Source organism: Staurois parvus, unplaced genomic scaffold (assembly GCF_062004578.1).
Source record: "Staurois parvus isolate SC_StPar_1 unplaced genomic scaffold, SC_StPar_1.0 ptg000538l, whole genome shotgun sequence".
Lineage (NCBI taxonomy): Eukaryota > Metazoa > Chordata > Amphibia > Anura > Ranidae > Staurois > Staurois parvus.
This window is the reverse complement of record NW_028318334.1, coordinates 8,647,439-8,890,892: the sequence shown is the minus strand read 5'-3', so window position 1 is coordinate 8,890,892 and position 243,454 is coordinate 8,647,439. Positions and strand designations below refer to the sequence as shown.

Genomic DNA, 243,454 nt, shown 5'->3' with positions numbered 1-243,454 from the left:
GAGATCAGTTCTAGCCAATCAAAGATTACTATGATATTGAACTGTCATGAACCTAATTCATTCATAACAGTTCAAAGCAAGCCTTGCATTGCAGGAGCAGTATTTATTGCAAAGCAAAGTGTAAAGAAAAAAAATCCCTGATCACCCCCCTCCCCCACAGAGTAGTACAATGTTACAGTATTAAAACAAAAATTATAATACAAGAATGTAAAAATAAAGTACTGTATTGAGAATGTTTTTTTAACTACTTGCCAACCTGCTGCACCCTCTGATCGGTCCAGGGAGAGAAGAGAGAACACTGCACTGAGTAAAAGCACTACATTTTACACACACACACACACATTTAGATTAACAGATTTAACCCTTTGATCGCCCTGTCACCCAGCCAGTGCCATTAGTACGGTGTCAGTATATAGAATTTTTCACTGATCACTGTATTCCTGCCACTAGCGACATAAGATAATGTCAGGGACTGTAAGCTCCCCTCCTAGCCAGGGTCAGCTAGCGATCAATCGTCCGCACACTATCGCACTCGTGCTATAAGTTGCTGATCACCCCCATTATTAGTATAGTGTTTGGATCAATATAATGATCATGAACAGAACTAGAGTAGTTCTGCCTTTGTATAGTGTCCCCAAAAACGCAGAGTTAGCAGGATCAGCCCTGTTCGCTGCCAGCACTAGTGTTTAGCCCCTCCGCTGTTTTTCACGGATGATTTGTACCAATTGATTGTGGGCCAAAGCAATTTATACGCACAACAATACATGGTCAACCAAATTCAGCTCTTGCTAGACAATCTGCATGGAAATCTATCAAGGTTTCTGAATTTAAAACTTTTATGTGCCTAACCCTCAACATGGGCACTACAAAAAATAATGAATTGCGGTCATATTGGTCCCCAGAGCCGATTCATCATATGCCCGTGTTCTCTGCTGTACATACTGAAGCTACAGGCATCATCCTGGTATCGTTTTTTTTTTTCAGCTGGCGCTCGGCTTTCATTTAATAGCAATCCTAGTGGCTTACTGGCTGCTGAATTGTTTTTACAAGCAGCGGGAAGGGACATTCTACCCCACCCCGCCCGTCTTCCACAGTTTTCTTGGGCTCTCCCATCCCACAGGGGAATCCGGGAATGCAGCCGGGAGTTCCATCGGCTGACCATAGAGCTGATCGGAGACCAGAATGGCTCCAATCATCTCTATAATCTATGAAACCGGAAGCTATGAGCATTTCATCATTTCCATTTCACCTAATATTGATCAGATGCTTTAAGGGTAAAGGAGAGATCTAGAGTCTAATAGACCCCAGATTTCCCAAAAAAGAGTACTTGCCATTGCCTATTGCTATCACGGCATATTTACATTCCCTGTGATAACAATATAAGTGATTAAAAAAGAAATAGGGACCCCCGCCCCTTCCTGTGGTCAAAAGCGAATGCAAGTGTCGGTCCTGTGTCAGTATGTAAACTTGGAGATTACACCATGCATGTGAGGTATCGCTGCGAACGTCAGATTGAGGGTAGTAATTCTAGCACTAGACCTCCTGTGTAAATATAAAGTGGTGACTTGTAAAAATTTTTTAAAATGTTGCCTATCAATATTAAAAATTTACGTAGTTTGTCACCATTGCACAGGAATGAGCAATTTTAAAAGCATGTCATGTTTGGTATCTAATCGGCATAATATCTTTTATATGTTATCAAACAATTGGGCTATATATTGTGTTTTGGGGTATTGCATAGCAAAACGTGTATTTTTGCCAAAAATTTCGCATTTGAGAAATCACTGCGCAAATAATATTCTCTAGGGCCATTGCTTTAAAAATATATAATGTTTGAGGGTTCAAAGTAATTTCCTAGAAGAAAAAAATATTTTTTCACGTAAACAAAAGGTGTCAGAAAAGGTTTGTTCTTCAAGTGGTTAGAAGAGTGGGTGATATGTGGCAGAAGCTTCTAATGTTGGCCCTGAAATGCCAGGATGGGGGGGGGGGGTGTTTATACTATTCTGGCAGTTTAGAGCCTCCGAAACTTTGGTAGATAGTGAGAAAGTGATATGAGGAAATACGCCCTTCGAAAGACTAAAGGTGGTCATTGGATTTTGGGACCTGTATGTGGATAGGCTGCCAAAAAGTCCCACGTGGTATCCCCAAACTTGGGAGTAGAAAAATGTGTTTTGGGGTGTTCTTCCACATATACCCATGGCATGTGTGAGCAATATATCATTTAAGTGAGAACTTTGTGTAAAAATAAAAAACAATTGGCAAAAAAATAAACATTTTCATGGATTCAAAATGTCTCACCAAATTCCTTGGGGTGTCTACTTTCCAAAAAGGGGTCACTTGGGGTGTTTGTACTGTGCTGCCATTTCAGCGCCTCAAAAAATGTAATAGGTAGTCAGAAAGTAAAAGCTGTGTAAATTCCAGTATACAGTATCTCCCAGAAGTGAGTACACCCCTCACATTTTTGTAAATATTTTATCATATCTTTTCATGTAACAACACTGAAGAAATTACACTTTGCTACAATATGACGTAGTGAGTGTACAGCTTGTATAACTGTAAATTTGCTGTCCCCTCAAAATAATTCAACACACAGCCATTAATCTCTAATCCGCTGGCAACAAAAGTGAGTACACCCCTAAGTGACAATATCCAAATTGGGTCCAAAGTGTCAATATTTTGTGTAGCCACCATTATTTTCCAGCACTGCCTTAATCCTCTTGGACATGGAGCTCACCAGAGCTTCACAGGTTGCCACTGGAGTCCTCTTCCACTCCTCTATGACGACATCACAGAGCTGGTGGATGTTAGAGACCTTGAGCTTCTCCACCTTCCTTTTGACGATGCCCCACAGATGCTCAATAGGGTTTAGGTCTGGAGACATGCTTGGCCAGTCCATTACCTTTACCCTCAGCTTCTTTAGCAAGGCATTGGTTCTCTTGGAGGGGAGTTTGGGCTCGTTATCATGTTGGAATACTTCCCTGCGGCCCAGTCTCTGAAGGGAGGGGATCATGCTCTGCTTCAGTATATCACAGTACATGTTGGCATTCATGGTTCCCTCAATGAACTGTAGCTCCCCAGTGCTGGCAGCACTCATGCAGCCCCAGACCATGACACTCCCACCACCAATTCTTGACTGTAGGCAAGATACGCTTGTCTTTGTACTCCTCACCTGGTTGCCACCACACACGCTTGACACCATCTGAACCAAATAAGTTCATCTTGGTGTCATCAGACCACAGGACATGGTTCCAGTAATCCATGTCCTTAGTCTGCTTGTCTTCAGCAAACTGTTTGCAGGCTTTCTTGTGCATCATCTTTAGAAGAGGCTTCCTTCTGGGACGACAGCCATGCAGACCAATTTGATGCAGTGTGCTGCATATGGTTTGAGCACTGACAGGCTGACCCCCCCCCCACCCCTTCAACCTCTGCAGCAATGCTGGCAGAACTCATACGTCTATTTCCCAAAGACAACCTCTGAATATGATGCTGAGCACGTGTACTCAACTTCATTGGTCGACCATGGCGAGGCCTGTTCTGAGTGGAACCTGCCCTGTTAAACTGCTGTATGGTCTTGGCCACCGTGCTGCAGCTCAGTTTCAGGGCAATCTTCTTATAGCCTAGCCCATCTTTATGTAGAGCAACAATTCTTTTTTTTTTCACATCCTCAGAGAGTTTTTTGCCATGAGGTGCCATGCTGAACTTCCAGTGACCAGTATGAGAGAGGGAGCGATAACACCAAATTTAACACACCTGTTCCCCATTCACACCTCAGACCTTGTAACACTAACAAGTCACATGACATGGGGGAGGGAAAATGGCTAATTGGGCCCAAATTTGGACATTTTCACTTAGCGGTGTACTCACTTTTGTTGCCAGCAGTTTAGATATTAACCCCCCTGGTGGTATTCCTGAGTGTAGCTCGGGGTTAATTATCAGTGCCAAAAACGGTAACCCCGAGCTACACTTGGGATTACCCTGCAGCGTTGCTCCGGGATCCCTGTTTCACTTACCTTGTCCTGCGCTCCCGCGATGTCCCCCCTGCAGCATCCCCTGCCATATCCTCTGGCGGATGCCAGCATCCGGGTTCTGGTCCCTGCGAGCGTCGGGACGTACGGGGGCTGGAACCGGCAGAAAATTGTAAAAAATACACTAAAATCACATAGTAAAACATCACTGTTTCAAAGCATTTCACATACATTTTGTCCTGTGCCCTGCATGCATATTTATTCTTTCTGCCTGTAAACTGAGAAACGTCCATGGCGTCCAAAAAGCGTCCCTTTAGGTCAAAAGTTGTAGACCAGCTAGAGAACAGTGATAGTAAATCAGAACCGCTTGCAGAATTGAGTGATAATGATTCGTGGGGAAATTCGTCATCAGACTCTGAAAACAATTTTGCAACTAAGCTCAGTGATGTGTGAACTTGGCGCTATATTTCAAATTTCAGTGTTCTGGTTTGATTATATTATTGAATTAAATTTATTATATTATTTTTTATGATTATTATATTATTTATGATTTCGTGTTTCAAATTTTATCCTACCCGGGATGTTTACTAGACTGTTGTTCGGACAGATTTCCGTGAGTTATTCCTAAAAATTACAGGCCTACAATAAAAAACTACATATTTTCATGCAAAAAAAGTACCGCTTTGAGCACAGAAATATTGACATAATCATACTGCTAGGGAGGTTAATGGCTGTGTGTTGCGTTATTTTGAGGGGACAGTACATTTACACTGTTATACAAGCTGTGCACTCACTACGTCACATTGTAGCAAAGTGTCATTTCTTCAGTGTTGTCACATGAAAAGTTGGAATAAAATATTTACAAAAATGTTAGGGGTGTACTTCTGGGAGATACTGTATGCACCATAGTTTGTAGACGCTATAGCTTTCACACAAACCAATTAATATACATGTATTGGGATTTTACCAAAGACGTAGCAAAAAATTTTTCTAAATTTGACTAATTTTGAGTTTAATGGATATTTTTTATAACTGAAAGTAGAAAATATTTTTTTGCTTTTTTTTTTTTTTGGGGGGGGGGGCTCTTTTTGTTTATATCACAAAAAATAAAAAAAAACCCAGTGGTGATCAAATACCACCAAAAGAAAGCTCTATTTGTGTGAAAAAAGGGACACACATTTCATTTGGGTGCAGTGTTGCATGACCACGCAATTACCAATTGAAATAGTGCAGTGTTGAATAGCAAAAAAAAAAGGCCTGGTCAGGAAGGGGGTAAATATTCCAGAGGGCAAGTGGTTAAACAAGCTACCAGCAGGCTTCAGCACTACTTGAAACATGTTGGAAGCCTGCTAGTGGCTTGTTTAAAGAGACAATTAGCACTCCCATTAGGGCTCGTTCACACTTGGCTGTTTTACCAACGCTTGCCAAACGTCCCTATAGCGTTTGGCAATCGTTGGTCTGGCGTTTGCGGAGTGTTTTTTAACGCTCCGCAAACGCTCCACGAACGCCGCCGTGGTTTAGCGGAGGTTGCTAGGCGTTTGCCAAGCGTTAAAAACTCCCTACAAACGCCTATAATGCAGTTTGAATGGTGTTACCGCTCCGCAAACTGCTCCCGGCTGGGCGTTTGCGGAGCGGCACCATAGACTAGAATAGGAGGCTTCAACACCTCCTGACTCTATCAGAGGCGTCTGTTTTGCTGCGACGCAAACGCTCCCGTTAGAACAGCACCATGTGCTGTAATGTGTAAAAATGCTTCCAAACGCCTCTCTGCCGCCTGCACACAACGCTAGTGTGAATGTATCCTTAAGATCTGTGTTCAACATTTACAAACAACAGCTCTTTAAAGACTCAGAGAAAGCTGCTAAAAGCTTGCTGTTTACACTGCTCTTCAGCCAGGCCACACCTTTGAATGCATGCTGTTACTATTCAAAGATCAGTCCTAGAAATCAGGTGATAACCATGAACACATGATGGGGAGATGAAATGTGAAAGGTCCCTTTAAACTGGAACTTCCGAAAAAGTCAGGGTCCTTTCACACAGGCATTCCGTTTTTCTGTTTTTCATCTTTTGACGGATGAAAAATAGACAGCCATTCATTTCTATGGACAAATAGATATAAATGCATGAGCATCCGTTTACATCCACTTCCATTCGGTTTCATTTTTTAAACTGGGCAGCCTGCGTCATGTAAATGGACCATCTGTTTACATCCATTCCGTTAAGATCTGTTTTTTTACAGATATTTCAATTTGAATAATTTTGATTGATTTTAGAGCACAAAACTCAACCTATGACCCAGGCAGTGATCAATTAAGGAAGTGACATGCACTTTTGTCAAGATGTCCCTCATGAGACTCTCATCAACCTTGTGCACGCCAGGCCTGGCCTGTGAGACAACACCTGTAGAGAATACAGAGACAAGGTGACAAAGCATCAGTTGTGGAATGAGATTTTTGAGGTTGTGACATCAGATTAGGCAACTATGATGCAGAAGCATCGGGATAAATGGGGTAAGTTTACGGTTCTGAAGCATGACCCTAATTTGTGCATTTCTGTTATGTATTGTGACCTTGTGTATATAGGGATAAGGATAGAGTTAGGGTTACAACTAGATTTAGGGTTAGGACTAGAGTTAGGGATAGAGTTAGGTTAGGAATAGGGTTAGGGATTGAGTTAGGATTAGGAATAGGGTTAGGGATAAAGTTAGTTAGGAATATGGTTAGGGTTATGGATAGAGTTAGGGTTAGGTTTTGGAATAGGGTTAGGGTTTAGGTTTGGAATAGAGTTAGGGTTAGAGATAGTTATGTTTAAGAATAGGGTTAGGAGTGGGGTTAAGGATAGAGTTAGGGTTAGAAAGAGGGTTAGGGTTTGGAATAAGGTTAAGGTTAGGAATAAGAGTTAGGGTTACGAATAGCGCTAGGAATAGTGTTAGGGATAGAGTTAGGAATAGGGTTAGGGATAGAGTTATGGTTAGGAATAGGGTTAGCATTCTGGATAGATTTAGGGTTAGGAATAGAGCTAGGTTTAGGGATTGAGTTAGGATTAGGAATAGGGTTAGGGTTAAGAATAGTGTTAGAGTTACGGTTATGGATAGAGTTAGGGTTAGGTTTAGGAATAGGGTTAGGGTTTGGAATAGAGTTAGAGTTAATCATCTCACCCATTACCCAGCTCACCAGACTGGGAGTCCGCTTCCACTGGACTCCAGAAGCACAGGCCGCCTTCGAAGCCCTGAAGGAACTATTCACAGCTGCCCCTATTCCGAGCCATCCAGACTCCACCCTACCTTTCTGCCTGATCTTGCGCCGGAAACTTCTGTCCCTGCTTCTCAAGACATACTAAGTTTTTTTTGTACTAATAACAAATTGTTACAGGAGACTGTCACAAAAGCTCAGGAGGACAAGAGGGCCTTCGATAGAAGGAGAAGGGGAAAACTGATCCTGCACCCAGGAGACCAGGTCTGGCTCGCCACAACCAACCTGAAGATGGCGTGTCATTCAAGGAAGCTGGCACCTAAGCTTGTGGGACCATTTCCGGTAAGACGTAAAATTAATGATGTCTCTTACGAATTAGCGTTACCGGAATCCCTTAAGGTTCACCCAGTTTTCCATGTGTCATTACTAAAACCTGCAGTACCAGACCCCTTTTCTGATCGAAGGTCAAGGCCTCCTGAGCCCATAATTGTGGATGGAGAGGAGGAATTTGAAGTCGAGGCTGTTGTGGACTGTAGGAAAAGGAGAGGCCAGATGCAATACCTAATTAAATGGAAGGGGTATGGACCAGTGGAAAATTCATGGGACCTGCTTCAAACTATGCCCTATCAACAAAGATATCCACAGCAGCACCACCAACAATGCTATCCACAGCAGCACCACCAACAAAGCTATCCACAGCAGCACCACCAACAAAGCTATCCACAGCAGCACTGTCACGATCTAGCAGTAGCTCTATGGATCCACAGTCTGGGATTCCCCAGGGAGCAGAGTCTAAGCCCCAGTCTGCTTGTTCACCAGAGCCCCTGATGGTGGGGATGGACTTGGAGCAGGCTGAGACCAGGTCGCGGCCCCCAGGTACACCCAAACTGTAGTAGAGAGGACAGCTAGTGGAACGTAGCTGGGTAAGAGCCTGACGTGAAGAGGCAGGGAAGACCTGAGAGGTAAACGGATAGATCCATGCAGGAGGGGGGGGGGGCTATCAAACTGATAAATCTTGATATATATTTTAAAAAAATTAACAAAATGAAACATACAATTACAATCATAAGTTCAATATAGACATATCACATTCTGACTGATGCACAATAAATGCATCAATTTATACACATGTGTCATTTTTAATTTGTTATAAAAACAGAAAATAAAACAGATCTAAATGGATGAAAGTGGAAGTAAGCAGATAAAAATGGATGCAAAACAGAACAGAACAGAACTGAAATGCAAAGGGATGTAGACTGATGTGAACTGATCTGAGCTGAACGGAAAACAGATGCATAAACGGATGTAAACTGATCTCAAATTAATCAATTTTCCTCCAAAACAAAGTGACTGAATGGATGACGTCCATGTGAAAGAGGCCTTAAAGGAGGGTAAGGGAGGACCCCTGATTCAGACTAGTGCAGGCCGTGCAGCCCGTGTTTGTGCAGACAGAGAAACCCAGTGATTTGAATGGGCTGCTGTGCTTGCGTTTCATGCAAGGCAAAGGTGCATGCACTTTTACCAAAATGCATCCACACGGACACTGCGTGGTCTTTTGAGCATTTGATTTCCATGCGGGTCCTGCACCCGCGTTCATGCCATGGGATGAGAAATGCAATATGGTTGCAGGAATCACATTGATACCAGCAACTAGTCCACAGTGTGTGTGCTAGTGTGAACCTAGCCTTAAGCAGGCCATAGACAGGTCCACATTTAGCTGGTTCAGCAGGAGCTCGTCAAATTTCAGTCAGTGCGTGGCGGTCGCTTTTCGAAGTCAACCGTTAGAAAGGTGTATCACTGACTGCGGCAGGTTCTGCTGTCAGAATACAAATTCCCAGTGGAAGAGATTCTTCTATCTGCCGTGTTTGTGTGAAGGAGGAATTTTTTTTGTTTGTTCAGCCTTGGGTCTTCAATGCAAATCTGCACTGATATAGATAGCAGAACTGCTGCTATGGAACATATTTTGCAAATACTAGTTGCCTGTCTTCAGTAATGGAAGATACTGACCTGGAAAATGCATGCAGATTGGGAAAGTCAGAACAAGGCCTCTGCATACTAAGGGCTCATGTACACTGCAGCTGATAAACGCACGTTTAGGAGCTGTTCAGCGTTTTATTTCAGCAGCCCCTGAACTCTCCCTAATGTTTTCCTATGTGTCTATGTACACTATGTCGTTTACAGGCAGTTGAGTTTACAGTCTTTTTTTTGGAATGCAACTATCGATTTGATCAGCGTTTCAAACGCTAAATGCTTGTAAACGTGGCTAAACAGGGCTAACCACATTTATAAGCGTTTGCATTTCAAAGTTTTTTTTCAATTCTTCCATTTCCAGATGCTGTCCAGAGCCTTTTTTCATCATGAAAAATGCACGTAAAGTGTTTTCCCGGTACTCAAATGGACCTGGTACACCAAACTTTGAGGTTTCACATGAAAGAAAATATGTTAGACACTACTGCAATGATTTCTGCACAGAAATTAGCTGGGACACATCCAAAAACCACAAAACAAAAAACAAGACCTCTAATCTCAACACATACTGCTCTCTCTGCTTCTGCTCTCTCTATTTCTCTCAAAATGTCTGAAATAGTTTATTTTTTACTGTTTTTCAGGAAGGTCTTCTGAGGTTATCATTAAAAAACGCTTCTAAATGTAAACGCTCATAAACACGGTATGCAAACGTGGCTAAACAGACGTTTTTTAACCTACGTTTTCCAGCAGTCAGTTTCCATTGTTCAGAAGTGTCCCGTGTACATGGGGCTTTGTTCTGGGCCTGTCACTTAGTACTAAAGCCATTGGTGAGCATGACAGGCAACTTGTACTGTCAGAAAGTCAGTAAATGTCAGTAATGGCAGCCACTTTGTTCAGACTGCTGTACTTGGCACATTTTTTTTTCTTTAGTCAATGTCTTAGAAAGTTCTATAGCTAGAGATAGCCAGGCAACCTCTTTATTCCTCTTGGTGCAGGATTCCTACCAAGGAACTGAAACAAGCAGCTAGAGTTCCAATTCATCTGTTTTCATAGGGGGCCTGATTACGGATTCTGGAGTTGGTATAGTTTGAAGTGGTATTAAACCTTAAAGTGGTTTGGTTGTAAAGGCTTAAGGTGTTTTACCTTCATGCATTCTATGCATGAAGGTCAAAAACCTGTGTGCATCATCTTCCCCAGCCCCCCTCAGGGCCGTGGATAAGGGGGTACCACCAGTCCTCCTGTACAGGGCCTAGGCCAGCAGGAGGGCCCAGGCAGCTGGGTGAATTCGATGTGGGCGGCGAGGGTGATTGGCATGGTAGGGAGTGGTAATTACTGGAACTGATCCCCTATATGACTCTCTCTGCAGCAGCTGAAAGTTGACTTCTCCTTTCCCTCCCACTGGCTTTTAGCTGCTGCAGGGAGAGCCATACAGGGGATTGGTTCAAGTAATTGTCCCCTGCCGCACCCATCACCCTCTCTGTGAAATTATATGTTTCCCCCTGCTGCCCAGGCCCCCCTGTGTGCCCCCACAGTGCTGCCGGCTTCCCTCCTCTCCTTTCAGCAGCTGCAAGCACACAATAAGATCTTTCAGGATGGAGAGTGGGTGAAGGGTCCAGTAAATACGTCACATTTAACAGCCCCTTCCTTTCCCAAATGAACACAATGAGTGATCGGTACCAATCATTCATAACTAAATCATAGTAAACTATGTGGTTTTTTTTAAAGGGGGCCCTGCCAGGCTGGCTGTATGGGACCCCATGGTTTCTAACAGCAGCACTGGCCCCCCTAATACTCACCTAAGCCCCCTCTCAGAGGTACAGCCAGGGGCACCGCTGATGCACTGGAACGGAGTCTGCAGATAGGTGGCGCCTGTGGGCGGTATATGCACTGGAATGGAGTCTGCAGATAGGTGGCGCCTGTGAGCCGTATGCAAGCCTTCAGAGAAATAGAGGACCGGAGAGTAGTCAGTTAAAAGCCAAGGTCAAGTGCCAGGTGGAAGTTAGAGCAGGCGTGGTCAATAGGATAGCCGGGGTCATACACAGAAAAGTGGGGGAGAATATCCGATAGCCAAGCCAGGGTCAAGTCAGGAGTCAGGCAGAGAAGACAGGTCCAAGAGTAAGCCAGGTTGGTAACAGGAAATCACGTAAGCAAGGAACACAGACAATGGTACTGGGGAGCCAGAGATCATCCAGCAACTTGAGGAAGTGATGAGCCTCCTTATAAAGGTCGCCAGTGCGCATGCGTGGTCCAGCTCGCTAACGCGCATAGATCTTTGTGCGTTTCTGCGGCCATGCAAGGTACTGGCAGGAATGCCACATCTTCTAGAACTTCTGTCGTGGACAGGATCCTGACACATAGTAACTGGTTTTTTTTGGGGAGGGGAGGGGGGGCCCTGTCAGGTTGGCTGGATAAGGCCCTGTGGTTTCTAACAGCAGCCCTGGCTACTGATGAGGGGTGGCTATCAACCCCAATGAGTGATCGGTACAAATCAATCACTGTGTTCATTCACAAACGAAGCATAGTAAACTGTGTTTTTGGGGGGGAAAGGGGGAAAGGGGGATGGCCCTGTCAGGTTGGCTGTATAGGGCCCAGTGGTTTCTAACAGCAGCCCTTACTACTGATGAGGGGTGTGGCTATCAAACCCATCAACCCCAATGAGTGATCGGTACAAATCACTCACTGTTTGCATTCATAAATGAAGCATAGTAAACTGTTTTTTGGGGGGGAAGGGGGGCCCTGTCAGGTTGGCTATATAGGGCCCCATGGTTTCTAACAGCAGCCCTGGCTACTGATGAGGGGTGTGGCTAATACTCAGCTCTGCCAACATAGAGTACTGGAGCAGGAGGGCAAGAAGCAGCATTTAACCAAGAAAAAATATATTGTAAAGTATTTCCAAACTAAAATTCAATCACAAACTATAAGAGAGATGTAAACATGAGACACTTTAGCAGGGCTTTAAATACCTACGCTAGATTGCACAGACAAGTTCACTTGGAAAGGTTATTTAATTAAAGCTGCCATTAGCTGATGATAGGTCATTTTATTTGCACTTCTGCTTAGGATGAGTCAGTCCTTCTGCTGCCAGGTGTAGTTACATACTATGGTAATAATGACATCCGAAATAGCACAATTTACCCAAATGCCGCACCCTGTGGGTAGCATCTGAAACTGTACTTTCTGGTTACACCTTATTAAAGAAGGCATTTGGACTTAATTTGCAGCTAACGTTTGGCAAACACCTGATGACTAATAGGTCCCAAGATGACTAACCCAAGGCAGTACACAGCAGACTGTCATGAGAGTTCTGCATATATTTATAGTCAGGGGCAGACTGAGAACTCAATAGGGGATCATGGGGCCCCTGTGTCCTTGCCCAAACTCAAAAAAGCCTATGAAAAAGGTACCAGGGGCATCTCATGGGGCCCCCTACTGACCCCGGGCCCTCGGGCAGTGCCCAAGTTTCCAAATGGTCAGTCCACCCCTGTTTATAGTGCATCTTTGCTGCTCATTAGATGAAGGGCTCTTTCACACGGGGCGGACCCGTTTAGCAGATCCGCTTGCTCAGCGGGGGATCTCTCCACTGATCCCCGCTGAGCAAGCGGATGATAGCTCCATGTCCGCTCTGCTGCTGCAGAGCAGACGCAGAGCTGCTCGCTCTCTGCAATGGGTGGTTGGATGAACACGTACCACCTGTCTGTTTTCATCTGATCCGACAGATAGAAGGAGAATTGGATCCCTATCCATCCCTTTTCGGCGAGTCAGATGTGGGTGTAAATGGACACATGGATGGCTGTGCTGTGTTGGAGATCGTTGGAAATCACTGGACACCAGCGAGTAATCACCAGCCTGGACCTGGTGATTGACAGCCACGGCCACAAATGGTGGTGCGTGTTAGGCACACGCACAGAAATGCAAAATCACATGTACAGGTGAAACTCGAAAAATTAGAATATCGTGCAAAAGTTCATTTATTTCAGTAATGCAACTTAAAAGGTGAAACTAATATATGAGACTCATTACTTGCAAAGCAAGATAGTTCAAGCCGTGATTTGTCATAATTGTGATGATTATGACTTACAGCTCATGAAAACCCCAAATCCACAATCTCAGAAAATTAGAATATTGTGAAAAGGTGCAATATTCTCAGCTCAAAGTGTCCCACTCTAATCAGCTAATTAAGCCATAACACCTGCAAAGGGTTCCTGAGCCTTTAAATGGTCTCTCAGTCTGGTTCAGTAGGAATCACAATCATGGGAAAGACTGCTGACCTGAGAGTTGTGCAGTAAACCATCATTGACACCCTCCATAAGGAGGGAAAGCCTCAAAAGGTAATTGCAAAAGAAGTTGGATGTTCCCAAAGTGCTGTATCAAAGTACATTAATAGAAAGTTATGTGAAAGGGAAAAGTGTGGAAGAAAAAGGTGCACAAGCAGTAGGGATGACCACAGCCTAGAGAGGATTGCCAGGAAAAGGCCATTCAAAAGTGTTGGGGACTTTCACAAGGAGTGGACTGAGGCTGGAGTCAGTGCATCAAGAGCCACAACACACAGACGGATCCTGGACATGGGCTTCAAATGTCGTATTCCTCTTGTCAAGCCGCTCCTGAACAACAAACAACGTCCGAAGCGTCTTACCTGGGCTAAAGAAAAACAGACCTGGTCTGTTGCTCAGTGGTCCAAACTCCTCTTCTCTGATGAGAGCAACGTTTGCATCTCATTTGGAAACCAAGGACCCAGAGTATGGCGGAAGAATGGAGAGGCACACACTGCAAGATGCTTGAAGTCCAGTGTGAAGTTTCCACAGTCTGTGTTGATTTGGGGAGCCATGTCATCTGCTGGTGTTGGTCCGCTGTGCTTCATTAAGTCCAGGGTCAACGCAGCCGTCTACCAGGAGATTTTGGAGCACTTCATGCTTCCTTCCGCAGATGAGCTTTATGGGGATGCTGACTTCATTTTCCAGCAGGACTTGGCACTTGCCCACACTGCCAAAAGCACCAAAACCTGGTTCAATGACCGTGGGATTACTGTGCTTGATTGGCCAGCAAACTCGCCTGACCTGAACCCCATAGAGAATCTATGGGGCATTGCCAAGAGAAAGATGAGAGACATGAGACCGAACAATGCAGAAGAGCTGAAGGCCGCTATTGAAGCATCCTGGTCTTCCATAACACCTCAGCAGTGTCACATGCTTAAACTTTTCAGAGGTCCGATATTGTTCTATGTACAATCCTTGTTTTATTGATTGCATGTAATATTCTAATTTTCGAAGAATGTGGATTTGGGGTTTTCATGAGCTGTAAGCCATAATCATCACAATTATGACAAATCACAGCTTGAACTATCTTGCTTTGCATGTAATGAGTCTATCTCATATATTAGTTTTACCTTTTAAGTTGCATTACTGAAATAAATTAACTTTTGCACGATATTCAAATTTTTCGAGTTTCACCTGTATATATGTGATTTTGCGCACCCGTGGCACCCTGTAGCAGTATTTCTGCTACAGGGCAGTCAGGAAGCAGTTAAGGTCACGTCCCCGTGTTCTTGATTTTGGTTTCGTGTTGAAAATTTACGGCGATCTCCAACACAGCCATCCATACAGTAGAGGAGAATGAAGGTTCCGATTGGATTCACCTGACCCGATCGGAACGTTCGTGTGAAAGAGCTCTAACCCTCCGTTCACATCAAGCCCGACTTACTGCGAAGTCGCACGATTTCAAAGTCGGTTGACTGGCCGATTTCAGGTACGATTTGCAAGACATCTGATACAGATGTCTATGCAAATCGCACCAAAGTAGTGCATTTACTACTTTTGGAATCGGTGGAACTTCGACCAAGTCGGAACCGCACTGATTTGACCGCTCCAATTGCAGACAATAGGGTGCAACTTGGCGTGCGATTTGCAAGTCACAGTGCAAGCAAATCGCATCCAGTGTGAACCAGGGCTTAGGCTGGCCATACACTATACAATTTTCTGTCCAATTTCCTTAAGATTCACCTTCAACTATGTAGTGTAAGAACCTGCCTAATTGGATACAATTGAAAGTGTTGTTAGTTTTGACCTCCTATTATATGGTTTTTGGTAAATCTAAACCAAAAATCTCAAGGAAATTGTATAATGTATGGCCAGCCTTAGAGGGATAATCGTGTGCTAAATGGTTGGCCCCCTCAAGCAGTGATCATTGGTGAGTGAAATCACCAGTGATGATCCACCCTTCCCATATCAGTGCTCCAGAGGCAAATGTATAAAACGTTCTGTGTAGGAATGTGACAAACATCCCAACAGTCCGGATGAAAGCTTTCCATATTTCCTCTAATATGATTAGTACTTATATTGCCAGGCACTATTTAGTGGCCATATTTTAGTTTTCCCATTTTTATCTCAATTAGGACAAATACTGAATTATGGCAACTAGATGCCATTGGCAATATAGGAACAAATCAAAAATAAAAATGGCGGAAGAATAAAACATATGAAAAGCGACTTCAGGAACTTAACATGTACAGTCTGGAGGAAAGAAGGGACAGGGCAGACATGACTGAAACCTTTAAATACATGAAGGGCGTGTTAAAGGTTTAGGAGGGCAGTATGTTCAACATGAAACCAAAATCAAGAACACGGGGACATGACCTTAGCCGCTTCCCGACCGCCCTATAGCAGAAATACTGCTACAGGGCGGCACGGGTGCGCAAAGTCAAGTATATATGTGATTTTGCATTTCTGCACGCACGCTCTACCCGCACCGCCATTTGCAGCCGCGGCTGTCAATCACCGGGTTCCGGCTGGTGATTAATCACCAATGCCCAGTGATTTCCGACGATCTCCGACACAGCACAGCCATCCAAAGCAGTGTGCTTACAGTGAAGCACACTGACACCGCCCCCTATGTAAAACACTCCCAGCACACAGTTAACCCCATGATCGCCCCTCATGTTAACCCCTTCCTGCCCAGTGCCATTAGTACAGTGTCAGTGCTTTTTATCAGCACTGATCACTGTATTGGTGTCACTGGGGATGTCAGTGACACCAAGTCAGTTTCCCCCCTAGTGTCAGAATGCCTGCCACAGTCCCGCAGTCCCACAGTCTCGCTATAAGTTGCTGATCGTTGCCATTACTAGTAAAAAAAAAAATTCCAGTATCAATACCTCCATTTGTAAACGCTATAACATTTGCGTAAACCAATCAATTTACACGTATTTGGATTTTTTTTAGCAAAGACATGTCGCAGAATACATTTTGGCCTAAATTTATGACAACATTTTATTTTTGAAATTTTTTTTTACTGGACTTGTTTAATAGCAAAAAGTAAAAAATATTGTTTTTTTCTCAAAATTGTAGGTGTTTGTTTTTATAGCGCAAAAAGTAAAAAACGCACAGGCAATCAAATACCACTGAAAGAAAGCTCTATTTGTGGGGAAAAAAAGGACGTAAATTTAATTTGTGTGCAGCATTGCATGACCGCACAATTGTCAGTTAAAGTAACGCAGCGCCGTAATGCAAAAAATGGCCTGGTAAGAAGGGGGGTAAATCCTCAGGAGGGCAAGTTGTTAAACAAAATGAAATCAATTCCGTAAACTAATTTAACCACTTGGCTACCAGGCACTTTCACCCCCTTCCTGCCCAGTCCAATTCTCAGCTTTCAGTGTTGTCGCACTTTGAATGACAATTGCGCGGTCATGCAACACTGTACCCAAACAAAATTTTTAGCATTTTTTTTGAGAAAGAGCATTCTTTTGGTGGTATTTAACCAGTTGCCGACCAGCCACAGTACATTCTACTACTGTGCAAAATCACGTATATATATATATATATATATATATATATATATCACCTTACCCATGCCACCGATCGTGGCCATCAATCACCGGGTCCCAGCCGGTGATTACCCGCCGGAGCCCGGCGATTACCGGCAAACACTGACAGGGAGGACGACTACAGTGTTTACACTTCATTTGGGTGTAGCGTTGCATCAGTTACAGTAACGCAGTGCCGAAACGCAAAAATTGGCCTGGTCATTAAAGGGAGTAAATCCTCTGGAGGGCAAGTGGTTAAACTAACTGAAGGAAAGATCAAAACTAATCTCAGAAAGTACTATTTTACTGAAAGAGTAGTTGATACTTGGAATAAACTTCCAGCAGAGGTAGTGAGCCAGTCAACAGTAAATAGCTTCAAACATGCTTGGGACGAGCATAGATTAAAAAAAAAAACCCCAACCCCACCCTCCCAAAAAAGCAAAAACAAAAAAACAACAACAAAAACCACACACACACAAAAAAAGGGCAGACTCGACGGACCACTCGGTCTTTTTCTGCTGTTACTTTTCTGTTTCTATATTATCAATAATATGGCACATTTTTGTTCTGGCTGCACAGATGTCTCTCACATTCGTACAGTGAGCATTTTTTATATAGACCCCTTAAGGTCTGAAGTTTTTAACCAGAGTGAAAGGAATCCTTATAATGGTTTGGCAAGTGAACGTAATGGAAAACGTTAACGTATAGACCATTCGAGTCTCTGAAATATTTAAGGAGTTAATGGATTATTCAACTCTCTGTAATTTATCTGGAAATTAATTAACAGTTTGATATGAACTCCCCCTAGTATGGCATGCATGTTTTATAGCATGGAAGGGTTTTCTTATAATGTGATATGATATGGTTTTAAATAAAAAGGTATATAGTAGCTTGAAGTACATTATATTGTAGTGTTCCAACCTGGAATTAAAATGGATCCAACTGGAATACAGTCATGGCCAAAAATATTGGCACCCCTGCATTTCTGTCAGATAATGAACCACTTCGCCCGGAAAATTGTTGCAATTACAAGTGTTTCCGCATTCTCGTGTTTATTTCTTTTGTTTGTAGTGGTATGACACAAAAAAGTGGAGAAACAAAAAGCCAAATCTGACACATTCCACCCAAAACTCCAAAAATGGACTAGACAAAATTATCAATTTAATCACTTCTTGACCGCTCTAAAGCTAAATGATGGCTACAACGTGGTCGTCCAGTTCTGGGAGGGCGTCATATGACATCCTCCGAGAATGCGCCCCCAGTGCCACGCACCCGGCGTTCTGTGATCGCTGTGTCCTTTGGACACAACTGACCACATGACATGGTAAAGGGACAATCACAGTGGCCTTTTATCACGTGATCAGTTGTGTCCAATTACAGCTGATCACCATGTAAATACACTTGCCGGTTATTGGCAGTACTTTCCTCATGCTGTCATGTACTGCCGATAACGGGCAATTGTGAAAGGAGACATCTACACTAATAATCAGGGCACTGATTATCAGTCCCCTGATTATCAGTGCAGCCCCCAAAGTGCCCATCAGTGCCCAGCAGTGCTCCCAATCTGTGTCCAACAGGGCTGCCAATCTGTGCCCATCAGTGCTGCCAATCTGTGTCTGTCAGTGCCCCCAGCCAGTGCCATCTATCAATGCCCTTTAGTGCTGCCTATTAGTGCCTATCAGTGCCCATCAGTGCCCATCAATGCTGCCTATCAGTGCCCATCAGTGTAGCCTCATTAACGCACATGATGTGAAGTAAAGGAGAATAATTACCTGTTTGCAAAATTTTGTAATAGAAACACAGAAAAACTTTTTTCTTCAAAATCTTTGGTCTTTTTTCATTTGTTTAGCAAAAAATAAAACACCCAGTGGTGATTAAATACCACCAAAAGAAAGCTCTATATGTATGAAAAAATTATACATATTTCATATGGGTACAGTATTGCAGGATGGTGCAATTAAATTCAAAATGCGCACAAAGCTGAAAATTGGCCTGGGCACGAAGGGGGTATAAGTATTGGAAGGGTTAATTTCCCCAACTGCTGTTTTGAGATCTCTTCATAGGTGTTCTGTGGGATTGAGATCTGGACTCATTTCTGACCAGTTCTGTACTCTCCAGTGCTTTGTTTGAAACCATTTCTGGGTGCTTTTTGACATGTGCTTTGGGTCGTTGTCCTGCTGTAAAACCCATGACCTCTGATGGAGACCCAACTTTCTGACACTGGGCCCTACATTGCACCCCAGAAGTCTTTGATAGTCTTCAGATTTCATAATGCCATGCACACGATCAAAACATCCAGTGCCTGAAGCAGCAAAGCAACCCCAAAACATCAGTGAACATCTACCTTGTTTGTCAGTAGGGACTGGATTCTTTTCTTTAAAGAAAAGCTGTAATTTGATTTTGTCTGTCCACAGCACATTCTCCCAAAAGGATTTTGGCTTCCTCAGATAAGTTTTGGCAAACTGCAATCTGGATTTTTTATGTTTCAGCAATGGGGTCCTCCTGGGTCTTCTACCATAGCGTTCCTTTTCTTTCAGAAGGCAACATTAGTGCAAGCTGACACAGTTGTACCCTGTGCCTGACGGTCAGCTTGAATTTGTCTGGAAGTTGATCGAGGTTCTTTAGCAACCATTGGAACAATCCTTCATTTCAATCTTTGATCAAATTTTCTCTTTCATCCATGTCCAGGGAGATTAGCTACAGTGCCCATGAGTTGCAAACTTATTGACAATATTGCGCACAGTGCACACAGGAACATTAAGATCTCTGGAGATGGACATGTAATCTTAAGCTTGTCCATGCTTTCCACAATTTTTGTTCTCAAATCCTCAGACAATTCTTTGCTGCTCTTTTTCTCTTCTCCATGCTCCATGTGGCACACAGAGACACACAACAGAAAGACTGATTAATTTTTCACCATGTTAACTGGTTTCTGGTGTGATTTCTAGCACCTGTCAATTGATACAGGTGAGTTTAATGACAAATAACAGGACCATCACAAACTTGGAATGCAATTATTTCTTACAATTTTGAGAAGGTGCCATAATTTTGTCCAGTCCAGTTTGGGGGTTTTGCGTGGAATGTGTCAGATTTGGCTTTTTGTTTCTCCACTTTTTTGTGTCATACCAATACAAACAAAATAAACATGAGAATGCTGAAACATTTGTAATTGGAACAATTATCTGGGTGAAGTGGTGCATTATATGACAGAAATGCAGGGCGGGGGGCAGGATTTTTGCCCATTACTGTACAAAAAGCCCAACTCCATCCAAAACTTTTTTTTGTTGTGGACATAGGAGGGAAGGCATTGAACCCCTGTAAGATTTTCTATGCTACCATCAAGATGTGTAGGGGTCCAGAAGCAATGGAAGATCTTTACGGTGGGGACATAGGTTGTAGCAAAACCATTTTTCCCTGTAAACTGGGGAGGTCTTAGAACCTCTGTTGGGTTAATATTACTGTGTCTTCCTGTCCTGGTAACAACCACTCCCCTCATCTCATGTGATGCTGTCCTAGGGACAGGAAATGAGGGAAGATGGCAGTTAGAAATAAATGGCTCCATAGTTTTGGATGTGCAGTTGGCTATCAGGGTAGAAAGGAATGATTTGCCCACTATCCTAAAATGAACCTAAAATGAATAAAACCCTTATTTTGTGGATTAGGGATGGTAGTGAGACCTGCAAATACCATCTAGAAAAGTTTACTAAGCTTCTCGCCAAGTAAGTGGGTGGGCTTTTAGGTCCGTGTTAGCCCACCTCGCCATAACACATCTGATGGTTCTGTTAGTACAGGCAGCAATAATATCCTAACAGAAATATTTTCTATTCCCAGGTCTATCTAAAACTGGCAATTTGACATTTTATTTTCCTTTGTTTGATTGTTGATTACGTTCAACAAGTATTGAAGTGTCCAAGTATTTGCCCTCCTTGGCCAGTACATGATAGAACCACCTTTAGATGTAATTACACCTGTATGTCTTTGGGTAAGTCTCTTCCAGCTTTGCACATTTTCTTGGCAAAATTCCATTAGCTCCATCTGGTTGAATAGGGAAAGTTGAATTTCCAAGTTTTCACACACTTTCGACTAGATTGAGGTTTGAGCTTTGGCTGCACAATTCTAAAACATCCCAGTTCTTGAGTTTAATCCATTCTTGGGAAGCTTTGATTGTGTGCTTAATGCTATTTTCCTGCTAGAAGATGAACCTCCACCCCTGTCTTCGGTCTCTTGCAGAATGAAACAACTTTTCTGGTAGAATTGTTCTGCATTTGACTGTGCATACCTTGCTGTAAATCATGACTTGTTTCCCAGTCCCTGCCAAAAAAAGAAATCCCCAGAACATAATGCTACCACCACCAATAGTATTCCCAGGGTGAGGAGCAGTATTGGCTTCTTCAGGGTGCTGGACTTCAGCCATCTTGTTAGGCTGGCGCAGGATGATGTCACTCCTGCGCATGCACAGGAGTTTAAAATCGTTCTAAAGCCAAAACATTTTTCACCTTAATGCATTCCCTGCATTAAGGTAAAAAAACATTTTATCGCTCTCTGTCCTGTGTGAGGGGGGAGAGAGGAGAGAAGAGATCCAGTGCTGTACACGGCAGCATCTCTTCTCCCTTCTCTGCCTCATCACATGGGACTCGTGCAGCAGCAGAAGCCATTGGCACCTGCTGCTGTCAATCAAATGCAGTGAGGAGGAAGCGGGGGCGGGGCTAAGCCCCACGGTGTGTATCTATAGATACACACAGCTCAGGAGTGAGCATACACTGTGTGCCTCCATAGCAAGCGGCTTGCTACTGGGGTACACAAAGAAGAGGAGGAGCCAAGATCGCCTGTCGAGTACCCTGAGAAAAGGAGGATTGGGGCCACTCTGTACAGTGCCAGTGCACAGAGCAGGTGAGTATAACATGTTTATTATTTTAATAAAAAAAAAAAAACACCTGATCACTTTAATCATCCAGGCACACAGGAACTGTGCTGGAATGTAATATATCAACCGACTTAAAATACACCCAAAGTCCAAATAAATGTCCCAAATCGTGAAAAATTGTCCAAATTACATCCAGATCTTGATGAATAGGTACCCACTCGTACACAATGAAGATGAATCCCATTTGCTTTTCATATACCTCAAAAAAAGAAAAATCTAGACATAGTGTATTATCTTAGGTCTCAAAGACAGTGCCAAACGTGCAGCATGCAAACACTAAAGTGCCACAGCAATCGTGTAAAAATATACTCAATATACACCACTGCAAACCATATAGTAAAAGTGCATAATTACCCTAAATTCAATATAATCAACATGTAATCCAAAATTTTAGGCATGGAATATCCTGTGCTGGAATGTAAACTGAGCTGTACATGCACAGCTCAGTGTACATATTAAAGAACACTGCAAGCTGGCAGGTTGATTAATTTTATGGCAGGGACATGTCTTTTCTGTAATACAAAGCCCACTTGCTTGCATTTTTTTTAATTGTACACTTTAGTGCTGCTTTAAGGAGCCTTTATGTAATGCATGCACATGCCTTATATTTTTTCAGCGGGCCCCAAAGCATTGCATATTTTTAAAAATGGCACGGAATGGTCAATCTTGGTAAATTTTAATGCTTTAATTTCTAGCAGTAACTCATATACTGTATATCGGTGACTAATCCCATGAGTAGTATAAATCAGTGGATTGGGTATTAGTATATAACATGACCACTGACAGGTAAAAGGGAATCGCATTGATTATCTTGCTACATGGCATCTGAAAGTGCATGGGATATATTAGGCAGCAAGTGAACATGTTGTCCCTGAAGTTAATGTGTTGAAAGCAGAAAGCTTAAGAGTAAGAATCTGAGTGACTTTGACAAGGGCCAAATTGTAAGTCCTCATACACACTGGACATTTTTACAGCGGCTGTTTTTGGCTGTTGGCGTTTTTTTCTACAGCCAGTAAACTCCCCAGCATGTTATCCTATGTGTCCATACACACATAGACTGTAATCAACATTTTTTGGCTGGGAAAAAAACCCAGAACTAGTGGGTTTATAGAGTTTTTTAGCTGTAAAAACGCTCTAATGCTAAAAAAAAAGTGGCAAAACACAGTAAAAGACAGCAAACTGATGTTTTTTTAGCAAAGATTTCTTATTTTTTTTGTGTAAAAAATGCTAAAAACGCAAACCCGTTTTTATCGCAACTTTGCACAGGTAACACTACTGGCATTAAAATACCCAGTGTGCATGGAGCCTTATGGCTAGATAACAGAGCAACTGCAAAACTGCAGCTCTAGTGATATGTGTCCCAGTCTGTAGTGGTTAGCACCTTCCAAAAGTGGTCTCCCCAGCATGATATCCTATGTGTCCATGCACACATAGGCTGTAATCAGCGTTTTTTGGCAGGGGCTTTTTTTGGCTGGAAAAAAAACCCAGAATTAGTGGGTTTCCAGAGGAGTATTTTAGCTGTAAAAACACTCTGACGCTAAAAAATGTGGCAAAATGCAGTAAAATGTGGCAAACTGGAAATTTTGAGCTAAAAACACAAATGCGGCTAAATGCTAAAATATGCTGAAAAACTTGCATTTGTAACATGACTTTACACAGCTAACGCTACCAGCGTTATTAAAATACCCCGTGTGCATGGAGCCTTATGGCTAGATGACAGAGCAACTGCAAAACTGCCGCTCTAGTGAGACTCTAGTGAGTCTGCAGTGGTCAGGACCTACCAAAAGTGGTCTATGGAATGAAAACTAGCAAACAGCGACAAGGTCATGGGTGGCCAAGGTTAATTGACACATGAGGGAATCGAAGGATGGCCTGTGTAGTCTGATCCAATAGAGATCAACTGTAGCTCAAATTGATGAAAATGTTAATTTTTACATAGTTAGTCTGGCTGAAAAAAGACAAAAGTCCATCCAGTTCAACCTATAAATGTTATATCCAGTTATATTCTGTGTATCTAAGAAACAATCCAGGACTTTTTTAAAGCAATCCACTGAGCTGGCCAGAACCAACTCTTGAGGGAGTCTATTCCACATTTTCATAGCTCTCACTGTGAAGAAACCTTTCCGTGTTTGGAGATTACATTAAATTAATTCTGGTTCTATTAGAAAAGTCTCAGGACACACAGTGCATTGCAGTTTATTGTGTATGGGGCTGTGTAGCTGCAGACTGGTCAGGGTGCCCATGCTGACCTGTATCCAAAACCGAAAGCTCCTACAGTGGGCATAAGAGCATCAGAACTGGACCACGGAGCAATGGAAGAAGGTGGCATGGTCAGATGAATCTTCTTTTAAATCATGTGGGTTACTGGGTGCATGTGCATCACTGACCTGGGGAAGAGATGGCACCAGAATACACTATGGGAAGTAGGCAGTTGGCGGGGGGAAGGGACCTGCTACTGATGGTTTGGTGCTAGATACACTAGCATACCTCCAGAAGTCCAGGGGAGCCCATTCCCCAATGGGTCAAGGCTGCGTGAGCAACAAATGTGTACCTATTGAATATTGGGTGGGTGGTCATATCATGGGAAGTAATCATAATGTTATGGCTGATGGATGTAAATGTTTGTCCCCTCCCTCTTAGATTGTAAGCTCCAAGGAGCAGGGCCCTCCTAACCCTCTTGTATTGAACTGTATTGTTACTGTATTGTCTCCCTTTATATTGTAAAGTGCTGAGCAAACTGTTGGCGCTATATAAATCCTGTATAATAATAATGTTTGGAATCCATGGATTATATTGCTTCATACCACATACAACTCCATTTACTGAAAGTATGCAATGTCCCACAAACTACACCTTATTACCCTGGATTGCTTTAACCTCCTTGGTGGTATGATTCTTTCCGATTTTTTGTGCTGAAAGCGGTACCATTTTTTTGCATGGAAATATGTAATTTTTTATTGTAGGCTGTAATTTTTAGGAATAACTCACTGAAATCTGTACGAACAAGAGTCTAGTAAACATTCCGGATATGATAAAACTTGAAACACGAAATCATAAATTATAATTTAATAAATAATCATAAAAATAATAATATAATAATAATAAATTTAATTCAATAATATAATCAAACCAAAAACACTGAAATTTGAAATACAGAGGCAAATTCGCACATGGCTGAGCAAAGTCGCAAAATCGTTTTCAGTGTCTGATGAATTTCCCCACGAATCATTATCACTCAATTCTGCAAGTGGTTCTAATTTACTATCGCTGTTCTAAAACCGCTAAGGGACGCTTTTTGGACGCCATGGACTTTTCTAAGTTTCCAGGCAGAAAGAACAGTCAAAATGCAGGCAGGGCACAGGACAAAGCAGTAGGGACAAAATATATGTGAAATGCATTGAAACAGCAATGACAGCAAAAATGAAATTTTTAAAAGATTTCACATTTCCCGCCGGTTCCGGCGCCTGTACATCCATACGTCACAGGGACCGGAACACGGAAGCCGGATGCCAGCATCGGCCGGAGGAGACAGCCGGGGACGCTGCAGGGGACACATCGCGGGAGCGAAGGACAAGGTAAGTGCTGCAGGGACCCCCTGAGCCGCATGGTAAGCCCGAGTGTAGCTCGGGGTTACCGCTCTTGCTACTCAAATTTTACCCCGAGCTACACTCAGGAATACCGCTAGGGAGGTTAAAAAAGGCCTGGATTCTTTCTTGGATACACAGAATATAACTGGTTACTAACATTTATAGGTAAAGTTGATCCAGGGAATATCCGATTGCCTCTGGGGGGATCAGGAAGGAATTTTTTCCCCTGCAGGAGCAAATTGGATCATGCTTTGCTGGGTTTTTTTTCCCTTCCTCTGGATCAACTGTGGGTATAGGATTATAACTTTTTTTTAAGGTTGAACTGGATGGGCTTTTGTCTTTTTTCAGCCAGACTAACTATGTAACTATTACAACAACTCACCACTGTGTTTTCTTCTTCGCGGTCTAACAATAAAATCGTTGAATAGATCTGTGTAAGCACCTAATGTAAACTTTTTATCAATCACCATAATGGAGCATGGCGGCACCAAGCATAGCTATTAACATTTCAATGGAACAAAGAAATGTTTTCCCGCTGGTTGTTTTAGGAGGTGTACTTTGCAGTGTGTGGTTATTTGTATAATGTTTGGAATTTCTACAATTAAGCAGCTTTTACTACCACTATAGAACATCCTGATTTGCAAGCTGACAATATTGTGTAATTGTGGAATGCCGTCATACAGAGTTCTGAGCTATGACTGCAGGAGCGCAGAAGGAATTCAGATATGCAGCGTACAATGGAACTCTTCAGACTGAAGAATCCTGTGCCTGCCTAAGTAAACACAACCCATTCCAAAAACTCAAGTGTTTCCACAATTATCTTTATTATCTTTTGTGACAACGCCTTTTTCACATTGCCTCATTTTATTCCCAGTCGATGAACGGAGGTGACAGTGCTGTCGGGTGACATGATAGTGTTCTGTGTGAAATGATCAGTATGTTGACCCTTTTGTAAAGCGGAAAGCCAAAAATAACAAGGAAAATATTAATAGCCCATTAAAAGATTAAATATAACATCTTTTGTTGCAGTATTCACTTTTAGTCCAGACCTCTCCCTGCAATACTTCCTTCCCACCACAAGATGCCCTCAGTCTGATGGCCAGCATCATTCAACTCACTTCTTCAGAACCCAGGTCTACCTGGACCCGCCCCGGCCTTCTTCCCACCCACCAGTATAATAGCCTGCCTGCAGTCTGTTATAGTGACAGACGTGCAGGCGCATGTGTATGTCCATGTCCCCGTGTACGAGCAACACCCACAATAGTTCATAGTTTATGCCCAGATTATTATAGGTAATTCTGTCATATTAACCACTTCAGTATCGGGCACTCTCACCCCCTTGCTGCCCAAGCTGTCACATTTTGAATGACAGGTATTCAGGCATGCAACACTCTAATATTTTATCGTGTTTTTTTAGACAGATAGCGCTTTCTTTTGGTGGTATTTAATCACCATTCACCATCAGGGTTTTTATTTTTTGCTAAATAAAAGAAAAAAGACCAAACATTTCTAAGAAACGCAGCGTTTTTCTTAGTTCCTGCGATATAATTTTTCACAAAAGTATCTGATGTTGTGTGGCAAAGGACAAGTCAATAAAACAGCTGCAGGCTTCAGAATCAGTAATTGGAGACATTGGGATGACTCTTCCTGGGAACTGAAATGAGATGGGAAGAGTTTCTTGAGTGGAACCATCAAGGACAAAAGGCTGGTTGACAGGTAAAATGGAAAGACACCTATGCAGTTTTGCAGGACCGTTCTGCATGTTATGACCTGCTTCTCCACAGTATAGGCACAGCAGGGGCGGGCTGACCATTTGGAAACTCAGGCACTGCCCGAGGGCCCGTGGTCAGTAGGGGGCCCCATGAGATGCCCCTGGTACCTTTTTCATAGGCTTTTTTGAGTTTGGGCAAGGACACAGGGGCCCCATGATCCCCTATTGCCTGGGGGCCCCATGAGTTGTCAGTCCGCCCAGGCACAGGTTATTCTGCTGGCGGCATTGATGTTCCTCATGTGTTAGAGAGGTGCGTTGCAGGCCCAGCTTCAAAGGTTCAGGTTCTTCAAGTGCAGGTAGAGCAGAACTGACTGGCGGCAAAGCTTTAGGCAGCATTCATACATGACGGGTTTTGCCACTGGATCTTTCAAGCCTACAATCTCTGAGACAAAGGTCAATCTGGATTGATAGGGTGATAAGTCTCTCCAGCAAACTTGGTACCCCTACCCTGGCCAGTTCATCTTTCAGGGGTTCTGAAAGGTCCAGGCAGAATTGGCAACACATGCTTGCATTATTCCAGCTGGTATTAGAGCTCCAGCATCTGAAATGAGTCACATAGTCCTCAACCGCTCTGCGGCTTTGCTGGAGGGAGTGGAGAGCTGCCTCTGCTGAAGCAGAACATGAGGGTCATCATACAGCTGTACCATGGTGTCAAAAAAGATGCTGGGGGAATTGACAGCTTTGCATCCCCAAGATGATGAGCCCATGCTTGTGGTTCACCATGTAGCAAGGAAATTATGAATCCCTCCTTGGTCGCTTCTAGAGAGAAGATACAGGCTGCAGAACAAAGTATAGTTGACATGCATTCTGGAAGGCTCTAAACTTGCTCCGGTAACTGGAAAATCTCTCAGAAGTAGGAACTCTGAAGCTGCTGGAGCAGAGGATCAAACACAGGAATGAGTAGCGGGTAACACAGAAAACGATATAGACCAAACGGCAAGGACCCAGTGCAAAAGTCCAGTTTTACAAGCAAGACCCACAGTAATTCTGTGTTTGTGCCTTTCCTGACAATGACAAAACTGCATTCAGTTGTGTCAGTTATATCTGCCCAGATTATTAGAGGTAATTTTGTCATATTTGTTTAAAATGTTGTTTTTAAAGAAACATGGATTAGTTAGTGAATTCCGGGAAAGGCAACAGGTTCATTTTAATGCTCACCACTTCTGCAGATTACATGTAGGTTTCGAAAAATGAAAAAAACTAAATAAAAAATACATTTATACATTCTTATATTTTATTAACTTTTTAATAATTTAAGTTTTTTTGTTTTGTTTGTTAATATTTTTTACACATTTAACATACTGTATATTTACATTTAAAAAGTGAAAAATTAAAAAAAACAAACAATTTATTTCATTTGTAAATAACTTTGCAATGCTTTGTACCAGAATCAGTATTTTAGTGTCATATTAAATAGGACAAATTACAGAATAAAAGTACACATTTTATGTGCAGTAAAATTCTTTACTTTTAAACTAACACTTCCCAAAAAAAAAAGAAAAAGTGTGTTTTGTTTAGTTTTGGTGTGTTTCAATGTCTAAAGCATGGTTTCTCAGCCAGGGTTCCTCCAGAGGTTGCTAGGGGTTCCTTGAGCAACGAGCAATGTCTGCCTCTTAGATAAGTTCTCACTGACACCAATGATCTTTTTAGCTATCTGTAAGGGGGTAAATCTTTCCAATATCCATAATGTCCACAACCATCACACTAATGTACCATGAGTTAGATATAGTAATGTTTAGCAGGGGTTCCCTGAGATCAGAAGGTAATTTCAATGGTTCCTATGTGTTGAAAGGGTTGAGAAAGGCTGAAAAGGAGGACTGCGGAAAATAATTAACCACTTACCGTCCGCCTTCTGTTTATAAACGGCAGGGCGGTGGCAGTGCAGGGGCGGGTTGCCGTTCATAAACGGTACCCGCCTTTTCTAGCTGTGCACGCTCCCTGGGAGCGCGCAGCACCACAATCCAGTGCCCGCTGTGTCCTCCGGACACAGTGAAACACTGATCGTCGGAAGGGACCTCTGTACGAGGTCCCGATCATGTGATCACTGATTGGCCAATCAGTGATCACATGCAAAGTAGTAAGCAAGATGTCACTTGTGACATCATTGCTTACTACGTGTGAAATCTGTGAATGATCACAGAGGTCACATGGTACAAGGCTATTCACAACAGGCTTGTACCATGTGACAAGCTGTGACCAATCACAGCTCACTCAGTACTTCTCAATGAGCGCAAGAATGCAGACAGAGAGAAAGAGAAATGATTGCTTTTCCATCCTATATGGGTGTAAAAGCAATCAGTGTAAAAAAAAGAAAAAAAAAATCTTCATCCCCCCCCACAAGTAGTACAGTGTCACTATGGTGACACTGTACTGCTAGGGTGACAGTATGTAAAAATAAAAATAAAAAATAATAATATAAAAAAATAAAATAAAAATGTAAAATTAAATGTTTAAAAAATATAATTTTTGGTTATAAACTAATTTGGATTTCTTTTTTTTTACTAAAAAAATAACGGAATACATTTTGGCCAAGACTTATGATGAAATATTATTTATTTGCAAAATTTTATTAAAAAAACACTTTTTTTCAAAATTTTTTTGGACGCTTTTCATTTACATAGCAAAAAAAATTAAAATCCGAGCGGAGAATAAATACCACCAAAATAAAGCTTTATCTGTCTCAAAAAAATGGTAAAAAATTCATATGGGTACAGTATTGCATGACCGCGCAATTGTCATTCAAAGTGTGATAGCGCTGAAAGCTGAAAATTGCCCTGGACAGGAAGGGGGTAAAAGTGTCCGGACAGGAAGTGGTTAATTGTCACAACACACTATCATGGAAAGAAAGCCTTGTTTGTCCTAAAAAAAACACCAAAAAACAATACATATATTAGCTTGCTGTTTTTAGTAATGACAAAGTTATTGCTGAATAAACAAGTCCATAGCAGAAAGGTAAAAATTGAGGGTCTATAGGGGGTGAACAGGTGTAAGAGGCAAAGTGGATAAAACTAAGGTTAGGGTTAGGATTAGAGTTAGGTTTGGGATTATAATGTAGGTTAAGCAGGAACTGGTGGAATTTCAGTGCATGTGCTACTCTAATGACCAGATTCTATTGAAAGCTCCTGCTGGAAAGTCAGAATTCAGTAATTCAACCAATGTCTGCAAGCACTGATCTGAGTATTCGGACTGTGGGGGATGTCCCCCTATCACAATAAGAGAAATCTTTGAATCAACATTGCTTGTGTTGATGCGGGGATCTGTCATTTTTTTTTGTTCATCCCATTCGTTCAATGAAAAAAAAACTGTACATGCATTCTCAGCTTTAGGATTATAGTTAGGGTTAGAAATTTTAGGGCTTGAAGCTGATAAAGGTGACATTTACCTTAAGTCATATTCTAAGGACCAGAGAAAGACTTGATCCTCTCTCACTTTTGATGATTTCTGATTTCTGTTTTTCTTTGGAGAGGTGGATTGTAGAGGGGATGACCGGCAAGAGGGTATTTCTTCAGTGTCCTCTTTCACTTATGTTCCAAGAAGTTTTACGGCAAATGCAGCACAAAAAAGGTTTTGATAATGAAAGCCAAGGACAGGACAGAAAGGTGAGATGTTTATCATAATACAAATACTAAAAATACATGGCAAAATGCACACAGTCTCTGTGTCATTGTGGCTCTTAAAGTGGTTCTTCAGCCTTTAGAGAAAAATTAAATGTCAGCAGCTACAAATACTATGAGAAAAAGGACACTCACCTGTCCAGGGGTCCAGCACAGTTCTCACCCTAACCACTTTTTTGCTGGTCTTCGATTCCCTGGTGCTGGCATGTTTACTGTGGGCAGCTGGATATGATTCCTTGCAGCTTTACAGCTGGCTGTCTACTGCACATGCGGGTGCCACACTGCGTTTTGTGAATGGTCCTGCAGCATTCTGGGACCTGTGAAGTGTCGCAGAAGGTTGTGGGTGGGGGGAGAACTTCTGGTGGATTGCTGTGGTGATAATGATTGAGCATGATTAGGGTGGTGAGCATCACATTTAATTAATACACCACAAACCCTGCTGTACCAGTGTTTTATGGGATTCTTGCTGTACCACTAATAAATTAATCACACCATCCTGATTTTTCCAATGTAGACCTAGGATTGGGTTTTCCAAGGAATAGGGAGCTATCTCTCATACCCTGTGAGGAGATATGGGTATTCTCTACATGCAAACTTGGAAGGTTGTGTTTACCATATATTTGTTCATTTGGAACCTCACCAAATGGAAGTTATACTTATTCTATCCAGAACACTAGACAAAATATCCAGCAATAAGCACTGCCAACTTGCTACAACATAAGGGCTGTCCCATTGCTAATCCTATTTTCTTTTTTTTGGTGGATTCTTCGGAGGCTCCTTTGTCCCTCGACATACATTATAGGCCACAATCCTACAGATACAGTGAAGGAAATAGGTATTTGATCCCCTGCTGATTTTGAATGTTTGCCCACTCAGAAAGAAATGATCAGTCCAAAAATTGAATGGTAGGTGTATTGTAACACTGAGAGACAGAATAGCAACAAAAAATTCAAAAGAAATGCATGGCTAACAAATTATGCACTGATTTGAATGTTCATGAGGGAAATAAGTATTTGATCCCCTTCACAAAACATAACTTAATACTTGATGGCAAATCCCTAGTTGGCAATCACAGAGGTCAGACATTTCCTGTAGTTGGCCACCAGGTTTGCACACATCTCAGTAGGGATTTTGTCCCACTCCTCTTGGCAGATCCTCTCCAAGTCATTAAGGTTTGGAGGCTGACGTTTGGCAACTCGAACTTTCAGCTCCCTCCACAGATTTTCAATTGGATTAAGGTCTGGAGACTGGCTAGGCCACTCCAGGACCTTAATATGCTTCTTCTTGAGCCACTCCTTTGTTGCCTTGGCCATGTGTTTTGGGTCATTGTCATGCCGGAACACCCATCCACGACCCATTTTCAATGCCCTGGCTGACGGAAGAAGGTTCTCACCCAAGATTCGACGGACCATTGCCCCATCCTTTGTCACTTTGATGCGGTGCAGTTGTCCTGTCCCCTTAGCAGAAAAATGCACCCAAAGCAGAATGTTTCCACCACCATGTTTGACAGTTGAGATGGTGTTCTTGGGGTCATAGGCAGCATTCCTCCTCCTCCAAAGTTGAGTTGATGCCAAAGAGCTCGATTTTGGTCTCATCTGACCACAACACTTTAAACCAGTCCTGCTCTGCATCATTCAGATGTTTAGTGGCAAACTTCATACAGGCCTGGACATGTGCTTTCTTGAGCAAAGCAATCTTGCAGGCACTGCAGGATTTCAATCCTTGTCGGCGTAGTGTGTTACCAATTGTTTTCTTGGTGACTGTGGTCACAGCTGCCTGGAGATCATTTACAAGATCCTCACGTGTAGTTCTGGGATAGGGGCGGACTGACAATTTAGGCACTCGGCAACTGACCAAGGGCCTGGGGTCAGTAGAGGGACCCCTGAGATGCCCCTGGTACCTTTCATAGCCATTTTTGGGTGTGGTTTGAGCGTGGGCGAGGACACAGGGGCCCCATGATTTCCTATTGCCCGAGGGCCCCATGAGTTGTCAATCCGCCCCTGTTCTGGGATGATTCCTCACTGTTCTCATGATCGTTGACACTCCACGAGGTGAGATCTTGCATGGTGCACTAGACCTAGGGAGACTGACAGTTGTTTTGTGTTTCTTCCATTTGCAAATGATTGCACCAACTGTTGTCACCTTCTCACCAAGCTGCTTGATGATAGTTTGGTAGCCCAGTCCAGCCTTGTGTAGGTCTACAATCTTGTCCCTGACATCCTTGGACAGCTCTTTGGTCTTTGCCATGGTGGAGAGTTTGGAATCTAATTGTTTGATTGCTCCTGTGGACAGGTGCCTTTTATACAGATAACAAAATGAGATTAGCAGCACTCCCTTTAAGAGACTGCTTCTATTCTCAGCTTGTTACCTGTATGAAAGACACCTCGTAGCCAGAAATGCTGCTGAATGATAGGGGATTAAATACTTATTTCCCTCATGAACATGCAAATCAGTGCATAATTTGTTAGACATGCATTTCTTTTGAGTTTTTGGTGCTATTCTGTCTCTCAGTGTTACAATACACCTACCAATCGATTTTTAGACTGATCATTTCTTTGTGAGTGGGCAAATATTCAAAATCAGCAGGGGATCAAATACTTATTTCCTTCACTGTAATTATTATCTTGCACAGGCCCTCAGCATTCAGAGAGCACCCCTTAGAACCCTCACAGTGTCCATACCCCTTGTCTTAACCAAATATGCAAATCTATCAGCACAAATCAAGCTTCATGTTGAGTCCACTTCATGCCTTCTCTTATGTTTTCCTCTGTTCTTATTTATACTGAAAGCCGCAGCAATAGTTGCACCTTAATCAACTGCCTTTTTTGTCCATGCCAGTCTTTCTCAACCAGGGTGCCCGGGCTCCCTGGGGTGCCATGAGGTTTTTTTGGGGTGCCTTGGCAAGATGTCTAAAAACTGCTCAAAACTTGTATAAAAGCCAGTGGCTGCTTTTTAGTTACACAATGCCACAGATTTTCATTGTGCACCATTATGACCTTCTAGCTGCCAGTGTCCTGACAACCAATGACATCATCAGTTGATAAGGAGGATATCGGTTGTCTGCACAGCATCCTAGTTTGCGCCTCTCTATCAGTGCTGGGGTCACATTAGCTCAGTGATGGAGAACAACTGAGGGAGAAGATAAACACTGGAATACAAGTCAGTACTGGTGTGCAAAAGTGTATTTGCTTTGGAAGAATAAATCACCTCTAATATTGGGTGTCCTACATATGTGGATGTTGCTGCGTTATATAAAGCTTTTAGAATAGTTTTCACATTTTATATTGAGGTGCCTCAAGATTGTCCATAATTTTAAAGGGAGTCCATGATTTTAAAGTGTGCCTCAGCACCCTTTTAAAGGGTGCCTCAGGACTGTCCATGATTTTAAAGGTTGCCTCGGGACTGTCCATAATTTTAAAGGTTTCCTCGGGAATGTCCATAATTTTAAAGGGTGCTTCAAGAATGTCCATAATTTTAAAGGGTGCATGGGAATGTCCATAATTTTAAAAGGTGCCTTGACTGAAAAAAGGTTGAGAAACACTGGTCTATGCCTTGGACAGCCTCTGGTATACTCTTTACAGCTGGAGATCTATTAATCTGTACATCTGTATCCCAAGATTTCACTGATTTGCACCAACGCTGACATCAAGGTGCCATGATGTTTTGTGTGAGTTAAAGGTGAACTGAGTGCACACATCTAAAAGCTAGATCTGGCAGTCCAATTTAATTAAAACCTGGCATTGTCACAGGGAGGCTCCTCCACAGGGTTGGTGAAAACAAAACCTTTTTAGCCTTGGAGCAAGTTGGTTTTGGCACTAGAAATTTGGCAATGTAGTTTTTGACTCAGGATTTTATGCAGATGTTGTTGACATTATCAGGTCTGGCAAGGCTGGGGGTTAGGTTAAGGTTAATTTTAACAGAACAGTTTTAGGTTATGTTTTATAGTTAAAGTTAATGGCTAAGCTTCAGGGTTAAAGTGTTACAAAAGGCAAATTTTTTTTTTTTAAATTAAAAAAACAAAAATATTATACTGACCTGTTCTGTGCAGTGGTATTGCATAGAGTGGTCCCAACCCTCCACTTCTTAGGTCCCCTGCCAGTGATCCTGGCTCCTCTTCTTCTTCGCGTGTCCCCATAGCAAGCCATTTTCTATGGGGACAAACGCTGTGTGCTTGCTCCCAACCTGTGTGTCTACGGAGCCACGCTCTTCATCGCACTTGATTGACAGCAGCAAGAGCCAGCAGTTTTTACTGTTTTTTTTTTTAAAGAGGAACTTTGGTAATTTCTGAAAAAAAAAAACAGCTACAAATACTGTAGCTTCTGGCTCTTAATAAAGAGACAACCGGCAAAGGGATCCAGCATTGTCCTCACTTGGGCTGGCTTTTTGCCAGTCTTTGGGTCCCAAGTGCCACCATCTTTGATGTGGGAAGCCGCCTGTAACTTCCTGATGTTTCACATGCGTGAGACGTGCTAAGCTTTAAGAATGATCCCACCATCTGTTGTGTCCCTGGAGATGCGGGTAGGGTGGGGGGCGAATTTCCACTCTGATCATCTGTGCAGAGTAGAAGTGGGAGTAGGTACTTGTTAGAAATAGGTACATGATCCCTGAAATAAAAAGTTCATTATAATGAGAGGGGAGGGTAGGAGAATGAGCAGAACCTCACATTTTAGGTGAAACTTCGCTTTAAGTTATGCTATGTGAATGGAGACATGTAACAAATATAAAGCAGGTGCTATCCCAGTTTGGCTGCAAACATGGAAATGCACTCTAAGGTTGGTGTAATGTTAAAGTCTAAGGTTTAAAGGTTACATTTTAGGGTTAACCACTAAAGAGAACCTGTACTGTGGAAGCTGTGCCCAGAAAGGCAAGCAGGGCGTAATTGATATTTTCACAATTACTGGCTAACTATGCCTTGTTGTACCCTCTGTCTGTGTCAGAGTTGCTGCTCATGACTGGTGGTCTGATAACTAGTGGGCTAATGATCAATAAGTGATCAATAAACAGCAGGAGAGGTGGAAAAAGCACAGATCCACAAACGATTGAAGCAGAAGCAAGGCGATCCTTGTGCTGCAGGTCCTCAGGTACAGATTCCTCTCCAGCAAAGAGAACAGTGATATCACCAAATCTCATATGGCTGACAGTCAGAGGCAGTAGTGCCCTTAGATAATTTTATACTGCAATAATGCAACTATAAAGCCCACGCAGGGTTGCTAACTTTCCGCAACTTTTATTACTGACAACACATGGAAAATTTACTGCTGTAGCACACTTTTTACTTACATCCTGAAATATGACAGAAACTCCTATTATAAACTCAAACAATATTTATTCATGGAGTATAAACAATGTAATCACCCGCCCGAGCACCATTTGGTGCATGCGCAATTCTGAAGCCGACCTGCAGCCATTTTTTTACAGACAGCCATTGCCATGCCCAGACATTTATGGACACGTGAAAATCGGACGATTTTTAAAAACTGGCTGTAATTTTACAGGAGGTTGGCAACCCTGCCACCCACCAAACATGCAATGTACGTGGTTGCAGAGCATTAGCCCAGCATATTGGGTGCTAAAACAGGCGGTAAGGAGGCAATACTGTGCATCTTAACTGCCTGTCAAGTGCTCTCTGAATGCAACTGCAAACAAAGCCTAAAAGTGTATGTGGTTTTCATTTGGTAAAGACTATTTGTTCCAAAATGAAAACTTAAAGCAAACAAAACTTTGAAGTACTTTCAAACATTCATCAAGTCACCCAGTGTACTGAGAATTTTTATATGAATGTTCGTTCTACGAGTGTATGGTCAGCTTTCACTATATCTGGTCTCCCACAGTACACACAACATGGAAACTGCTAAATACCTTTTCTCATCAGCAGTTAGAGCAGTCTTGTGACTTCATCAGAACACTGGTTAAAGCTTGTAGGAGGAGTTTTCTTTCTGTTCTTGGAGGATGCAAAACCCCTGAGCTCTGTCTGGACAGTGCTGATTGGCCCTGTGCTGATCACATGCACTCCCAAGAAAAGAAAAAACCTCTCTAGGATTACACACTAAACTGAGCATCTGCATGTGGCTACGGGTTCTGTCTGTCTTATCAGGTGGACATTTGAACAAGAGGAGGAGCAGAAGATACAGGATCAAACTGCCTTTTTACACAATGCAGAGGATTAACCCCTCAGGTTCCACAGTGAGTATAACAAGCATGCTTTACTGCATATACAGATGCATTTTACTGTTGTAGGTTTAGTAACACTTTAAGATACAACTATATCTAGGGCAATACTAAAATTTGCCTACCTCCCTAAATCCAGTGGGTATCTGTAAGCCAGAAACGTATATCGGGTTTCTAAAACACATATTCAGATCACCTGCTAAAATGGTACAAAGTACTCTCTTCAAGGGTTTATTGTATTTTTTAGGAAGTAACTTGTTTTTCTAGGACAGTCAAACTGGCAGCCCTCCAGCTGTTGCGAAACTACAAGTCCCATCATGCCTCTACCTTTAGAAGTCATGCTTGTAACTGTCAATCTTGCAATGCCTCATGGGACTTGTAGTTTGGCAACAACTGGAGGGCCGCCAATTTGACATCTGTGGTCTAGGATAACAGTCAAGAACTGTGTTAGAATAGAGGTAATGTTGGTTCCCCTAACAAATCTGATAGAGGGTTTCCTAAGTTCTTATAATCAAGGTGAAAGGCATTTCTTCATCTTTTATTCTATAAATCATAATGTAGAGGTATGTGATGGGCGGTGGGTAGGTGCGAGGACTGAACACACATTCCAGGCTGTACATAGAAGAGATTCCTCAACTGTTTGTCACCGAGCATTCCTCTGTGTAAGAACACACATCATAAAGACAAGTATTTTAACATGACCACTGGGCTGCACCCCAGCATTCACCACCGGTGATCAGCTTCTGAACATTAACAGAGTAGATCGCAAGTACTTTTTCTAAAGAAAAATACAATTAACTGACGTGGCACTTCATTTCCTATATTATAAACTCACATGTTGCTGGAGACACAAGAGTTTCTTCGAGTCCAGAGATCTCAAAATTCCCCTACCCAAAAAAACTGGTATTGTAGCTTGTCCAGTTGGGTATAATTGAACTCCATTTTTTTTTTGCACAAACAAAATTAGCCCACTAAAGACATCATTTATTTATTACAGGTACTTATGTAGCGCCGTCAATTTACGCAGCACTTTACATATATATTGTGCATTCACATCAGTCCCTATCCCTCAAGGGGTGTACAATCTAAGGTCCCTAACTCACATTCATTTAGGCAGAAGCTGATTAGATTAAGTTAAACTTTATTGTCATTGTGCAAAGTACATGTACAGAGCCAATGAAATGCAGTTAGCATCCAACCAGAAGTGCATAAACAGTCCATTTACAATAAATAACAATATAACAAAAATCGGGGTATGGAATATACAGTAATACCATAATTGGTGCAATGAGTAGTGCATTAATGGATGAAATATTCAGTAATACAATGGTGAATAAAATATACAGTAATGCAATATTGTCTAATGATTAGCTGTTCAATGCTTTAACAGCCACAGGGAAAAAACTATTTTTCAGTCTATTTGTACGGCTCTGAGACACCTGTATCGTTTGCCCGATGGAAGGAGTATGAACAGTCCATGGTTACGGTGAGAGGCATCATTAATGATGCCCCTCGCCCTTTGTACACAGCGTTTTTTGTAACCTACCAGCATGTCTTTTTCCTTCCAGCATGTCTTTGGAGTGTGGGAGGAAACCGGAGTACCCGGAGGAAACCCATGCAGGCACAGGGAAAATATGCAAACTCCAGGCAGGTGGTGCTGTGGTTGCGATTCAAACCAATGACCCTAGTACTGCCAGGCAGGAGTGCTAACCACTTAGCCACTGTGCAGCCCTAGACATGACCAGGGTAACAGGAAATCAGGGAATATAAAGCACACCAGCCCACATTTGTTTTGTTGGTGACACTAAGCAAGAATAAGGGGAAGAATAGTCCTTTTATTTTGGTTTTACTGTGACTTGGTATCATAATGGGTCCAAGTGACTAATTTGTGTAGGTTGCAGTTAAATTTCCAAGGCAGGGTAGCCCCTCAGGCCAGTGCCAGAATAACCAGTCCAGGCATTAACCTTTGTTGCTTAGGAATAGAGCCTAGGGGTGTCTAGGTGTGGTACCTTCTCTGTTCCTGTCTCTCAGCGTGAAGTGGTCCTTGAGTGACTCCAATTTCTGACCTTTCCTATCCCTGTCTGACTGTGGAGTGGTCCCTGTCTGGGTTAGAGTTCTGACCTTTCCTATCCCTGTCTGAGTGTGGAGTGGTTCTTGACTGGGTCAGAGTTCTGACCTTCCCTATCCCTGTCTGAGTGTGGAGTGGTCCCTGTCTGGGTTAGAGTTCTGACCTTCCCTATCCCTGTCTGAGTGTGGAGTGGTCCCTGTCTGGGTTAGAGTTCTGACTTTCCCTATCCCTGTCTGAGTGTGGAGTGGTTCTTGACTGGGTCAGAGTTCTGACCTTCCCTATCCCTGTCTGAGTGTGGAGTGGTCCCTGTCTGGGTTAGAGTTCTGACCTTCCCTATCCCCGTCTGAGTGTGGAGTGGTTCTTGACTGGGTCAGAGTTCTGACCTTCCCTATCCCTGTCTGAGTGTGGAGTGGTCCCTGTCTGGGTTAGAGTTCTGACCTTCCCTATCCCCGTCTGAGTGTGGAGTGGTTCTTGACTGGCTCAGAGGTCTACCTTCCCTATCCCTGGCTAAGTGTGGAGTGGTCCCTGTTCAGCTCATAGTTCTGATCTTCTCTATCACTGTCTGAGTGTAGAGTGGTCCCTGATTCGTTCAGCAAAATAAAGTTCATAAGAGGCAGGACTTTTAAGGCACCTCAATGACCATACTCCAATCTTCATAAAAAACAAATATCTTTATTTATACAGAGTCTAAAATTATTTGTATAACATATTTGTATACACATTTGGATCACTTTATATCTGGTTCTATGAGTTATGCTGATGGTATATGTTTTTTCCATCTTTTTATTTAGTTGCGGAACTATTATAGTTTGGGAAATTGGATTTTTATGCTATAAGGCTTTTGGCACAACAGGTTCCCTTTATTGTGCCCTCTGCAGCTACAGTCTCTTTGTTCTCCTGTTATTCCATCCATCTGCTTGAAAAAAAGAAAATACCTGATACTTCTGGGTAAGGGTGTGGGGATGGACAGTGACTCTCTCCCTACCCCACATGCCCCCATGAGTAATCACCAGGTCTGCTTTCTATCACATTGGGGCAGGTAGATAGTCCTTAGCCATGTGTAAGCTCTGACTTGATACACTTGGAGCATACAGAGGCCTTCTTCTATTTGGGTGGCAAGTAAAGGGAAGGTGAGTGTTAGCTGTGGAGGAGGGGTGAAGTAGACTTGGACAAAGCACAGGTCCACCTTAACCACTTCAGTTCCGGGCACTTTTACCCCCTTCATGCCCGGGCCAATTTTCAGCTTTCAGTGCTCTCGTACTTTGAATGACAATTGCGCTGTACCCAAACTAAATTTTTATAATTTTGTTCACACAACTATAGCCTTCTTTTAGTGGTATTTATTCACCATTGTGTTTTTTTATTTTTTGCTAACTTAACAAAAAATCACCAAAAATTTGGAAACCCCCCCACATTTTTCTTTGTTTCTGTTATAAAATTTTGAAAATAAATAAAGGTTCTTCATAAAATTAGGCCAATATGTATTCTGCTACAGTTCTTTGGTGAAAATAACCCAAATCTCAATTTATTGTTTAGTCTGTAGGAAAGTTAAAGAGTCTACAAACTATGGTATATATCTGAAAATCAGTCAGTCCTGAAGTACTGACAGCCAATCTAATTTCTTGGGGCCCAAAAAAGTCAGAACAGTACAGATATCCCCCAAATGACCCCTTTTTGCAAAGTAGACATTCTGAGGTATTTAGTAAGAGGCATGGTGAGTTTTTTGAAGTTACAATTTTTTGTCAGAATGTTTTGGAAAATTCTGAAGTTAAAAAAATGTTTGCACCATTTTTTGTTAAATTCTGTCACCAGTGCAGTACAGCATCATCATATAACTGGTGTGGTGGTGAACAGGGACACTGACTGGTGAAAATACAAATAAAAAGAATAATTTTTCAATTTTTTTTATTTTTTTAATTTTATTTTATAAATTTTTTTTTTCTTTTTTTACAATTTTTTTTCATAACACACTGTGACCAGAATAGTATAATGTTACCATAGGAACAATGTACTACTCTGGGGAAGTGATCATTCTTTTTTTTATTCTTACACATTATGATTACTTATAGCAAAGAATTTCATTGCTATAAGCAAGCATTAAACTAAATGAAATCGATTCATTCAGGTTTTTTTGTGATTAGCTGTGATTGGCCACCTCTAACCACATGGCACAGATGGTTTGTGATTGGCCCAGTCTGTACCATGTGATTATTGTGACCAATCACAGCTAGCAACACAATTGTATACAATGGAGGGCATGAATGAAGCCAACCATTGTTTACAATTTACATGTGACTTGCTGTGATTGCTCACAGTGGTCACATGGTACTGGCAACAGGCCAGTACACAGATTGGACACGGCTGGTGACAGATCTTGCCACAGTGCAGCCCCACGGGCATGAGCAAGGCGCGATCCGGGGGGACTCATATGACGCCCACCCGGATTGACAAGAGTCTCACTCGGCTGTCATTTTGCTATTCACCGGGCAGAAAATGTTTAATCTGACCACACATTTTACAACTGAATGTACAATTTTATAACATCTATTCAGTCAGACTTTACACACAATAAGAAAATTGTATGAAAATTTCCATACAAGGAACGATCAGCCGATTATCTGATCGTTAATAGGGCAAACTAAGTCTCCAAACTTTTCAAGAAGAGGGCCAGTTTACTGTCTTTCAGGATTTAGGTGGGGGCCAGACCGTGGCCAGTGGGAGAAGAAAATGGCCCTGCATCATTGGTTGTAATGGTAGGAAGAAGGCCCCATTGTTGGTATCAATGGGAAGAATACTGCTATCATTGGTGTCAGTGGAAGGAATGGTGTCCCATCATTGATATCAGTTGGTGGAATAATGCCCCAAGGGCTAGACAAAAGCAAGCAAAGGGCCACATTCAGCTCCTGGCCCTCGGGTTGAAGACCACTGGTATAGTGCTTTTGACAGCCAATGCTGACTTTTTGGACGTGCAGGCTAGAACATTTTTATCACACGTGAACACAACTTTCCTTATTTTGTTTAATGTGTACAGTAATCGTACAGAAATAACTCAATAGAAAAAAGCACGCATGATGAGACGCAAAGAACGACCCCCACACTATACTACATCACTTCCTCTTCTACTTCGTTAGTAGGTATTTATGTTTGCCTTTCTCGGTTGAGAATTTTCGTACAAGTTAATACTATTGTCGGTTAAATCATGATACGATCCTTTGTGGAAAATTGGACGATTGTACTTCCAATTTTCTTATACTGTGTACTAGACTTAACACTGTATACCTACCTGAACATATGCTTTCAGCCAATAGTGTGAATTTGTTGATAAATGGAGTTTGAACTATCTATTAGGCTGCATTCATGCTTGAGCGTTTTTTGTTTTTTTTTTATTATCTGTACAATTGTTTATTTAGCATTTTGCAGGCTTTTTCTTATTATTATTATTTTTAGGCAATGGCTAGTTACTAGGCAGAAAAAAGTATGTCTTTTAAGGCTTTTTTTATGCATTTTTTTAGGCTTTTTTTTATTGAAGTCTATTGGAACCAAACAAGATTGACATTTTTAGCTCAAACAAGCTCATCTACTTTTTCTAGCTTCAACCACCACTACAGTTGTCAACAGGCACAACTGATTATTTATGTTGATCGTTTTCAAGCTTCGAGCTACAAAATGCTCAGGTGTGAATGGGGTCTTATGCAGGCCACACATGGGTCGAATTCCGAATGAATTTTCTTTATAAAATCGGAAGTTTTGTGCATTTTGTATTCTGATGGTGCCACCATTGATTTTCAAAATTCAACCAACCAAGCCTTCAATTTCACCTCATGTTGCTACAGAAAAGAATTTTCATGGCCAAGAATGTTCTTTTCTTTCCAGGTCACAGCTCATGTTCATTTCTTTTTTGCTTATATTTCTCGCACGATTCATTGATTCGAAATTTGTTTGTTTTTCAGAAAATTTCCAACATGCCTGATCATTCAAATTCAATGGTCACACGAAAGTCGGCTGTTTCTGTGACCCACTAATGGTGCGAAATTCCAATGAGAATTCTTAGAAAAGATTTTCGAAAGAAAATTCTTTCAGAATTTTGACTCGCGAGGTTTGCAACAGGTGCAATTGTAACCAGGTGTATTAAAAATAAATCACCTAAACCCTGACTAGGGCAGCTGAACATTTCTGTAAGAGACACAAGGCACGTGAACTAGGGATCTCCAGCTCAGTGGCCAATTATATCAGTCCATACTATGGTATATCAGCAGACGAGGTTTCAGGCAGCACTTCCTCCCTGCCAATACACAATCACATCCAGCTACTGTCTTCCTGTCTACTAGAAGCCTGCCTACTTGTGTTCTGAACTTCTCCCTGACCTGAGCCTCCACACCTATGCCTACCCCTCCCATTCTCGGTGCGCTGAAGGCATACCTAAGATTCTTTCTAAATTGTGAGTTACCTGCGTGTTTTTTTTCAGGGCCTGGAGGAAGAAGGCGGAGAGTGTGAAAGCATACAGGACAGTATCTGAGCTACACACCCAGGATCAGGTAACATGGGGAAAGCTTTGCTGTCTCTCTCAAAGGCTCTGAAATCCTTTCATGTCAGTGGTAGGTGCTGCTGTGTGTGTTCCTACTGCTTTCAGATTACACATTTGTTAACCTCATAGATGACAACTGCCACTAATATGAAGAAGTATGTTGTCAGTTAAGGAATTGGTTACACAATTTGAAATAATAATCAAACTGCCAGGCTGGAGTTTCCTAGAGATCAGACCAGCACTATACACCACAGAATATAAACCTATAGGCTCTGCTAGTATGAGCATGCAAGGGGAAGGCAGGAGAGGCAACCACTTTGGGTGCTTCAGAAGGAATTGGCTCCAAAAAGGCAGAACCTTCCAACTATGCCGATTAGTTGTTCACAGCTAATGTTGGGGGGAAGAGGGGTGGTTCACAGTTTGGCTATTTCATCTTGGGTACTAAAGAACCTTGTGCCAGTGTGTTTGTGCACCAATCTTTCTGAAATCAGATCTTCTCACCACCATCTCATTGTCTAAATGTGGCCTTACACCTGTAAAATTTGTTCGAAAGATGTCTTTTTCAAAACATCGGTTATGTTATCTAAGCATTAAAGTGGATGACTCAACAGTTAGTTTCGACCTGAGCAAGAGAACAAATCAAAGAACAGGGATGGAAAGTTATGTTGAGTTCAATGGGAACTAATTTCTAAAGTTAATCCAGAAGTATATAGCTCATTCTATGAAAATCAAGACAATGACATGATACTTGAATGAAGTCGTGTGAAATTAGCTGAGTCCATGAAGACACTATAGAATGGTCTAACGAGTGATTTTCATACTTTCTGGCCAATTTTTTTAACAAAATTCTACAGATGCAAGGCTAGTTTAAGGCTAGTTCTATCTCTTTCTAAAGGCCTAAAGCTATGACAATTTGTAGTAGTACAACCATGAATGTAAAATAGCCTGAGTTAGATTGCTGAACAGTGATCATTGACTGCTTAGCAATTTATGCATACACTTGCAAATTTGTGAGTTGGTGAGCAATTTATAAATACCATATCCTATTACGTATCCAAAGCTTAGGGAGCAATTGGTTCTCTACTCTTCCATAATTAATTCCAGATAATTAAATTAGCACATATGAGCTCCAAAAAATATTTTCCCCCTGAAATGCCACAATTTTTCTATATTATTCAGTTGTGCAGAGTTATTGTTTCAAGCTTCCAGACTCATTTCTATGGCCACCTGGTCAATGTACTACATATCACTTCTATAGCCACTTGGTCAATGTTCTACATCTACGTCCATATCATTCTATGGCCACTTGGTCAATGTACTATGTCTACACCCATATCACTTCTTTGTCTTCGTGATCAATGTACTACAGTACATCTACATCCACATCACTTCTGTGGCCACTTGATCAATATACACTGCTCAAAAAAATTAAAGGAACACTTTTTAATCAGAGAATAGAATCTAGTCAGTTAAACTCCTAGGGTATTGATCTGGTCAGTTAAGTAGCAGAGGGGGTTGTTAATCAGTTTCAGCTGCTTTGGTGTTAATGAAATTAAAAACAGGTGCATTAGATGGGCAACAATGAGACAACCCCCAAAACAGGAATGGTTTTACAGGTGGATGTTTTCCCTTACTCCTTTTTTTTTTTACTGTTTTTCACTAGTTTTGCATTTGGCTAGGGTCAGTGTAACTACTGGTAGCATGAGGCGATACCTGGACCCTATAGAGGTTGCACAGGCAGTCCAACTCCTCCAGGATGGCACATCAATATAGCCATTGCCAGAAGGTTTGCTGTATATCAAGAACATGGAGGATATTCCATGAGACAGGCAGTTACTCTAGGAGAGCTGGGCAGGGCCATAGAAGGTCCTTAACCCATCAGAAGGACCGGTATCTGTTCCTTTCTGCAAGGAGGAACAGGATGAGCACTGCCAGAGTCCTACAAAATTACCTCCAGCAGGCAACTGGTGTGAATGTCTCTGACCAAACAATCAGAAACAGACTTCATGATGCTGGCCTGAGGGCCTGACATCCTCTAGTGGGCTATGCTCACTGCCCAGCACCATGGAGCTCGATTGGCACTTGCCATTGAACACTAGAATTGGCAGGTCCGGTACTGGTGCCCTGTGCTTTTCACAGATGAGAGCAGGTTCGCCCTGAGCACATGTGACAGACATGAAAGGGTCTGGAGAAGCCTTGGAGAATGTTATGCTGCCTGTAACATCGTTCAGCATGACTGTTTTGGTGGTGGGTCAGTGATGGTCTGTGGAGGCATATCCATAGAGGGATGCACAGACCTCTACAGGCTAGACAATGGCACCTTGACTGCCATTAGATATTGGGATGAAATCCCTGGACCCATTGTCAGACCCTACACTGGTGCAGTGGGTCCTGAGTTCCTCCTGGTGCATAACAATGCCTGGCCTCATGTGGCAAGAGTGTACAGCCAGTTCTTGGAGGATGAAGGAATTGATACTATTGAATGGCCCCCACGCTCGCCTGACCTAAAACCAATAGAACACCTCTGGGATATCATGTTTCGAGCCATCCGATGCCGCCAGGTTGCACCTCAGACTGTCCAGGAGCTTATTGATGCCCTGGTCCAGATCTGGTAGGAAATATCCCAGGACACCATTCGTCGTCTCATTTGCAGCATGCCCCAATGTTGTCAGGAATGCATACAAGCACGTGGAGGCCATACAAATTACTGAGTATCATTCTGAGTTGCTGCAATGAAATTTTAAAAAAAATGGACTAGCCTGCTGCATCATTTTTTCACTTTGATTTTCGGGGTGTCTTTGAATTTAGTCCTCTGTAGGTTGACAATTTTCATTTCCATCTAACGATGGGGAATCCTTACGCTCCTAACACATTACCCAGTCCATATCAGTATTGATATCCAGCATGATATTTTTCACCATTGAGATCTGATGTGTTTTCAAAGTATTTCTTAAATTTTTTTGAGCAGTGTGCTATGTCTATACCTATATCACTTATATGGCCACTTGGTTAATGTACTACAGCTATGCCCATATCACTTCTATGGCCACTTGGTCAATGGTTTAATGGCTGAACTGGATGGACTTTTGTCTTTATTCAGCCAGACTAACTATGTAACTATATCACTTCTATGGCCCCCTGGTCAATGTACTACGTCTATGCCCATATAAACTTCTACTGTATGGCCATGTGCTTAATAGGCTGTGTATATGTTTGCAAAGGTATTTTATGTAAATAGAAATGGAAATCACATCTTCCAAATGCAGACCACAGGAAAACTTAAAATATATCTAAAAGAACGAAATTAAAATATATTCTAACTTACAAGTTCTCAGATGTGGTGGCTGCATTTGTTTTTCAGCCTTAGCAAACACAGAATATACCCTTTGCCACCTCTCTACCACCAGCAGGGATGTGGGCATCTATGTCTGAAGTGCTTCACAAAAAGCCCCTGGAGGGGGCATCGTCTGATAGCTTGGTTCACAGAGACAGTGTACAGAGCTGATCTGAGCAGCTCTGTACTATGTAACTGCTTTGAAGACCATTGACAGCGATCACAAAATCTGTGTATGTTATGCCCAATATTTTTTCTTTCTTGTAATTGCAATTCAGTTTTAATAAAACAGATACCGGTACTGTTAAATACTACACCACAAAAGGCCCCCATATTTTTTGAGCTCCTAGAGCACCACGGGGGTAAAGGGGCTACACACCATTTCTTCAGCAAGTCCCATATATCATTGCTAACAAGATCCAGTGGCTTTTAACATCCGGAGAGGCATTGGAACTGGAGCCTGGATTGTACCCCAGTAGGGGAAGGCATACTTTGACATGAGTACATACAGGTCCAAAGGTGGAGGTGAGCGCATAGTTGGGGTGGTGGGAACCACTGAGCACTGATTAATTAATGGAGCACTGAGAGTTACACAGTTTCAATTATTGGAGCAACTTAGAGACTATTATAAGAAAACACAAGGGACTTTTGTTTGTTATGAACACTATATTGCCAAAAGTATTGGTCGGCCTGCCTTTAAACGCACATGAACTTTAATGGCATCCCAATCTTAGTCTGTAGGGTTCAATATTGAGTTGGTCCACAATTTGCAGCTATAACAGCTTCAACTCTTCTGGGAAGGCTGTCCACAAAGATTAGGAGTGTGTCTATGGGAATGTTTGACCATTCTTCCAGAAGCGCACTTGTGAGGTCAGACACTGATGTCAGACGAGAAGGCCTGGCTTGCAATCTCTGCTCTAATTCATCCCAAAGGTGTTCTATTGAGTTGAGTTCAGTACTCTGTGCAGGCCAGTCAAGTTCCTCCACCCCAAACTCACTCATCCATGGACCTTGCTTTGTGCACTGGTGCACAGCCATGTTGGAACAGGAAGGGGTCATCCCCAAACTGTTCCCACAAAGGTGGGAGCATGAAATTGTCCAAAATGTCTTAGTATGCTGACGCCTTAAGAGTTCCCTTCACTGGAACTAAGGGGACAAGCCCAACCCCTGAAAAACAACCCCACACCATAATCCCCCCTCCACCAAACTTTACACTTGGCACAATGCAGTCAGGCAAGTACTGTTCTCCAGGAAATCGCCAAACCCAGACATGTCTATTGGATTGCCAGACAGAGAAGCCTGATTCGTCACTCCAGAGAACATGTCATGACTGCTCTAGATTTCAGTGGTGGAGTGCTTTACACCACTGCATCAGACACTTTACATTGCACTTGTTAATGTAAGGCTTGGATGCAGCTGCTCGGCCATGGAAAACCATTCCATGAAGCTGTTGTTATGCTAATCTGAAGGTCACATGAAGATTGGGGGTCTTTAGCTATTGACTCTGCAGACAGTTGGTGACTTCTGTGCAATGTGTGCTTCAGCATGCGCTGACCCCACTCTGTCATTTTACGTGGCCTACCACTTTGTGGCTGAGTTGCTGTTGTACCCAGTTGCTTCCACTTTGTTATAATACCACTAACAGTTGACCGTGGAATATTTAGTAGCAAGGAAATGTCACGGATGGACTTATTGCACAGGTGGCAATCTATCACGGTTCCACGCTTGAATTCACAGAGCTCATTCTTTCAGAAAATGTTGGTAGAAGCAGTCTGCATGCCTAGGTGCTTGAATTTATACACCTGTGGCCATGGAGGTGATTGCAACACCCGAAACCAATGATTTGGTGGGGTGTCCCAATACTTTTAGCAATATAGTGTATATATTTATTGCATGATATTGAAATTTGAACCTTGCATTCTGATTATTGAGTAGGCATAGCATTTATCACTTATAACCTGATTCTAGGATATATTAGTGAGGAACACTTCCTTCATACATGTGGGACATTAAAAAAACTGTGTTCAGGTTTTCAGGCAGAGCTGACTGGAGGGCCTTCACAACAGTTAAGACAGGTGTCCTGATAACACGTTTAATAACTATATGGTTTCACCAGTCAGGACGGGAAAGAGGGTGGAAAAAAAAACAAGGAAGATAATCTATGAGTCAGTTTATTGTTTTACTGAATATTGCATAACCTATATAAAAGGAAAACAATACATTGCAATGATAAGTGTTTGTATCTTTTCTTGTATACTAAAACAACAGTGCTTCATCACCAGTAACAATTATTTAACTGATCTTAGCAATGAGTTATACATGCTGAATAGATACAATTCAATACTAAAGGGCTAGGAAGGACCTGTCCTTGAGAGCTTACAATCTAAAATGGAGGAGGAAAAGGTAATAAAAGTGAAGGATGCAATGATGGAGAAGTTAGAAGCTAGAAGTTTTTAGGTGGAGGTGGGATAGGTGTATTTGAAGAGATGAGTTTTCAGGGGAGGTGAGCATTGGAGGAGATTACAAAGGAGCTGGAGAGCAGGAAGTCCGTGGAAAGGATGGTTTGGGTGATATTTCAAAATGAGGTTGGTGATGTACTGGGGGGCAGAGTTGAGGATGGTTTTGTATGTTATTGTTAGTACTTTCAATTTTATACATTGGGCTAGCAGAATCCAGTGGACTATATGGCATCCCAGTTCTCACTTTGTCTTGCGGTTCTCAGGAAAACCTTGCAATGCAATTCTTAAAATTACATATTATGGACTGTGTTATTTCAATACTAACGTGGACAGAATACTCACTATGACCTCATTATGCTGACTGTGAAATCCTAAGAACTGTGCCATCACATTTCTGAAACATAGTGATACCTGTTAAATTTGCCCCATCGGCTGATTATTGAAAGATTTCTCTACAGTAGTTTGTGTCTCTGCCCCTTTCCACAAAGCGAAAATAAAGGTGCACATTCTTTTAGCTAGATTTCTTGATTATAAGTGTACCTCCACCCCCAAAGGAGCAGTTTAGTAACCTGGGTTCTCTGTTCTGTGCCTTGACTCAGATAACGCTCCTAGCCTCTCTGACATGCCTAGCTGAATGGAAAGCACCACAACACTAAAGGAGTCACAAGCAAACATACCCTTGATTTGGTAGTGTGCTAGTACCAGGGAATAGACACAAGACCATTTAGTGGTAAAGGAACTCAGTGTATTAGGGTGAATTGGAGTAAATAGAGTCTTGAACATCAATAAACATACAGGAGGTAGGTTTTCAACACACTCCGCTAGACAGTAAAATCACTTTGCCAGAGTTACTCAGATTAGAGCCCTGTACCACTAGACTGGCGTTAACACAAGAACCAGAAAGATCAGCAATAGACAGCAAACATGAACATTAACTGTGTTGACAATAGGGATGTTGTACTTCTGAACTAAGCAACTAGCAAAGGTCTTTTTGTGGCAACTGTAAACAGTCAGTCCTGAATCTTCAGCCGGCTAGCGTTGGAGCCCAATCATACCACTGGCGCATACAAAGACAGTCACAGCAAGGCCTGCAGGTAGTAACGGGTTATGGGACAGCTAGGTGGTAAGTTTCTAAAGGCTCAGTCTCTCTAGTGGCAGTAAGTCATGGCTGAAAGGCCCTCTCACCAGACTTAGCAACCCAGCTTGGAAATTTCCATTGCTTGAGAAGAAATCCTCTGCTGCGGTTCAGCATGGCTCTGTGCCCTGACTCACCCGGTGGTATGGTTTTGATGTGAGTGCAGAGCAAAGTTCACTGTGGTGATAACATAGCTCCAGCTCTGCACTTTATAATGCTTTCTCTCTGGTCTCATGGTGGTGTCATTGAGGTCTCAGTTCTACCCGCAGCAGGTCTGACTCTGGAGATGCTCCCCCCAGCAAAAGACAGTACAATTCTAAAAGCAGTCAGATACTGTCTCTTTCTCCTTCCTGTTTTCATCATCGTCTTCCCCACCCTTGCTTTGTCTCCTTCCTCTCCACTTGCATGTACACTACTCAAGAAGCTATGCTCTAGGGCAGGCTTTCTCAGCCAGGGTTCCTCCAGAAGTTACTAGGGCTTCCTTGAGCAATGACAAGTTCCTCTTCTCCAAAGGGTAACCACTGACAACAATGATTTTTTTTAGCTATCTGTAAAGGGGTATTCTTACCAATGACCACCAATGTAGGAAGCATTCTTTCCAGTGACTATCACATTAATACAATGAGTTGTAGATATAGGGTTCCTAGGACTTTAAAATAATTTCAAGGGTTCCTTCATGTTAAAAAGGTTGAGAAAGGCTGTCCTAGAATCTCTTAGCACCCCTTTAAAGTCTCACAAATACCTGCTGATCCTGCCAGTGAAGTCCAACTAATAGAGCTTCCTGTGATAACGTGGCAATAATGTTGCACTGCTCCTAGAATCAGAGCAGAGTTGCCACTTATGTAGGATGTGCCTGCATACACTTCCGAAGGGGTGGGGCTATCAGCATTGTCACTGTTGGTTCACAAGCCTATAGTCTGCCAATCAGCACAGGACACACCTTTTCCTGTCCACTGCTTTCTGGATTGGCAGCTTTGCCTCTATTGCTGAAACCCTCCCAGTCTGTCCTTCAGTACAGAGACAGACACAGAGCTCTGGATGCAGACAATCTACATCCTGAGCTGTGAGTCCTTCCTTGTATGATTGTAAAGACTGTGCGTTAAGATCCATACAGCTGTTGTGCCTCTCTGCATGTTGTTGGTTTTGAAAGGCTGGCTGCATTGGGCTGCATGAAACACCTTTCATTCCTTGGGTGTAAAAACTGCAACTTCTGCACAGAGTCTATGCATCTGTGTGAATGAAGCCCTACTCAGCTGGGGTTGTTTTGGACCTCTGAAGAAATATAGCACCCCCTTAACACCCCCTTGGTTGGTAGGCCAGGTTTCATGCAAGGGTGTGGGGGGCTACTGTAGAATATGAGGTGTCTGTGCTGCCTCCTCCTTGTAGGCGGGGTACTTATCACCATTATGTGACCTCTTGGGCCTCCCAAGTTGTGGGTGGCTGTATGGCCCAGGAACACAACCAACCTCACACTCCATGGGTGGTTTACCTAGTTCACCCATATATATTCCGAGACCTAAGGTTCCAAAAGCATCCACAGTAGAGTCTCTCTCTTCTTATAACCCAGAACAGCAGCTGAATACTCAAAGCTCTACTTGACGTGGAAAAGTTTCCATTACAGCTGCTCTTGCTGTATATAGGACGTTGCAAGGGTAGATAAACCCTTCATGCTATACACTGCTCCTCACTCACCCCAGTTCACTCAGTAAAGGAAAGTGTAGTCAGAAAGATTGTTTTTCTGTCTTTTTACTGAATTCATTGAGCAGTACTGCAGACTCCAAAAAATGGCATGGTGTAACAAATGCTCAGGTTAGAGCACTGTCCCTCATCAGAACAACAAACAGTCCTTTTCAGAGGTATAGGGCCCATTTCATAAGCTATGCTCTGAGATATCCTCCAATTTACTGAATGAATTAGGCCCAAAGCAGGGGGCACACTAAGAGGAACACGTGGCCTGCGTACCACTACCCACTGGAGCTCTCCATTGTACTCACTGTCCCCATGCAAGAACTGCCCTCTACCAGCTCCACCCCTTGCTTCTATACCCTAGCAAAGGGAAGAGCACCTTAGAAAGGCTGACGATAGGGCTCGAAACCCACTAAAAAGAAACTAACCCCCCTTTCCAGGCCAGATCACTACGTCAACCCAGAGACCTAAAGTCCCTACAGCATATTGGAAGGTTTTTCTACTAAGGCTGTGGCTTCTTTGAAAAGAAAACAAACTAACTGTGCAAACCTTTTGTTTCAATGCACATTCAATGAATTGGGTTGATTTAAACTGAAAATTCTGTTAAGGCAGAAGTCAAAGTAAAAATGTAAAAATTGCAAGCAGGCTATATTTCTTCTGCAATAAAACAAACTTACCTGTCTCTTTGCAATCTTTGGAATGTACACTGAACTGTGCATGCACATCTCATTGTAAATTGTCAGCACACATTGGTGTCAGAATGAATGAACTCCAATGGGAATGTGCAGGAGTTTTGTCATTCCAGGTCAGTCAATCCAGGCTGAAGATCCTACAACCAGAAAAAGACTTGGAAAAGATGTTGTTGCTGTGACTTTACTTCTGCTTTAACCACTAGCTAGCTGCCCAAAGTACTTTGCAAGCAGACAACACAGTCAGGCTAGGAGATGTACCCGTACATTGCTGAGCACATGCACACTAGTGTGCCCCATGAGATGCACAGTGGCATGATCACATTGCTCTCGGTACCCGGCGCATGTGGTCTTCGGCAAAATAGCGCCGGTGTAACGTGCACGTGCCTTTTTGCCTATAAATACATTTGGTTAACGTCATGGCATCATTGGTATCCACCTCTGAAGAAGTGCGTGCGTACGAAATGCGTTAGCAGGAGCCAAAACGCCGTGACGTCACGCCGCCGGAGCCACGTGGAGGCCCGGCGGCCATTTGCCTTCTGGACGCTATTCATTTGTAGAGCCAATCTGATCCAGCTATCAGCAGTATCCAGAGAAGGGAGTTCCTGAAAGCAGGCATCCACACCCATCCATCCCTTAACGGGACCTCTGGCCAGCTGGATCCTTTACTTCCTGTGAGCTCCTGACAGCACCACCTTGCCTAGAGGGAGGAATACCCTTGACCAGGATCATATCCAATTCCTAAAGGGGACCTCTACTGATTCATTTAATGTGTATATACATTACGCATCTGGTGAGTGCGTAATTTTACCACACTACTTAGAGCACCAGTACTGGATTCTACTGTCATTCCGCACCTAGATCTGCACAGACTATCACTTTTGATTTGTTTTAAGTTTGGCATATAATTATAAATATTTCATATATTTCTGGACAATTATTTATATATTCTTTACTTTTAGCACTGCATGTATTTATCTATTTTGAGTATATAATGAAACAAGTTTCTTTTGTCTTAAGAAAATAACACAAGATTATTTAACCCATTTACGCCATAGTAACATATATATATGGCGTCCAAGAGCTGGGCTTAAAATTTGGGCACCGCATATACACTATATTGCCAAAAGTATTGGGCCAGCCCTCCAAATCATTGGATTCAGGTGTTCCAATCAGCTCCATGGCCACAGGTGTAAAAAGTCAAGCCCCTAGGCATGCAGACTGCTTCTACAAACATTTGTGAAAGAATGGGTCGCTCTCAGGAGCTCAGTGAATACAAGCGTGGTACAGTGATAGGTTGCTACCTGTGCAACAAGTTCATCTGTGAAATTTCCTTGCTGCTAAATATTCTGTGGTCAACTGTTAGTGGTATTATAACAAAGTGGAAGCAACTGGGAACAACAGCAACTTAGCCATGAAGTGGTAGGCCACATAAAATGACAGAGCGGGGTCAGAGTATGCTGAAGCGCACAGTGCGCAGAAGTCGCCCACTGTCTGCAGAGTCAATAGCTAAAGACCTCCAAACTTTGTGTGGTCTTCAGATTAGCACAATAACAGTGCGTAGAGAGCTTCATGGAATGGGTTTCCATGGCCGAACAACTGCATCCAAGCCTTACATCACCAGGTGCAATGCAAACTGTCGGATGCAGTTGTGTAAAGCACGCCGCCACTGAACTCTAGAACAGTGGAGACGTGTTCTCTGGAGTGACTGATCACGCTTCTCTGTCTGGCAATCTAAAGGACGTGTCTGGGTTTGGTGGTTGCCAGGAGAATCGCACTTGCCTGAATGCATTGCACCAACTCTAAAGTTTGATGGAGGGGGGATTATGGTGTGGGGTTACTTTTCAGGGGTTGGCCTTGACCCCTTAGTTCTAGTGAAGGGAACCCTTAAGGCATCAGCATACCAAGTTTTTTTGGACAATTTCATGCTCCCAACTTTGTGGGAACAGTTTGGGGATGGCCCCTTCCTGTTCCAACATGACTGTGCACCAGTGCACAAAGCAAGGTCCATAAAGACATGGAGGAGCCAGTTTGGGGTGGAGGAACTTGAATGGCCTGCACAGAGTCCTGACCTCAACCCGATAGAACACCTTTGGGATGAATTAGAGCAGAGACTGCGAGCTAGGCCTTCTCATTCGACATCAGTGCCTGACCTCACAAATGTGCTTCTGGAAGAATGGTCAAACCTTCCCATAGACACCCTCCTAAACCTTGTGGACAGCCTTCCCAGAAGAGTTGAAGCTGTTATAGCTGTAAAGGGTGGGCCAACTCATATTGAACCCTAAGATATTGACTGAGAATGGGATGCCATTAAAGTTCATGTGTGTATAAAGGCAGGCGTCCCAATACTTTTGGCAATATAGTGTATGTGTTCCTGTGTTTGTGCTGGGAGCATGCTCGATCATGCACTCCCAGAAGAGACCAAGTGCCCCAGGTCTCTTACTATCGGGAACTGGAAGTCCCACTTCCTCATCACCTGATAGCTGTGATAGCCTCTGATTGGCTATCACAGTGATCAGGCATTGTGCAGCCCACCCCAGGGGGTTTTTTTCTCCACTGAATGGAGAGAAAGATGCATTGTATCTTTCTCTGCTTGCTTGTGGAGAAAATGTAAATAAACAAAAAGAGTGTGTAAAAGAAATAATTAAAAAGATATATAAAGAAAAATACAGCTAGATCAATGTTTTATCTAGGTCAGTGTCCGGGTTAGTGTTAGGATAAGGGAAAGTCAAGGTGAAAGATCAGAGACAGTATATTTTAAGTAGAATTAAAAAAAACAGCATTTTTTAAAATTAGTTTCAGCGTCCGTTAGCGTCAGCATCCGTGTGTTTTAGGTTTTTGTATGGGTACATACAACAAATAATATACATATATGTAATTACTGTGATTCTCAGGAGAAGGAGAATTTATTTTGGGTTGTTCTTTTGAGTAGGTTATGGTATTTGCAAGAATTTTACAGCTAAATTTAAAACATTATTTTCTATTTTGGGCCAGTTTTCCTTTGCTAATAATTTAAAAAAAAGTATAATTCACCTGGATACGCAAAGTAGTTGCAATTATGTGTACAGGTTTACTAACACCTGTCAAAGTTGCCAAATTGGATCTGGGCGTTAAGGTTTGTTTTGACCCCGGTGATGAAGGGTTAAATCAAGGCAAACGTATATACTTGCCAGCACACCACGGATCTCAATATGGGCCAAAAAGGTTGCAAAAAGATCACATCACAAAATGCAACATTCCAGAGCCACTCAGGAACCCTTCGTCAGGCATGTGATAGGGGTTAAATCAAGCTGATCTATTTTACTGTATATGTTTATCTAAAAAATCATGTACTTGATGAAACATTCCCTTTGAAAGGAAAGCAGCCAACATATGACCCTGTAGTGACAGGCTATTCTGCGGCATCTGCCATTTATAGATTTCACTGTGTGGTTTGGATGAGTATCGGCTGTTATGCAGGCCATACATGGGTCGAATTCCGAACAAATTTTCTTTAGAAAATTGGATATTTTGCACATTTTGTAACCCGATGGTGCCACCATTGATTTCGAAATTCAACCAACCAAGCCTTCAGTTTCACTTCATGTTGGTACAAAAAATAATTTTCGTAGCCAAGAATGTTCTTTTTTTTCCAGGTCACAGCTCATGCTCATTTCTTTTTTGAATTACATTTCTTGCCCAATTCTTCCATCATTGATTCGAAATTCGTTTGTTTTTCAAAAATGTTCCAACATGCCTGATCACACAGATTCGATGGTCACACGGAAATCGGCCTTTTCTGTGACCCAGTAATGGTGCGCAATTTGAACGAAAATTCTTAGAAAAGATTTTCAAAAGAAAATTATTTTGGAATTCGACCCATGCGTGGCTGGCTTTATTCTATGATTTCTGAATTACTGCTTTCATTTGGAATAATATATCATTATTTTTGTCTAATGCAGGCCATACATGGGTCAAATTCCAAACTAATTTTCTTTAGAAAATCGGAAATTGTGTGCATTTTGTAATCCGATGGTGCCACCATTGATTTCGAAATTCAAACAACCAAGCATTCAATTTTACCTCGTGTTGCTACAGAAAAGAATTTTTGTGGCCAAGAATTTTCTTTTGAATGAATGAATGCTATCCCCTATTTTGGATATCTTCATGTGTATTCTATTCAATATTTATTCTTTGTGATTTGATTTTATATGTTTATGTAAGATCTATTGTAAGGGATATTTCTTCTTGATAATTTTTATTGTTAGCGCAGCAACAATTACTCTTCATTTAGCATTGTTCCAATTGGTATATGGTAAGGTGTTAGCAGCTGTATATACAGATTAGGTACCTAGAGCGTGGGAGGACTACATAGATATAGAAGAATTTTCTTTTCTTTCCAGGTCAGCTTATGTTCATTTCTTTTTTGTTTATATTTCTTGCCCAATTCTCCCATCCTTGATTCCAAATTTGTTAATTTTTCAAAAAATTTCCAACATGCCCGATCACTCAAATTTGATGGTCACACGAATATCAGCCATTTCTGTGACCCACTAATGGTGCGAAATTCAAACGAAAATTCTTAGAAACGATTTTCAAAAGAAAATTCTTTTGCAATTCGACCTGTGTATGGCCGGCTTTATTCTATGATTTCTGAATGACTGCTTTCATTTGGAATAATATATCATTTATTTTGCCATTATGTTTGTCTAACGCAGTATATCAGCAATGGGACAATAAAGCGAAGGCACTTTTGGATTCAGATTATGTATCTGATTCTTTGCAGCAGGTCACAATTCATACTAGTTTTAACCTTTTCATATCTGAATGAAACAGAATCTAGTTGGCTTCATCTGGAAACATTTCTGGAAGAGTATTGACAAGTATGCACCTAAAAGGGACATTATGCCAGGGTGGGGACAGGTAGTCAGTGTCTCTCTTCTCTGTCCTACTTAACTGGTTTAGCAGGTTATATACACCTCTTTTTTTTTTTTTACATTCAGGTCCCATCGCCCAGACTAGAAGTTTTGGGAGGAGTCTGCTGCCTTCTGCATTGTCCTGTCATACAAACCTCTCGTTCTCCGGTTTACGCTGTCAGACTTTCAGGTGCAACACACGGTAGGAGAGAGGTTCAAGGACTGTAGGGAAGAAGAGCAAGGGGACAAAGTGGCACCATGTTTAAGGGGCAGAGCAAGTCTACAAAGTCGCCTACCAAATCGCCTACCAAATCACCTTCAAAATTTGGCAAGTGAGTATGGCAAAGTTTCTGTTTGACTCTGCTAAATATTTGCAGCTTTATTTTTTGAACCTATACAGAAAGCACATCTGCTAAATGGTAATAAACCATTATTTTAATATAAGAAACTGAAGCAAGCCATAACAACCAATTAGATTGCATCCATTTCACTGAACTCACTACAGAAAGTCTTAAACCTTCGTCTTTAGCTCTACCAAAGGCAATGTAGTACAAGAATTCACCTGACTAGAGGCAAATTGAGAGGATTGCTTATACTAAAGTCTTTCTCAAGCCTTTGAACAAGGAGGAACCCTCAAAAAAACTTTCAGATCTTAGGGAACACCTTCTAATAACTGTTATATTTACAGGTCGCAAGACATGAATGCGAATAGTAAGTAGTAGATATAAGAATATATATTATGTAGCATATTTGACACTATGTAGCATATTTGACACCCAGGGATGCTCTATACAACTATTTATTTTCAATTATAATAATAATGAAATGAAACAAATAATAATAATGACCAAAAAAGCAAAAGCCAAAAATATGCACAAGTGAAAATTGTAGTGTTCTCTCCCACTAGTGGTCAGAGAAAAAATGCCCCCCTTACGCTGGTGGTCAGTACACCCAGTACACCCGGTACACTTGTAGTCAGAAGAAGGCCCCTTACATTGGTGGTCATTGAAAAGAACGCCTCTTACTTTGGTTGTCATTTGGAAGAATGTTCCCTGCATTGAAGATCAGTTAGAAGGATGCTCTTTACATTGGTATTCACAGGGGTGAATGCCCCTTTTATTTGGTGGTTTGTTGGAAGAATGCTACTTACATTGGTAGTCAATGGGATGAATGCCCCTTATATTTGGTGGTCTGTTGGAAGAATGCTACTTACATTGGTGGTCAGTGTTATGAATTCTCCTTATATTGGTGGCTAGAAGAAAGTATCCCCTTACATTGGGGGTCAGTGAGAAAAATGTCCCCTTAAATTGCTGATCAGTGGGAATAATGCTCCTTATATCTGTGGTAAGTGGGAAGACTGCCCCTTACATTGGCGGTGAGTAGGAAGAAGGCTCCTTACATTGGTGTTTAGTGGGATAAATGCTCCCTTCATTGCCGGTAATTATAATTATACAGGATTTATATAGCGCCAACAGTTTGCTCAGCGCTTTACAATATAACGGGAGACAATACAGCAACAATACAGTTCAATACAAGAGGGATAGGAGGGCCCTGTTCCTTGGAGCTTACAATTAATTGAAACAATGCTCCTTACATTGCTGGTCAGTGCATAGAATGGTCCTTGCTTTGGTGGTAAGTGCGAAGAATGCATCTTACATTGGTGGTCAGTGCAAAGAATGCTCTTTACATTGGTTGTCAGTGGGAAGAATGCTGCTTACATTGGGGGTCAGTGGGAAGAATGTTCCCTAAATTGGCTGTCTAGTGGGAAGTATATTCCTTACATTGGTGGTCAGTAGGAAGAATTTCCCCATTACAGTGATCTGAATAGATCTTTGGCAGCTGTGTTAGATTATCTGATTATCAGTGCTCAAACAACCCATAGAAACCTCTAGAGCAGGGGTGTCAAACTGGTGGCCCTCCAGCTGTTGCTTAACTTCAAGTCTCATGAGGCATTGCAAGGCTTACAGTTACAAGCATGACTCCCAAAGGCAGAGGCATGATGGGACTTGTAGTTCCGCAACAGCTGAAGGGCCACCAGTTTGAAATCCGCTCTAGAGGAACCATAGGGTTCCAGGGATTCCTAATTGAGAAAGGCTGTTCTATTACATAGCTTTGGTAGATCTAAAAGAGATTGAATATGGATTGTAAATTCTGATTGCAAGCTGTGTGTCTGGCTTCAATCTGAATGTTGGTTATTGATCTTCTACACAGTTTCATTGTCACTAAGTTAAAGATGCTTAATAGAGTCACAAGATCTGCTGACAATTTTTATCACTGCTTTTAACTTTATAGTTCAATTTCCTAGAATTGCACCTTAACCATTCTCTTTTGGAATATTTCATCTTTATAGTAAAATATAAATTAATGTTTTTGCAAAAGGTGAAAACCTTATGCCCTATAGAAGTATATTTTTTACAGTCAACAATTATTTTTTTTTTTGGACAAATCAATAAATAAAAATTACATAACTACCTGAAACCAAGACACTTTAACATTTTCCCCATGACGCCTCTCTGTAGAAATTAAGGTGTTAAAATCTTCAAGGTTCCCATGATTCAAGGCAGTATTGGGGTGTTGTCTATTTGGAGCTCAAGAAGTGACACTTTTTTTTAGGCGGTGACACTAAGCCATGAAGAACCTGATGAGCAGGTAGAAAATGAATCAAAGGTTGTGAGACCCACCCAGACATCCCTTTTTAGTTCACAAGTCTCCATCTGGTTCCATTTTTTTTTCTTTTCTCTTGGAGCTTTCAGGCAGATATTCTCTGAAATAGTTTTCTTTTAAATCCAAACAACTTTTATTGTCAAGACAATGAAAACTAAAAATGGAACAGGGTTTACAGAGTCTTCAGCAATATTACTGCACCAGTACAATTACACATAGACAGAACAATGTGGATACGCAGATCCCGTAACAGGCATAATAACAGACGCAATGACCAATCAAAACTGGGAACACAAGGATCCAAGACCATCTTGGAAATACATAGCTTTTTCCTTCTACCTTTTATTCCTCCCCGTCCAGATGTATAATAAAATGGGCGAAAGGAACAAAGCCAAAATATAAACTTCTGAAATTGTTTATGGTACTGCAATCAGTGGTGCAAGATAAATTTCCATATCAGTGCTCCTAGTTAACCTTGCCCATGAATGGCCCTTTGCCAGTCAATGTTACCGAGTCTTCATCCACCTACTATCTTCAGAGTGCATACATAAAGAATAGATAAAGTGTTAACAAGAGATATACTGTGTAATAATGTGCTTCTATAGACCGGATGGGACCTTCTCATTTTCAACTTTATTATTGCAATATATTATTCTCCTTCTGTTTTAGGGGTCTTGACATTGACATGTTCTATATTTAACTGTTCTTCAAATTAAACCCGATTAGAAATATTTATGAGTCTTGGGTGAATGTTTTGTAAATCTTGGATGAAAACGTGTATAACTAGACACCTTACTGTATTGTGTAGACTTATGCTGGCCATATATGGGTCGAAATTCGACCGATTTTTGGCCTGAAAATCGGACTTAAGAATAATCGGCCGATTGTCACTCTGTTAGTGGGTAATGGCACCAGCCAATTTGGGTGGTTCCTCCCCTTTTCAGGTGACCAGGCATGTTGGAAAATTCATGAAAAATTACCGATTTTCGACTCAATGATGGTCAAATCGTATGATCGATTTTCCGAAAAGAATATGCTCATGAGCCGTGACCTGGAAAGAACAGAAGTTTTGCCTGTCTTATCGGGTGAACTTTATAACTTGGTTGGCCGATTTTCAAAATCATTGATTACCAATTACCGAGCGAATGACGCTTTCGATTTTCAGAAGAAAAATCGTTCGGAATTCGACCCATGTATGGCCTGCATAAGGCTTGGTTCACATTAGCTGACTCCAAAGTTGCGTGTTTTTCAGTGCAACTTTGGAGAACCTTCTCTGAAGTCCCAGTGACTTCAGTAGTCACAATTGGAATGGCTCTCATAGAGATACTTGGCATTTCACACATCCTGTGAATTTGGGTCTCACAAGTCAGATCCTAAGTCCCAGAAGCGTGAACTGAGCCTTATTCCTGAATGGGACTTGCTGATTAAGGTTTCGTTATAGCTTGTATTAGCATTCAACTGGACTTTTTCTATATTTTAGCTTTAGAGAACAAATCCAATTTAATGACTATTCTATCTCTCACTCTCTCTCTCTCTATCTATCTATCTATCTATCTATCTATCTATCCCGTGTTTACATATCTTTTTTAATTATTGAAACATTGTAAATTAGCAATACATTGAAAACAAATTTTGTTTTCAATGCTTTATATGGATTCCTAATACAATTGCCTGCATCTGTTTGTAGATAGCAAGCCCCCCCTGCTTTAACAATGTATTGCACAGTTTGTCTATGTCAGGTTCTTCCAGTAGGTATAGTTATGTGTATTGTTTGTTTGGGGAGTTGGAATTTGATGTATGTCACAGATAAAAAAAAAAAAACAAAGTTTGAACAGCCATCATGAAGCTCTGCAGTGTTGTGGAGTTCAGGTTGGTCTGAGATAGCTGCCCCCACCCCACCCCGGGGCAGGGTCCAGCACGTAGTGCTGCATGCCTTGGGACTAAAGCGCAGATGGAAGCTGTCTGCCTCTGTCCTGGAGGGCATTGCATGTCATTGGGAACCCTGTGCTAAATCATTCAACATGATTGTGGGCTTGAGTTTAATGTGTGATAGACCAGCTACCTCACTGCAATCCATTGAAAGTCGTTCTTCAGCCAAGCTTTTGTAAAAGGAAAATGAGAGGGATAATAAATAAATACACTGACAAATAGATAAATAAGCCTTTATGAAAAAAAAGTTTATAAAGTTAATAATGAAAAATGACACAAATTCACAAAATACTCACAAATTCCATGCATAATTAAAAATAAAAAGGTGGAAATGTGCACTTAAAAATGCTGAAAAACATCATAGTCCAGTATAAAAAATTAGAACACAATAATACAAATAAATACATAATTCATATACAGATGATCATTTTATATTGCCTAATTATTAGAATACATGTTTAAGACTATGAATGAACAATAAACTATTCAGCCTGTGCCCAAAGTAAGATTTTGTAATCCCTACTACATTATTTTGCACACTGACAAGCTTAACGAATGCAATTACGTTATGTAATATAAGAGAACTGCTGCATGTTAAGGATTTTATTTTGTTGTTGACTTAATTTGAAAATGTGGGAACACCCCTTTCATAGTGTCATAAATTTTATTCAGCAATGATAGAATAATTAGAAACTTAGTCCTCTAGCAGTTTACTGAATTGATTCCAGTTACTTGGTTTATGGGGTTTTTATATTTTATTTTCTGTTTTAATTGTTATTTTTTTACGTTTTATTGAAAAGTGTACATATGATGTTACCTTATCAGGTAGGTCACTAGGGATCTGTCAGAATGCATAAATTATCAACAGCCCATATGCTCTTCAGCATCAGGTGTGTGATTTAAGAAGGGACCCAGGTATTGATGGGCAGGCCCGGCCTGGCCATAGGGCTCACTGGGCAAGGTCCAGTGGGTCGGGGCAGCCTGGATAGGAGGGGGCGGCACATGAGGAACCGGACCGTGCATTTCTCGCCACCCGTCCACCCCTCCTGTACACCTGCATGTCCTGGGCTCCTGTATGCTCCCCATTGCTTCCTTTCTTTTTTACTCTCTCCTTATTTCTCTCTCTCCTTCTTTCTTTCTTTCTTTCTTTCTCTCTCTCTTTCTTTCTCTTTGTCTCTTTTTTCTTTCTCTTTTGCTCTTTATTTTTCTCTCTACTTCCTTTCTCTTTCTCTCTTTCTTTTTCTCTCTCTTTCTTTCTCTCTCTTCCCTTCTTTCTTTTCTTTCTCTTTATTTTACTCTCTTAATTTTTTTCTCTTTCTTTATTTCATTTACTCTATTTTTTCTCTTTCTTTCTTTCTTTCTTTTTTTTTTTTTCTTTCTTTCTTTCTTTCTTTCTTTCTTTCTTTCTTTCTTTCTTTCTTTCTTTCTTTCTTTCTTTCTTTCTTTCTTTCTTTCCTTCTTTCTTTCCTTCCTTTCTTTCTTTCTTTCTTTCTTTCTTTCTTTCTTTCTCTCTCTTTATTTTTCTCTGTCCTTCTTTCTTTCTTTCTTTCTTTCCTTCCTACAAAAAAAATGTAAAAAAATAATAAAATTGTAAATTGGTGTTCTACCACCGGGCTCCGAGGAAAGGGTTCCGGGGCTTGGGGCTGCTCAGTCCAAAATACCCGGGCCTATTTTTTGTCCCAGTCCGGGCCTGTTGTCGGGCACATGACCAATGTAGAGGCAAAAGAGGCACTACATGGGGCGCTGCACAGCATGACAGCCCTGTCTTGCACTTCATTCATTCTATTCATCAATTTATATTTTTGTATATGCAGAGCCACATTAAAAAAATGCTTTGTACAAAAAAACATAGTTTTAGTGTCTTTATATATGGAAAAGTTTGCAAAACAAACTTCTGATTAACTGCTTTAGTTCCTAGATGGAAAAGCCCATTTTGGTTAGGATAATAATATCGTTTCCCCATGCTGATTGTGACTAAGCCCTGGTTCACACCGCTGCGACTTCAGGTGCAATTAATAAGTGCAATTTCAAGTAGCCCAATTTGAAAAATAGTACCTGCATTACTTTTACTATAAGATTAATGGCACTGAAATCGCACTTTGAAGTCACGCTATAATGGGACCAAATTATTATTTTCATGTTGCAACACCACCCGAATCCCGATCAGTTTTTCTTGGTCCAAGAGGTGGTAACCCTAGGGTCAGTAGATAGGGCCCACCATTTGTAAACCCTGCACCAGCTCAGCCATTAAACATGCTATGGTTAAAAAAACATGGAAAAAGAATACCTACTAGCCAAAAGTTAAAACCAAAGTCTATCTAAAGTTTACAATTAACACCAGAACAGAAGATGAGGGAAAACACTTCTTGGAGACAACTATTCGAAATGAGGAGAGCAAGTGTTATGGATTGGAGCATTGTAGGTCTAACTCAGTGAAGAGTGTGCTGGGCCGCCGCAGAGAGGCCACTGTTGTCACACAAAATGCTGTACTTTTATTTTTATTTGGGAATTTATTTTATTTTTAGAATTTCCCCTTAAATTTAAATTTGGCTTTACCTTCTCCCTGGTATAGTTTTGTAAAATGTAGTTAAAAAAATGTCCTCTTCTGGAAACAAGATGAAAACAGACTTTCAGCTTGGGTTCACGCTGATGCGGTGAGGAATTCGCAGCGTTTTCTGTGCAAATTCCACACCGCAGCAGAATCGCACCATGTTCATGCGAACCGCTGCAGGTGTGTATGTTAAGTTACACCGCGAAATTGGTCCGCAAAACATGGTGCGATGTGCAGAATCGGATTGCTTAGGTGTGAATACTCATGCTATTCGATTCTATTGCGGACCAAAAAAAGTGTCCTGCACCTTTTTGGTGCGGATGTGGAGCTATTTGAGCTGTACAAAATGTATGCCTCCAATCGCACCGCACACAAATCGCATGTGATTTGCACAGGAATGTGGTGAGGTTCCTGTGTGAATCGCATGTGATATGCTGCACCGCACAAGTGTGAATCTGGGCTCAAGATCATATTGTCCTTATCTGCTAATAAAACTGTAAACTTCTAGTTGTTTTTTGGTAAATCTTTTTATGAGGGTGTGTCCGTGTGACACGGATTCCTCAGATGGGTTGGTTCAATACTGAAGATCTGAGGATAATATGAAAGACCTTTTTTTTCTTTCAACCGCATTTTAATTCAAAAGAAGTTTAGTTTTTTTTTTTTGCTGCAACACAATTTGAGTGTAGTTGATATTATTTTTAATAAAAGTGACTAGTAACCTCCCTACTGCCCTGTGAGTAAGCTTGCTTAAGACTAGGTTCACACCTATGCAGGTTGCGTTTCAGCCATTTCTGCATTGTGTTTTGAGATGCATTTTGCTTTTTGCCACTTTTATAATGCATTTTTGATGCGTTTTTTTTCCACTAGGGAGATTTAAAACGCAAAACACATCAAAAATGCATCAAAATACGCCAAAAACGCAGCAAAAATGCAATACATGCTTTTCTGCAGCGCTTCCAAAGTCTATAGAACCAAAAAACGCAACTTTTTGCATTCAACAAAGTCCCTGACCCTTTCCAAAAAACGCACTGGGTGAAAACGCGGAGATGTGAACCTGTCCCATAGGAAATCATGTTTAATTGACTGTACTGCATTTCTGCAAAATGCAAAACGGTACAGAAAACGCTTCCATGTAAAGCTTTAGGGGGATAAAATGTGTGATCAGGCAGGATTTGTAATGCAGAAGAGGCATACTATGGGGTTGATTTACCAAAACTGTGCAAAATATGGTACATCTGTACATGGCAGCCAATCAGCTTCTAACTTCAGCTTGTTCAATTAAGCTTTGAAAATAAAACCTGGAAGCTGATTGGTTTCTGCACCAGATTTTGCACTCTCCAGTTTTAGTAAATCACCCCCATAGGGGTTCCTCATACTAAGCTGAGGACGTGGAGTACAGGAGAAAGTAAGTAAATGTTATGCCACCGCATCCTCCCGGAATGTCACTGACCTTGTAATTTACACCCCCTTAGCACATTTTTCCCTCTAGCCAACACATGCATCACAAATATGTCAACTATACTTTCTCACCTTTTTGCCTTGTGCTGCTATCTACATCCCCTGATTGCAAAGCCTGACTGCAAATTGCTTGAATGCGGTTCCTGTGCTATCAAAAGCATTAAAGGGGCTGAATGACACCATGAATTGTATGGTGTCACTGTTAATAGCCAGCAGTTTCCAATGCTGGACGCATGCAGAATGAAACCATGGCGCTATGCATTTGCCAAGACACATGTGTATGACTGTTTCAAGTTCATTGAAGATTTCTAGTATGACCTTTCACTTAAACCACCTCAATACAGCCATATATCCCAAAACCATGAACAGATGAACATGTATTTCTGTAGAAAACACACATGGGCAGCCAGTGCGGTGATCCAAATTGTCATCGGATGGCTCAGATCACAGACACAATTGTTTAGTTGGGTTTTGAAAATAAAAGATAGAAGCTGATTGGTTGCTCGAGATTCTGTCTGCTCTAGGTTTGATAAATTCCCCCAATGTATCCAACGGATCAGAGTGGCTCTGTACCTTGTGATTGCTGTGATTACTAATAGCAGAGATCACAAATGAAAACACTCTAGTGTTTACATTTGAGCATTCTCCCCTTCCTCTTACAATAGAGCAAGTAGTATTTGGCAATGAATACGGAATGAATGAAACGATCAGCCTCAGCAGATTCATGGTGGTGGATTAACTGATTGTTGGATTTTTCACTCCCTTCCTCTCCTGTACATCTCATCTCCATCCTCTTTGTAACCTGTATATTAACTCTTTCACCTTTCTTTTCCTGCACATTAACCCTCACCTCCATCCTTCCACAGTATGTGACCTGAACATTAGCTTCTGCACCTTCTCCCTCTACCCTTTAATGATGTGCTGTACTAGTAGGCAGATGCAGTCTACTTTTTCCACTGCAGGTGGCGCTCAACCACAGCAGCATTGCAGAAGGAAAGGAAATCAGCAGTAACATGGTTCCTCTATGGTGTCCTGGGTCACTGGGAAAGCTATCCGGTTGGATGCTGCTGCTCCATGTGACTCTGGTGGCCATCTTGGGTCAGGCAGAGTCTATTTTAGACCCTGGCTCATGGGCTTGGCACGCGTCCTTGTGCATGGGTAGCGTAGGGACAGGTCATCCATCTGCCATGGATAGTGAATAGCAGTAGGAAAAGGTTCCAGATGAGTAGGGAAAGATTGAGGACTCGCCTTCCTACTTGGAAACCTCCTGTTTGGGTAAAGACCAGCCAGGCTGCATTCTACCGTCCAAGACAGATGCTGTTGGCACAGTTGAGACTTGCTCCATTACACATTTCTGTGAGGTTCCCTGTTGGGTGTCTTCCCGTTGGACTGTTTGTGAAGTTTGGATCACCAAAGGAAATCCTTTGTCATGGTCAAAAAATGATTTAAAATGTATTTGCGTACACCAAAAGCTGAAAAAATAGCCTGGTAACAATGGGGTATACAGGGGGAACACAAGTGATTAGAGTGTATCTCTAGGCAAACCCTTTTATTTGGTTTTGGAAAGAGTGGGACGGTGTTAGACCCTCTGTTGAGTTTTTATTGTTGCCTGTGTCCCCGTTGGGAAGGTTCAACCTCTATGACCAATGTCACCAAGAAAGAAAATAAAGGGACACGTAAAATTGGTAAATAGCACCCAGAAAAGGCAGTAAGGGGAAATTTTCCGATGGGTCACCTGTCCCGGGGAAAACAGTCTAAGAGCTGAATATCTTTCACTCTGGCAAATGTTTTTTTTTCCCCACCTCCTGTTGAGGTAACAGGACAGGAACAGAAGGGACATTTCTTCAATGGTACACAGACAGCAAAAAATAAAAAGGGAAAGGTTTTAATCCTTCCCTACTCTATACAAAACTGGAACGGCTCACACTTGATGGCAGTACTGCCTGCCAAATGTGACTGGTGGTAGTATTATTATTATTATGCAGTATTTAGAAAGCGCCAATGGTTCGCTCAGCGCTGTACATTACAAAGGGGGACAGAACATGTGACAGAACAATACCAATACAATGCAAAACATGAGGGGATCGAGGGCCCTGCTCTTTCGAGCTTACAATCTAGGAGGGAGGGGATGGTGGCACAGGAGGAGAAAGCTGTGGGGGATGGAGTGGTAGGAAGAGTGGAGGAGGTCAGCAAGTTAGCAGGGGGTGGGGTAGGCTTCCCTGAAGAGATGGGTTTTCAGGGTGCACCTAAAGGAGAGTAGGGTAGGTGATAATCTGATGGGTTGGGGCAGGGAGTTCCAGAGGATGGGTGACACCCTGGAGAAGTCCTGGAGGCGGGCATGGGAGGAGGAGACCAGGGAACTAGAGAGAAAGAGGTCTTGTGAGGAGCGGAGTGTGCGTGTTGGGTGGTACTTGGATATTAGGTCAGTGATGTCGTTCGGGGCAGTATGGTGGACAGCTTTGTATGTCAGTGTTAGGATTTTGAATTTGATCCGTTGCGCAATCGGAAGCCAGTGGAGGGATTGGCAGAGGGGGGTGGTGGAAACGGAGCGGTTGGAAAGGTGAATGAGTCTGGCTGCCGTATTCAGGATTGACTGAAGTGGGGATAGCCAGCGGCGAGGCAGGCCAGTGAGGAGGGAGTTGCAGTAGTCGAGTCGTGATATGATGAGGGAGTGGATGAGCTGTTTAGTTGTTTCTGGGGTTAGGAACGTGCGTATTTTGGTGATGTTGCGGAGGTGGAGTCTTCACGAGCTTGTTAAAGATTGGACTTGGGGCTGGAAGGATAGATTGGAGTCCAGAATGACACCAAGTACTCTGGCCTGCGGGGCGGGTTTGATGGTGGCGTTGTTGGACATGATGGAGAAGTCAATGGGGGGTATTGTATCATTTTTAGTGTTATGGGGGGGTGGTAAAACCACAGCTCACCAACTTATTTTTAGCCCTGCCGCCTGACCTTACATAGCTCCTTCTCATCCTCTTGAGTAGTAAACCTGAAATTAAATAATACAATTTGGTTGAAATGTTGCCAGTCGGCCCCATATGCACTGTCTAAATATTGATCTTTACATTGAAGGAGAAGGAATTGTGGGTAGGGTGTTGTACTGTAAATACCGGAGAGAGTTTTTCTAGTTTTGTCTAGGAGTGACACATACTGCAAGACATTGTAGGGTGTGTCTTTGATACCGAGACTTGGTCTTTAAGGGCTTGTCCCAGAGATCACTGAATGTGTCATCCAAATTGACATTCTCTCAGTCTGTGATCACACCTTCCTAGGTCCACAGGAGCAGCCTGACACTTCATTCACACCTAACATCCTTCATATATTGCTCTGTATTTATGTCAGGCTTCCATTGATGTGCACTCTGTATGCTTCTGAGCAAGGACACCATGCATGGCCCCGTACATGCAATCAAAAGCTTGCTGGAACCAACAGACAATAATAACTACACTGTGAGCTTCTCACAGTGTGCGGAAAAAGCTGAAGCAAGTCAGAAATAGGCCACTTCTTTTCCTGGCTGGAAGACATCCAGCATCATCTAGCTCTTTCCTCCTCAATCTGACTTTAACTGACCCGACCCTTTAATTCATTGGATTTCAGTTCAATCAGCTACAGAGGCTCAGCATCACACATGGGAGTTACAGCATGCAAACACAGCCTGTCCTGGATTGTCGGCACCTCTAGACTGACATCCACCCATCAAGGCATTTTGATATTTGCATGACTAATCGCAAAAGCTACTCCACTGCCTGCATGCGCTGTTCAGGTATTTTGACAGCCAGTGACACCAGCTGTCAGAATGCAATACCCTTCCCCACCCAAAAAAAGTATTCTGAAAAATTGTAAAAAAAGAAAAAAAAAATCTAACAAATTAAAAGAAAAAACTTTAAAAAATAATTAAAAAGTGTAAGACCTCATTTAGACTTGCGGTTGGGGGGCGGCAAAAATGCGCAGATGAGCTGCGTTTTTGGCACCCACCAACCCCTGATTTGCAATAGACAGCGGATGGGAGTGTTCACATGCCGCGGCAGCGATGCTTCTCTCCCATGACAAAGCTGACCTGACTTGTAGTTATCAGCAGGCAGCAAGATCACCGAACACTACATGTTCAAGTCAATGGGAAAGCATTGAAAACGCCCCGCAAGCCATGCAGTTGTGACATGTTTGTTAGCACAAATGGGGTTAAAACAGGGGGGTGAGGAGGTGTTTCATTGCTTCTTCACCGCCTGTTAGTAGCCTCTGGAGCGCGATCCGAGAGTGGATTAGCCTTCATAGGAAAGGGAGATTTAGACGCATGTCTGAGGGCTCATTCACACCATCTGCAAAAAAAGTGGGGGGGGGGGGAGAGCGGTGCTCTGTGGCTATACTGCCTGTCTATTTCCTTCACGCTGGAACTCAGCTGGGATAATGCTGCTGCTCCAGTATGTCTGGTACAACGGGAAATTTTGCTGGGCACTGATGGTAGGGGACAGAATGGTGGGCACACATGAAGAGGACGGAATGGTGGGGGACACTGATATTAGGGAACAGAATGGCCGGCACACATGAAGAGGACAGAATGATGAGGGACACTGATGGTAGGGGACAGAATGGAGGACACAGATGAGGAGGAAAGAATGGTGGGGGACACTTATGGTGGGGGACAAAATGGTGGGCACACATGAACAGGACAGAATGGTGAGGAACAGAATTGCAGGCACACATGAAGAGGACAGAATGGTGGGGGACACTGATGGTGGGCGACAGAATGGCAAGCACAGATTAGGAGGACAGAATTGTGGGGGACACTGATATTGGGGGACAGAATTGCAGGCACACATGAAGAGGACAGAATGGTGGGGGACACTGATGGTGGGGTACAGAATGGCAAGAATGGATGGAATCTTGTTGTCATTACATACAATACGGGGACATTATCCCTGTATTGTACGCGGAGGAGGCTGGTGTGTGACTGTATAGAGAGCAGGATGCGGAGGAAATGGTTGCAGCGCTGGTGGAGCCCTGCTAGAGTGAGGAATAAGGCAAGTATTTACATTTATATCCCTAGACATAATGAGCATTTACCACTTGCAGTGTGTTTGTAGGGAAAGCGTAGCGGGGGGGGGTTCTGCAAGGGTCGTTTTTTTTTAAATTGCTGGAGCTGGGCTCCAAACATTTTAGAGTTTCTATTATCATCTTTGTGAATGCATTATTTCACAGTACATGCAGCTAGAGAGATTATTGATGGTTTCTTTTGAAGCTATTTTACTGTTTGGTAAGTATTTGTAAGTAGTCCATAGTCTTGGCACAGCTACACTTTAACACACTCCATTGGGCCGTAGTAAGATGGATATCATATCATGCTTATAGGAATACATAATGTTATACATAGTATTACAGTATTATTTTCAGTGATCGTGTCAGCTCTTGCACATGTCTATAGTGACACCATTGCCTTAAACTTTATTATTTATAAGCTGTGGTTCCCAATATCTGTACAGAGTGTTAAGTATGTACTGAGTTCATGTGAAGTGGTTGTACTGTATTGGGTACGTGTAGTCACGTCTATAAAGACCATTATTCTGATCCTCTGCTCCGGCCGCCATATTGGACAGGTGCAGTGCCATCTGTCCATGTAGAGCATAAAGTCATTTTCCACAATGATGTCAATTGGCGGGGTCATATGTTGGAATTAGGTCCTGTGCTTTACTTTTAGAGTGCTGCAATGGTATGAATGTCATGTTTATGAGTCATCTAATGTTGGGTCTTTAATTCTACCTATTGTGTAACAGAATGATATGATGTATCATATTCAGTATTTATTTCACACTGGTAATGGCAGAGTTCTACGTTTCAGGTAATAGGGGACTTTATAATCATCAATTCCTGTGTCATGTCATAATGGTGTCACATACCTTGTAGATGCCAGTATGAAGGACAATAGTAAGCTCCACACCTCCAGCTACAGAGATGGAAGACACACTGTTTGTGTTGTGAATAACACAACAGGTTTTTTTGTTTTTTGGTGTAGGGTCTGTTCACACGGGGGTTCCGTTTTTTTCATCAGTTCAGTCACGTTTTTTCAATGAAAAAACAAATCAGTTTTTCATCAGTTTCTCCTCATTTTCTCATCAGTTGCTTGTCATTTTTACATCCTTTAATAATGCAAAAACAGATGAAAAAATGGGCTGTATGTCCATTTACATTTGCTTACATCCATCAGAAAAAACGGTTAACATCAGTTTTTCACCAGTTTACATTAGTTTTCATCCATTTTTCATCAGTTTACAACAGTTTACATCAGTTTTTTCATCAGTTTACATTAGTTTTTCATCAGTTTACGTCAGTTTTTTCATCAGTTTACATTAGTTTTTCATCAGTTTTGCATCAGTTTTTCATCAGTTTACATCAGTTTTTTCATCAGTTTACATTAGTTTTTCATCAGTTTACATCAGTTTTTCATCAGTTTACATCAGTTTTATCATCAGTTTACATTAGTTTTTCATCAGTTTACATCAGTTTTTCATCAGTTTACATCAGTTTTTTCATCAGTTTACATTAGTTTTTCATCAGTTTACATCAGTTTTTCATTAGTTTACATAAATTTTTCATTAGTTTACATCAATTTTTCATCAGTTTACATCAGTTTTATCATCAGTTTACATTAGTTTTTCATCAGTTTACATCAGTTTTTTCATCAGTTTACATTAGTTTTTCATCAGTTTACATCAGTTTTTCATCAGTTTACATCAGTTTTATCATCAGTTTACATTAGTTTTTCATTAGTTTACATCAATTTTTCATCAGTTTACATCAGTTTTATCATCAGTTTACATTAGTTTTTCATCAGTTTACATCAGTTTTTCATCAGTTTACATCAGTTTTATCATCAGTTTACATTAGTTTTTCATCAGTTTACATCAGTTTTTTCATTAGTTTACATCAGTTTTTTCATCAGTTTACTATCAGTTTCTCATAATGTTCTTGTCAGTTTTGTACATCAATTTTTTACATCCTTTACCAATGCAAAAACAGATGCAAAAACGGACTGTATGTCCATTTACATCCGCTTACATCCATCAGAAAAAACTGATTAGTTTACATCAGTTTTTATCCGTTTTTTCATCAGTTTACATCAGGTTTTCATCAGTTTACATCAGTTTTATATCAGTTTGTTATAATTTTCTCATCAGTTTTTACATCAGTTTTTTACATCCTTTACCAATGCAAAAACAGATGCAAAAACGGACTGTATGTCCATTTACATCCACTTACATCCATCAGAAAAAACTGATTAGTTTACATCAGTTTTTTATCAGTTTTTTATTAGTTTAGATCAGTTTTTTCATCAGTTCCTCTTCATTTTCTTGTCAGTTTTTACATAAGTTTTTTTCATCAGTTTACATCAGTTTTCTATCAGTTTACATCAGTTTTTTATCAGTTTGTCATCATTTTCTCGTCAGTTTTTACATCAGTTTTTTACATCCTTTACCAATGCAAAAACAGATGCAAAAACGGACTGTATGTCCATTTACATCCGCTTACATCCATCAGAAAAAAACTGATTAGTTTACTTCAGTTTTCCAGCAGTTTACATCAGTTTTTTCATCAGTTCCTCTTCATTTTCTTGTCAGTTTCTCATCCGTTTTTTACATCAGTTTCTCATAATTTTCTTGTGATTTTTTACATCAGTTTTTTTATGTCCTTTACCAATGCAAAAACAGATGCGTAAACGGACCATATGTCTGTTTACATCTGCGTACATCAGTGTACATCCGTTTTTCATTTGTTTACATCCATTTTTTTTATCAGTTTACATTCGTTTTTCATCCGTTTACATCCATTTTTTTTATCAGTTTACATCCATTTTTCATCAGTTTACATTAGTTTTTCATCTGTTTTTCATCAGTTTTTTTTTTACATCTTTTACCAATGCAAAAATGGACCATATGTCTGTTTATGCCGTTTTTCATCTGTTTACATGTTTTTCGTCTGTATAGTTTTTTTTTTTTTTACAGAAGAAAAGTAGGGTTATCTTCAGTTAAAAAAGCCCGGTTGTTAACGGATGCGGACATTAACATATGTAAACACCTCTGTTTACATCCGCAAGTATAGAAATACATGGGTGTCTGTTCCAGCCAAAACAGGAAGTGAGAGGAAATCCCTGCAAAGTGAGGGAATCTCAGGTTGCCACCAGATCTGGAGTTTCCAATGGAATATTTCCCCTCTATTCCTGTTCTGGTGACAACCCAACATTTGGGATTTTCTTTCACTTTCACCCTCAGTGATAACAGAACAAACCGAGAGGGTGAATCTTCCTAAGAGCACAGACAGCAACTGAAATCTGGCAGACGTTCTAATCCCTCTCCACTCCATCTTAAGTATCACTTTAACCACTTGCCCTCATGAGGATTTACTTCCCTTCTTCTGACCAGGTCATTTTACGGCGCTGCATTACTTTAACTGACAATTGCGCGGTCATGCAACGCTGCACCCAGATGAAATTTATGTCCTTTTTTTCCCACAAATTGAGCTTTCTTTCAGTGGTATTTGATTTTAGTTATAGCATCTACAAATGGCAGTATAAATACTGGAATTTTCTTTTCAATACTGGTAATGGCGGCGATCAGCGACTTATAGCGGGACTGCGGTGGGTGTTCTGACACTGGGGAGAAACTGACATGGTGTTTACTGTGTGTGCTGTTTTACTTTGTGTGCTGTGTGTGTCTTTCACCATAAGCACACTGCTTTGTATGGCTGTGCTATGCAGAGCCATACAAAGCAGCGTGCTGGTGCTGACAGGGGAGAGATCTGTATTGTTTACACACACCTCTCCCCAGTCAGTGTTCCTTGGCGATCTCTGGCTGGGACCCGGTGATCAACAGCTGAAGCCGCCAATGGCGGCGCAGGTAGGGCAGCAGTATTGCCGTGATTTGAAAAAGCGCTTTGAAAATTTGAAAACTCACATTCGCATGTTTGAATGCCATTCATTTAAACGGGGCATTTTTGCCACAATCACTGTGCATTTTTCTATGCAACAAACATGCCGCGATCACTCAAACAAAATCGCAGGATGCGCAAAGCCTAGAAAAGTTTCCTGAACCTAAACACGCAAATATGCATTTTTGCATTTTCTCTGCGCTTTTTCGATTCTGCCTGCAAAGTATAAATGGAGCCTGAAGCGGAACTAAACCCTCCTATCGTTTTCGGCCAAGGAAGCTGCCATCTTAGCGTCTTTTTTATCTTCAACTACAGTGGTGCTGTACATGTGATCAGCTATGACACCAGCCGTTTGATGGTTTGAAAGTTTGGTTGAGAACAGGGGTGGACTGACCATTTGGAAACTCGGGAACTGCCCGAGGGCCCGGGGTCAGTAGGGGGCCCCATGAGATGCCCCTGGTACCTTTTTCAAAGGCTTTTTTGAGTTTGGGCAAGGACACGGGCCCCATGATCCCCTATTGCCCAGGGGCCCCATGATCCCCTATTGCCCAGGGGCCCCATGAGTTGTCAGTCCACCCCTGGTTGAGAGCACAAGCAACTGTGAGCATGTGCCAGGAATGTAACTGTTTTTCGAAACTGATAAATCAATGGGTTTAGTTTGGCGTTAAGACGTAATAATACGAATGGTCCCTAAATGCACGTAAAAAGCACGCCTTTCAACAAGTTCACCTGGTTTGCCACCTATAATGAAGTGAAGGGTCAAATCTGATGTTGAGCTCTCAGGAGACGACCGGCTGCATTCTAATCTGTCAATGTGTTCCAGGAGCGTTCACAATGGAGCTCAGAGAGACACGATGACAGATCTGGGCTGTACTGGACTTGCAGATCACTCTACATCGTACCTCTACAACCACCCTTTAGACACATTCCCATTGTAATTATTGAAGAAGAGAAAAGCCTATGATTACAAAGGTGGAGGCTCTGGGAAACGTGTGATCTGTAATATCCAAGGAGATTTTCAACCATTGGGAGGGGTGTAGGTCTCATAAAAAAGGAAATTATGCCATAAAGGCGGACTAGATTAAAACTGTATGACACCCAAAAACAAACATTTCCTATATTGGAGATTACCAATCCCTAAATATTGTGGCTGCACTATTAGTAAGACACTTCCTGTCTTAGGGTGTCTCCTCTCTGGACGGAGGCGCAACAGAGACACCCTAACCCTAGGTTCACACCTATGCGTTTTCCATTGCATTTTGCAGAAGCACATAGCAGTCCAATATAACATGATTTCCTATGGGACAGGTTCACATCTCCGACCTTTCACCCGGTGCATTTTTTGGAAAGGGTCAGGGACTTTTTTGAATGCAAAAAGTTGCATTTTGGGTTCTATAGACTTCAATGGAGACGTTGCAGAAAAGCATGTCATGTGTTTTTAATGCATTTGTTATGTGTTTTAATCGGCCCAGCAACAAGTTAAAAAAAGAAAAAACGCAAAATGCATCAATAATGCGGTAAAAATGCATCAAAAACGCAAAAACACAAAACAGTGCAGAAAACGATTAAACGCAAACTGCATAGGTGTGAACTTAGGCCATTTTTGATGCGTTTTAATATGTCCAGCAACAAGTTAAAAAAAGAAAAAGAAAAAATGCAACATACATAAAAAACACGTGCAAAAACACAAAACAGACAGCAGAAATGGATCAAACGCAAACTGCATAGGTGTGAACCTATGCTTAGACCATTTTTGATGCGTTTTTGATGCATTTTAATCTGCCCAGCAACAAGTTAAAAAAAGAAAAGCATAAAAAACGCATGTGCAAAAACACAAAACACACTGCAGAAATGGATCAAACGCAAACTGCATAGGTGTGAGCCTAGCCTTAGGCCATTTTTGATGCGTTTTTGTTGCATTTTGGGTTTTAATCTGCCCAGCAACAAATTAACCCCTTCCCGCCGGCGCCTCCCAGCCCTTTAAGAGTTTCAGACGCCGGGAGGCAGGGCAGGTGGAGCGTGGTTTAGGGATCATGTGACCGCCGTGACACGTCGAAGGTCCCGAACAAAAGAGCAGACCGGGACCTTTCCGTGAGTACCGGACATGTGTGCTGGGAGTGCGCAGGTCGCGGTCTCAGCACATATGTTTTTTCTTACATGACCGCAAATGTGCGGCCGCTCTGCGTCTAGGCCCAAATGCCGCGAGGCCGCACATTTGTGTGCGGCCGGCGTGAAGGGGTTAAAAAGAAAAACGCATCAAAAAATGGCAAAAATGCATGTGCAAAAACACAAAGCACACTGCTGAAACTGATCAAATGCAAACTGCATAGGTGTGAACCTATTCTTAGACCGTTTTTGATGCATTTTAATCTGCCCAGCAACAAGTTAAAAAAAAGAAAAATGCATCAAAAACGTGGCAAAAATGCATGTACAAACACACAAAACACTGCAGAAACCGATCAAACACAAACTGCAGTGCGTTTCTGTGGTGCATTTTTGCGCATGCATTTTTGACGCATGTGAACGGAGCTTTAGGCTAGGTTCACACCTATGCAGTTTGCTTTTGATCCGTTTCTGCTGTGTGTTTTGCGTTTTTGCGCATGTGTTTTTGATGCATGTAAACCTAGCCTAGCCTTAGGCTAGGTTCACACCTATGCAGTCTGTGTTTGATCCATTTCTGCAGTGTGTTTTTGCCGCGTTTTGCGGTTTTAACTTGTTGCTGGGCAGATTAAACCGCATCAAAAACGTGGCAAAAAAACATCAAAAACGCACTACATGCTTTTCTACAGCATCTCCATTGAAGTCTATAGAACCAAAAATGCAACTTGCATTAAAAAAAAGTCCCTGACCCTTTCCAAAAACGCACCAGGTGAAAACTCAGAGATGTGGACCTGTCCCATAGGAAATCATGTTAAATGGACTGCTGTGCGTATCTGCAAAACGCAGTGGAAAACGCTTAGGTGTGAACCTGGGGTTAGACAGCAGCATTGCCAGTCTGGGGAGATGGACCAGCAGATTTAGATGGACTTGACTTACAAATAAAAGCGAAACCCAGCTAACATCTTATAGCAGTTGCAGCAACAGTTTTCTTCCTTTTCCTGTCCTGGCCTGCTGGGCTGCATGTTTGGAAAAGGGTCTGGTATGGATTTCAAGGGGAACCCCACGCCATTTTTTTTATTTTGCATGGGTTACCCCTTGAAATCCATATCAGACCAAAGTGCTTTGTATACTGTATATTTGGGGGGGCGGTAGGGGACTAGTGTATTTTTATATATTTTTTTTTTGGTGTGGAGTCCCCCTTAAAATCCACACCAGACCTGAAGGGCCTGCTACTGTATGGATTGGGGGGAACCCTAATACTGTTTCTTTTTTAACCCCTTGCCCTCCTGAGGATTTACCCCGCTTCCTGACCAGGCCATTTTTTGCGTTACGGCGCTGTGTTACTTTACCTGACAATTGCGCGGTCATGCAACGCTGCACCCAAAATTTACGTCCTTTTTTTCCCACAAATAGAGCTTTCTTTCAGTGGTATTTGATCACCTCTGCGTCTATTATTTTTTGCGGTATAAACAAAAAAAGACTGACAATTTTGAGAAAAAAAAACAATATTTTTGACTTTTTGCTATTAAACATGTCCAGTAAAAAAATGTTAAAAAAATCTTTTTTTTAACTAGTAATGGAGGCGATCAGTGACTTATAGAGGGACTGCAGCGGACATTCTGACACTGGGGGGGACTGACATGGTGTCACTGACTTCCCCAGTGACACCAATACAGTGATCAGTGCTAATAAAAAGCACTAACACTGTACTAATGGCACTGGGCAGGAAGGGGTTAACATCTAGGAGGAATCAAGGGTTAACTATGGGCTGTGTGTGTTTTCCACTGTAAGCACACCGCTTTATATGGCTGTGCTATGCAGAGCCATACAAAGCAGTGTGCAGGAGCTCACGGGAGAAATCGGTATTGTTTACATATTGTTTTCTCCCCCCGTCGGTGTTACTCGGAGATCACTGGTTGCTGGCGAGTAATCACCGGCCGAGACCCGGTGATTGACAACCGAAGCTGCGAATGGTGGCGCAGGTAGGGCGCGCATCCTCTACCTGGAACTGCAAAATCACATATATACGTGATTTTGCGCACCCATGCCGCCCTGTAACAGTATTTCTGCTATAGGGCGGATGGTAAGCGGTTAATGCCGGATCTTTTGTTTGCATTCTGCTGTCTGCTTGTTAGGACATCAGCAGGTGCAAGCTTCCTAGCAACCAATTAATCATCTCTGTTGGCTGGGAGCAGGGATGGGTCACAGTATTACACACATTGAGCCCTGGTTCACACTAATGCGGTGCAGGAAACGCAGTGAATCCTGTGTGTTTCCCGTACTGCACTGCAATCGCACGGCCTCCATGTGATCTGGTACAGGTGTCAATGTTAAATTAACAACACCCCGAAACTAGAGTGGCCACCTCATCCCTTTAAACCCAAACGCATAATAATTACACAGGTTCTGTAGCTGATTAGGGTGGTAACTAAACTCACCGAGTGCCTTATCTGCATTAAATCAGCCTCAGTGTCATTAAAATGTGTTCGGTTTTAAAGGGATGAGGTGGCAACTCTACCCGAAACAGATCGCACAATACAGTGCAATTACAAGAATTTGAATCAGGTGCAGGGAAAAAAAGGGTCCTGCACCTTTTTGGTGCGGATTCCATGCAATTTGAGCCATACAATATGTATGGCTCGAACCGCACCGCACACAAATCGCCTGTGGTTTGCACAGGAATGCGAATCACATGCGATATACCACAACGCATCACCCTAGGTTCACACCTAAGCGTTTTCCATAGCGTTTTGCAGAAACCCACAGCAGTTCATTTAACATGATTTCCTATGGGACAAGTTCACATCTCCGCGTTTTCACCCGGTGCATTTTCGGGAAAGGTCAGGGACTTTTTTTAATGCAAAAAGTGGCATTTTTGGTTCTATAGACTTCAATGGAAACGCTGCAGAAAAGCATGTCGTGCATTTTTTCTGCGTTTTAAATCTGCCTAGCAACAAGAAAAAAAAAAACACAAAAGCATCAAAAACACAGCAAAAACAGATCAAATGCAAACTGCATAGGTGTGAACCAGGGCCTAAAAACTTATCAAAAACTCACCAAGTCTCACTGCAGCTACAAAATCACTGAAAATCAGATCAGAAATGCACTGCACTATTGTGAACCTAGCCTACCGGTTTACTGGGAAATCTTTATTTTTTATTGTGCTCAGCTAAACATGCTCAGGGTTTTATTCTACTTTAAGGTGATCTATGTAGTCAAAACGATTCCCCCAAAATATTATTTTTATATGGTGTGCTTAAGATCCAAAGTATGGGAGTCAAACAGCCATAAATGGTTAAGTATAGAATGTGTATATGCGGCACGCGCAGCTAGAACACCTGGCGGATGATGTCTTGACATGCTGGATGTGAACATGTGGCCAAATTTCCAAAAAATTCTTCTTCCTTTTTCTGCTTCTGTTTTCCAAGCCGAGACATAGGGATGAATGGAAACAAATTCAACAAATATTTGAAAGGAAAGATTGCACTGTGAGACGCACACACGATAGATAGATAGATAGATAGATATTTTATATATATATATATATATATATATATATATATATATAAAATCTATATATATATATATATATATATATATATATATATATATAAAATCTATATATATATATCTGATATGTGCCTGCTGTACCATGTACTGTTCTACTTGTATTGTTTCCTTTGTGTGAAATCCCTGGTGTTCCTAACAGTGCCTCTGCTTTCCTACCCAAAACTGACCACACTAGACATGGGAGCACGGCGTGGTCAGTTCTCTAGCGGTGCTGGGAACTCAGTGTCAATGATCTGCACAGCCATTGACTGGGAAGATCGGTGTTCTGCTGTTTCTCCTCCCCCAGCTCTCAGAGCTCTCATGTAGCTGAGAACAGATGGATTGTGATCACTTATTAAAAAAAAAAAAGGGAGATTTTTTAAATGTTTTTTCTATCTATATACAAATGTTCTGCCTTTATAAAATGAGGGTTTGCAATCACAAGGCCAACAGATATTTCTGTTTTCGGGGGTTGTTAAATCAACCAGAACAGGAATAGAGGAGAATACTTCCAATGGGGTCAGTAGTTCTGGTGACTAATGAGGATTCTCACACTCATGTTTTGATTATCGGACAGGAAGTGAAGATAAATCTCACCAATGGAACACAGATGAAAGAAAAAAAAAACACAGGGGTTGTAACCACTTTTTATTATTATTCATTATTCAGAATGAAAAAAATGTTTTGCATTTAGCTCCACTGTTTTTATAAAATAATAGTTATTTTTTTTAAACACCTTTTTTTTTCTTTTACTAGGGGTACATTTACAATACAAGTAATCCCCTGAAGAGAACGATTTTATATTTCAAAAAGAGACAAACAAAAAAATAGCCCTTCCTGGGATGAAGGGGGGGGGGTCCACTTGGTGTCCTGGACAGGGGTCCCTCTTGCCTTTGCCGTGTCCTATGCAGCCTTGTCTGCATCTTTCTTTGCTGGTATGCTGTCCCTGGGCCCCTGGGGGGATCCTCTTAGCTCAGCTAAATTCTGCCCTAGGCTGGCCCACATGGAAGAATAATATATTTGAAATATACTTTAAAAATATTCTTCCCAAATACATTGACATATATTTGAAATGCTACAATTGTGACCGTATTCACTATATATTTCAATAGATAAATATATATATATAAATTGCAAATGTTTAATCTTTCCTGTACTCTTCTTCCCATCTCTAGGGCAACTGCTAATGAACTGGCCTTGCTAATCTCCCGCATGCAAAAAAATGCTGACCAAGTAGAAAAGAATATCTTGGAGACTCACCAGAAACTGAAGCAGGTGAGGATATGGAAATCATTGTCTCCAATCACTGTCATGGTTTAAATGTGTTACTTAAAGCAGTTAAAATATATTACACATATTATACAAACAGCCCTGAACCTCCTCTTGTGGGGTCCCCAACTGGTGCTCTTTACTCCTACTCTTCTCCATGTGCCACCATAGGAAGTTGTTTACTAAAGGGTTGCATGTGCGGGCTCACTCCTGAGCCGTGCTGTGTGAGTCTATAGAGACACACAGTGTGGCTTGGCCCCACCCCATCTTCACTGGATTTAACTGACAGCAACAGGAGCCAATGGATCTCGCTGCTATCAGTCTGTCCTGTGAGACCCGGGAGAAAAAGCAGTGCAGACAGGTGTAGCGCTGGATTGATACAGGTAAGTATTTGGGGGTGAACCCCTTAAGACATAGAATGCATTAAAGTGGTTCTAAAGTTTCACGGTTTTTTACCTTCGCGCATTCTATGCATGAAGGTAAAAAAATCTGTCTGCAGCAGTGCCTCCTACCAGTTACCTGAGCTCCCTCTTGATCCAGTGATCTCCACGAGAGCTTCGGTTCTCCAGGGATTCTCACTCCTGATTGGCTGAGGTAGCAATGTGTCAATCAGAGCCAGTCAGGAGAGGGAGGGGGTGTGGCCGATCCGCGGCTCTGTGTGTGTGAATGCACACGAAGAGCTGTGGCTTGGGGGCACGCCTACTCGGGTGCCCCATAGCAAGCTGTTTACTATGGGGGCACCTGACAGGAGGGAGGGGCCGGGAGTGCTGGCAGGGGACCCATGAAGAGGAGGATCTGAGCTGCTCTGTGCAAACATTTACACAGAGCAGGTGAGTAAAGGCATGTTTGTAATTTTTAAGATAAAAAAAACAAGACTTTAGTATCACTTTAAGCTAAAAAACCTTTCTGACCCAGAACCACTTTAAAGGAAATCTATGGTCACAGCATAAACTTTTATTCTATGATATCAGCATTGTAATATCAATACAAACATTAGTTATATTGGACAATCCAGTATACGCTTACTTGAAAAATCTCCTTTTATGTTGCAAGTTTTGCCCATCTGCTGACCATCTCTTTCCACAACTGCATGAATTCCCTGCATGCTTTGCTGCTTCTCCTCTGCTATTTACTTTCCATTTCTAAGGACTACATAGCCCATGGTACATTGCTGCCAGTAAGCAGTGATTCCTGTACTGACTCCGCCTCCTGAAGCTCCTCCTCTCAGCACCTCTGTAGTTCAGAAGGCAGGCTCTGTGAAATGTGTTAACAAGAGAAAGCACAAGGGGGAGCCTCTAAGTGCAGCATTTGGAACACTTTATTAAAAAATCATCTGCAAGGCACTCACATATATGGATGAATAGTGCGCTTGTAAAATGAAGCAGGCCTCAATGTCGGATCCGCGAGTCCACCAATGGTGGTGTGGGAGATAAAAGCCAGGTCCAGGTAGTAGCAGACCGCGGTAACCGCCGCTGTAGGAAGTCCTGCCAGACGCGGGACCGGAAGTGACGCCGGAACCACCGTGGAACGCACGACCGGATATGATGTCAGGAGGAGGAGGATCCAAGACATGGGTTACCAAGGTGATGCATTTCAGAGCACCAATCAGCTCCTTTCTCAAATGAAGGGCTTGGATCCTCCTCCTTCTGACATCACATCCGGTCGTGTGTCCCACAGTGGTTCTGGTCCCACTTCTGTCAGGACTTCCTATAGCGGTGGTTACCACGGTCTGCTACTACCTCACGGGTGTCAAACACAAGGCCCGCAGGCCGAATCTGGCTCTTCAAGTCTTTTCATGCGGGCCTTGCACCTCTCCTGCAGGTACCCCCTTGTCTCAACCACCACCTTGTCTCAGCAGTCGGCAGCAGAGAGGAGAATAGAACTCCTCTGCCAAATCCTGCACCTCTCAATGCAGCTGCAGCACCCCCTCATCTCTGCCTCCCCTGGTCTCAGTATTCAGCAGACTCTGGTAACTGACTCTACTCCTCCTCTGATCCTCCTCCAGAACCTGCACTTTCTGCTTTCCAGCTTTGCCCCCAAAGGGGGTGCACGCTGATGTTAGGGAGGGTGTGGGAATTCTTGACATCTGATGTAATAGGGGGTGGGATGCTCTGGACATCTAGTCTTACAGATACAACCAGCCCTTTAAGGGCAACCATAATGCTGACACGGCCCGCGATGAAATGGAGTTCAACACCCCTGTACTACTTGGACTCGCTTCCATCTCCCACACCGCCACCAGTGGACTCACGGATCCGACATTGAGGCCTGTTTCATTTTACAAGCGCACTATTCATCCATATGTGTGAGTGCCTTGCGGATGATTTTTTAATAAAGTGTTCCAAATGCTGCACTTAGAGGCGCCCCCTTGTGCTTTCTATTGTTAATACAGAAGGGATCCATTCCAGTCTCTTTGGTGGAGCTGCCTACATGGTGCACAATTAATTTATGGACTATTTTAGTAATTTATGGACTTACGTAAGTGTTATCAATTTGGCTCCTATGTCCCACGTGGACCAGGGTTTGCACCACAGAAATGTATTGTTTGTCTGTGAAATGTGTGACACAGCAGTGCCTACCCACAGGGATTAGTGACTACATGTCACAAAATTCAAGTAAATGTGTGAGATCTTCACAAAGAAGTTTCTAAACTTCAAGATAGTTCAGATGAATAGGAGTAGGCTAGAAATAACTGAAATATATTGTAGAAATTATATGATTTTCTATTTTTGCCATAGATACACTTTAAAGAATTGAAAATATATGAGTCCTAATGTGTAGAAGTCTGTTGTACTCAATTCAATACATTTATGCCTGATTTTAATAGTTGCATATTTCACAAATGTCAGCATTATCCATTTTCTATGGGCAGCACAGTGCCTAAGTGGTTAGCACTTCTGCTTGGCAGCACTAGGGTTGTTGGTTTGAATCCCAACCACAGCACCACCTGCCCGGGGTTTGCATGTTCTCCCTGTGCCTGTGTGGATTTCCCTCGGGTACTCTGGTTTCCTCTTACTCTCCAAAGACATGTTGGTAGGTAAATTGTCCCTAGTATGTGTATGTATGGATGTGAGTTATGGACCTTAGATTGTACACTCCTTGAGGGTTAGGGACTGATGTGAATGTACAATATATATGTAAAGCACTGCGTAAATTGACAGTGCTGTATAAGTACCTGTAATAAAAAAAATTTCAGATACCAGCTGCGGAACACAAGTCATGAATCTAAGTATTTTTCCTCTACGTTATAAAAAATTATCCCCTTTGTTGTGCGACATAATCATCAGAAAAGTTACAGTTTATACAGGCACAAGCTTGTACTTTAAACATCACAGCTAACAAAAAATTACAAAGCAATGAAGAAAGCTTTCATCCATTGTATCTATAGAACTTGCTAAATACTTCTTGACATCTGCTAACAGCTTTTTAAAACTACATACAGTGTGTATATTAAAGTGTATGTCTGGCAAAAAGAATAAAAAGTAGTAAATAAACATTTTAATAAACATTAATTAATAAACATTTTTCTATAGAGAAATGCAAGGCTTGGTATTTATTTTTAATAGCTTGCCTATATTGAATTCCCGGCTTCTATAATGCAGGTCACATAATCGCTAACGCTTCTTGAGCGATTCCACTGCTAGTGGGTGTGTACAGAGTGGGGGCATTATGTCACATCACTGCGCTGCCAAGGCAATGAAACACAATCAGACCCCACAATCATCACTCCCCGCCTTTCCATACCCAAGTGCAGAGGTGCAATATTTATTTGAAAGAGTTTTTTTCTAATTTCCAAGTGGAACAATGCATATCTAAACTGTTGTTAGCTGCTGTCTCTGCAGATCACATGTCTGGGAGACATGGCAGCTTCACAAAGAGGAGGGGAGGAACGGCTAGAGGGGAGTCCGCCATCACTCAAGGCAGGAGAGATGGGTGGGGAACATGGTTTTGTACTGACTATGGAAGATACAGGCAAACAAATGGCAACCACCCCAACCTATAACTGGCTTTTGCAGCAAAGAGCGCATGGAAGGGCGACACATGTCAAAAACAACAAACAAAAATTCCCAGCTCACTTACTAGCCTGCCTGCAGCAAACTGAATTACCCTGTCTAACAATTCATGTTAAAACAAGGGTTTAGTTTGCACACATTTGCAAACATGCCCTGTGCCTGCGTGGGTTTCCTCCAGGTACTCCGGTTTCCTCTCACACTTCAAAGACATGCTGGTAGGTTAATTGGATCCTATCTAAATTGGCCCTAGTATGTGTATGTATCAATGTAGGATAGGGACCTTAGATTGTATTCCCCTTGAGGGTTAGGGACTGATGTGAATGTACAATACATATGTAAAGCACTGTATAAATTGAAGGCGTTATATAAGTACCTGAAATAAATAAAATAAGCTGCAGAGGCCATGTCATGGCACCCCAGTGTACTGCAGTCCTAACTCTAGAGTTGGAGCACATATATAATAATGGATAGATTGAGGGCAGCTATGCCTGGAGGGAGCCCACCCTTCTTTAAAGGTATAGGAATGCACTGGCCACCCAGCAAAAAGATACAGGAATGCTCTACAAGAGCACAACAACGGGATGACACAAGATGTAAACTTACCACACTACCGTGGATCAGCTGCCTAGCTTAGTGCGGTCAGTTTACTCTCAGGAGGAGGTGCACAGGCAGGATCAACACAGTATTAGAGAACAAAGGCAGGCACAAAGGTAAAAAACACATTAAAATACAAAAGAGGCAGCAACATTTTTTTTAGGTTTAAAAACAATTGCTGTGCACCTACATCTCCCCATGTTTTGTCTTTTTTAGGCCTCCTTCACACGGGCGAACCGATCGAGTCCGCCTGTCAGGTTTTTTTAGGTGGACACGATCGGACCCGCTATTGCCTGCTATGGAGCGGCAGATGTGGTGGTTGACACCCGCTGACATCTATTCCGATCATGTCTCTTTTTTATATAGGATGGCAGTCGGATGGAAATGGACAGGTGGTCAATTTCCATCTGACTGTTCCATAAAGAACAGTCCTGTCATCTGCCTGCTCAGCGGGGATAAGCAGACAAATTCCATGCTGAGCATAGTTACATACTTAGTCTGGCTGAAAAAAGACAAAAGTCTATCCAGCTCAATAAAAAAAACAAGTTATAATCCTACACTCACAGTTGATCCAGAGGAAGGCAAAAAAACCCAGCAAAGCATGACCCAATTTGCTCCTGCAGGGGAAACAATTCCTTCCTGATCCCCCGAGAGGCAATCAGATTTTCCCTGAATCAACTTCACCTATAAATGTTATATCCAGTTATATTCTGTGTATCTAAGAAACAATCCAGGACTTTTTTTAAAGCAATCCACTGAGCTGGCCAGAACCAACTCTTAAGCAGGTGGATCCACTGCCAGGGTCCGCCCCTTGTGAAAGGGGCCTTAAAAGCATTACATGTACAGAAAAATACCTGTCATAATTCCAATGAGCTTCTAACTTCCTGTTAGAGGTGACAACACGGCACTGAAATTTCAACTAATGTTCTCAGCCTTGTTTAGTTTTCTTCTCGTGGACTACATTCCCCTCATCTCCACACAAGGGGGAAGTGTTCTGTAGTCCAGCAGGCAAATCTGACAACACTGGTTTGTATTTCAGATCAACAGAGGCTCTGTGTTGTCAGCTTGAACAGGAGGTTGGAAGCGAACTAGCTTTCTGGCTTGTACCAAGTATTTTTGTCTGTGCTATCAATAGACAGTCCCCGTCAATCCAACACAGCAGCTGGACAGTTTTGTACAGGCAAATAATATACCCCAGATCACGTTTGGCAGGCAATACTCCTAAACATAAATAGAACAAATCCCTCTGCACATAGGCGAGACAAACCAAGGTCAAAGGACGGAAGTCCCCATACACCCACTTCAGGGAAATGCAAGGCCTTGCTGCCCTCTACGATCGGGGGAGTCCAGCAAAACTGCAAAAGATTAAAAGAAAGAGGGCGCACCAGCCTAGTGCATTATCCTCGGGGGTTTATTAATGGTATGAAAAACTAAAAACATACAAACATGTATGATATCTGGCATGTAAAGCCACCACCTCTTGGCACAGTGAAGGTAAAGACCCAACAGAGACCAACGCCAGGAAAGCGCCACCCAGGATCTAAAAGCGGTTTACACGTTTCGAGGGAACACCCTCTTCATCAGAGTCACTGGGTCTTTACATTTACTGTGTCACGAGGTGGTGAGTTTTTAGCTTTTCATACCCCCGAGGATAATGCAATAGGCTGGTGCGCCATCTTTCTTTTAATCTTTTACTCCTAAACATGTCCCATTCAAGGGAATGGGGCCATTCCACAACTTGTGCAGTGCAGCTTGTACAGTCTCCCAGCTGCCTGTCAATTGCCCTTTGTAAAGCCATCCACTGAAGATCACTTTTAAGAGGGGTGGTAAGGGCTGCTGCAAGTGGGAAAGAGCCTTCAAAGCAAACATGTGGATAACCCAACATGTGTAATCTCATTTTTTTTGCTTGTTCAGCATAACATTGGCATCCACTATGTTCTCCTCTGATGATGCCAACAAGTATGCAAGCTAGGTCACTAGCCCTATCATAATACATATATGGCAACTAGCCAGTAGTAATGTGCATTAGATATGGGGTCTGCAAAGGCCAGGGACCACAAAAGCTGCACTAATGCAACAAGTACAGCTATAAAAGATTCAATTTCTTCATTAGGTCCAAGCAGTATTGATTTAGCAGCTTAATAAGAGACAGTCAAATTCTGCCATGGAGATAACAATCTGTGAAGAGTGAAAAAATGGGTCATAAAGATGAACGAAGAAAGGGATAAAGAGTGGGTTCTGGAAAGGGTGGATATGTTTAGGTTTGGGCTTCTCCTAGTATCACCTCCAGTAAGTGATCCCTAAAGTTTGTCTTTAGGGGCAGGACCCCATTTAATTACAGTGGGTGGAGCCTGGTTAGGTGTGGTTGGAGTGTAGAACAAGCAGCACCATGTACTGTGAATAATGTCCTTGGCCTCCTCCACAAGGGCTTCCCCTGGAAAGGATTTCCTCTGGAATTGGACTTATGGTGGCCAAACACTATACGAAAAATCGGTCAAAATTCTAAATTGAACGTTTGATTGATTCACTGAAGCTCACGTCTGGCTAGGACAAGAGATTCGTATCAGACCACTGAAGATGGGTTTGTATGCTTGTATGCATTGTGTGATTGTATGGGTGTCCCAACGTACCAAAACATTGACATGTCCTATTTTTCAAAACGTGCTGCGAACAGGCACTATTTATCGCTTATAGCGTTTTATATCTTTGTAAGCGGTACATTAAAACTTGGCCGTGGAAATGGGCCCTAAAACAACCAAAACCTAACAGCTATTTTCTTCTTTTCCTTGGCCACCATTTACGTACTGTAGAACTTTTATTTCATTTTCTATTTGTCTGAGAAATTCCATCCTTGCAATATTTAAATCCCTATCAGCTGTTTGCAAACGTCTTTATAGGTGTATATGTGGAATTGTTCTTTAGTCTTTGAGTAATGCTTCCAGTGTGTTATGTGTAGACACACCAAGATTATTTTATCCGGAGGCCATACGGGATAAGGTTTCCATTCATACAGCTTGACAGTAAATGTGTCATTGTTAGTCTGTGTTTCTTATGAGTTCAGGGTGGTTAGCTGCTTCTTCATGCAGCTATATACTGTAAAGTACCTTCCTTCACAGCTAAGATGAGTGTAGGCGTATTAGTGCATTGCTGCAAAAACACTGAACACCTATACATGATACTCTCCATATCGCCATTACAAGCACTTTTCCAAGACAAATTTGCAAAAGATACACTCTCTTCATTGACTAATCTATGGAGGTTTAAAGGGAATTTTCTTGAGTTTGATGTTTTAGTTTAGATTAACCTTTAAAATAGATCAGCTTACTGTAAATGATTTGTATCTAGGAGGCCAGATTCATAGAGTGCCAATGGAGTAAGGCACAGCGACGCACATTATGTGCACTGGTGATTGCAGTGCCATCCATTCATTCTAAATGATACTCCAACACACCTGCATTGCAGCACTCAACTCATGATAAGGAACTATGCACTTTCATCGGAGCGCACCACTACACAAGTTAAGGAACTACTCACTTTCATCAGAGCGCACCACAACACATGATAAGGAACTACGCACTTTCATCGGATCGCACCAAAACAAGCGATAAGGAACTATGCACTTTCATCGGAGCGCTCCACAACACACGATAAGGAACTATGCACTTTCATCGGAGCGCTCCACAACACACGATAAGGAACTACGCACTGTCATCGGAGCGCTCCACAACACACGATAAGGAACTACGCACTTTCATCGGATCACACCAAAACAAGCGATAAGGAACTACGCACTTTCATCAGAGCGCTCCAAAACATACAATAAGGAACTATGCAATATCAGAGCGCACCACAACACACGATAAGGAACTACGCACTTTCATAGGAGCGCACCACAACACACGATAAGGAGCTATGCACTTTCATCGGAGCACACCACTACACACGATAAGGAACTACGCACTTTCATAGGAGTGCACCACAACACACGATAAGGAACTACGCACTTTCATCAGAGCGCACCACAACACACGATAAGGAACTACGCACTTTCATCGGAGCGCACCACAACACACGATAAGGAACTACGCACTGTCATCGGAGCGCTCTACAACACACGATAAGGAACTGCGCTCTGTCATCGGAGCGCTCCACAACGCACGATAAGGAACTATGCAACATCAGAGCGCACCACAACACACGATAAGGAACTACGCACTTTCATCGGAGTGCTCCACAACGCACAATAAGGAACTACACACTTTCATAGGAGCGCTCCACAACGCATGATAAGGAACTACACACTTTCATTGGAGCGCTCCACAACACATGATAAGGAACTATGCAATATCAGAGCGCACCACAACACACGATAAGGAACTACGCACTTTCATTGGAGCGCACCACAACACACGATAAGGAACTACGCACTTTCATTGGAGCGCACCACAACACACGAAAAGGAACTATGCACTCTCATTGGAGCGCACCACAACACACGATAAGGAACTATGCACTCTCATTGGAGCGCACCACTACACACAATAAGGAACTACACACTTTCCTTGCAGCACACCACTACACATGTAAATGCATACACATGTGGGCAGTGCGCTCTCCGTCAGGCAGGTGACTGTGAGTCCACCATGTTCTTGGGTTATACCAGGCAGCTTGGGCGCACTCCCCCATGCCCTAGACTGGGTGGGGTCCGAGTTCCGGTGAAATCAACCTTAAGGCGGCCCCTGAATTAGAGGTGAGCCTTACACCATGTGTTGGAATTAACTGTACAGAGTTCCTCTGTGAAGTGTTGCGTCCCATGTCACTACACCCCTTGCAGTAACTGTTGCATTTAGGAGGGACACCGCTCAGCCTAAGCCCACCCCACCCATCCAGTGTACCTCTGCCACCTCACTTCCAGTGACAGAATGGGGTCCTGCTGTGGACCCCATGCGTGCACTCAATTAAATCCTTTTGCTCCATACTAGCCAGTGGAGCTGAGGGTCTCCGTAACATTGGTCAGTTCCAGTTGCTATGGGAAACCAACCTCTGGGAAGGGAGGCAGAACACCGATTCCTGTTACCAGAGGACACTTCACCAGACACAGGTACCGCACTTCACGACAGGCTGCTCTTCACTTTACACCAGTCCCTTGGCAACTGCTTACTCCCGTCACTCCAATGCTGAGTTAGAGAGAAGTTTAGGGTTTTTTCCCCCAAATTATACTTACTTAGGTGGATGCAGCATCGGTCTTATGTTGTATCTGTCCCCTGCAAGCATTAAAGGTGAGAACTTGACTTGATCACATGACTGCTGATCACTGAGTTCTCAGGGCTCTTTGATCTGCCCCCCACCCAACACCCCCTTTCCTCCTGCACTCACTGGAGCGCTGGGCTATGGTGGGGGAGGGAGCGGCTAGCTCAGGCTCTCAGCTGATTGCTGACATGCTGAGCCAGGTGCCGCTCCAGGCTCTGGGGTCGATGTATCCCCACCCTGGACCAGCTGAGGGCCATCAGCTGACAGCGGGCTGAAAACGGGTCACAGGAGTGCAGAACAAACTGCACTCTTGTGATCCACAGGCGACATACAGCCAAAAGAGCTTTGGTCGTACAATTCCTTTAACCTCTTGCAACTGCCTTGTTTCATACCCTGTATGTGCCCTACCTGACCCAAGTGAGGTTAACTGTCCATTTGACCTCCATGCACCCCTTTAATAACTTCAGACGTCTTCAGGCTTAGAAAAAGTTTAACAACTTTATTGAAAGTTTAATGGCAAGACACGATAAAATGCAACACAGTTTCAACATGTCCTAAACTGAACTAGCTGTCTTGATTGGTGGCGTCCATACTTGGCAGTTCTCCGACATGGTTGGAATCTTTGGGCAGACTGCAGGGCCCAGCACTCCCCCTCCATAAGGCCGTGTCACAGCATCTCCAACCTGGGACCCTACAGTGGCCCAAGATAGGCACAATTCTGGCTGGATCCCAAGGCAAAATGGAAGCGAATGTCTGAGAGAGGACCCCAGCACCCGGCCTTCCCCCCTTTTATTAGTAGCACTGGGCAGGTAGGCTGGGTCCCAAAATCCCGGGAAAAAGGGCAGACAGTTTAATCCCTGCCCCTGGCCTAGGTAAAAGAAAGCTCTATTTGTGTGGAAAAAATGATAAAAATGTCATATGGGTGCAGTGTTGCATGACCGCGCAATTGTCAAAGTGCAACAGCTCTGAAAGCTTAAAATTGGCCGGGGCAGGAAGCGGGTATAAGTGCCCGGTATTGAAGCGGTTAATATTTATGGTTTGTATTGTTATTATAATGCTGATGTGTTCAAATGAAAGTGTATTCTGTGACCATAGATTTCCTTTAATCCACTGTAAATGAATACTACTTTAGACTCCGTTAAGGAAAGTATCTTTCAAAAGTGTGGCCAGAAAATTGATGGCATTATGAGAAAGGTATCATATACAGATTGTTGCTACAAGTGCTACAGCTTAAATAACCCTCCTAATACATGTAAGTACAAGATTTGACTCGGCTATGTCGGGAAGTATGCAGCATAGCTCCCGGCTGCCCCCCCCCCCCCCCCCCCCCATCGCTCTGTGTCCCTCTCTGTATCTTTCTTTCTCACTGTATCCCGTCTGTTTTCCATCCTTCCTTCCCTATTAATACATTCTTCCAGGTACCAACGTTTTCTTCTTCTTCACTGGCAGGATGCTGGTAACTATGCACTGAAGAACTCATTTCAGCACCAACAAGAGAATGCCAAGAACCTAAAGGAGTCGGAACTACTGCTGAAAGATCTTTTTCTGGATGTGGACAAAGCCAAGAAATACGGACACCCTCAGGCAGAGGAGATAGATAAGGAGTAAGTGAAAGAGATAAAACAAAATGAACAGAAAAAGAGGAATGTATAGGTGAACACCATATTGGTGGAGATAGAAATGGTATGCAGGTAAAACAAGATACTTTTCAAATGTTGCCTAGCCACCATCATCATCAAAAATGTGCCATGCAGATGTCTAAGGGCTTGTTTACACGTGCTTCAAAATGTAGCATTTTTTAAAGCACTCTGAATGCCAATCAAAGCACCTGTCACTAAATAAAATGGTAAGATTACAGTCCTGTTCACACGTTGCGTTTGCTTTGCTTCACTTTAAAAATTATACCGTGTCGCTTTTTTTGGTGCTTCAACACATCTCCAAAGCCTCCATAGAAGTCTATGACAAAGCTTGCTAACAGCACCTGCAGCTTTTGAGGGGAGTTTATTCAGATAGCTTCGCTTTGTTTTGGAGGTTTTGCAGGTATGAGATATCCCAGGATGCACTGGGAAACCAACAAGTGAATCAGAAAGACGTCATCAGCAGTCACTTTTGGTTCATGTGTATATATTCTGGAAGTGTCTGGTGCAGATGTCACACATATAGTATGCAACATAGGAATGTTTTAGGTCAGCAGGGACTGGAGAGATAGGACTGAGTGGCAGAGGATCAGCAGAGCTGGGGGACCTAAGCAGGAGAAGCAAGCAATGTCACATGTGGTGCGCAGGATGGGAGCAATATAGCTGGAGGTGAGCGGGGACCAGAGAGATAGTAGGATCAGCAGTGCTGGGAGTTACCACTGAGCGGGGGATTAGCAGCGTTGGGAGTTACCACTGAGTGGGGGATCAGCAGAGGTAGGGGTTACCACTGAGTGGGGGATCAGCAGAGCTGGGGATTACCATTGAGTGGGGGATCAGCAGAGCTGGGGGTTACCACTGAGTGGGGGATCAGCAGAGCTGGGGGTTACCACTGAGTGCGGGATCAGCAAAGCTGGGAGTTACCACTGAGTGGGGGATCAGCAAAGCTGGAAGTTACCACTGAGTGGGGGATCAGCAAAGCTGGGGGTTACCACTGAGTGGGGGATCAGCAGAGCTGGGGGTTACCACTGAGACGGGGATCAACAAAGCTGGAAGTTACCACTGAGTGGGGGATCAACAAAGCTGGGGGTTACCACTGAGTGGGGGATCAGCAGAGCTGGGAGTTATCACTGAGACGGGGATCAGCAAAGCTGGGAGTTACCACTGAGTGGGAGATCAGCAAAGCTGGAGTTTACTACTGAGCAAGGGGTCAGTAGAGCTGGGGGTTACTACTGAGTGGGGAAACAGCAAAGCTGGAGTTTACTACTGAGCAAGGGGTCAGTAGAGCTGGGGGTTACTACTGAGTGGGGAATCAGCAGAGATAGGGGTTTCTAATGAGCGGGGGATCACCAGAGCTGGTGGTTACTATTGAGTGGGGGATCAGCAAGCCTGGGGGTACTACTGAGTGGGTCATCCGCAGACCTGGGGGTACTATTAAGCAGGAGATCTGCTGAACGAGGGTACTAATAAGTTTTGGATCTGCTGAACAAGGGTACTAATGAGCTGGGGATCTGCTGAGTGGGAGTACTATTGAGCTGGGGTTCCACTAGCCCCCTTTAAAACAAATAGAAAATCAACACTCACACAGGGCATATGCCAAGCTTTATTAAAGCTTCACAAAAGCATCAGAGAAGGATCAAAAACATGTAAAAAAAAGTATTTTGAAGTGGTATGCGGTTTAATGTGTGTTAAAGACGAGGCAAGTGTAACTGAGCTCTTAAACATTTGCACAGACATTACAAATCATCACCATATTGTTTGTAATATGATTACTTCCTGTCATCATTCGCTCCATCTATGGCCATAATGTGGTATTTTTATTTTGTTTGGGGTATTTTAGGAAATTTTAGGAAAGATGGTGCTCATCTGATCTTAAAAGGTGCTGCAGGCTAAAGTATATTTAAAACCCAAACTTTTCTTCTTGGTTTTGGATAAAGTGTGCAAAGGTCAGAACCTCTTGTCATTAAATACATCAGAATATGAGAGGAAGTCTCCTAACCCTTTCTTGCTTCATCCAAAACTAAATAAGACACAGGCTTGTCCAAGAGTGTAATAAATGCTTTCTTATCAGATACATTGTACACGTAATAATATCTCCAGCTGAAATCTTCGATTGCCATTGTTTTTGCTTCCTGTTCTCTGTTGGGGAGATTTACTGTCACTTCCTGTTCCAGAGACACTACAGGAAGCAGGCTATATCTCCAAAGGGAGGGTCAATCTCTTTCTAGACAGCTGTCAATGAAATAGGTATCCCCTTAAAAGATTTCTCTTCATCTCCTGTTCTGGTGACAACTGTAAATTTTTCAATTTGTCACAAAACCTAAATGGGAAAACTGATGAACAAGTCAGCAATCCCTCTCCTCTCTGTACCCCCAGAGCTGACACTCTATATGTCTGTATATAGTATAATGTAGTGATGCCGGCTCCATCCCTCTCCTCCCTGTACCCCCAGAGCTGGTACTCTATATGTCTGTATATAGTATAATCTAGTGATGCCGGCTCCATCCCTCTGGTCTCTGTACCCCAGAGCTGACACTCTATATGTCTGTATATAGTATAATGTAGTGATGCCGGCTCCATCCCTCTCCTCTCTGTACCCCCAGAGCTGGTACTCTATATGTCTGTATATAGTATAATCTAGTGATGCCGGCTCCATCCCTCTGGTCTCTGTACCCCAGAGCTGACACTCTATATGTCTGTATATAGTATAATGTAGTGATGCCGGCTCCATCCCTCTCCTCTCTGTACCCCCAGAGCTGGTACTCTATATGTCTGTATATAGTATAATCTAGTGATGCCGGCTCCATCCCTCTGCTCTCTGTACCCCAGAGCTGACACTCTATATGTCTGTATATAGTATAATGTAGTGATGCCGGCTCCATCCCTCTCCTCTCTGTATTCCCAGAGCTGACACTCTACATGTCTGTATAAAAAACCTAAATGGGAAAACTGATGAACAAGTCAGCAATCCCTCTCCTCTCTGTACCCCCAGAGCTGACACTCTATATGCCTGTATACAGTATAATGTAGTGATGCCGGCTCCATCCCTCTCCTCTCTGTACCCCCAGAGCTGGTACTCTATATGTCTGTATATAGTATAATCTAGTGATGCCGGCTCCATCCCTCTGCTCTCTGTACCCCAGAGCTGACACTCTATATGTCTGTATATAGTATAATGTAGTGATGCCGGCTCCATCCCTCTCCTCTCTGTATTCCCAGAGCTGACACTCTACATGTCTGTATAAAATATAATGTAGTGATGCCGGCTCCATCCCTCTCCTCTCTGTACCCCAGAGCTGACACTCTATATGTCTATATACAGTATAATGTAGTGATGCTGGCTCCTTCTCTTTCCTTCTCCCTGGTATATAACCTGCCAGTGGTGCTGATACTGCGCCACTCCTCCTCCTCCCTCTCATTGGGCAGCGCTGTCAGTCAACGGTGCAGAGCAGTCAGTGTTGGGCTGGCTGCGTCTCGGGAACTGACCAGGATCGTGCAGAACCAGCAGAGACTCATCCACACCCAGCAGCAGCGGATCGATCCTCAGTCTCCTGACGCCTGCCACTTGTGTCCCTTCTTCCTGGGGGCGGTGCCGTCCCCCTGAAAAATGCCGCCCAAGGCAAATGCCTTGTTTGCCTTGCAGTAAATACGCCCCTGGTCACATGTCACTGCTTTGCAATGCTGATATTTCATATGCTCGCTACACATTAAATCCTTTGACACAGAAGATTTTGCTTGAGTCTCCAAACAGCTGGAAGACATTATCTGGTTAATTCAATAAAGCCCAACACTTATCTGTCTGTATGAACCTTTTAAATGGTCTGCTCCAGATTCAAAAATCCCTGCCCCCAATTTTCACAATTTTAATGACAAATGCAGCAGCTTCAGATAGTCCTCAGTAGAACTACTAAAGCATCAGATTTAAATATAATTACTTTCAGTTTGCAGATAACAAAAGTGTAGGTAATTAGGAGTAGTTATAAGTTGGCGTACAGAGATAGGTAGAGTGCCTGTCTATGTAGCAGCTTGCATGTTTTCTGTCGCTACCTGCTCCCCTTCCTACCTCTCACTGGTTGTTAAGGAAGATGTCTTCTTTAGAAATACACTTAAACTAGTTCTGTATTCTCTGATTTTCTTTTTTTGGTGGTATCTGATGTATGGTTTTTAATAAACAATTTCTGTTTGCATCCAGCATTCGCCAGCTGCATGAGCGTCTGAGTGGTGAGTGTGCAGAGTACAGAGAAGTGTATGAGAAATACAATATTGCAACCCCTGAACCCAAAGTGAACTGGCCACAGATCCTGGACAGCAAGAAGGTACAGTCTAACCAGTAGATATCTATGAAACTTTTTGAGCAAACTTTTAGTACAAACCCTAAAGGTTCAGAATACTCATATATCCATGATATATCTGTGATTGTTGGAACCCAATTACCATTTATATGTAATAGGAAATATCACCATACTAGGGTTCCCAGATTACGAAATGATAAGTCAACTGTCTTTAGAAACAATGCAAACAAACATGATGAATCCTTGCTGAAAGCTTGTGTAAGCACATTCAAACAGAAACTTTGATGCGTTTTGCATTACCATGATTAAGCGCAGGTAGTGTGAAACGCATCAAGGTTTCGGTATTATGTTGTCTCTACTTTTTTATCATTATTAAACACCTGAAAACACACAATTTCAACAAGGATTCATTTTGTTTGCATTGGTATGATGGGACCTGGCAAAGTTCAAGGCCCTGCTGTTAGTATCAAGCATGCATGTAGCAGGACCGGTAGCCACTCCCTTGTGACACCATTAGTTCATTTACAACTGTCATTATAACTTAAACTGACACTAAACTCTGATTTTAAAAAATATATTCAAGTATGTTTTTTTTAACCCCAAAAAGTTCTATTGCTCTCAGCCTCTTCCAAATCTACAAATTCCCCTTTTTTTGCTGCTGTGATTTGACGTTCTGTTAGAGGGTGGCTACATTCATTCTCCATTATCCCACTGTATGTAGGAACATAGCCACCCTCTCTTGCTCCTTCCTGAGACAAACAATGAACTATGGGGTTTGTAATGTGTATAGAGCAGTCCACATGACTGCAACTAACATACACAGCTCATTCTAAACAAATGGAAGTGAGGGGAAAAAGGAGAGGCTTGAGGGCTCATGGAGGACTTTACAAGGAGCCAAGAACACCCAGTAAGACATTTCAACATCAAACATGTTTCATGAAAAACATTAAGTAGTGGATGTGTATGGATTGTTTTTGGAGAATAAGGATTGTTTAGTGTCACTTTAAAGCGGAGTTCCACCCAAAAGGGGAAGTTCCGCTTTAAAAATTGTTCCCCTGTTCCCCATTAAGGATTGGCACCTTTGGGAAGCGGATACCCGAATCTGACAGGTACCCGCTCCCACTTCCGCTGCGATCGCCTACGCGATCGGAAGCAGAGGTTGTCCTCCTACCCTCCCTCCCCGTAGTCTTCTGGGATAGCTGACAGGTTCTAGAAGACAATGGGGCCATTCAGGAAGCGTAGCGCTACTCGCACATGCGCAGTGGGCACCCAGATGTGAAGCCGCAAGCTGTCACAGCCGGGTGCCCATACTGAAGATGCAAGTGCCTGAAATACAGGATGACCGTTGAAATGGGCTGCGGCAGGGGCAACGCGGGATCGTGGGACAGGTGAGTGGCTGTTTTTTAAAAGTCAGCAGCTACAGTTTTTGTAGCTGCTGACTTTTATTTTTTTACAAAGTGAGTGGAACTCCGCTTTAAGTAAGCAATCAGTGAAACTGCCTATATCTGGTCATTTTTATGTTACCGTTGAAGTTAAACTCATCGGTTCTCGGCCTTTTGGCTAAGATCAAGTGTAGAAGTTAAAGGTAAACTTCATGTAAGAGGTATTATAACACCAAAGTGATCAAGATATGTATTTATTAGAAAAATTGGTCCATGTATATTTATATAGAGCTAGCATAAATACTTGATCCTGCCCTGTTATTACCTTCCTTTAATTCCCTGCAAGCAGTCAATTAGGGCCATTTGTCCAAATGCTGATTTGCTGCCAATTCTGGACTATCCTGTTTTGTATTTCACCTTTGATTTTTATCACATTATGTTGCTCTCCCTCTGTAGAATCAATTAGACTCAAAGCAGTACGGCCCCAGCCTGGCAGATGTAGAGCGACAGATTGCAGAGCACAATATACTGCAAAGAGAGATTGATGAATATGGAACAGAAATCCGGAATCTACCACAGGTATTGTTTTATTCCATATATTACTTTGTATTGTAGTTATGGTTTACTAACCCTAAGGGGGAGATTTACTAAAACTGGGCACTTAGAATCTGGTGCAGCTGTGCATGGTAGCCAATCAGCTTCTAGCTTGTTCAGTTAAAGGATAAGGTCACTTTTTTGTTTCAAAATTCCAGCTCCCCTATGTATCAATTCTTTATTTATTTATTACAGGTACTTATATAGCGCCATCAATTTACGCAGCGCTTTACATATATATTGTACATTCACATCAGTCCCTAACCCTGAAGGGGCGTACAATCTAAGGTCCCTAACTCACATTCATACATACACATACTAGGGACAATTTTGACAGGATTCAATTAACCTACCAGCATGTCTTTGGAGCATGGAAGGAAACCGGAGTACCTGGAAGAAACCCATGCAGGCACAGGGGAGAACATGCAAACTCCAGGCAGGTGGTGCCATGGTTGGGATTTGAACCAACAACCCTAGTACTGCCAGGTGGAAGTGCTAACCTAACTAATAATAGTATTGGTGTTTGACACATCATTGAGTACCTTTGATAGCAGGTCAAGGCAGGTATTGTAAAAAAAAAACAAAAAAAAAAAACAAATCATCATCCTACCCTATCAATTGTTTAGTTGGTAATACCTACAAGAATATCATTATTTTATGTAATTTTTGCCCTTATAGGTATCCTCTGTAGGATTTTTCTTTACTTTTGTGGAATGACCAGAACTTTTTTTATTTAACTTACAGGAGAATGCTGCCATTAAGAATCAGTACCGTGGTTTGCAGGTGAGTTACTGATATGTTAAGATGATAATGTAGACCATTGAAAGCTAAGTACACACAGGCCGAATACTAGGTGATGCCGGCTGGTTCAACAGAAACATTCGGCCCATGTGTACGGTAGCCAGTCTGGCATCTGTCAAAGAGGCATACTGGAAAAAGTTCTACTGATCGGCTTCCAATGGCTGAGAGCTCTGGCCGGTGTGTTCTGGTGGGGGGTGCACTCAGAACACAATAGCACAGCGGGGGAGATCACTGTACTAACATCGCTTGTGTTAGTACAGCGATCTGTCAGTGTGTACAGTGTGTACGGGGACATGGACACAAGATAGCCCATGAACACACAATCTGCCTGAATTGGGGACAATTGCCTTACAAAACCTGTCCCACCCATTATTAGTCCCCCTCTGATAAGCTGGATCCATGGACTTTCTTTCCAATCTGCAACTTTCTCTTCTAAGGTACTAAAGCTTGGCCACAACAAGATAACATGATTTCTATTTGTGTGCTCCATTGGACCAAAAACACCAATGAAATTTTCCAGAGCAGTGTTATAGTGAATGCTCTGTGGCGTTGTCTTTGGTACACAAGGTGCTTCTTACACATAATAAGGGAGACTCTGGATTCTGGATCACCAGGTGAATCAGGTCACTAGATACACAGAATATAACTGGATACTAACATTTATAGGTAAAGTTGATCCAGGGAATATCCGATTGCCCGCAGGAGCAAATTGGATCATGCTTTGCTGGGGGTTTTTTTTTGCCTTCCTCTGAATCAACCGTGGGTGTAGGATTTTATTTTTTTTTTTTGTAGAACTGGATGTACTTTTGTCTTTATTCAGGCAGACTAATCATGTAACTAGAATTCTCAGGAGGAGGTCAGCAATAGCAGACACCATTGTTCACTTACCAAGAGCAATAAATATAGACCTATTTCAAATAAAATGACAGAAGTCTATATTTCTCAGATATAATTACCAAGTTATAAAAAAACATGAAATTCACTGCTGTGGCCAATATATATCCAAAATAACTGGTTGGTCTGACTTCTTGCACTTTTACAGGAGGATGTAACATGGCGGGGACGCCACCTGGGCAGTTTGTATAATCACCTTCATGGATGTTCAAAGGAACTGATGTACCTGACCGATGAACAGAACAAGATAATTAAACAGGACTGGAGTGATCAAAATCCTGATCTGTCAGGTATCCGGAGGCAGTATGAGGTAAGTAGCCACCAAATGTAGGCCACGATATAGAAATTAGGATAAATACAGTATGTGCTGATTACCTTAATATGTTGTATGCTAACATCTGTGCATAGGTAATGTTGATAAGCTTCCTTTCCTAAAGTGACTATCTTAGGCTCCCTACAGTTTATGTAAACAAAGCTTTAAATCATTAATATCATTTCAAATGACATTTTCAAAATTTGGAAATCTGCAGTTTTCATTAAAATATTACCTTGTCACCCCGCTATGAAGTTTATGCGTGTACTTTCTGTTATTGGGTGACAACACCCTGTTCTTGTCTCTCAGTTCTGCACCTGTGTTGTCACTCTCTCAGTGAACTACAAATAGTTTAACTCACTGATAAGAACACAGCTGATACTGGGATGCAGGCATGTAGAGCGGTAGAAGCTACAAAGAGACGGCCGGAGATCAGCAGCACTGATATCCAACAAAGGATGAAAAATAGGTTAAAACAAGTGTATTATTTAAAAGAATGTACATTTTTATAATATACAGTACTTTAGCAAACTAAATGTAATGTATTTAGCGTTACCTTAAATCCACATTGTTCTGCATGGGAGGTTGATGGTGCAATAAGGTCAATGGTATAAACCATTTAGAAAACGCTAAAAAAAGTTAAGGGTTGCAGTAGCAAGTTAGATTTATGCTTTTTAACCCCTCGACGCCGACAGTACGCAAATATGTGGCCTTGCGGCGTCTGGGCCTTGATGCCGAGCAGCCGCATATTTGCGTACCATTTGAAAACACATATGTGCTGAGACCGCGCACCCTGCGTGCTCCCAGCACATGTCAGTGTCTCACGAAAAAGGTCCCGATCTCCCCTTGCGAGCAGGACCTTTTATGATCATGTGACCGCTGTGACAGCGAATCACGGCGGCCACATGACCCTAAAACCCCGCCCTCCCTCCTGGTGTCTGAAACCCTTTAAAGGGCCTGGAGGCGCCGGCGTGAAGAGATTAAAGTGCAGGTTAAGAAATGAAAACACAAAACAGTTTCATTTCTTACCATAATTTTCCTTGTCTACCCATGGCAGCATACATATGATACTATGGTTTGCTCCTTCCCAACCCATACCATTGATATCTATAACTTAACCTGTAATCTCAAAGAACCCTTATTTCCGTAATTGGCTAAAACATGAAGGAATTTATAATGCCATCGATAGGCACCAGTATTGATACCTGTGATAAGTAATGAAACAATTTTCTGGTTTCTTGCAGTCTTCATGGTAGCATTTTCTATAGTAAATAACTTGCTACATGGAAGGGATAGAAATGCAAATAATTTATTGTGAACCTGTGCCCAGATCTTGCACACCAGCATTTTTACATATTCTAAACTAGCAGTAAAAGCACTTTAAACCAAGTGCTTTCACTCATCTTGGTATCTATAAGCATTGTAGAGACATTCATTATCAAAATTCACAACATAGCCACTGAAATGTTACATTTTTTCTGTGTGCAATAAGAATGCTACTATGGTAGATTTTGTTTTAAAAAAGTTATAATTTCAAGTTAGTTTGTGTTATTTACAACATCTTTATTTACTATGTTGTAGGATGTATAAAATATAGATACATAAAAGATTTGTCACTGCACCTTTCTGTTTGTTTACTTAAAGAAGGTAGATTTCAAGGGGGGTGCTGAGTAATTTATTTTTCTAAAAAGGGGAAAGTAGGCCAAATAAGTCTGCAAATCTCTGATTTAACTGTTTCCAAATATAGTTATATTCAAGTCTTGCTGTGAATGATAACTGTCACAGTTGCTTGTGTGCTGTACTGAACTGTCATCCCATCAAGTGGCTGGTGTCATAGCTGATCACATGTGCACCTTTAAAACTGCAGATCAAACAGAAGCTAAGAAGGCAGCTTCCTTGACTGAAAGGATAGAAGAGTTTAGTTCCACTTTAAGAAAGAATTTTATGCTCAATGCAACCAATCAGATCATGTTTTGACACTGCGAGAGTAGACTATCAAATTACAAATCTGGTGGTAGATTTACTCATCTCAAAATAAATCCATGTCAGTGAAATGAACGCTCACATCAAGCACTATATGCTTTGTATTAAAACCTTCTTTTTTCCTGCAGCGTTTTAAGTCAGAGGAATTGCTGCCCCAGGAGGAGGCAGTGAATAGCCTGCTGGATGATGGGGAAAGGATGATTGAACTCAAACACCCAGCTGCTAGCTGTATTCAGGTAAATCACTACAAAGATTTATATATATATACATACGCACTATATTGCCAAAAGTATTGGGACACCCCTCCAAATCATTGGATTCAGGTCTTCCAATCACCTCCATGGCCACAGGTATATAAAACCAAGCACCTAGGCATGCAGACTGCTTCTACAAATATTTGTGAAAGAATGGGTCGCTCCCAGGAGCTCAGTGAATTCAAGCGTGGTACCGCGATAGGTTGCCACCTGTGCAATAAGTCAATCCGTGAAATGTCCTTGTTACTAAATATTCCACGGTCAACTGTTAGTGGTATTATAACACAGTGGAAGCAACTGAGAACAACAGCAACTCAGCCGAGTACCAGTGAAGGGAACTCTTAATTCGTCAGCATACCAAGACATTTTGGACAAGTTCATGCTCCCAACTTTGTGAGAACAGTTTGGGAATGGCCCCTTCCTGTTCCAACATGACTGTGCACCAGTTCACAAAGCAAGGTCCATAAAGAGTCCTGACCTCAACCCATTAGAACACCTTTGGCATGAATTAGAGAGGAGACTGTGAGCCAGGCCTTCTTGTCTGACATCAGTGCCTAATCTCTCAAATGTGCTTCTGGAAGAATGGTCAAACCTTCCCATAGACACTCCTAAACCTTGTGGACAGCCTTCCCAGAAGAGTTGAAGCTATTATAGCTGCAAAGGGCGGACCAACTCAATATTGAACCCTACGGACTAAGACTGAGATGCCATTAAAAATCATGTGCCTGTAAAGGCAGGCATCCCAATATAGTGTGTGTGTATGTGTATACATATATATATATATATATATATATATATATATATATAAAACAGTGCCAATTTTTGTCACAATACATTTGCTACGGTTGGTCTTTTATGGTTACAAAGTTAATCATGTTGAAATAAAAAGACAAATGTCCATCTAGAGGAAGAAGCAAATAGAAAACTCCCATATACACTATCCTATACCCACATTTGATCCAGAGGAAGGCAGAAAACCCCAATAAAACATAGTCCAATATGCTCCAGCAAGAGAAAAAATATATTTCTTCCTGGTCCGCCAGGAGGCAATCAGGCATTACTTGGATCGCCAATCACTGGTGTTATTACCTGAAAAAATATTAATATCCAATTATACTTTGTGAATTTAGGAATGCACTCAGCTGTTTTTTTTAAAACAATCTACTGAGCTGGCCTGAACCAGTTCTTGAGGGTGTCTGTTCAACATCTTCACAGCTCTTACTGTGAAGAAGCCTTTCTGTATCTCTTTCTCCAGATGTACAGAGTCCCCCCTTGTCCTCTGTAATGACCTGAATGTGAATAACTCTACACCAAGCTCAGTATATGGACCTTCTATAAATCTATTCATGTTGATCATATCCCTCTTAATAACCTCTTCTCAAGAGAGAATAAATTCAGCTCCTTTAATCTTTCCTCATAGCTGATCTCCTTCATGCCTCGTATCAGTTTGGTTGCCCCTCTCTGTACTTTCTCCAGTTCCCCAATGTTCTTTTTGTGAATTGGTGCCCAAAACTGAACTGCATATTCCAGATGAGGTCTTACTAATGATTTGTACAGGGGTAATATGATATCTCTCTCTCTCTGGAGTCTATACCTCTTAATACAAGAAAGGATTTTGCTCACTTTAAAAACTGCAGCTTGGCATTGCATGCCATTATTAAGTCTACAATCTGCCAGAACTCCCAGATCCTTCTCTGCCATTGACTCCCCCAGCTGTTCTCCTCATAGAATGTATGGTGCATGTTTTTAGCCTCCAAGTGCATAACTTTACATTTATGAACATTCAGGGCTCCTTCTCACTAGGTGTGGTGTAGGAACTAGTGCACAATCATGTACACAAAAATGCTTTATCCTTTCGCAGACACCTGGATGCCATTAATTTTAACAATCACACACGCATCTTTTTTGTGCATTTCTTGCACATAGGGCAGCCCATTGAAATGATTGGGCTGCCCTAAAACACAAAGCATAGAAACAGGAAAAAAAGTGAGAAGTGTGTGTGCTAGGACTCCTCCTGGTGTCAAGGAGTCCTAAATCTTTTTTAGTTCTTCTTGGTAGTTTCTATAGTTTTACGGTTAGGCGACCTACGGAAGCAAAGTAAAAATGCTTTGTGTAAGCTACAAGTGGCACTGGTTGGAGCTTACACAGAGGTAAGACCTCTTTCTCCACCACTATCTACACAGTTGGGTTTATTTACTAAAGCTAGAGAGTGCAAAATCTGGTGCAGCTCTGCGTAGAAACCAATCAGCTTCCAGGTTTTATTGCCAATGCTTAACTGAACAAGCTCAAGTTAGAAGCTGATTGGTTTCTATGCAGAAGTGAACCTCATGTTGTACTCTCCAGCTTTAGTAAATAAACTCCACTATGTGCATTGCAGGATGAAGGAAAGTGAGCTACGTGCTTTCCCAAACTTGTAAGTACTGGATAATTCTCTATACTTCAGGCAGCTACAGCTTCAATGCAATGATTTTACATAGGGGAGTGGACCAGTATTAAGTCGGCTTTTAGCTTCAGGTTTACCTTATTTGTATAGAACACATCAGCTTTATGCATGCATTGTGATATTACTTTCCACCACCCCAATTCCCCAGGTGAGCTCCTCTAGAGGTATAGGATAGACACTCCCAGACAGCCTGCACCCTTCTATGAGGTCATACTGTCTTGTTACTCCTCACTTGCACTGACCCTATAAGTGTAGTGCTACTCCTCTTGAGGGCCCCTGTGTTTCTAGATCCTTCTAAGCTCTGCACAGCCAGGCAACATACATTTTCCACACTTGCATCCACAGTGAGTGAACAGTCCATGAGCGAGGTTTTTGTTATTTTATTAGAGGAAATAACTTGGATAGGGTAATAGGGATTATGGGATGCCCAACTTGACCAATCAATGCACGGGGACAACTTTCTTCCTATTTACAGAAACAGATCCTGAATTGTTCTTTTCCTTGAAAACAGTCAGGCATTACAGATCAGTAGCAAATGCCCCTTACAGGCTAGGGGCTTGCTGCCCCTCTGAAAGCTAGCTTAGCTTGTTGAAAACTACATGCAGAGATGTTTCCTCCACCCTGTAGAACTGCTCCCAGCTCCACAGCCTGCAGACACTACCAGCCCTCCTGGCTGCTCTGAAGATCTCCCAGGACAAGGATAAAGGATTAATCACAGCGCTGTCCTTTGAAATCTTGCTACACATGGCAGTCTCTCCCACCTTGTGAATCCCTGGGTGTGCTGATGTACTCACTCTGTCCTCCTTGCTCCCACTGCTCCCACTGCTCCCAGGCCTTGATCCTGTTCATACCATGATGCTGAATGGACCCTCCTGAACCAGCCCAATCCTAGCCTGGAGGCCAGCTCCTGCTAGACCCAGGGGACCCCTCCCAGGCCACTGACAGTCTCCTCAGCACTCCATATTCCACCCGACTCCCCAACCAGCCTGAATATCCTATATTTATGGATTGGTCTCACCACTCTTCCAGGGCCTCCAAACCTGGCATTGGTTAAACTCCCATAAACATGCAGATTAGGTCTCCACCCCTTCTGCCCATTGGCTTCTGGAAGGTTCCATGGTCCTCCAGAACCAGGTGGAGGCGATAGAGTCCCAACCTATTAAGCCATCCAGCCTGTCCTGCAGTAACACGACCTAATGTACAAACTCAGACAGTTACCATGAGTCATACACAATAAATTTACCTACACTACTCTAGTAGAACACCAGTGAGTGCTACATAAGATATTGAGAGGAGAGCTGGAGGAACAAAGGAGCAGTAGATGAAAATGCAATTGCTGTGCATTAGTGTTTATGTAAATTGTACAGTATATACCATGTACAAAATTGCAGGATGGGTGATCAGTTATATAGCAGTAGACTGCATTTACACAATTGTCTTTGCTATCAAAGTCCCCTGTGTTTTCATGTATTATTATATATCCTGGTTGTACATTGTATAGCAGAGGCATTGTTGGCTTTTCCAGTGTCACATGCATATATTCTTTACAATGGTATAATCAATTTCTTTTACAAACAAATGCATAAGTGTAAGCCTATAAAATAATACATGTATTATTTGTGTCACAGGCTCATGATGAAGCCCTGAAAGGGGATTGGCAGAATTTTCTAAATCTGTGCATCTGTCAAGAGAACCATCTAAAGAATGCAGAGGATTACAAGAAGGTAAGAAGCACAATGATATGTGTAGCTTTATTTTCTGGACTGTTGATTATGATATAGAATTTTATTATGTTAAATGCTTTTTGTATTATGAATATTCTGTTCTCGTGCTATCTCAGACCCTTTCAACTCTGCTGTTATGGGAGCAGTTTTTAGTTTCCTTAGCTACCTCTGGTACAATGAAACTCCGGCATAGTGTTTCCCAGAAAACTAGGGATGGATGAGTGAGGTGGGGGTCCTGCTACATGATACTGTTGCCTAAAGTCCCAAACAGATCCCCCATAAAGCAGAGCTCCAGACAGATACAGGAATACATGAGTAAAGCAGTTATGGATTCAATAAAAAATCATTACACGTATTTTCTGTTGCACTCATGTTTATTGGTTATAAAAAAAAGAAATAACCACAGTGACACCCATGCATGGGCTACAACAGCTGATAAGAATAACAATCAAATCAAGGTAATAGTGAACAGGCACATGAATCTATACACATTCCGGCCCTATATAAAGATAATGTTAGTGTGTCGTTTTTGGGGCAAGGATTTGCAGATAAGTGAACTGATCCACCAAAAACAGGTCCAGAAAAGCAGTAGGGGAAAGGTAGGAGAAGGGGAAAGAGAAGAGAAATTTGGCGGGAGGTTGGGGGAAGGGTTGAGGGTAATGGAAGCCAGGGAAGAATGGGAAAAACAAAGGCAAACCACCAGGAGTCAGGAACAGAGGTTGGGAAGCAAAGACAAAACATAGCGATAGATAGAAGAGAATAGTCATACAAAATGTATCAGGTCCAAGGGCCGAAAATAGAAACTCAAACTAGTAGACTTCAAGGATGGAATGGCATAGGTAAGCCACGGTTGCCATATGTTAAGAAATTTGGCTTGGGAATCATTGAAAATACTGGATAGCTTCTCATTAACCAACGTTATATTCATATGTTCCTTAACTTCCTAAAGATGAACTGTAGGTTTCTTCTAGGTTTTAGCTATTGTCTGTTTAGCAGTCAAAAAACAAATAAGCAGCTGATTTCTGTTAAGAGGAAAAGAAATCTAGAATCGTATTATGAAGGAATGACGCCCATTGGTATTTTGGGACTACTGTGTGAAGCAAGGTTTAAAGGAGGCCAAATTGCTTACCCAAATGGGTTTGGTGGCATTCCCTCTTTTATAACTCTCAGCTTCTCGGAGGTGCTGAACAAGCAAAATCCTAGAGGGCCATTGAAATGAATGGGATTTTTCTTGTCCAGCATCTTTAAGCTTCAAGCTGCAAAACCCTCAGGTGACAATGCAGCCTAAACCTGCATCAGGCCTACAGCTGAGGGCTGTGAACTACAAAACAACTACTGTTAGAAGCCTTGATTTGTTATTGTTAGACTATTAAAAAAAAATTCATGTACTTGTGGATACCCAAAGTATTTAATGTGTAGTTGTCATAAATTCCTATTATATTTCTGTCAATGATGCTTAGCCTGTCCTTTATAAAAGTCATCATTGCAAACTCAAAAAAGGTTATCCACTGTAATAGAAAATAATTAAAAATAATTGCCAAAAAACAGGGTATCCAATAAAGTGCTTTGAAAAGTAGAGCTGAATCATGTTTCTAAATCTTCACTTTTGCAGTTTCATGAAGATGCAGATTCCGCAGCCCAAATCCTAAAAGATGTCAACAAAAACCTTGACACCAAATACAACCAGCCAAACACACAGACCCCAGGAGTGGTATCTGAACTACTACTACAGCTGGACAAGGAGGACAAGCAGCTGGCCCAGGCTGAGAAGACTTTATCTGATCTCAAGCAAAGAGCACCAGATATTGTTCCCATTAAACAGAGGCGGTCAAGATCAAAACAGCCCGTTAATGTGGATACACTCTGTGACTGGGATTCTGGAGATGTAAGCCTTTGTAATGCATTCTTTGAGAGAGCAAACACATAATGGGGTCAAAGACAAGAATAGAGAGATCAAATATGTTTGGTGCATGCTGAAAAATGAGTTAATGCTGAATCAACATTTTGATTTAAATGAGTATAGGTTTGATCATGTAAAGTATAACTAAAGATCAGTCATTTTTATGATAGTTTTGAAAACAATAGAGAAGGCAAAATACCATAACAGGAAGTGACAAAAAAAAAATCATCTTCAAAGTGAGGAAAATGCTCTCTTAGACAGTTGTCACTGCACCAAGTGTCCCTTTTTGACGAATTTCCCTCTATGCCTGTTGTGGTGACAGCTCAAAATTTTGTATTTTCCGTTAATTTAAAACATGGAGACAATGGTCATCAGGACCAATAGAAAGGGTAAATTTTTCCAGCAATGGACCAAACAGCATTGTTAACCTTTCCTTGGCTTAAAGTGTATTTCCACTTTTGCAGTCAATTTTATTATGTGTTTTCTTTTACACAACATGCCTAAAATTAAAATATATTTATTTCTTAACATTTAGATGTTTCTCAGGAGGAGATGGCTTACTGCAAGGTTTTTTGAACAGCCTTGGAGTGAGTCTGTCCCAAGTCTGTCCTCATTAACATACAATGCAATAAGCCCAGCCTCTAAACCTTTAACCATTTGTTAGGACAGACTGATGAAATCTAGTCACAATTCATAATGAAAATGTGCCTGCACAGCACAGGAAGAGTTAATTATGGCAAACACTGCTGCCCAGCCCATTCATAAACAAGGAGAACTAAGCAAGATACAGTGGAGAAAATAATTATTTGATCCTCTGCAGATTTTGTACGTTTACCCACTTACAAGGAAATGAATGGTCTATAATTTTTATCATAGGTGTATTTTAAATGATAGAGACAGAAAAAACATGATACAAATGTTATAGATTGAGTTCAGTGAGTAAAATAAGTATTTGATCCCCAAGCAAACCATGACTTAGTACTTGGTGGAGAAACCCTTGTTGGCAAGCACAGAGGTAAAACGTTTCTTGTAGTTGGTTACCAGGTTGCACACATCTCAGGAGGGATTTTGGTTCACTTTTCTTTACAGATCTTCCTTAAATCCTTAAGGTTTCTTGGCTGTTGCTTGGCAACTCGAATTTCAGCTCGCTCCGTACATTTTCTACAGGATTAAGGTCTGGAGACTGGCTTGGTCACTCCATGATCTTAATGTGCTTCTTCTTGACCCACCCCTTTGTTGCCTTGACAATGTGTTTTGGGTAATTGTCATGCTGGAAGACCCATCCATGGCCCAATTTCAGTGTTCTGGTTGAGGGAAGAAGGTTCTCATCCAAGATTTTAAAATACATGGCCCGTCCATTGGCCCCTCAAAGCAGCAAAATCGGCCTGTACCTTTAGCAGAGAAACAGCCCCAAAGCATAATGTTTCCATCTCCGTGCTTGACTGTAGGGATGGTGTTCTAAGCGTTATAGTCAACATTTTTCTTCCTCCAAACACGGCGAATTGAGTTAATGACAAAAAGCTAAATTTTGGTCTCATCTGACCACAGTACTTTCTCCCAATCCTTCTCTGAATCATTTAGATGTTCATTAGCTAACTTCAGACGGGCCTATACATGTGCCTTCTTCAGGAGGGGGGACATTGCGGGCGCTGCAGGATTTCAATTTATGGCAGTGTATTGTGTTACCAGTGGTTTGTTTGCAGACTGTGGTCCCAACTGCCTTGGGATCATTTACAAGCTCCTCCCGTGTAGTTCTGGGTTAATCCCTCACTTTTCTCAGGATCATCCTTAACCCAAGAGGCGAAACCTTGCATGGAGCTTCAGACCGAGGGTGATTGCTGGATATTTAGTATTTCTTCTAGTTGCGAATAATCACTCCAACAGTTGTCTCCTTCTCACCAATCTTCTTGCTGGTGATTTTGTAGCCCATTCCTGCCTTGTGCAGGTCTACAATCTTGTCCCTGATGTCCTTTGACAGCTATTTGCTCTTGCCCATGGTGGTGAGGTTTGAATGGAAAAAAGAGATTCTGCGGACAGGTGTCTTTTATACACATAACAAGGTGTCATTAGGAGCACCTTCTTATATTGACAGGACTAATCTGTGTACCACATGAGCACATAGGCAGTCTGTGGGAGCCAGAAATATTGTTTGTTGCTTGGGGATCAAATACTTATTTTACTCACTGAACTGCAACTCAATTTAAAACATTTGTATCATGTGTTTTTTCTGGACTTTTGGTTGATATTCTGTCTCTATCATTTAAAATACATCTATGATAAAAATTATAGACCCCTCATTTCTTTGTAAGTGGGAAAACTTACAAAATCTGCAGAGGATCAAATAATTATTTTCCCCACTGTATTTCCTTGCTGAAAGATCCTAAATAGAGCATCTTAAAAAGTTAAGCTGCATTTTTTTAAGTTATGCTATGTGAATGGGGTCATGTAATATAAAGCAGGTGATATTACAATTTGACTGCAGATAGCACTTTCTTCAGATAGCTGCAAAGTAACCTTACTTCCAGCTAATCTTCTGAAATATGTGCAAGTCATTTAACAGAATTTCTCCCCTTTGTATAACTTTTTTGTATTTGTCTGTTTTAGCTTATAGGTAAATTATAGGAAGGTGTAATAGCAGATTATTAAATCAACTATCTTATGTTAAAGCGCAATTACATTTTCATTGGAAATCAGCTGAATACACGCCTGGTGCTTAAAACAAAAGTTGTGCAAAGGTTACAGTTTTTTCTTAAAGAAGAAAAATTCACTACCCCCCCCCCCTTTTTTTCCCTCCACATCTCCCCTTACCTGTTATGCTGGGTTCTCTTCAAAATTTATACTGCCCAGTGGATGCAGCACACCCTGCAGTGATCAGATGTTAAGCTGTCTATTTCCAGCACCACCATCTTATCTTCAGCCAGCTGCCATTCTGGTAACAGGCAGCCTGATTCCTCATAGACGGGTAATGTGTAAGGTAAAGTCTACAGGCTTGGAAAAGGATGTAAATGGATAGAAGACTGGCTAAAAGATCATATTCAGAGAGTAGTGGTTAATGATTCATACGCTGAATGGATAGGGTCATCAATAGTGTACCCCAAGGTTCAGTGTTCGAACCCTTACTTTGTAATATATTTATAAACAATATAGGGACGGGCATGAAGAATACCATTTCAGTCTTTGCAGATGAGACCAAGCTGTGCAGTGGAATAACGTCCTTACAGAATGTCTCCAACTTACAAGCCGACCTCAATGCACTGTTTAATTGGGCAACTATGTGGCAAATGAGGTTTAATGTTGATAAATGTAAGGCTCTGCACTTGGGGGCTAAGAATATGCATGCATCACACATACTAGTGGGTACAACTGGGGGAATCAATGGTGGAGAAGAATCTGGGGGTTCTGGTAGATGACAAGCTTAATAATGGCATGCAATGCCAAGCTGCAGTTTCTAAAGCGAGCAAAATCCTCTCTTGTATTAAAAGAGGTATAGACTTCAGAGAGAGAGATATCATATTACCCCGGTACAAATCATTAGTAAGACCTCATCTGGAATATGCAGTTCAGTTTTGGGCACCAATTCACGAAAAGAACATTGGGGAACTGGTGAAAGTGCAGAGAAGGGTAACCAAACTGATAAGAGGCATGGAGGAGCTCAGCTATGAGGAAAGATTAGAGGAACTGAATTTATTCTCTCTTGAGAAGAGGAGATTAAGGGGGGATATGATCAACATGTATAAATACATCAGTGGTTCATATAGTGAACTCGGTGTAGAGCTATTCACACTGAGGTCATCACAGAGGACAAGGGGGCACTCTTTACGTCTGGAGGGAAAGAAATTTAATCTCCAAATACAGAAAGGTTTCTTCACAGTGAGAGCTGTGAAGATGTGGAATAGACTCCCTCAAGAGTTGGTTTTGGCAAGCTCAGTGGATTGCTTTAAAAAAGGCCTGGATTATTTCTTAGATACACAGAATATAACTGGATACTAACATTTATAGGTAAAGTTGATCCAGGGAATATCCGATTGCCTCTCGGGGGATCAGGAAGGAATTTTTTCCCCTGTGGGAGCAAACTGGATCATGCTTTGCTGAGGTTTTTGCCTTCCTATGGATGAACTGTGGGTATAGGATTAAACTTTTTTTTTTTAAATGGTTGAACTGGATGGACTTTTGTCTTTTTTCAGCCAGACTAACTATGTAACTATGATGTGGCAACTCTGCCCTCCTGTCATTCTGTGAATCAGCTCTTGCAGCCTCCATAGATATCCCTGTCACTTTCTCCCCAACTATTAAAGCACTGAGCAAACTTTTGCCGCTATATAAATCCTGTATAAAAAAATTAATAATAATAATATTATTATTGTTGAGGTGGGGGTGGAGGATGAGACTATAAGTCTATTTGTGCAGTAAAGTTCAGCTTTAAGAAAGTAGCCACAACCACAGTAGAAAAATCTGTCCCCTACTTGCTGCAGAGTAGGATCCTTGTATTCTGAGGAAGCAGTGGTCTCTCTTCAGGGGTCTGACACATCCCCTGCTAAGCAGACCAATAGCACTGCTCAAAGCTCATGCTTCTGCTGATAGGAGAACTATAGTTTCTGACTCAGCTCTACAGTGAGACCACTGCTTCCACATTGAGAACCAAGGTCCCACTCTACAGAAAGCTGGCAGAGACTAGGTTTATCTATTTTGTTTGTAGATGCTAGCTAAGAAAACCTATTGTAGGAGTTTGCACACCTTTTTCTTTTGAAGCAGTTTTGAAGTATTTAGCTGATGTTAACTCAAAGATTAGATGGACTTTAAGCAAGAACATCAACCTTTTTTTCAAACTTTGTTGCACCTAACAGAAATCAGTAGGTGTGTGTGGAAATTGTTTAAATCTTATATATTTGAACATTTAACGCATGCATTGAAGCTAATAATATATTTTCTCATCAAGGTTCAGTTAAACAAAGGACAGGTGTGCACACTGAAAGATAACAGCCAGAAGGAGAACTGGACAGTGCAGGCGCCTGGAGGTGGGGGAAACAAGAATGCTCCTGCTGCCTGTTTTGTGATCCCTCCCCCAGATCCGGAATCTCTGGAAAGGGCAAAGAAGTAAGTTTCATTTAAGTCCACTTTGAAAACACATCCGATCTCAATGGGGAAAAATCTCAGGCTGGATATTTATACTGATATGGGCTGGGTAATGTGTTAGGAACATAAGGATGCCCCAACGTTTGATGGAAATGAAAATTCTCCACCTACTGAGGACTGAAAAAATTGTGCAGCAGGCTAGTCCATTTTGCTGAAATTTCACTGCAGCAACTAAAAATGGTACTCAGTAGTTTGTATGGCCCCCACGTGCTTATATACACGCCTGACAATGTTGGGCATGCTCCTAATGAGACAACGGAGGGTGTCCTGGGGTATTTCCTCCCAGATCTGGACCAGGACATCACTGAGCTCCTGAACAGTCTGAGGTGCAACCTGGTGGCGTCAGATGGACCGAAACATGATATCCCAGAGGGGTTCTATTGGATTTCGGTCAGGTGAGCGTGGGGGCCATTCAATAGTATCAGTTCCTTCATCCTTCAGGAACTGTCTGCATATTCTCTCTACATGAGTCCGGGCATTGTTGTGCACCAGGAGGAACCCAGAACCGACTGCACCAGCGTAGGGTCTGACAATGTGTCCAAGGATTTCATCCCGATACCTAATGACAGTCAGGGTGCCATTGTTTAGCCTGTAGAGGTCTGTGTGTCCCACCATGGATATGGCTCCCCAGACCATCACTGACCCACCACCAAAACGGTCATACTGAACGATGTTACAGGCAGCATAATGTTTTCCACGGCTTCTCCAGACCCTTTCACATCTGTCACATGTGCTCAGGGGGAACCTGCTCTCATCTGTGAAAAGCACAGGGCACCAGTGGCGGACCTGACAATTCTGGTGTTTCATGGCAAATCTCAATTGAGCTCTATGATGCCGGGCAGTGAGCACAGGGCCCACCAGAGGACTTCAGGCCCTCAGGCCACCCTCATGAAGTCTGTTTCTGATTGGTTAGAGACATTCACACCAGTGGCCTGCTGTAGGTCATTTTGTAGGGCTCTGGCAGTGCTCATCCTGTTCCTCCTTGCACAAAGGAGCAGATACCGGTCCTGTTAATGGGTTAAGGACCTTCTACGGCCCCGTCCAGCTCTCCTAGAGTAACTGCCTGTCTCATGGAATCTCTTCCATGCTCTTGAGACTGTGCTGGTAGACACAGCAAACCTTCTGGCAATGGCACATATTGATGTGCCATGCTGGAGGAGTTGGGCTGCCTGTGCAACCTCTGTAGGGTTCAGGTATTGCCTATTGCTACCAGTAGTGACACTGACCCTAGCCAAATGCTAAACTAGTGAAAAATAGTCAGAAAAGATTAGTAGGAAAAAAAATTAGAGTGACCTGTAAAACAAGCAGTGACTCAGAAGGAGGGAGTTCCTGCACCTATTCTCTGAGAAAAAAGCCCTGGGTGGGTTTCAATCACAGAGGGGATGGATTGAACTGGCAGGTCAAACAGTTTACTTATACAATATGTATTTCAGCTGTGCATTTAGGTGTCTGTCTGGAGTTCTACTTTAATTCTGTTTAATTAATACCTGAGAGCAGTTGTACTTTACTCTTCTAAATATGTGATTAGCTTGCTCACAATTACTTCTTTTATCAGATTAGAAGCAGAGCTGAGCGATGTCAAGAAGAAAAAGGCAGCAGTGCAAAATGCTTTGAAGTCAAGCAGCCTGGAGCCTGCTAGAGCCAGCAAACTGGGTAAGAATTTGTCGCACCCCATAGACATACAGTAACTGGTCCAGTAACGTCACTTTAAAAATAGTAAACCACTGGCCAAGGATGAGACAGTTTTCTGGCCAATATGATTCTTATCATAACCTTTACAATCATAAGTCACAATCTACTAGAATCTAGAGAATTAGATAGAAAGCTTTATATATGTTGGACAATTTTACAGGATGTGAAAACCATTCGTAAAAAAGACAGATCGCAGGGCTGCCTAAAGGTGAACTCTGAGATAGTTATAAAATATACAGTATATACAGTACAGTAATCATAAATCCCACATTATTCATAAAATTTTTTTAAAAAAGCAGTGCCAGACCCATTTCTGACCTGAAACCATACCTATGTCCCTCTTCCTGCAGTAGTGACCAGTTAACGCATTTCTTTTCCTTTGTGCAAGTGATAGTGTGCCTACCAGCCTATCTGTAGCTAGTAAGAGAGGAGTGTGGCAGTGAATGCCAGGCAGACTATTTGGAGTAGCCAAATCAACCAAAAACTGTACTTTCTAGTAGGGATGCAATGAAATTTCGGCTGCCGGAACATATTGGCCAAAAGTAGATCTATCGGTGCTAATAATTGCGGCCGAGGAACAGACTGACTATTTGGCCGGAGGTTTGGGGGGCTGTGTGTACTGCAGACAGGACCGGATCTAGCCTACCTGATCTGGGGGTGTAGTAAAAAAAAGTCAGGGGGCATAATGTCAACACTGTGTGTGTCACTGAGAATCTGTCACACAGTGTTACGACCTGGGAAACACTAGTGTGTATTAGGCTGGCGCAGATCCTGTCCCACCCTTACATCAGAGTCCCTATCAGAGTGCCTCTTTACATCAGGCTCCCTATCAGAGTTCCCCCTTACACCAGGGTTCCAATCAGAGTTCTCCCTTACATCAAAGTCTCCATCAAAGTGTCCCATCAGAGTCTCCCTTACATCAATAGTCTCCAACAGAGTGCCCCCTTACATCAACTGTCTGCATCAGGCTGACTCATGGATCAGTGGATGCCTGGGGGGCACAGCACCCCCTAGATCCGGCCTTGACTTCAGGTGAGTGAAGGGGGGGGGGCAGCGGAGAAAGTCAGGAGAGGAGGTAAGCAGTGTATACAGTGAGGCCGCTAAATGTCGTTGCCAGTAATTAAATTTCTTCACTTTATAGCTCTGAGAAGGTGTTGTCATTTGCCCCGCCGCTAAAGTAAACAAAGGGGCGGAGTCACTGAGTGACATTACCCAGTGGCATTGACATTTAGCGGCGGCAAGTGAGGGAGCCTGTCTGTATGCACTGCTACCTCATTGTATACACTGCTCCTCTCCTATCCCTTCCTTGCACACACTGCCCCCCCTCCCCCCTACAAGGAGGACTTATCACTTAAATGCTATCACATAGGGGACAATTGGTCCCCTATGTGATAGCAATAAAATCATAATTTAAAAAAATAAAAAAAATAAAAACACACATTAAAAGTAAAAAAAAATGACAAAATACATTTTTTTGGAGTCTCCCCACCCCCACATACGCAGACGTTTCGGTTTTCAGCCAAAGTACATCCTGAATTTTCGGTTTCGGTACCAGAATTTTCATTTTGGTGCACCACTACTTACTAGCACACCTATATAAAATGGCACAATAGTAAAAGAACAATGGGAAATATAGTCTGGTGGCTAAACTTGTAAACCAACCTCCCAAACCTCCCGATTAGTTCCTGAATTTGTTGAATAATTCACCGACCAATAGGAAGCCTTAGAGTGTGGTAGGGAGCAGGGCCACACTCGCACAAGAAAAGTCTAGCTTTGCATGTAACAGCTGCCTTTATCTCTCCACCTGCTGAACAATTTGATGTATGGTTTTCACTGAAGGTACTCTCTGCTCATGCATGGTTTGATATGTCCAGGTTTATGGCAGGTTTTACTGTAAAATATATAATAGTAATATAATAAATTATATTCAAAGATAACCCAACAACCACCATATTTACAACATCTATTTATCAATGTCTTCCTGGTAATGTTACCTTATGCAGGCCATACATGGGCCGAATTCCGAACAAATTTTCTTTAGAAAAATCAGACATTTTGTAATCTGTTGGTGCCACCATTGATTTCGACATCCACCAACCAAGCCATTAATTTCACCTCATTTTCCTACAGAAAAGAATTTTTGTTGCCAAGAATCTTCTTTTCTTTCCAGATCACAGCTCATGCTCTTTTTTTTTCAATTACTTTTCTCGCAGGATTCTCCTATCAATGATTAGAAATTCGTTCGTTTTTCAAAAAATGCCTAATCACTCAAATTCGATGGGCACTAGAAAATCGGCCATTGCTGTGGCCCACTAACGGTGCAAAATTCGAACGAAAATCCTTAGAAAAGATTTTTGAAAGAAAATTTGTTCAGAATTTGACTCATGTATAGCCGGCTTTAGTCTCTTTGCAAATTGCTTGCAAAGTTTAACTCCTTGTTAGAAATGTCTGGTAATAATATTATACATCCTATGAAGGCATTTGTAGCAATAACACTTTTTTTTAATCGAAAAATAATTACGATTAAATTACATTTAAGGCCTCAAACACATTGAGTGCTTTGGTCTCGGTGCATGAGGCTCTGACATTTGGGTGCAACTGCAAGATACAGGTGCAAACAAACACTATGAGAGGCTTACAGTTGCTGTGGCTGGACAGTGCACCTAGCAGTATTTATATGTAGTGCAGTGTGCACCCTGGGATTTGTCCCTGATCACATACTGCACTAAACATAAACAGGGCTGCTGTTAGAAACCACATGACCACATACAGCCAACCTGATAGCCCCCCCCCCAAACCATGGGGCCCCATATAGCTAACCTGGCAGCCCCCCACATCCCCACAAAAAAGCACAGTTTACTATTTTGTAGGTATGAATGAACACAGTGAGTGATCGGTACTGATCACTCATTGTGTTCATTCATGAAAGTAAGGGGCTGGTAAATGTGAAATATTCCCCCACTCTGCATCCTGCAGGATCCTATTGTGTGCTTGCAGCTGCTGGTGGGAAGGAGAAGAGGGAAGCTGGCAACATTGCAAAGTTGGGGGCACACAGGTGGGTCTGGGCAGCAAGGGGAAATGTATGATGGGGGGGCAATTACTGGAACTGTTTCCCTGTATGGCTCCCTCTGCAGCAGCTGTAAGCCAGTGGGAGAGAGAGGAGAAGAAGCCAGTTTTCAGCTGCTGCAGAGAGCCATACATGGGATCGGTATCAGGAATTGCCCCATCAACTGTGCCAATTGCCCTCCCTGCCCACATCTGATTCACCCAGCTGTCTGGGCCCCCCCTGCTGGCCTGGGCCCCATACAGAAGGACTGGCAGTACCCTCTTATCCACGGCCCTGAACACCGCCTGGTGCACTGTCGAGTCGCAGCAGCTGCCAGCCTGTGCCGCACCTAAACGCTGGAGTCTCATGCACCAGGGTTAAATGCCCCTATGATTGCAACTGTTCTGAGCAATGAGGCTGCATTGACATGCACTTTAATTAGTAAGAGGGCTTTTGAAATGTGTCTGTTAAATCTGTACATTATTTGGACAGCTAATGCTGGTGGAACTCCTGTTCCACCAGTCCGAACTTCTAGTGTTCCAAACGAAGATCCTCAGGGAACCCAGATCCTCAACAAACTAAACAAAATCTATGGAGACCTGCAAGGCACAGAGCAGGAGATCCTGACAAGGGTGCGTGCACCTATGAACCGAACTTCACCAAGCCAAGATCTAACAGGAAGGCTGAAGGACCAGGAGGTGAGTGAATCAATGGATGTTAACATTTGAGTACATGTCCTCTTTAATTAAGGATTTTTTTTTTCTAGTTTTAAATAGAATAGGGGAGGATTAGTACCTTTGTCAGATTATTGGTATTTGTGCCCCACCTGGGGAAATTTTCCCTCACTTCTATTCAAAAGACATTATCATGCATTTCTAGGCAGGTTGGCAGACTGGTAAACTCTTAAAAAGTGGGCAATTTAAAAACCCCAAAACAACTTTGCACATTTATAGTAAATTTTTGAGCAAATAGAAGGGCATTATTCTAAACATCCTATCTTTGGACCATTTTGGTCATTGCTTCTAGGCATTGGTGTATTTAGTTCTTGTGCGGCGGGTGTATGACATATAATCTCCAGCTGTAAGCCATCTAGCCATGTAGCACAGTTGGGAGGCTGATGTTTTTTGGGGACATGCCCCCTTCCTCAGAGCTCTTCAGAGCTGCACCAGATGGAGCATTATGTTTGCACACCATTAGGAGTACCTCCTCTCGAGTGTCGCCTGAGTATTTTATGAGACTTTGGTGGAGTGATATGAGTCCAAGTACATACCTGGATCTGCATTACTTTAACTGACAATTGTGTGGTCATGCAACGCTGCACCCAAATGAAATTTATGTCCTTTTTTTCCCACAAATGGAGCTTTCTTTTGGTGGTATTTGATCACCTCTGCGTTTTTTATTTTTTTAAAAAACAATATTTTGGACTTTTTGCTATTAAACATGTTCAGTAAAAAAATTTTAAATATCAAACTTCATCATAAATTTAGGCCAAAATGTATCCTGCGACATGTCTTTGCTAAACAAAAATCCCAATAAATGTATATTAATTGGTTTACGTGAAAGTTATGGCGTTTACAAATGGTGGTATAAATACTGGAATTTAGAAAAATTTGTTTTACTAGTAATGGCGGTGATCAGCGGCTTATAGCGGGACTGCAGCGGGCATTCTGACACTGGGAGGGAACTGACTTGGTGTTACTCACATCCCCATTGACACCAATACAGTGATCAGTGCTAAAAAAAGCACTGACACTGTACCATGGCACTGGGCAGGAAGGATTAACATGTGGGGCGATCAAAGGGTTAACTGTGTGCTTTCCACTGTAAGCACACTGCTTTGTATTGCTGTGCTATGCAGAGGCATACAAAGCAGTGTGCAGGAGCTGACAAGGGAGAGATCTGTATTGTTTACATACAGGTCTCTTCCCTGTCAGTAATACTTGAAGATCGCTGGGTGCCGGCGGGCAATCGCCGGCCAGTACCCGGTGATTGACAGCCGAGGCCGCAAGTGCCCCCTACCCGGAACTGCAAAATCACATAAATATATGTATACGTGATTTTTCGCACCTGTGCCGTCCTGTAGAAGTATTTCTGCTATAGGGCGGCTCGGAAGCAGTTAAAGGATCACTTTTTTGGGCAAAATTTCACTTTTTAAAATATAAAGAAGCATTTTACAATGCCATGTCTGGCCCAATCATCCCGATGTGCTTTTCTCTCACTTGCCTTATCCACAGGACGTTTAATTTTTTTGTCAGTTTATGTGAGATTTTGAATGGATTTTCAGCTTGCATCATTTCCTATTGATGATCTCTCAGCATTCACTTCCTGTAGGCCACTTCTCAGGAACCTTTACGTCCTTGTTGCATCATAGAAGAGGGTGTGATAGGATGCGTTCACCACGCTGGACCACACCTCCCTCATTACAATACTACCTTTCTCCCATGGGCTATGTAGTACAAGAAACTGTCTGATTTGATACAAATTGAATAGATTGTTTAGGTGTGTCCTACTCCTCCTATTCTATAGTTCTGGTAAATCTAAAGGAAATTGTGCAGGGATTGTACAATCAGATTGCATAGTGTATGGCCATCTTTATACAAGTACACAGGAGGGAGTGGATAGAGACACTCAGTTGTCAGACCACAATCACATCTCCATGTAGTGAAGACTCACATTCCAACATGTGTATTCACTCATCACGCATAGGGCAGTCCATTCACTTGAATGGGCTGCTATACATGCAACAATTGCCCCAGAAAAGCTCCAGAACTTTTTTTTGGCAGAGCATAGTGCGTTACTGAAGTTTTTTGTGCATTTGCCGCACTTGAGGTGCCTTTAACATGTAATGTCAACACAAACACGATACACATTTATTTATTTATTTCAGGTACTTATATAGTGCTGTCAATTTACGCAGCGCTTTTACATATATATTGTACATTCACATCAGTCCCTAACTCTCAAAGGGCGTACAATCTAAGGTCCCTAACTTACATTCATATACACATACATATTCATATACACATACAGTACTAGGGTCAATTTAGACAGGTTCCAATTAACCTACCCGCATGTTTTTGGAGTGTGGGAGGAAACTGGAGTACCCGGAGGAAACCCACACAGGCCAGGGAGAACATGCAAACTCCAGGCAGGAGGTGCCGTGGCTGGGATTCGAACCAACGACCCTAGTACTGCCAGACGGAAGTGCTAACCATTTATCCACTGTGCTGCCCATACATACAGACATGGGGTCAACACTTGCATTCGCCTTTGCGCGTGATCTTTGGATCACTTTTATTGTTATCACAGGGAATGAAAATATACCCTGTGATAGCAATAGGCAGTGACAGGTACTCTTTTCTGAGAAATTTGGGGTCTATTAGACTCTAGAGCTCTCCTCTGCCCTTAAAGCATCTGATCACATCAAGATCGGTTTTATCAGATGCTTTCCCAATGTAAAAGTTGCTCTATTTATATCCGGTAAAACAGAAATGATGAAATGCTCATACCTTCCGGTTTCTTAGACCATGGAGATAATTGGAGCCATTTTGGTCTCTGATCAGCTCTATGGTCAGCCGTTGGAGCTGCTGGCTGCATTCTTGGATTCCCCTGTAGGACGGGAGCGCCCGAGGAAGCTGTGGAAAGTGGAGGAGGGGGTACCTTCCCACTGCATGTAAAAATGATCCAGAAGCTAATTGGCCACTAGAATTGCTTTTACATTGCAGCATGTTTCTGAAATGCATGGCAAAGTGTGCATTTTCTGTGGAGATTGCCATGAGTTTGGAAACACAGAGATGTGAATGGATCCTTTTTGTTCTGTGTAAACACACAAATTTCACTTTCAGGCCCCATCCACACTGAGAGTATCGGGATCGCATGATTTTTTGGTTTGTTTTTCCAGTGACACACATAGGGCAGCCTGTTGAATGCAATGGGCTGCGCTACACGTGGCAAAGTAGCTCATGGGACATTTTGCGTGATGTGAGTTGCACATTTTTACTGCGTGTTTCGCTGCATTCATCATCTGTTTTGTCATGTGGCAAAATGTGCGTTTGTTTCTGTGTTTGGTGAGCCGTTAACTATTAATGAAACAAAGCACAACTAGTTAATTTTAAGTGTATAAATGTGGCCATACACTATACAATCTGATTGTACAATCTCTGTACAATCTCCTTTAGATTTTCCAAAACTATATAATATGAGGACACACCATCTATCCAATTCCTCTATATCCAATCCAGCAGGTCCTTGCATTACATCAAGGGTGTCCTGTGGGCTGCAAGCGACCTGAGCCTGTCTGAAGGAACGCTGGGGTAGCCAGGCAAATGCACATGGGGAGAGATCCTGAAAAATAGTTGATGGGGAAAGGGTGTGTACTAATGAGGTCAGTGCAGGATGTGTGTGCTGAGATCAGCTGGTAATCTGCTTCAGGGATCCTACTAGCTTCTCTGTCCTCTGTCTACATTCCAGGAATTGAAAAGGCTTTCTAAAAAATTAACCAAGGGCTAAGGTAAGGCCATGTTCTCCAGATCAAAGAGAGCTTGTATATTTTTGCATCTAAGCTACATTAAAGGTATATTAATGCATAGGGGAGCTGGATTTTATTAAAAAAAAGAAAAGAAAAAAAGTGAACTTAGCCTTTAACTGCAACAGAAAAAAAAGCAAAACACGCAAACATTACAACAGGATGAACAGAGATACAAAGTCTTTGGAAGGTTACACAGCTCACTTATATGAGCTACATATTTAGCAGTTTGCTTGGAGTTCAGCTTTAAGGTACTTAGTTTGCATACTATTAATGATTGGGACATCTTTCAAAAATGAAATATAACAAAGTATTTAGCGAATAGATCACACATTTTGCAACTTAATTTTGCAGGGAACAGCTCAGCGCATCCAGAGTCTTGCAACAGACAAAGAAGCTGCCAAAAGAGAATGTGAAAACTTCCTGGCAAAGAAACCAACAGGATCAGCAGCAGCTCAACTCCCAACCACCTTATCCAATGTGAATAACAAGTACAATGATGTCAAGGTCCTCTCAACACTCTACGGAGAGGAGTATGTAACAGTAACAATATTTTGGACTTTTTGCTATAAAACATGTCTAGTAAAAAAAAATGTAAAAATCAAATTTAGTCATAAATTTCTGCCAAAATGCGTTCTGCGACATGTCTTTGCTAAAAAAAAACCCAATACGTGTAAATTAATTGGTTTACGTGAAAGTTATAGCGTTTACAAATGGCGGGAAAGATACTGGGATTTTAAAAAAATTTTTACACTAATAATGGCGGGACTGCGGCGGACATTCTGACACGGGGGGGGAACTGACTTGGGGTCACTGACATCCCCAGTGACACCAATACAGTGATCAGTGCAAAAAAAAAAACACTGACACTGTACTAATGGCACTGGGGAGGAAGGGGTTAACTTTATTATTCAGTGAAAGGGTTAACTGTGTGAGGGGAGTGTTTTACTAGGGGGCCGGGTGTGTACTGCACAGGGAAATGCTGATGATCGGGAGAGATAAACTCTTCTCTCCCGATCAGCATGTCAGGAGCTGTCAGGGAACTGACAGAGAGCAGAGCTACTGCAGCCCTGCTCTCTGTCAGTGATTGCCGCTAATCGCCTGGACACAGCCGGTAATGACCGGCTGTGACCCGGCGACTGACATCCACGGTCATGATCAGCGGGACATGTAGGGCGGTGGCGCGCCTCGCGCGCCCCTCCTACCTGTTTTGAAAACACACGTTTTAAAACGTGGTTTTTGCCCAGCCGTGCCGCCCTGCCAACATGTTTCTACAGTGGCTGGGCGGCATGTGGTTAAAGGTTATCTAAAACCCAAACCCCTTCTCCCCCGTTTTGCTTAAATTGTTAAAACCCATTGCAGAGATTTTCCTTCCTGTCCCTGAGACTCATTAGGAAATTAGAAGAAATCTCTTCAATGTGAGGGAAATTCCCCTCTTACACAGACATTACCAGAGCACGCCCCTGTTGGGATATTTCCCCACTATTTGTCTCCATCACTTTCTCTCCCAGTAGTGACCATCAATCTGTGAGAACAATAGCAAACCAACAGGGTTTCAACACATTCTACCCCCAAAAAAAGTTTTGGCTTTTGATATGCTTAAAAATTTGCCTAAATTATTCCTAGTATATCTACATGGATCTGGTATGTTTGAAAGTCATAGGATCAGCACAATGGAGGTGGACTCTTGTTTTCTTTCAAGGCAATACTCTGCCCAATTTTGGCTTTCCATTTGTTTTTGTATCCCATAACTACTATAATTCTATATATTCCCTTTACATGTATTATTTCTGTATTTTTGTCACCCCTATAATTATCCAAAGTCTGCACTTTGGACTTGATCAAGAGGTCAAGCAGCAGAAGTACAGACAAAGAGTCAGAACTATAATTTCGATTCGGGTTTGTTAAGGGTCCACAAAAACAATTCCAGCAATTTAATGCATTCATCGGTAGTTCAGTGATACAGTATTATTGCTATACATAAAGGCTTCGTTTTTCAGTCTTGGCATAGTGCTGAATTATTGTTTTACAGAGCCAAAGCATCTCTGAACTTGGAGAATCAGATCAACAAGACAGAGGACATGATCAAAGGGTTTGAAAGTTTTCTGGCACAAGACAGGGCTTTACCTGCTGGGTCCAATAGCATTCAGGAGCGTACAAGTCAGATTCAAGTAAGAAACCACATCTTGATTTAAAATAAAAAGTGGGAATTTGTAATCTTTAACTTGCTATAACCTGTACAGAGTTATCCGCTGGTAAAGAGCAAAGAATGATGTGTTATTGAATTTATTTCTACAAGAAGACAACAATACTCACTTTAGTGCACCCATTTTATAGTTAGTTTCATCCTAAATACAAAGCTAGCTTTCACTTACTGTACATACACTGTACTTTTATAATGTTTTAAAATCAATGTTGTAGTACATACAAGTAATTTATTGTAAAATGCATTGTTCACCAGCCAGAAGCATATCTTCATTCCTGTAGGCATGGTGCCACAATCATCATTCATGGCATTAAAATGTAATTACTTAAAAACATCCTCTCCATGAATAGGAAAGCTGCTGATGACAATCATAGAGGTCATTGGAAGCTTCCACCAACCAGTGCTATGAGAATGGAGATGCCTGCAAATTTAGCAAAGGCTGCATCTGAGATAACATTTTAGACCCTGCACAGCAGAGGTGGGCAACTGCAATTCTCCAGCAGTTGTGCAGATACACCTCCCATGAGGCATTGGAAGACTGACAGTTACAAGCATGACTCCCAGAGCCAGGCATGATGGGAAGACAGTTACTCACGAAGGCACAATGAGACTTGTAGTTCTGCAACAGCTGGAGGGCTACTGCTGCCCACCCCTGCTGTACAGATTTGGTCTACATAGGCTAAGCCAAGAAGACTTCGTTCTAATATTACTGTAATCAACAATATTGTTATAATACTTTTTTATATCATAGCCAAATCACAGTGTATATTTGAGTGTACACATACACTTTGCAGTATGGTGTAAGTAATTCAACTTTACACCGCGAACGGTAGTGAAATGCTGTTGACTTGATTTAAACATTGAGAACTGAACTCTGGGCAAAACAAGATTTTGTTCAACCATTAATATGATTCAGAAACCCTTGACACACTGCATAGCCAGCAGGGTGACAACGCTTTTTCCATTATAATGACAAAAAATACAGTGGTGTCACCTCTCTGGTTGGCCTATTGGTTGGACAAGGAAGCTGAAAGCATTCCAATACAGTCTTCTCAGTATGCTCCCCCTTGTAAGCATGTTCATTGTATTATAATGACAGAACTGTGGAATGCAGTACATCCTGACACTGCTGACCATAAACTAACTGTTGTGTAAACCATAAGATTGACAATGCAGAATTACACATTCTTTGGTAAGCATATTAGTTTATATATGCATTTCAGCAATGCATTTAGCCAATTGACTTTATGCATGCTTCAATGCTTTCATAAGAGCATTAACCTCTTCATGCTGGCATCTGGGCTTAGACGCCGAGCAGCGGCACATTTGCGTTCAATTATAAAAAAACATATGTGCTGATAGCGTGCACCCTGCGGGCTCCCAGCACACATGTCCGGTACTCGTGAAAGGTCCTGGTCTTCTCTTTCGATTGGGACCTTTCCCAATCATGTGACCGCCGTGACAACGCATCACGGCGGTCACATGATCCCTAAACCCCGCCCCGCCTCCCGACTTCTGAAACTCTTAAAGGGCCAGGAGGCACCGGCGTGACGGGGTTAAATTGTGTTTTTATGACTACCCAAAGTTCAGCTTTTAAGGGCCAAATCTCAAGCAATAAACAGCATAAGGCACTTGCCGTACAGCTCCCATCCCCTTCTACAGGCAGTCCCCAGGTTACGAACAAGATAGGTTCTGTAGGTTTGTTCTTAAGTTGAATTTGTATGTAAGTTTGAAAAGGTACACTTTTTAAGTGTAACTCCAGCGGAAATATTATGCCACGCAGTGATGTGGGATTGCTGACAGGTCTGTAGGACAGTAGGTGGCAGCATGCGGTGAGCATTGTGATGGCTGCCCAGCAGTTTCTGGGACCAGCGTGACGTCAGGCTGCCTCAGTTCTTAAATACGAGTCGTTTGTAACTCGGGGACTGCCTGTATATAGTGGATATAAAAAGTCAACACCCCCCATGTTAAAATGTCAAGTTTCCGTGATGTAAAAAAATTAGACAAAGTTAAATAATTTCAGAACTTTTACTTTTCATCTTTAATGTGACCTATAAACTGTACAACTCAAATGAAAAACAAACTGAAATATTTTAGGGGGGGAAGTAAACATAAAAAAACTAAAATAATGTGGTTGAATAAGTGTGCACACCCTCTTATAACTGGGGATGCAGCTGTGTTCAGAATTAAGCAATCACATTAAAAATCATATTAAATAGGAGTCAGTACACACCTGCCATCATTTAAAGTGCCTCTGATTAACCCCAAATAAAGTTCAGCTGTTCTAGTAGGTTTTTCCTGACATTTTCTTAGTCGCATCCTACAGCAAAAGCCATGGTCCGCAGAGGGCTTCCAAAGCATCAGAGGAATCTTATTGTTAAAAGGTATCAGTCAGGAGAAGGGTACAAAAGAATTCCCAAGGCATTAGATATACCATGGAACACAGTGAAGACAGTCATCATCAAGTGGAGAAAATATGGCGCAACAGTGACAATACCAAGAACTGGATGTCCCTCCAAAATTGATGAAAAGACGAGAATAAAACTGGTCTGGGAGGCTGCCAAGAGTCCTACAGCAACATTAAAGGAGCTGCAGGAATATCTGGCAAGTACTGGCTGTGTGGTACATGTGACAACAATCTCCCGTATTCTTCATATGTCTGGGCTATGGGGTAGAGTGGCAAGATGGAAGCCTTTTCATATGAAGAAAAACATCCAAGCCCGGCTAAATATTGCAAAAACACATCTGAAGTCTCCCAAAAGCATGTGGGAAAATGTGTTGTGGTCTAATGAAACCAAGATTGAACTTTATGGTCATAATTCCAAAAGATATGTTTAGTGCAAAAACAACACTGCACATCACCAAAAGAACACCATACCCACAGTGAAGCATGGTGGTGGCAGCATCATGCTTTGTGGCTGTTTTTCTTCAGCTGGAACTGGGGCCTAGGTCAAGGTAAAGGGAATTATGAACAGTTCCAAATACCAGTCAATATTGGCACAAAACCTTCAGACTTCTGCTAGAAAGCTGAACATGACGACGAACATCATCTTTCAGCATGACAACGACCCAAAGCATACATCCAAATCAACAAAGGAATGCTTCACCAGAAGAAGATTAAAGTTTTGGAATGACCCAACCAGAGCCCAGACCTTCCCTCCACCTAAAAAATTTCAGTTTGTTGTTCAACTGAGTTGTACAGTTTATAGGTTACATTAAAGGTGGAAAAAGTTCGGAAATGATTTATCTTTGTCTAATTTTTTTTACATCACAAAAAAAAAACATTTTAACAGGGGTGTGTAATCTTTTTATATTCACTGTATGTCTACAACTTGATTTGTTTATCATGGCAGCTATGGGCTTCTTTGTTTAGTCATGTTTTGGCAAAACATCCACTTTCGTTGTGAATTTCAGTGTTGAACAAACTCTCCTTTTGGCAGCTCTCCTGAGAATGTAATATTATCTTTACATACAAGTTATTTTTCTCAAACAGAAAATGAAGAGAGACCTTGTGGACAAGCAAGACAATCTTCTGAAGCTGAACCGAAGCTTGAAGGATACAGAAATGGCATGCAGCTCCCTTCAGAGCAACACTCAGGAGCATAGCCCTGATCTGCCACAGCAACGCGTCCAAGTCCAGAAACTCAATGACAGATACCATGCTGTAGCTGACCAGCTGGATCAAAGGTAAGCTTTAAAGCCAAAACTTTTGAAAATGGGTAAAACTCCTGCAAGGGGTTTGCTGTTTGTGGTCCAAAGAACAAACAGAAGTTAAGGGAAATAAAATAGAATAAAAATGTTAAAGGAAGTCTCTCAAAGTGAGTAGAATTCCCCTCTTAAATCCCTGAAACAAGATTCTGCACTAGAAGACATATCCTTGCATTTTGTTCTGGGCACAACACTAAAGTTGGATTTTCCCTCACTTTCTTTTTCATTAGGACAGACTTCGGAATCTACCCAATGGGAACATAGAAAGCAATTAAAACTTGACGGAGGGGCTATATTATCCCCATGCCACCCAAAATTAAAAAAAATGTTTTGCCTACAGATACACTTTAATCTGACTAATAGTAAGGCTTGATAGCTATCAACCAGTCTAAAGTAATAACTGTATACAGTGTATCTCCCAACTGTCCCACATTTGGAGGGACTGTTCATTTCTTAGAACCCTTCAGTCCATCTCAGCTGTCCCTCTATATGTATAGACTTCTATTAAAAAGAATAATAACTACAGATTGTTTACTCTAAGGACAGAAAGAGTCAAGACATGTGACCTGCCTGTATGCAGAGCATTACAATCTATAGCTTATCTGGCACTGAGTGCTGTTGTTCTGTTAACCTGTATTTTTACTTCATTATTCATTTACTAGTTAATTTTAGGCATTAATTTAGTTCCTAATTTAAAAAATTATAGTGCTTGTGCCTAAAACTTAGCATAAAATGCAGCACTTTGAGGGATCCAAATAACATGGCCACAGATTAATGGTGGTGGTACAATATTGGTTATCGTTTGACACAGGTCTCAATAGTGAAATTGCTTTAAGACGGGACATTGTCAAATACTGCTTAGCCCGGAGACAATGGGAATCATTATAGGAAATGAGAGTGTAAATTGCAGTCTTCAGATGTGCTTACTGACATAACATTTCTAAGCGTTCTTTTTTTGCAGAGAAAAGATACTCCGAGACACCAACCTACCATATCAGCAATTTAAATCTGCTAGTGAAAACTTGGACTCTTGGCTAAACGGACTTCCACGCAACCAGATCACAGCATCAGATAGTCCAAGTCAGGTCAACTACAAGCTACAAAGCCAGAAGGTAAGTTTGCTTTGGCCTTCCTTACACAGCAAAATAGTTAACAGCTAAGTCCACTCAAAAGAGTACATCAGTGTTATAGATGTGGTACTGTATTAACAGTTGAACTTCTGGCAAAAAAAAAGTTTTGGTGTCTTTTCCCTCCAATGTTTTATCAGTCAACTCTTTGTACTTTTTAAAATTACTTCTAAACCCGTTTTCTGACAATAAACAGCAGTATTATTTACCATCAGCATTGTTTCAGTGGGATGGTGTTGCCAAAGTGCCATCACTGCATTTTGGTGATGTGGGCATTGGCCACCAGGTCAATATTTCCCATAACTCCTCATAACCGTTCCATTTTCTAAGTGAATCTATGGCATGATATTGAATAGAATTTGGGCAGACTCAAAGGAGCAATGTCATCCACCCCATCCATTCACTTAAGTATCCTGATGGGGGGTAGGCAAGGGTTAGATGTGTATTTTTCATACTGCTGTTGAAGACTACAAAGAAGCGAATAGGAAGTACTTGTGCAAAGGAGAGCAGGTGTTTTTAGTAATCATGTAACTGCATATTTGGGTGTGCTGTTAGAGATAATTGAGAAAAAAATTATAGATTAAAAGCCACATCGGAGGATTCCATATATGATTTTTGTAAAGTTGCTTGGAGTTAATCACCATTGTGTGGAAGTATGTGTATTCATGCCCATGTTGGCCACTTAATATACTGTCCCTAGGGCATTACAGGTCATAATCTTTAATTGATCTCCTAGTAAGGGTGACCTTTACTATCCTGTGTGTCAAAAAAGAAAGTCAAGCTTCCCTTATAATTCACTATGAGAGGTAATTGAATGCTCAATGGTTGAAGTCTGTTTTCTATGTTCAACCAACAGCCAACTAGCATAAGAACAGCTATGGTGGAGGGTGTATCTTAGGAACTTCAGATGACTAATCTTGCTACTCTAGTCCCAACATACACAAGAAGCTTCTTTTAGAGTATGTTTCCTTGGTGTTAAGATAATTCGTTCACAGACAACAGCTTTTACAATGTCAATATTTATTATTTATATACGGGCAAAAAAAAAAAAATTAGGACATCTTTGCAATACATGCATGTTTCCCCTAGTTCTTTCTCTTTAAAATGACCCTGCCACTAACAGGAGGAAATAAAACTAAGCCTAACCTGTTAAAGAAGATGATGTACAGCATTGTATACTCACCTTTCCAAAAGGCCAACACACTTTTCTGTGTTGCAGATCTCTGACTGCCACTGGTATCCAACACTTCACGCATGTGTCAATTCCCAGATGCCCTGCCACATTGTGGTTCCTTGCTCTGGTCCCTATGTTCTATAGTGATGTAGTTGCTGGTGCAATTTCCTTTCACTTCTAGTTGTAGGGTTGATTTACTTAAGGCAAATAGACTGTTCACTTTGCAAAGGGAAGTTGCATGTTACAAGGGAATCCTCACAAAAAGTTAGTAAATGTGGTACAATTTCACTTTGCAAAGAATACACAATCACATGCAGGAAAAAAAAATTGCATGAACATGATTGAATGATGGAAGTCAACACAGCTTCACCTCATTCATTAAGCGCTTGGGAGAATTCCCTTGAAAAAGTTTAAATTCCCTTGCAAAGTGAGCAGTCTATTTGCCTTTAGCAAATCAACCTTAGTATTTCCAGGACAGAAAGTGAGGAAACGTTCCTGAAGGGGCACAGGTAGCAAAAAGGAAGATTAACAGGGGTTTTCACTATTCCCTAAAAAAACTTTTGGTTTGAAACCCATTTTAAAGTAAACCTGTCATGTGATAAACATGGAGACTCCCACTGCAGACCTTTCCTTTTCTCTCATGACAAACATGTATGCAAACTATAAACTCTGACATGGGTAGTAAATCAGAAAGTTTTAAACCTCAAGTATCAGCATGACAGCCAGGCAACCAAAATTTCCAGAAATAGATCATGAATGGCAGCCCGCATATTCATCTTAATCAAGACTTCTTTTAATCATTGTTGCTCTCAAACACCATTAAAACTCTTTACATTGTATAGGAAATTTTGATTTGAATGCATCATGTAATTTCAGAGATTTGTAGACGAGATCCAGAGAAAGGAACCAGAGAAGAACAATATTATGAAGCTTTCCAAGGACCTGTCCAATTCTCTAAATGTAAGTACAGCCCTCTGTCCTGGGTTGCTGTTAGATGTGCCCTAGATGGGGTTGATTTACAAAAACTGGAAAGTGCAAAATCTGGTGCAGCTGTACATGGTAGCCAATCGGCTTCTAACTTCAGCTTGTTCAATTAAGCTTTAACTGAAACACAAATGGAAGCTGATTGGTTTCTTTGCAGAGCTGCACCAGATTTTGCACTCTCCAGTTTTAGTAAATCAAGCCCAACAGATGTTTGAACAAATGTTCATACGGAGATTTGTGCAAAAATTCTCAGTACATTTGATGATTCAAAGCACTTTAAAATGTTTGTTTTTTAACATTTGATTTGGTAATGAATGTAATGTACTAAAAAAAAAACCACAATGTTAAAGTTGTTTGTTTGAGAAAATTTTTCCATCCTGCTCCTTCAAATTTTCTTGTCACTGCAGTCCAAAAAGAACATTGATTTGGCCCCACCAACAATTAAAAAAATTGAGCAAACATTCTTAAAACAAAAAAATGTTGAATTACTAGTAGTGTATAGTCAGCTTACTGTAATACCTTACTTGTAGGTTTACAAATCTTTGTTCAACAAAATAGCCAATTGTATTGGGGAAGTTTATTTTAAATTTGCCATTTACTTAGGAACAGTACAGCTATTGACCTTTAAATGTTGACTTTTTCGACCTTGTTTTTCTGAAAGGATTATGAGGCTCAGGCTGACAGGTACTGCTCCACCCTGGACAGCTCCATTGTCTCTGCTGCCAAGAAGCCAAAACTCAATACTCTTCAGGAAAGCATTGAAAACCAGGTGGGTCACAATGCACCAATGAACATACATTTCATTAAATAACATGATATCATTTATATAACTGTTTGTAATATAGCATTAAATCCAGCTCAATGCTTTAAATTGGGGATTGGTTAAAAATGTCATGAGGTCTTTTTCGCTTGGAGGACTTCTCTAATATTTTATCTCCTTGACATTGGAAATTAATTGAAGAGAAAATGTGTTACCAGGACGGAATGGTAAAAACAACAATAAAAACCTCACTTCTAAAAAACTGTTTTTGAGATTTCTTTTAACTTCCAGTTCTCCTGTCCCTATGAGAAGAAGTAATGAGAAAGATTTTAAATGAACACAGATAGCAACATAGTCTTACAGAAATTCTGACCCTTCCAACACTATCCAAAAAAGGAAGTTTGGCTGAAGTAGGGTTTTAAAAACCCAGAAAGATATCAATCAGTAACCATATATGATTTTTAAACTTACCCAAAAATTTAAACATTTCTCACCAGTACCTAGTAACAGTAAACAGTACACCAATCAGCCACATTATAACCACTCACCATAACATGCCCATCCACCTAATATTGAGTATTTTCCCTTTTTGTCACCAAAACACCTGTCGAGGCATGGACTCCAGTAGACCTCTGAAGGTATGCTGTGGTATCTGGCACCAAGCTGCCAGTAGCAGATACTTTAAGTCCTGTAAGTTGCAAGGTGAGCCCTTCATGGATTGGACTTGTTTTTCCGGCACATCCCACAGATGTCCAATTGGATGGAAATCTGGAGAATTTAGAGACCAAGTCACCATCTCAAGGACACCTTCTTCCATTGCTTCATGATCTAGTTCTGATTCTTATGTACCCATTGTAGGCACTTTTGGCTATGGATGTCCACATGGGCACCCTGACCAGTCTGTGGCTACAAAACCCCATACGCAACAAACATCAATACACTGGGGTTTATTTACTAAAGCTGGTTCGCACAGAATCTCATGCACCTGTGCATGGTAGCCAATCCGCTTCTATCCTCAGCTTGTTCAATTAAGCTTTAGCAATAAAACCTGTAAGCGGATTGGATTCTATGCAGAAGTGCACAAGATTCTGAGTGAACCAGCTTTAGTAAATAAACCGCACTGCGTGTTCCAACACCTTTTTATCAGAACCATAATTAGTTTTTTTCAGCAATTTGAGATTCAGTAGCTTTCCTTTTGGATTGGACTACACATGTAAGCTTTTGCTGTCCATGTGCATCAATGAGACTTGGCTGTCCATGACCCTGTTGTTGGTTTTCCCTCCTTGGACCACTTTTGGTTGGTGCAAGCTGGAAACATCTCACAAGAGCTGCAGTTTTGGAGTTGCTCTGACCAAGTCATAAGAGAAAAATATGATGGCATACAGTGTCTTGAAAAAGTATTCATACCCTTTGAAATTTTCCACATTTTGTCCTGTTACAGCCAAAAACGTAAATGTATTTTATTGGGATTTTATGTGATAGACCAACACAAAGTGGCACATAATTGTGAAGTGCAAGGAAAATGATAAATGGTTTTCAAATTTGTTTACAAAAAAAATCTGAAAAGTGTGGCGCGCATTTGTATTCAGCCCCCTTTACTCTGATACCCCTAACTAAAATCTAGTGGAACCAATTGCCTTCAGAAGTCACCTAATTCGTAAATAGAGTCCAGCTGTGTGTAATTTAATCTCAGTATAAATACAGCTGTTCTGTGAAGCCCTCAGAGGTTTGTTAGAGAACATTAGTGAACAAACAGCATAATGAAGGCCAAGGAACACACCAGACAGGTCAGGGATAAAATTATGGAGAAGTTTAAAGCAGGGTTATGTTATTAAAATATATAAGAGCTTTGAACATCTCATGGAGCACTGTTCAATCCATCATCCGAAAATGGAAAGAGTATGGCACAACTACAAAACTTCCAAGACATGGCTGTCCACCTAAACTGACAGGCCAGGCAAGGAGAGCATTAACAAAGAAGCAGCCAAGAGGCCCATGGTAACTCTGGAGGAGCTGCAGAGATCCACAGCTCAGGTGAGAGAATCTGTCCACAGGACAACTATTAGTCATGCACTCAAAAAATCTGGACTTTATGGAAGAGTGGCAAGAATAAAGCCATTGTTGAAAGAAAGCCATAAGAAGTCCCCTTTGCAGTTTGCAAGAAGCCATGTGGGGGACACAGCAAACATGTGGATGAAGGTGCTCTGGTCAGATGAGACCAAAATTGAGCTTTCTGGCCTAAAAGCAAAATGTTATGTGTGGTGGAAAACTAACACTGCACATCACACTGAACACACTATCCCCACCGTGAAACATGGTGATGGCAGCACCATGTTGCAGGGATGCTTCTCTTCAGCAGGGACAGGAAAGCTGGTCAGAGTTGATGGGAAAATGGATGGAGCTAAATACAGGGCTATCTTAGAAGAAAACCTGTTGGAATTTGCAAAAGACTTGAGACTGGGGCGAGGTTCACCTTCCAGCAGGACAACAACCCTAAGCATACAGCCAGAGCTACAATGGAATGGTTTAGATCAAAGCATATTCATGTGTTAGAATGGCCCAGTCAAAGTCCAGACCTAAATCCAATTGAGAATCTGTGGCAAAATTTGAAAATTGCTGTTCACAGATGCTCTCCATCCAATCTGACAGAGCCTGAGCTATTTTGAAAAAAACAATGGGCAAAAATGTCCCTCTCTAGATGTGCAAAGCTGGTAGAGACATCCCCAAAATAACTTGCAGCTGTAGTTGCAGCGAAAGGTGGTTCTACAAAGTATAGACTCAGGGGGGCTGAATACAAATGCACACCACTTTTTCACATATTTCTTGGAAAACAAATTTGAAAACCATTTATCATTTTCCTTCCACTTCACAATTATGTGCCACTTTGTGTTGATCTATCACATAAAATCCCAATTAAATACATTTATGTTTTTGGTTGTAACATAACAAAATATGGAAAACGTCAAGGGGTATGAATACTTTTTTAAGGCACTGTAATTACAAGAGGCATGACAGTGGGATTCTTGGAGCCATTAGTTAAAAAAAGCACAACTAAAGATGATAATTACACAGTCTTATAAAGTCCACCAAAGTTTAATTCCAATGTACATAGCTGCAGCACCTCACAGACTGAAGAGTTTCTGCATGGGAATAAAAGAAACACAAAAGGGCACCAATCCAAGTGTAGCAATGGGAACCATTTAATTAATAAAAAAATACAAATTGCCAATTGTCTTTTTTATTTAATAAGGTTTTCCCATTGCTACACTTAGATTGGTGCCCTCTTACAGTTGCAAGAAAAAGTATGTGAACCCCTTGGGATTACGTGGAGCTTTGCATGAATTGGGCATAAAATGTGCTCTGAACGTCATCTAAGTCACAACAATAGAAGAACACAGTCTGCTGAACATAATACTACACAAACATTAGATGTTGCCATGGTTTAATTGCACATAACATGTAAACATTCACAGTGCAGGGAGGAAAAAGTATGTGAACCTTTGGACTTAATAACTGTTTGACCCTCCTTTGGCAGCAATAACCTCAACCAAACGTTTCCTGTAGTTGCAGATCAGACCTGCACAACAATCTGGAGTCATTTTGGACCACTCCTCTTCACAAAACTGTTTCAGTGTAGCAATATTCTTGGGATGTCTGGTGTGAATCGCTCTCTTAATGTCATGCCACAGCATTTCAGTCGGGTTGAGGTCAGGACTCTGACTGGGCCACTCCAGAAGGCGTATTCTGTGCTGTTGCAGCCATTGTTTTGTTGAATTACTTGTATGCTTTGGGTCATTGTCCTGTTGCATCACCCATCCTCTGCAGAGCTTCAGTTGGCGGACAGATGGTCGTACGTTTCCTGCAAAATGTCTTGATAAACTCTGGAATTCATTTTCCCATCAATGACAACAATCCGTCCAGGCCCTGAGGCAGCAAAGCAGCCCCAAACCATGATGCTCTCTCCGCCATGTTTTACAGTGGGGATGAGGTTTTGATGTTGGTGTGCTGTGCCTTTTTTTCTCCACACATAGTGTTGTGTGTTCTTCCCAAACAAGTCAATCTTGGTTTCATCTGTCCACAGTATATTTTGCCAGTAGTGCTGTGGAACATCCAGGTGCTCTTTTGCAAACTTCAAACGTGCTGCAATATTCTTTTTGGACAGCAATGGCTTCCTCCGTGGTGTCCTCCCATGTACTCCATTCTTGTTTAATGTTTTCCTTATTGTAGATGTGTCAAGAAAAATGTTAGCATGTGCCAGAGATTTCTGTAGGTCTTTAGCTGACACTCTGGGATTCTTCTTTACCTCATGCAGAATTCTGCACTGTGCTCTTGCAGTCATTTTTACAGGACGACCACGCCTAGGGAGAGTAGCAACAGTGCTAAACTTTCTCCATTTGTAGACAGTCTGTCTTACCATGGACACATGAACATCAAGGCTTTTGGAGATACTTTTGTAACCCTTTCCAGCTTCATGCAAGTCAACAATTCTTCATCGTAGGTCTTCTGAGAGCTCTTTTCTGCGAGGCATGGTTCACATCAGACAGTGCTTCTTGAAACCAGTAAACCCAAAACAGGTGTGTGTTTTTTAAGGGCAGGACAGCTGTCAGCAACACATCCAATATCATCACACTGATTGGAGTCAAGGTTGGCTCACTCCTGGCTCCAATTAGCTCTGGGAGAAGTCATTAAGCTAGGGCCTCACATACTTTTTCCTCCCTGCACTGTGAATGTTTACATGTTATGTGCAATTAAACCATGGCAACATCTAATGTTTGTGTAGTATTATGTTCAGCAGACTGTGTTCTTCTATTGTTGTGACTTAGATGACGTTCAGAGCACATTTTATGCCCAATTCATGCAAAACTCCACGTAATCCCAAGGGGTTCACATACTTTTTCTTTCAACTGTATATTCCTTTTATTTAGAACCAGTCATCTAGCCATTACAATTTGGAGCTTTTCAAAGTCGCTAAAATCCTTATGCTTGCCAGTTTTTTCTGTTTCCAACACATCAACTTCAGGTACAACATGTTCACTTGCTGCCTAATATATCCCACCCACTTTCAGGTGCTATTGTCATATAATAATCAATGTTATTCACTTCATCTGTCAGTGGTCATAATGTTATCGCTGATTGATGTTTATAGACAGTGCTTTTCACATCAATCCCCTTTCCGATGTAATTGGCTCATTACTTTTCCAAGAAGTTCAAGCAGAACTTGAGTTACAGTAGACAGGCCATCCAGTGAAGAACTCACTTTTAGCATTTGCAGGCCTTACTTCATTGTCTGCAGAGCATAAAATAAAGTATTAGGCAAAAAAAAACCTCCACTATATATACTGTATATATATATATATATCTAATCTGGACACAAATGTACTTTTCTTCTGAATGCTGTTGGAATTTGTTCGCTTGATATAACCCAAGATCAGATTTCTTATCTCTGCTCTCTTACAGCAAAAGGATTTAGTGAAGCGCTGCACGGAGGCAACAGTTGAAAGCAAGCAGCAACTGAACCAAATGGAGTTTGCCAAAAAGGTTTTAGACAAGGTAATATAACATCACACTTTTAATGTTTTATCATATTCAGTCATATTTTGGTTTAACCTCACAGTATAGATAACTGGAATGTGTTATTTAACAAAGGATAGCAATAATAATTCAATATATAATAAGAGAAAAAAAAAGATTTGATGTCTGCAAACACTGAACGTCAAAAAATAGGGCCAATGGCTGTAACATTGAAAATACAGCAAATACTACGTACAGGGATGTTGAATTTATATTGCCGACATCCAGGACATGTAGTTCCGGGCGCTGGGCAGGTAGTTTTTTTTTTTAACCTTTAGTCCTGCTGTGGGCAAGCAAGAGAGGTGACACCGCCTGCATGGTTATTGCACATGGTTTGGACATTCATTTAATATTTAGTGTTTACTACACTTTATACACCTTCATATATGCCTTTTATTTATTTATTTGCAGCGCAGCATTGTTTTATTTATGTTTATTGTTTAGTTGTGGGAACACAATTTAATGCCAGCAGCAGCTCCATTTCACTACTATCAGTTTTCACCCTTTCTTTTTTAATTCACTAGGTAGCGCAGATTTTTTTTATCTTGTTCGGGAAAAAATGTAATATGGTGCAGTGTGCACTGCATTACATTCAGTGGAGCACAAGGGAGACATGCAGGGTCTCAATAAAGATAACCTGTCACCCCATGTTTTTTTATTGTAAAAAAATGAAAGTTACACCCAAGCACATAACACCACCCCCCAAAAAAAATTTAGGCCCCCCCACCCCCACATATATGCACATACACACATAAAACCACAAGCTGGGGCACGCCAGAATGGCAGTAATAATTCAAGCACTAGACCTCCTCCGTAACACTAAACGGATGACCTATGAGGAGCTTTAAAAGTGTTGCCTATAGAAAATATAGGGTACTGAAGTTCGTCACCATTTCACGACCGAGCACAAATTTAAGGTTTGATATCTATTTACTTGGTGCAACCTCATCTTTTATATTTTACCAAAAAATAGGGTAATTTATTGCTTTTTTTTTGTGCTCTAAAATTAACAAGCGCATTTTTTACTGAAATTTTGTGGAAATATCATGCAACATAAAAAATTGGAACTACCACTATTTTTTTCTCTAGGGCGTCTGTTTTCAGAAAATATATCATGTTTGGGGGTTTTATGTAATCTTCAGGCCTAAAATGATTTTTTAAACGTGTGCAAAAAACGCAAAACGGTTCTGGCAGCGAAAGGGATAAAGGATAAGCTGGACACTCCCCTTTACTAAGGAGCAGGCAATCGGTGCTCATTACACTGCACGGTCTCTCCCCTCCCTGCTAGTCCCCGAGTGCGGTGCTGGAGAAGGCAGGGAAGGGAGGAGGAGATAAAGAGTGCAATGTTAAAAATATTATACGTTTAAGTATCTTTTTTTTTTAAATGCCCCAGACATTCCTAAAATCACCTCCGATTTAAATATGGTTTTGGTTAAAAAAAAATTTTTTTATCTGGACAAGTATATTGTCATGAGGGACAAGTCGATTGGTACACCGATTTAGTCGCTGGACGAGTAGTTTTTTCAAAAGTTTCCACACCCCTGTACGTAGTGTTGTAATATGGATAACAGCATATGGTATATAGGATAAATAACTTTTTTCAAGCACACAGACCTTTCGAAGTGATAAAGAATACTTATCAAAAAGACATGAACACTAAACAGCTTTTTGGGACAAAAAACACAGTTGTTAAGGGAATTTGGCATTCATAGGAGTATGTTGCCCCACTCTATATATGTGCATCTCTAATACAGATCTACACATAATTACAACTGTTGTAATTTGGATGAAAAAAAAAACACCTGAAGGTTAACGAAAATTGAGCGCATATAATTGTTCCTTTTCTGTTACAAGGAATTAGATTTATGCTATTTTAACATTTGTTTTTCAGTCAGATTCTCCTGATGGAGTTCAGCTATCAATGCAGCAAAACCTACGCTCACAGAATGCCTTGAGATCAGTCAAGGAATCAGAGGATTTGTCAAAGGAACTGGGTGAGGAGAAAGCAAAGGTGGCCCAGGTGCAGCAAACGTTGGAAGAGAACAGGAGGAGAATTCTTCTGCTAAAGACACAAAGACCTGTGGAAAGACTGGAGGAAAAGGAAATGGTACAGTACTACAGAGATCCTAAGCTGGAAAATGAACTTGTATCAATGAAATCTCAAGCTGACAATAGCTTAAAAGAAAGACAAAATACTCAGTCTGAGATAGACATAGTGAGTAAAAAATTGGTGACTTTGGAAAACCAGAAAAAAAGCATCAAACCACAACTGCTGACCAAAGAAGTTACAGAAATAGAGAAAGACTCAAATCTAGAATCTCAAGCCCAGACCTTGAAAAAAGAGATTAAAAACCTCAAGGAAGAAAACAATTCCCTTTCACATGAGTTGGAACGCTTGAAAATGGAAGTGCTAGTACTGGAGCAGAAGCAACCTAATGTGAAGGAAAAAGTGGTGCTAAAAGAAGTAGTCAAGGTAGAAAGAGACCCTGAGATGTTAAAGGCAACACGGGCATTGCAGCTACAGATTGACGATGAGACCTTCCGCAGGAAGTCTCTGCGGGACAACATTGTGAAACTGAGAAACAGAACAGAAGAGTTAGAAAAACTGATTGAATCAGTTGAGCCTAAGGTCATAGTAAAGGAAGTAAAGAAGGTAGAACAGGACCCTGAAATCCTGAAAGAGGCAGCCAGGTTGAAAACTTTGATGGAAGAAGAAAGAAACAAAAGCATAAGCCTGACCCGAGAGTTATCAGAGTTGCAGTCCAAGTATGCAGTAGTAGAAAAACAGAAGCCCAAAGTGGAGATTAAAGAAAGGGTCAATGAGGTGTTCGTAGTGCAGCCAGAGACCGAAAATGAAATTGCTCGATTGAAAGCTGCTCTGCAGGATGCCTCATCCAAAAAATCTCTTTACGAACAGCAATTGAATACTACCCAAAATGAAGCGTTTACTTTGAAGTCACAAAAACCAGTGGTAGAATATAAGGAAATTGTCCAAGAAGTAGTTAAGTTGGAGAAGAGTCCAGAAGTGATGAAAGAAATAGACAGAGTGAGGGGGCAACTGAAAGACCTAGAGTCCACCAATACTAGGTACATAGACCAGAAATCTAAGTTGTCCAAAGAGAGGGATGACTGGAGGAAAGAAAGGTCAAAGATAGAGACAAAGGTAGTGAACAAAGAGGTCGTTAAATATGAAAATGACCCTGTGTTGATCAGAGAAGCAGAACGCCTGCGTCAAGAAGTAAGAGATGAATCTCAGAGAAGGAGGGGAGTAGAGAGCTTAGTATATGACTTACAAAGTAAGTTCATATTGTTAGAGAGAAGGAAACCAGAAGAGAGAGTTGTGGTGCAAGAGATTGTCCACGTACAGAAAGACCCCAAGTTAACAGAAGATCACCACCGCCTAAGCAGTACACTGGATGAGGAAGTTAGCAACAGGCGTCGTTTGGAGCGCGAGGTTCAACAATTGCGTAGTCTTGTAGAAGAAAAAGAGAGGCTGCTGAATTTCCAGGAGGAGAGAGATAAGAAACTTGCAGCAGAAAAAGAACTGCGACAGATAACTATGAGAATTAAAGAGATTGAGGAAAGTCCTCCACCTGTGCAGGAAAAGATTGTTATGGAGGAGGTGGTGAAGGTGGAAAAGGATCCAATTTTGGAAAAATCAGCAGCTTCCCTACGCAGTGATCTGGATAACGAAAGAACACAGATGCTTAACATTGAAAGAGAATGTAAAAATCTGCAAATGAAGATAGACATCTTACAGAGAGAAAAATCTTTGGAAAAAACAATCTACAAAGAAGTCATCAGAGTGGAGAAGGATAAAGTACTGGAAAGTGAAAGGGCCAGATTGCGAGAGCTGTGTATCAAAGAGAGGAATGCCAGACAGGACATGGAAGATGAATCAAGAAGACTTAAAGAAAAGATTGATAGGACGGATGCAACGAAAAAGACATGGTCAAAAGAAGAAGTGGATCTTCAGAAGGCTAGAGCTCAGGCACAGCAAGAGAAGTCGACAATAGAAAAGGACTTATTGGAACTGAGGAGACAACAACAGCAAAAGAGTGTGTTTTTGAACAAAGAATCTGAACTTCTTACACAAAAGGCAGAGAATGAGCGCCAGAAGAGGATGCAATTGGGTCAGGAACTGTCCCTTCTGGAATCTAAAATTCTTAAGGAAAAGGACAACATATATGAAAAGGAAAGAAACATTAGGGATTTGCAGTCCCGGGTCAATCGTGAAGAACGTAATCAAGAGACACAAATGAGAGAGACAAATGTATCCACAAAAATTTCTATCCTGGATCCAGATACTGGGAAAGAAATGTCACCATATGAAGCATACAAAAGAGGCATTATAGACCGCAATCAGTATATTCAATTGCAAGAATTAGAGTGTGATTGGGAGGAAATTTCTACTATGGGATCTAGTGGTGAAATTTCTGTCTTGTTAGACAAGAAGAGTGGGAAGCAGTATTCTATTGAAGATGCTCTAAGGAGCAAGAAAATCACCAAAGAGGAATTACAAATGTATAGAGATGGCAGAATTCCAATTTCAGAATTTGCCCTTCTTGTGGCTGGAGAAAACAAACCCCAGAGTATTTCCATTGGTTCCATAATTGGATCCAAGTCACCAGTGACTTCCCCTAGTAGCCAAACCCAATCACGCAGTTTCTTCAACCAAAGTGCACCTAAAGTATTCCATGATGATAGCTTTCCTATTGCCGGGGTCTATGACACTACTATTGACAGCAAGTGCACAGTCAGGAGTGGTGTCACAAGAAAATTAATAGATCCAGCAACAGCTCAAAAGCTTTTGGAAGCTCAAGCAGCTACTGGTGGCATAATTGACATAGTTAGCAAAGATAGGTATTCTGTTAATAAAGCCATAGATAGAGGGCTTATTGACAGCAGTAATCCACAAAACTTACTCAATGCCCAAAAGGCTTTCACAGGTGTGGAGGACCCAGTGACTAAGAAACGACTGTCCGTAGGAGAAGCTGTGCAGAAGGGACTTATGACTAAAGAAACAGCTTTGCCATATCTGACGGTCCAATACCTTACTGGTGGCTTGATTGATACCAAAAAGACAGGGAGAATTCCCCTGTCAAGTGCGATAGATCAGGGTATGATCACCAAAGATCTGGCTACTCTGATACAGGATGAGTCAATTTATGAAAAGAATATCATTGATCCTCTTACCAAAGAGAAAATGAATTACAAAGAAGCTATGGCACGATGCCGAAGAGACCCAGGAAGTGGCCTTCAGCTACTGCAAGCAGCTTCAGAGGGCTATCAGCCTGCGGTTTACCGTCCCGTCAATGTCATACCATCTTTAACTTCTTACAAATACTAGTGGGAAATGCTTAATTGTAATGTTTTCATTCTGCTTTTTCTGTGTCTCTGTATCCAATTTATATTACTTTGATATTGTTCTTATGGGCAATGGTAATGTTATATCTGTGGTGTATATTCATTGTCTTCTGTCAATAAACTGGAAAATTGACCATCTTATATTTTCACTTCAAAGACGTTTTGTATTCAGCAATTGGCTATGTGACCTATTATGATATTATAGCATGTAGACCATGAGTGTCAAACGCAGTTTAATCGAGGGCTGCATCTGCACTATGGTTGCCCTCAAAGGGCCAGTTGCATCAGTAAGACTAGATCTCCAGAGCATCCAACCCCCCTTACATCAGACGTCAAGAGACCTGCATGCTCTTTACATCTGTGCACCCATCTTACCATGTGCTGCTGGGAAGAAGCTGGGGGTGGAGCTGGGAAGCAAAATATGCAGGGTCTGGAGGAGGACCAATGGAGGGCTGAAGACTACTGAATGCTGAGCCCAGGGAGGCAGAGACGAGGGGGTGTTGCGGCTGCACAGAGAGGCTCAGGATCTGTAAGTGGAGTTCTGTCCTTCTGCTGCCGATGCCTCAGACAGGGAGAGGGGAGAGAGATGAGCCCCTCTGCAGCTGCACAGAAGCGCAGGATTTAGTGGGGGAATTTTATCCTTCTCTCTGCTGCTGACTGCTGAGACAAGGTGGGGGTAGAGATGAGGTGGGGGTGCCGCAGGTGCAGGAGAAGTGCAAGGGCCACATGAAATGGCCTGGTGGGCCAGATTCAGTCCGTGGACCTTGTGTTTGACACATATAATATAAACGGTCACTGTATTTCTTTATTTATGGCGTACTGACTAAAGTCCCTGGTCTGTGTAATGTCCACAGGCATCAATGACTGAACAGCATCTTTCCACATCTCACACTGCAGCCATACATCTGAAAACATCTCCTGTCTCCATGGTGAAGATAACTAGCCTAGAGTGCAATGCAATTAATCAGGAGGGCAGAACCAGTAAGAAAAGATGAACTTACTGGTCAAAATTAAAGCACACAAGGTGGTGCTTTATACAAAAGGTGATATTACTAGGGTTCTATACCTATGGACGAACACTCAAATAAGTGAAAAGAAAAGGCAAAAAGTGTGTGTCCCCTAAGAAGGCATGAGTAAAGTAACTAAGCATGTTTACTCCATATAGTGTATACATCTGTCAAAGTCATACCTGCAAGATATGTGGAGCAGCAAATTTAGATCATGGCATTAGCATAGGATTAAAATATAGTGCTGTTGCACTTAAGAATAGATATTTATGCAATTTTTGATAAGTATACGTATGCTGCACTCCTAATTTGTGAACCAATAACACAAGAACAAATAAAATATCATGTGGACCGCGCATAAATTAAGTGCATTAAATTTGACAATACATGAGTAATATTGCTTCACATATACAGTGTGAATAATTGTAACATTCAGTCCTAATTCGGAAAAATAAAGTGCCTAAGTGTCGAATACTAATTGGTGAACTTCGTGCAAAAATGACAGGTGTTCATTTGTGCTCAATCGGTGCCCCACATGGATGTGCACTCACCGTTAGACGTGGACCACCTATCTCTAGGTTGGTCTTAAGCGCCTGGTTTGGGACTAGCCCAATGCGTGATAGCAAGAATGGCACCAATATTCATTCCTGGGAATCATGCGATCTGGCTGATAGTAACCAATAGGATGATGACCAGCGTGGATATAAATGACAGTGTAGTTTCAAAAGAGCCATTACAAACTTTCTCCTCTCTTCCCAGGCAGTAAACCAAGTTTCAGCATGTGAACAAAAACAAAAGCACATCCCAAAGTGTAAAACCATAAAAAAAAAAAAACTTTAATGATGGGGAGAAATTTTAAGAATAAAACTCACAAGCAAAGTGCCCATAAACTGGCACTCAGTGTATTCAGCCTTGCTGCCTGTGAATAGGAACCAAGATGGCCACAACATTCCAGCGTGCGTTCCAAAGGGCAGAAATGACGTCAGCAGAAGTTGCATCATCAAACCTCGTCCGGTTTTGATCAATGGATCGTCATCAGGAACTGCACTTCCTGTTGACGATCCATTGATCGAAACTGGTCGAGTTTTAATGACAGAAAACAAATAAATAAATAACTCTCCTGCAAGGTAATATAATGTGCTAATATTCACATCTATACTAGCACATTATGAAGGACTTACCGTATTTTTTGCTCCATAAGACACATTTTTGTCCCCCAAACAATGGGGGAAAATGTCTATGTGTCTTATGGAGTGAATATGGAGTGGTTGGCTCGGTATGCCCGCCGCCTTGTTAATACCGGGCCAGCCGCTCAGCTCTACTGTGCAGAAGAACCTGCTCCTCGATCCTACCTGTTCCTCAGTCCATCAGTGTCCTGCTTCCATTAGCCGTCTTCTCTTCCTGGCGCCGGCATCTTCAGTGTGGGAACCCAGCTGTGACAGCTTGCGGCTTGCATGCGCGAGAAGCGCTTTGTGAATGGCCCCCTAGTCTTGTGGAACCTGTCACGTGTCCCACAAGATTACGAGGAGGGAGGACAACTCTGCATAAGTGGGAGCAGCTACCTGTCAAATTCAGGTACTTGCCCCCCTCCCCAAAGGTCTGCACTCTCTGGTCATCTCCCGTACTGTGTCCGCAGTCTCTGGTCATCTCCCGTACTATGTCCGCAGTCTCTGGTCATCTCCCGTAGTATGTCCGCAGTCTCTGGTCATCTCCCGTACTATGTCTGCAGTCTCTGGTCATCTCCTGTACTAGGTCTATGGTCAGGTGCGTCTTCTGGAGCGAAAAATACGGTACCTTAAAATAAAGCCCTGCAGCCATGTGGCATCACTGCTGCAGAAGTTTCCATCTTCACCATGTCTTCCTTCCAGGCTCGTGAACTCTAGCCATCTGACTAGCCGAACCACAATGACATCGCTCCAGTGCATGCGTGCAGGATGCCCGGGCCATGGCATAGTTCACTGAAGGAAAGGCACAGGTATGCCGTTCCTTCAGAGTGCATGCACCGGCTGTCAAAAAGTGAGAATATCTCCTACACAATGCATGTTTAGGAGATATTCATTTTCCCTACAGGTAAGCTTTATTATAAGCTTACCTGTAGGTAAAAGTATACAAGAAGAGTTTAATACCATTTTAAACGGCTCCTTTAGCTAGAACCTTAGTGGTTAATGGTGGTTATATTAGCTCTAGAATAATTTAACTCCTTTACTTTAAAAGCAAGTTTTAGCTTTGGTTTTGATATAATCCCGTCACCATTCCTCTCCTTGCAATCCTAAGAGTCCAACCAATCCAGCAATTTAAAATCTCTTTGGACTGAAATATACTTGGACTCACTACCTTTGTTGTGGCACTCCAGGTGAAACAACGGGAAGTAAGGTCATTTCACTGAGCACATAGCAACAAAAGAGGAACAAAAGTTCTACCCTTTCCTACTCTTATTTCTGTCTGTGTCCCCTTTGGAGAGATTCTCTCTCACTTTTTGCCCTGAGGACACAAGGGGAAGGAAAAAAAAAAATCAACCCAAGGGAAAACTGAGAGAGCTAATCCTTGCCTTTCCATTTAAGACTACAAAAATAAGTCGGAGTTCCACTTAAAAATATAGGATCTTCTCCCTGCATCTGCTGTCACAATTTGAAAAGAACATGGCCTTGCAGGGCTCCATCCACACAGCCATATCATTCATTCACACAGTTCTATGAATGTATGAACTACAAGTACCAACAGCCTTTGCGGCTGACAGCTTGTAGTTCTCAATGAACTACCAGGGAGCTAGTGGGGACTCTAGGTCGTTCATGGAGTCTTCCTTTCATTGAGTAACTACCTGCCTGTACGAGGTACAAGCACACAGACACACTGACAGGTCTGCAGGAGCCATGCATTGCATCAGTGCTTTAGACTCCTAAAAAATATACTAATAATAATAAATAATTAATGCACATTTTTTTACCTGAAAAAAAAAATGCTAATGTTTTTTTCTTTAGAAAGGTGAACTTATCTTTTAGTTCTGACTGGTCTATTTAAAAGGGACACTATACACTTATTCTCTTAAAATAATCCATGCACATCCACTTCCTAATCAATCATTTCTTACGGTGTTTTTCTGGCTTATTCTAAATGTCCCCTGTGAACTCCCAATTCTCTCAGATCAAGTGGTTCCCTACAAATCCAACTGTCCATAGTCCATCTCAAAGAGTAAGCAAAAGAAGGTGGCTACATTCCTACACAGTCAGACCATGAAGAACAAACATAGCCATTCTCTAACAGGAAGTCACATCACAACAACAAAATATACAGTACTTGAATAGAATCTTTCTTTTTTTAAATCAGAGTCCAATGTCACTTTACCATACATTGCCTTTGTTGTTTTCCCCATGTAGTAATAACATATTTCCATTTGGTATACTTTACTTGCATTCATATTTCAAGCGACAAAGAACACAACTATGATGAACAATAAGGCCCATTAGGAAAGACAGAAAAACAGAACAAAAAAAAAAAAACTGACAGGAGTGCTGGAAGAAATGCCCCCACTTTATTATTTATTCAAGTAGTTTACACACTATACATGAAATTCAAGCTGAAAAAGATATTGAAAATAATAATGTGAACATTGTATCTGTTTTAAAGAGCAATTTCAAGTAACAAGTAAAGGAATTAATCATATCCCTCAAACACTGTAGATGTTCCAAAGTACAGTCCAATTTCTTTAAAGGGAAAATATAGCACATTTTTAATGAGCACATATTTGAGTTATCACTGCAGTGTTTACCTTAAAGTGTTACTAAACCCACAACAGAAAATCAGTCTGTATATGCAGTAAAGCATGCTTGTTATGCTCCATGTGGAACCTAATGGGTTAATCCTCTGCATTGTGTACAAAGGCTATTTGATCCTGACTTCTCTGCTCCTCCTCATGTTCAAATGTCCACAAACTGAACCCATATCCCTTCTGCACATGCTCAGTTTGGTGTGTATTGTTAGAGTTTTTTTTTCTTTTCTTGGGAGAGTGCATGTGACCAGTACAGAGCCAATCAGCACTGTCCAGACAGAGGTCAGAGGTTGTACATCCACCTAGAGCAGAAAGAATACTCCTCCTACAAGCTTTAACCAGTGCACTGCTGAAGTCACATGACTGCTCTAACTGCTAATGAGAAAAGGTATTTAGCAGTTTATATTTACTGAAATAATTGCACTTCCATGTTGTGTATACTGTGGGAGACCAGATATAGTGAATGCAGGGTCCTGGGTTTAGTAACACTTTAAAGTTCACCTTTAGAACATGTTACATTTTCCACCTGTATTAGGGTGGGACATGTAACATGTTCCAGCTCCTGATTCCTCTCCTGCCCGATCCCCCCTCCCTGTGACAGTGGGGATCTTCTCCCCTCACACACTTTTCATGTGGATGGTCAGGTGCGTGGGTGTCACTTACTCAGGGAAGAAATGACACCAGGATGCACTATGGGAAGCCGATGGCAGCAGTGTGATGCTATGGGCAATGTTCTGCTCAGAAACCTTAGATTCTGCCATTTATGTGGATGTTAATTTGACACATACCACCCACCTAAACATTGTTTCTGACCAAGTACACCCCTTCATGGAAACAGTATACCCTGATGGCAGTGTCCTCTTTCAGCAGGATAATGAGCCCTGCCACACTACAAAAATGGTTCTAGAATGGCTTAAAGATGGTTCTCCATTCCCTAGCTACTGGAGGGGTTTCACTCTTCCAGGTGTGTAGTCTGGCTCCATCTCCAGTCATTGCAGTTTCCCCCTGTAGCTTGTATGTCACCACAGGAACCACAACGGCCAGTGGTGAAGCAAAAATCGACTCATCTGATGGTCGAAGCTGGAGAGCAGAGATACAACAGCTTTTAAACACACAGGCCACAGAAAGGCAAGTAAATAAATACTTCTTATATAGGTGACCTACTTTGTAAATGTGACCAACTTAAAAAAAAAAAACCAAAAACACATTGTTTAAACGTCACTTTCCTTACACCTGTACACTCTCTATGTTGCCTACAAACAGCTGTCATGCAGCTCACTGGTGGTGGACTGGAGGTGTACTTCCTGAAGCATGTGCTGTGCATCCACCCCTCCCTCTTTCTCTGCTCGCTATATCACCAATCACACTTCTAAGGTATGTTTGCAGATGGCAGAGACAAGGAGCCTGTAGGGAGTACTTTGGAATCCTGATGTATTACAGAAGGGATGGAGTGGATAGACTGATGCACCACAGCAATATCCAAATAAAAGCCTGTGCTTCTATGCTGTGCTTCTGAAGACTCTCTCTTTAATCTGCACTGAAATCCATCTTTAAACACAGTTTTCAGCTGTCTCAGCACCGGTTATACAGTAATTAAATGAAAAAGATAAATCAATTTTAAATAAATATATGCTCTGGCTCAGTGACAACCACAGCTCAGGAGAAATAATTTCCTGTAATTACTGGACAAAAAAAAAAAATCTTTCCCTGAAGGCCAAATAGCACATATTCAGCACACCCTGTACAAGTATATACAAATGTCTTTAAGAACAGCCAACACATAACTAAATCTGCTTCTTTCCAACCTGTTCCACATCTGCTTCCTCTGACTGTGTTATGTGTAGGACAATCTATGACATTCTAGTTGCATGATGTCTGAACAAATGAAATAATATCCCACGATATCATATACCAAGAGAATGAAATGAAAACTGAAAAAGAACAAAAATATAAGAAAAAGAAAAAATTCAATAGGGATACCATAGATTATAAGAACAATATAGTTTTCAGATGGCAAAATGATGATGGGATTAATAAGACTGACCCTCAGGATGTATCTATGGAGGGGATCGCTGGGAATAAATCGACTGGGGATAAACTTACATATACCCCCAAAAAAGTCCCCAACCCCTTGGGACCCCAACTCTCTAGACCTAAATCAGCCAAACCCAAACACAAACAACCTAGAAAGAACTTCAACATTACTACTTATAATAGATTTGAAGGTCTCAGTGAATATGATGATAATGATATTGGTAACAGGGACTATAGAGCCCATCCCCTAGACCAGTGGTTCTCAACCTTTGTAATGCCGTGACCCCTTAATACAGTTCCTCATGTTGTGGTGACCCCCAACCATAAAATTATTTTCATTGCTACTTCATAACTGTAATGTGTCAGTGGAAGGAGTAGTGCCCCATCACTGATGTCAGTGGGATGAATAGTGCCCCATCGTTGGTGTCAGTGGGAGGAATAGTGCCCCATCGTTGATGTCAGTGTGGTGGAGGGGAGAATAGTGCCCCATCGTTGGTGTCAGTGGGAGGGGGAAATAGTGCCCCATCGTTGGTGTCAGTGTGGTGGGGGGGGAAATAGTGCCCCATCGTTGGTGTCAGTGGGAGGGGGAAATAGTGCCCCATCGTTGGTGTCAGTGGGAGGGGGAAATAGTGCCCCATTGTTGGTGTCAGTGTGGTGGGGGGGGGGAAATAGTGCCCCATAGTTGGTGTCAGTGGGAGGGGGAAATAGTGCCCCATCGTTGGTGTCAGTGGGAGGGGGAAATAGTGCCCCATCGTTGGTGTCAGTGTGGTGGGGGGGGGAATAGTGCCCCATCGTTGGTGTCAGTGGGGGGAGGAAGACTGCCCCATCGTTGGTGTCAGTGGGGGGAGGAAGACTGCCCCATCGTTGGTGTCAGTGGGGGGAGGAAGACTGCCCCATCGTTGGTGTCAGTGGGGGGAGGAAGACTGCCCCATCGTTGGTGTCAGTGGGGGGAGGAAGACTGCCCCATCGTTGGTGTCAGTGGGGGGAGGAAGACTGCCCCATCGTTGGTGTCAGTGGGGGGAGGAAGACTGCCCCATCGTTGGTGTCAGTGGGGGGAGGAAGACTGCCCCATCGTTGGTGTCAGTGGGGGGAGGAATACTGCCCCATCGTTGGTGTCAGTGGGGGGAGGAATACTGCCCCATCGTTGGTGTCAGTGGGGGGAGGAATACTGCCCCATCGTTGGTGTCAGTGGGGGGAGGAATACTGCCCCATCGTTGGTGTCAGTGGGGGGAGGAATAGTGCCCCATCGTTGGTGTCAGTGGGGGGAGGAATAGTGCCCCATCGTTGGTGTCAGTGGGGGGAGGAATAGTGCCCCATCGTTGGTATTAGTGACACAAAATGATGGGGCACTATTCCTCCCACTGACACCAATGATACTTACTTTGCGGACCCCTGCTCCAGCCTGGGCTCGCTCTCTCACTTACCTGTCAGCTGTCTTCCTTCTCTGGCCGCTCTCCTCTTCACTCGCTCCGGCAGCTCCCTCGGTCTTCTTTGATGTACGCGCGCTGCTGCTTGGCTCCTCCTCTCCAAGCTCCACCTCCTCGCCGGTGATTGGCCGCCTGTGTGCCTCTCCTGAGCTACAGTTCCGGTGGCCAATCAGCGGCGAGGAGGCGGAGCTGCTGAGCGATCCCGGAGGTGTGGCCAGGTGACAGGAGCAGCGTATCATCCCGCCCACACATCGCCGGAGACAGCAGCGGTGTCTCGGTTCCTAAGACCATCGGAAATATGTGTTTTCCGATGGTCTTAGGCGACCCCTGGGAAATGGTCGTTCGACCCCCAAAGGGGTCGCGACCCCCAGGTTGAGAACCGCTGCCCTAGACCAACATTCAAATAGACCCTACTATCCTGATTATTATTACAATAATCCTGGGGAAAGACAGACGAGACAGAGAAGGGTCTCATGGAGGGATCAACAGAGAAATGATTATAACAATTATTATCCTGACCACACTAGGGAGATTAATTATGGCTATAATCAACCTAATTGGAGATCTCCAGACCGTAGGAGTTTTCGTGGCCCTCAGGATTATAATAACCGCCCCTTTAACAATAAGCCACACAACCAAGGAAATTGGAGCTCAAACCATGGGGGGAATGGGTATAGACCCCATACCCCTGGTTCCCATCCCAATACAATGGTAGCTTCTCCCCCCCCCCAAGCAATCAGCATAATTTTTTAGGAGGAGGCCCAACGCAGAAGAGAAGCACACGCACAGAGGTAGACGAGGAGGAAAAAGAATTAACAGATCACAAAAAAAGAAAAATGTAACAAGAAATGGTATTTTTAATTTAAGTAAAAGAGTTCTTGCTGATGATGAGCTAGAACTATTGAATAAAGGATTACAATTTGCTCCCAAGAAAAAACTTAATAAATTTAATACATATATCAATGTACATAAGTTTGCTCGTAGGTTGTCGCTAAAGAGATACTTTTTAACAGCACCACCCGAAAAGGAGGTTATAAACAGCACACGAGACGAGGTTAAATACTCAAGTTTAAAAAATGCATCCCTCTTTAACCCACCTGCACATTCGCACATTAACACCTTTAAAAGTATGGTGCTAAGGGATCTAGATAAGATGAAGGTTAGGAGGATACAGAATCAACAAACTATAGAGAATGGTGTGAAGTCCCTTCTGGATAACAAGGATTTGGTTATTAGACCAGCAGATAAAGGGGGAGGTGTGGTCATCATGGACAAAGAGGATTATATGACTCAAGTATATAAATTGCTAGATGACAGAGAAACATACCAACCTCTCCACAATAATCCACTACCTAATTATAAGAAGGAACTCAAGAAAATCATTAAGCAGGAATTTAGTAAAGGGGCCATAAACAAGAAAGAAAAGGCGTATTTATGCCCTGTTGCACCAAGACTCCCAATATTGTATTGCCTTCCAAAGATCCATAAGGACCCTGTTTGCCCCCCAGGGAGACCAATCATCAGTGGTATCGAGTCGCTTAATTCACGTATTGGTGAATACATCGATGCATTTTTACAACCTTTGGTTAAAACCACACCTGCATACCTAAAAGATACTAAACAAATATTGATTGATCTGAGAAACTTTGTAGTAAATGAGTGCACTTATCTGGTTACAGCTGACGTGTCAGCTTTATATAGCAATATTAAGCATAGTGATGGTATGGAGGCTGTTCAGTACTATTTTAGTACAACGGAGGAAATTCCTAAGCAGCAAAAAGATTTCATCTCTGACCTACTATTGTTCGCCATGCACCGAAACTACTTTTGGTTTGATCATTCTTTCTATCGGCAGGTCACTGGGGTCGCAATGGGGGCAAAATTTGCCCCCAGCCTGGCCAATTTATTTATGGCCAGGTGGGAGGAAGACCTGATATACGCTCGTGACTGGCCCTCCCTCATTTTTTATAGGCGTTATATAGATGACGTTTTCCTCTTATGGCAAGGAGATGAATTCTCCCTAAAAAACTTTTTCATTACTCTTAATGACAATAACATGAATATCAAGCTATCCTTTGAATATGATCTTAAAGAGATACATTTTTTAGACCTGGTTTTAACGAACAATGGGAATAATATCACTACAAAAACATTTTTTAAACAGACTGATAGAAATGGTTTTATTCCAGTAGATAGCTGCCACCATCCAATATGGTTGGGTAATATCCCAAAGGGACAGTTCCTGAGAATAAGGAGAAATTGCACAAGTTTATCAGACTATTTAGACCAGCATACTGAAAAACAGATTTGTGGAAAAAGGGTACAACACCGAAACCCTGAATCAGACCATTAATGAGGTTGGTCGTCTGGACAGGGAGGATCTCCTGACATCAATTAAGAAAGTTAGACCGGGAAGATTCTGTCCCTTCATTACGGATTTTTCCATACAGTATAGGGATATAGCAAAAGTGATCAGAAAGAATTGGGCCATCCTTAAAAATGACCCAGTCTTGGGGGAAGTTATTCCGGCATTCCCTGAGATTACTTTTAGAAAATCCACACCATTACGGCTTACAGTGGCTCCTAATGTAGTAGACCCACCCAAGAACATGTCCTCCGCTTTTGGTCTAGCAGGGTTTTTCCCATGCAATAGGTGCATTGCCTGTCGGTATAATGGGATATGCAAAATAAGGATTAAAGAATTTAAATCCAATGTGACTGGGAGGAGCTATACCATAAGACCACTGATTACGTGTGACAGTACACATGCGGTGTATCTTTTGGAATGCTCCTGCGGGCTTCAGTATATTGGGCGGACCATAAGACGTTTGAGGGACCGCCTAAGGGAGCATTTTAATAACATAAAAAAGGGTTTTAAGTACCATTCACTGTCTAAGCACTTTAGGGACCATCATGATAGAGACCCCACACAATTGAAGTTTACGGCCATTGATTCTATCATCCCACACTGGAGAGGGGGGCATAAGAGGAGAGCCATATCACAACTGGAAACTAAATGGATAGTGGACATGAAGTCCCTATCCCCCCATGGCCTGAATGTGGACCTGGATATAAACTGCTTCATAGACAATAGTTGATTTTAGCGTTTTGCAGTTTTATTCATCTGATTGGTTTTAATTAGCATTTTTAACGGCTTGATGTGATTATTATGTGGGATTTTTATAGCATGTAGCGATTTAATTTTTGAGGTGTTCATACTCTTATAGGAGGAAGCACTACCAGCACATTATTTTATGTGATTATATTTTATGTGATTTTATTAATTGAAGTCTTGTGATTCTATTGTTTTAACTTCATTTTTAATGTTATTTGCATTCACAATGTAGTATTACCATGTATTTATGAACTGTTTGCGTTACAATCTTATGATGATGGGAATATATACACAGGAATGGTCATCATTCACTGTGTATATATTAAATGATGGTATTGGGTATTTATAATGGATGGCCTCAACAAAATGGAGTCCCTTCGTCCATATCTGGGGACATGCACCTTGCCATTCCCTTATTTTCTTTTTTGTATCCTCCAGTTTTCCCACGGGCATTTTGAGCGGATCTCAAGCCGGATGACCTTCATTTTGTGGGCTGGAGCGCAGCTTGTCTCCTATGACATGTCCCTCTGTGTCACTTGGCTACCCATTTACAAGGGGTGGCTGTGAGGGGGGACATGTCCGTGGAGAGAGGAGAGCCAGCGGTGCGCCTCACGGTATATACGGATTCCAAGATGGCCGCGCGGTCATCGTTGGTCATGGGAGGATGACAGAGGATACAGCCATCAGTGCGCATCCTGGAGGCGCACTGGCTTCAATATGACCGCGGCGTGTGACGTCATTCGCGCATGCGCGGTCATATCTGGCCGCGCGTGGCGGCTACTGCGCATGCGCGGCTTTTCATATTTAAAAGGCGTCATTCAGAGAGGATTCACCCTTTTGATAACGTGCGTTTCACACAAAACATGTCAGAGGAATCCCCTTTTTGACGCTGTTGACTACCAGATGATGAATTTATGCCTGAAAACCTTTCTGCTGTAAACTATGTGAGTGTTCTGCATTTTAAACAATTTTGTGGATTCAATAAACAGGATTACACTATTAGCACCATTTTGCCTCCCGGGCTCGTTTTATTTCGAGCCAACTAGGGAGGAGTGGATCCAGGAGTCTGAACGGTGTTGGACCTTCTGGTGAGCCTGTGATGACCCCCAAGTGTGAGTGACACCATTCCTGGTAGTCTGCTGCAGCCCTAGATGACGCCATTCCGGTGACCAGACCCTGAAATCTCCACTGATTATTTACATACAACGCTCAGTTTGTATGTACTTCTGGTAAGTGCATTATTGTACTATCACCTCACGGAGTAGCCAGAAGTATATCACATCACTTTGACCTCTGCAATATTGGAAAATTTTACATCAACAGGACTTTCAAGCTTTTGCTTTATGAAGGGATAATCCACTTGAACATTCTGTTTGCTTTTGATGGTCATTATCACAATCATAATTTCAGCGCTGCATTTTTTAGATTTTTATATACCAAGAGAGGCTGTCTACACAGGGTATACAGCACCCACAAATCCATATTCAGCTCTGTTCCTGAGCTGCATCTCTCTCTAGAAAGTATTTCCTCTGTTCTTCTATTGCATTCTGCAAAAGGGAAAGGTCCACACCTTCAATGCAGTTTAACAACCGGGCACACAGTACAAGATGGGTATCTGTAAAACAAGAATAAACCGTGAATGGTTGTCCTAACAATAGACATCTCCAACCAAATTGCCTCTATTTAGTTTTTTTAGACTGGAGGAAAGTTTGTTAACTCTACATTTTTGACCCTTGGACAACAAAATGGAAATGCAGGTATCTCCCCATAAAGTGTTTGTAAAGCCAACATTTTTTTTTTTTTAGAAACAGAGGTGGCAGAAAAAGACCAAATTGACCATCAGATCTGCCTTTTTTTTATCCTTTAACCTTTTAGAGTATAGATCTATGTTTGCCCCAAGTGTATTTCACCACTTTGAGGCCCCAAGCCTTTTTCTCCCAAATACCTCTGAGTGCCAAAGCAATTTTTGTTTGTTTCAGCAATGTCGCAGTTCTGCATTATACCTTTTAGCATTTATAGTCTAGTCCAACATATTATACTTTTTTTTTTTCAGGACAGATATACTTTAGGCTCTAACTATAGGCAAAAACCTTTTTTTCCCCATTATGGATAGAGTAAGAGAGGGTTATCTATTATTGTTGCCATCTGTGTCACATTGGAGAGAATTACCTTCACTTCCTGCCCCATAGCCAAACTGGATGTGAGAAAATCTCTGCAAATTAAGGTGTTACTAAACCCAGGACCCTGCATTCACTCCACAGTACACACTAAATGGAAATGCAATTATTTTAGTAAAAATAAACTGCTAAATACCTTTTCCCATCAGCAGTTAAAGCAGATTTGTGATGTCTATCAGTGTTCAGCAGAACATTAGTTAAAGCTTGTAGGAGGGGCTTTCTTTCTGCTCTAGGAGGATGCAGAACCCCTGACCTCTGTCTGGACAGTGATTGGCCCTGTGCTGATCACATGCACTCTCACAAGAAAAGAAAAAAAACTCTCTAGCAATACACACCAAACTGAGCATGTGAAGAGTGTCTCCACATGATATGTTTTATCCAGAAGATAAGAGGGGGGCACTGGAAGAAGGGGATGATCAGAGAAGTCAGGATCGAACAGCATTTTTTACACAATGCAGATGATTAACCCATTAGGTTCCATAGCAAATATAACAAGCATGCTTTACTGCATATACAGACTGATTTTACTGTTGTGGGTTTAGGAACACTTTAATAGTGAGGCCTTGTTATAGTACATTGTAAGGAAATTCCTTGGGTACCCCCAAGGAAACAACCCAAACTTTGGGGTTTCTTTTACTTTCAATGATAATGGTAAACAGGACAAATAGAGAGGATGAAACTACCTAACGGGGGCAGACAGCAATAAAATCCTGACAGGGGTTCTACTCCCTCTCCACTCTATCCAAAACTAAATAAAACATGTTTTGCCTGTAGTTACACTTTAAATTCAGTAGCAAATTTGGATAGCTATTTTTATGTCCTTGATTTTTGGGAATAAATAGAATAAAAAATGGCAATTGCCTGTAATTGTTCACAAAGCAACATTTGCATAAGGTGTGCACACCCACATGTTTAATGCAAAATATAATAAGCAAAGCCTGCAGATTAAAATACAACATTATTGCAAATATGTAGCTCAAAGTGAATATATGTTTTTTACTGTGGAAGAACGTTATTACCATTTTGACGCTACACTGCAAAACATGTAGGGAAATAGCTAAAAATTTTAATGACATTGCGTTCATTTACATGAGCATTCGATGCTCAACTGCAGGGTTTTACCGCCCCCAACTGATAGTGTCAATGAGTCCTTACCGTTGACCGATTCTCTGCCCCTATATGATATCTGTCCCTTGTATGAATTTCTCTCTGTACATTAAAGCTTTGTAAGGTTAGTTTTGAACTTTCCTCCTGCTAGTTGAAGATCATGTGCCTGTGTTCCTGATACTGATTAACTTCATACTGAAATTGCTGCTATCCTGAACCTTATTCACACCCTTAATGTATTTAAAGTGACACTAAACTTACATTTTTTTAATATCAGTACTAAAATATCAAGTTTACCATGGCCCTTTTTTTTGTTAAAAAAAGTCTATCATTTTTTATAGGCCTTGTTTTTGTCCTGTGCATGCTTCCTATCCTCCACTGATGCACCTCACAGCTACTAGTGTAGAGCGAGCAGAGCCGTTATTTCTGGTCACATGATCCGCTCTATGCATACAATTCCCATGGAGTTAAATGCATCCGCAGGTAGATGTGTAGTCCATCTTGGGGGCGAGCAGGAAACAGTGGCTACATTACCATACACAAGGGGGACCTGGAGAACAAATGTAGCCACCCTAACATTAGAAAAAAGCTTGCATTAGAGAGATGAAGGAAGAGAGAAATAGAAGGTACATTCTACCCTTCTACGTATTTATTAAATAAAGTGAGTTTAGGGTCACTTGAAAGTATTCCGTCATAACCCCTTTTCCCTTCTTTCCTTGATACTATACACAAATTTCCTGCAGTCCAAGGCCGGATCTAGAGGAGTGCTGGGGTGGGCTGTGCCGCGCCCCCCCCCTCCAGATTTTAGTTGTGCCCCCCTCCATGCCCATGCCCACTGAGCTCCTCTCCCTATCCTGCACTCCGGGCAGGGACAAGCGAGAGCAGCTGACGCAGTGAACTAATGTAAACAGTAAATTCAGACAGGAGAAGTGGCAGCAGCAGAAAGGAGAGAGCCCGGAGGAGGTGCGGGTTGTGCTGTGCTTTTCCATACAGCAGATGACACTGGGTCGCACTTACATCGGACTGTACACTGTATGATTACCCATAATCGAGCCAGGTACAGTCCAATGAGCAACCCAGTGTCATCTGCTGTATGAAGGCGTGCTGCTGTGACAGGAGAGGGAGAGCACAGCACACAGCTTCTCACTACTCTTGTACTTCCAGCCTGATTCAGTTTCCCGGGGGGGGGGGGGGGAATGGATGTGTGATAGGAGGGGTTTTTTTTGGGTGGGGGAGATTTGTTGGGAATTGGGGTGGGATTTGAGCTGGAAAGGGTTTTTTTTTGGGGGGGAGATTTGTTGGGATTTGGGGTGGGATTTGAGCTGGAAAGGGTTTTTTTTTGGGGGGGGGGGTTACCAACACATGATACTTACACGGGGGTGCCGTTTTTCATCTTTGCCCTGCGTGCTACATTATCTTGACCAAGCACTGCCTGTACTGAAACAACAGGCACTCAACAGATCTTCTCCTCCCCACATAGCTGAGATCGGATTCCCTTACAGACACAGTCTCGATCTGACTGCTGTGTTGCAGTTCTGACCTGTGAAATTCCCAGATCAGATTGGTAGGTGTAGTAGCCAGCTACACACTGTGGAGGGAGTCTGATCTCAGCTATGTGCTGCATGGGGAGGTGGAGATCTGCTGAGTGTCCTGCCAGCACTGAACCGGTCTTCTTCTATGCTGACCACTGTCCGCTGCCAGCTGACCCCCTGTCCACTGCCCTGCTGAAACCCTTGTGCTCTGCGCTGCTGATCCCTGTCCTCTGCACTGCTAACCCCTGTACGCTGCCCTACAAACTAATGGCCTCTGTACACTGCCCTACAATCTTCCGATCCTATCTTCTGCTCTTCTGACCCCTTGTACACGGTCCTCCTGATTCTTACACACTACTCTGCTAACCTCGCATCCTTTGGCCCCAATATTTTTTTTACTGCACCCCTACAGACAGGCTAGTTCTGGCCCTGCTGCAGTCTTTCCTGATATATTTTATTCCTCAGCCCTTTCAAATGTTTTGTTGCCAGTCTCTGCACTCATTCTGTCCTATCACTATCTTTTTGTGAGATCTACAGAACTGGACATGGTATTCTAAATGAGGTAAAAGGAACTATATAGAAGAATCAGGAACTCCCACCTGTTGGTGAGCCTTCTAGTGATAACCAAAGATCTATTTGGAGGAATCAGGGCCTCCTTCCTTCTGCTGGGTACCCTCTAGTGATGACTAAAGATCTACAGTTAAGATCGAACGTTTGGGCACCCCAGCTAAAAATTTGTATTAATGTGCACAAAGAAGCCAAGGAAAGATGGAAAAATCTCCAAAAGGCATCAAGTTACAGATTAGACATTCTTATATGTCAACAAAAGTTAGATTTTATTTCCATCATTTACACTTTCAAAATAACAGAAAACAAAAAAATGGTGTCTGCAAAAGTTTGGGCACCCTGCAGAATTTATACCATGAACTGCCCCTTTGCAAAGCTGAGACCTGCCAGTGTCATGGATTGTTCTCAATCATCGTCTGGGAAGACCAGGTGATGTCAATCTCAAAGGTTTTAAATGCCCAGACTCATCTGACCTTGCCCCAACAATCAGCACCATGGGTTCTTCTAAGCAGTTGTCTAGAAAACTGAAACTGAAAATAGTTGACGCTCACAAAGCTGGAGAAGGCTATAAGAAGATAGCAAAGCGTTTTCAGATGTCAATATCCTCTGTTCGGAATGTAATTAAGAAATGGCAGTCATCAGGAACAGTGGAAGTTAAAGCAAGATCTGGAAGACCAAGAAAAATATCAGACAGAACAGCTCGCAGGATTGTGAGAAAAACAATTCAAAATCCACGTTTGACTGCACGATCCCTCCAGAAAGATCTGGCAGACACTGGGGTTGTGGTACACTATTCCACTATAAAGAGATACTTGTACAAATATGGTCTTCATGGAAGAGTCATCAGAAGAAAACCTGTTCTACGTCCTCACCACAAAAATCATCGTTTGAACTTTGCAAATGAACATATAGACAAGCCTGATGCATTTTGGAAACAAGTTCTGTGAACCGATGAGGTTAAAATTGAACTTTTTGGCCGGAATGAGCAAAGGTACGTTTGGAGAAGAAGAGGCACAGAATTTAATGAAAAGAACCTCTGCCCAACTGTTAAGCATGGGGTTGGATCAATCATGCTTTGGGGTTGTGTTGCAGCCAGTGGCACAGGGAACATCTCACGAGTAGAAGGAAAAATGGATTCAATATAATTTCAGCAAATTTTGGATGGTAACTTGATGCCATCTGTGAAAAAGCTGAAGTTAAAGAGAGGATGGCTTCTACAAATGGATAATGATTCTAAACACACCTCGAAATCCACGGGGGATTACATAAAGAGGCGTAAACTGAAGGTTTTGCCATGGCCTTCACAATCTCCTGACCTCAACATAATTGAAAATCAATGGATAGACCTTAAAAGAGCAGTGCGTGACAGACAGCCCAGAAATCTCAAAGAACTGGAAGACTTTTGTAAGGAAGAATGGGCAAAGATACCTCAAACAAGAATTGAAAGACTCTTGGCTGGCTACAAAAAGCGTTTACAAGCGGTGATACTTGCCAAAGGGGGCAGTACAAGATATTAACTCTGCAGGGTGCCCAAACTTTTGCAGACGCCATTTTTTTGTTTTCTGTTATTTTGAAAGTGTAAATGATGGAAATAAAATCTAACTTTTGTTGACATATTATAAGAATGTCTAATCTGTAATTTGATGCCTTTTTGAGATTTTTCCATCTTTCCTTGGCTTCTTTATGCACATTAATACAAATTTTTAGCTGGGGTGCCCAAACTTTCGATCCCCACTGTATATACGGGAGTCAGGACCTCCTTCCTCCTGCTGGTGATCACTCTAGTGATAACTAAAATATCTATATATGGGAGTCAGGACCTCCTTCCTTCTGTCAATGATCCCTCTAGTGATAACGAACTATCTATATAAAGGAATCAGGACTTCCTTCTTCCTGCTCAGGATCCCTCTAGTGATATAAAGATCTATATAAAGAAATCAGGACCTCCTTTCTCCTGCTGGTGATCCCTTTAATAATACAAAGATCCATATAGGGGAATCAGGACCTCCTACCTCTTACTGGCAATCCCGAGTAGCAACGTTTCTCAGCATGTAGCAGTAGAACAGCTATACTAGCTTCTTACTGCATTTTCCAGGAATATATGCTAAATCTACATTAGGTCAAGCAATGTTTGTTGCCTGGCATAAACTATAACAAGGTTTCCATGCTTCAGACCTAGAGAATGTTAACATCTGTTAAGCTGGGCTTACACTTTCACCCTGTGTTAGCCCAAGCACCTTACTGTGTGTTGTGTTAAAGCAGCCCATTTGTTTGACAAGGCTGCCAAATCAAAATCAAAAAGCTTTTTTGGCAGCACATGGCAATGAAAGTGCAATAAGTGTGTGTTGGGGTGCCATTCAGAATGAATGGCATTGCATCACATCAACGCATGTAATGCGCATTACCACAGTACGACTGGGCCTTAGGGGTTCAAACCCTATCAGTCCACTCAGAATGTAAAAAACAAACTATATTGGGTGAAGTTGTATTTAAAGGCCTCATTCACACAGGGCATATTATACTGTACACTCATGCAGGGCCGTGCATGCCCTCACAGGTGCATAGGTGTTCTGTGCATCGCAGGCAGTCCCACTGATATTGGTACGCAGTGGCTGCATGGACACAGCCGCTGTGTCCTAATAGACATCAACGGGATTGACTGCATTTGGATGCATGGAACACTTGTGCATCCCCATGCGGGTAAACTCTTTCCTGCACAGGTTTACAGTATAGTACATCCGGTGTGAATGGGGCCTAAATCCTGTAGACTTACCATCCCCAGATTCCAGCTCACCCAGTGCCGTGTAATATGATCCGAGACGGGGAGAAAATGGTTCCACAAATCTAGTGTTCAAATGAAGCTTGTGTTGAGCTGCTGAGTGGTGGGTTGTGAGTACTGCCTCTGACTGAGTGAAATCATAACTGCTAAGCCTGCACACAGAAAAGATACAAATACTAGGTTACTTTATTACCTGCACTTATCAAAATGATAATAAAATGCCTGCAAAACCAATCAGAATGTACTAAACAGTTGAAATTCTTGCTATAGTGGCTATTGTTCTTAAAGGTGATCCAGACACAATGGGGGAATTTATGAATCACAGCTATGCATAGCAACCTGCTTCTATCTTCAGCTTTTTCAGTTAAGCTTTGAAAATGAAAGCTAGAAGCTGACTGCTTGCCATGCATAGCTGCTTCAGATTCTGGATGCTGCAGTCTTAGTAAATTACCCTCAATGACTTCAAAGATTAATCCCAGGTATGATCTTAATTGCATAGTTTCATTGGTCCAGCTTGGCACAATATAAGTACAATTGTGTTCAAAATAATAGCAGTGTGTTGAAAAAAGTGAATAAAGCTCAAAATCCTTCTAATAGCTTTTATTTCCATACACACAAATGCATTGGGAACACTACACATTCTATTCAAAACCAAAACATGAAGAAAAATATCAAATTTGTGTTTCTCTAAAAAAATTGAAGAAAAGTGAATATTAGACTGTTAAAAAAATAGCAGTGTTTGTATTCTTCTTTACAACCTCAAACATTCACTAAATAAACTGAAAAATGTTTGAAGATTTTGCTTTCCTTTGAATCACTTAATGAATATTTAGTTGTATAAGCACTGTTTCTGAGAATTGCTGTACATCTGTGTTGCATGGAGTCAACCAACTTCTGGCACCTGTGAACAGGTATTCCAGCCCAGGATGATTGGACTACATTCCACAGTTCTTCTCCATTTCTTGGTTTTGTCTCAGAAACTGCATTTTTGATGTCACCCCACAAGTTTTCTATTGGATTAAGATCCGGGGATTGGGCTGGCCACTCCATAACGTCAATCTTGTTGGTCTGGAACCAAGATGTTGCACGTTTACTGGTGTGTTTGGGGTCGTTGTCTTGTTGGAACACCCATTTCAAGGGCATTTCCTCTTCAGCATAAGGCAGCATGACCTCTTCAAGTATTCTGATGTATTCAAACTGATCCATGATCCCTGGTATGTGATAAATAGGCCCAACACCGTAGTATGAGAAACATCCCCATATCATGATGCTTGCGCAACCATGCTTCACTGTCTTCACAGTGTACTGTGGCTTGAATTCAGTGTTTGGGGGTCGTCTGACAAACTGTCTCCGGCCACTAGACCCAAAAAGAACCATCTTACTTTCATCAGTCCACAAAATGTTGCGCCATTTCTCTTTAGGCCAGTCAATGTGCTCTTTGGCAAATTGTAACCTCTTCAGCACGTTTTTTTTTCAACAGTGGGACTTTGCGGGGGCTTCTTGCAGATAGCTTGGCTTCACATAGGCGTCTTCTAATTGTAACAGTACTCACAGGGAACTTTACACCTTCTTTGATCTTCCTGGAGCTGATTGTTGGCTGAGTCCTTGCCATTTTGGCTATTCTTCTATCCATTCGAATGGTAGTTTTTCTCTTTCTTCCACATCTTTCAGGTTTTGGTTGCCATTTTAAAGCATTTGCGATCATTTTTAGACATTAATGTCTAAACCAGTGGTTTAGACATTAATGGCTGTGTGTTGAGTTATTTTGAGGGGACAGCAAATTTACACGGTTATACAAGCTGTACACTCACTACGTCACATTGTAGCAAAGTGTAATTTGTCACATGAAAGGATATAACAAAATAATTACAAAAATGTGAAGGGTGTACTCACTTCTATGAGATACTGTATATCTATCATATATATCTATCATATATATATATATATATATATATATATATATATATATATATATATATATATATATATATAATATATCTCTCTATCAATCTCATTCCAGAAGGGCTACTAGGGAAACTGACAATCACTGTAGTACTTGCTGCTACTACAGTGATTGCTATAATCTTCAGAGTCCTGAGCATTCAAGGCCTTTTGTGAATGGCAGTGGTGCCAAGTGAATGACACCCTGTAGTCACTATCATGAAAGAAATGTGCTAGCTGCGCATACTCGACATTCACAAAACGCCTTGTATTTTTTTTTTTTTTTTGTGAATGGGTCCATGCTGGACCAATGTAACTATGCAATAACTATATTTCAGGGCTATAGAATGTTTTTTTTAATTGAATGTCACTTAGAAAAAAATAAAGCTACTAGCAGGCATAAGGTGCACCTAGAGGGTCCTTAACACCCTTACTGCAGTTTTCACTGCCTTCTGCTATGGCTAAATGCCAGGCTGTTCTGAATCGGCAAAGTTCCTATACTTTTCCCTTCTGTCTCACATACATTCCTTTTGACCAATAAGGCATCCCATCTCTAGCTGGAAGTACTGGAGCTTTGATTAGCCTGATATATCAGATTAGCCTGATATTCAGACATAGCAGAGAACAATGAGAACTGCAGCAGGCATATGCAGACTCTTCCAAGTGCCTACAATTTAAACCTGCTAGCAGCTGTCTGTGACTGTCTCTTTAAATATGCCATTAGACAGTGGGTGCATTCAAGTGTTCACAATTCAAAGGTTTTCCATTTTGCACCTCACCACGTTTCAATGAATGTATTGCACCATCTACCAAGACCACATTTAAATGAACCTGTGCCCAGCCCACTGAGGGAAAAGCAACAGGTTCACTTAAAGCCCCAATCCAGACAAAATATGACCCCCTCCGCCAAATCAATACTGCAAGGCTTTCTTTTTTTTCTACCTGTTGAAGAAAGTTAGACTCCCTTCAGTTCCCTGTCCATGTCCCTTGCTTCTGTTGATTTTGGGAAGGGGGGGGGGGGCGATGCTAATCCAGTTGTGCAGATTTAACGGAAGCCGCCAGTCCTGTCAGCTGATGTCACTCCTTTTCTAGATCCTGAGAGGACCCTGCCACTGGACAGCCAACAGGAAGTGTCCATATCACACCGGTAGTGCCATGGACACCTAAAAGGTGGGCATTTCTTTGTTTTGCTCTCCAGCAATCAATTAGAGGGGGCAGAACTGTAGCCTGGAGTTTATCTTGGCTTTATATGCTGACCTTCCCAGATGTTCATACTCACCTTCTCTACCACTCATTTTCAGCCAACAACAGCAAAAAAGAAATAAAAATGCTCCTTGCAGGTATAAAAAAGCCTTTAGGGGTCACTCCCCTTCTCACTGAACAGTGCTGGTGACTAAATGCTCAGGCACCCATCACTGTCACACAGAGGTGGGGAGACAGTCATACTCAAGTCTTTGATTGGAAGTACAAATTTACTTTAAATTTTATACAAAGTCACCCTGCACCCTCATACACCAAACCAACTTTCTAGAATTTGTTAGGCCTTTTTCACATGGGCACTGAGGTCTGTATACCGGGAGTCCCTAGATTCCATATGCTGCATGTAGGCAGACCATTCAAGTTTTTTAGTAAATCAGTGGCTGCATGAATACAGCAGTTTGTCCTAATGTGACAGGCATGTGTGTGAGCAGCCCCTAACACCGACAGTGTGTGTTCAGGGCTGTTCACCCGCACCCCCATGTCAATTTCAAAAGGAAAAATAAATGTGTGGTAATCATATGGGTACAAGCCCAAGCTCTACCTTTACTTTTCTACCAATAACATTTTTTCCCCCCATTTCTTCATTTATCAATACGCCAAAGTACAGAGTGTAAATACATGAAAGTACAGAAACTCCTTGGTTGAAACATCAGGATATCAGATATCACAGCATATGAACAATCATGTATGCACAAACGACACATCATGTATAACTCCTTGTACAAAATTACAATTTGAGGGGGAGGGGGGTAAAACTGGAAAAAAAGAAAGAGAAAAAAGGGGGAGGGGGGGGGGGTGTTGCCTGGTCCCTTCACCTCAAAAGCTCATGGGGCCCACCAGTCCCACAACAACATTGCTGAACTTCGGTCGTGTCCACTAGAGATGTGTTGGCAGAGGAGTACACAACATCGTGCCAATAGAGCCAATTTTTCAAGAATTTTTCACGTCCCTTTCTCTGTCATGATCAGCTCCTCCACGTTTTATGTATGTATCCTGCTGGGAGTGTAGTACCAGCTTGTCAAAATTTTAAACCCTGATTCTTGGTATCTGGAAGTTTGTATGTGCAGAAGAGTATCCAATTGATCGGTTTACTGGAGAGGGTGATGCAAAGATCCTGTTCCCATTTGGAAATATACAACGGCTTGAACCCTGCCAGAGGAGACTTAAAGTAAACGATAATTCAAGAAAATTGTTTAATGCAGAGGTGTCTGGTCATCACAGAGCTGTTCAAATTGTGCAAGATTGTGAGCAAAGAATGATGCTTAGGGGAGAGAGGCCAGAAAGTGCAAAAGCTGTTTTGTATTCCAGAAAGTGCCTAAAGCAGGGTTCATGGTTAGCTGTTCCCAAGATGGCCAGTGACCAGAACACATAAAATGTCTAGTTTGAAACAAGCGTTGTTGCCTTAAATTAGAAAGTTCTGGGGTAAAAGAAGGATTTTCTATAACAGGGAACAATGGGTAGGGATTCAGAGAGATCAGATGGCCCTGAAACACCTTAGAACAAATATGCCAGGTCTCAGTAATGATGGGATGAGTTCTGAGGTAGGACAGAATTCTGTCCATATACAAAGGAGTCAATAGTGGGATTTCGGAGACAGCTTTCTTTATAGCTCCCCACTACTTTAAGGGATCATGGCGGCACCAGTCAATGACCCTGCTTAAATGGCATGCGGCCTGGTAGGGAGTGACATTCAGGAGTGCTTTGCCCCCAAGTAGTTTAAATAAATGCATGAGTGACTGACTGAGTGAGACATAGCAGTTTCTGGGCCCATAGAAAGAGAGTATTGCTATTTTGAAACACCTTGGGGACATTTAAGAAGGAAAAAAACCCCCTAAAGTTAGGCTTTAAAATGAAATGCTGTTTGAAAGGGTGTCTAAAATTTTACACTGCTCAAAACAAATAAAGAAACACTTTCTAATCAGAGTATAGCAGATCTGATGTGTTTTCAAAGTGTTCCTTTAATTTTTTTGAGCAGTGTACTTTACATGAAGTATCCCAGCTCTACTAGGCCTCATAAAAAGCTGGCTTAGGTTTAGGAGACTCTTTACAAATACCACTCTGACACCTGCCCTAGAGATCAGTGTTTGAGCATTTTGGAAATGTCATATAGCATCACTCTCTCCATCAAACTGAAACCACTTTTCAACACATTTTGTTTGGAAAACCCTAATCAGATTTTACCTTCCAAATGTCCTCACAGTGGATCCAGAAGGTACTTTTCCTGAACTGATTTCCCACAAGTACTGATACTCTGCAGCAGCCGGCAACATCATGTTCTTCAAGTCTTTTTACCTACACTAGAAAGAGATTAAAAGTTAACAAAATTTTTGATATATTAGGATGGCAGACTGACCATCTCTGGTCTTGACTATGAAGCATGGTTTATAAATACATTTTATTACTGAGCTTGGAAACAATAAAATGAATTGTAAAAGAATATAAAAGATAAAGAGCCAAACATTTCCAATTCATTACAAGTGCTTAGTTTGTGTGACCACAAATAGGAACTTTTAATCCAACCGGTAAAACAATCTCTCTTAACAGTTTCAAAATTTTAGATCAGAACCAGATGTGCTGGTGAGCCATCGGGGGAAGGGGGGGGGGCGGAGTCTGAGCATGGCGGTGTGGGAGAGCACGATGTAAGTGCTCTCTGACAAACTCTGCTTCCAGCCACCCCAAGTGCCCTCCTAGTACTAGAGACTGGGTACCTACCTGTGTGAGGAGATCCCGGTGGAGGAATGCCGGCTCTGTGACTGTGAGCGGGGAAAGAGAGAGCGAGACGGGAGTCCCGGGCTTCCTGAGACACACAGGCGGGGACGGAGCATCAGGTTGCCGAGGAGACGGAGTGACGCGGCGGGGCCACGTGGTTGGTCACGAAGGAGCTCTGGGAAGAGGGGAAGCCGGCCGGCGTCCTGAGGAGAGAGGGAGACAACGGTCCATTCCCTGGAGCCTTTTTTCGGCCTGAGCTCTGGTCTGTTTTGCTGCCGGAGCATATGGATGTCCATGTAAAATAAACCCTGGAGGAATCCCCCCCAAGAACTTAAAGGGGCGAGGAATATCTGAAATTGCAGCCTGGAGCCATCCCACAGGAGAGCCAAGCGAAAGGAGGGTGAGTGAAAATGGCCTAGGCTAGAATTATAGTGGATTGGACTGTGTTATATATACTACATATTGTGTAAAGGAGAAAAGGGGGATTCCCAGGGGACATGAAGGCATGGAAGAGGAAAAGGAATTAATTGACCTTAAGAGTGGAAACGAAAGGGTAAAAGGACAAATAGTAAATCAAGTCTGGGTTTCTAGTACACACATCCACTACTTACGTACCCTGGGTCTTTAGAGGAAAACTATATTTACAGAAGACATGAAGAACAAAAGTGCTAAAGGAAGTGGGCTCAAAAGGTCCCAAACCGGTACGATCAAAAAATACACGTCCCAGGGTAATGTGACTCCAGAAAGATCCCAAGGTGTAAGCGATAAAGATGAAATGGAAATTAGCTTGGAAAACTGCCCTAGGCTATTGCTGGGAATGAACAGTGAAAGTGAACTACAAGTACCGAACAAAAAAGAGATGGCAGAAATGTTAAAAAATTTGGAAAAAACAATAAAGCAAGAAATGGCAACTATACGGAAAGATTTGGGGCAGTTGTTGTTGAGAGTGGAAGAAACGGAGGAAAAAGTTAAAAACCATGCCCAAAACATATCTGAAATAGAAAAGGAGGACAACTGATATTGGTAAAGTTCAGCAAAAATTGCTTTATAAGATAGAGGTACAAGAAAACAGTGACAGGAGGGGTAATCTTAGGATACGAGGAGTCCCAGAGATGTCAAAACGGGAAGAATTACAAGAATTGGTTTGTAAAATCTTAAACTCCATAAGGGACAGATCTGATACAGAGCTGATTAAATTGGATGGAGTTTTTAGAATAGGAAAGTTTCAACAAGCCAATGGGAAGGAAAAATCGAGAGATATAATTGTTCAATTCCATAAGTATGGGGATAAAGATGAGATATGGAGGAAGCTCAAAGGACGAACAAGTATTAAATATGGAGAAATAGACATTCAGATTTTTGCGGATTTGACACCTGAGACTTTGTGGAGGAGGAGATCTTTGAAACCCCTGCTAGAGCAGATGAGAAAACAAAATGTGCATTACAGATGGGGGACCCCAGAGTGCCTAATTGGATCTAAGAATGGAGTTACAGCTCATCTGAAATTTCCTGAGGACTTGAGAGATTTCTGTGAGAGACTTGATTTGCAAAGAATAGAGATTGTTGGATGGGAAGAAGAAGATAGAGAAATAGACAGAGCAATAGGAGTTATGGGAAAAGAGGTCTGGCAGTTTGTTAGAGGGGGAAAGTAAGGAGGAAGGGTTTTTTTTTTCTCTCTCTCTTTCTTCTTCCTTATGGTATCCCCTCTAAATTGATAGAGGGTGTTGGGGGGTTGGAAGGAGGGAGAGCCGTTCATGGGCGGAGTTTAACCCCAAGGTTTTAATGTGGGAATAGGCCCACAAATGATTAGTAGGCAAATTAGAAGCCTAAAAATGGGAAGGGTAGTAAAGGGGGAGGGGAGGGAATGGAATGGGAGTTGGGTGCAATGGGAAGGTGGGTGGAGGGGAAGTAAGGATAACACTCTGCATGATGGGAGGAGTCATAAAAGTAAGGAAAGAGGAAGAGAGGGGATGGAGAAGAAAGAAGATTTAAGAAGGATGGAAGAAATACAGTTTATAACTTATAATGTAAAACGGGTTGAATTGTTCTGGGAAAAGATTTCGGTTATTCAAAGAGCTACAACACAGAGTATCATCAATGGTGTTTTTGCAGGAGACACATTTCGAGATAGGGTCAAATGTTAAGTTGAACTCTAGACATTATCCAACATGGTACTACGCAGATTCCCCAATTAAGAGAGCAAAGGGAGTAGCAATAGGGTTTGCAAAAAATATAAGGTTTGAGTTGGAGGATCCTGATGGGAGATTTTTGTTTTTGAAAGGTAAACTACAAGAAATTGGAGTGTATAGCAGCTAGTATTTATTGTCCAAATAAGAGGCCGGAAATATTTTTGAAAGGTGTATTGAAAAAATTGATGGATTTTAAAAAAAGCTGTTTGATATTGGCTGGAGATTTCAATTTCTGTATGGATCCACAAATGGACGCAACCTCTTCTGTGCAGAGAGAGGGGGGTAGGTCTCAGACTACTGAAGAAGGTGATTCATGAGTGCCAACTGGTGGACATTTGGAGAATTATACATATGAAGGATAGAGACTATACCTTCTTCTCAAATGCACATGAGATGTATTCGAGATTGGACTATATATTGGTAGATCATCAACTTATTGAGTTCCGGATTAAAGCAGAAATAGAAGCCATGTCTTTTTCGGATCATGCCCCTGTCACAATGAAATTCGGGTGGGGAAAGCGGTTGACAGGAGGTTTAGGATGGAAGTTAAATGAGGCACTTCTCCTGGATAAGGATATAGATCAGAAGATTGGGGAAGAGATTAAGCGCTTTTTTAAGGTGAACAATACAGGAGACGTGTCGGTAGCCACAGTGTGGGAGACCCATAAAGTTTATATAAGAGGCATCCCGATTGCGATAGGGGCAAAAAAAAAAAAAGAGAAAGAAGAGAGAAAATTAGTGGGCCTTTAAAGGAAATATTTGACTTGGAACAGATACACAAGAATAGAATAACTAAAGAGATAAGGCAGAAGGTAATATAAAAAAGAAGGAAGAACTAGAGATTTTAATGGAAGAAGAGAAGAGCCTTTAATAAAGTGTTAAGCGAGAGGTACAGATGGGGAGATAGGCCAGGAAAGTACCTAATGGGAGCCTGAGGAAAAAGAAAAATAGGAATTATATAAAAAAAAAAAAAAACTCCAAGGGATAATTGGTTCATTCAACTAAAGAGATTGCTAAGGTGTTTAAGGAATATTATAGTAAGTTGTATAATATTAAATCCCATGACCCTTTAAATAACACTGGAACTGCGATTATTGAACAAAGAAGAACATACCTAAAAACTGCTGGTCTACCTAAATTAAGGGAAGTACAACTTAATTCCCTAGATTCAGAAATAACACAAGATGAAATAAAAGTAGCATTAAAAAGTACGGCAACAGGGAAAAGCCCAGGGCCAGATGGTTATACTCTGCGAGGTACTATAAACAATATAGTGAATTGTTAATACCTAAACTGAAGCTATACATGAACGCTTTGGGAGGAGGGATGGATATAAGGCAAGAATCTCTACAGGCTCATGTGGTGCTTATCCATAAGGAAGGAAAAGATGCTTCTCAGTGCTCCAGTTATAGACCAATTTCACTATTGAACACAGATACCAAGTTATATGCAAAGGTCTTCGCAAATAGGCTGAAAGACTTAATGCCCGAATAGATACATGGGGATCAAGTAGGTTTTGTTCCAGGTAGAGACAATAGGTTGAGATCCCTGTTGCTCATTCAGAAAGGTAGAAAAGGAAAAACTCCGGTGGTGGTGCTTTCAATCGATGCCGAAAAGGCATTTGATAGAGTTTATTTGGGGTTCATGATGGACACTCTGGAGGCCCTGGGGATGGGAGTTAGAATGAGAGAGTGGATAGGAAAGTTGTACAGGGAGCCCTCCACAGTTATTATGATTAATGGGGAGAAGTCAGAGTCTCATGGGATGTCAAATGGAACAAGACAGGGCTGTCCATTGTCCCCATTGTTGTATGTATTGTCATTGGAATCTTTGTTGTCAACAATAAGGAAGAATAGAGATATAAAAAGGGAATACAGATAGGAGATATAGAACATAAAGTGGCTGCCTTTGCGGATGACCTGTTGTTTTATGTGGGAAACCCCAGGATAATACTCCCAAATTTAATGAAGATATTGAAGGAATATGGGGAGTTATCAAACTTAAAAATTAACCCAACAAAAACTGAGATTTTAAATATAAATCTTTCAAAAAGTGAAAAAGAAAAAATACAAAAAGAATTCCCCTTTATATGGAAAGAAAGATATAAAATATCTTGGGATAAAACTCACTGCTTCATATAAGTACTTGTATAAATTAAACTATATTTCACTGTTAAATGAGATTAAGGAGGAATTTAAAAAATTAGGAGAAAACCAGTCTTGGATAGAACGCATAAATCTGATAAAAATGGTAATTGTCCCTAAAATCCTATATAGATTTCAAATGATCCCAATTAAACTACCAGAGGTTTTTTTTAAGGCAATTAAAAAAAAATTATAAGATACATATGGAGGAATACAAAACCTAGAATATCCTATGAATTAAGTAGAAATAAAGAGAAGGGTGGATTGGGAGTGCCAGATTTTAAGAGATATTACAAAGCAGTAATTTTAGCGAGAATTTTTGATTGGACGTATAATTCAGGGGAGAAAAGTTGGGTTAATATTGAAGATAAACTTAGTGGAACTAATGTGAGCGGAATTGTTTGGGTTCCAGCACAATATAGAGGATTAAAAGATAGCACAAGTCTATATACTTTAAATGTTTTAAGAGTTTGGGATATTTTGCACAAATTTATGAAGTGGGATTTTAATTCTATATTAATGCCACTGAGGAACACAGAGTTTTTTCCTCCAGGTAGAGGAGATTACAGGAAAATGTCTTAAGAAGGAGGAAGTTCAATTGAGAGATATAATGGTGGAGGGGGAATTGAGATCACTTAAGGATTTGGAAAATGGAGAGGTTTTCACTAAGATAGATGAATGGCGTTATCACCAATTGAAACATTTTGTTGGGAATCTTCCGAAACCATTGAGACCTAGAAAGGATTGGAATTTGTTTGAGAGATTGTTGGGATCATGGGGTGATGGGAAACACGGTACTGCAAAAATATATAAAATTCTCACTGAATTAGACACAGGCATAAAGCCAATGTATATAGCAAAATGGGAAAGAGACAGGGGGGTTGGGATAGAAGAGGATAAACAGAAGAAAATATATAGATTAACTCACGAGAATGTAAGTATGCGAGAGGTGGAAATGAATTACAAGTGTTTGATAAGATGGCACATTACACCGAATGTTGAACATAAGAGGAGTGGGGAAAACTCACTGTGGTGTTGGCGGGGGTGTGGAGAGATAGGCACGGTGTATCACATATGGTGGGAGTGCCCAAAAATTCAAGTATTTTGGAAGATGATAGTTCATTTAATTGGGATGATTACGGAGATTGATATAGGATTAGATCCAGAGACCTGTCTTCTGCATAGCACAGAATTATCAGTGAATAAGTATAAGGAATCGGGTATATGGTATTATCTAAAAAGCAGCAAAAAGGTCTGATACCCAAGTTTTGGCGTAAGGCAGAGGTGCCGAAGGAAGAATAGGGTGGGTAGATAGAGTGAACCAGATTTGTAGGATAGAGAAACTTTACCATATGTATGAAGATAAGATGGGGTTATACTATGTGAAATGGAAAAAATGGGAAGAATTCGGTTTGAAGGTGAAATATAGAAAGCTATAGTGTGTGATGACATGAACGTCCCTCTTGCTTTTATAGGGAAGATAGGGGGGATGCCGAGTGGGTGGAATGGGGGGGGGAAGGAGAGGGAGAGATGGAGGGGAGGTGGGTTGGGCAGGGGTGGGAAATAGTCATAGAAAGGGAAATAAGTAATGGTTTTGTATGTTTTTTGAGAAAAATTATGGAAATATGTATTTAACCATTAGCCGCCCGGCCAATGGCCGTTTGGCGGCTTCAGATGTGTATCTGCATTCCGGGTGCACGCCATTTGGCGTGCTCCCGCACATGCGCCGTTTGCGCTAGTGCAGAGCGGCGCAGCAGTGCGATCTGTCATCGGCCGTGCACCTCGGACACGGCCGATGACAGATCCGAGTACCGGCTCCCGTTGCTGGTACCATGTGACCTGCTGTGACCAATCACAGCAGGTCACATGACAGTTGTATACAATGGATGGCTTCATTCATGATGCCATCCATTGTATACTAGTGCCTAGCTGTGAATGGTCACAGCTAATCACATGCACATGTCATGTGATTAGCTGTGACCAAATCACAGCTAAGCACAAAAAAAAAAAAAAAAGCTGAATGAATCGATTTCATTCAGGTAAATGCTTGCTTATAGCAAAGTAATTCTTTGCTATAAGCAAATTGTGTAAAAAAAAAAAAAAATACTGATCACTTCCCCAAAGTAGTACAATGTTACTATGGTAACATTGTACTATTTTGGTCATAGTAAAATATGAAAAAAAATCTTAAAAAAAATAAAAAAAAATGTAATAAAAAAATTAAAAAAAATATATATATTTTTTTTTTCATACTGTCACCAGTCAGTGTCCCTGTTCACCGCCATGCCAGTTATATGATGACGCTGTACTGCACTGGTGACAGTATGTAAAAAAAAAAAAATAGTGAAAATAATTTTTTTCATTTTCCGAAAAATTATGACAAAAAAATACAACTTCAAAAAACTCGCCATGCCTCTTATGAAATACGTCAGACTGTCTACTCTGCAAAAAGGGGTCATTTGGGGATATCTGTACTATTCTGACATTCTTGGACCTCAAGAAATTAGATTGGCCATCAGTACTTCAGGATTGATCAATTTTCAGATCTATACCATAGTTTGTGAACTCTATAACTTTCCTAAAAACTAAAAAATACATCCTAATTTGGGTTATTTTCACCAAAGACATGTAGCAGAATACATCTCGGCCTAAATTTATGAAGAACAATTATTTATTTGTAAACTTTTATAACAGAAACAAAGAAAAATGTGGTTTTTTTTCAACATTTTTGGTCTTTTTTTGTTAATTTAGCAAAAAATAAAAACCCCAGTGGTGATTAAATACCACCAAAAGAAAGCTCTAGTTGTGTGAAGAAAATGATAAAATTTTAGTTTGGGTACAGTGTTGTTTGACCGCGCAATTGTCATTCAAAGTGTGAAAGCGCTGAAACCTGAAAAATGGCCTGGGCAGGAAGGTGTAAAATTGCACGGTATTGAAACGGTTAAATTGAAAAATCAATAAATATTTAAATTTAAAAAAAAAAAAAAACAGGTTTCAAAATTTTAATTCATATTCCTAAAATCAATCTCTGTATTTAGAAATTCCTTTCATACAATAGAATGTTTTCAAATAATATACAGTACATATTTGAGCAAACACTGTGCAAAGCAACTGTCCCCAGATCTGACCTGCACCCTTTTCCATTCAATAGTTTGCTTGCTGAACCCCTGTTGTCAACGCATTTGCAATTGGGATCGAAAGTTTGGGCACCCCAGCTAAAAATTTGTATTAATGTGCATAAAGAAGCCAAGGAAAGATGGAAAAATCTCCAAAAGGCATCAAATTACAGATTAGACATTATTATAATATGTCAACAAAAGTTAGATTTAATTTAATATCTTGATATAATATATTATAATATATTGAGTTAATATCTTGTACTGCCCCCTTTGGCAAGTATCACAGCTTGTAAACACTTTTTGTAGCCAGCCAAGAGTCTTTCAGTTCTTGTTTGAGGTATCTTTGCCCATTCTTCCTTACAAAAGTCTTCCAGTTCTTTGAGATTTCTGGGCTGTCTGTCACGCACTGCTCTTTTAAGGTCTATCCATAGATTTTCAATTATGTTGAGGTCAGGAGATTGTGAAGGCCATGGCAAAACCTTCAGTTTACGCCTCTTGATGTAATCCCCCGTGGATTTCGAGGTGTGTTTAGGATCATTATCCATTTGTAGAAGCCATTCTCTCTTTAACTTCAGCTTTTTCACAGATGGCATCAAGTTACCATCCAAAATTTGCTGAAATTTTATTGAATCCATTTTTCCTTCTACTCGTGAGATGTTCCCTGTGCCACTGGCTGCAACTCAACCCCAAAGCATGATTGATCCAACCCCATGCTTAATAGTTGGACAGAGGTTCTTTTCATTAAATTCTGTGCCCCTTCTTCTCCAAACATACCTTTTGCTCATTCCGGCCAAAAAGTTCAATTTTAACCTCATCGGTACACAGAACTTGTTTCCAAAATGCATCAGGCTTGTCTATATGTTCATTTGCAAAGTTCAAACGATGATTTTTGTGGTGAGGACGTAGAACAGGTTTTCTTCTGATGACTCTTCGTTGAAGACCATATCTGTACAAGTATCTCTTTATAGTGGAATAGTGTACCACAACTCCAGTGTCTGCCAGATGTTTCTGGAGGGATCGTGCAGTCAAATGTGGGTTTTGAATTGTTTTTCTCACAATCCTGCGAGCTGTTCTGTCTGATATTTTTCTTGGTCTTCCAGATCTTGCTTTAACTTCCACTGTTCCTGATGACTGCCATTTCTTAATTACATTCCGAACAGAGGATATTGACATCTGAAAACGCTTTGCTATCTTCTTATAGCCTTCTCCAGCTTTGTGAGCGTCAACTATTTTCAGTTTCAGTTTTCTAGACAACTGCTTAGAAGAACCCATGGTGCTGATTGTTGGGGCAAGGTCAGATGAGTCTGGGCATTTAAAACCTTTGAGACTGACATAAGGAGAAAATACCTAGTAATAATAGGCATACAGCATGTACGACAACAGTGCTACTGCCTGCACCAGGTACAACATAGCAGACAAAAGGATAATGTTTTATTACAAGTAAGTTATCACAATATGTCTCTGTTAAAGCTGAACTCCAGGCAAAGGATTAGTATTTCAGTCCTGAGATTTACACAACTCTGCACACAAAACAGCCATTTCTGACCTGATTTTTTCCTGCTACAGTTAGGTAAAACTCACAGGCCCTGCCCCCAGCCTGTGACGGGACAGTGAATAAAGAAGCAGCACTCTGTTGAGCGTACAGTGAGGAACAGGAGTATTTGAACACCCTGCGATTTTGCAAGTTCTCCCACTTAGAAATCATGGAGTGGTCTGAAATTCACATTGTAGGTGTATTCCCACTCTTAGAGACCGAATTAAAAAAAAAAAAAAATTCAGGAAATCACATTGTATGATTTTTAAAGAATTTGTCTTGCACTGCTGAACATAAGTATTTGAACACCTAAGAAACAACAAGTATTCTGGCTCTCAAATACCTGTTACTGTGCCTTTAAAAAGTCCACCTCTACTCCACTCATTAATCTAACTTAGTAGCACCTGTCCGAGCTCTTTAAAGACACCTGTCCACCCCACAGTCAGTCAGACCCCCAACTACTACCATGGGCAAGACCAAAGAGCTATCAAAAGACACCAGAGACAAAATTGTGGACCTCCACAAGGCTGGAAAGGGCTACGTGGCAATTGTCAAGCAGCTTGGTGAAAATAGATCAACTGTTGGAGCAATTGTTAGAAAATGGAAGAGGCTAAAAACGACTGTCAGTCTCCCTCGGACTGGGGCTCCATGCAAGATCTCACCTCGTGGGATATCACTGATAAGAAAGGTGAGGAATCAGCCCAGAACTACAAGGGAGGAGCTGGTCAATGGCATGAAGAGAGCTGGGACCACAGTTTCAAAGGTCACTGTCGGTAGAACACTACGCCGTCATGGTTTCAAATCATGCATTGCACAGAAAGTTCCCCTGCTCAAGTCATCACATGTCCAGGCCCGTCTGAAGTTTGCCAATGACCATCTGGATGATCCAGAGGAGGCATGGGAGAAAGTCATGTGGTCAGATGAGACCAAAGTAGAACATTTTGGTGTAAACTTCACTCGTCGTATTTGGAGGAAAAAGAAGGATGAGTTGCATCCCAAGAACACCATCCCTACTGTGAAGCATGGGGGTGGTAACATCATGCTTTGGGGGTGCTTTTCTGCGAAGGGGACAGGACGACTGCACTGTATTGAGAGGATGAATGGGGCCATTTATTGTGAGATTTTGAGCAACAACCTCCTTCCCTCAGTCAGAGCATTGAAGATGGGTCGTGGCTGGGTCTTCCAACATGACAACGACCCGAAGCACACAGCCAGGATAACCAAGGAGTGGCTCCATAAGCAGCATATCAAGGTTCTGGAGTGGCCTAACCAGTCTCCAGACCTAAATCCAATAGAACATCTTTGGAGGGAGCTGAAACTCTGTGTTGCTCAGCGACAGCCCCGAAACCTGACAGATCTAGAGATCTGTGTGGAGGAGTGGGCCAAAATCCCTGTTGCAGTATGTGCAAACCTGGTCAAGAACTACAGGAAACGTTTGACCTCTGTAATTGCAAACAAAGGCTTCTGTACCAAATATTAACACTGATTTTCTCAGGTGTTCAAATACTTATGTTCAGCAGTGCAAGACAAATACATTCTTTAAAAATCATACAATGTGATTTTCTGATTTTTTTTTTTTCAATTCTGTCTCTCAGAGTGGGAATGCACCTACAATGTGAATTTCAGACCCCTCCATGATTTCTAAGTGGGAGAACTTTCAAAATTGCAGGGTGTTCAAATTCTTCTGTTCCTCACTGTATCTCTCTTACACTCTGCTCTCTCCTTCTATCAGCAGGCTGCCTAGACTACAGCAGAACTGTTTGGTTCCTGATGCTGCTTCTCCCCTCCCAAGTTCTGAGCTCGGCTGTACAGGGGCTGTAAGAAACAAACACAGGTACCCCCCACCCCCTTGCATTAAAAGGTTGTGTTCATTTAAGCAGAGCTGTGTCTTTTACAACTGCTTGATGTTCAACCTTAATTGGTGTCTAGCTGCATCACCTGCCTACTGGCTTCTTAGGAACTCCAGTAACATGACCTCCATGTCATAGTTCCTACATCAATTCCCACCTGCCCTAACGTTTTGGGTATTCCCGTTCCTGCTGCAACCTAAAGAAGTCTATGGGGATCTACTGCTCAGGGGAGGCTGGGGCCATTAAATCAAGGTATCTATGCACCTGAGATAGGTCCATATCTTGAGGTGAGCATACACGGTGACAGGTGGTAAGACATGTGGAGGCACATTGAATTTCCTGCACTTGTTTTGCACAGATATTTGTTGTGGTTTATAACATGCATGTTGGACTGTTTTAAGTGTTTGTGAATATTGGGACACATATTTAAGAGGAATTCGGTATATACAGGTGAATCTCGAAAAATTTGAATATCGTGCAAAAGTTCATTTATTTCAGCAATGCAACTTAAAAGATGAAATATATGAGATAGACTCATTACATGCAAAGCAAGATAGTTCAAGCCGTGATTTGTCATAATTGTGATGATTATGGCTTACAGCTCATGAAAACCCCAAATCCACAATCTCAGAAAATTAGAATATTACATGCAATCAATAAAACAAGGATTGTACATAGAACAATATCGGACCTCTGAAAAGTATAAGCATGCATATGTACTCAGTACTTGGTTTGGGCCCCTTTTGCAACAATTACTGCCTCAATGCGGCGTGGCATGGAAGCTATCAGCCTGTGGCACTGCTGAGGTGTTATGGAAGACCAGGATGCTTCAATAGCGGCCTTCAACTCTTCTGCATTGTTCGGTCTCATGTCTCTGATCTTTCTCTTGGCAATGCCCCATAGATTCTCTATGGGGTTCAGGTCAGGCGAGTTTGCTGGCCAATCAAGCACAGTAATCCCACGGTCATTGAACCAGGTTTTGGTGCTTTTGGCAGTGTAGGAAGGTGCCAAGTCCTGCTGGAAAATGAAGTCAGCATCCCCATAAAGCTCATCTGCGGAAGGAAGCATGAAGTGCTCCAAAATCACCTGGTAGACGGCTGCGTTGACCCTGGACTTAATGAAGCACAGTTGACCAACACCTGCAGATGACATGGCTCCCCAAATCAACACGGACTGAGGAAATTTCACACTGGACTTCAAGCATCTTGCAGTGTGTGCCTCTCCATTCTTCCTCCATACTCTGGGTCCTTGGTTTCCAAATGAGATGCAAAAGTTGCTCTCATCAGAAAAGAGGACTTTGGACCACTGAGCAACAGACCAGGTCTGTTTTTCTTTAGCCCAGGTAAGACGCTTCTGACGTTGTTTGTTTGTTGTTCAGGAGCGACTTGAAAAGAGGAATACGACATTTGAAGCCCATGTCTAGGATATGTCTGTGTGTGGTCGCTCTTGATGCACTGACTCCAGCCTCAGTCCACTCCTTGTGAAAGTCCCCAACACTTTTGAATGGCCTTTTCCTGAAAATCCTCTCCAGGCTGCGGTCATCTCTGCTGCTTGTGCACCTCTTTCTTCCACACTTTTCCCTTCCACAAAACTTTCTATTAATGTGCTTTGATACAGCACTTTGGGAACATCCAACTTCATTTGCAATTACCTTTTGAGGCTTTCCCTGCTTATGGAGGGTGTCAATGATGGTTTTCTGCACAACTGTCAGGTCAGCAGTTTTTCCCATGATTGTGATTCCTACTGAACCAGACTGAGAGACCATTTAAAGGCTCAGGAACCCTTTGCAGGTGTTATGGCTTAATTAGCTGATTAGAGTGGGACACTTTGAGCCGAGAAAATTGCACCTTTTCACAATATTCTAATTTTCTGAGATTGTGGATTTGGGGTTTTCATGAGCTGTAAGCCATAATCATCACAATTATGACAAATCACGGCTTGAACTATCTTGCATTGCATGTAATGAGTCTATCTCATATATTAGTTTCACCTTTTAAGTTGCATTACTGAAATAAATGAACTTTTGCACGATATTCTAATTTTTCGAGTTTCACCTGTATAGTAGATTGAAATTATATTAATTTCAGTGGTGTTACAAATATTTTCCAGCACACAAGTTATACATTTTTTAAAAACAATTGTGTATACCGGGGGATGTTTAATTGAAATTGGACTGCACAGCACTTTGTAAGTTTTTAGTATTGGTTTGGAGTGGGAACACTCGGTATTTTAGCACCTCAAGAAATGTGATGGGCAGTCAGAAAGGAAAAGTTGTGTAAATTCCATGATCTATACCATAGTTTGTAGACGCTATAACTTTCACACAAAGCAATAAATATACACTTATTGGGGTTTTTTCTAACCGCAAACATGTAGCAGAATACATTTTGGCCTAAATTTATGAGGAAATTGGAGTTTTTTGGATATTTTTTAAAATAACGCAGGGTTTTTTTAAATTGTTTATAGCACGAAAACTAAAAAGCGCACAGGTGATCAAATACCACTGAAAGAACGCTCTATTTGTGTGAAAAAAGGACATACATTTCATTTATGTACCGTATTGCATGACCACTCAATTGTCAGTTAAACTATTGCAGCGCAAAAAATGGTGCAATTTGCAGTATCTATAGTTTGTAGACGCTATAACTGTCACACAAAGCAATCAATATACACTTATTGGGACTGTTTTTTACCAAAAACATGTAGCAGAATGGCCTAAATTTATGATTGAGTTTACTATATATTTTTTTATAGCCAAAAGTAAAAAATATTGTTTTTCTTCAAAAAAAACTGGAAATAAAGCAGCACTCTTCAAAGTAATATATCTCTGGATAGTAATCTTACTGAGTGAACACAACTAATGAAATTAATATAACAAAATACATATAGCAGTACAATCAAATATAAATCAGTGCCAAATTTAAAAAAATCAGTGCAAAAAAAAAAAGTATATATAAACCAGTGTCCAACTGAAAGTCCTTAGTGCAAAAAATACACAGTGTGAGAAGTATATATAAATTGAAGAGTATATATAAAATGTATATAAAATAAATAAAAATAATAAATTATTAATACGTGATCCAATAAATCTTAAAAACTCTCATATAATGTGGAAAAACATGAAAAAAATCCACCACCAAATGAACTGAATTCACCCACCAAAGCTCCATGCTGTTAAGATTATAAACCAGCTAAATATGCTTGTGATCTGGGAGCAATAATCTGCAGCAGCACATATCAGCTGATGAGTAATCCTTCAACGAGTAATTGGCTCCTCATAGACTAATGCAGGCCATAGATGGGGAGAAAAACGGCCGATTTTTCGTCCGAAAATAAAACCGGCCGATTATCTTATCGTTAGTGGACGATTTTGTCGGCCGTTTTTCGTGTATTTTGGACTTTCAGATTATCGGTGATGTTGGAAAATTTTCGAAAAACGCCCGACTTTATCCTCATTGATGGTCAAAAACGAACGATCGTTTTCCGAAAAAGGATCACAAAGGTCACAAAATGACATCATTTCCCGTTATAGGTTACTCATTAATCGGCCGATTTTCGTAATAATTGGTGGTCAGGTAAGTTTTTTAGACCGACCGATAGTTCGTTAATCGGCCGAAAATCTGCCGTTTTTCTCCCCATCTATGGCCTGCATTAGTCTGGCCATACACTATACAATTTTCTTACAAATTTCTGTCCAATTTCCTTTAGATTTACCTTCAACTATGTAGCGCAAGGGCCCGCCTAAGTGGACAGAATTAAAGTGTTGTTTAGGTTTGACCTCCTATTATATGGTTTTTGGTAAATCTAAAGCAAAAATCTCTAGAATATTGTATAATGTATGGCCAGCCTTAGAGAACTTTCACCTTCACATAGTACTTGCTTCTCATATAACCAGGATTGTACATGTAGAAAGAAGAAAAGGATTCCACATAGTGTAAAACCATAAAAGGCTTTATTCAATGCAAACCATATTAAAACCACTCACATATATCTGTGTCACAGCCAACATAAGCATCACAGGCATTAAAAAAAAAAAAATCACTTTGACAGGTACTGCTCGGTATAGGCAGATAGCAGCAGCTCACCAATACTGTTGGGGATGTCATGTCCAAAGTCCCGCCCTATGCATTTCGTCATCTGACGTCCTACAGGAGCAAACCTAGCTCTATTTGTGAAAAAAGGATGTAAATTTAGTTTGCGTACAGCATTGCATGACCGTGCAATTACCAGCTGAAATAGTGCAGCGCCGAATAGCGAAAAAAAAGTCCTGGTGAGGTGAGCTCTGACTGGACTCTCCCCGCCCGTGGCACCGCAATTACCTGGGGTGAGCTCCGGCTGGACTCTCCCCGCCCGTGGCGCCGCTATTACCTGGGGTGAGCTCCGGCTGGACTCTCCCCGCCCGTGGCGCCGCTATTACCTGGGGTGAGCTCCAGCTGGACTCTCCCCGCCCGTGGCGCCGCTACTACCTGGGATGAGCTCCGGCTGGACTCTCCCCGCCTGTGGCGCCGCTACTACCAGGGGTGAGCTCCGCTGGACTCTCCCCGCCCGTGGCGCCGCTACTACCTGGGGTGAGCTCTGATTGGACTCTCCCCACCGCTATTACCTGAGGTGCGCTCTGATTAGACACTCCCCACCCATGGCGCCGCTACTACCTGGGGTGAGCTCTGATTGGACTCTCCCCACCGCTATTACCTGAGGTGCACTCTGATTAGACACTCCCCACCCATAGCGCCGCTATTACCTGGGGTGAGCTCTGATTGGACTCTCCCCACCCATGGCACCGCTATTACCTGGGGTGAGCTCTGATTGGACTCTCCCCACCCATGGCACCGCTATTACCTGGGGTGAGCTCTGATTGGACTCTCCCCACCCATGGCACCGCTATTACCTGGGGTGAGCTCTGATTGGACTCTCCCCACACATGGCACCGCTATTACCTGGGGTGAGCTCTGATTGGACTCTCCACACCCATGGCGCTGCCATTACTAACATGTTCTCCAAAGGTTCATGAGACATCCAACTACTGGGACACAAAAGACACCTACTTGTCTCTGTCAGCCCAATACCTCAAATGACTCCAGCTGTCTCCCGCTCAATGCATGCACTTCCGGACAGCCGCCATTTTCTTGAAGACTGCCGCACACCTGACAGAACACCGCTGTACACCACAGTGCGAAGCATGCCGGGACTGGTAGTGTGGAGGCAGCGCTGGTCATGTGACGGATGGGGGGCGGGGATACGTTTGTCACTCATGTAATTCAGGGCAAAGGCCGGCTGTGTCATTTGCAGAGGTGAGAGCGGAGAGATGAACCCGGACCTGAGCAGAGAGAGGGCCACTGCCTCCTTCAGCCCGGAGACCATCACTAATATCCTGGATGGGTGTCCGGAGAGGACCCGGAGGAGGAGGGAGATAGGTGAGTACAGTGTGCATGGAGGAGGAATACACCTGTGTTTACAGGGGGAGGGGACCTCATACAAAGGTGTAATATTGTACACAGTCTGCATGGAGGAGGAATACACCTGTGTGTACAGGGGGAGGGGATCTCATACGCAGGTGTAATACTGTACACAGGCTGCATGGAGGAGGAATACACCTGTGTGTACAGGGGGAGGGGATCTCATACACAGGTGTAATACTGTACACAGGCTGCATGGAGGAAGAATACACTTGTGTGTACAGGAAGAGGGGGAGGGAACCTCATACACAGGTGTAATATTGTACACAGTCTGCATGGAGGAGGAATACACCTGTGTGTACAGGGGGAGGGGATCTCATATGCAGGTGGAATACTGTACACAGGCTGCATGGAGGAGGAATACACCTGTGTGTACAGGGGGAGGGGATCTCATACACAGGTGTAATACTGTACACAGGCTGCATGGAGGAAGAATACACTTGTGTGTACAGGAAGAGGGGGAGGGAACCTCATACACAGGTGGAATACTGTACACAGGCTGCATGGAGGAGGAATACACCTGTGTGTATAGGGGGAGGGGATCTCATATGCAGGTGTAATACTGTACACAGGCTGCATGGAGGAGGAATACACCTGTGTGTACAGGGGGAGGGGACCTCATACACAGGGCTATGTATGTACAGTGGATATAAAAAGTCTACACACCCCTGTGAAAATGTCAGGTTTCTGCGATGATAAATAATTTCAGAACTTTTTCCACCTTTATTGTGACCTATAAACTGTACAACTCGGTTGAAAAACAAACTGAAATCTTTTAGGGGGGGAAGTAAACATAAACAACTAAAATAATGTCAGAATTAAGCAATCACATTCAAAATCATGTTAAATAGGAGTTAGTACACACCTGCCATCATTTTAAAGTGCCTCTGATTAACCCCAAATAAATTTCAGCTGTTCTAGCAGGTCTTTTCTGACATTTTCTTAGTCGCATCCTACAGCAAAAGCCATGGTCCGCAGAGAGCTTCCAAAGCATCAGAGGGATCTCATTGTTAAAAGGTATCAGTCAGGAGAAGGGTACAAAAGAATTTCCAAGGCATTAGATATACCATGGAACACAGTCATCATCAAGTGGAGAAAATATGGCGGAACATTGACATTACCAAGAACTGGACGTCCCTCCAAAATTGATGAAAAGACGAGGAGAAAACTGGTCTCGGAGGTTGCCAAAAGGCCTACAGCAACATTAAAGGAGCTGCAGGAATATCTGGCAAGTACTGGCTGTGTGGTACATGTGACAACAATCTTCCGTATTCTTCATATGTCTGGGCTATGGGGTAGAGTGGCAAGATGGAAGCCTTTTTTATGTAGAAAAACATCCAAGCCCGGCTAAATTTAGCAAAAACACATCTGAAGTCTCCCAAAAGCATGTGGGAAAATGTGTTATGGTCTGATGAAACCAAGGTTGAACTTTTTGACCATAATTCCAAAAGATATGTTTGTTGCAAAAACAACACTGCACATCACCAAAAGAACACCATACCCACAGTGAAGCATGGTGGTGGCAGCATCATGCTTTGGGGCTGGTTTTCTTCAGCTGGAACTGGGGCCTTAGTCAATGTAGAGGGAATTATGAACGGTTCCAAATACCAGTCAATATTGGCACAAAACCTTCAGGCTTCTGCTAGAAAGCTGAACATGAAGAGGAACTCCTCTTTCAGCATGACAATGACCCAAAGCATATATCCAAAAAACAAAGGAATGGCTTCACCAGAAGAAGATGAAAGTTCTGGAATGGCCCTTCCAGAGCCCAGACCTGAATCCAAATGAAAATCTGTGGGGTGATCTGAAGAGGGCTGTGCACAGGAGATGCCCTCGCAATCTGACAGATTTGGAGTGTTTTTGCAAGGAAGAGTGGGCAAATATTGCCAAGACAAGATGTACCATGCTGATAGACTCATACCCAAAAAGACTGAGTGCTGGAATAAAAATAAAAAGGTGCATCAACACTGTATTAACTCTTGTGGAGCTGTCTTCATACCCCAGTGTGTTTAATGACTCAGAATTTAGACCATAGGTGCCGGTTACTTGCATTACACCACTTTGAGCAACTTCAAATGAGGTGGGAACAAAGTTTCAGAGGTTTACTTGGAAAAGTGCAAAATGAACATCTCCGTCCAAGTCCAACCTGCAAAAGCAGAATTATTCCTACATCCCGACTCCTAACTCAGGCTATGTGCTGCCCCAGTATGCCTGCAAAATGTAGAGCTCATGTAAAGACAGGAGTCCATCAGTGACATTTCCAGTAGCTGGTATCTTCAGGGGAGAACCCCAGGTGCAGAGGACCTTCTACATTACAGCAGTAATGTACTTTTAAAAGTAGCAGTGACATCATCACTTTGCAATACATAGCTTGTGCTGAGAGCAGAGCTGTGGCATGGACCCAGTAAGCTCAACCCTCTACAGGCTGCCTGCAGAAAACTACAGGAGGGGGTGGAGACAAGACCAGTCACCTTGCTCAAGGAGAGAGAGCTGCAGTGACTGGTCCTACTACCCCACCCCATCCCCTTTTTTTTTTTTTTTTTTTTTTTTATAGGAAATGTCTGCACAGAGGTAAAGTTTCATACTGGATTACTGCACAGATCTGCAATAAATACACAAAGCACACCAATATTCAAGGAAGAAAACACATGATTCCTGTATTTAGACATTTGCTTATTCCAGAGTTCAGCTTTACATCTGAAGTACACCTTGTCACATGAGGATGTAAGACTTTGCTCCCAGACACGTTAATACATGACTTCATTTAGTAACTTGTACTGAAAGGCATACAGAACTCTGTGAACGAATGAGGTGGATGTGTGGGCGGAGCCCCACACAGCCACGCTGTTTTAAAAAATTGACAGGTAGTATATGGAACGTCTCCCTGTACTGCTATCACAGGGAGGGGTGGAGGATCAGGCAGCAGTGGGAACGTGTTACATGCTCCACTCATTTTCAGGGTGAACCTAACCTTTAAGGCATCCTATTCATTTGAATGAGCTGCATCGGAGCGCTCCACAAAAGTTGCATGTTTCGATTCTGCACATCTGTCAGTATGGTAGGATTCAGAACCCAGCCTTGAAGCCCAACTGAACTTTTGTTTCAAATTGGCTAAATATATTTCAGGCTGTGGCTACTTTGTAAAGAAAATAAACTGCGAGGGTTAGTTCACAACAGTCCCAGCACATATTACTTCAGTTCACACTAATACTGGAGAGTGCGAATCTGGTGCAGCTGTGCATGGCAGCCAAGCAGCTTCTAACATCAGCTTGTTCAATGTAAGCGTTGACAATAAAACCTGGAAGCTGATTGGCTACGATGCACAGCTGCACCAGATTTGCACTCTCCAGTTTTAGCCCCTTAGCATTGGTGTGAACGGCACAAAGGTAGCACTATAATGCATTGCTAAATGCATGGAGGCGAATCACATAGAATTAAATAGAACTTTAACAGTGCACCACAGCACGTGAGAGTGTGAGTGCCCACTGGTGTCCGTGACCCCCAAGACTTTGCACACCTTTTTATTTATGCATCTGGAGTGTATTTAGATGATTTAAAGTGATAATAAATGCCAATGAAAAAAAAAATGTATTCTCCAAATACGGGAAGGTTTCTTCACAGTAAGAGCTGTAAAAATGTGGAATAGACTCCCTCAAGAGTCTGGCCAGCTCAGTGGATTGCTTTAAAAAAGGCCTGGATTGTTTCCTAGTTACACAGAATATAACTGGATATAACATTTATAGGTAAAGTTGATCCAGGGAATATCCGATTGCCTCTCGGGAGATCAGGAAGGAATGTTTTCCCCTGCAAGAGCAAAATTGGATCATGCTTTGCTGGGTTTTTTGCCTTCCTTTGGATTAACTGTGTATAGGTTTATAACGTGTTTTTTTTTTTTTTTTTTTTTTTTTTTTTTTTTTTTTTTTACGGTTGAACTGAATGGACATTTTGTCTTTTTTGCAGCCAGACTAACACATACTTGCCTGCTCTGTGCAGTTCTCTTGCACAGACAGCCCCAATCTTCCTCTTCTCGTGTCCCCCGCCAGCACTCCTGACCCCTTCATCCAGCCAAGTGCCCCCACAGCAAGCAGCTTGATGTGGAGGCTCACCCCTGAGCCACTGCTCTGCATTTCCATTCACACACAGAGCTGTGCCTCGACCCTGGCTCAGGTAAATATTGGGGGGGGGGCTGCTGCACACAAAGAATGCATGATGGCAAAATACATTGAGCCTCTACAACCACTTTAAACTGAAAGTTCAATTGGGCTTTAAAGTGTATGTAAGCTATAACACTACATTTCTTTTATTTGCTCCCTTTTATTCTGTTACATATACAGATGAAAAGGTTTTATTTTAACTGGTTGGTTGATCCTGCCAGATATCTTGAGCGCCGATAACTTCCCCTGCTTTCTGCCTCCGTAGACCGTTATCAGTTAGCATTGTTCCTAGCCACATTCCTTGACTCCCAACACTTCGGTGTTCTAAAGTCCTAGCGCACTTCCTTCTTAGAGTGACAACCTTTCTCCTCCGAGATGCAGTAGGGTTGTCACCCTAGGACAGGAAGTGTGTTCCTGGAAGAATCACCAGGTGAAAACCACCAAGAAATAAGTGTGAACACACAAAACTATTGCAGCCACCCCATCCATGAACCAGTAGAATGCAAACTATCATATTTTGCTCTTGGGTTTAGATACTTTTTAAATTTGAATATTTCTTTAGGTAGCCTGCCCATAGTGTGTGTGGAGTTCATTTATGTATTCTTCTTGCTTCTTTTAGAGAGTCTTGTGATCAACGACCCAAGCTTCCAGAATGAGGACCCTAATTTCTTGTCCCGCAGTGAGCGGTATGAGCTGGCCATCAAGAAGAGTTCTCAGATGGTTAAGAAGATGAGAGACCATGGCATATCCGACCCTGAGGAGATCTATTGGTTCAAGAGGTGGGCTCTCCACATACTTTCTCTTTCCTGAATATTTATATGGAGATGGTAGGCTAACTCTATTCTCACTGCAGATGAGCGAAATTTTTACTAAAAACACACAGAGAGGTCTGTGCCAGATTTTATATTTCACAGTGCTACTTAAAGAACAATAGCAGGTATGGCATTTTTTACATAGTTCTATGGGAGCAGATTGGACCAATGTAACAATGCATATGCCATACTTGTGGGATCGCTCACGGCTATTGCACACTGCTACTTCAGTGATCTCTACTAGCTTCTGTGCCCTCTGCTGACTAGCTGGTCTGCTGCAAAATGAACATGGGAGGCCAGCCGCTCAGCACAGGCTCTATTCAGAGATTGAGTTACATTTTTATTATACAGAATTTATATGGTGATACCAGTTTGTGCTCTGATTGGACGAGGTGGAGAGTTAGGGCGATGACAATATGGTTCTAAACGCTGCATGCACGCACTGTGTGCAAAGGGCTGCAGCTGTACTCTGTCATGGACCACTACTGTTACCATGTAACCACATGTCTGTTACATGTGAGTAGAGCCTCTGACTGACCCTGGGTGCAGCCGGTATGTGTCCAGGCTTGGCATTTCTGAGAAGTTCTGGCTGCTGCTACTCAGCCAGTTTTTTTATATGGTCAAAGCACAGAGCAAACTATCTGCACCGTGTGAATGTAGTCTAATGCATGGAAAAAAGAATCCGCTTTAATCTACTAATAGATGGAGAAATCCTATTGAGCTCTACAATGGAGGGGTCCTGGGTTAGAAAGATGCTGGACATATGCAGAATGATATATTTATGCCAAACTAAAATGAATGTCCGCAACCTTGTAGTGCCACCTGTTGGGGACCTTTTGTCACTATGGGTTCCATAAATATCGCATTAAAACAGGCCTGTTTAACAATGATATGTTGGGGACCTTCGTCACTCTGGGTTCCATAAGTATCGCATTAAAACAAGCCTGTTTTATTAACAATGATATGTTGGGGACCTTTGTCACTATGGGTTCCATAAGTATCACATTAAAAAAATCCATGACATTGGGAGTGCCCTTCTTCATCAGACAGTGCTGTCATACAGGGACATGCTTAAGCATGCACATGAAAACCTCACCTATCATACTTTCTTGATTTGTATAGAAACTTACAGGTTGCATTACTGTTGGGAAGGACACATGGATCTTTAAAGGTATATTCTGACGTCTTATTGGGGTAGATTTACTAAAACTGGAGCACTCAGAATGTGGTGCAGCTGTGCATAGTAACCAATCTGCTTCTAACTTCATCTTGTTCAATTAAGGTTTGACAAAAAAAAGTTGGAATCTGATTGGTTTCTATGCACAGCTACACCAGATTTTGCACTCTACAGATTTAGTAAATCAACCCAAGTATGCCCATTCTCCTCCGGGAGGGTTCAGTTTGTCTCTGGTTAGATGACAAGGTTACTTTAAATATGCAGACAAACCATGCCAACCAATCAGCAGTTCTTATTTGCTTCTCTGACTGTAATACTGAAAACTGCATGCTATGTGGGTCATCTTTGCCCTTTGTACTAAACTATGGAATTTAACTTCTAGTGCCAGAGTTAAGTGTTACACAAAAAATTCTACTTCTCAGTATATCTGGGTAGCATCCTTGAATAAATTGGTTAGTTTACAGAGGTGTATCACTTTTTTTTTTTTTTTTTTTTTTTTACCCCCTTTAATTTTATTTTGTGCCCTGATGATCAGTGTACATGTCCCCTCTGCGGAAAGCCGATTACTGGCTGTCACGCTGACAGCTCGAGAGGAGAGAAATGCCAATAACCGCCATTCCCTGTTTACATGTGATCAGCTGTGATTGGACACAGCTGATCACATGACCGAGCCGACATCTTCGGCTCTTTCCGTGATCGGTGATCCGCTGTGTCCGAGGGACACAGCGCACCGCCGATCGCCGCGCTGCACGCTCCCTGAGCCACGCATGCGCAGTGAGAATGGGAGGATGTCATATTATGTCATTCCTCCCAGAACGAGAGAACCACCTTGCACCTGTCATATTACTATATGGCGGGCGGGAGGTGGCTAAAAATGTCTCTAAATCTTGTAATTCTTTGGTTGTTTAGCTTAAACTATGTGTTGGGATCTCCCCAAAATGGCTCAATAACCCAATAAATAACCTCAAGAACCCCATGTCACTGCAGAGCAGATGTATGAAAATCCTCCAACATTTTCTGCATCCATCTTGCCATCAATTTATACTCAGTCCCTGTGGCTTACGCACCCCAACAACAGCAGTGATCCATCTCCATGCTTCACAGCAGGGATGGTGTGCATTGTTGACTTATCTCTATTCATAGCCTTAGAGCAGGGGTCTCCAAACTATGGTCCTCCAGCTGTTGAAGTACTACAAGTCCCATCATGCCTCTGGGAGTCTTGCCTGTGGCTGTCAGTTTTGCAAGGCCTGGACTTGCAGTTCCTCAACACCTGGAGGGCCATAGTTTGGAGACCCCTGCCTTAGAGCTTTGTGACCAAAGTTCTGTTTTGGTCTCCTCACTGATTTTTGTTCTAAAAATATTGGGGCTTCTCCAGGTGGAGTTTAGTGTATTGTGTTTGGGCTGTTTTGTGCAGTAAAATGGCTAACATTTTTCAAATTCTGCAAGGTGTATTTAAACTTTTGAGCAGAACTGTATTATGTTTGGGGAACAAAAGCCATATATTGCGGCATACATACATATTGTTATCTGTATACATTTTTTTTAATCTAGTTAGAAGGTCGGCCATGGTTCATGTGAAGTGTGTAGAGTTTGGAGTTTGTGCACACTAACACCTTTCTTCACATCAAAATCTAATCTCTTGAGCAGATAGTCATATAAACTGACTTCAGGCTAAGGCCACATGCAGACGGCAATGCACTTTACTCCTTCTATGTGAGTAGGTTGGGAAGCTCTCCTTTTTATGTTGTTCTCAACCCCAAATGACTTATAAGATCTCACACAGTCTAGTAAAACTGGGTTTTTATTACTTTACTCAAATATATGATTTAAAGGACACTTTTCATACTGATGTAGTTTAAAATAAATTGATCTAGTTCAACCAATACAAAGGGGGGAAAAAAGACAACCTTTCCTGAGTGATGCATGACTTTTCTTTCTGCAGATTCCTGGTTATCACGCCAGCCCTCCAGCTTTATTAATCTGGTGCAGAACAAGTGTTCTAAATGGGACCTTTGAGCCAAGTTTCTCAAACTTGTCAGCTCAGCAAGACTCCAGAAGCCAGCACATAATCCAAGTCCCACTAATATGTAGCATTTCAGAATAAAAAAGTCTATTTTTTCACAGCAAATTGACTGCTTGCTGCCATATAAAGCTGAGTCCTTCACAATCTAAGCATTCATTTGATTGTTTGGATGAAAATTGGGCTATGCAGGGCTTTCTTGGGGTAGGTGATAAGCTTGTTGAAAAACTTTCTATAAAGAAGCTGAACAGATGTCTCACAAACCATTGTTCTCAATGAGGCCACTATCAACCTAAAAAATATAAGTCCTGGAGAAAATGGGAATGAAGTGCTGGTCACAGATCTTAAGTCAGTGGGGGGAAATTATTTGAGACTGATGGCTTGGATTCAGCAGTTCTTTCACAAAATGTGGGCCCTAAAAGGAAGGGGCACCTCAAATTGAGAAATTTATAAAAAAAAACATCAAAAGCATCAAAACAATGGGGGGGATTTACTAAAACTGGGGCATGCAAAATTCGGTGCAGCTCTGCATCGGCGTTGGACTCCCAAGGCCTTGTTTTGCACTCTCATTCTGTAGTGCGTGTGGCCTTTTAAATTTGTGTGGACAAACAATGCTTTACCCAGATATTACACACTACATGTGCATTTGTTATTTAATTTATAATACGCATTGTGTGTTGCAGAGCCTGTGGTGTCCTGCCATGAACACTTTGACTTCATGCACACTGGGCAAAAAAAAAGCAAATGCCGATTTTACAGGCTAAAAAAATATGCCAGCCTATGTGGCCATGCACACATAGGCATTTACTGGCGTATTAAAAGAGGAGTGTTTTGGACAGGTAGGCTCTTGGTTTGGCTTGCCTGAGAACAAACCCCTGCTATGAGTGTGCCCCTTATAATTGCTGCTTCTGGGGAGGTCCTTGCGGAATTTGTGACAATTACAGACTGTTTTTCTTCCTCTGATAAGGGATTGTACACCTCAAGGGTGACTTACACTGCTGACAAACTCTACTCCTATCTCTTGAACGTTGACTTCCCTGTACTGACTTCTGCGTATAGAGACTGTTTGGATTCTCCCATCAATTTGAAAGAAGTGCAGCTATTTCCTCTCTGCAATCCGGAAAGACCCCAGGACCAGATGGTCCTGTAGAATTTTATAAGACCGATGTAGTGGACTTGGCTCCCGATTACATACTATACTAGTGCACTCGTTGAGTCTGTCACTCTTCTGAAGCGGTGATAGTGGTAGTCCCCAAGCTTGGTACAAATCTGGATTTGTGTTCTTCATATCACCCCATCTCGCTGCTGAATGTTGATGCTAAGCTGCTTACAAAAATCCTGGCCCGCCATTTGAATTTAGTAATCACAGCCGTGGTACATCCAGGTCAATCAGGGTTTATGCCTGGTAGGGGTGCTAGCATTAATATTAGATTCTTGTTTACACATATAGATCTCGCAACCGAGGATACTCCGGGTTTGGTTGCTTCTCTTGATGCTGAGAAAGTGTTTGATTCGTTGAATGGGGGTATTTGTGGAGGGAGTTGGAATCTTTTCGCTTTGGCCTTAATTTCATGGCTGAAGCTGTTGTATCATAGCCTGGTAGCTAGAGTGCAAGTTAATGGAGTGCTCTCTGCTTCTTTCCCTTGCATGGGGGGGGGCACCACCTTTTCCCCCTCACATCCCCCTTTTGGGGTAATCCTCAGTTGTAACATTTTTTTCACATATCAGATCCCTAGGTCTGGGTTGCCAAAGACATTGTCACCTTAAAACATATTAGAATTGATGGGAGAATATCTTAAATCGCAGTACTGCAAGACAAGTTTGGTCTACCGAACACCATGTATGTCCAATATCTACAGCTGAGATACGTGACTCTGGCTCAATTTCCTAACACAATTGTACTCCAGCTGCATATGGTAGAGAGCTTACTGACCTTGAAGGTGATGGGAAAACAGTTATCTTCCCTTTTATCTTCACCTTTTGGTGGCGCACACCTTCTCTTCCATCAAAACCTTTGGCAAATGGAGAACTGATATCCCTGAGGTCACTGACGATGACTGGGAAGACTGCATAGGTCCCTATGTCACAAATATGATCTCTGCAAGGGACAGATTTATACAGCTAGAATTCCTGCATAGGGTTTATTACACCCTGCAGAGGCTAGCAGCCATCTACCCCTTACTTAGTCCTCTTTGTACACGCCATCATTTCTCTCTTGGTACCTTTTTAGCTCCTATTGGGAGTTGGTGCTTGATGCCCTGAGGGCCTTGTCTGACTGCCCTATACAGCTTGATCCAAAACTAGTGCTATTCGGCAGTATGGAAGACATAGAATCTGATATATTTTAAGTTGTCTGTTCTTTGCACTTTATTATGCCAGAAGGAAAATACTTTTAAAATGGAAACCATCTACCCCACCCACGATGGATAGTTGGAAGTCTGTACTAAATGCGGTTTTACTGTTCTATAGAACCTACAAGAGTAGAAACTGTCCAAAAAAATTTGACAAAATATATGGTCAGCCTGGATTGATGCATACAGAACAAATGTAAATGAGGATGTCTAATTATGGAAGATTGGTATAGCAGTTTTTGTGATGCCTTTTTTACCCCGACACTACCTATCTCCCCCCGCCCTTTTGTTGTTTTTTTTTTTTTTTTTTCTTTGCCCCCCTCGTTTTTATTTTATTTTTTATTTTTTTCTTTTCTCCTTCTGTTTTCCCGGGTGCCAAACATGGCAACAAATAAATTAATGAAATGCCCATTGTTCAAAAGTCTGCATACCCTTAGTTCTTAATACTGTGTATTGCCCCCTTTAGCATCAATGACAGTGTGCAGTATATTGCAATAGGTGTCTGAGGCCCCGGATTCTTGCAGGTGCTATATCTGCCCATTTGTCTTGGCAAAATGCCTCCAGGTCATGCAAAGTCTTTGGTCATCTTGCATGAACTGCACATTTGAGATCTCTTCAGAGTGGCTTGATGCTATTAAGGTCAGGAGACTGAGATGGTCACTCCAGAACCTTCACCTTTTTCTGCTGTAACCACTGGAGGGTCAACTTGGCCTTGTGCTTAGGGTCATTGTTGTGCTGGAAAGTCCAAAAGCATCCCATGCCAAGCTTTCGTGCAGAAGAATGCAAATTGGCTGCCAGTATTTTCTGATAACATGCTGCATTCATCTTGCCATCAATTTTCACAAGATTCCTAGTGCCTTTAGAGCTCACACACCCTCAAAACTTCACTGAGCCACCACCATGCCCCAGAGCAGGGTGATATTCTTGTCACCTAATCCTTCTTGCCCCCTCTAAACATAGCGCTTATGGTTGTGACCATAAAGCTCTATTTTGGTCTCATCACACTAGATTACAGTGTGCCAGAAGCTGTGAGGGATGTCAAGATGTTGTCGGGCATATTGTATCTGGGCTTTTTTGTGGCATTGGTGCAGTAAAGGCTTCTTTCTGGCAACTCATCCATGCAGCTCATTTGTGTCCAAGTATCATTGTATGGCGCTCCTTGAAACAACCACACTCCCCTTTTTTTTTTCCCCTCCAGAGCAGCCTGTATTTCTCCTGAGGTTAGCTGTGGATTTTTCTTTGTATCCCGAACAATTCCTCTGCCAGTTGTGGCTGCAGTCTTTCTTGGTCTGCCTGACCATGGCTTGGTATCGAGATCCCTAAATTTATCATTTCTTAATAAGTGATTGAACAATACTAACTGGCATATTTAAGGCTTTGGCTATTTTTTTTTATATACAGTACTTTTCCATCTTTATAAAGTTCCATCACTGTATTACATAGGTCTTTTGACAGTTCTTTTCTGCTCCCCATGGCTCAGTATCTAGCCTGCTCAGTACTTCCACACCAGAGCCAACAAACTCATTGACAATTTCTACTCGCATACTAACTGCAATTTAAAAAGCCACAGATGTGGGGAATTGAACCTTTCATTGCCATTTTAACCTGTGTGTCACCTTGTGTGTCTATACCAAGGTCAAACATTCCAGGGTATGTAAACTTTTGATTCATTTGGGTGATTTCTGTTATGATTTAAAAAGGAGCTAAACAACTATGTGATCATAAATGGCTTCTTATCACTATCCTTAAATAAAAGAAGACAGTTTTTTTGTTTGTTTTTTTACGTGATCAGTTTTCTTTTCAATATTCATGCCAAAATTTCTGCCAGGGTACGCAAACGTTTGAGCACAACTGTGCTTCCAATGCTGTCCTTTCCTAAAAAATGTTAGTTGCCTGGCTGTCATGCTGATTCTCTAAATTCAGTGCCTTGTAAGTTACTGACTCAGAACAGGTATGCATATCAGGAGTTCTGAGCTTGGCCATTAATTGCTTGCCGACTGCCACATGTATGAGTAGAGTGGCTCTCTTGCACTGGATCACTTATCTAATACGTGATCTAGCTCTTTGGATAGGGGGCACACATGCCCACTGCTACGGCTGTGCTGTGATTACTCATGGCACAAGCCAATCAGCGGGTTCCAGCCAATAATCGATGGCCGGAACCCACTGATCAGTGAAGAGGATGACAGGGCAGAGCTCTGTGATTGTAAACAACACAGAGCTTTGTCCTGATGGTGAGGATGAGCCGGTCTTTGTTTCCCTGCAAAGCTGTTGGGCACATAGTTAACTCTTTGATTGCATATAGATATTAACCCCTTCCCAGCCAGTTTCATTAGTACAGTGTCCATGTACATGATCACTGTATTGGTGTTTACTGGTTCCCACAATTTCTCAAGTGTCTGTTAGTATGGCGGGCAATCTGACACTATCACGCTCCCGCTATAGGTTGCTGATCACCACCATTACTAGTATGAAATATAAATAAATAGAAAATGCCAGTATTCATACCATAGTTTGTAGATATATACACTTGCTGTTATCTTTGGTTAAAAAAAAGTAGCGGAATACATTTTGACATATATTTTATAAAGAAATTAGATTTTTTTTTTAAATTTATTTTCTTATTGGATATATTTTTAAAGCCGAAAGTAAAACATATTATTTTTATTATTGTTTAAAATATTGTATTTGTTAGTATTTATATAGTAAAAAAATTAAAAACCCAGTGGTGATCAAATACCACCAAAAGAAAGCTCTATATGTGTGAAAATATTTATATAAATATAATTTGTGTATAGTGTTGCATGACCGCGCACCTGTCAGTTAAAGTACCACAGTGCCAAATAGCAAAAATGGCATGGTCAGGAAGGGGGTAAAATCTTCCAGAGGGCAAATGGTTAAATGTTTCCTTGGTCTGTGTTTAAAGATATGGAATCCAGGGGAGCAATATGACAGCCAGGCATCTGTCATTTAAAAAAAAAAAAAGTGGACAGGGTTGACATTAAGTTGACTACTTGGCTGTGTGTTGTCACTGACTCACAAAAGCATACATTAAGTGGAAGTCGGTGAAAACTTGGAAATGAAGCAAAGCCATGAACGTGACAGCCAAGTAACTAATATTTTATATATTTATTTACTGATCTAGGCAGTGATCCCCCTCCTCCTCCTTTCTGTGGTGTCACGTAGCCTGATTGTAGTATGATCACATTTACTGACTGAACTCTACACACACTACCCTTCTGTGCTACATCTATTGCAGATATTAGACTTCACCTGTGCCCTAGTATTCAGTCTCTGGCTGTGTTTACTGTCACCTACCAGAATGATAGAACCTGGACGCTGTGCCCAGGAGTGCATGGTACAGACGGCTGCACAGCTCCACCCAGCACAAAGGGTGAAGATCACAATGGTTTGTTTATAGGCAAGATAATTTATTACAATTTCAGCGGCTGGCCTGCATTGTGCTGGGAGAGAATACGATGACTTTCAGCATGATACGTTTACCAACATAAGGCCTTTTCCCTTAGAGTATGTTGACAGAGTTCTTGGGACATTTGCCATGCAAAGGATGATCAATGTAGGATTACTTATTTACTGGTTTCAAGAGTTTTTTTTGTTTTGTTTGTATTTTGTTTTATGATGGAGAATACGTGCTGGTACTCCCTCCATCACCTCTTAAAGTGGAATTTCAGTCAGAAATTTAAGACCTGCTAGATTACTCCAGGCTGGCCCTTTCTGCAGATATAGCGATGTATACAATTAAAAATAAGTGCCTATACCATTTAAAATCCAATAATGCACCGTCTTCTCCTGCGCACATACTCGGTTGCTCCATATTTTTTGGCACTGTGCCGAAAATGTAGACGATGATCTGCTGACAGCCTAAAGATTTACTGCTGCTCAGTGGCTCTAGGCTTCAGGAAAATAACAGCCTACAGCAAGAAGAAATAGGAACAATGCTGGAGGCAGTTTGCAGCACACATTCATTTTGGTAGCATAATTTTATTTATTTCAGGTACTTGTATAGCGCCGTCAATTTACGCAGCGCTTTGCATATATATTGTACATTCACCTTAGTTCCTAACCCTCAAAGGGGCATACAATCTAAGGTCCCTAACTCGCATTCATACGTGTACTAGGGCCAGTTTAGACAGGAGCCAATTTACCTACCAGCATGTCTTTGAAGTGTGGGAAGAAACTGGAATACCTGTAGGAAACTCACGCAGGCACAGGGAGAACATGCAAACTCCAGGCAAGTGGTGCCATGGTTGGGATTCAAACCAACGACCTATTATTAGTATGGAATTTGTGTTCCTTGCTAAAGAACATTATTTTTTTATCAAGTTTTGGGTAATGTTCTGGTTTTAAAGGCCCCATTCACAGCTGAGCATCTTGTAGCATAAAACATAAAGCTCCAAAACTCTCAACAAAAGCTCTTGTAATCACATATGAGCATTCAAGCACATGTAGCTCTATGCCTGGCACGCCAAAAGCTACAGTACATAGAGTATTTTTGAGGCAGATTTCAGCGTTTTGGCTATAGACTGCAATGGGAATGTCTTTAAAGTGATTCTAAAGGTTGTAATTTAAAAAAAAAAAAAAAAAAATGAACATGGTATAATTACCTGCTCTGTGCAATGGTTTTGCACAGAACAGCTCTGATGAACATCATTTTGGTTCTCCTACCAGCGGTCCTGGCTCCTCAAACCCCCCCATCCCCTGCCAAATGCCTCTTGTCATGGGAGACCTCGAGCAGGCACACTCCTGTGAATGGACATTGCTGTGACTCATGCACATCACTGGATCGACATGGGGCTCAGGTAAGTATAACGGGGCTGGGGGAGCTGCTCCCAAAAGTTTTTTTTTTTTTTTTGTGTTTTTTTTTTCTCTGTTAATGTGGAGAATGCCTTAAGGTAAAAAACCTTCTGCCTTTTAAAGACACTTGCCTGCCGCCCCATAGCAGACGTACTGCTACAAGTCAGCTTCGCTGTGCAAAATCACATAAATATAGGTGATCTTGCATTTCGTGCTGCTGATCGTGCTACTATTGGCTCCTAAGGATGTTCATCACTGGGACCTGGCCAGCACTCGGTGACCATCGGCGAAGCTGAGAGGGGAGAGATCTGTGTGTAAACGACACAGATCTCTCTCCTGTCAGCATGGACGTCCTGCTTTCTATCGCTGCACAGTAGAGAGATAGAAGCAGCAGGTCCGCTTAGGGAGTGTTTTTATTGTGTGCTGTGTACCGTTTTACTAACACACAGTTAACCCTTTGATCACCCCAGATGTTAACCTGTTCCTGCCCAGTGTCATTAGTATAGTGTCCGTGCTTTTTATTAGCACTGAGAACTGTATTGGTGTCACTGGAGATGTCAGTGGCAGTCAGTTCTCACCCAGTGTGAGAATGCCTGCTATAAGTTGCTGATGGCCGCCATACTAGTATAAAAAATACATAAAAATTCTACTGTGTATATATACCACCATTTGAAGATGCTATAACTTTTCACGTAAACCAATTCATATGCACTTATTGGGATTTTTTTTTTTTCCAATAGCAAAGACATGTAGCAGAATACATTTTGGCCTAAATTTATGAAGAATTTTTTTTATGGATAGGTTTTATAGCCAAAAGTTAAAAAAAATATATATATAAAATTTTATTACTTTTTTTTTTTTTTTTCTTTAAATTGTCAGTATTTTTCTGTTTTTATAGCACAAGAAATAAAAACTGCAGAGGTGATCAAATACCACTGAAAGTAAGCTCTATTTGTGGGGGAAAAAAAGGACCTAAATTTCATTTATGTACAGCGTTGCATGACTGCGCAATTGTCAGTTAAAGTAACACAGCGCTGTATCACAAACAAATGACCTGGTCAGGAAAGGGGGTAAATCTTCTGGAGGCCAAGAGGTTAACCACCCAAATCAAGTGGTTTTGAACTTTTTTGGGCTAGATTCTGCCATAATTTAGGTTCTATGCATATTCTAGCTTGGTTTCATGGTGAATAGACAAAATTTTATATACCTTTTTTTTTTTTTTCTTTTTTTCTTTTTTTTTTCTTTAGTCTGTTACCATAGGAAGTGTTTTTGTCTTGTAAAATGTTTTGTACTATAGCTCTGCTGGGTAATAGGCTTCTTTGGATTATCATGCATACCTATAATTGCTGCTGTCACTTGTAGACAGAAAAGGCAGAAGAGGAAATCTTTTACTAACATTTGATTTTTTGCCCCGTTCACACAGACTGAATTTACATGCACTTTCACTGGGAATAGCTATACAAATTCTTTATGAATAAACCCCCGTGTGTGATTTTTTTTTTTTTTTTTTTTTTTTTTTTTAATAATGGACATGTACTGCCAGTATTCTATGAAAGAATAGAAATGTTCACTGCTAGATTGATAATGTAGAATAATTCCCCAAAATGTTACTATTTAGGTAAATTAATTTAAAACTGTTTAAGATATTGTTGCTGTGTATGTTTTTTTAATATCTTTTGGTTTGAATAGCAGTTGTGGAGTGTAAAAACTTTTGGTGGGAAGTGGTTAATGATATTCTGTCGATAAAATGTTGTCTTCTCCATCATTCTTGGCTTTCTAATTGTCCTAGTGTCTTTCTTTTAGCACATTTATGAGCTTCAAAACGGATTCCTGAACCCTACAATTTCAGCATGTTTGTCAATCTACTATCAAAGCAGTGCGATTCACAGCGAAAGAAGTGGTTGCCTCTTGCCTATAGTGTGCAAGCCACTGGCACTTATGCCCAAACCAAGCTTGGCCATGGCTAGTGTTGGAAGGATGGCAATGATGGGTATCAGGGTTTCATGGAACCTTAGGATTCCTCCAGAGGTTTCTAGGGGTTGAGCAATTTCTGACTCTCAGATAAGTTCCCACTGATACCATTTGATCTTTTTAGATATCTGTAAGGGTGTAATTCTTCCCAAAGCCCAAAAGTGTAAGGGGCATTCTCCCCACTGACCATCACACTAATGTATCATGAGTTGTAGATATAGTAATTATTAGCAGGGGTTTCCTGAGACTGGAAAGTTATTTTAAGGGTTCCTCTGTGTTGAAAAGATTGAGAGGCTAGAGTACAGTATAGAGCAGGGGTCTCCAAACTTTTTTAAACAAAGGGCCAGTTTACTGGCTGTCAGACTTTATGGGGGCCAGACCATGGCCATTGGGAGTAGAAATTGTCCTGAGTCATTGGGAGTAAACCATGCATCTTTGACATTAGGGGAGGAATAGCGCCCTATTCTTGGTGTAAGTTGGAGAAATAGTGATCGGTTATTGGTGTCAATGGGAAGAATAATGCCCCGTGGTTTGTTTCAGTGAGAGGAATAGTCACTGTTGTTGATATCAGTAGCAGGAATTATGCCCCCTTGTTGGTGTTAGCGGGAGGAATAGTGTCTTGTATCAGTGGGAGAAAAAGTGCCCCAAGGGCAAGCAAGCCCCTGGGCCATAGTTTGGAGACCACTGGTATAGAACATAAGGGTGTGGTATCCAAGGCTAGACAGTTGTCTTGATAAACTGGCAGTCTACCCAAAATTGATATGAAAGTTTTTATTAGATAATGGAGACTTCAATCCCAATTTGTAGTTTTATTCAGGTGTTAAAAATAAAATCACAGTGCAAATAATAAGAAAAGTAACCTTTTCTTTGGCTCACTATTGGTTTCTTTTATAAAGTACCTTGGCTGAAAAGTCTGTTCATGGTAGTAGTCTTTATTAATATTACAGTGGGGTGGTGGGTGTGTAAACTTGCCCTTGGGTTCTGATTTGTTCCTCTGGCTTTTGTCTGGAATCGGGATGGGAATCGCAAAATGCTACCATTTTTTAATACTGAAGTGGCTGTTGGGCCTTAGGGGAAGTGACATTGATCTTACACCAGTCTGCTGGCAATCGGGGCTTGAAGCTGAAGGGTCTGGGAAGTGTTTGGATCTCTAGGGCTCACATGCTTTTCCTGAGTTTGACATGCATCTAAAGCACCTGTAAACACAGGTTGGCTACATTTCATTTAACTGTAAATGAGCAGTATACATGGCAGTTTTGTATGACATGACTTGCATTGTGCTGTGTTTCTATGGATGCAGCATGTCCTACTGAGATGTGTTTGAACTGCAGGAAAAGCAGGTCAAATACAGCCTTATGTAGTCAAATGTTTGCATTTGAACAGAACGCCCATCAACATCAGGATTTAAAATTGTGATCTAATGTGAAATTGCTGGACATGTGCATGTGGGGGGGCATGGAAGCTGTGGGAGGACACCAGCCTTTTTGGGTGATCTGGCTTTGCAAGCCTCCTGGGCTCTGCAGGGAAAAAATAAATATACTTCAAAACATTTTGTCTTGAGTTTACTTGTGTTAGTACTAGTCTGAGGAAGTCTTCATAGGGACTAGCGCCCCCTATCTCTCCATTAGAAGTATGTTCCTATACCTGAGTTTAGGCAATGGAGTCACCTTCTTAACAAGGGGCTATATATTTACATTTTGGTTGCAGGGGTGAACATTTCCTTTCAGGTTTATTACAACAGTATAGCAATTGTATGAACATTTTTTTTTATTTTAAATGACAGTATTGTCAGTGAAACCCCTTTGTGGGGCAGTACACATGTACAGAGTTCATTAATTTCCCAGAATATCTTATACTTTTTCAAATAAGTAGTTGTAACCTTTTAGCCTGTCCATATAAAATTTAAGTTTGCTTCTTCTTTTAGGTTGCCCTCACACTGAGCACAATTCAACTTAAATGTGCCCGAGTTCAGTTGCTCTTCCCTACTCCCCCCAACTGGTGATACACACACTGGGCTATAAGCAAGTGTTCCCAGACACATTTACATCATCACCTTCGCCAAGCAGACCACAGTGATGCCTGCTTCCATGCTCAGTGATCCATGGAATGCTCTGTGCTTGAGCATGGTTTGCACTCCCACTGAAGGAAACCAGACCACAAGTGAACCATTCCCAAAATGACTTCTTCCAAGTGGTTCTGGGCGTGGTATGCTTAATCGTATTGGGGCTTGGTTTAGAGCACTCGCCGTACACCAACAGTCAGACAAAGGAGATCAACCCGAGTTGGTCTTGTTTAAAACTGCCACTGTGGGTACATCCCTAAATAACTCTCACATACTGCCGCTTTAACGTGAAGCAATATAATTGTGCACTGCTAGAGTGAGACTGTATTAGTGAGAATGTAGAATTGTCCAATATTTTATTAATCAAGTATATGATGCGATTTTAATGTTTTTTTTTCGACTTTGTAATTTTTTTTTCCATACCCATGTCATTACTAGTATGAATAGGAGCTGTGAAGAGCATAAGCAGTTTGTGGGAACTGGTTAATGGTGACATCCAGTATATACAACAGTCTTGTCTTCATCTCCATAATTCTTAGCATTTGATCTATCTGTGTCTTTCCTCTAGAACATGTCTGGGCTCCAAGACAGATCCCTTGTCCTTACACTTTAGCATGTTCACCGACATCCTGAAAAACCAGTGCAGTGACACGCAGCGTAAGAAGTGGTTGCCTCTTGCCAATAGTCTACAAGCCATTGGCACTTATGCCCAAACCGAACTTGGCCATGGTTAGTGTTTGTGTTGGAAGGCTGGCACTGATGGGTATTATGGGAGTACCAGGGAGACCTGCAGCTCTATTAAATCTGTACTTAGCACTGAGTTCAGTGTAGCACATGCGGCTGTGGTAGCTGCAACCAGGCAGGTGCCATTGTTTTTGTTTTTTTCTAAAGGGTCATTTCACCCATATTATTATTTATTTATTTTTTTTCTAGTAGATAACAGAGACCCAAAGACCAGTTAGCTTTTATTTGCATCAGTTTAACAAAATACAACTTTTCAGTGTCTTGCTTTTGTGTGTCACAACTACAGTGGGGCAATTGGAATTACTTGCTGTCCCTGCAATACAGTCCAACTAGGCAGCCAGAATCTGAATTGATCCATTTGGCTCAGTGCTCTCATTTAGGACCATTGTTTAGGGTTGCTTGGCAGGGATACAAACTGCCCGCCAAGCCCCATGTTACAACTGTAGCATGAACAGAACCAGAAGCTCTTCTCTTGGACAAAAGAGATGTTATCCCAACAGTTTAGGCAGATAATCTGAATGATGAACATTGAGTTTAACAATTTTCATCTACTGACCTAAAGAGATCCTGCCACCAACTTAAAAAATGCAGGCAAAATCACAGAAAAGTCAAATTTTGTTTTTTATTTTTTTTAATGTTTACTTGCAGTATTTTTATATTTATTTTGCATAGCATTTTTTTACTTTTTAGGGTGTTTGACAGGAAAGGGCAAATTCCTAGCACAGCCCCCTCCTTTGTTTGCCATAGCGCTCTCCTCTTCTGGAAGTGGCTATATATTGTCTGTGCTGGCCCAGCTTCTCTGCCCCTCCCTTCACCATTCTGCATAACGTTTTGTGTAGCCTCTAGGGGACCAGTAAAGAGGAATACTATATCTGTCTGCTAGGGCTACTGGCGACAGCATCTCCTTAAATTAAGTTGCTTCAGCAGATACAGAAATAAGTGATGGTATACTGCTAGTATACTGACACTGCTGTTGACCCATGTCTAAATCCATCATCACCTCCTTTCTTATTGCATGTCTAAACCTAACATGAGAACCTGTCACTGACCTAACCACACATCAGTGTATCTCTGCTGTTTTAACTATCTATCTACAAAGAAGGAATCATTCCTTACAACAATATCTGAATTATGTGTATTTTCTAATGCTAGAGACCGTGGTATAACCACAGCAGTCCACGTGATTGCTATGGGGCCTGGGATAGGAGGAGGGTCCCATTAAGGGGGCCATTAAAGTGACTGTAAACCCTTACCTTGTAAAACAACCCATTCAGTTTAAGATGAAAACGAAAGGCATAACATTTGTGTATAGATATTCAAGAAAGGTATTTAATAAATGATCACATTCCCCGTTCTCAGCTGCACAGAGAGGCAAGGGAGGAGAAACAGCAGGGCATTGATCTTCCCAGTGATAGGCTGTGTAGGGGGGGCATATCACACCGCATAGGAATTTCACAGGAACCGCACCTCAGTCCTGCACAATTCACATGCGCTTCAGCATGGTGTAATTTGAGTACATTCATTTTTAAGTCTAAGTTCACAGTAATTTGGTGCTGGAAATGCAGTGATCCATGCATGTTTCCTGCACCGTATTCCAGTCTTACTGCCCTTGCAATGTGCTGTGGGTGTAAGTACAAAGGTAATGACACCCCAAACACAGGTCGCAGTGTAAACCGAGGCTGAATTGGCTCAAATCGCATTGCATCACGCCGTGACGTGCATTCATCTTTTTTGGAGCCGCACCACAATCCGATCGCATGCTTGTTTTGTACTGGTGCAGGCAAATGCACTGTATTTGCAGCCTGTGTTTGGGATGACATTAACTTTTTTTGTATTGACTCCCACATCAGATTGCAGGGGCAGTGTGATTGGAATGCGGTGTGGGAAAATCTTACAGATTGCAGAGTTTTCTAGACTGTATTAGTGTGAACGGCTTAAGGCGTTAGTGCAGACGTGTGGCATCCCTTGCCAGCCATCAGAAAAGTGATATATGCAGTGGATTGCTTTTCAGTGGGCCATTGACAGGCAGCTGTGAGGCAATATGTCACTGCCTGTTTTAGGCCTGAAAATGGCAAACCACCACGTTGCAACCTTTTGCGGCACAGCCCTATTCACTTGAATAGGGCACATTCAGCAGCAGTACTGCCCTCTGAAGCAATAGGGGGTGTACAGCCTTGAGCGACTGCTTTGTCTTTCTCTAGCTGAGTAGTCTAGGGGGCAGTAAAGCTTCAGCTCAACCACCTGTTTTTTACCACCCCCTGACTGCCCATGTGAATAAGCCCTAACAGTGCATGGTGCTTTGACTGCCAGCTAGGCTATGATAGATTAAATAACCTTCATTAATTTCATGCTTGCACTATTTGTTATGAAGTCTTCAAGCACAATACCCTGAGCCATCAATTGCAGGAGAGAACTAGGAATGTGTACCTGTGCGCTTTCCTAATTTTATTTATTTATATCAGGTACTTATATAGCGCTGTCAATTTACGGAACGCTTTTTATATATATATATATATATATATATATATATATATATATATATATATATATATATATAGAACATTCACATCAATCCCTCACCCTCAAGGTGTGTACAATCTAAGGTCCCTAACTCACATTCATACATACACCTATTAGGGCCAATTTAGACAGGATCCAATTCACCTACCAGCATGTCTTTGGAGTGTGGGAGGAAACCGGAGCACCCGGAGGAAACCCACGCAAGCATAGGGAGAACATGCAAACTCCATGCAGGAGGTGCCATGGTCGGGAATCAAACCCATGACCCATTTACTGCAAGGCAGACGTGCTAACCACTAAGCCACTGTTCCGCCCTTAGACCTTGCTGTCTGACAATGTGATCAAAGTTTTTCAGTCACAGAAGATTCATTGGGATGCTTGGTTGCATCAAGGTAGCTCATACTCGCAAAAACCCATCCTCTGTGAGAGAAGGGGTTTTTTTTGGGGGGGAGGGGATTAGGAAAAATAGTAACATATACTTCTTGCATGATGATTTTTTTTTTTTCCTGATTATTTTACAATTGAAATTGTTTGCATAATCCTGCAACACAGTTACTAATACAAACTTTGTTTTTAAATGGTTAATCGACTATTTTCAAGGCTGCAGCACATGTTTACCTTGTTTTGGATTCTTGTTGATATGCGGACATTTCAGCCTTGAGAAATACACCGAATTCCTGTGACTGAAATACCTAAAATAAATTCTAATCTGGTTACGGTTTTAACCACATGTCATGGCTGAAACGTTTTGTATTATAACTGTACTGCCAAATCTGTACTTTGTCCTCCTCTTACTGATGAGGTCTAAGTTGTCCACCCATTGATGGACAATGTTGAGTCTACATCACTTTTTAGTAGGGTGCTAGATGATTGTGATTTGCATGTAAATTCAATCTATTTTTCACAAAAATCAGTTTACCATAATATTGTCTTTTTTTTCTTTCTCCTTTTTCTGCCTTTTTCTCTTTATGTAATCACATTTCCCTTCACCACAAAATTTTAACCCCTCTCCAAATCATCACCACTATTAATCCTCTGATTACATACCTCTCCTACCTTTACCTCCTGCCCCATCCCTCCTTCCGTCTCCCACAGCTTTGTACATCGGGGCCGTCCTGAGCCCCTTGATCTTCACTTGGGCATGTTCTTGCCCACTCTGCTAAGCCAGGCCACCCCCGAACAGCAGGACCGTTTCTTCATGCCTGCCTGGAACTTGGAGATCATTGGGACGTACGCCCAGACTGAAATGGGACATGGTAACTTTATTTTTTTTAATTTATTTTATTTATTTTTTTTACCAAAGGCTTATCTATTATCACTTTACAGTACAGTATACTGTAACCGCAACAAGATTCTAGCCTTGGAGTAAAGATAGTTTAGCAATAGGTGCCTTGCAGGTCTCTCTGGGAAGGGTCATTGCACTTTAATTTCATCGTTATTTTTGGGTGTTGTGTATAATTTTTACTTAATGATTCTTTTCTTTCTATTTCTTAAGGAACCCACCTCCGAGGACTGGAGACAACAGCCACCTATGACCCATCTACACAGGAGTTTATACTGAATAGCCCCACTGTGTCCTCTATCAAGTGGTGGCCTGGAGGGTGTAAGCAACTGCAAGAAGTAGAGATCATTGCATTCCCAATTTAGATTGGGAACATATTTTAAAAAAAAAATGCTGCATAAGGGGTTTAGAAGAAGGAGGCGCAACGTGTGCGTGTGTTGTATTTTGTTTTTTGTTTTTTTGTTTTTTTTTAACAAATCCTACTCGCCTAGGTGGCTAGATGCTGCATCTGTCCCCCTCTGGCTAAGACAGAACTGAGCAGTCAAAGACCGCTGATCTCTCCGTTCTCCATGAACTGATTGTCACCGCTCTCTGCTCTGCATCCCAGCACTCACTGGCGCACTGGGCTGTGGAGGGAGAAGGAGCAGCTCGGCTCAGGCTGGATGGCTGACCTTAAAGTCAGGATCTTTTCCCAACCTGGACCAGCTGATCGACTTTAGCCTGCTGTCGGCTGAAGATGGGTCACAACAGTGCAGAATGAACTGCACTCCTGTGATCCACAGGAGAAGTACAGCCAAAAGAGCTGTAGAAAGAGTACTGTATATAGGCTTTTTTATTTTAGTTATGTGTCTCCTTTTAAAAGAAAAATGTCATGAGGATGGATTGCTGAGCTTTCTTTCTGGAAATGCTAGTGGTTTGGCAGTGATGCTGACAATATTGCCTTACTGACCTGCCTACTTGTCCATGACTTGCAAAGTACTAAAGTCAATGGGTCGGCACAAAAATTGTCAGAAGGAAATGAGCAATGGCAGCCTCCATTTTTCTCAAAGAACCAGTTATTTTAACTCTGCATTGAGCTTGAACCCTCTTTCGTGTAAAATCTTTTGATGCCAATTTACTATAAAAGAATATTATCTTTTAGTTATTCATTTTGCTTATGTGAGATTGTTTAAAGTAGTGGCTTTTCGCATTTGCTGAGCCTATTCTAATATTGTAAAAGTCACTGGGCATGAGCTAACCCTTGTACAGAAATATCACTCGAACAATGGATTGTCTTGCTATCAAGCTAGTGTAGGAGAAGTGTAGTGAAATATCTGCAGATAGCCCATCACTTGCCTTGGAGCTCCAGTCTTTATACCATCGCGGGTAAACTGTCTCATTACATTATGTGGATGATATTAAGTTCAACCCAATTTTGGATGAACAAATCCTTAACCTGACCTGGCCATACACTCAGCCAAATAAGACTGATCTGGACAGGAGCAAAATTATGTATTTTGCTTGGAACAGTTGATAGTAGCAGGCATTTTGCCTGATTTTTGGAGTATTGAGCAGATTTCCTTGGCAAGGCAGCCTTAATAGACAGAACGTCAGGTTCTGTGAACAGATTGGTCAAAAACAGCTGTATACATCCAAAAATGCATGCAAAAATTGGCCCGCCTGTTGATTTATGTACGTGGCAGCCCATCATCCTAAGCATTGATTACTGGGATAGCAGTCTTTCATTCTGTTTGAGATGCTGAAAGAGTTTGTAGCATTGACATGTTATGTCTTTACAGTGGGAAAGACATCAAATCATGCGGTAGTGTTGGCACAGCTCTATACCCAGGGGGACTGTAAAGGGCTTCATGCCTTCATCGTTCCTATTCGCCAAATGGGTACCCATGAACCATTGCCAGGTGAGTCACGTGAGCTCCCAAATTAATTTTGCTACCTGTTATAGGAAGCAAGGTACACACTCTGAAAACTGGAATGAGTCAGCTTGTTTACTCTGTTTAAATGTTTCCATGGACTTTTCTGTCTTCAAAACAGGAGTAACAGTTGGGGACATCGGGCCTAAGTTTGGTTTTGATGAGATTGACAATGGTTTCCTGTCCTTCAGCAAGTTCCGAATACCAAGAGAAAACATGCTGATGAAATATGCTAAGGTGAGGATCCAAAGGGACATTTAGAAAAAGCTAAATAGTCCAGTTCTTTTATAATCTTTTCAAATAAATTTTTAGTGACTTTTCAGAAATATATTTGTGGAATCCTAAGTTTTGAGTTCATGTTGTGTAACTTTTGCTGATGTGTTTTGACCACACAAAATTTAGTTCACCACACAAAGCCAACCAGTTACCATTGGGGGGTTAGATGACCTAATTTGCTATAACTGTTGGTGCCGCTGTTTACTGGAATCGTGGAACATAAATTATTTCCCCTACAATGCAATTGGAATGTCTTTAGGAAGAGATTGTGTAGACTTTTTTTTTTTTTTTTTTCTTTTTTTTGTTTTTAGATTGGGAGACTAGTTTGAGGAATTATTAGAAACTGTCAGGGTTTTTTTTAAAAAATAAGGCTCTTCACCAGCACACCATCGCAGTGATAATTTTTGTCCTTTATTCACATAAAAGTGAATAAAGGACAAAAATGGCATGGCATGCTGATTTTTAGGGACACAGGATCCCTTTTTCAAGACCTTGATTCAAAACGGGAAGTAGGTAAATTCGAAAAAGGGATCTTGCAAGCATATGAAACGTCGGCCTGTCATGTCTTTTTGCTTTATGTGAATAAAGGACAAGAAAGATTCACTATACCACAGTGTGCTTGTGAATATCCTTCTTTCTCTGTATTCGCATGGTGGCACCATCCACCAATTGACTACTGTACCCTGCAAGAACTTTGGGCAAGCCTGTAAGGAGTCTGTTGGATAAAATACTACTTTTCTGAGTTGTTTTTTTTTTTTTTCTTTTTCTGCTGACCATCATTCTTGGGGTTGGAAGTGAGAGGCAGACAAAAATAAAACCTCTAGATTTTTCCACTCCTGATTAATAATTGTGTAGATTTTTAGGAAAATTCCTCTTAAGCTTCTAGTCTATAATTCCTGTTCAATAGCTTGTGTTATTTTAACCTGTAAATGCTTCTTAGGTGGAACCAGATGGAACATATGTAAAGCCAGTCAGTGATAAACTGACATACGGTACCATGGTGTTTATCCGCTCAATGATAGTAGGGGACTCGGCAAGAAGCCTTTCTCGGGCCTGTACTATTGCAATTCGGTACAGCGCAGTGCGACACCAGTCTGAGATCAGAGTTGGGTAAGGATGTTTCTCTCACTGCAAAATATAGCCATGTCTACATAGTATATTGAACCTATGGCCATGCTATGGATATTCAAGTATTTATATGTTCTTAAAAAGCAACAAATGGACTTTCACTGATCTGTACCTGCAGCCACTGTGGAACTATTCGAGTTCACAGCAAAAGCTCTGTTCCCTCTGCAGTGAAGCTCAACCTTGTCCTCTCACCCAAAGTACATGCTCTGTGTTTACAATAGGAATTAGAAGGCTTGGTGTCTGCTGAGTCACTGCTATGAGAGTGAACAGGGGGAGCCCAACTGCTTAGACTACCAGTTGGAGGACTTCAGTGCTTTTGCTGTGAAGTTTGCAGATGGACTGCTTCAAAGTCCCTGCAGCTACAAAGGTTAGTGAGGGCTTGTTGTGAAGCTAATTTATGTTAATGCTAGCCTGTACATTGCCTAGCACCAGATTCACGTAAAACTTGAAATGGATTATTTTATGAAGAACTGTGGAAACAAACCCAGGTTGACCATAAGATTAAGGGGGTTAGTATTTTGATCACCCAGACCACCCCTTGGTCCTTTCTCTCTCAATGTGCCAATTATAATGGCAGTTTTCTTTCTGGTCAAGGGGAACGTTGTAGAGCCATTGGTGACCTTCATCAATGTTTACCTGCCTAATACAGATCAGTTGGTCTTTATGTGTCGCTTATGTACCATTATGGAATATGGTGAGGGTCTTCTATTACTTGGAGACCCCTTAGAGGTCTTCAGGTTGCTTTACGCCTCTCCTCAGCCTACTTAAATCATGGTTACATTTTCTTCACCTGGTGGATACCTGGAGGTTTCTCCATCCGTCAGATGAGATTATACAAATTACTCCACCCCCCCAGACCTATTCTAGACCAGGTTATTTCTTTGTCCTGCATAAAGCTTTACCTAATATAATGACCATGTTTATTGATTCTATAGTTTTTATCAGACCAAGCTCCTGTCCACCTGACTTTCGCCATCGCCCCTACACAACAAACAGTATCCACCTGGCAACTTAACAAGGCTTTCTTATAAGACCCGGAAACCATGATAATTATCCACGTATTTTTATTCGAATGAAACGGAAGATGTGACCTCTCCTACTTTGTGGGATCCTGATAAATGCCTGGTACATGGCATATTTATAAAACATGTTGCCTGCTCGAATCAACCACACTCCTTCCAATGTCAGGCCTTATGCATACAAATCCGAATGCCAGAGTCTCTCGACAAAAATCTTGTCTACCTCTGCTCACAGTGAACTGATGGCTCTATGGGAGAGACTGAATTTCCCTTTTAATGGCATTAAACAAAAGCTTGTGAAAGGTTATAGACGTTTTTACGAATTTTTCAGACAAACCAAGCCATATGCTTGCAAGGGCCTTACAGGGTCCACAACAGAAGACATACCACATTGCTAGGGAAATTCAGTCATACTATCTCACCTGAAATAATTTGCCTACATGCTCACCAACCATGCATGAATGTAGACAACTTGACATAGATTCATTTCTTGAGCCCTTAGGCCCAAGAGAGGCCTGTAAGATTCTAGAACTTCCCATAATGGTGGAGGAATAGCATGTGGCTATTTCAGCTCGATCAGTTAAAGCCCCTGGTCCTGATGGCCTCTCAATTCAGTACTACAAAAAGACAGACTTCCACCCTACTATCTCTGTGCTTTTAATTTTATAATAGATGAAGCCTCTCTCCCTCCAGACTCTTTCTGGGCACATATTACTGTACTTCCTAGACAAGGCAAGCATCTCACAAAATATAGTATCTAAAGACCAATCTCCCTACGTGACGTAAACCTAAAACGTTTTTCCAAGATCCTTGTTACTAGACTTCTATCCACTTGGCCCATACATTTTCATGCAGATCAGGTAGGGTTTCTTGCTCTACGTGAGGCGCTTGACAACACTACCAGAGTGATTGATATCCGTATGGGAAGGTCAAGGGCTACTCCACTCATGATTCTTTTCACTGATGCAGAGAAAAACTTTATTGTATGGATTGGCAATTCCTGCTATCCACTTTTTCTTATGTGGGTCTTGGTACCCATATGCTGGTTTGGATTTTTGCCCTCTACTCCTCACCACAGGCAGGTTTGAATCAATGAAACCCTTGAATGTATACTTTGAATTATCCAATGCTATTAAGCAGGGCTGCCCACTCTCACCCCTGATATTTATTCTTCCCCCTTAGAACCTCCACTATTCCTCTCACATGCATATCACTGGGCTTCAGGGTACATCTAGATGCCACAAAGTTGTGGTCTATGCAGATGGCCATCTTTTTGTCATTTTCAAACCCTGAGCTTTCTTACCCCTAATCTGATGTCATTATTTCACCCTTATGGCACCCTAACTACTGGATAAACTATCCAAAGCATTTAACATTACATTGGCAACGAATAGGGATTCTAAACTGAAAAATTCCTTCCCCTTTTCCCTGGGCTCCCAGTGGCATTGAATACCTGGGCCTTACGCTCACTCCTAACCCGGACCATTTATTTGAGGCCAATTTTTGTCCCTTGCTGATTTAAATAACTGTGGACCTACAGAAATGATGTGTTTTAAACTTGACATGGTTTGGGGAAATGTAATGCTTTTAAAATGATGACCCTACCCCAGATATTGTACTTTTATCCAGACTTTTTCCATTATCCCTGCCTCATTCTTTAATCCTTTACGGTCGATACTACTACTTTATTTGGGGTGACCATTCACCTTGTACACACATCTCTTTTGACAATTCCACAGCAGGAGGGGGAGCATTGACCTGCGAGATGTCCTTCTTCTCTATTACAAAGAAGTGCATCTCATCTGGATGGTGATCTGGTGCACTCAGGCCCAGACCAAGGTGATATCTTCCACCTTCTCTTTACCAGACATTTCTCCACACCCCTCTCCTTTGATTCTTATCCTGAGAGATCTAGAGGTTGTGTCAGGTACTAACATGCACCATCGATTTGTGTCCAACAAGCATGTTGGAAAATTTTCTCTCGATCAGTGTATTCTGATGTCAAGGAAGTTTCCCCACCAACACAACACAATATGGTGTGAATGGGGGAATTGAGAAGTTTTTCTTTCATTTAACGAACAGGTTGAATGGGTAAACAAATTACTTGTGTATGGACAGCCTTACTCTGCTGATGCTATTTAAATAAACAAAACAGTTAGAATAAAATTACGAAGGTAAAGGAACTGCATTTATATGAATGTATGTATGGATGATGTGATGTACAGGCTAATATCGGTATACAGAAATAAACTTGTATTCTGACATCCACAGGGATCCAGAGCCACAAATCCTCAATTTCCAGACCCAGCAGTACAAGCTGTTTCCTCTGCTGGCCACGGCCTATGCATTCAACTTTGTAGGTTCATACATGAGCCAGACATATCACAGGATAACTGGAGACATCCAGCAGGGTAACCTAAATGAATTACCAGAGGTGAGGATTGCTTTATCTGATCGCTAAAATTGGGCTTTAGGGAAACTACAAATTTTTCACTCATTTGACAACTCGGATTTTGAATCTTAACTACTGGTATTCAGAACTTGAGCTGTGTCCTCCAATGAAGTCAGACAAAAGGGTTTTATGTTGGGTATTAAAATACTATTTTAATTGGGCAATCAATCTGAGTTATTGTACAGTTGAAGTAAACCTATTTTATCTAATTTCCTCTTGGTTAGGGAATTCAGCAATGTCCTCTCTCCACCCCCAGCCTTCTGATTAGATAAGAGGAGCAGCAGATTGATGGAGGCAACCTGACTGTGCATTTTTTGTCTGTATCAGAGTATTACTTGTCAGCACGTTAACATGTCTCATTGGCTCCCAATCCTGCCACTCCCACTTCTGGGAGGAGGAATGGTGTCACTTTGTTGGTATCAGTAGGAGGAATAGTGCCCCATTGTTGGCAGTGGGAGGAAGAATGCCCAATCATTGTCAGTGGGAGGAATAGTGTTGCAGGGAATAATGCCCCATCGTTAGGGGGGGGAATAGTGCCCTGTCATTGTTGGGGGAGGAATAGTGCCCCGTCATTGTTTGGGGAGGAATAGTGCCCCGTCATTGTTTGGGGAGGAATAGTGCCCCGTCATTGTTGGGGGAGGAATAGTGCCCCGTCATTGTTGGGGGAGGAATAGTGCCCCGTCATTGTTGGGGGAGGAATGGTGCCCCGTCATTGTTGGGGGAGGAATGGTGCCCCGTCATTGTTGGGGGAGGAATGGTGCCCCGTCATTTGTTGGGGGAGGAATGGTGCCCCGTCATTTGTTGGGGGAGGAATGGTGCCCCGTCATTTGTTGGGGGAGGAATGGTGCCCCGTCATTTGTTGGGGGAGGAATGGTGCCCCGTCATTTGTTGGGGGAGGAATGGTGCCCCGTCATTTGTTGGGGGAGGAATGGTGCCCCGTCATTTGTTGGGGGAGGAATGGTGCCCCGTCATTTGTTGGGGGAGGAATGGTGCCCCGTCATTTGTTGGGGGAGGAATGGTGCCCCGTCATTTGTTGGGGGAGGAATGGTGCCCCGTCATTGTTGGGGGGGGGGGGGGGTCGAAGAGTGCCTCATCATTGGTGTCAGTGATAAAAATACCGCCCAGGAGCTGGTTAAAAGCAAGGAGTAGACCTCAATATGGGAATCTCTGCTTTAGCTACTTGAAGAATGTACTCCGGTGTCTTCTTCGAGTTGCCAAAAGTTCTACTTTAAAGGACAAATGTTGAGTAATGTAGTGTGCTGGTCTATATGGTTAAACCTCCTTCCTTTATAATCTCTAAAGCTCCATGCTTTGTCTGCGGGACTGAAAGCCTTCACTACATGGGTTTCCAGTGCGGGTATCGAGGAATGCAGGATGGCATGTGGAGGGCATGGATACTCAAGATGCAGTGGAATCCCTGACATCTATGTGACTTTTACCCCAGCCTGCACCTATGAGGGGGAGAACACTGTGATGATGCTGCAGACAGCCAGGTACTGAATGCATAATACAGATTTTATATTTGTTTTAAATGTATTTATGGGGAGGGCAATTTAATACAGGGATTTTGAGGCAAGCATGAAATCCTCTGAAGAGAGCAGTCGTAAGGAAAAAATAAAGGTTGGTGTTACTGATCTTTGCTTCTGAAAATGCTAGCTGCCTGGCTTCCATGCTGACCATCTTGTTTCAATATTTGTAAGCCGCTTACCTGAAACAAGTATGTAGATAAGAATATTAAAACTATACTTTATCCTTCAGTCTTCCTCAGTGCAGGCTCCACTTCTGCATTGAAATTGGTTATTCTGGTTTCACTGCACACTGTTAGCTTCTGGCAATGTGCATTAAAAGCTGCAGCAAGTCAAATATTTCCTGTATGAAAGATGTCCTGTATCATTTAGTCTTTTTTTTTTTTTTCTTTTCATAACTTTACTGTCCGTAGCCTGCCCCTTTCATTCATTGGATTTTAGTTCCATTTCAGTTATGGAGGGTCAGCATCACATGTAAGTGTTAATTAGGACAGTCTGCCTAGAAATACCTACTCCACCACACATAACTGCATTTTGATATTTTCATAAATGCTCCTAAGACCCAGCCGACCTGTTTCATCAGGGCTGAGGGTTCTTGAGAAGAGTGCTAAGGCAGGGTGATGTGATGTTTCCAGAAAGCTATGTAGCACCATTTCAGTCCCTCCCACCAGCTATGATCTGCCTGTGCTGCATAGAGAAAACCAGGAACCCAGTGATGAGATCACCTAGGTATAACATTTATTCATTGGCAATTGCTAGCTGAATGAGAAGCAATGTGAGTGTTGAAGACCAGGCCCTTTCACACTACAGAACTGAAGAAATAAATCTTGGGACATTGCTTTCCTCACTGAAGGTTTATAGTAAGCAATCTGGGACTTTTAAGTATATTTTTAAAATTAAAACATATGCATTAGATTAAGTATGGGGGGAATATGGAGTGGGTAAGATGAGTGGTCTTTTTCTCCCTGGAAATGAGCTTTAGGGCCTGACCACATGCAAAAATGGAGCAGTTTTTTTTTTTTTTTTTTTTTTTTGTGTTAAGTGTAAAAAGCGGCACTTCATTCATGTCAATGCATAACAACGCTGCCCTTGCTCTATGGTGATTTGCAGGGGCTTTCAGAGTGGCGCAATATTATGCAAACATATTGCATCACTTATCCATGAGAAAAAAAACAAAGGTAACTACATGTAGTGTGGACAGGCCTCCAATGAAACTTTTTTTTTTTTTTTTTTTTTTCTCCCTGATGTATTTTTTTCCACCTATTGCATGTGAGCCAGAAATGGTTTCCTTTCAGTTAGCTACATATTGTGCCCTGAATTTTGGAATTGATTTGTTCTTGGTATCTCTGATTTTATTCGAACCATAATGCCTCTATACCCTGCATTTCTTCTGGACAGGTTCCTGTTTAAAAGTTACACTGCTGCCGTATCAGGAGAACATCTTGACGGGATGGTTTCGTATCTGAACGATGTACCCTCTCGGCATGTACAGCCTCAGCCTTTGGCTGGTCGGTCTCAAATCGACATAAATGATTTGCTCAGTTTGGTGGAGGCCTATAAACAGCGGGCAGCTTGGTAAGGACAAAAACCGAGAAAAGTGACCGTTCTTAGCTGCTTTGGTTATCCTTGTGGCATATAGCAACATGCTTTTAGTCACATTAAAGCTTTTCTTCTCCTTCAAGTCAATAGGAAGGCAAATGCTAATTGAAGCAAGTTCATATTTCTTAGAGTGAACAAATAATGCAGCTCAAAGCACCTGTGAATTCACAATGTCATGGTCCACGGGAATCCGAGGGGGTCAGTCCCAATAGGCTGGCTAGTGGCCCAAATAGCAACTCAAGGTGACCCCTGGAAGAGAAAAGAGGGAGAGAGAGCCCTTATAGTGTAGTGACTCAAAAAAGGTGATTATTTATTTAAAGGGAAAAAAAAAGTTAATCAACAGAAGTTAAATGACTTGCATCTGCAAGTCATTTAATTTGTGTTGATTTAACTTTTTTTTTTTTTTTTTTTTGAGGCTGAGTTCACCCTGTCAGGTGGTCACATGAAATCTTCCATTAGCAGATGTGGTTAATACCATGCCCCCAAGAACAATTATAATGGTCATTCTCGATGCCATGTGAGCCCAAGACCCGAGTCCACTGTGGGGTTCCCAGGTGGGTGTAGAACTAGGTGAGTTAGATGAGCTCTAGAAAAACCCATCTGTCATCTGAGCAGAAGAGGTGCCAGTTATTGTATGTCTAAGGATGGGTCAGAGATATCTGGTTTAATGAACATCAAATGGCAATTTGGTGTTCATTAAACCAAATGATTCCGGCCCATCCTTAGACTGACAATAATGTGTTCCTATGCTGTTGGGATCACCAACTGGTTTTTCTAGATCTCTCATAACCCACCTAGCTTATAGCACCTGCCATTTAATTTTAAGTGAATTCAGAAGCATCTTCAATTGATGTCACATAAAAGTGAAAAGCACCTGCATTTGCCCAAAGCTTCATGAGACAGGCCCTTAAGGTGGTTGTTTTCAAAGAGTGCATATCAAAGAAAATGCAAGCCCCTAGTGTGTTTAATAAAACATCTATTATCTTGATATCTCATCCCAAGATTTTGTTTTCCCATACACAATAGTGGTGATAGGGTAACCCTTCATATGACGTCACCAACAGGCTTATTTCTGTACATGCACCTAAGCTTCAGTAAGCATTCTCTGACGCAGTGTCTTTTTGGGGGAGGCAATTTAGTTATTCTGGTTTTGGGAGTTAGACATCTCTGGTACTGGACCTTGTTAGCTATGGGGAAGTTTATTGCCTGGGTTGGATTTTCCTAGCCATTCACTTTTGTTTTTCCCAAATACCAGGTAGGTCTGCACTTTCCCCCAAGATACTAAGGCTCTATTCACACCTGAGCTAGCTCAAAGCTCCAAAACACTTGGGGAATCAATTATTCTCAATGGAGATGGCTCACATCTCCACTCCAAGTTGCCTGAAGCTCAGACAAGTTCTGGAGCTTTATTTTGTTGCTCAAATTGGGCAAATTTGCATGTTTTTGAGGTTTTCAACTCCAATGGAAATGCGCAATTCACGTGTTTTGCCACGTGTTTTCATGGATTTTTCTGCTCAAATGAGAAAATAAAAATAAATGAAATTATATATGAGTAAACGCATGTAAAATAAGTATATAAATATTAAACAAAATAACTAATATGTAATCATAAATAACCCTGAACCATAATACATTTTATTTATATATATATATATATATATATTTATTTTCTGGTTCAGCGTTATTTATGATTACATATTAGTTATTTTGTTTAGTATTTATGATTATTATTATTTGTATATTTTACATGTATTTACTCATAATTTTATTTATTTTTATTTTCTCATTTGAGCAGAAAAATGCACGAAAACATGTGGCAAAACACGTGAATCGCAAGAAATAAATTATGACTAATAATACATTTTTTTTTTATTTTGTGTTTTTAATATTAATTATTATAGTTTTGTTAAGAGTAAGGGGATACAATTAGGGGTTCGCTATTTATTTTTATTTGTGTATCTATTTTATTGTACATGTATTCATTCAAAAATTATTATTGTTATTAACAGCCTTACAAAAAAAATAATAAGGCTTTAAATAAAATATATTAACACCTAATCTTAACCCTAACCTTAAAGTGTTACTAAACCCAGGACCCTGCATTCTCTATATTTGGTCTCACACAGTACACACAACATGGAAATGCAATTATTTTAGTAAATTATAAACTGCTAAATACCTTTTCTCATCAACAGTTAGAGCAGTCTTGTGACTTCCTTCTGAGCACTGGTTAAAGCTTGTAGGAGGAATTTTCTTTCTGTTCTAGGAGGATGCAGAATCTCTGACCTCTGCCTGGACAGTGCTGACTGGCCCTGTGCTGAGCACATGCACTCTCCCAAGAGAAAAAGCAATACACACTAAACTGAGCATGTACAGAAGGGCTACAGGTTCAGTCTCATCTTATCAGTGTGGACGTTTCAACAATAAGAGGGGCAGAAAGGTCAGGATCAAACAGCCTTTTTACAGCCCTAGTTTCCACAGTAATACATAACCAGTTAAACATGGTGGGGGAAAGTTTCTGTTATTGTCACTCTGATGCTTCATTCTTTCATTTCGTCTTTTTGTTATAAAATACATATTTAGCATTTTTTTTTATTTATTTTGTAATTTTTCATTTTTTTCCCCTAACTTTTAGGATCCTGACATGTTACAATTAGACTATACAATCTTTGTACTAGCTCCTTTTAGACTGACAAAACTATGTCATACATGTGCACAGACATCCCTGTTTAAGGCATGCGGTCAGCAGGGTATGTCAGAGTTCTGTGCTTTAATGCATGAAATGGTATTCACAGGCGTTTAACTATGAAACCGTTATCGCTTCTCTGTCCTTTTTGTTTCACCATTCAAAAAGGATTGTCAAAAAGATGCTAGCTGTTATAAAGTACAAGTGCTTAGTGGTGCCTCCATATATATGCATTGGCTTAAAATATTCCTAGTACTTTAAAAATGCTGCACCATCTTGAAGGGGCAAAGCTCTGTCATGTAGTAGTAACAACTCCCTTCTGCTCCTCATATTCTTATTGGCCCCTTGCTATTTTTAAATTCCTCACTGATCTGTAGAAATGTTTGATAGGCAGGAGAGGCATGCAAGCTCTATCACTATAAAGAAGAACCAGAGCTTTATCAGTTCAGAAAGGCTTTTGGGCATACAGAAAGCAATTACAGCTACAACAGGTACGAGCCTGCCCCTTTTTTTTTTTTTTTTTTTTTTTTTTTTTTTTTTTTGCATGCATGAAAGCAGCTTAATTAGGTGACAGACACCCCACCCATCCAATATCCATAGAAATAAAATGGTATCGGAATTTTCTTTTAACCACTTCCTGCCCGGACACTTTTACCCCCTTCCTGTCCAGGGCAATTTTCAGCTTTCAGCGCTATCACACTTGGAATGATAATTGCACGGTCATGCAATACTGTACCCATATGAATATTTTTACCATTTTTTTGAGACCGATAAAGCTTTATTTTGGTGGTATTTATTCACCGCTGGGATTTTTAATTTTTTTGCTATGTAAATGAAAAAGTCCAAACATTTTGAAAAAAAGTTGTTTTTTTTTTTTTTGTTTTTTTTTTATAAAATTTTGCAAATAAATAATATTTCATCATAAATCTTGGCCAAAATTTTATTCCGTTTATTTTTTTTAGTAAAAAAAAAAATCCAAATTAGTTTATAACCAAAAATTATCATTTTTAAACTTTTTTTTTTTTTACATTTTAATTTTATTTTTTTATATTTTTATTTTTTTACATACTGTCACCCTAGCAGTACAGTGTCACCATGGTGACACTGTACTACTTGTGGGGGGTGATGAAGATTTTTTTTTTTTTACACTGATTGCTTTTACACCCATATAGGATGTAAAAGCAATCATTTTCTCTTTCTCTCTGTCTGCATTCTTGCAGCCATTGAGTACTACTAAGTGAGCTGTGATTGGTCTGTTGTGAATAGCCTTGTACCATGTGACCTCTGTGATCATTCACAGATTTCACACGTAGTAAGCAATGATGTCACTTGTGACATCTTGCTTACTACTTTGCATGTGATCACTGATTGGCCAATCAGTGATCACATGATCGGGACCTCGTACAGAGGTCCCGTCCGACGATCGGTGTTTCACTGTGTCCTGAGGACACAGCGGGCACCAGATCGCGGTGCTGCGCACTCCCAGGGAGCGCGCACAGCTAGAAACCGCGGGTGCCGTTTATGAACGGCAACCTGCCCCTGGACTGCCACCGCCCTGCCGTTTATAAACAGCAGGCGGACGGCAAGTGGTTAAATAGGATGTTGCTATGTTCTAAGCCACATTGGGACCAGTAAAGTCAGCAAATGTTCTGTGATGCTTTTGTTTGGTAGATGTTGTGTACATACAGGCTCTATTGAAGGAAATCTGGTCCTGCTATGGGTTTTTCTTGTGCCACACTTTTACAGCCTAAGACCTCTTGCACACTGCAGCTTGACAAAGCTGAGTACAGTGTTTTTTTTTTTTTTTTTTTTTTACTGATCTAAAATGCAGCCCACTGTTTATAATGTGTCTGTACATACATGCATGTAAACAAGTGCTGTGTATTCTTGAGTAGAAACATTTGTGTTCCTGGTGGTTTGCGCCAAATATGAGCATATGTGTGCAAGCATGTGTATATGAGCATAAATATTAATGGACTTTGTCTAGAAATATATTGTGCATGAGAATGCACATGTGTGCAAATGTGCACAAAAATATGTGCGACTATGTGCAAAACAAACTTAAAATTACGTCCAGAAATGCTGAAGCTCAAACATCAGGACCGTGTGTAAGAGCCCTAATACAACAGTTCTGCTTTAAATTAAAAAATCCAGTGCTTCAATGTTTACCCGGCCTTTTTCTCTCCTCACCTCTAGGCTTGTTGTAGGTGCAGCTAGGAGTGTCCAGGCTGACTTGAACCGTGGAAAACGTAAAGAAGATGCTTGGAACAAGAATTCTGTAGATCTGGTCCGGGCATCTCAGGTACGACAAAATTGAAATCTGAACACCTTTTTTTTTTTTTTTATATTCTTAATTTAAGAAAAGCAGTCTCAAATAATATATCAAGGCTATGAGGGAAAAAAAAAATAACGTACTGTACATTCCAATATACATCAGTTATCTTCTGGCAATCATGCAAACTGTCCAAAATATGCAAAAAAAAAAGAGGTATCCTGGGGGGATCTCAAAACGTCTACTGGGTATGGCCCAGCACGGCAGGAAGGGCAGATACAGAAGCGAGAGTAACCAAAAAAGACCTGATGATGGAAGACACAGCCCAAATATGTATAGACATGGTCTTAGCGGCGTAGGATACTCCATGAATTTGTGGGACAACTGGAAAGCGATGCGGGGATGGTAAGATCAACCAAAAATTGGGGGGGGGGGGCAGAGGTGTAAGGGGAGTAGTGGTGGTGTGTATGGATGGAAGCTACCACAAGAACCCATTAGCCTGAACACCCTTTTATCTTTTAATCGCCATCTTCATCAAAAGTATATTTCAGTTTAGAGTTCCCGGATGGGTTGAATAACCTTCCTAGTTAACTAAAAACTGATTTAACCGCTTCCCGTCCGCCCTATAGCAGAAGTACTGCTACAGGGTGGGACGGGTGTGCACAAAATCGTGTGTGTATATATACGTGATTTTGCATTTCCGGGTAGGGGGCGCGACTGCGGCTGTCAATCACCGGGTCCCAGCTGGTGATTGCTCGCCAGTGCCCAGTGATTACCGAGCATCTCCGACAGGGGAGGGACAACTGTTTATAAACAAAACAGTTCTCTCCCCTGTCAGCCCCTGCACACTGCTTTGCATGGCTGTGCATAGCAGAGCCATGCAAAGCAGTGTGCTTACAGTGAATCACAAACACAGCCACACAGTATAAAAAGGCACACAGTTAGTCCTTTGATCGCCCCTCATGTTAACCCCTTCCTGCCTAGTGTCATTAGTACAAAGTCAGTGCTTTTTATTAGCACTGATCACTGTATTGGTGGCACTGGGGATGTCAGTGACACCAAGTCAGTTCCCCCCAGTGTCAGAATGGCCGCCGTAGTCCCGCTATAAGCTGCTGATCGCTGCCATTACTAGTAAAAATAAAATAAATAAATAATCCCAGTATACATACCACCATTTGTAAACGCTATACATTTCACATAAACCATTTAATTTACACATATTGGGACTTTTATTTTTTTTTTTTTTAGCAAAGACATGTCACAGAATACATTTTGGCCTAAATTTTATGACTAAATTTTTTTTTTTTTTTATTGTTACTGGACATGATTAATAAGCCAAAAATTATTGGGGGTTTTTTTCTCAGAATTTTTTTTTATTTTTTTAATATAGCGAAAAAAATAAACATCGCACAGGCGATCAAATACCACCACAAGAAAGCTTAATTCATAAGAAAAAAAAGGCCGCAAATTTAATTTGGGTGCAGCGTTGCATGACTGCTCAATTGTCAGTTAAAGTAACGCAAAAAATGGCCTGGTCAGAAACGGGAGTAAATCCTCTGGAGGGCAAGTGGTTACAGGAAGTTGGGTGACCTGGCAAAGCTCCTACAGAGAGCTTGAGGCAAGGTTTGCATCTCTACATGCTTGGGGTTCAGAAGATACTAAATTTGAATAGGTTACATTTATCTCAGACCTATAGGCCTGTCTAGGCATCTTGTGGTGCCTACAGATTGGGAATAGATTCTCTTATGAGACTGGGTTCTCTTATGAATCTTCTAACCGCTTCAGTCAGTTTCTAAAATTTTTAAGGGCCTATTCACATCACAGTGTGCATTATTGTGCGCCTAACGAATGTGCACTGCAGTGTGTTGTTAACCTGCAATGTAGTGCTTATTTTTTTTTTTAACTTGGCATGTTATTCTATGCTCAAGCACATTGATGCATTACATGACTTATGTTGGTATAAGTGGAAATCTATGAACATATGGTGAAACACCTTGTTCTGGTGTGCAGACTGTGTTGAACAACACAGTCCCAAACTGCTGACGTGAATGTGCCTCATTAGCTTTGACATTTTTTTTAATCAGCTTTTATTTTTCTGTAATGTGATCCCACAACATTCTTCCCTGTCCTATTCCAAACATCAGGGAGAGGGCAGTTCATTCTGTCACACACAAATGGAAAAGTAGGTTCCCCATCTGCAGGCTGTTCTAGAAGGCTGTACTTTATTGGTGCCACAGTCCTATAGGCTGCAGCTGCACAAGGCAATCAGCAAGGCGGGGCTGGGCAGAGGCAGGTAAACCGACTACAGAAGATACCGGCATGCCGAGCATCCTGTACCTCTGAACAGCAAGTCCAGGGATGCAAACTGACCATGCAGGCAGAGATCTGCTTCCATGCTTTGCAGGGTCAGTTTCCTACAAGGAAAACCATGGACTGTCGGGATCACCAGGTATTTCTGATGAATGGAGTCTGTGAAATAGTAGAAGACTACTGCTTGAAAGATGCACACATAGAAAAAAAGTTAGGCTAGGATTAGTGCACAAACAGTGGAAGTAATTAATCCTCAAAGATCACAAAAAAACCTCTAAAACTTGGAAACATATTCTGTGTGTTCAAGGCTACGTTCACACTTTGCAGTGCGGTAAACAGAGCATGTAAATGTGCATTACTTTACACAATGTGTGTTGTGTTAGGTCAGTCCATTCACTTGAAAGGGCTCCCTAGTGCACAAAAACTCCGCAAAAGAAACCACACACCAGGAAAGTAACAGGAAATTAAACTAAGGTTTAATTGTAAATTCTGAATATCAGTTTTTCCACAGTGCCTGTAGATACATAGGTAAATGATGGCTTGTTTTTAAAGTGTTTTTTTATTGATTTATCAGAATTGGTAAATACTAATGCATAGTCTGGTTCACTTTAAGAACTTTGCTTTTGAGTTCCCAGATCTGACAACATGCTTGCTACAGTTATGTGGCACCAGCACTCCCTGTTGGCATTTTTATTCATTTATTTTTTTTAATATGAATGAGTTTACTTCTTAACCACCTCCCGTCCGGCCGTTGTATATAAATGGATGGACGGTGGCACTGCAGGGTCGGGTGGCCGTTTATAAACTGCCTCCCCGTACCCTGCTTGTGTGCGCTCCCTGGGAGCAAGCAGCACCGCGATCCAGTGCCCGCTGTATCCTCCGGACACAGTGAAACACCAATCGTCGGACGGGACCTCTGTACGAGGTCCCGATCATGTGATCACTGATTGGCCAATCAGTGATCACATGCAAAGTGGTAAGCAAGATGTCACTTGTGACATCATTGCTTACTACGTGTGAAATCTCTGAATGATCACAGAGGGCACATGGTACAAGGCTGTTCACAACAGCCTTGTACCATGTGACAAGCTGTGACCAATCACAGCTCACTCAGTAGTTCTCAATGGCTGCAAGAATGCAGACAGAGAGAAAGAGAAATGATTGCTTTTACATCCTATATGGGTGTAAAAGCAATCGGTGTAAACAAAAAAACAAACAAAAAAAAATCTTCATCACCCCCCCACAAGTAGTACAGTGTCACCATGGTGACACTGTACTGCTAGGGTGACAGTATGTAAAAAAAAATAAAAAAATGAATATAACCAAAAATTATAATTTTTAAACATTTTAAATTTCTTTTATATTAAACTAATTTTGGCTTATTTTTTTTACTAAAAAGATAACAGAATACATTTTGGCCAAGATTTATGATGAAATATTAATTTGCAAAAATTTATAAGAAAAACACTTTTTTTCAAAAATTTTGGACTTTTTCATTTACATAGCAAAAAAAATAATCCCAGTGGTGAATAAATACCACCAAAATAAAGTTTTATCTGTCTCAAAAAAATGGTAAAAAATTCATATGGGTACAGTGTTGCATGACCGTGCAATTGTCATTCAAAGTGTGATAGCGCTGAAAGCTGAAAATTGCCCTGGACAGGAAGTGGCTAAAAGCAGAGATGAGATGTAAAGGTTGGCAGGATAAGAGACACATATGTTGGGGAGATCTTGCTGCTGGAGCCCCATAAGGTGTATCAAGCCAGCAGGTGATTCTGCCAACCATACTTCATAACTGAAATCTCACTTTTTGTTGGGCTGGTCTGTTAAGCTCATAAAACACGTATCCTGTTGTTGGAAGTTGCTAATAACACCTGTATGTGATTTTTACCTTTTAGGCTCACTGCCATTATGTTGTTGTCAAACTGTTTGTGGATAAGCTATCTGAGATCCTGGATGCTGCTTCCCATCGCATACTGAGCTCCCTCTGCCTCCTCTATGCTCTGTATGGAATCAGCAAAAACACAGGAGATTTTATTCAGGTTTGTGTAGAGCAATTTTTGTATTAATGCTGCTAATATTACAAAGGTGATTTCAGCTTTACTAATTCATTGTTTTAATAATAAATGTAGGTATTTAAACATCGTGATTATTATTATTTTTATTTCATATGGCGTATATAGTTAGGTTTAACTTCTGTTTATAGTTTTATGTTTACAGCAATTTCCATATGTTTAAAACTGCATAGTGTGGCTAGAAATAGGAATATCTCACATCTTACTATTCAAGCTTTGTCAAATGCAATGAATGGACCCCGAACCATTGTAATTTTCTTTATTTAGGTTTTAAAGTGGTTCTAAAGGTACAAATTGTCCTACTACCTGAAGGATAAAGTATTTATTTTGCAAATAAAGATTTAATACATGATAAAAGATTCCCAGAGCAGTATTGATTTTGGAGTGGGGGGGGGGGGGGTGAAATCAGTGCTCATAAGTTTCAACTTGAGCTTTTGAGCATTGCAAACCGAGCACTCCAAAGACATGCTGGGAGGTTCAATGGCTTGTGTCTAAATTGGCCCTAGTATGTGTATGTATGAATGTAAGTTAGATTGTACACCCCTTGAGGGTTAGGGACTGATGTGAATGTACAAATCGGCACTTACAGTACCTGTAATGTTGCAAATATGTGAAAGCAGGCTAAAAGGAGATTAAATATTAAATTTGCAGTATTTCATATTCACCTGAAAAAATATTTGAATTTTTTTTTTTAAATTCCACCTGGCCATAATAATGAAACCGTATGAAACCAATTCACAAAATGCTGCTAAAAATAAGAATTGCTCTTCTTCTCAGCAGATATTAGCGATGAAAGGCAGAGCACTTTGATAAAGCTGGTTTGCAGTTGTGTAGACTATGACAGAATGTTGCAGATTGGTATAAAAAAAAAATACACTTACAGGGTTAAAAAAAAAAAAAAGGGGGGGATCTATTTACAAAACATTTGTATCACGAATGTCAAAATCATTTGTGCAAGCTGAACGAATGTCTTGTATTTTTTTTCTAAGAGATTAATGTCTTTATCATCCGCTGCATCTACTGGCCAAAATATGCAGTATAGTTCTTGCATTGAGGTATTTCAGAAAATTAAACTGCATTTTGGCCACTAGATAAAGCTGACGATACATACCTGTATAAAACACTTGTTGCACCATGTAGATTAATAGTCCCCTTAGAGTTGGCAAATGTGATTTGCGTTGGCTGGTTATTGGTATTAGCAGTGTTGGCTTTAGAAGGTACTATCACTTTATTCAGTGTAAAAGAATTGCTAACTAGAGAATCAACAGCATCACTAGTGTCAAAAGCTTATGGTGAAGTAGGGACCATCCAAAGAAGGATTGTTTTGTTTTTTTTGTTTTTTTCCTCTAATAGATTACATGTACTCTATAAGATTATGTCTTCTACAGGCTGGTCTTCTGACTTTCTCCCAGTTGGAACAAGTAGAGCAGCGGGTTAAGGATTTGCTGGCAGTAATCCGTCCTAATGCAGTGGCTTTGGTTGATGCATTTGACTACAGTGATACTCAGCTGAGCTCTGTCCTGGGAAGATATGATGGAAATGTGTATGAAAATATGTTTGAATGGGCCAAAAAATCACCTCTCAACAAGACACAGGTAGGGAATGCCAAATGTAAATGTATTACCTTCTTGGACATCTATACCTAGAAATGTTAAAAGTATTTGAGAACCTAAAGTAAGAAAACCCTAGCAATGAACTTCTCTTGTTTGCTCTGCTAAAAAAAAAAAAAAAAAAAAAAAGAAACATACCACTGAAAACGTTTTTGTTACATTTGTTGGATGAGTGCAGAACGTAACTGCTTAACTTGCTAAAAATCTAATGTCCTGTGCTACATTCTTATCCGTTACATACCTCCCAGCCCTCTCTGTGCAATACATAACCCCCTACCCCTTTGCTAGAAAGAAAAGGAGAGAGACAGGTGTTCTGTAGTCTTGTCTTAGGGCGACAAGGCTCTTTCTCCCTAGACACAGTACAGTAAGTGAGCATTGTCCCTTTAGGACAGAAAGTGTGTTAGTGACAGATTTTTTAAACACTTTTTTCCCCCCTTTTATGTTCACCTGGTGATTCTAATGTAGCAAGCACAGGACTGGTAAGCTGAAACATATTTACATTTTCCTATTTGGATTTAGATTAGTGGTGGTCAACTTTCTTGATATTCAAAAATGCAGACATGATGATACAAGAGATGATCAGGGACTGCAGACATGATATAAAAGATCATCAGTGACTGCAAACATGATTAAAAAGATGGTCAGACTGCAGACATGATACAAGAGATGTTCAGGGACTGCAGACACAATACGAGAAACATGATGCAAGAGATGGTCCGAGACTGCAGACGGGATGCAAGAGATGGTCCGAGACTGCAGACTGGATGCAAGAGATGGTCCGAGACTGTGGACATTCAGAATACTTTATTAATCCTAAGGAGAAATTATTAATGCAAGTTACCTGACTAGCTTTGTTTTTTTGTATTTTCTGAGTCACTTACCTGGAATAAGCATGCATTCAGTGAAGCCAGAGAGAAGTCTTGATATGCATTCTAGTGCCTGGTCTGTGTATCAGAAATTACTGAAACCAGTAAATTGGAGAACACAAGAGAAACTTATACATATAACTACATAGGTGGCATCCTAAAATATTAATTGTCCGGAGCCCAACATTAAATATGGCAGTGCTACGCTCTCTTCATATGTTATATACTCTGTTTTTGCCTCTGAGTCACGTAGACTTGTATGTATGTTCTTCTTTTCTGAAACATCTAATAAGATACATATTTACCTCTAAATATGGCAGTGCTGATCAAAGAGTTACCCAGGTTCCTGTGCTGGAAAGTAGAACAAATGTGAACTGTGGATTTCTCATCTACAATTTGGTTGGTTGCTGTTTGTAACATCTAGATGTCACATTTGTTAAAGTGATTATGCTGTGGGGAAAGTAAGAAGCTGTCATTGCTCACCTGCTTTTTGAAACTGCTATTTGCCCGGCTTCTGGTTTCAATACTTTTTTGTCACAATAAGTGTCTGAATTCAATATCTCCATATTTGTTACGGTTCCGAGGACATGATTGAAATCAATGCATGACAACTAGGTAAATGGCTTTCCCAAATGGCAGTCCCCATACTTTTTCATATGACAGTCACTTTAAAATGTTTTTAATCAGAAGAACTCTTCAGCTGATCTCATTCTATGTTGGTGTCCCCTCCCATAAAGTGAGATGTTTTATTTGTTCTTATACATTATTAAAGGTATTAATCTTTTTTTTTTTTTTCCTCCATGGTTTTCCTTTCAAAGGTTCATGAGTCTTTCTACAAGTACCTCAAACCTCTTCAGGCCAAGCTGTGATTCACCACAAAACACAGGAACACTGGACCAGCAGCACTTGTATAACTGGTTTTCTTAGCAATTCTTTTTTTTTTTTTTTTTTTTGATCTCCACAAATTTTATGTTGATCTTTTTGATAGGAAAAGTATGGAAACAAAGTTTTAGTGTCTGCAACCTTCACCTACTACTACTACTTCTGTATGTCTGTAGATATAAAGTGGAACTAAACCCAACAATGTAATGCTTTACCAAAATGTGAGTGATATGCTGTGAATAACTGTCACATATGCTTGCGCTCCCAACCGAACTGTCAAACGATCAAATGGCTGCTGTCCTAAATGACCACGTGTAGCAATATGGCAACTGCAGGTCAAACACAGGCTAAGATATTGGCGCTTTTGGTTGTAAAGAATAGGAGGGGTTAGTTCAACTTTAATTTTCAGTGGCCATATAGACCAACTTAGTACTGTGGAAAGCTCTCCCGATCCTCTGCAACTCAAGATTTTGCATACTGAAAAATAACTTCACGGTTAAATTTCTCAAAACTACCTGTTGCCTGAAAAAGGATCCTAATTAACCATTACATTCCAAGAATTCCTTTTTGTTGTTTTGTTTTGAACAGAATGTACAAGATTATATTCTAAAATATTTTTAATGTTCTCTTTAGATAATAATTGTAACATTTGCTCTGGGTTCTATACTCTTACAGAACATATTGCTAATGGATGCAGAATGTAAAGGGATTTTAAAATGACTACCTAAGCAACAGGCATGGAAAGAGAAGTGCGATTAATACATAAATGATATATGCACTTAACAATACATATGAGTAATTTCTTATCTTGTTTCCTGTGTGTTTATTTGCTGTGAGTGTGAACATGTTGTACACATTTGCGTTTTCACTATGTTGTGTTTGGATACTAGTGACGTCTCTACTGATCATCTATAGCAGGGGTCTCTGAACTATGGCCCTCCCAGGTGTTAAACTGCAAGTCACATGGGGCCTTGCAAGACTCTGACAGCCACAGGCAAGACTCCCAGAGGCAGCGGGATGATGGGACTTGTAGTACTTCAACAGCTGGAGGGCCATAGTTTGGAGACCCCTGATCTATAGTGAGCCTATACCAAATCTGTATGCCCCTTCCACACCAGCTGCTTTCCAAGCTGTAACATGAATCATAGGTATACTACAGGTACCATATTACTAGAGGGCAGGAGCTGGCACACATACTGAAAACGGACATCTACTTCATTCCCAGTAACTGCATATTAAAAAAATACATTAGTGTTATTGGATACTGATGTATGCAGTACCTTTTGTACAGAAGATAAATTAGGATGAAAATGATCCGGAGAAGATTTAGGTGCTGTTTTTTAAAGAGCATTACATTTGGTTTTTGAATGAGAAATCTTTTGAGATTACAGAAGCCCCCAGCACTGGAGTTCAAGGGTTAGTTAGCATTGACTAGGCTCCATGTCCTACGTTGCTTCTCTACTGGTTGGATAATGTCATGATCAGAACTGTGCAGACACCACCAGCCAGGAGATCACTCTGTTCAGCAGTGGTTAAAGTGGAACTTTACCCATGCCAACTTGATAAAAAATGTTCTTTAGTAAGGAACATACTGTACATTCTTTATTAATTATGCTACCTAAATTTGGTGTGTACTTTAAATTGCCTCCAGCATTGATCTGGTTTCTTCTTGCTGGAGGCTGCCATCTTGTTAAAACCTAGAGCAGCAGTAAATCTTTAGGCTGTCCACAGATTGGCCTCTACATTTTTCGCACAATGCAGGGAAAGACAGTGTATTACTGGATTTTAAACACTACTGGCATTTATTTTTAATGTTATATAGCTATACCTGCAAAAGAAGACACCCTGAAGTGATCTAGCAGGACTTAATTTTCTGACTAAAGTTCCACTTTAAGACATATTGTCTGTGCTGAAACATTCTCCTTTCTAGTGTCTGGAATCCACTGCATCCACAGTAGATCAGTCCACTCAATAGCCATGTTAAACCCAAAACCAAAAATGTAATATACTGCAGCTTTCCAATCATTTAGATGTGGTGGCTGCATTAGTTTTCATTTTTTTCTGCTTTCCTTTCTTTCCCCACACTGTTTTCACCTGGTGATCTGGCCAGTAACACACCTCCTGTGTTAGTGCCCCCACTCTGGATGAAGGCGCACAGGGACACCTTCGGACAGCAGCTTTGTCAGGCTTTTTAGATGTACTAGCAGATTTAGATACACGAACAAATTGAAGTAAAACTTCAGCTCACACTGCAGTTAAAGCAACAGTTTTTTTGGGGGGGTTAAAGGTTTTACATAAATACAATCAGATCATTGTAAGCACCCTGCCAGTGTTAAATGGTTTGTCTCAGAATTATCTGCTACGTTTGCATTGGAGCTTGTTTTGTTGAAAAACAGACTTGCTGGGCAGATCACCAGATGAAAAAAGAAATCCCAAAAAAGAAAACAAAGACATCACACCTATGAATTGGTAAACTGTAGTAGAAGTGGTTTTGAGTTTAATACTGCTTTAAGATACATGAGCTGATGTACTCTGCATTCAGCACCAGGCACCCCACTGCACTCTATACATGGCTCCCTACCTGCATGCAGGTCTTCCCATTGCAGGGGCAGTTTACAGCAAGCTGTAATCTGATTTTTCAACTTTGCATTTGCTTGTGTCTTTGATGTTTACAGTATACACAACATTTAAATGCAAATACACAGTATATTGGTACTGTATATCAATTCATATGTTTAATAAATTGTAAAGATAGATATACATTATATTTACCAAGTATTGGGCTGCCTGTCTTTACACGCACACAAACTTTAATGGCATCCCTGTCTTAGTCTGCAGGGTTCAATATTGAGTTGGCCCACCCTTTGCAGCTATAGCAGCTTCAACTCTTCTGGGAAAGCTGTCCACAAGGTTTAGGAGGGTGTCTATGGGAAGGTTGGACCATTCTTCCAGAAGCACATTTGTGAGGTCAGGTACTGATGTCAGACGAGAAGGCCTGGCTCTAATTCATCACAAAGGTGTTCTATCGGGTTGAGGTCAGGACTCTGTGTAGACCAGTCAAGTTCCTCTACCCCAAATTTGTGTACTGGTGCGCAGTCCTGTTGGAACAGGAAGGGGCAATCCCCAAACTGTTCCCACAAAGTTGGGAGCATGAAATTGTCCAAAATATCTTGGTATGCTGATGCCTTAAGAAAGAGTTCCGTTCCCTGGAACTAAGGGGCCAAGCCCAACCCCTGAAAGACAACCACACACCATAATCCCCCCTCCACCAAACTTTACTCTTGGGACAGTGCAGTCAGGCAAGTACCGTTCTTGCAGCTGCCAAACCCAGACACATCCACCGGATTGCCAGACAGAGAAGCATGATTTGTCATTACAGAGAACACATCTCCACTGCTCTAGAGTCCAGTGGTGACATGCTTTATACCACTGCATCCAACGCTTTGCACTTGGTGAAGTAAGGCTTGGATGCAGCTGCTCAGCCATGGAAACCCATTCCATGAAGATCTCTATGCACTGTTGTGCTAATCTGAAGGCCACACGAAGTTTGGAGGTCTTTAGCTATTGACTCTGGTGACAGTTGACGACTTCTGTGTGCTTTAGCATGTGCTGACCCTGCTATGTCATCTTACATGGCCTACCACTTGGTGGCTGAGTTGCTGTTATTCCCGGCTGCTTTCACTTTGTTAAAATACCACTAACAACTGAACGTGGAATATTTAGTAGCAAAGAAATTTCACGGATGGACTTATTGCACAAGTGACAACCTATCACTCACCATGCCTGAATTCACTGAGCTCCTGAGAGCGATCCATTCTTTCACAAATGTTTGTAGAAGCAGTCTGCATGCCTAGGTGCTTGATTGTATACACCTGTGGCCATGGAGGGGATTGGAGCACCTGAATCCAATGATTTGGAGGGCTGGCCCAATACTTTTGGCAATATAGTATATATACAGTGCTTAGCATAAATTAATTCATTCCTTTTTTGAAAAGTAAGATTTTAATCAGTTAAGCTCTGCCTTAATAGCAGGTTTACCACTACAGGGCAGACTCCCTGCGCAAAATCACGTATATAAACCTTATCTGCACTCCCTCCATGTTTGCGGATAGGGGGCGCACGGGTGCCTGCCAACGCTGTGATTCAGTGCAGCAACGATCAGTCAGCAGATTCAGGCCAGTGATGTTCGGCCTGGATATGCTGAGTGATCACTGCCCTATCACAGATCTTCCTGTACCTGTGTTTACATTGCACAGGAAATAATGCAATCTTCTCTGCCTGGAGCACATTCCATTTCAGAGAGAGAAGAAAGTAGATCAATGTCAAAGCACAGTTAGGTCACATTTAACCCCCTGAATGCCCCCCATACTCCTCACCTTTGCGACGCCATAGTTTTGAAGCCATCAATTCCAAAAACATTTATCTTGGTCTCATCACTCCAGAGAACGGAGTCTCAGTAATCTTCTTCCTTTCAGCATGGGTCCTGGCAAATTCTAAGCGGGCTTTTTGGTGCATGGGCTTTAGGAGAGGCATTCTTCATGGACGACACCCATACATGTCATTTCTTTTCAGTGTACACCGTATTGTGTCACGGAAAACAATCCGTATTGTGTCATGGGAAACAATCACCCCAGTTTGGCTTTTTACTTCTTTAGATAAATGCAGTGAACCTGCATGGCGATTTTCTTCAACCCTTCTCATCAGAAGACGCTCCTGTCAAGGTATTAACGTCCGTGGACGGCCTAGACATCTCTGTAAGATGGTTACAGTTCCATCTTTGTTACATTTTTGTATTACTTTTGCTACAGTATTCTTACTGATAAGTAAAGCTTTTCTGATCCTCTTGTAGACTTCTCCTTTCTTGTGAAAATAAATAATTTTCTTTCTCAAGTCTTTTGACATTTCTCTCCCATATGGCGCCATTGCTGATAGTATGACATGGGAAGGGGTTTTCTTTATTAAGTAACGCCCTTTTATAATCAACTGTCTGCTGGACACCTGTTTAATGAATAATTAGACTCTCAGACTATGAGAAAGAAAACTCTGCTTTGATGAAACAAAGATTGAACTCTTTGGCCTGAATGCTAAACGTCATGTCTGGAGGAAACCAGGCACCTCTTACCACTTGGCCAATACCATCCCTACAGTGAACTATGATGGTGGCAGCATCATGCTGTGGGGAAGTTTTTCAGCGGCAGGAACTGGGAGACTAGTCAGGATCAAAGGAAAGATGAATGCAGCAATGTACAGAGACATCCTTGATGAAACCCTGTTCCAAAGTGCTCTGGACCTTAGACTGGGGCGACAGCTCATCTTTCAACAGGACAACAACCCTAAAGACACAGCCCACATAACAAAGGAGTGGCTACAGGGCAACTCTGTGAATGTCCTGGAGTGGCCCAGCCAGAGCCCAGACTTGAACCCAATTGAACATCTCTGGAGAGATCTGAAAATGGCTGTGCACCGTCACTCCCCATCCAACCTGATGGAGCTTGAGAGGTTCTGCAAAGAAGGAGAAAAATTGCCCAAAATAGGTGTGCCAAGCTTGTAGCATCATACACAAAACGACTTGAGGCTGTAATTGGTGCTAAAGGGGCTTCAACAAAGTATTGAGCAAAGGCTGTGAATACTTATGCACGTGTGGTTTTTGTTTTTTATTTTTAATAAATTGCAAAGATTTCAAAACAAACTTCTTTCACTTTGACATTATGGGGTATTGTTTGTAGAATGTTGAGGGTAAAAAATGAATTTAATCCATTTTGGAATAAAGCTGTAACATAAAATGTGGCAGAAGTTAAGCGCTGTGAATACTTTCTGGATGCACTGTATGCTGAGCACTGTATATATATATTGCATTCAGAAAGTATTCAGACCCCCCCTTCACTCTTTCAAATTTGTTATGTTTCAGCCTTATACTATCAAAAACAGAATTGTCTGTGAATTTTTAAAAGAAATAACTAAAATATCACATTGGCATAAGTATTCAGACCCTCTGCAACAACAGTTGAAATTTAGCTCAGGTGTCTACCATTTTTCTTGATCATTGTTAAGATGTTTCTACACCTTTATTGGAGTCCACCTGTGGTAAATTAAATTGATTGGACATGATTTGGAAAGGCACACACCTCTCTATAAAAGGCCTCACAGCTGACATTGCATACTATATCAGGAAAAAAAAAACATGAAGTCAAAGGAACTGCCTGCAGCGCTCAAAGGACTGGATTATTGCAAGGCACAGATCTAGGGAAGGCTGCAAAAAAACATTGCTGCTACACTGAAGGTTCCCAAGAACACAGTGGCCTCCAAAATTCTCAAGGGATCCCTGTTGAAGAAGTCCGGATGTGATGAAATGCGTCCGGGGCACGTGACGTGGTGATGTATTGACGTTTTCCGGAAGTGCCGTGGCGGCCATTTTGGGTTCTGGAACACGCGGCTGTTCCTACCCTGGAGACTTCCATTCACTGCCTGGCTCTCCTTCAGAGTGGTATGGCCATATAAATATAGTTACCGTTGAGGAGTGGGGTTATTTGGACCATCTCACTATATGGAAGCTGATTTCAGCAAATTTTAATGTAAGTTGCTACAATAAAATATGTTTATCATCTAATACATATACTGATCCCTGGTCTGATATACTGATCCCTATGAGGTCTATGGGAAGTGTTTGGAGAAGATGGTAGAACAATGTTTGGAGGCAATCTCAACTTTATTATGGATCCTATGCTGATTTTATCTATGTTAGGGTAATTCTGCACTTTTTATATTGTGTGCAGTGGATTTACTAATTGAGTTGTTGGAGTCCTGATATTTCACGATTGCTGTGGCACTTTAGTTTGTCTGCATGTGACACGTGTGGCACTTTACTATAATACCTGGGATAATACACTATGTTTAGATTTTTTTCTTTCAGGTATATGAAGATCTTCTGGAGTATACCATCAATCTTATTCGGGGATAAAGATTTATTGTGAAATCACCTGCAAGAATTTTTGGATTTTAATTTGGACTTTATTTGGACTCTAGGTGTATGGGACACTTTATTTGTATTTATTTCAGTCAAGTTTGCTTATTATTATTTTATTTACTTATGTACTTCAGGGGAAGGACTGTTAAGTGACTTGTTGGGGTTTTTGGGAGAGGGAGTTAAGTGCTGTTTCTGTTGTAGTATTCCAGTGTGTCTCTCTCATCTTCTCTCCCTCACTCTGCTAATGTGTCCCCAGTGCTGACAGAGAGGGGAAGAAAAAGATGATATGCATGCACCCGACGTCCTCCTTATCAACTGATGATGTCATTGTTGTTAGGTCAGGTTTTTGATCTACCTCCTGGGCTTGTACACAATTTTTGGGCATTTTGCCAAGGCAACCCTGAAGAAGCCTGAAGGCACCCTGGTTGAGAAAGGCTGGCCTAGACAAACTGCACAATCGGGAGAGAAGGGTCTTAGTGAGAGAGGTGAACAAGAACCCGATAGTCACTCTGACTGAGCTCCAGAGATCTTGTGTGGAAATGGGCAAAGTTCCAGGACAACCATCACCACAGCCCTCCACCAATCTGGGCTTAACGGCAGATGGGCTAGACTGAAGCCTCTCCTCAGTGCAAAACACAGGAAAAAATATATTGCAATAGTGCTAAATAAACCCATAAACTGGTGCACAGTACAGACCATTAAAGCAGTAGTTAACGCCAGAAAAGAGAAAGGTAATGTCATAATGTGCCAGTGTGCATTGCATATTAGTGCATAATGCAAAACTTTACTTAAAATGAAGCGCGCTGTCAGTGCTGTAGAGGCTTCCATCTTCACTCGGTCTTATTTCCGGGTTCACGAGCTCCAGCCATCTGACAGGCCGGGCCACGATGACGGCACTCCCGCGTATGTGCACCGGAATCACAGCTCTAAAGGAATGGCACGGGCATACCGTTCCTTCAGAGCGTAAAAAAAGAGAGATCATCCCCTAAATGGTGCACGTTTAAAGGATATTTTACCGACAGGTAAGCCTTATTATAAACATACCCGTAGGTAAAATAAAAAAAATGAGTTTACTACCACTTTAATCATAAAAGAACCAATCATTAAACAGTGCAAGACCATAAGTAACACATCAATATATAATGCAAAGTGCAAAACTGTCCTTAGCAAACTGTGCTTCAGAGTGCAATATACAAAAAACTGTCCATTCAGAATTCCAATCGATGTGTGCAATCTTCTACAAAACTTCACTCAGTTGCGCCACACTTCTCCGTGATGTGGCCCTTTGGAACTCTCAATGTTTCCCAATCTCACCAGAGAATATGCACCTCTAAAACCAAGTGGGTCAAATGCACTGTAATAATCTTCCATTCTGAATATCCCACAGCCAGAAATGGGAAGAGGATGCAAGAAAAACATTACATAACTTATTACTGTTTATTAAAATCTTTAAAATAATCATCCTACTGACTTAGCGGGCCCCTAAGCAGAACACATAGAACACCTGCAACGGGTGTCAGTGTGCATTCTAATGAGCAGAAGTGATGTCAGAAGCAGCGTCCAACGTGTTTCGTCATTAAAGAGGATGTCTTCAGAACTCTCTCTGAGGTCAGGCATGCAGCTTCTCCCCCTGCAGAACCATACCAACTAGGCCACTCGCACCAAACAGGGGGTACTTGTTGATGAGGATAAGGGGTCTCAACCCCACAATGCTGGCCCAGTGGTTGTGGGTGTCTGCAGGAATTTATTGGAATCTGGAAGCCCTCTTTAACAGTAAGGGGGTCCCCAGATCCTGTCCCCTATGTGAATGAGTGTGGAGTATATAGTCATTTATAGTCCATCATGTCATCCAAAGATGTAGAGCCACATCAATCACCATGAATGACTGCTGTCGAAACCCGACCGCTCCTGTTACTTGCCCAGCGAAGCACTTTCCCCCACTGCTGAAGTAAGGCAGGGTCATCTGGTTACGTGATTGGCCATATATGAACATATTTGGTCGATGATCTCATTAGGGGATGGGAAAAGCAGAGCGTCATCCAATGCTGGACAAGCAACTGGTCAGGTGTCAGCGGGCAGCGTTTTTTTTTTCCCTGTAGGTCAGAGGCCGTCATTCATTGTCATTGACTTGGGCTTACATCGCTGGACAACATGACTGACAATGGATGTGCATTGGGGGCCTTTTTTAAAAAAAATTTTAACAAAGGGCTTGCCTTAAACTGTGTTGTGTTTATTTATTTACACTTTAGATTTTTTGGTGAATGAGTAGGACACTATGTACCCGGCATCCTAACAACTAGTGACTCATCCCTGCCATCAGCTAAGAATCCCCAGCTGACAACAGGGATGAGTTCTTGGTTGTTAGGATGCCGGTGGGTGCTAGCTTGTTAACCTGCATGTACATGCATTTTTTGCTGAACTTCCATTGGGGCCAAACTCACAGCTGAATCGCATCAAAGTAGCACAGGACTCTTCCAAAAACGTGCCATGCAGTGCTGCATTGATGCATTTTTTATGCGTTTTACCGTGTTCCAGTACAGTTCTGTACAGAAAAAAATGCAGCCTCTTCTACTTTTTTTTTTCTGCACCCGGAACGCACTGGAACTGCAAGAACTGATGTGAACTATGACATTGACAACCATATAACCTACTTTCTGTGTGTTTTGGATGCAGAAAAAAAGCAACTG

The 243,454-nt window shown here is 41.7% G+C and overlaps 3 protein-coding genes across 5 annotated transcripts; 2 read left to right on the top strand and 1 right to left on the bottom strand.

Annotated features, from left to right (window-relative positions):
* The first annotated feature begins 57,936 nt into the window (after positions 1-57,936).
* Positions 57,937-145,712, top strand: EVPL (envoplakin). The gene is made up of 21 exons (XM_089690663.1): positions 57,937-58,103; positions 82,114-82,213; positions 93,514-93,668; positions 97,891-98,014; positions 99,829-99,951; positions 100,711-100,749; positions 101,810-101,971; positions 104,086-104,193; positions 108,283-108,378; positions 109,991-110,263; positions 115,215-115,372; positions 116,967-117,064; positions 120,642-120,847; positions 125,029-125,207; positions 126,707-126,845; positions 130,374-130,567; positions 131,550-131,700; positions 133,766-133,849; positions 134,535-134,642; positions 140,091-140,183; positions 142,096-145,712. The coding sequence occupies exons 1-21, from the start codon at positions 58,030-58,032 to the stop codon at positions 145,552-145,554; spliced, it is 6,123 nt and encodes a 2,040-aa protein (XP_089546789.1). The 5' UTR covers positions 57,937-58,029; the 3' UTR covers positions 145,555-145,712.
* An 8,932-nt stretch (positions 145,713-154,644) lies between these two features.
* Positions 154,645-186,989, bottom strand: TEN1 (TEN1 subunit of CST complex). Of its 2 annotated transcripts, none has more exons than XM_089690666.1 (4): positions 186,895-186,989; positions 170,465-170,580; positions 165,077-165,234; positions 154,645-158,535 (listed from the first exon to the last, which is right to left on the bottom strand). In XM_089690666.1, exons 2-4 carry the CDS (start codon positions 170,554-170,556, stop codon positions 158,405-158,407), a joined length of 381 nt encoding a protein of 126 aa, XP_089546792.1. In that variant the 5' UTR covers positions 170,557-170,580; positions 186,895-186,989; the 3' UTR covers positions 154,645-158,404. The 2 variants fall into 2 exon arrangements, with proteins under 2 accessions (XP_089546792.1, XP_089546793.1); XM_089690667.1 differs by having other exon boundaries at positions 186,874-186,983.
* Positions 186,990-187,040: 51 nt separating this feature from the next.
* On the top strand, positions 187,041-234,609 carry ACOX1 (acyl-CoA oxidase 1). Of its 2 annotated transcripts, none has more exons than XM_089690665.1 (14): positions 187,041-187,242; positions 192,058-192,217; positions 207,215-207,375; positions 211,406-211,513; positions 212,971-213,090; positions 213,224-213,339; positions 214,319-214,488; positions 217,797-217,959; positions 219,280-219,470; positions 220,902-221,078; positions 225,985-226,090; positions 230,269-230,412; positions 231,834-232,040; positions 233,740-234,609. In XM_089690665.1, the coding sequence occupies exons 1-14, from the start codon at positions 187,134-187,136 to the stop codon at positions 233,788-233,790; spliced, it is 1,983 nt and encodes a 660-aa protein (XP_089546791.1). In that variant the 5' UTR covers positions 187,041-187,133; the 3' UTR covers positions 233,791-234,609. The 2 variants fall into 2 exon arrangements, with proteins under 2 accessions (XP_089546791.1, XP_089546790.1); XM_089690664.1 differs by lacking the exon at positions 207,215-207,375 and adding an exon at positions 211,006-211,166 and having other exon boundaries at positions 187,043-187,242.
* The last annotated feature ends 8,845 nt before the right edge of the window (positions 234,610-243,454 follow it).

Coding starts and splice junctions, on each gene's coding strand:
- EVPL (XM_089690663.1), top strand. CDS start 58,030: ATGTTTAAGGGGCAGAGCAAGTCTACAAAGTCGCCTACCAAATCGCCT. Junction 100,750..101,809: donor ATCAGTACCGTGGTTTGCAG/GTGAGTTACTGA, acceptor GCACTTTTACAG/GAGGATGTAACATGGCGGGG. Junction 134,643..140,090: donor AGGAAAGCATTGAAAACCAG/GTGGGTCACAAT, acceptor GCTCTCTTACAG/CAAAAGGATTTAGTGAAGCG.
- TEN1 (XM_089690666.1), bottom strand. CDS start 170,556: ATGATGTTGCCGGCTGCTGCAGAGTATCAGTACTTGTGGGAAATCAGT. Junction 165,235..170,464: donor ACTGTGAGGACATTTGGAAG/GTAAAATCTGAT, acceptor TTCTGTGTGCAG/GCTTAGCAGTTATGATTTCA. Junction 158,536..165,076: donor TGAGCTGGAATCTGGGGATG/GTAAGTCTACAG, acceptor CTTGTTTTACAG/ATACCCATCTTGTACTGTGT.
- ACOX1 (XM_089690665.1), top strand. CDS start 187,134: ATGAACCCGGACCTGAGCAGAGAGAGGGCCACTGCCTCCTTCAGCCCG. Junction 192,218..207,214: donor GAGATCTATTGGTTCAAGAG/GTGGGCTCTCCA, acceptor TCTTTCCTCTAG/AACATGTCTGGGCTCCAAGA. Junction 217,960..219,279: donor ACCTAAATGAATTACCAGAG/GTGAGGATTGCT, acceptor TAATCTCTAAAG/CTCCATGCTTTGTCTGCGGG.